This window comes from Macaca fascicularis, chromosome 2 (genome assembly GCF_037993035.2).
Source record: "Macaca fascicularis isolate 582-1 chromosome 2, T2T-MFA8v1.1".
NCBI classification, from domain to species: Eukaryota; Metazoa; Chordata; class Mammalia; order Primates; family Cercopithecidae; genus Macaca; species Macaca fascicularis.
The window spans coordinates 120,826,188-121,080,575 of record NC_088376.1 but is presented as its reverse complement, the minus strand read 5'-3'; the positions used below and the strand labels follow the sequence as shown (position 1 = coordinate 121,080,575).

Here is a 254,388-nt window from a genome sequence, read left to right as displayed (position 1 = left end):
TTAGTCCACCATGATCTCCCTATTTTAAAATCAACTGATGAACAACCCGAATCCTGTTTGCAACCTTAATTCCCCTTTGCCACTTAAGGGAATGTTCACAGGTCCTGGGAGTTAAGATGTGAACATCTTTGGGGGCTGTTATTCTGCCTACCACAGCATACATTGAGCACTTATTCTGTACTCATCCAGGTTCTGTGCTAGGTTCTGAGATATGGCAGAGTCTCAGGCCAGCCCTCTGTTGACAAAAGCCTGAGTAATTACAACAGCAAGCATCGAATGAACACCTGCTGTTCCTCTGTGCCAAGCACAGTGCAAAGCAATTTCTTTCAAGTTGGGTGCGGTGGCTCATGCCTGTAATCCCAGCACTTTGAGAGGCCGAGGTGGGCATATCACCTGAGGTTGGGAGTTCGAGACCAGCCTGACCAACGTGAAAAAACCCCATCTCTACTAAAAATACAAAAAATTAGCTGGGCCTGGTGACACATGCCTGTAATCCCAGCTATTTGGGAGGCTGAGGCAGGAGAATCACTTGAACACAGGAGGCAGAGGTTGCAGTGAGCAAAGATTGCGCCATTGCACTCCAGCCTGGGCAACAAGAGTGAAACTCCGTCTCAAAAAAAAAAAAAAGAAGAAGTAACCAAGTGGTTGAGCGGCTTGCCCAGGCCACACAGCACAGTTAGAACCATAATGCAAGTCTGGAAGAGAGGCACAGGGTGCCCTGGTACCAGAGAAGGGGCTGCTAACCTGGTTTGGGAGAGGAGTTCAGAGCAGGCAAGCTTCTGAGGAAGAGACTTAAGCAGGACTGCAGGCAAGGGCTTGCAACTTTGAGGGCTGCCCAAGAGAGGCCAGCCAATTTATGGGTAGAACCATTCTGTAACAGGTTATTTGCATACAATCAATGTCAAAGTGCTTTGTTCAGACAGATGAACTGACTCACTAGAAATGGTCACAACAGCCTGGGGGCGAGAATATATTACCTGGCCCTGGCTCACAATAGGGACTTAGTAAGTACACTCTTGTGTTGCTTAACAATGGCAATGCTAGAGGATTTTGTCATGATAGGAACACCAGAGAGTGTGCTCACACAGACCTAGATGCTACAGGCAACCACACATCCAGGTTAGAGGGGATCGCCTGTTGCCCCGGGCTACAAACCTGTACAGCAAGTTACTATATTGATACTGTAGGCAGTTGTTACAGTAAGTATTTGTGAATCTAAACATTTAAAAAGTATAATAAAAATACAATATAAAAGATAAAATTGGGCCACGCGTGGTGGCTCATACCTGTAATCCCAGCTCTTTGGGAGGCCAAGGCGGGTGGATCACTTGAGATCAGGAGTCTGAGACACCCTGACCAACATGGCAAAACCCTGTCTCTACTAAAAATCCAAAAATTAGCCAGGCATAGTGGCAGGCGCCTGTAATCCCAGCTACCTGGGAGGCTGAGGTAGGAGAATTGCTTGAACTTGGGAGGCAGAGGTTACAGTGAGCCGAGATCACACCACTGCACTCCAGCTTGGGAGACAGAGCAAGACTCCATCTCAAAAACTAACTTACTAACTAACTAACTAACTAACTAAATAAATAAATAAATAAATAGATAGATAGATAGATAGATAGATAAAAATGGTCTACCAGTATGGGCAGTTACCATAAATGGAGCTTGCAGCACTGGAATTTGCTCTGGGTGAGTCAGTGAGTAAGTGGTACGTGAATGTGAAGGTAGGACATTACTGTGCACTACTGTAGACTTTGTAAACACTGTGCACTGAGGTTATACTAAGTTTATTTTTTAACTTTTTTCTTCTGCAATAAGAAATTAACCTTAGCTTACTGTAATTTTTTTATTTCATATATTTTTTAATTCCTTGACTTTTTGGCTTTTGTAATAACAGCTTAAAACACAAACACATTATAAGCTATACAAAAATTCTTTCTTTACATCCTTATTCCATAAACTTTTTTTTTTTTTTTTTTTTTGAGACGGAGTCTCACTGTGTCGCCCGGGCTGGAGTGCAGTGGCCGGATCTCAGCTCACTGCAAGCTCCACCTCCGGGGTTTACACCATTCTCCTGCCTCATCCTCCCGAGTAGCTGGGACTACAGGCGCCCGCCATCTCGCCCGGCTAGTTTTTTGTATTTTTTAGTAGAGACGGGGTTTCACCGTGTTAGCCAGGATGGTCTCGATCTCCTGACCTCGTGATCCACCCGTCTCGGCCTCCCAAAGTGCTGGGATTACAGGCTTGAGCCACCGCACCCGGCCCCATAAACTTTTTTCTGTATTTAAAACTTTTTATTGGCCAGGCATGGTAGGTTACGCCTGTAATCCCAGCACTTTGGGAGGCTGAGGTGGGCGGATCACCTGAGGTCAGGAGTTCAAGACCAGCCTGGCCAACATGGTGAAACCCCATCTCTACAAAAATACAAAAAAAATTAGCGGGGTATGATGGTGGGTGCCTGTCATCTCAGCTACTCGGGAGGCTGAGGCGGGAGAATGGCTTGAACCCAGGAGCAGTGAGCTGATATGGTGCCATTGCACTCTAGCCTGGGTGACAGAGCAAGACTGTCTCAAAAAAAAAATATATATATATATATATAAACATACAATTATGCATACAATTATGTACAGTATATAATATTTGATAATAAACAAGTATGTTGGCTGGGCACGGTGACTCACGCTTGTAATTCCAGCACTTTGGGAGGTCGAGGTGGGCAGATCACCTGAGGCCAGGAGTTTGAGATCAGCCTGATCCAACATGGTGAAATCCCATCTCTACTAAAAATTTTTAAAATTTTATTATCGACCTCCTTGGGCTTAGGTTATGCTCCCACTTCAGCCTCCCAAGTAGCTGGGACTATAGGGGTGCACCACCATGCCTGGCTAATATTTGTATTTTTTGTAGAGACAGGGTTTCACCATGTTGCCCAGGTTGGTCTCAAATTCCTGGGCTCAAGCAATCCTCCTGCCTCAGCCTCCCAAAGTGCTGGGATTACAGGCGTGAGCTACCATGCCCAGGCAATAAAAAGTATTTTTTTGTTTGTTTTTCTGTTTGTTTGTTTTTTGTTTTTTTGTTTTTGAGACGGAGTTTCACTCTTGTCGCCCAGGCTGGAGTGCAGTGGTGCAATCTCGGCTCACTGCAATCTCTGCCTCCACAAGTGTAAGCCACTGCACCCGGCCCGTGCTATATTTTTACAGGACTGCAGCACAGAAGGTTCTGATGACACCAGCATCACCACAAACACAAAAGTAATGTGTTGTGCTGTCTGTTGTTGACAGAAATGTCATTATGGGCACATGACTATATTTGAATGCTTGTTCCCCTCATTAGTGATTAAGTGATAAGATTTGCTATTGGTCAGCTGGTAATGACTGGACAAAGCTGAACTTGAACCTGGGTCTAACTCCAAAGGCTGTATTTTGACCAAGGGCCCCCATGCTCTCCCCAAGCCTGGAACATGGTTTTGTCCATACCATTGGCCCCCTGAGCAGCAGATTCACTCCAGGCAGAGTTGGTAACCTCTTCCTCCCCCACGACCAAGGCCCTCAGTTCCTCATACTTTCCTCCATTCGCACTCATCCATCAAAACTCATCAGCTAGTGTGACTCCCAGGGCCCTCCTTCCTGCTAGGTGAAATGTGATCAACTCCACCCAACAGCCAGTAACGTGCTAAGGCCCCTGTAAGTGTCATTCAAAAAGTAAAAAGATGCCGGGCACGGTGGCTCACGCCTGTAATCCCAGCACTTTGGGAGGCCGAGGTGGGTGGATCACCTGAGGTCAGGAGTTCGAGACCAGCCTGGCCAACATGGTGAAATCCCATCTCTACTAAAAATACAAAAATTAGCCGGCCGTGGTGGTGCGTGCCTATAATCCCAGCTACTCAGGAGGCTGAGGCAGGAGAATCACTTGAACCCGGGAGGCAGAAGTTGCAGTGAGCTGAGATTACGCCATTGCACTCCGGCCTGGGTGGCAGAGCAAATCTCAAAAAAAGAAAAAAAAAAAAACTGTAAAAAGAAATAGGTAAAATTTATGACAATTATATACTTAACCCAAAGTAAGGTGACCCAATGTCCGGGTTTGCCCAGGAATAAGATATCTCCTGGGATGCAGACCTATCATGCTTACACCAGTAAAGTCCCTGACAAACCAGAACAAGTTGATTACCCTACCCAGAAGATCTAAAATGTTATCACTTCAACATGCAATCGATATTTTAAAGTATTTTTATATTTTTACTTTGTTTGGGTACTGTCTTTGAAATCCAATGTGTATTTCGTACTTAAAAAACATCTCAGCTTAGACTGGCACATTTCAAGTGCTCACCAGCCACCTTTGGCTACTGGTAGCTTTCCTGTTGGATGGTGAAGGAGTAGAGATAGGCTTGATGTTGAAATAAACCAGTGAATAAGTGGTCTCACCAAGATCTTAACCTTGGGACTGACCTTCCTTCCTTCCTTCCTTCCTTCCTTCCTTCCTTCCTTCCTTCCTTCCTTCCTTCCTTCCTCCCTCCCTCCCTCCCTCCCTTCCTTCCTTTCTTTCTATTTATTTTTTAATCCATTTTTTTTTGAAACAGAATTTTGCTTTTTTTGTCCAGGCTGGAGTGCAACGGCAGGATCTCATCTCACTGCAACCTCCACCTCCTGGGTTCAAGCAGTTCTCCTGCCTCAGCCCCCACAAGTAGCTGGAATTACAGGTATGCGCCACCACGCCCAATTACTTTTTGTTTTGTTTTGCTTTTTTGAGATGGAATCTCTCTCAGCCACCTAGGCTGTAGTGCAGTGGCATGATCTCGGCTCACTGCAACCACTGTCTCCTGGGTTCAAGCGATTCTCCCCTCTCAGCTTCCCGAGTAGCTAGAATTACAGGCACCTGCCATCATGCCCGGCTAATTTTTGTATTTTAGTAGAGACAGGGTTTCACCATGTTGGCTAGGCTGGTCTTGAACTCCTGACCTCACGTGATCCGCTCTCCTCAGCCTCCCAAAGTGCTAAGATTACAGGCGTGAGCCACCGCACCCAGCCTAATTTTGTATTTTTAGTAGAGACGGGGTTTCACCATGTTGGTCATGCTGGTCTCGAACCCCTAACCTCAGGTGATCCATCTGCCTCGGCCTCCCAAAGTGCTGGGATTACAGGCGTGAGCCACTGCACCTGGCCTATTAATTAATTTATTATTTATTTTTATTTTAAGTTCCAGGGTACATGTGCAGGATGTGCAGGTTTGTTACATAGGTAAACATGTGCCATGACGGTTTGCTGCACCTATCAACCCATCACCTAGGTATTAAGCCCAGCATGCATTATTTTTCCTAATGCTTGGACTTCCATTTCTATATGTGAAACCCACTTGCACAATTCAGGAATCCCAGCTCTGTGAGAGGGGTCCCAGGTGAACCTTCATTCTGTGGTTTCTCAGCGTCCTGGGGTCCACTGTTGTAGTTGCTATATTCATGTCAGGATATTCGTAATAGTGAAAGTAGTAGTAGTCATAGCAATAGAAGCTTCCATTTCTGGAGTACTGATGTTATCTCATTTAGTCTTCACAAGAACCCTAGGAGGTGTTGTTATTATCCCCATTACAGGTAAGGCAATTGAGGCTGAAAGGGGTAGTCATATGCCTGAGATCAGAGTGGCAGAGCGTGGATACTAGAGAAGGCTCCCGGCAACAGTTATGATTAACTGCAAGGACCTGGAGCTGCCCGGAGTTTGCTTCCTTACGGGTAACCGACATTGTTAACATATCTTCCAGGAGTTTCTGATAAATGAGAAACTGTGTGCATAGAACTCAGCAAATAAGTAACAACTGAAGGAGTTGATACTGCTATTATCATGATCATCACTGCACCTTCATGACTGAACATCCAAAGAATGCAGGCTGAAGCTTCCAGATTTAGAAGACTGCTTTCCAAAGGGAATAGAGATGGAGAGCCAGGACTTGCAAAATGAATTCACGTCCTCCCCAGGGTGGGGCCCCAGGAGTCCTCACCCCAGGGCGGGGGCCTTCTCAGTTGTAATTTTACACCAATGTCCACACCCTGTCATCAAGAAAGAGAAGCAAAATCTAAAGAAGCATATTTCCTCTGCCTCCACCCTGGTAGGAAGGAGGAGCTGGTTTCTCAAGAGCTCACTAGAGAGGTGGGTGGGCTCTCCCTCCAGCCCCAGTCTGGCTGTGAAGGTCCTGAGACCATCTGGGTAGGGTGCTGGGAGGAAGCCCACTCTTTTGGGAAGAAGAGGAGGAGTGCTGGGAGGAGGCCTTCCCCACCCGGTAGCAAAAGACAATGGCATTTTGCAGTTCCAAAATCAAAATGGCACCACCAGCCAGCCTTGACCTGAGATAAGGCAGGGGCTGCTGGCAGGCAGGCTGCTTGAAGAAGGCATGGGAGTCAGGCCGGCGGGCTCATGCCTGCAATCCCAGCCATTCGGGGGGCTGAGGTGGAAGGATTTCTTGAGCCCAGGAGTTGGAGACCAGCCCGGGCAACATAGTGAGACCCTGACTCAAAAAATAAAAAAGAAAGCACAGGCCTTCACCTCAACCCTCCTACTCTTAACCCAGTAGCCAAGGTGGAGTTCAGAAGGGGCAGGGCGGAGCAATGTTCATGAGAGCAATTCTTTTTTTTTTTTTTTTTTTTTGAGACGGAGTCTCGCTCTGTCACCCAGGCTGGAGTGCAGTGGCCGGGTCTCAGCTCACTGCAAGCTCCGCCTCCCGGGTTCACGCCATTCTCCTGCCTCAGCCTCCGGAGTAGCTGGGACTACAGGCGCCCGCCACCTCGCCCGGCTAGTTTTTTGTATTTTTTTAGTAGAGACGGGGTTTCACCATGTTAGCCAGGATGGTCTCGATCTCCTGACCTTGTGATCCGCCCGTCTCGGCCTCCCAAAGTGCTGGGATTAAAGGCTTGAGCCACCGCGCCCGGCCAAGAGAGCAATTCTTTACTGCCTGTTTATAAACACAGCGGGCTAAGTGATTGTATCTATAGTCTCTCCTTTGATCCTCACAGCTGTAAGCAATGCCACACTAAGCATCTTCACCTGGGTTCTTTTTTCTTTTTTCTTTCTTTTTCCTTTCTTTTTTTTCTTTTTTTTTCTTTTTTTTGGAGACAGGGTCTCACTCTCCGTCACCAAGGCAGATTGCAATGGGTCATGGTGGCTCACTGCAGCCTCGACCTCCCAGGCTTAAGCGATCCTCCTGCCTCAGCCTTGTGAGTAGCTGGGACCACAGGTGTACACCACTACCATGACCAGATATTTGTATTTTTTGTAGACGGGGTCTTTCCGTGTTGCTCAGGCTGGTCTCAAACTCCTGGACTCAAGTGATCTGCCTGCCTCTGCCTCCCAATGTGTTGGGATTACAGACGTGAGCCACCACACCCTTTTTTAAATCTCAAGAATACTGCGAGTGTGATACAGTAGTCCCCCGCTTACCTGTGACATACGTGTTCTAAGACCTCCAGTGAATGCGGGAGGCTGCCCACAGTGCTGAATCCTATATCTCCCATGCTTTTTCAATCTCATAACTAGGAGGACTATGAGCAGGTGGCGTAGATAGCATGTATGCACACTGGACAAAGGGATGATTCATGTCCCAGGCAGGACAGGGTGGGACAGGGTGAGATTTTATCATGCTACTCAGAATAGTATGCAATCTGAAACATGAATTCTTTCTGGATTTTTCCATGTTTTTTTTTTTTTTATTGTAGTTAGCTCTAGCAAACTGGAACCATGGATAGTGAAACTGGATAAAGGAGAACTGTACTAAGATTATCATCCGCATATCACAAGTTGGGAAACTGAGGCTCAAAGAGAAAGTCACCTATGCAAGCTCCTGTAGGTATTAATGTCAGAATCTGAATTTGAACCTTAGTCTAACCAACTCTAGAAGTCAGCTCTGTATCTTAGAAATCTCTTCAATCCCTCAGAACCCACAGCCCTAACTGCCCAAAGCACAGCTTACCTTTCTATGGTAAGAGAATGAAGGCGGCGGCCACCCTTCACTCCATATCTGCGTGTTATTTGTCAGCAGAGGTGGGGAGACAGGGCCTGCTAAGGGCCTTGACTTCCTCCCACTGGCCCTTTCCAGCCCAAGTTGGACCCCATGGCCAGAGCATGCCTTACACCCCATCCTAGTCTTGCTAGAATCACACACGTGCAATTTGTAAATGACTGGGCTCTCTTCCTCCACCCAGTCTGACTTTCACTTCTTTAGAAGATTTATGTGTGAATCTGTTTTATTTTGTTTTAACTGCAGACAAATGCCATAGAGCACTTTCCTCTAAAGAAAACTGTCTAGCCACTGCTCACCTGGCAAAGCCAGTCTGCCTTCCAACTGGAACAGAGCTTCCCCTTTGCGAATGGCTTTACGCTGACAAAGCCCTTTTCCATCCTTATCTCATCTACTCCTCCGCCAGTCAGGGGTAGCAGTATTCTCAGAGCGCCCAAGAACAGAGTGTTTATTCTTACCCCTATTATCTAAAAGAGTGGAGGCATTTGTGATCGCTCACTGAATTGCTATGGAGTGGGGGGAGCTCAGAAAGGTGAAGTGACTTGCTCAAGGTCACACAGTGTAAGCATCAGAACTCAACCTTTGCTCTTCTTTCTTTCTTTCTTTCTTTCTTTCTTTCTTTCTTTCTTTCTTTCTTTCTTTCTTTCTTTCTTTCCTTTCTTTCTTTCTTTTCCTTCTTCTTTTTCTTTCTTTCTTTCTTTCTTTTTTTTTTTTTTTTTTTGACAGGGTCTCTCTCTGTCCCCCAAGTTGGAGTGCAGTGGTACAATCCTGGCTTCTGCAACCTCTACCTCTCGGGTTCAAGCAATTCTCCTGCCTCAGTCTCCCAAGTAGCTGGGATTACAGGCACCCACCACCACACCTGGCTAATTTTTGTATTTTTAGTAGAGACAGGGTTTCATCATGTTGGCCAGGCTGGTCTGGAACTCCTGGCCTCAAGTGATCCACCCGCCTCAGCCTCCCAAAGTGCTGGGATTACAGGCATGAGCCACCATGCCCAACCACCCTTTGGCTTTCTGACTCCAAAACCTATTCTTTAGTGCTCCAAAATGTATCTTCAAGGAAGTTTATTGCACCACTGTTTACAGCAAGCTAAATGTCCTTCACTAGTGGACTGATAACATGCACTATAGCTTTGCCTCTCAAAATGTGGTCCCACTAGGGTGGGCGTGGAAGCTTACGCCTGTAATCCCAGCACTTTGGGAGGCCAAGGTAGGCAGATCACTTGAGGTCAGGAGCTCGGGACCAGACTGGCCAACATGGTGAAACCCCGCCTCTACTAAAAATACAAAAATTAGCTGGGCGTGGTGGCAGATGCCTGTAATCCCAGCTGCTCGGGAGGCAGACAGGAGAATCGCTTGAATCTGGGGCAGAGGTTGCAGTGAGCCGTGAGAGCGCCACTGTACTCCAGCCTGGGCGACAGGGTGAGACTCTGTCGCAAAAAAAAAAAAAAAAAATGTGGTCCCACTAGTAGCCTGGGAGTGTGCAGAATCTCAGGTGTCACCCAGACCCACTGAATCAGGAGCTGCAGTTTAATAAGACCCCTAAGGTGATGAATGTGCTCATTCAAGTTTGAGAGGAGCTGCATCACAGTACATCCAACAGATGGCACTTTAAATTTTTTTTTTTTTTTTTTTTTAGAAGTGGGTTCTTGCTGGGCGTGGTGGCTCATGCCTGTAATCCTAGCACTTTGGGAGGCCGAGGCGGGTAGATCACGAGGTTAGGAGATCGAGACCATCCTGGCTAACAGTGAAACCCTGTCTCTACTAAAAATACAAAAAATTAGCCGGGCGAGGTGGCGGGCGCCTGTAGTCCCAGCTACTCAGGAGGCTGAGGCAGGAGAATGGCGTGAACCTGGGCGGTGGAGCTTGCAGTGAGCCGAGATCGTGCCACTGCACTCCAGTCTGGGAGACACAGCGAGACTCTGTCTCAAAAAAAAAAAAAAAAAAAAGAAGTGGGTTCTTGTTTTGTCACTCAGCCTGGTCTCCAACTCCTGGGTTCAAGTGATCCTCCCACCTTGGCCTCCCAAAGTGCTGAGATTACAGGGATGAACCACTGCACTCAGCTGTACTTCTTAAAATAATGTGATGGATCTATATAGGCTTATCTGAACATTTATTGTAAAGCAGGAGGAGGGGGGAAGCAAGTTACAGACCAACATGAATTTGTATGATGTAATTTGTGTGCACATTTTAGAAACAAAAATAGCAGTTGGGTGCAGTGGCTCACACCTGTAATCCCAGCACTTTGGGAGGCCGAGGTGGGCAGATTGTTTGAGCTCAGGAGTTTGAGGCCAGCCTGGACAACACAGCAAAATCTCATTTCTACAAAAAGTACAAAAATTAGCTGGGCGTGGTGGTGTGCACTTGTAGCCCCTGCCACTCAGGAGGCTGAGGTGGGAAGATGGCTTGAGCATGGGACGTGAAGATTGCAGTGAGTTGAGATGGCACCACTGCATTCCAGACTGGGTGACAGAGCCAGATCCTGTCTCAGAAAAATTAAAAGTAAAGTTGAAACAATTTAAAAAGCACTAACAGCCAAGTGTGGTGGCTCACACCTATAATCCAGCACTTTGGGAGGCTGAGGCAGGAGGATTGTTTCGGCCCAGGAGTTTGAGACCAGCCTGGGCAACATAGCAAGACCCCCATCTCTACAACTACTTGGAAGGCTGAGAGGCTGAGGTAGGAGAATCACTGGAGCCCAGGAGTTTAAGACCAGCCTGGGCGAAATAGTGAGATTTTGTCTGTAAATGAAAAAAGAAAAAAGCACTAATATATGTTAATGTATGGATTAATGTATGTTAATGTATGTATGGGTTAAGTTGCTCATCAGTCGGGCAGCTCCCAGGGAGCCAGTCTAGGAGGGGAGCCGAAACAGGACTGGAAGAAATGGAAACACGGTGCCAGGTAACTCAGGTTTCCACATGAGGTGGACCTGTAACCCCCGGTGATCAGAGGTATACAGCACCACCTGGGGGGAACGCAAACACCCTCCTCCCCAGCACTAGAGTCTAGCTACAGATTCTCTCAGGACTTCGCTCATGTCAGCTTAGTCCTTGGTCCGGGCTACATGCTGCGCCCAAGACCTAGTGATTTGTTAGTGCAGATCCTCATCCTATGTCCTTTAAGACAGCTCCACCAGGCGCTGTGGCTCATGCCTGTAATCCTAGCAGTTTGAGAGGCCGAGGAAGGTGGATCACCTGAGGCCGGGAGTTCAAGACCAGCCTGACCAACATGGAGAAACCCTGTCTCTACTAATAATACAAAATTAGCTGGGCATGGTGGCACATGCCTGTAATCCCAGCTACTTGGGAGGCTGAGGCAGGAGAATCGCTTGAACCCGGGAGGCAGAGGTTGCAGTGAGTCGAGATCATGCCATTGCACTCTAGCCTGTGCAATAAGAGTGAAACTCTGTCTAAAAAAAAAAAAAAAAAAAAAAAAAAGACAGCTTCTAGAAGCTGACTGGCTTGGAGAACTACAATTCCAAGACAATTCCAAATGAGTCAAAAAGCCAGTTTACATTCTGTGCCTGTAATAAATCCTTTATTTTGAAAAGGAAGAGGAATGTTATTTTTTCATTAACAGAAAATTGGTTTCTCCACATTCTGCTTAAATACATTTTGAAAAACTATCTTACAAATATCAGGTTGAGAGGATGCCAACTTTTTAGCCTACCCAGGGCACCTATGGGACTCAGTCCAGTTCTGTACATGGATAAGGAAAAAAATAAACCCTGGAAGGATTTATAGCAGTGGGCCAAGGCAATCATGATGAGGTAAAATGATAACTTTTACTTTTTTTTTTTTCTTTTCCCAAGACAGTTTCACTCTGTCGCCCAGGCTGGAGTGCAGTGGCTCGATCTTGGCTCACTGCAACCTCCAGCTCCCGGGTTCAAGCAATTCTCGTGCCTCAGCCTCCCGAGTAACTGGAATTACAGGCACATGCCACAATGCCTGGCTAATATTTGTATTATTACTGAAGATGGGGTTTTACCATGTTGATCATGCTAACTTCAAACTCCTGACCTCAGATGATCTGCCCACCTTGGCCTCCCAAAGTGCTGGGATTACAGGGGTGAGCCAATGCACCCAGCCAACTTTTACTTTTTACCTTAAGGACTTTATTTCTACCTTAAATGTTTCTCTAATGTTTTGAAAACATACACTGTTGGTAGGAATGCATAATAGCACACACCCACTTTGGAAAACAGGTTGTTTGTTTGTTTGTTTGTTTTTGAGACAGAGGCTTGCTCTGTCACCCAGGCTGGAGTGCAGTGGCATGATCTCAGGTCACTCCAACCTCTGCCTGCTGGGTTCAAGCAATTCTTGTGCCTCAGCCTCCCGAGTACCTGTGGTTATAGGCATGAGCCACCTCTCCTGGCCTGGTTTTTTTTTTTAAGATGGAATTTTGTTTTTTAAGATGGAATTTCACTCTTGTCACCCAGGCTGGAGTGCAGTGGCATGATCTCAGCTTACTGCAACCTCCACCTCCCAGGTTCAAATGATTCTCCTGCCTCAGCCTCCCAAGTAGCTGGGATTACAGGAACTCGACACCATGATTGGCTAATTTTTGTATTTTTAGTAGAGATAGGGTTTCACCCTGTTGGCCAGGCTGGTCTCAAATTCCTGACCTCAGGCGACCCACCTGCCTTGGCCTACCAAAGTGCTGAGATTACAGGCATGAGCCACTGTGCCCGCCCGGCCTAATTTTTCTTTTCTTCTCTTTTTTTTTTTTTTTTTTGATATGGAGTCTCACTCTATCACCAGGCTGGAGTGCGGTGGCACAATCTAGGCTCACTGCAACCTCTGCCTCCCAGGTTCAAGCAATTCTCCTGCCTCAGCCTCCCAAGTAGCTGGGACTGCAGGCATGCGCCACCATGCCCAGCTAATTTTTGTATTTTTAGTAGAGACAGGGTTTCACCACGTTGGCCAGGATGGTCTCGATCTCTTGACCTCATGATCCGCCTGCCTCAGCCTCCTAAAGTGCTGGGATTATAGGCATGAGCCACTGCGCCCTGCCCTAAGTTTTTTCTTAATGATAGAGATGGGGTGTTGCCTTGTTGCCCAGGCTAGTCTCTGACTCCTGGACTCAAGGAGTCCTCCCACCTTGGCCTCCCAAAGTGCTGGGATTACAGGCATGAGCCTCTACGCCTGGCCAGGGAAACAGTTTCTTAAAAAGTTAAACATACCTACTCTATGATCCAACCATTCCACTTCTAGGTAATGACCCAAGGGAAATAAAAGCATGTGTACTTGGATGTTCATACCAGCTTTGTTTACAATTGCCAAGATGTAGAAACAACCCAAAGATCCATTAACAAGTGAATGGATGAACCAACTGTGGTGCATCCAGACAATGGAATCGACCTGAGCAGTGGAAAGGAACTACCTACCATGCATACAACAACATGGACACCGATGAATCTCAGAAGAATTATGCTAAGTGAAGGGGGCAAGGCCAGTTTTTTTAAAAAACTGCATACTAGCCGGGCGCGGTGGCTCAAGCCTGTAATCCCAGCACTTTGGGAGGCCGAGACGGGCGGATCACGAGGTCAGGAGATCGAGACCATCCTGGCTAACACGGTGAAACCCCGTCTCTACTAAAAAAATACAAAAAAAACTAGCCGGGCGAGGTGGCGGGCGCCTGTAGTCCCAGCTACTCGGGAGGCTGAGGCAGGAGAATGGCGTAAACCCGGGAGGCGGAGCTTGCAGTGAGCTGAGATCCGGCCACTGCACTCCAGCCTGGGAGACAGAGCGAAACTCCGCCTCAAAAAAAAAAAAAAAAAAAAAAAAAAAACTGCATACTGTATGATTCCATCTTATATAAAATTCTAGAAAATGCCACCTACTCTATAGTGACAGAAGGCAGATCAGTGTTTGCCTGGAGATGTAGGGGGTAAGCAGATAGAGATGGAAGGAGGAGATTACAAAAGAGTATGAGGAAACTTTCTTTTTTCTTTTTGAGACAGGGTCTCCCGCTGTCATCCAGGCTGGAGTGCAGTGGTGCCATCACAGCAGACTGCAGGCTCCGTCTCCTGGGTGCAAGTGATCTTCTGGCCTTAGCCTCCCGAGTAGCTGGGCCTACAGACATGCACCACTACACCCAGCTAATTTTTGTGTTATTTATAGAGATGGGGTTTCACCTTGTTGCCCAGGCTGGTCTCGAACTCCTGAGCTTAAGCAATTCTCCCTCCTTGGCCTCCCAAAATGTTGGGATTATAGGTGTGAGCTACTGTGCCTGGCCTGGAAACTTTCTGGGGTGATGAATATGTTCACTGTTTTGATTGTAGTAATGGTTTCATGGATACACACATACATGCATGCACACACACACATATATATACACACATATGATCCTATGTGTGTGTATATACATATCAAACTTATAACATTGTACGTTTCAAATATGTGTAGTTTACTGTATGTCAATTACATCAAAACAAAATTACATCAAAAGTAAGGAAGAAGGAAGGAAGGAAGGAAGGAAGGAAGGAAGGAAGGAAGGAAGGAAAAGTGTTTCAATTTTTTTTTTTTTGAGACGGAGTCTCCTTCTGCCACCCAGGCTGGAATGCAGTGGCATGATCTCGGCTCACTGCAACCTCTGCCTCCTGGGCTCTAATGATTCTCTGGCCTCAGCCTCCTGAGTAGCTGGGACTACAGGCGCCCCCCACCACGCCCGGCTAATTTTTGTATTTTCAGTAGAGACAGGGTTTCGCCATGTTGGCCAGGCTGGGCTCGAACTCCTGACCTCAAGTGATCCACCAGCCTCGGCCTCCTAAAGTACTAGGATTACAGGCATGAGCCACCGCGCCCAACCTACGAGTGTGTTTCACTTTTATGGGCAGAAAAAAGGCAATTAGCATAAATTCAAACGCACACCCACAAAAAAACAAAAAAGTGTGCTCTTTCACTGTATAACAGGTTTGTCTTCTAAATCTCGTCTCCTCTACCTATCACTGCAGAGGGTAAGTGCACCAAGGTGCTCTTTTGTTCAACTTATTTAAGATGATCTATTCCTTTTTCTCCCCCATGTCTTCCCTGAAGAGTATATGAAGTGGGATCCTGCTGAAATGGAGATAAAGTTTCTTCACCTCCCTTGCTCCACAATGGCCCAGCTTCTCCCTGTGGAGGTTACAGGCTGTGAGGAATGTAATGACATGTTTACTTTGGAGCAGACCTTGGCCAATAAATACACTCCCAGCTCAGACCAGAATCAGCCCCTGATAGGAGATAGGTCCTTCCAAAATAGCTGGAGGTCAGTCCTTCCTCCAAATGCTGGGCTGGTCTTTAATAGTGAGGGGAGGGGAGGGTGAGAGTCAACACAGTGCATTTTTCCTGGGTTTCTCTAGATCCTAAACTAGGAGAGCTGTTGGTACAGAAGCTCATTGATAAATATCAAGAGAACAATTACAACATGGTTGGCCAAGCTTAATGAAGTATTGGCGGGTCCCCCTATACTTTTAGAGTGATAGGTTCACCATTTTTATTTTAGTACCTTTGTTGGCTTGGATAGGTGAGTAGTCACAGGGTCCCAAATTGGTTAGAACTAGAGGGAATCTACTGGATCAAATGGCTTTCCAGAATGCAAGACTTATCTAGTAATTACAATAATAATCGTTAACAACAACTACCCCATGTACTTTATATCTGTTGCCACATTTAATCTTTTTTTTTTTTTTCAAGACAGAGTCTTGCTCCGTCGTCCAGGCTGGAGTGCAGTGGGGTGACCTTGGCTCACTGCAACCTCCGCCTCCCAGGTTCAAGTGATTCTCCTGCCTCAGCCTCCCAAGTAGCTGGGATTACAGGCACACGCCATCACGCCCAGCTAATTTTTGTATTTTTAGTAGAGACGGAGTTTCACCATGTTGGCCAGGATGGTCTCAAACCTCTTGACCTCAGGTGATCTGCCCACCTCGGCCTCCCAAAGTGCTGGGATTACAGACAAGAGCCACTGCGCCTGGCACCACATTTAATCTTTACATAACCCCAAGAGATAGGAACTGAGGCCCAGTGAGATTAAGCAAGCAGTTAATAGGTCTGACTCCAAAGGCCAAGCTCGGAACCACAGCACCACACTACCTCCCAGGAAACCATGGGAAGTCCAGGCATGGTGAGGTACTGGACTCAGATTCAAGTTCAAATCCTTATTCTGCATTGATGAGTTGTGTGGGAATAACAGCAATATTTAGATTACATGGCTGTGCTGAGGTGCTCATGCAGTAATGTCAGTAATGTGTTCTGGGCACAAAACAGGTGACCAAGAAGTGGCAGCTGTCATCATCATCATCATCTTTGTTAAGAAAGATCTTCAGCTGGGTGCAGTGGCTCATGCTTGTAATCCCAGGGCTTTGGGAGGCTGAGGCAGGCGGATCGCCTGAGGTCAGGAGTTTGAGACCAGCCTGGCCAACATGGTGAAACCCCATCTCTACTAAAAATACAAAAATTAGCTGGGCGTGGTGGTGCACACCTGTAATCCCAGCTATTCAGGAGGCTGAGGCAGGAGAATCGCTTGAACTCGGGAAGCAGATGTTGCAGTGAGGTGAGATCGCGCCATTGCACTCTAGCCTGGGCGACAAAAGCAAAACTCTGTCTCAAAAAAAAAAAAAGAAGAAAAAAAAAAGAAAGATCTTCAGCTGGGTGCAGTGGCTCACGCCTGTAATCCCAGCACTTTGGGAGGCTGAGGCAGGCAGATCGCTTGAGCCCAGAAGTTCGAGACCAGCCTCAGAAACATGGCAAAACCTTGTCTCTACAAAAAAACACAAAAATTAGTCACAGGCATAACGGTGTGAGTCTGTGGTCCCAGCTACTAGGGAGGCTGAGGTGGGAGGTTCACTTGAGCCTGGGAGGACGAGGCTGCAGTTGGTTGTGATTGTGCCACTGCACTCCAACATGGGCAAGACAGTGAGACCCTGTCTCAAAAAAAGAGAGAGAGAATGAGAGAAAGAAAAGAAAAGAAAAAATAACTCTTCATCTAAATCTACTTCTGGTTTGATCCTACTGAGTCACAGTTACAGACATTCATATGCTTCACCCCCTCCCTTCCTCAAATCCACACTCAAAAGTCCAGGCTGGACACGGTGGCTCTTGCCTGTAATCTCAGCACTTTGGGAGGCCAAGGCGGGAGGATCGGTTGAGCCCACGAGTTCAAGACCAGCCTAGGTAACATGGGGAGACTCCATCTCTACAAAATATTTTAAAATTAGCTGGGCATGCGGTGTGTTTCTGTAGCCCCAGCTACTGGGGAGGTGGAGGTGGGAGGACCACTTGAGCCTAGTTCAAGACCAGCCTGGGCAACATAGCAAGATCCCTATCTCTACAAAAAATTTAAAAATTAGCCAGGCATGGTAGCATGTGCCTGTAGTCCCAGTTACTCAGCAGGCTGAGGTGGGAGGACCACTTGAGCCCAGGAGGTCAAGGCTACAGTGAGCCATGATCGCACCACTGCATTCCAGCCTGGGTGACAGAGTGAGACCCCATCTCTAAAACAAAAAAGTCCTGGGCTGGGCACGGTGGTCCACACCTGTAATCCTAGCACTTTGGGAGGCTGAGGTGGGCGGATTGCCTGAGCTCAGGAGTTCAAGACCAGCCTGAGTAATACAGGTGAAACCCCATCTCTACTAAAATACAAAAAATTAGCTAGACATGGTGGTGGGTGCCTGTAATCCCAGCTACTCGGGAGGCTGAGTCAGGAGAATCACTTGAACCCAAGAGGCAGAGGTTTCAGTGAGCCAAGATCACGCCACTGCACTCTAGCCTGGGTGACAGCCAGACTCCATCTCAAAAAAAAAAAAAAAAGTCCTGTTCTCTGTGAGGCATACACTGACCATCCCACATAAATTGAAATGCTCTTGTTCCTCCCTTGGCAACCCCCATCCTCCTTCTCTGCCTTGTTTTTCTCCTTGGTACATATCATTTTCTGGTGTGTAGTCTATCACCTATATACATTATATACTTTATTTATCTTGTTTATATTCTGCCTTCTCAAATAGCTGTGAAGATACCACTGCCTACAACATCCATGGCATTTGGCAAGTGCTCAGGATATATTGATGTTGAATAAATGAACCCTTGCTTGAAGTTTTAGATTGGAGGTCAGGGTCTACTTCTCTTTAGTCCTGTGACATGAATGAAGTTATTCAACCTCAGGGAACCTCATTTTCCTCAGTGGCTGAAAAAGAGCAATAATATTTTTGTGTCTCATGTCTCTGTTAGAGCCTAAGGGGAAGGCAAGGCCATGCATGGGAAAGTATTACCTCCAAATACTCCAGAGACATCTATTGAATGTCTGCTCCATGCCAGGCAGGATGCCAGGCCCTGGAGGGTGCAGCCTGCAGAAAGCCCCTGCCCTCCAGGAACCTGCAGTCTACCTGGAGAGACAGACATGTCAACAGATACAACCTAACTTGAGTCACGATTCTTTTTTTTTTTGAGATGGAGTTTTGCTCTTGCTGCCCAGGCTGGAGTGCAATGGTATGACCTCGGCTCACCGCAACCTCTGCCTCCTAGGTTCAAGCAATTCTCCTGCCTCAGCCTCCCCAGTAGCTGTGATTACAGGCATGTGCCACCACGCCCGGGCAATTTTGTATTTTTACAAAGGAGAGACAGGGTTTCCCCATGTTGGTTAGGCTGGACTCGAACTCCCGACTTGAGGTGATCCACCCGCCTCAGCCTCCCAAAGTGCTGGGATTACAGGCGTGAGCCACCACACCCAACCTGAGTCACAGTTCTGATCTACAGCAACCGTTTAACAAGCTAAGCACTTTGCATTGTCTCATGTAACCCTATATATTAGGTATCACCACCAGCTCTATTGTACAGACAAGGAAACTGCAGCAAGACCTTAAGAAACAAAGACTTGAATCCAGGAGGTGGAGGTTGCAGTGAGCCAAGATCACACCACTGCACTCCAGCCTGGGTGACAGAGTGAGACTCTGTCTCAAAAAAAAAGAACAAAGACTTACTCCACACCTAGGTATATACCCAAGAAATGAAAATGTATGTGCACACAGAAATTTGTACATGAATGTTTATAGCAACATTATTCATACTAGCCCAAACACAGAAATGACTCAAATGTTCATCAATGGATGAATGGATAAACAAAATATTGGTATAGCTATACAATGAAATATTATTCAGTCACAAAAAGGAATGAAGTACTGATACATGCTACAACAGGGATGAACCTGAAAAACATTATGCTAAGTGAAAGAAGCCAAACACAAAAAGTCACATATGGCCGGGTGCGGTGGCTCACGCCTGTAATCCCAGCACTTTGGGAGGCCGAGGCGGGCTGATCACGAGGTCAGGAGATCGAGACCATCCTGGCGAACACGGTGAAACCCCGTCTCTACTGAAAATACAAAAAAATTAGCTGGGCATGGTGGCGGGCGCCTGTAGTCCCAGCTTCTGGGGAGGCTGAGGCAGGAGAATGGCATAAACCTGGGAGGCAAAGCTTGCAGTGAGTGGAGATCGCACCACTGCACTCCAGCCTGGGTGACAGAGCGAGACTCTGTCTCAAAAAACAAAAACAAAAACAAAAACAAAAAGTCACATATTATGTGATACCTTGAGGGGCCGATATTTTGCTTTCCATAGTGGCAAAGTATGTGGGCTCTGAGACTGGAGATGGCTCTTGAATCTGGGTAGCTCAGCCTCTAAATTGCTGTGTCACCAAGTGATTTAACCTCCCTGTGCCCCAGAGTGCAGAGATCAAGAGGTGAGGGAGCCCAGCATTTTGAGGAAATGAAAGTAATGCAGGCTGATGGAGGATGGGTGGAGTGGAAAAGGCCTTTGGCCTCAAGCCCACGCTCTGAGTCAGTTTCCACATCTGTAAAATGGAAATGATAACAGTTCCTTCTTCATGGTGCTGGCTGTCATAGGATTAAATGAGTTAAGACTTCTGAAATGCTGACCACGATGCTTAACACAGAGACAGTGCTCAATAAATATTGGCAATTTGATATTGTCTTAGTTTAAGTTTCCTCAAAAGCAGACCCAAGTCCAGGATTCAAATAGAAGTTATTTATTTGGGAAGTGATTCCAAGAAATGCTGGCAACGGAGGTGGGAGGTAAGGCTGGAAAGAGAGGAAGCCCATAAAAGGTGCATTCATGAGTGGGCTGCTCCTGCGGGCAGCTGGAGCTCCACCCTGCAGGGGAACCTAAGGGCCAGGTAGAGTGTACCCGCCAAGGCACCTGAAGGGCTGGGGCCTGCATTTACCATTAGTCATTGGTTGAGGGCTACTGAGGAGGGGCTGTTAACTCACCACCCTCCGGCCAACCATGTGTGCAAGCAAAGCCGGCTCCTGTGATCAGTGAAAGTCACGGCTGCATGGCCAGATGTGGTGGCTCAGGTCTGTAATGCCAGCATTTTGGGAGGCCAAGATGGGCGGATCTCTTGAGGCCAGGAGTTTGAGACCAGCCTGGGCAACATGGTGAAACCCCCTCTCTACAAAAAATACAAAAAATGATCTGGGTGTGGTGGCATGCTCCTGTAGTCCCAGCTACTTGGGGTGCTGAGGCAGGAGGATCGCTTGAGCCTGGGAGGTTGAGGATACAGTGAGCCATGTTCCTGCCACTGCATTGCAGCCTGGGTGACAAAGCAAGACCCTGTCTCAAGAAAGAAAGAAAAGGCCGGGCGCGGTGGCTCAAGCCTGTAATCCCAGCACTTTGGGAGGCCGAGACGGGCGGATCATGAGGTCAGGAGATCGAGACCATCCTGGCTAATACGGTGAAACCCCGTCTCTACTAAAAAATACAAAAAACTAGCCGGGCGAAGTGGCGGGTGCCTGTAGTCCCAGCTACTCGGGAGGCTGAGGCAGGAGAATGGCGTGAACCCGGGAGGAGGAGCTTGCAGTGAGCTGAGATCCGGCCACTGCACTCCAGCCTGGGTGACAGAGCAAGACTCCGTCTCAAAAAAAAAAAAAAAAAAAAAAAAAAAGAAAGAAAGAAAAGAGAGAGAGAGAGAAAGAAAGAGAGAGGAGAGAAGAAAGAAAGAAAGAAAGAAAGAAAGAAAGAAAGAAAGAAAGAAAGAAGAAAGAAAGAGAGAGAGAGAAAGAAAGAAAGAAAGAAGAAAGAAAGAGAAAGAGAAAGGAAGGAAGAAAGAAAGAAAGAAAGAAAGAGAAAGAAAGAAGAAAGAGAGAGAAAGAAAGAAGAAAGAAAGAAAGAGAAAGAGAGAAAGAAAGGAAGGAAGGAAGGAGGGAAGGAGGGAGGGAGGGAGAGAGGGAGGGAAATTATAAAAAGAAAAGAAAAAGTCAGGGCTGCTGGCAGCTAAGGTGAGTGGTGTGGGCTGAAGGGGCATGGGTGGGCATTGAGTGTGCTGCAGACATCACACAGGGCCATCCCCATCCAGAAGCCTTGATCACTGGGACCAGGATCTGCTGACTATAAACAAAGGGACATCCACAGAAGAGTCTGACTCCTTCTGTCTTGGAAATGGGGCCTGAGTCTTCTGGGCCCCTCTGAACAGTTGGGAGAGGCTTCAAACCAGTTTAATTTGCTTTCTCCAGATGTAGGTGTTGTCTAGGGCGGCCAAAGTGGAGGTGTTAACAGAGTTTGAACAGAGTGCCACTGGTCCAGGTGAGGTTTTCACAGCAGGTGGCTGGGAGGCCGGCTCTGTAGTCCAGCACCTCAGGGCCTGAGAGGAAAACGGTGTCTGTGGACAAATGCTTGGTCGGGGCTAAGCAGCTGGGAACACCAGTCACATCTCTGCTTTGTCCAGGGAAGCAGAAGGGCCGTTAAGGGCCATGGAGGGCAAGTGGTGGAGGGCAGGACGGAATATGACCTTTTAAAAGAACGCAGGCGGCTGGGCACGGTGGCTCACGCCTATAATCCCAACACTTTGGGAGGTCGAGGCAGGCGAATCATGAGGTTAAGAGATTGAGACCATCCTGGCCAACACGGTGAAATTCTGTCTCTACTAAAAATACAAAAAAAGGCCGGGCGCGGTGGCTCAAGCCTGTAATCCCAGCACTTTGGGAGGCCGAGACGAGCGGATCACGAGGTCAGGAGATCAAGACCATCCTGGCTAACACGGTGAAACCCCATCTCTACTAAAAAATACAAAAAACTAGCTGGGTGAGGTGGCGGGCGCCTGTAGTCCCAGCTACTCGGGAGGCTGAGGCAGGAGAATGGCTTGAACCTAGGAGGCAGAGCTTGCAGTGAGCTGAGATCCGGCCACTGCACTCCAGCCTGGGCGACAGAGCAAGACTCCGTCTCAAAAAAAAGAAAAAAAATACAAAAAAAAAAAAAAAAAATTAGCTGGGCATGGTGGCGCACACCTGAAGTCCCACCTACTCGGGAGGCTGAGGCAGGAGAATCACTTGAACCCGGGAGGCAGAGGTTGCCGTGAGCCAAGATCGCGCCATTGCACTCCAGCTTGGCCAGAGAGCAAGACTCCATCTCAAAAAATAATAATAATAGGCCGGGCACGGTGGCTCAAGCCTGTAATCCCAGCACTTTGGGAGGCCGAGACGGGCGGATCACGAAGTCAGGAGATCGAGACCATCCTGGCTAACACGGTGAAACCCCGTCTCTACTAAAAAAATACAAAAAACTAGCCAGGCGAGGTGGTGGGCACCTGTAGTCCCAGCTGCTCGGGAGGCTGAGGCAGGAGAATGGCGTAAACCCGGGAGGCGGAGCTTGCAGTGAGCTGAGATCTGGCCACTGCACTCCAACCTGGGCAACAGAGCGAGACTCCGTCTCAAAAAAAATAATAATAATAAAATAAAAATAAATAAATAAAAGAACACAGGCCAAGAGACTGTAGTCCTGGGTGGAGGGCAGGGCTGTTTTGGCTTTCTGAGATATTTTGGGCATGAATAATGCTCAGACTGTAGGGTGGACACAAAAAGGGAAGTGGGGAGAGGTCCCCAGAGACAGGGAAAGGTCAGCTACCCTGCACAGCCAAAACCTGAAGAGGCCTTACCCACGTCTCCCTGCAGCGGACAGGCAAAGGTCGCTGCTGGTTCAGGAAACCTGCAGGGGCCCCGGGCCCACAGGAATAGGTTTGGTTTGGACATGAGGACAGAACTCTGGGGTAGTGCACCCCCCAGCCACCCTGCACTCCCAGCACTTCCCAGTCCTCGCTCTGCTCTACACCCTGGGGGAACCCTGCTGACAGAATGCAGCCAGAGCTGAGAGCCTGAGATTCGGAACAGACCTTGACTTCATTTGAAGTTCCCAAAACAGGTCTTCCTGGAGGGGCTCCTTCCACCCTGGGACCTCCCTGCCCCTATGATAAGTACACATGACTTCATCTGTCTTCTGTGGGGCAGAGGAGGAGAATTCAGTGTCACCTGCCAGTCTCCCTGATCCAGGGGATCCTATAGTCAAGAGCCCATCGGCCTGCGTTCTGGTCCCAGATCTGCTAGCTGTGTGATTTTTTGTTTTGTTTTTGTTTTTTTTGAGACAGAATCTTACTATGTCACCCAGGTTGGAGTGCAGTGCAACAATCTTGGTTCACTGCAGCCTTCACTTCCCGGGTTCAAGTGATTATCAAGTGGATAATCTCCACTCGAGTAGTTGGGATTATAGGTGCATGACATCGCGCCCAGCTAATTTTTGTTTTTTGTTTTTTTTTTTTTGAGATGGAGTTTTGCTCTTGTCACCCTGGCTGGAGTGCAGTGGCGCGACCTTGGCTCACCGCAACCTCCACCTCCTGGGTTCAAGTGATTCTCCTGCCTCAACCTCCCAAGTAACTGGGATTACAGGCATGTGACACCACACCCGGCTAATTTTGTATTTTTAGTAGAGATGGGATTTCACCATGTTGGTCAGGCTGGTTTTGAACTCCTAACCTCAGGTGATCCGCCCACCTTGACCTCCCAAAGTCTGGGATTATAGATGAGCCGGCGTGCCCGGCCTAGCTGTGTGCCTTTGCAAGTTATCTAACCTCTCTGAGCCTCCACCACCTTCCTCTCAGTAAATGGGCTGATCATAATGGTACCTACCTGATGAAATGGTGAGGCCCAAATAAGTTAGTTCCTGCAAAGCACTCACACAGTGCCTGGCACACAGGAAACCACCAACTTCTCTATCTGGTATGTGTTATGCCATTCATCCTGAAAACAGCCCAACTGCACTCACCTTGTACCCTGTATGGTCCCCATCAGAGCAAATCATCCTGCTGCGACAGATTACAACATTCTGGTAACTTCTCAGACCCTTCCCTTGAAACTCCCTGCGCCAGGCACTCTTACTGCTCTGCTGTTGTTTTAGAGCACATGGGTGCTCTAAAAATATTCATGTTGAAAGAACTCTTGTTTGACAGACCACCAAGCTGTGGGTGGAGGGTTTCAGGGACATATGCATGGTTCCTAGCAATGGGCAGGGGACATTCAATATGCAGAGTCTAGCCCATGCTACTATGTCTTATCTGCAACGTTTGAGTGCCTTCTGTACATCAGGCCTTGGGCTGGGCACTGGGGAGAGACACAAAAAAGCAAGGAAACTCTCAGCTTTGTCATTGAGGTGCTCAATTTTGCAGGGAGGATAAATTCACAAATGTCTGGAATACACCATGCGTTCTACACAGGGGGCTCAGATCTTTGGGACAGCCTTGTGGCCCTATGTCCTGGCACATGGTGCTCAAGAAATATTCATTAAATCAGGTAGGGTGCAATGGCTCAAGCCCATAGCCAGCACTTTGGGAGGCTGAGCCGGGCAGATCATGAGGTCAGGAGTTCAAGACCAAATTGGCCAACATGGTGAAACCCTGTCTCTACTAAAAATACAAAAATTAGCCGGGTGTGGTGGCGGGCACCTGTAGTCCCAGCTATTCAGGAGGCTGAGGCAGGAGAATCACTCAAACCCAAGAGGCGGAGGTTGCAGTGAGCCGAGATTGTACCATTGCACTCTAGACTGGGCTACAAAGCGAAATTCAGTCTCAAAAAAAAAAAAAAAAAGATATGGCCCAGGCTGGTCATAACTCCTGGACTCAAGTGATCCTCCCACCTCAGCCTCCCAAAGTGTTGGGATTATAGGCATGAGCCACCATACCCAGCCTGCATCCTCATCTTTAAAAAGGGCATGATAGGCCAGGCACAGTGGCTTATGCCTGCAATCTCAGCACTTTGGGAGGCTGAGGGGGGCGGATCACAAGGTCAGGAGTTCGAGACCAGCCTGACCAACATGATGAAACCCTGTCTTTACTAAAAATACAAAAATTAGCCAGGCATGGTGGCGCATGCCTGTAATCCCAGCTACTTGGGAGGCTGAGGCATGAGAATCGCTTGAACTCGGGAGGTGGGGGTTGCAGTGAGCCAAGATTATGCCATTGCACTCCAGTCTGGGCAACAGAGTGAGACTCCATCTCAAAAAAATAAATATTTTTTTCAAAACAAAGGGCATGATAATTATTATCTTGCTCAAAGGGCTACTATGGAAATGAAATGAAATCATGACTGCCGGGCGCCAGGCACAGGGTGCAGCTGAGGAAAAGGCTTGGTGGATGGATGCTGGTACTGGTCTGTGAGGCTTTTCTTGCCCCTATTCACCTGGAGTGTCTCCTTTTTTCCCCTGAGCCCCCCAAGCCTAGCTCATTCCTGCTTAGCTTGGTCTTTGCCTCCTCCACAAAGCTGCCCTGCTACCCAGGGTGGGGAAGTACATGGAGATCTCAGGGCACTGCTGGAGCACAGATGTACGCCCCACACCTGGTTAGTTCTATACCAGACCTTTCACTCCGTGCAGAGGATCTGTATCCATCTCAACCACAGCCTTATCCCTACCCCCGCCACAGGGTCAGGCACACAATAAATGCTAAGTGAATAAAGAAATAAGCTAGTGGGTGGGTGGGTGGATGGATGGATGGATGGATGGACAGACAGGTACCAGGTTGAGAGACAGCGTTCATCCTGTAGGCTGTGAGTAGCACCAGGGTGTGGGGCATCCACAAGTGTGTGGCCTCGAGCCTTACAGTTCAGGCCTGAGGAATCTACATCCTGTCCCTGCCCTGGGTGGGGTGTTTGCTCTACTCTTACTTCCACAGAACAATTAACTGCAAACACCCTCAATCCAGCGAGACAATTCTAGAAAGTCAAACGGCCCTTCCCTCCCTGGCCAGGAAAGGGTGACAGGGTCTTTTCCACCCATATGTGGTTGGCTTCAGGATCCTGGAAATTGCATTCCCAAAAGCTCACAGTCCTGTCTTTTAGTTTTTCTTTTATACTCACAAGCCTTCCACTTTATCTCAGTGATTTACAGTTTCCTGCGGCCTCTCCTGAAAGATAACTTTCACCTCATTGAAATGATTATGTACTCTGCACTTGATTTTATTGTCATTTGACATCTTACTTTTTCATGATACCAGAAGCTACTTATCTGTGTCACCGTTCCTAGCTGTGGCCAGGCCCTTGCTATACAGAATGTCATTTACTGACCCATCCCCTCATAGTCAGATATCTGAAACTGGGGTGCTTACAGAGTCTCATAATCCAAGCAGCCCTGTGGTTGGGTGCAGAACAGCATGGCCAGGGTACCGCCCTTGTGTAAAAAAGGTGGAGCAAAGTACACATATTTGCCTGTCTGTGCATAAAATACCTTTGGAATGATTCACAAGAAAATGGTACATTGCTACTTTTGGGGACAAAGATGGGAGGACCTAACACCATATATGCCTTGGTATTTTTTGCATTTTACCACTAGGATAGGTTTTCTTTTTTTCTTTCTTTCTTTTTTTTTTTTTTTTTTTTTTTGAGACAGAGTCTCACTCTGTCACCAGGCATGATCTCGGCTGACTACAACCTCTGCCTCCTGGGTTCACGCGATTCTTCTGCCTCAGCCTCCCAAGTAGCTGGGATTACAGGCGCGAGCCACCACACCCAGCTAATTTTTGTATTTCTAGTAGAGGCAGGGTTTCACCATGTTGGCCAGAATGGTCTGGATCTCTTGACCTCGTGATCCGCCTGCCTCTGCCTCCCAAAGTGGTAGGATTATAGGCGTGAGCCACCGCGCCCCGCCAAGTTTTCTTTTTTAAAGGTAATTAACATTTTAAAAATCAAGATTTCCTCCTGGAGGTGAAGCCTGACTCCTGCCCTTCCTTACTTGAGGGTAGGCTAGACTTATTGACTCGCTTCCAAAGAATAGAGTATGGAAAGTGAAAAACAGTGGCTTTCCGGTAGAGAAGCCCAAGGGGCACCTCCTTAACCATGTGATAAGGTAAGCCTCACCAGTGGTACCCTGTGATGTGGCAGACCGCCTCTCAGGATGTGATGAAAGGGACACTTCATCTCTGTGCTGTTATTTCTGCCGGGTGTAATTCCAGCTACTTGGGAGGCTCTGGCAGTAGGACTGCTTGAACCCAGGACATCAAGGCTTCAGTGCAGCCTATGATCATGTCTGTCAATAGCCACTGCACTCCAGCATGGGCAACATAGCAAGACTCCATCTCTAAAAAACGAAAATATTCCATGCAGGGAACCACATGGCGTTTGATGACATGTCTCTCCTCCTCTCTTTGGCAATTTCTCATTGTTTTTCTTTTTTAAAACAAAATTTTGCCCGGGTGCGGTGGCTCACACCTGTAATCCCAGCACTTTGGGAAGCCAAGGTGGGCGGATCACAAGGTCAGGGGTTTGAGACCAGCCTGGCCAATATGGTGAAACCCTGTCTCTACTAAAAATACAAAAATTAGCCAGGCATGGTGGTGGGCACCTGTAGTCCCAGCTACTTGGGAGGCTGAGGCAGGAGTATTGCTTGAACCTGGGAGGCAGAGGTTGCAGTGAGCCTAGACTGAGCCATTGCACTCCGGCCTGGGCAACAGAGCAAGACTCTGGCTCAAAAAAATATATATATATATTTTTTGGCTGGGTGTGGTGGCTCATGCCTGTAATCCCAGCACTTTGGGAGGTCAAGGTGCGTGGATCACCTGAGGTCAGGAGTTCAAGACCAGCCTGGCCAACACGGTGAAATCCTGTCTCTACTAAAATACAAAAAAAAAAAAAAATTAGGTTGGGCACGGTGGCTCACACCTGTAATCCCAGCACTTTGGGAGGCTAAGGCGGGTGGATCATGAGGTCAACCAGCCTGACTAACATGGCAAAACCCTATCTCTACTAAAAATACAAAAATTAGCTGGGCGTGGTGGTACGCACCTATAGTCCCAGCTACTCAGGAGGGTGAGGCAGGAGAATCTCTTGAACCCGGGAGGCGGAGGTTGCAGTGAGCCAAGATCTCACCACTGCACTCCAGCCTGGGGGATAGAGTGCGACTCCGTCTAAAAAAAAAAAAAAAAATTAGCTGGACGTGGTGGTGCGCACCTGTAATCCCATCTACTCTGAGGCTGAGGCAGGAGAATCGCTTGAACCCAGGCAGTGGAGGCTGCAGTGAGCCAAGATCATGCCACTGCATTCCAGCCTGGGCGACAAGAGCGAAACTCCATCTCAAAAACAAAACGAAACAAAACAAAAAAACAAAAAAATTTTTTGAGACAGGGTCTCACTCTTTTGTCCAGGCTGGAGCGCAGTGGGACGATCATAGCTCACTGCAGCCTCAAACTCCTGGGCTTGCGATCCTCCCACTTCAGCCTTATAAGTAGCTAGGATTACAGGTGCCCATCACCAAGCCCAGCAATTTTTTTTTTTTTTTTAACAGGATCTTGCTTTGTTGCCCAGGTGGGACTTCAATTCCTGATTTCAAGTGATCCTCTTGCCTTGGCCTCCCAAAGTGTTGGGATTCCAGGCATGAGCCACTATACCAGGCCTCTCCTTGTTTCATGACTTTGATAGTATTGAGGAGAATTGGCCTGGTGTCCTATAGAATGTTCCCTACACTGGGTTCATCTGCTGGATCTAATTTTCTCATAAATAGGCCTGGCTAATAGCTTTTTTTCTTTTTCTTTTTTTTTTTTTTTTTGAGACAGGGTTTTGCTCTGTCACCCAGGCTGATGTGCAGTGGCATGAACACAGCTCACTGCAGCCTTGACCTCCCACCTCAGCCTCCCAAGTAGCTGGGACTACAGTCATGTTTTCATTTTGGTAGAGACAGTCTCGCCATTTTTCCCAGGCTGGTCTCAAACTGCTGGGCTTGAGCGATCCTTCCATCTCAATCTCCCAAAGTGCTGGGATTATAGGCATGAGCCACTGCACCTGACCCAGCCTTACCTTTATGACCCCTTTATGGTTTCTCTTATAAACTACCCACATGTCCTCTAGGAAGGTAGGACAGCAATATGTATAGCTACCAGCAGTGTACCTCCCTGCCTGATTTTTTGTGGTCTCAGACTAACTTCCTTCCAGGCATGGGCCTATTTGACGCTGGATTCGACTACAAAGCCCCATTCCTCTCCCTCACCCTAACCCCCAATTTGGTTTTCTGGCTCTACTCACTTCCTGCTAAATCAGCATGCCCATCTTTTATTGTATTTATTGTAATAGCCGTTTCTCATGTTGAAACGGCTCCACCCAACCCTAGACGAACACCAGATCCACAAGAGACCTCTATCAGCAGAACTGCTGGTGAAAATGTGAGGAATGTCTCTGTCCTCCCCTGACTCATCAGACCTCAGGATGACCTTCCTTCCTGTGAATTCTCTGCATTGACGTTTGCATCATCTGAGCGTTGGCTTTGGATGATGTCTGGGTGCTTTCTGTAGTGGAAATGGCTCTGGGCTGAGGTCTGGAGGCCAGAGCTGATACCACCTATGCTACTAGCCAGCAAGGTATCAGCTCAGGAGGGAATTTCTTTTTCTTTTTCTTTTTATTGAGCCGGAGTCTCGCTCTGTCACCCAGGCTGGAGTGCATGGCGCAATTTCAGCTCACTGCAACCTCTGCCTTCCTGGTTCAAGCATATTCTCCTGTCTCAGCCTCCCGAGTAGCTGGGATTACAGGTGCCCGCCACCATGTCCAGCTAATTTTTGTATTTTTAGTAGGGACGGGGTTTCACCATGTTAGCCAGGCTGGTCTCAAACTCCTGACTTCAGTCAATCCACCCACCTCAGCCTCCCAAACTGCTGGGATTACAGGTGTGAGCCACCACGCCTGGCCAGGAATTTCTTTTCTTTTCCTTTTTAAAATAGAGACAAGGTCTTGGTCTGTTGTCCAGGCTGGAGTGCAGTGGTGCAATCATAGCTCATTGCAGGCTTGAACTCCTGGGCTCTAGTGATTCTCCTGCCTCGGCTTCCCAAAGCGCTGGGATTACAGGCATGAGCCACTGCACCTGGCCCAGGTGGGGCGTTTCTGAATCTCATTTTGCCCAGCTGTAAAATGGGATGATAACGTCTCTCTCATAAAGAACAGCTGAAAGTACTTTGCGAAAGGTACAATCAGTTCAAATATGAGACCTCAAACCTTCCATTGAGGGCCTAAGGGCAAGATGAAAAGCGAAGGGGTGAGTGTGGGGTGAGGGCAGTCCAGAGCAGCCCTTCTCAAAATATGCTTTTTTGGGAGTGGAGTGGGTGGGGGGGTGGGATCTCAGACCTTAGCTTTAAAGTTCATGAAAACTTGACATTCTGTACACTAAGGGCAAGGTCAGCTTTAGGGCTTGTGACCCATGCTCAGCTGTTGCCAAAATTCTTTTTTAAAAATGTTGAGACGAGGTCTCGCTCTGTTGCCCTGGCTGGAGTGCAGTGGTGTGATCACAGCTCATTACAGCATCGACAGCCCAGGCTCAAGCAATCCTCCCACCCACTGCCTCCCAAGGAGCTGGGACCACCAGCAGCATCACCAGGCCCGGCTAATTTGTTTGTTTGTTTGTTTGTTTGAGACGGAGTCTTACTCTGTCACCTAGGCTGGAGTGCAGTAGCGTGATCTCGGTTCACTGCAACCTCCGCCTCCCAGATTCAAGTGATTCTCCTGCCTCACCCTCCCGAGTAGCTGGGATTACAGGCGCCCACCACCACGCCCAGCTAATTTTTGTATTTTTAGTAGAGACGGGGTTTTACCACATTAGCCAGGCTGGCCTTGAACTCCTGACCTCAGGCAATCCGCCTGCCTTGGCCTCACAAAGTACTGGGATTACAGGCGTGAGCCACCGAGCCCAGCCTAATATTTTTATTATTTGTAGAGATGAGGTCTCACTGTATTGCCCAGGCTGATCTCTAACTCCTGGGCTCAAGCAATCCTCCTGTTTCAGCCTCCTAAAATGCTGGGATTACAGGTGTGGGCCACCATACTCAGCTGAAATTCTTCGTAATTTCTGAACAAGGGCCTCACATTTTCATTCTGCACCAGGCAGGTCCTGCTAATGACACTTAGTTTAAGAATGTGAGGGCTGCGAGCCACAGACTGGGATTCATCTGGAGAGGCAGAGAGGAGGCTGTGATTTGGGAGGAGTCCTGAAGCTGGGGCCCCAGGGAAAAAATCCCTGGGATGGGAGATGGGCTTTTCAGGAAGTCTTGCAAAACTGGCAGGGAACCTTGCCTTTTAAATTCCTAAGAAACCTTCAGTGAAACTTCCGTTTCTGGGGTGGCGGTGGATGTGGTTTTAGAGGGACAGTGAGTCTGTGTCAGGACTGGGTCCCACTCCATACCTGCAAGGGGAGGAAGGACAGGAGCATGTACTGGGTGTGCCTGGATGCCTGCCACAGGCTGGGTGTATTTACTGTGAGAAGAAAATAAACCAATAAAATAGGCTAAAGGCCTCCTCCGACTCCCCTTGTTGCTGGCTCGAGGCTGAATCTGAACAGGGGAACTGTTATTTCCTTGGTGTGGAGGAGTCCTGATGAGGGAAAGGGAATCAGGCTGGTGGGACCCGGGAAAGCAGAAGCAGATGAGCTACAAGTCTGGCTTTCTTCGTGGTCCAGAACACAGCCCTCCTGCGCAAGTAACTCACCATCTTCCTGCGCCCAGCTATCACCAGACACCTGCAGACAGCTCACTGCGAGCTTGGTGTCGTGGTGCTGCGCACAGCCGTCTTCAGCACACAGCGTCAGCACCGTCCTATAAGCTCTCCAGCCAGCCTTTGTTTCTTTGCAGTCGGCTTCTCTCATGCAGGCTGCCCTCTGCCTCCTTTGCAACGTATTTTCCTACTTTCTCCAATAAATCTGCCTTTCTTTGCCTACAACTGTCTTGGTAAATTATTTTACCCCCACGCCACTGGCCCAGAGGACCGTCACTGCCCTTTGACATTTGGGCCTCCAAACGCTGGGATTTTGAGGGGGCAGGGACAATAGCTTCTAGTAGAGAGCTTATTCTGTGGGTCCCTGAGGAAGGGAAATGAGGCTAACAGGAAAAGGAGGTGCTCGACTCCTGGCCTGGGCTTCAGCCTTGCTTTATGCCTCAATTCCACTTGGAAGCTGGCCAGGTGCCCTCCCTGCCCCTGACTTTATCCCAGACACTGCCTCTAAGTGGAGCCCCACCCAGCCCTACCTCCACACCTTTGTCCCCACCTGAAACCACACCCCTCCCAATGCACCAATTCAAGTCCCACCTCCTCTTCAAGGTCCAAGGCTAGACCACGTCCTCCCTAGGTCGTTCTAGCTTTACTCTCTCCTCTGAACACCTACAGCACAACTGACATGACAGTCAGTGTCTTGTAGGCCACTGCCTCAGGGTCTCATTGTTTTATGAGGGTCTATGTATTGAGCTCAGAGCTGTTTCTTAAGTGCCATAAATAATAGTAAACGGCTACAAGTGTAGGCCCTTGAGTCAGAGAAACCTGAGTTCAAATCCTGGCTGCACCAGTGTGATCTCAAGCACCTTACCCAGCATTCCTTAGCCTCAGTTTCTCCATCTATAGGGTAAGGATGGTGTCATGGGCTTGTTGAGATAATTCATTTTTTATTTTTATTTATTTATTTATTTTTGAGACAGAGTCTTGCTCTGTCACCCAGGCTGGAGTGCAGTGGCATGATCTCAGCTCACTCCAGCCTCTGCCTCCCAGGTTCAGGCGATTCTCCTGCCTCAGCCTCCTGAATAGCAGGGATTACAGGTGTGCGCCACCACACTCGACTGATTTTTGTGTTTTTAGTAGAAACAAGATTTCACCATATTGGCCAAGTTGGTCTCAAACTCCTGTCCTCAAGTGATCCTCAGCCTCCCAAAGTGCTGGAATAACAGGCGTGAGCCACCGCACCTGTTTGGATAATTTATAAAGTGAGAGGATAACTAACAGTGGCTGCTGATATTATTATTGCTGTTGTTATTGTTATGAGTGGGAATGGAGGAAGAGGACCCTGAATAGACACAAATAATACAGATAGTTGGAGCTGTCGCACGTGTAGGACTTACCGTGTTCCAGGCACTGCTCTGAGTGGTTTTTTTTTTTTTTTTTTTTTTTTTGAGACGGAGTCTTGCTCTGTCGCCCAGGCTGGAGTGCAGTGGCCAGATCTCGGCTCACTGCAAGCTCCGCCTCCCGGGTTCACGCCATTCTCCTGCCTCAGCCTCCCGAGTAGCTGGGACTACAGGCGCCCGCCACCTCGCCCAGCTAGTTTTTTGTATTTTTTAGTAGAGACGGGGTTTCACCGTGTTAGCCAGGATGGTCTTGATCTCCTGACCTCGTGATCCGCCCGTCTCGGCCTCCCAAAGTGCTGGGATTACAGGCTTGAGCCACCGCGCCCGGCCTGCTCTGAGTGTTTTACATAAAAGTCATTTAATCTTCATGATACCCCTGTGAAGCTGGCATTGCTATTTCCTCCACTGTGCAGAGGAGGAAACTGAGACACATGGAAGGTTATTAAGTAACTTACCCAACATCATGCAACCTCTAACATACCTGGTATCTGAACCCATGCAGTCTGGCTTCAAAGCCTGTATTTTGCCCACTAGCTACGTGAGCCCTCAGACCCCACTACGCTGCCCCCTCCCTTGAGCGCCTCGACTGTGGCACTGCTAGTTTCGATGGAGCTGGTGATAGGTGCTCCTCTGTCTAAAGAAAAATGCCCTATTGATTGATTTATTTAGAGACTGAGTATCACTCTGTCACCCAGGCTGGAGTGCAGTGGTGCAATCTTGGCTCACTGCAACCTCTGCCTCCTGGGTTCAAGCGATTCTCGTGCCTCAGCTTCCGGAGTAGCTGGGATTACAGGCGCTCACCACCATGCCCGGCTCATTTTTTGTTTGTTTTTGAGACACAGTCTCGTTCTGTCACCCAGGCTGGAGTGCAGTGGTGTGACCTCGGCTCACTGCAACCTCTGCCTCCCAGGTTCAAGCTATTCTCCTGTCTCAGCCTCCTAAGCAGCTGGAATTACAAGCACCCACCACCATCCCTGGCTAACTTTTTCTTTGTATTTTTAGTAGAGATGGTGTTTCACCATGTTGGCCAGGCTGGTTTCAAACTTCTGACCTCAAGTGATCGCCTGCCTCACCCTCCCAAAGTGCTGGGATTACAGGCGTGAGCCACCGCACTGGCCCCCTTTGTCTTTAAATGCTCTTGCTTTCCAGGTAGCTAATATTTGCTGAACAAAAACCATGCCCCGAGAAATTATGCAAAGGATAAAAGTACCTCATTTAATCCTCGAAACAGCCCTATGAGTTAGGTCATTGTTATCTCCCTTTCACAGGAAAGGACTGTGCTCAGCTTAAATAACTTGCTCAGGTGACACACTAGGAAACGGCAGTGCAGGGACTTAAACCTACGTTTGCACCATTTTCCTTCCCAAATGGAGGCAGACAGGTCCCTTCCTACAGTGCGTTCCTGGGGCCAATTCCATTCTTAGCCTGCCTGGAAGCCAGCCCACAAATCGCAGCAGCAGGCTGGACCTGGGGGTGGCTCGCCATGCTCCTCCACTCCCTGGTCCAAGAATTTGATGAGGTCAGAGTGAACCAGCCCCTCACCCCATCCTCTAACCCACCCCCCTCATCCCACCCTGGGCAGGAAGAGGCAAGATCTAGCCTCTGGACTTCCGGAAAGCCTGGCTTTCCTGGAAGGCAGGATGAGGAGGGAGCTGCCTAACTTTCCAGTGAGTAGTAGCTGGGGGTGAGTCAGTCTCTGACCTGGATGGGGTGCAGTCCTGCCCCGAGTCAGGGGGCTGAACAAGATGACTCCACGGGCTCCTCCTCTCTGGGTCTGGCCACCTCAACAGCCTGAGACCTGAGAGACGTGGGGGTGGCTTTAGCCATGATGGTGGGGGCATCCTATCAATTTTAGGGGGCCAATCCCTCTCCAACTTTAGGGATGTTTTAGATTTTGCATGACTATTCTGCTCAGTCCCATCCCTGCCCCAAATCACCCGAGTAGATATCAGGCTCTATAGACAACTTTGTTAGATAGGCTGTGTTTTTTTTTTTTCGAGACATAGTCTTGCTCTGTCGCCCAGGTTGGAGTGCAGTGGTGCCAACTCAGCTCACTGCCACCTCCACCTCCCAGGTTCAAGCGATTCTCCTGCCTCAGCCTCCTGAGTAGCTGGGATTACAAGCGCCTGCCACTATGCCTGGCTAATTTTTGTATTTTTAGTAGAGATGGGGATTCACCACGTTGTCCAGGCTGGTCTCAAACTCCTGACCTCAGGTGATCCACCCACCTTGGCCTCTCAAAGTGCTGGGATTACAGGCATGAGTCACCGCACCAGCCTCCTCTTGGGCTTTTATGGAAGCTCAGCATTCCTTCCCACAGAGTATGGGGCAGTACCCTCTCTGGAATGAGAGTCTATGACCCAAGTGAGAAAGGTGGGGGAAGATTGGAATCTTTCCTTGGGGCAGGTGAAAAGGGAGCAGAAGAAGGTCAGAGAGATTGTGTCCTGAGGCCTATCCCTGAGGCCCAACACACCCAACATTCTAACAAAGGGAAGAATCAGGGAAGAAGAGACGCAAGACTCCAGAAGCATGCCAACATATAAAACCCACATCAGAGGACAAACTGTGCACTTGATCTCTCAGGACGCCCACTTGGCCCTCTTCCAGGTGTACTTTACTTCCTGTCATTCCCGCTCTGAAACTTTTTCACAAACTTTCACTCCTGCTCTAAAACTTGCCTCGGTCTCTCCTTACCTTATGCCCCTCAGTCAAATTCTTTCTTCCGAGGAGGCAAGAATTGAGGTTGCTGCAGACCTATACGGATTTGCCACTGCTAACACGAGGAGGTGATACTTGAGAGATGTAGTGGTTTAAATTATGGCTCCCAAAAGATCTGTCTACCAGGAACCTCAGAATGTGACCTTTTTTGGAATAAAGGTCTTTGTAGATGTGATTAAGGTAAAGGACTTCAAAATGAGATTATTCTAGATTAGTATGGGTCCTAAATCCAATGGTAAATATCCTTACAACAGACAGAAAAGGAGAAGACCATGTGAAAATAGAGGCAGAGATCAGAGTTATGAAGCCCCAAGTCAAGTAATGCCAAGGGTTACCAGCAGCCTCCAGAAGCCAGGAGACAGGCAAGGAACAAATTCTCCCTCAGGGTCTGCAGAAGGAACTAACCCCACCAACACCTTGATTTTGGACTTCCGGCCTTCAGAACTGTAAGAGTAAATTTCTGTTGCATTAAACGACCAAATACGTGGTAATTTGTTATGGCAGCCCTCGGATGTTAATGCAAGACCTGAACGATGAGAAGAAGCTGGCTCTAGGAGGATCTGGTCATAGAGTCTTCCAGATAGAGGGAACACATGCAAAGGCCCTGAGATTAATTACATCATTGGTTCTCAGCCCTGGCACAAGGTCTCATTCTGTCATTGAGGCTGGAGTGCAGTGGCACGATCACAGCTCACTGCAGCCTCGACCTCTCAGGCTCAAGCAATCCTCTTGCCTTGACTCCCCAGTAGCTGGGACTACAGGCATGTGCACCATGCCCAGCTAAGTTTTGTATTTTTTGTAGAGACAAGGTTTCACCATGTTGCCCAGGCTGGTCTCAAACTCCCAGGCCCAAGCTATTCACACACCTCAGTCTCCCAAAGTGCTGGGATTGTGGGCATGAGTCACTGCACCTGGCCCACTGGAAAAATTTTTTTCTTTCTTTTCTTTTTTTTTTTTTTTTTGAGACACGGTCTCACTCTGTTACTCAGGCTGGAGTGCAGTGGCAGGATCTTGGCTCACTGCAACCTCCGCCTTCCAGGTTCAATCGATTCTCATACCTCAACCTCCCAAGTAGCTGGGACTATAGGTGCCTGTCACCACACCTGACTAATTTTTGTATTTTTAGTAGAGATGATGGGGTTTCGCCATGTTGGCCAAGCTGGTCTTGAACTCCTGAACTCAAGTGATCCACCTGCCTCAGCCTCCCAAAGTGCTGGGATTACAGGCGTGAGCCACCGTGCCCAGCCCAGAAAATTTGTTTAAAAGCTCCTGATGCTCAGCTCTACCCCAGAACAATTGAATTGGAATCTCTGGAAGTGGAGCCCAGGCAATGGTATTTTTTTAAAGCTCCCCAGGTAATTCTAACATACAGATAGGAGTCTACTGCTGAGTTCTCTGATTCACAATCTCCCTAGGGCAAAATCAATTCATTAAAAAACACTATTACGCTAGGTGTGATGGCTCACGCCTGTAATCACAGCACTTTGGGAGGCAGAGGTGGGTGGATCACCTGAGGTCAGGAGTTTAAAACCAGCCTGGCCAACATGGTAAAACCCCATTTCTACTAAAAATAGAATATTTAGTTGGGCATGGTGGCACACACCTGTAATCCCAGCTACCTGGGAGGCTGAGGAAGAAGAATTGCTTGAACCCAGGAGGCAGAGGTGGCAGTGAGCTGAGACTGCACTACTGCACTGCAGCCTGGGCGACATAGCAAGACTCTGTCTCAAAAAATGAAAACAAAACACTATTAAATTATTTTAAAAAGAGAGAGAGATAGAGTCTTGCTCTGTCACCCAGGCTGGAATACTGTGGTGCACTCTCAGCTCACTGCCACCTTTGCCTCCAGGGCTCAAGTGATCCTCCTGCCTCATCCTCCCAAGTAGCTGGGACCACAGACCCAGCTAATTTTTGTAAAGATGCGGTTTTGCCATGTTGTCCAGGATGGTCTTGACCTCCTAAGCTCAAGCGATACACCCCACTTTGGCCTCCCAAAGTGCTGCGATTACAAGCCCAAACCCACTTTCCATTGACAGCACATGGTCACTCCATGTAGCAGGCGTCTGGGAAATATATTCTGGCTAATGCCCAAGAAGAGGAGACCATGGATGTTGACAAATACCTTGGGTTCTGCCAGACTGTTGCCATTAGAATTCTGTTTTACAGGTGAAGAAACTAAGGCTTGACTAATAAGTGGAGGAGCCAGGGATTGAACCCATGTCTTTCTGACCCAGAGCCACCCACTTACCTGTAGACCCAGAGCCTCATGAGTGGGTGGTGATTCTGGTACACCTGGCATTTGCCCTTTGCCACCTGTGGCTATGTCACATTATTCACACCCTGTCCTTTTCTGTGGCCCATATTTCCCCTCCAGAGGGTGAAAGGCACAGCCCTCACTCTAATCAAGTCTTTTTTTTTTTTTTTTTTTTTTTTTGAGACGGAGTCTCGCTCTGTCGCCCAGGCTGGGATGCAGTGGCGCGATCTCGGCTCACTGCAAGCTCCGCCTCCCGGGTTCACGCCATTCTCCTGCCTCAGCCTCCCGAGCAGCTGGGACTACAGGCGCCCACAACCGCGCCCGGCTAATTTTTTGTATTTTTAGTAGAGACGGGGTTTCACTGTGGTCTCGATCTCCTGACCTTGTGATCCACCCGCCTCGGCCTCCCAAAGTGCTGGGATTACAGGCGTGAGCCACCGCGCCCGGCCAAGTCTTTTTTTTTTTTTTGAGATGGGGTCTTGCTTTGTCACCCAGGCTGGAGTACAGCGGTAAAATCTCGGCTCACTGCAACCTCCACTTCCTGGGTTCAAGCAATTCTCCTGCCTCACCCTCCCTAGAAACTAGGACTACAGGCATGTGCTACCACGCCCGGCTAATTTTTGTATTTTTAGTAGAGACAGGGTTTCACCCTGTTGGCCAGGCTGGTCTTGAACTCCCAACCTTAGGTGAACCGTCGGCCTCCCAAAGTGCTGGGATTACAGGTGAGAGCCACCGCGCTTGGCCTCTAATCAAGTCTTTAATGAGGACCAGTATCGGATAGGAGTGAGCGACAACATCCATCTGTAATCCATCCCCGTCACCAGAATTTCATTCCTCTCTGTCCTGGGTTTTGTGGGGAGCCTGGAAACCCTCACACTCTCTCTCCTAACGGGAGACAGCAAAAAGTCCACCCCAGGACCTTATGCAGGGCCCTGGACAGACCCCAAAGATCACCTTGAATCAGCCAGAGAAGAGCAGATGACTGTCAGCAGAATGGAAGTAGTAAACCCTGGGGGTGCTGGAGAGTGGAAGTCAGATGGACCCAGCAGGAGACCCAGTCCTGGGGTCACCTAAAATAGAAATATAAAAAGGGCCGGCCGGGCGCGGTGGCTCAAGCCTGTAATCCCAGCACTTTGGGAGGCCGAGACGGGCGGATCACGAGGTCAGGAGATCGAGACCATCCTGGCTAACACAGTGAAACCCCGTCTCTACTAAAAATACAAAAACTTAGCCGGGCGAGGTGGCAGGCGCCTGTAGTCCCAGCTACTCGGGAGGCTGAGGCAGGAGAATGGCGTGAACCCGGGAGGCGGAGCTTGCAGTGAGCTGAGATCCGGCCAAAAAAAAAAAAAAAAAGGGCCAATGTGTAGTATTCATTGCCATGGGCTGGGCCCTTTATGTGGGTTGTCTGATTCAATACTCATGACAACCAAGTCAGTGTCATTATACTATCACCCCCATTTCACAGATGGGGAAATGAAAGCACATACGGAAATAGGCAGTGTTGGGACTTGAGCCCTGACCTGTCTGAGCCAAAACTCTTACATATTCCACGGATTCTACAGCCTCCCTGGGGCTGGGAGCTGGGCCCAGGCAGGCAAGGAGCCAGGAAGACATAAGCGTGCACTAGACGGTCCTGCCTCTGTCAATAACACAGACAACTGCAGGCTGAGGTCGTGGGACTTGCCCAGGTCCTACCTGGTTCTGTGGCCTGGAAAGTCACTCCCTACTGTTAACCCTCTGGCACATGGAGCAACTCGGTTTTTTTGTCCTAGCACTCAAGAGATCAATGATTGGGAGAGACGTTGGCGTGGGGTTCAGGAAACAGGGACCCACATTCTAGACTTCCATATCCCCACCTCACCCCCATCCCAGCCTTCCATCCTTATGGCTCCCAGTTCTCTTTGGGGGCAGTTCTTGGTACAGAGTATGTGCTCAATAAATGGATGTGTTAACAAACAAACAAAAGAGGCAGAGCACCGTGGCTCATGCCTGTAATCCCAGCTCTTTGGGAGGCTGAGGCAGGAGGATTGCTTGAGACCAGAAATTCAAGACCAGGCTGGGCAACATAGCGAGATCCTGTCTCTACAAAATTTTTAAAAATTAGCTAGGCATGGTGGTGTGCACTTGTAGTCTCAGCTACTCAGGAAGGAGGCTGAGGCAGGAGGATGGATTAAGCCCAGGAGTTTGAGACTGCAGTGAGCTCTAATTGCACCACTGTACTCCAGCCTAGGTGACAGAACGAGACCCTGTCTCAAAAAAAAAGAAAAAGAAAGAGAGAAAGAGAGAAAGAGAAAGAAAGAGAGAGAGAAAGAGAAAGAAAAGAGAAAGAAAGAAAGAGAGAGAGAGGAAGGAAGGAAGGAAGGAAGGAAGGAAGGAAGGAAGGAAGGAAGGAAGGAAGGAAGGAAGGAAGGAAGAAAGGAAGGAAGGAAGAAAGAAAGAGGAAAAGATATGGTCTTTTTTTTCAACATTTTATTTTTTATTGCTTTATTTATTTTTTAGATGGAGTCTCACTCTGTGGCCCAAGTTGGAGTGCAGTGGCACGATCTCGGCTCACTGCAACTTCCGCCACCTGGGTTCAAGTGATTCTCCCACCTCAGCCTCCTGAGTAGCTGTGATTACAGGTGCCCACCACCACACCCAGCTAATTTTTGTATTTTTAGTAGAGACGGGGGTTTCACCATGTTGGCAAGGCTGGTCTCGAACTCCTGACCTCAAGTGATCTGCTGCCTCAGCCTCACAAAGTGCTGGGATTACAGGCGTGAGCCACGGCGCCTGGCCCTAAAAAATATCTTGGCTCCCTTATTTCACCATAGTTTTCTTCTATGTACACGTAGATGGTGTGTTATATGATAAAAGAACTTTCTCAGTGAGAAGAAAAAAAAATCATCCTAAATGACAAGAGCTTTCTATCAGTCTTTTTCTTTCTTGGTGGCACATAAAATAGTGGTGTGTTCCTGTGATCAATAACATCTTAGAGTCAATGAAACATGGCATGTCATGAGCACCCAACTACCAAGAATGAGAAGAGCTAACAAGCACTGAGCTCTTCCAGACAAAGAGCTTTACGTTCACTATTCTAACCTAGAAAATTACACCTGGATGTTATTATTATTCCCATTTTACCAATGGGAAGATTAAGGCACAGAAAGGTCAAAGAACTTCCCCAACATCACCCAGCCAGTGAAAAGTAGAGCCGAGACCTGACCAGCAGCTGTTGTTTCTGTCATGGCAGGAGTGCCAACCACCAGCCCACCTGCCTTCCACTCAGTGAGTGAACAGAAGTACTGGAGCTATCATTTCCACTTTCTACACCTGGCGGGGGATGATTTTCTTAGTCTGTCAGTGTTTATTGAGCATGTACTGCGTCTGGTGAGGGCTGCTCTCTGATGCCTCGTTGCCATCCCCTCACCTGTGGAGGGCAGAAAGGCACAGGTCCTAGCTGGTTCCTTCCCACCCTTTTATATAGCACGAATCCCTCCAGGAGGACAGAGTCCTCAAAGCCTAATCACCTCCCAAAGGCCTGCCTCTCTACTGTCGAACTGGGGATTAAGTTGCAACATGAATTTTGGAGGGGACATGAACATTTACACCACAGCACCCCCTAAAGCATGTGTCAGGTATCATTGGGCCCGTTTTATACAGGAGAAATCCAAGCCCGGAGAGGTTAAGAAATCTGCCTGAGGTCACACAGCTTAGACATAGCAGGGTCAGGATTCTAACCCAGGTCCAGCTGGGGTGGTGGGAAAGACAATGGCAAACATGGAGACCTTGGAAGAAACCACTAGAAGGGGTATGAGGGCATGGCAGGCCCACAGGCCCTCCTCAGAGGCAAATCCTTGCATGGGTACATTTGCTGGAAAGGAAAAAACCAGGGAGGAGCAGGAAACCGCTGGGGGTTATTGAATGTGCTCCCATCTGCCCCTGCCCTCCCAGTGCCCACTGCCCACATTTCAGCAGAAGATCTTGTAGCAGGTAGCCAGGCAGACATGAGCACAGCAGGAGAGGCCCCCACCGGGAATGTCAGGCGACCACCCCACCATGGTCAGGCAGCTGTCGCTCTAAAATGATAATTAGTTGCAGCTGGCACCAGAGAAGGGCAGTCTCCCAACAGAAACACCTGAACCTGGTGAGCCGCGGCTTCCAGATAAGATCTCAGGAGTTGGGCGAGTGGGCTCAAGCATGCGCACTAAGAGGCAAAAGATCGGAGTTTGACTGGTGTATGACCTTCCTCTGGGAACCCTTGGCTGGTAAGGGAAAAACGCCTCAAGTGAGCATGAATACAACCCCAGTAAACACACTGCACATGGGGCCCCGGCCAAGCGCTGGCAGGCCACTGCGCATGCGGAATGCCAACCTAGAAGACCCCAAGTCAAAGGTCAAGTGTGCACTCGATCTCTCAAGTTGCCCACTTGGCCCTCTTCCAAGTGTGCTTTACTTCCTTTTGTTCCTGCTCTAAAGCTTTTTAATAAAACTTTCACTCCTGCTCAAAAACTTGCCTTGGTTGGGCTGGGCACGGTGGCTCACGCCTGTAATCCCAGCACTTTGGCAGGCCAAGGTGGGTGGATCACCCGAGGTCAGGAGTTCGAGACCAGCCTGATCCAACATGGTGAAACCCCATCTATACTACAATTAGCTGGGCATGGTGGCAGGCACCTGTAATCCCAGCTACTCAGGAGGCTGAGGCAGGGGAATCTCTTGAACCCAGGAGGCAGAGGTTGCAGTGAGCCGAGATTGTGCCAATGCACTCCAGCCTGGGCAAAAAGAGTAAGCATCTGTCTCAAAAAAGAAAAACGAAAACAAAAAACTTGACTTGGTCTCTCAATCTGCCTTATGCCCCTCGGTGGAATTCTTTCCTCTGAGGTGGCAAGAATTGAGGTTGCTGCAGACCCTTACGGATTCACCATCGCCAACATACTTCAGTGACTCGGATACATTCTGCTGCTAACAGCACCTGCTTTCTCTGAGTAGCCAGGGTCCTCTCTGCACCACACTGCAGGCCTCATGTGCCCTGGAATTAACGCCCCCTATCCCAGCAGCTTCCAGTGTGTTCTCTTGTCTGTCGGTCTGGGCAACGCTGAGTTGCATGTTCCAGCCTGTTCCCCAGGGCTCCCCTGTGGGATCAAGCCCCAGCTGCCCACAGTGATAGCCTGCTCATGAGCACACCTGCATCAGCTGCCTTCTCTGCCTGTCTCACTTCCCCACTCCTCCTGAGGTCTTCATCTCAAAATCTGCTTCTGGGATCACCTAAACCAATAGTTCTGTATTTATTTATTCTAGACTGAGTCTCGCTCTGTCAACCAGGCTGGAGTGCAATGGTGCAATCTTTGCTCACTGCAACCTTCACCTCCCGGATTAAAGAGATTCTCCTGCCTCAGCCTCCCAAGTAGCTGAGATTACAGGCACCCGCCACCAGGCCTGGCTAATTTTTGCTTTTTTTGTTTGTTTGTTTGTTTGTTTGTTTGTTTGTTTTTAGTAGATATAGGGTTTCACCATGTTGGCCAGGCTGGTCTCAAACTCCTGACCTCAGGTGATCTGCCCGCCTCAGCCTCCCAAAGTGCTGGAATTATAGGAATGAGCCACCGTGCCGGCCCTAAACCAATAGTTCTCAACCACGGGCGATTTTGTCTCCCAGGGACATGTGGCAAGGCTGGAGACATTTTTGATGATCACAGTGGAAGAGGGAGGAGTTGGCCGGGCGCGGTGGCTCAAGCCTGTAATCCCAGCACTTTGGGAGGCCGAGACGGGCGGATCACGAGGTCAGGAGATCGAGACCATCCTGGTTAACATGGTGAAACCCCATCTCTTCTAAAAAAAAAAATACAAAAAACTAGCCGGGCGAGGTGGCGGATGCCTGTAGTCCCAGCTACTCGGGAGGCTGAGGCAGGAGAATGGCGTGAACCCGGGAGGCGGAGCTTGCAGTGAGCTGAGATCCGGCCACTGCACTCCAGCCTGGGTGACAGCGTGAGACTCCGTCTCAAAAAAAAAAAAAAAAAAAATGAAGAGGGAGGAGTTGCTACTGGCTTTTAGTGGGTAGAGGCCAGGGATGCTGCTAAACACCCTACAATGCAGAGGACAGCCCCCCTCAGCAAATAATTATCAGCCCTAAATATCAATAGTGCTGAGGTTCAAAATCCCTGACCTAAACTAAGACACCAAGTGGCTCCTTCTTGGTGATGACCCTCTAGCATCCTTGGCCTGACAAGAACGGCCTAGCAAAGCCTGGGTGTGGAAAGACTGGCTGGGTGAGGAGCCAGCCCCTGGATGGCTGGGGTCTCATGGCTTTTGCCTGCCTCCACCTCTTCCTCTTCCAACTCCACCTAATCCATGTGGGGCTGCTGGCTCGCCCCACAGCAAGATCCACTGAGAGGGTAGGCAGGCTGTGCTGGTTTGGCCAATAGTAAACCCCCTCTCCAGACCATGGTGACTGGTTCAGGGATGGCAGGTGACTCAAAATAAACCAATCAGGATTTTCTCTGAGACTTCTCAGCCAGAGACTCTTTCTGTAAGGGCCAAAGCTGGTGAGATGTGAGCTTGGGGAATCTAGTAGACGCCTTGGTAGCCATGGAAGGAGCAACATCCAAGCTGACTGATCAATGCTGAAGGGGCAGAGCCCTGCTGATACATGGCTCAGCAACATGAGTCAGAAACTTCCCTTTTTTGGAATTGCTTTGCTGTCTTGACTAATAGGGTCTCTCCCACTGGGCTGGGAATTTCCTGTTCTTTTCTCTTATCCCCGAGCACCACACCCTGCTCCCCATTTAAGAGCCTGGAAGAAGAGCCCGCCCAACTGCTCATTTATGAACTCAGGTTACTCACTTAATATCCGGCCGTGGAGAACACCTGATCCAGCCTCTCCCATCACGCAGGTGACGGAATTGTGGCTGGGGAGGAATCATTTCCATCTTGGTAGAATCTCTTGGGCAGTGGTTGGCTCAGGCTCCTTTGAGCACCCGATGTAAGCTCTGCACAGCTCCCAGGGGACTCACAACCCTCCTGAAACCACCCCGTACGGCCCTGTCCGTTCTTTTGGCTTTTCAAGGAGTGAATTATGAATTTTGGACTGGGCTTGAATCCTGATCTGTTGCTTCCTAGCTGAGTGAACCTGAGCAATTTACTTCCTCTCTCTGAGTCTCAGTTTCCTCTTCTGCAAAATGTGGACAGTGATAACAGCCACGATGAGCCCTGAGGGCCGTTGTTACCGGGGTGAAGATGAAAGGAGATGGTGTAGGCAAAGCACCCATTCTAGTGTCTTGCACATTTGGGGAATAATATATTCTGGAAGCGTTTCTGCTTGCAAAGTAAAGAAAGAGGAGACGCCCTGGGGTGAGGAATCTTTCCTCTGTGGCCGGCTGTCAGGAGGTGGGTGTGGAGGCTGGACACACTCCCACGGCGGCCTCCCAGAGGCTGGCCTGTTGGTGATGGGTGGTGCAGGGCCTGGTGTCTGTGGGCTCCCCCAGGCACACCCAGCCCACCACCCTGGTGAATCAACCACACTCCTTAAGCCGCAGCAAAACCAAGTCACTTCCTGGCGGCCCCAAACAAAGGCCTAGAACCCACAGTCCAGGAACTGGCCCCTTATCGCTCCTCAAGCCTGATAAGAAGGGCAGGAGGGTCTGAGTCGGCCAGGAGTAGCTCTTGCAGGACTCTCCCCTGGCCTTCTACCTGCACCTTGCCCACCCTGGGGGCTCAGGCCCTCCCCTTCTCATGGCACTCCCACAGGCATGCTGTCCCGTGTGCCCACCATGCAGCCCCTGCACCATCTCCAGAAGAAACCAGTTACAGACTGCCAGGAGCAGCAGGCCATGAAGTGGGCACTCCCCAGAGCTTATCAGATAGGCAGTGGGCCCCAGGAAGTGGGGCAGGGGACAGAAAAAGAATGAGGAAAGAGGGGCAGAGAAAATGTGAAAGGAGGGTTGGTGCCACACCCTCCCCTGGAGGCCCCACAGGAAGGAGCTCCAGCTGCAGCCTCCTGGTTGGTCCCCTGTCCTCCCACTCAACACCACTGGGATCTGACTATCCTCCACCCTGCAGCTAGAGCCACTCTTTTTTTTTTTTCTTTTTTTTTTGAGACAGAATCTCACTCTGTCGCCCAGGTTGGAGTGCAGTGGCGACCATGCCCAGCTGAGCTACCCTCTTTTAATTCACATCTGCTTGTCCCACTCTTGTTCAGAACTCTACTGCGAGGCTGGGTGCGGTGACTCACACCTGTAATCCTAGCATTTTTGGGAGGCCGAAGCGGGTAGATCATTTGAGTTCAGGAGTTCGAGACCACCTGGTCAATATGATGAAACCCTGTCTCTACTAAAAATACAAAAAAAATCAGCCAAGCATGGTGGCGAGTGCCTGTAATCCCAGCTACTAGGGAGGCTGAGGCAGCAGAATCGTTTGAACCTGGAAGATGGGGGTTGTAGTGAGCCAAGATTGTGCCACTGCACTCCAGCCTGGGCAACAGAGTGATACTTCATCCCCACCACCTGACCAGGTGTCTTAGTCTCCTGGGGCTGCTATGTAACAACAGAACAAACTGGGAGGCTTACAAACATAGACATTTATTTCTTACAGTTCTGGAGGCTAGAAATCTAAGACTAAGGTCCCAGCAGATTTTGTGTCTGGTGAGGGCCCTTTCTCATAGGCAGTACCTGCTTGTTACGTCCTCACAGGTGGAAGAGGCTGCTAGCTCTCTGAACATGATAAGGGCACTAATCCCATCCATGAGGGCTCCACCCTTATGACCTAATCACTTCCCAAAGGACTCACCTTCTAATACCATCTCCTTGGGGCTTAGGGTAGGAATTTTGTGGGGATGCAAATGTTCAGATTATAGCACCAGATTTTCTTCTTTTCTAATTTTTTTTTTTTTTTTGAGATGGGGTCTTGCTCTCTTGCTCAGACTGAAGTACAGTGGCACAATCACAGCTCACTGCAGCCTCAACTTCCCAGGCTGAAGAGATCCTCCCACCTCAGCTTCCTGAGTAGCTGGAACCACAGGTGCACACCACTACACCTGGCGCATATATATATATATATATATATATATATATATATATATATATGGCTCACTACAGCCTCCACCTCCTGGGTTCAGGTGATTTTCCTGCCTCAGCCTCCCAAGTAGCAGGGATTACAGGCACATGCCACTGCACCTGGCTAATTTTTGTATATTTAGTAGAGACAGGGTTTCACCATGTTGGCCAGGCTGGTCTTAAGCCCCTGATCCACCCACCTCGGCTGCCCAAAGTGTCAGCTAATTTTTTAAAATTTTTTTTTAGAGATGGGGGGTCTCACTATGTTGCCCAGACTAATCTCAAACTCCTGGGCTCAAGTGATCCTACTACCTCAGCCTCCAAAATACTGGGACTAGAGGCATGAGCCACCACACTAGGCCAGCAAGTGTTCTTCTGACTCCCAGGGCCTCATTCCTTCCATGCTCCCAAATGGAGCTACTCACGGTCCCTGGGTCACAAACCTCTGGGTCTCTGCTGCTGGGACCCAGAGGAAGGTGAGTCTCAGCACTTGCTGGGTGGGTGGGTGAAGGTTTGCAGGAAGTCTTCCTGGAGGAGCAGCATTTCTGCTGTCCTGACCCGACTGCGAGAGGCAGAAGGAGAGAAACTCAGGTGATTCCCAAATAAGCCAATTTGCCCAGCTTCCACCTGAGCAAGGTGCCTGGCCTCTTTCCTGGCAGTGGGGTCTAGTGGAAAAAGCAGGAAGCTCAGTGCTTACCAGCTACGTTACCTTGAACAAATGTCTCTCTGTGTGTGAGCCTCTGTTTCCTCCTCTGTAGAATGGGCTGAGGCCGCCCATCAGGGCTGTGTACATTTATGCAAAGCGTGAAAATGCCCAGCAGGTGCTCTATCCGTTCCATCCAAGATGGGAGTTTTCTCCAGGGCAGTGTCTTGGCTGCTTCTTTGGTCTGGGTCAAAGAAAGAGCCAGGATTGGAGAAAACGAAGCTAGGCCAATCTGGATTTTCCAGCTGCTCCTGGCTGCGTGTTTGCTCCATGTGGCTGGAGGAAGGAAATTATCTGTACAAAGACAGGAAGGCAGAGGTGCTCCCATGGCGAAGACAAAGTGCACAGTGGTGCCTGGTATGACCTGAAGGTCCAATGCACCTTTGGAGCTGGGCACAGAAACCACAGCAGAGGCTCCACCACCCTGGCATCCCTCATCTCCTCCAAAAGCATCGGGGTATCACAGATGGGGAAACCAAGGCCCAAAGAGGATATGAATCTGTCCTAGGTCACATAAAGGCCATGGCTTCCAATTCAGCTCCCCTTCCTCTTCTTTTTCGAGTTCAGAATCACTGAGGATGTCCTATAAAGTACCTAAAAGATACTAATCTCTCACTGATTGTGGTTTTAAGATAATTCATTTTATATACCCAGTCATGCATTGCTTAACAACAAGGATAAATTCTGAGAAATGTGTCATTAGGTGATTTCACCATTGTGTGAACATCATAGAGTACACTTACACAAACCTAGATGGTCTAGCCTACTACACGCCTAGGCTAAATGGTGTAGTCTATTGCTCCCAGGCTACCAATCTATATAGCATGTTACTGTACTGGATACTGTAGGCAACTATAATACAATGGTAAGTAATTGTGTATATAAACATCTAAACATAGAAAAGGTAAAATAAAAATACAGTATTATAATTTTGTGGGATCACCGTGGCAGGTGAGGTGTGTCATCAACTGAAACTTTGTTTTTTTAGTAGAGCTGGAGTTTCATCATGTTGGCCAGGCTAGTCTTGAACTCCTGACCTCAAGTGATCCTCTAGCCTTGGCTTCCCAGAGTGCTGGGATTACAGGCATTAGCCACTGTGCTGGCTCCTTTTTTTTTTTTTTCTTTTTTGTGGAGACGGGCTTCACTTTTGTTGCCCAGGCTGGAGTGCAGTGGTGCAATCTTGGTTCACTGAAACCTCTGCCTCCCGGATTCAAGTGATTCTCCTGCCTCAGCCTCCCGAGTAGCTGGGATTACAGGTGCCCACCACCATACCTGGATAATTTTTTGTATTTTTAGTAGAGACGAGGTTTCACCATGTTGCCCAGGTTGGTCTCAAACTCCTGACCTAAAGTGATCTGCTCGCCTCAGCCTCCCAAAGTGTTGGGATTATAGGCATGAGCCACTGTGCCTGGCCTGTTTGTTTTGTTTTGTTTTTTTGTTTGTTTTTTGTTTTTTGAGATGGAGTCTCACTGTCTCCCAGGCTGGAGTACAGTGGTACGATGTCAGCTCACTGCAACCTCAGAATCCTGGGTTCAAGCAATTCTTCTGCCTCAGCCTCCCAAGTAGCTGAGATTACAGGCACCTGCCACCTTGCCCGGCTAATTTTTGTATTTTTAGTAGAGACGGGGTTTCATCATGTTAGCCAGGCTGGTCTCAAGTGATCCACCTCCCTCAGCCTCCCAAAGTGCTGGGATTACAGGTGTGAACCACCGCGCCCAGTCTGAAACATTGTTATATGGCACATAACTGCATATATACATTTTATTTTTTTAATCTTCATTTTTTGAGACAGTCTCACTCTGTCCCCCAGGCTGGACTGCAGCAGCACGATCTTGGATCACTTGCAATCTCCATCTCCCAGGTTCAAGTGATTCTCCTGCCTCAGCCTCCCAAGTAACTACGAATTACAGGTGCACACCACCACATCCGGCTAATTTTTGTATTTTCAGTAGAGATGAGGTTTCACCATGTTGGCCAGGCTGGTCTGGAATTTCTGAGTTCAAATGATCTGCCCACCTTGGCCTCCCAAAGTGCTGGGATTACAGGTGTGAGCCACCGTGCAATCACAGCTAACTATAGCCTCAAACTCCTGGGCTCAAGCCATTCTCCTGCCTCAGGCCCACAAGCAGCTGGGACTACAGGCATTCACCAGTACGCCCGGCTATACCTTTTTAAAAATTTTTTGTAGAATTTTGCCATATTGCCCAGGCTGGTCTGGAACTCCTGGGCTCAAGTGATCCACCCGCCTCAGTCTCCCAAAGTTCCGGGATTACAGTTTCAATCCACCGTGCCCCAACTATATATGTTTTAAGTAGCTTTATTGAAGAATCATTTGCATGCCATACAATTCACCCATAATAAGTGTATTGTTTAATGAGTTTTAGTAAATTTACACACTAGTGCAACCACCACTACAAACTGGTTTTCAAACATGTCCATTTTGTCATTTGCCCATCTGCAGTCAAACCCAACTCCAGGCAAATAATGGTAAATCTCCACTCCCTTAAAGAAAAGCAAAAGCAAAACAAACAAACAAACAAACAAACCAGAAAGATGGCCAGGTATGGTGGCTCACACCTATAATCCCAGCACTTTGGGAGGCCAGTGTGGGTGGATCACCTGAGGTTAGGAGTTTGAGACCAGCCTGGACAACATGGTGAAACCCTGTCTCTACAAAAATACAACAATTAGCCAAGTGTGATGGTGGGCACCTGTAGTTCCAGCTACTCAGAAGGCTGAGGCAGAATAATTGCTTGAGCCCTAGAGGTGGAGGTTGCAGTGAGCAGAGATCGTGCTGCTGTAGTCCATCCTGGGTGACAGAGCAAGACTATCTAAAAAAAATACAGATAAAAAAATAAGTAAAACATATATATATATATATATATAGTTATGTGCCATATAACAATGTTTCAGGCCGGGCATGGTGGCTTATGCCTGTAATCCCAGCACTTTGGGAGGCCGAGGCAGGTGGATCACTTGAGTTCAGGAGTTCAAGACCAGCCTGGCCAACATGGTGAAATCCCATGTAGACTTCATTTCAAAAAACAAAACAAAACCAAAAAAAAGAACCCTTGTTCTCTTCTAGGTTTGAAAAGGGGAAGACTCGAAGGGCAGGGAGGGTGTGTCTGAAAAGGGACCTAGAGAGTCTGGGCCTGACCCCTCCTGGTTCAACGCAGAGCACTCTCAGATGCACTTAGGGCCAGGCTTGGGCAGGGAGTGGCTGCTGCGGTCCCACCAGCCTCTACCTTTATTCTATAGACAATAATGTCAAAAGCAGCTGCAGCGGCAGCAACAGTCGCCACTCAGGGCCTGGCCTGACCATGTGTGGTCCTCCCGAGAAGGGAGAAGTCCGGACACAGATGACAGGAGCCCCTCACTTCCCAAAGATCAACGTGCCAGGCACTTCCTAAGTGCTGAGAGTCTTGCTCCACCCAGCTGGGATGTGGAAGGCCAGACCTGGTGTCTGCTTAGGCCTCTAACCTCAGGGAGGCCTTCTGTTTCTCACCAGGCCAGCTCTAGTTCTAGCTGGGAAGGCTGTTGTTCCCAACTTTTGTTTCTGGGCTTCAAACTGCCATGTCAAACTTACCCTGGGTTATGAGCGTTCATAAAGGAAACTGCCACCTGCATCAACTCAAAAGTGCCTGAGAAATTACTTTCCAAACTAGACCCAGGATGCACAGCTAGAAAAGAGTCATTCACAAAGGCAGGGCAAGTTGGGAAGTGGGGACAGGAGGCGGGGCTGGCCTCTGCCTACAAGTCACCTGGGCATGTGACCATCAGAGAGGCTTCCTTTATCCTAATCAGGAACTGCCCTTGCCATGTTTTTTGGGGACTGGAAATTTTCCAGTGTGTCCAGCAGGAACAGCCTTTCTCACCACAGAAGCAGCAAAGCTGTGTCTGCTGGTGAGAGTGATTCGGATAATCATCTTCATCATCAGCAGCAAACATTTATTCAGAGCTTCCCATATGCTGCGCTAAGCACTCTCTGATAGGCTGTGTACCATTATCACCCCCATTTCACAGATGAGGTAACTGAGGCCCAGAGAGGTGAAGAAATATCAGGAGTCACACACAGTGGGGGACAGAGTTGGGAGTTGAATCCTGGAAGTTGATTCCAAGGTCTCTATATCCTACATGGTACTGACTTCGGAGGTGGAGATGCCCTGTCTTTCACTGAGCCTTAACCGGCTGACACTACTACATCCCATAATGCCGGGGACAGATCAAAGCTAACAACAACGCTGCCTGTGGCTCTGTTCTTTCCAGCATGCCAAATGCCCCTATCAAGCCAGGGGTCTGTGATGCTGAGTAATGAGAAATGAGTTTGGTAATGTAGGTGTTAAAAGTTCAGTTGCGTCCCCCACAAAAAGATATGTTTAAGTCCTAATTCCCCAGTACCTGGGAATGTGACTTTATTTGGAAATAGAGGCTTTGCAGATGTAATCAAGTTAAAATGAGGTCATACTGGATTCAGATGGCTCCAAATCCAATCACTGTTGTCCTTATAAGGAGAGAGAGTTGGAGCCTACAGATACACAGGGAAGATGGCCATGTGACCACAGAGGCGGAGACTGGAGTGATGCTGCTGCAGGCCGCACCCATCAGGAGCTGGGGGAGAGGCATGGACAGATTCCCGCCAGTGCCTCTCAGAGGAGCCAACCTTTCCCACACCTTGATTTTGGACTTCTGTCCTCATGAACTGCGGAAGAATGGATTTCTGCTGTTCTAAGCCACTTAGTTGGTGGTAATTTCTTATGGCAGCCCTAGAGAACTAAAAGAGCCACTCTTTAAAATCATCTCTTAAACCAGCTTTGTCCTTTTGCTGGTTTCCTCGTTAATGAATTAAATCAATCTTTAACATGTGGTCACTCTATACTTGTATGAGACCCCTTCTGAAAATTCTACTTTGCTGTAGTGCAGACCCAGAACTGATATTTCAGCTTACTCTGCCAATTTTCTGGCAAGCAACGTCCTCTACCAGCCATGCCTCTGTCCTAGGCACTGGGAAAATCCAGGCTGAGCCCCCAGCTCCCCCGGATGGTGGTCCAACCACAGCTTGGCAGGAGCAAACAGCTTTCACAGCTTGGGATGTTTTTAGCAGCTGGATGGGCAGAGGCAGCCTGGCAACAGAAAGCTGAGAGGTGGAGGGCAAGGGGAAGGGTGACCTTTTCAAACCTAGCCACATTCGAGGAGTGGAGCAGAGAAAATACTCATAAATCCATATCTGATGTGCTGAGTGCTGGGGCTCAGTGACACGAAGCAGGCGGTCAAACAGCCCACTGAGGACAGTGAGGTCATCTTGAGGCTGAGTCACTCAGATTGGCAGAGCAGTGTGTGCACAGAGGAAGTCAGTTTCCTTTGCACCAGACAGAGCGGGATTTGCAGGGTGGGCTTCAGGTTCGCCCTTTGATTCCCCAGGCTTCTGGTAGGAGGCTCAGGTTCCAACCTGGTTCCTTTCTCAGGATAGCTTTAGAGCTGAGGCATGTGGTGAGAAGAGGGGAGCAGGGGCACAGCAGCTGGGTTTGAACCTCCTCTCCCTCACTTACTGAACTGCATGATCAGGACCACCAATTTGACCTTCAGTTTCCTTCCTTGCAAAATTACTCCTTTTCCATAAGTAGTAATTTTATATGGGCTTATCGTTCTCATAAGGCCTCCATGGGGTCAGGGATGAGAAAGCACAGGGCCTCGTATGAAACTGGCACATAAACATTAAAAAAAAAATTACCTCATCTTCAAATGTGACTCCCTTGGCTTTTTTGAGGAAATCACTCTGAGCAGGAGCGTGGAATGCAAAAGCAACTTAAGTAATTTTTTTCCAAAAATGGAAAATATCTTTTTTTTTTTCCCTCCATCTCACACTGTTGCCCAGGCTGGAGTGCGGTGGCGCGATCTCGGTTCACCACAATACAATCTCCGCCTTCCAGGTTCAAGCGATTCTCCTGCCTCAGCCTCCTGAGTAGCTGGGATTACAGGTGCCCGCCACCATGTCTGGCTAATTTTTGTATTTTTAGTAGAGACGAGGTTTCACCATGTTGGTCAGGCTGGTCTCGAATTCCTGACCTCAGGTGATCCGCCTGCCTCAGCCTCCCAAAGTGCTGGGATTACAGGCGTGAGCCACTGAGCCCAGCTGAAAATATCTTTTAATTTAAAAAGTTACTTCATTCTGTCAATTCTAAGATGCACATTTTTTTCACATTTCAACATCTCAAAAACGGAGACGTGTCTTTCTAACAGATGACACATTATAGCAGTTTGCTTTCAGGGAAGTACAGAAAATAATTGTCTTTCATTCAATGGCATCTTAGACTGAGGAAATGTGGTCAAAAATGGATATATGTTCATTGTGTAAAGTTTTTCTATTTTTTTTTTTTTTTGGAGGCAAGGTCTCCCTCTATGGCCCAGGCTGTAGTGTAGTGGCCCGATCACAACTCACTGAAATCTCAACTTCCCCAGCTCCAGCGATCCTCTCGCCTCAGCCTCCTGAGTAGCTGGGGCCACAGGTGCACATCGCCATGCTCAGCTAATTAAAAAAAATTTTTTTTTGTAGAGACGAGGCCTGTGTTGTCCAGGCAGATCTTAAACTCCTGAGCTCAATTGATCCTCCCGCCTCAGCCTCCCAAAGTGTGGATTACAGGCGTAAGCCACGGCACCCAGCCCTGTATAAAGTTTAGACGCACAGAAGTATACATAATAAAGACTCCCTGAGTTCAGTTCTCCAGAGAATACCACCACCCTAGAGAAAGTCCACTTTGTGTGCAAGAGCATGCTTCTGTTTTTGTTCTAATTGCCCAGAAACTCAGACCAGTCACCCACACCTTCTCCTATTTCTGAGAGCCAAATTAATGCTCAGCTAAGGATAGCAACACATTATAAATTAGGATTTCATGATTAGGCACTTTCCCTACCCCCAGTCCACATGGCTGGCACCTTTCCTCACTGCCCAGGCCTGTCTGGAGCGGCAGTGCAGTGCCCTGTGCTGACCAGAAGGTGTGGGGCTGAGGAATTCAATGGTTCAAGCCTTTACAAAAGCGTACGTGCAGTGCAGTTTGTAGTTTTATTATTTGCAGGTGACAAAAATCAGGGTGGTGTGGGGCCTGAAGGGTTTGGAAAGCTGGAAAGTACTGGGAAATTAGAAAGCTGTGTCTTGCTCAAGAACTGGTTTTGTTTCTTGTTTTTGAGATGGGCTCACTCTGTCACCTAGGCTGGAGTGCAGTGGTTCGATCACCACTCACTGCAGCCTGAGACTCCTGGGTTTTTTTTTTTTTTTTTTTTGAGACAGAGTCTCGCTTAGTCGCCCAGGCTGGAGTGCAGTGGCGCGATCTCGGCTCACTGCAAGCTCCGCCTCCCGGGTTCACGCCATTCTCCTGCCTCAGCCTCCCGAGTAGCTGGGACTACAGGCGCCCGCCGCCTCGCCTGGCTAATTTTTTGCATTTTTAGTAGAGACGGGGTTTCACAGTGTTAGCCAGGATGGTCTCGATCTCCTGACCTTGTGATCCGCCCGCCTCGGCCTCCCAAAGTGCTGGGATTACAGGCGTGAGCCACCGCGCCCGGCCGAGACTCCTGGGTTTAAGTGATCCTCTTGCCTCTCAGCCTCCAGAGAAGCTGGGACTATAGGCGTGCACCACCATGCCTGGCTAAGTTTTTTAGTTTTTGTAGAGATTTCATTATCTTGCCCAGGCTGGTATCGAACTCCTGGCCTCCCACCTTGGCCTCACAAAGTGCTGGGATTACAGGAGCGAGCCACCACACCCAGGCTCAAGGGCAGTTTTTTTTTTTTTTTTTAAACCATCATACAATTTAGTAGAACCACCAGCAGCACCATGCTCAGCTCTATGCCAACTTAACCAAACCAGGAAGAAGGCGTACACTTGGCCCACAGGAGGTCAAGGGCTGTGTGAGCTTGTGCCGACTCTGCTGAATAGATACTAGCTGTCAGGAGCAAAGTGTTGTGAAGGATTCTGAGATCCACGTCTTTTCAAGAAGACGAGGTCAATGACTTGTCTAAGGTCATTTGAACTAATCTGGAATGCAGTCGTCTATTGTCAAGCAAATCCAGGGCTCTTTCCCCCATGTCATGTGGTGGCCTTCTGAGGGCCACCCCCATCAGCAACATTTAAAACTCTTCTTTGCCCTGAGTCTACCTCTGTGGCTTCATGTGGATCGCAACTTCAGCAGGAGACTGAGATGAGGGGAAGGGGAAGGAGGCGTGGAAACCCCAGCCTGAGGGACCTCTGGCTATGAATGAGGCTTCTGTCTGCCTGCGCTGTGCGTCTGGAATTTTGTATGAAAACAATGAACTGGAAGGAGGTGAAAGCATGTTCGCAAAAGCAAGGCCACCACAGGCCCCCTCCCTTGCTTATAAAAGACTTGCTTTGTTTCAGGCAAAGCAAAGGAGAAGCTAGGGATATGCTGAGGTTTGGGGGCGCTCAGGTGTTTGAGGTTAACATGCCAATGACTAGGAGGAGGTGGCCATCAGAAAAATCAGTGGCCCAACCCGAACCTAAGGTTTCAGACTCCTAATCATCTTCACAGCCATGCTCATATTTGTGTAATGCTTCATAGTGTGCAGAATGCTTTCTTGGACATTTTCTCAACAGAGGGAGAGCTTAGGGCGGGACGAAGAGCACCGATTCATGCAGCCTTCTGTCTTGCTGTCTGGGTGACTGTGGTGTGCCTGGCACTGCGGATGCTGGGCTTTGTTCATCACTGTCCTCATCCTTAGGAGTCTGATGGATGGGTACAAGTCCTGGCCTCCCTGCCTGCCAGCTTCAGGACCTTGCACAAGTTAATCGTTGTACCAGCTGCAAAAGGGAGAATGCCAGTGGCTGCCTGGCAGGGTGGCTGTGAGGATTAAAGGGGCTTTGGGGGTGAGAGGCCTGGCTTATGACAAGGCCTTAATCGATGGTGGCTATTAGCTGTCATGGCCAGTGAGATGCAAACAGTAAGGCTGGGCACAGTATGGTCTAGCCTGGAAGCATCTGGGTGTGCCTGGATGTCATTCCCACCTAGAAAAACGGTGTGGTGGTGGGCAGCGGGGGGGTCGGGGGAGTTACTGCATCGTGTCAGGCAGGCTGTGGACTCCTGGTGGGAGGGGCCCACAGGGCTGGGGAATGCTGGTTAATAGAGTCCAAGGAGCTGTGCGGCTTTCCACTTTAACCACAATATACAAGTACTGACATGGAATGAGGGTCAGATTGTATCATTCATCTCCTCCATCCCTCCCCTAGGCCCCCATCTCACTCAGAGGAATAGCTACAATCCTCAGAATGACCTGCAAGGTCCTACACAATTGGGTCCCCACTATCTCCCTGACCTCTGCTCCTCCGGTTCTCTTTCTTCCTCTCTCTGCTGGCCACAAGGGCCTCCTTGATCATCCTCAAATATGCAAAGCATGCTGTGGTCTCGGGGCCCCTGCACATGCTGTTCCCACTGCCAGATATGTTCTTCCCCAGATATTTATTATATAGTTCCCTCATTCCCTTCAGACTTCGCTCAAATGCCACTTTTTCAAAGAGGCCTTCTTTGACTACTTTATATAAAATACCAACCCGCTGATGGTGGTCCCTATCCACCACACATGCTGAATCTCCCCCAGAGCACTTATCAACCTATGACATATTTAATTTAATTAATTAACTTTGAGATGGAGGCTTGCTCTGTCACCCAGGCTGGAGTACAGTGGTGCAATCTCGGCTCACTGCAACCTCCACCTCCCGGGTTCAGTGATTCTCCTGACTCAGCTTCCCGAGTAGCTGGGACTACAGGCACGCAACATGCCCGGCTAATTTTTGTATTTTTAGCAGAGAAGGGGTTTCGCCATGTTGTCCAGGCTGGTCTCGAACTCTTGACCTCAAGTGATCCACCCACCTCAGCCTCCCAAAGTGCTGGGATTACACGTGTGAGCCACTGTGCCTGGCCCTGTGACATATTTTATAACATATACAAGCTTGTTATCTGTCTCTTTCTCCACTAGAAATGTAAGTTCCATGAGGGCAAGGATTTTGTTTGTTTAAGTGTTAGGACTTAGCACTGTGTTTGGCATATGCAACAGGTTCTCAAAAAATATTACTGAATGAATCAATTCCTGTTGAGAGAAAACAGCAGGCTGCTATACAGTGGTGTGGTGTGAGTCCTTTTTCATCACCTAGAACTAATATTTGTTAGCAACTGCTTCATGTAAGTATTGACTAAACCCTTTACATGCATTAGCTTATTTAAGCAGGTACTATTATTATTATTATTATTTTTAGATGGAGTCTCATTCTGTTGCTCAGGTTGGAATGCGATGGCATAATCTCAGCTCACTGCAACCTTCACCTCCCGGGTTCAAGCGATTTTCCTGTCTCAGCCTCCTGAGTAGCTGGATTACAGGTGCCTGCCACCACACCTGGCTAATTTTTGTATTTTTAGTAGAGATGGGGTTTCACCATGTTGGTCAGGCTGGTCTTGAACTCCTGACCTCGTGATCTACCCACCTCAGCCTCCCAAAGTGCTGGGATTACAGGCGTGACCCAACGCGCCCGGCCCAGGTACTATTATTATCTTGTGTGTGTTTGTTTGTTTGTTTATTTTAGAGGGAGTCTTACTCTGTTGCCCAGGCTGGAGTGCAATGGCGCAATCTCGGATCACTGCAACCCCACCTCCTGGGTTCAAGCGATTCTTCTGCCTCAGCCTCTGGAGTAGCTGGGACTACAGGCACACACCACCATGCCTGGCTAATTTTTATATTTTTAGTAGAGATGGGGTTTCACCATGTAAGCCAAGATGGTCTCGATCTCCCGACCTCATAATCCACCCGTCTTGGCTTCCCAAAGTGCTGGGATTACAGGCCTGAGCCACCACACCCAGCCTATTTTTTATTTTTTGAGACAGAGTCTCACTCTGTTGCCCAGGCTGGACTGCAGTGATGCAATCTTGGCTCACTGTAACCTCTGCTTCCTGGGTTCAAGTGATTCTTCTGCTTCAGCCTTCTGAGTAGCTGGGATGACAGGTGCCTGCCACCATGCCTGGCTAATTTTTTTTTCTTTTTACTTTTTAAATTTTTTTGAGCCAGAGTCTTGCTCTGTTGCCCAGACTGGAGTGCAGTGGCGCGATCTCGATACACTGCAACCTCCACCTCCTGGGTTCAAGTGATTCTCCTGCCTCAGCCTCTCGAGTAGCTGGGATTACAGGCATGCACCATGTCCGGCTAATTTTTGTATTTTTAGTAGAGACGAGGTTTCACCATGTTGGCCAGGCTGGTCTTGAACTCCTGACGTCAGGTGATCCACCTGCCTTGGCCTCCCAAAAGTGCTGGGATTATAGGCATGAGCCACCACACTCGGCTGCCTGGCAAATTTTTGTATTTTTTGGTAGAGACAGAATTTCACCATGTTGGCCAGGCTGGTCTCAAACTCCTGACCCCAAGTGATCGGCCTCCGAGAGTGCTGGGATTACAGGTGTAAGCCACTGTGCCCAGCCTTATCTTGTTTTATTGAAGAGGAAACTGGATCTCAAAGAAGTTAGTTATCTTACTTCAGTTAGTAATGACACAGCCAGCACTGTGTCTAGTCCTGATGACCTGAGTGTGGGCTCTTAGCCATCACACAATGTTCATTCCTGATGGAATCTGAAAGGGTGGATACCAAAACTATAGTAAGTTGACAGGTGATCTGTATCCCTTCTTCACATTTTTCTATACTTACGTTTTTTTCCCCAAGAAGCATGTATTAACTTTATATTAGGAAAAAAAGTTGTTCCACCTGTCCATCTATCCACTAGGCATAACCAAAAAAGTGGGGACTTAATTGAGGAAGGTTGCCCACGGCTGTTTTGGGAGCCCCTGAATCCCAGAATCTCTCGGAACTTGGTTAAGAGCAGGAAGGTTTGGGGGACCCCTGGCACAGATGATGATGGCAGGAAGATGATGTCCAGGTAGGATGTTAGGATTGCGACTGTTAGTACAGGCAGCAAGGACTGAGATGGAAGACAAAGCTTCTCTGTAAGTGCAATGGTACAACTTCTTTTCCTTCTGGATTCTTGTATTGCACAGACCATAAAAATGCCTCAAGGTCTGAGGCTGGCTGGGTTAATTGATGCCACCATTCCCAAAATGTGTTTGGCTTTGGACCTGTGACAACAATCACATTTTCATCCAGAAACAACAAGCAGACTTTTCTAAGATGGCCCAGCCTTACACTTCTCAGAGTGGGTTTCTGTCCCTGCAGGGTCTAGTTAGGAGGAGATGCTGTGACAACTTCTTGACTAATTCCTTCAGATCCGTAAGATCCCTGTCCCCCCAACCCTCCAGTTGCCAGTAAACACTATATTAGGGCAAGAAACCAGCACTCCGGGTACAAAGTAAAAACCCAAGAGAATATCCTTCTTCCACGGAAATACACACTAAAGTGTGTAGGCGCAAAGGGACAAAATGAATGAGTTGACATTCTCAAACAGTTCAGAAAAAAAATGCACCTGTGTGTACACACACACATACACACACAGAAAACAAACGAGGTGAGGTGTAAACTGGGAAATCTGGGTGAAGGGCAAATGTGAGTTCCTTGTGCTATTCTTGCAACTCTTCTGCAAATTTAAAATCATATCAAAATAAAAAGTTTCAAAAAAAAAAAAAAAAGTATATGTATGCCGAATTAAGTAAAGTGCTCTGAGGAGAAGCTGAGCAAAGGATCCAATTCCTTTTCTTGTGCTAAATCAATGCGGGAACTTGAGAAAATTACGATCACCCCATTCTTCCCATGGTTCACTGTGGTCTCTCTTAAGCTTCCCGGTATGGAAAATATCCTGCTCGGAAGAGAGCTTTGATCAGAAAAATGCAATAAATGCCTGGAGCCAGAGATCTGAATCTTTGCAAGGGACTGTAGGAGATAACGCAGAAAGGGAAACTTGAGTACCTCCCCATGGGAAGGCCAAGGCAGGGTCAACATGGAGAAAATCTGAAAGCCTGCAGGACATGCTTTCCAAAGCAGTGGGGGGCTGGAGGGTGGCACAGGCAAGTAAGGCACAGCCCTGCTGTTAGGGGCTTATAGTTTAAAAGGAGAGAGAAATGACACCAGGCAACTGGGTCATCTGGGGTAGAAAATGCCCCAAATGGGGTAGAAAATGCTTAGGGTAAGAGGAGGGCCACAGAAGAAATCCTCCAGGGCCTGAGAGCAGGGAGAGGAATTTCTGACGTAGGCTGGGATGAAGACGGAGAGGCAGATACAGAAATGCCCTGGACTGTAGCCTCACGATAAATTCTCTTTCTGCTTAAGCCAGCCAGCTGGCTCATCACAATCAAAAGTGTGAATCCTCCCCTGCAGTGGGGGCAGTTTTTGCACAGTACGGGTGCACACACAGCGGGCTCCCTCTTGCCTCAACCATTTCTTTCACCTGAAATGTCCTCTTTCTAATGTCCTTTCCAAATGCTGCTCTTCAACCAGGCCTAGCTCCAGCCAGCATGAAACCACTCATTCACACCAGACTTGTTCCCACCTTCCCCTTGCAGTGCCTTTCTGTTATATCCCCAATAAGCCCAAATCTTTCCGGTCCTTTGAGGCCTGCCTCCAATGTCTCATCCCCTTCCAGTTTCTCAGGCTGCTTTCTGAAGTCATTTAATTCCGAGTCAGTGCAAACCATTGATATAACTTGGTTGTTCAAACTTTTTTTTTTTTTTTTGAGACAGGGTCTCCTGTTGCCCAGGCTGGAGTGCAGTAGTGTGACCATGGCTCACTGCAGCCTTGACCTCCCAGTCTCAAGTGATTCTCCTGCTTCAGCTGTCCAAGTAGCTGGGACTATAGGCATATGACACCACACCCAGCTCATTTAAAATTTTTTTGTACAGACAGGGTCTCATTATGTTGCCCAGGCTGATCTAGAACTTCTGGGCTCAAGCCATCCTCCTGCCTCAGCCTCCCAAAGTGCAAGATTACAGGTGTGAGTCACTGCACCCGGCCACATGGGAGACATTCTTGAAAGCCCTGAAGTCACTCGGTATGGAGGGCAAGCTTGCCACATAACAGGGACAGCTGAGGGAGCCAAGCTCATTGGGCCTTATGCCAGCTTGGAGAGGTCCATTGCAGAGGAGTCTCATAAAAGCAGGAGTTGAGTTCAGGGTAGCACGGCAATTAGAACTAGGACCAAGCAGCTATGAAACACTAGAAAACAGATTTAGGGAACACCTGACATTATGAAATGCTGCCATGTGTGGTGGCATGCTACTAGTTGCAATAGGGAGTCAGATGAAAGTGGGGAAGTTGTATAAAGATTTGCTTTGGCTTAGATCAGACGCTCCTAAATATCCAACCATTAGTGCAATCTCCAGTGGGCTAGGGTGACCTGAGGAAAATAAGGCCATAGCCTTAAATGTGGTCCATTTAAAGGACTTTTCCTTTCTTGATAATCGTCCATATGCAAAGGGCTCTGAAAACCAAGTTTTGTTTTGTTTTGTTTTGTTTTGTTTTTTTTGGTTTGGTATAAAAACTCATTTTGCAGAAAACTCTGACCTGAACTGACATAGTTATTTATAGCCTTTACTTATTCCACTTAGTTGAATATTCACATGGTTCACTGGAAATTTTACATTTTACTATGAAGTGTTCTATTTGCCATATTAACCTTTCAAAAATGTAAATACCTTGCAATTCCAACAAACATCTGGCCTCCAGGGTTTCATAAGACACTGTGGATTAGGTGTATCCTAAAAACTAAAAAGCTGTTAGTTTTTATTTCATAATCATAAGCTTAACTCTGCAATCCAGTTAGGCATGGAAGGGAACAAGGAAAACATGGAACCCAAAGGGAACTGCAGTGAGAGCACAAAGATTCTAGGATACCGCGAGCAAATGGGGTGAAGGGTGCTCTCTTGAGCTACAGAAAGAATGGTCTGGTGGTTAAGATAAAACACAAGTCAAACTTATTAGAGCTGTCCACAGTCAGCAACGGTGATCTTCTTGCCGGTCTTGCCATTCCCGGACCCAAAGCGCTCCATGGCTTCCACAATATTCATGCCTTCACCATGCCAAAGGCCACATGCTTGCCATCCAACCACTCAGTCTTGGCAGGGCACATGAAAAACTGGGAACCATTTGTGTTGGGTCCAGCATTTGCCATGGGCAAGATGCCAGGACCTGTATGCTTCAGGATGAAGTTCTCCTCAACAAATTTCTCCCCGTAGACGGACTTGTCACCAGTGCCATATGGCATGTGAAGTCACCACCCTGACATACAAAACCTGGAATAATTCTGTGAAATCAGGAACCCTTATACCCAAATCCTTTCTCTCCAGTGCTCAGAGCATGAAAGTTTTCTGCTGCCTTTGGAATCTTGTCTGCAAACAGCTCAAAGATGACGTGGCCCAAGGGCTCGCCGTTGACAGCAATGTTGAAGACCATAGTGGGGTTGACCATGGCTGGTAATACGGGGCTCCCAATGGCAGCAGCATCTGCAAAGCTGGTGCATCCTATTTTGTAGGTATTGTAATGGCCTTTCTTTAATGAAATGATGAGTTAAGAGCAGCGTTTGGCATGCTTTTTACATTAAAAAGTGTTATAGCTTGGTGATATGGTTTGAATATTGCTTGTTTGTCCCACCAAGACTCATGGTGAAACCTGATCCCCAATGTGACAATGTTGGGAGGAGAAGCCTAGTGGGAGGTGTTTGGGTCATGGGGGTGGATCCTTCACGAATGGCTTGGTGCCTTTCTTGCCATAGTGATTGAGTTCTTGCTCTGAGGAGACTGGATTAGTTCTCACAGGAATAAATTAGTTCTGGGGAGAGTGGGTTGTTATGAAGCCAGGGCTGCCGTGGGTTTTGCCTCTCTTTGCAGGTGTCTGCTTTCCCTTTGACCTTCTCTGCCATGTTGTGACCTAGCATGTGGCCCTCACCAGAAGCGAGAATATACTGGCACCATGCTCCTTGGACTTTCCAGCCTGCAGAACTGTGAGCTAAATAAACCTCTTTTCTTTACAAATTACTCAGTCCCAGGTATTCTGTTAAAGCAATAAAAATGGACTAAGACACAGTAAAATAAAATATTTGGCAAGTCTAGCTCCAAAATTTCTGGAACAGTTTATTGGTCTGTGAAGTCCTCTAGTGCTTTATAATTCTAGGCTTAATTAGACCAGAGGTTGCCAGTTGGTAGCCCCGCTGACTAAACTGGGCCTGCAGGTATGTTTTGCTTGCCTCAGACAGGGCCTTCTTCCTCCTCTTTAATCTGGAAAGTGAAAATAAAGTCCAGTTTCCAGTTTCTTTTTCTTTTTTTTTTTTTTGAGACAGACTCTCATTCTGTCAGCCAGGCTGGAGTGCAGTGATGTGATCTTGGCTCACTGCAACCTCTGGCTCCCGGGTTCAAGTGATTCTCCTGCCTTGGCCTGCCGAGCAGCTGGGATCACAGACACACACCACCATGCCTGGCTAATTTTTTATTTTTATTTTTATTTTTGTATTTTTAATGGAGATGGGGTTTCACCATGTTGGCCATGCTGGTCTCGAACTCCTGACCTCAGGTGATTCGCCCACCTTGCCCTCTCGAAGTGCTGAGATGACAGGCGTGAGCCACTGTGCCCAGCCTGGTTTCCAGTTTCTCTTGAAAATTCAGAAGATGTTGGCAACAGACCTGCATGGCATACAATCAACTGGAGCCAAGAGGCAGGCGGCCCCTTCTGCTTTCCAGCTGACCCCTTTCTGCTGGCTGGAACACCCAGTGTGCGTCACTGCCACTGAACACAGGGCTAGAAAAGACTGCTTTTCTTCGGTGAGGACTGCTGACCATCAGCTCTATATAGGAATGGTGCCCTAGCAGGTAACTCCACACAAAATTAGGAGGCTGCTGCCGCTCTAGGGAAGGCCTGCCCAGAAACCAGCCTGCAGCAGACCCAGGGTACAAGGAGACTAGGAGGTCAAGAACAACTTGTTTGACTCAGTGGGCTCCTTAGCTGATGACAAAGGATTTGCTTGATTAGGAATTCCTGCTGGGTGCGGTAGCTCATGCCTGTGATCCCAGCACTTAAGGAGGCCAAGTGGGGAAGATTTCTTCAGCCCAGGAGTTTGAGAGTGTCAGTTTCCTTTGCATGTCATGTTGGAGCTTAAAAAGTTTTGGGCCAGGCACGGTGGCTCATGTTTGTAATGCCAGTACTTTAGAAGGCAAAAGCAGGAGGATCACTTGAGCCCAGGAGTTCAAGACCAGCCTGGACAACACGGCAAAACCCCATGTCTACCCAAAAAAAAAAAAAAAAAAAAAAAAAAGCCAGTTCCGGTGGTGTGTGCCCATCTATCTGGGAGGCTGAGGTGGGAGAATCACCTGAGCCTGGGAGGCCAAGGCTGCAGTAAGCCGTGATCACGCCACTGTACTCCAGCCTGGGCGACAGAGTGAGCATTAGCTAGTTCAATGCTGAGGAGTTGGAATGAGAATGGGTATCTATGTCCAGTCCTTGACTTCAATAAAAATGCTACCAAATTCATCCCATTAAGTGTGATGATTGCTGTACATTTTAAAAAACACTTAAACTATTGTAGGAAATTTCAAACATAAGTCAAAGCATAACAAATAATATAATAAACTCCCATTTGCCCTTCCCAGCTTTGACAAATGGTGTTATTTTTTTCCATCTACTTGGGATACCTGTGGTGTTTTTCTTTCTTTGTTTTTAGAGATAGGGTCTTGCTCTGTTGCCCAGGCTGGAGTGCAGCGGCACCATCACAGCTCACTTGCAGTCTTGATATCCTGGGCTCAAGGGATCTCCTCATCTCAGCCTCCGGAGTAGCTCGGACTACAGGTGTGTACCACCACACTTGACTAATTTTTTAAATTTTAGTTTTGTAGACAGGGTCTTTCTATGTTGCCTAGGCTGGTCTTGAACTCCTGGCCTCAAGGGATCCTCCCACCTTGGCCCCTACTTAGGATACTTTTGAAAAGAAGATATTAAAGACTCCCTATATGATGCTTTAAGCATGCTTATATAGCATGCTTTCTTTCTTTCTTTTTTTTTTTTTTAAGAGAGCATTTTAGAGCAGTTTTAGGTTCAGAGCAACACTATGTAGAGCCAGCATGCATTTAAAAAGAACCCTGGCTGGGCACGGTGGCTCAGGCCTGAAATCCCAGCAATTTGAGAGGCTGAAGCAGGAGGATTGCTTGAGTTCAGGAGTTTGGGACCAGCCTGGGCAACATAGGGAGACCCAGTCTCTACAGAAAATAAAATTTTAAAAAATGACCTGGGAATGGTGGCACACACCTGCAGTCTCAGCTTCTCAGGAGGCTGAGACAAAGATTGCTTGAGCCTAGGAGTTTGAGGCTGCAGCGAGCTATGGTCGTGTCATTGCACTTCAGCCTAGGTGACAGAGACCACCTCCAAATAAATAGCCCCGACAGAAATCCCTAGTCTTTGTATTTTTCAATAATTTATTATTAATCTTATGGACAATGACTTTGGTAACTCTCTCGGATTTTCATTTGATTATTGGAAAGCTCAGAGCCAATATGTGCAAAGTGGCATGGGGTAATTTTTCCTCCTCAGTCTTGGCCCAATTTTATTTTACTTATTTGGCTCAATTTTATATCCTCTTATTTTACTTTCTTCTCTCCCCCCATCCCCCGATTTAAGCCATGATATTCTGTATGTCATCTAACAGGGTCTCCTTATGTTGCCCAGGCTGGAGTGCAGTGGCATGATCTTGGCTCACTGCAGCCTCAACCTCCTGAGCTCAAGTGATCCTCTTACCTCAGTCTCCCAAGTAGCTGGGACCATGGGTGTGTACCACCACGCCTGGCTAATTTTAAAATTTTTTGTGGAGATGGACTCTTGCTATGTTGCCCAGGCTGGTTTTGAACTCAGAGGTTCAGTTATCCTCCTGCCTCAGCCTCCCAAAGTGCTGGGATTACAAGCATGAGCCACTGTGCCCAGCCTATTCCACATTTTATATATCTGTGTAGGCCACCTTAAAGCCTTACTGAAACAAAGCAGGCATAAATAAATGCTTATTCAGTATCTTTCTATCTACTAATTGGTGAAAACTAGGTTTAGCTTTTCTGATTAAGTGTATGCTTTAAGTAAGTCTAAAATTTGGTAAGAAATAAGGTCCTTTTCTACAATCAAATTTACATGTGTAGTAACAGTGTTTATTGCCACTAAGTGATTTTATTCCAGACCAGAGAGCACACCATCATACTATCTATGAATGGCCACTGTTAGCAACCAGAAAGTATTGATTCAAGTCCACCTTCAGACTGGGGTTCTACTCCCTTTCTGCAATAAATACTTATTAAATATCTAAAATGTGCTAGGCCAGGTATGGTGGCTCACAATTGTAATCCCAGTACTTTGTGAGGCCGAGGCAGGTGGATCACCTGAAGTCAGGAGTTCAAGACCAGCTTGGCCAACATGGTGAAACTCCATCTCTACTAAAAATACAAAAAATTAGCCAGGCGTGGTGGCACATGCCTGTAATCCCAGCTACTCAGAAGGCTGAGGCGCAAGAATCGCTTGAAGTCGGGAGGTGGAGGTTGCAGTGAACCAAGACATCACCATTGCACTCTAGCCGGAGCAACAAGAGCGAGACTCCGTCTCATTAATAATAAATAAATAAGTAAATAAGTAAATAAATAAATGTTCTAGGAACTGTACTAGGTTTCAGTTATACCAAAGTGAGTAAAGACCCAGTATTTAGTTGCCCTCTGGGAACTCTGGGAACTTACTGTCTCATAGAGAAGACAGAGAAGCAACCAACAATTACAGCCTAGGGAAGGAGGGGTAAGCTATGAGGAGAGGTGCACCTAGCCCAGTGCCCAGTAAAAACTCCGGCCAGGAACAGTGGCTCACGCCTGTAATCCCAGCACTTCGGAAGGCTGAGGTAGAAGGATTGCTTGAACCCAGGAGTTTGAGACCAGCCTGAGCAACACAGGGAGACCCTATCTCTACAAAAAAATACAAAAATTAGCTGGGCATGGTGGCACGTGCCTGTAGTTCCAGCAACTCGGGAGGCTGAGATGGGAGGACTGCTTGAGCCTGGGAGGTCAAGGCTGCAGTGAGCCATGATTATACCACCACACTCCAGCCTGGGTGACAGAGTGAGACCCAGTCTCAAAAATCAAAACAAAACAAAACAAAAACAAAAAAAGGAAAGAAGACCAAAAAAACCAAAACCAAAACAAAAAAAAACCCTGTCCTTATAGCTTTTCTTTTTTTTTTTTTTTTTGAGACGGAGTTTCACTCTGTCACCCAGGCTGGAGTGCAATGGTGCAATCTTGGCTCACTGAAACCTCTGCCTCTCAGGTTCAAGCCACTGTCCTGCCTCAGCCTCCTGAGTAGCTGGGATTACAGGCCTATAGCTTTTCAAATAGTGGTTGACACAGTTTTAAGAAAATTATTTACTTTGATCAATTTTGAAAACAATTTCTAAATTTAAATTGTGAGTATGACAGTAATCCTAAGAGGTCTCTTGTTTTGGACTTTTTAGAACTTTAGATTCAATATTAATGATTTACTGATATTGGGGAATCAATAGATTGGGGAAAGATCTAATTCTTTTGTTTTGTTTTTTTTTTGTTTTTTGAGATGGAGTCTCACTCTGTTGCCCAGGCTGGAGAGCAGTGGCACAATCTTGGCTCACTGCAACCTCTGCCTCTTGGGTTCAAGTGACTCTCCTGTCTCAGCCTCCTGAGTAGCTGGGATTACAGGCACATGCCACCATGCCCGGCTGATTTTTTGTATTTTTAGTAGAGACGGGGTTTCACCGCGTTAGCCAAGATGGTCTCAATCTCCTGACCTCGTGATCCACCCGCCTCAGCCTCCCAAAGTGTTGAGATTACAGGCGTGAGCCACTGCACCTGGCCAGGATGTAATTTATAGAAGTCATTTAGTCTGTTTTGATACACTTAATTAAAAGAAGCTTATGAAAAATTCAAAAATTTCCTAGTGGGAAATTAGGTGAAGAACCAGTCTGTAACCTGGCTCTCTTCTGCTGCCTGTTAGTATCCATGCTCTTGGTTATTACCTTCCTCACTATATCAGAGTTAGTTTGTGTGACCAATAGAATTTTGCAGTGATGGTGTATCACTTCAGAGATTAGGTTATGAAAAATATGGTGGCATCCATCCCTCTGCCTTTCTCTTGAATCACTTGCTCTGAGGGAAGCCAGGTGCTTTATCTGAGCAGCCTTATGGTGAGGTCCACGTGGTGAGGAACTAAAGATTCCAGTTAACAGCACCTGAATGAGCAAAGAAAATCTTCCAGGCCCAGTCTATAGCTTGACAGCAACTGCAGGAGAGACCTCGACCTAGAACCACTCAGCTAAGCTGCTCCTAGATTCCTGGCCCTTAGAAACTGTGTAAGATACTAAATATTTGTGTGTTTTTTATTTATTTATTTTTAGATGGAGTCTCGCTCTTGTTGCCCAGGCTGGAGTGCAATGGTGTCATCTCAGCAACCTCCATCTCCCGGGTTCAAGTGATTCTCCTGCCTCAGCCTCCCAAGTAGCTGGAATTACAGGCACCCACCACCACGCCCAGCTAATTTTTGTATTTTCAGACAGGGTTTCACCATGTTGACCAGGCTGGTCTTGATCTCCTGACCTCAGGTGATCTACCTGGAATTACAGGTAGCTGGAATTACAGGCACCCACCACCACGCCCAGCTAATTTCTGTATTTTTAGACAGGGTTTCACCTTGTTGACCAGGTTGGTCTTGAACTCCTGACCTCAGGTGATCTACCCACCTCGGCCTCCCAAAGTGCTGGAATTACAGGCATGAGCCACCACCCCCAGCCTATTTGCTGTTTTAAACTGCTAAAGTTTTGGGGGTAATCTGTTACATAGCAATGGGTAACTTTTTTTTAATTTAAAAAATTACTATTTTAGAGACCCTGTGCAAGCATAGCTCACTGCAGTCTTGAACTCCTGGACTCAAGTGATCCTCCTGCCTTAACCTTCTGAGAAGCTGAGACTACAGGCATGTGCCGCTACACCTGGCTACTTTACTTTTAATTTTTTTAGAGATGGAGGTCTATGTTGCCCAGGCTGGTCTCAAACTCCTGGGCTAAAGCGACCCTCCCACTTCGGCCTCCAGAGTTGCTGGGATTTTGAGGACTTTGCTATAACATGAGGCCAGAAAAATAAATGTGTTTTATTTTATTATTATTTTTTGAGACGGAATCTTGCTCTGTCGCCCAGCCTGGAGTGCAGTGGCGAGATCTCAGTTCACTGCAACCTCCGCCTCCTGGGTTCAAGCAATTCTCCTGCCTTAGTCTCCCGAGTAGCTGGAATTACACCATGTGCCACTACGTCTGGCTAATTTTTTTTTTTTTTTTTTTTAGTAGAGATGAGGTTTCGCCATGTTGGCCAGTCTGGTCTCGAATTCCTGACCTCAGGTGATTCACCTGCCTCCGCCTCTTAAAGTGCTGGAATTACAGGTGTGAGCCGCTGTGCCTGGCCAATAAGTGTATTTTAGGTATTCAAAGACAGATGACCTAGGCACAAGGTTCTATTTATTATAGGTGATATCACAGTACTTACTCATCTTCATTGATAAAAAGGGCTATATGTGCACATAGCACATATGTATTTACCACCTAATTTTGGCAAAAGCATTTAAAATATAGAATTTTATTTGCCAACATTGCGTGACTGAATAAACTCTTGCGGATTTTAAGAAAATGTGATTAGGGACATAAACTGCTAAATTAGAATGCTCAACTTTAAAACTATCCCAAATTTACTGCGTAGAAGAAAATGTAATGAGCTCTATAAACACTATTTAAAGAAAATAAGGCCTTGCATGGTAGTTCATGCCTATAATCTCAGTACTTTGGCAGGGGGAAGCAGGAGGATCGCTTGAGGCCAGGAGTTCAGGACCAGCCTGATCAACAGAACTAGACCCAGTCTCTAAAAATAAAAAATAAAACAAAAATTTGGTTTAAGATATTCAAAACACATTAACTCTTTGAAGATTAGTTATGAAGTGCAGGAGGAGGGGTAATGGGGGAGGCTAAATAAGCATGGGCTAATTATCTCAGAGCAAGTTTTCAATCCAAAACAAAATGACGTAACTATGCAGATTACACAGTGAAGTAATTTATGGCAGAAGCCTGAGATTCAAAAAGTTGAAATGGTTGGGATTTTTAGTGCCTTTGCAGCTCCTCCCTTGTTTGCTTGTAGAACCTGCCATGAGGAAGGATCCTCAGTCTAGCAGGAAGGGATCCCGCCATTTAAGAGGCAAAAGAATGCTATTCCGAGCAGGCACACCTGCTTCCAATTCTATGTGGAACACGATGCTGATGGGATAAATGAGTACACAGAATTTAGGATAAAGAAAAATCATAGGATGAAATTTCACGAAGTAGAAGTCTGAATCTCTGCTAAATGAAATCTGGCTACCTAAATATTCTCCGGCCAGTTCAAAAGGTGAAAATGACAAGGTGAACAGCCACTGTGAGCAGCAGGAGCACAACGAACAACAATTTCTCTACTTGTTCTTATCTCCCTCCCCTGGTCCCTTTGCCTTTCTTATTCGTAATGCTCATGATGTCTTTTTCTTTCTTTTTTTGAGATAGAGTTTCGCTCTTGTTGCCCAGGCCGGAGTGCAATGGTGTGATCTCAGCTCACTGCAACCTCTGCCTCCTGGGTTCAAGCGATTCTCTTGCCTCAGCCTCCTGAGTAGCTGGATTACAGGCATGTGCCACCATGCCTGGCTAATTTTGTATTTTTAGTAGAGACAAGGTTTCTCTATGTTGGTCAGGCTGGTCTCGAAATCCCGACCTCAGGTGATCTGCCCGCCTCGGCCTCCCAAAGTGCTGAGATTACAAGCATGAGCCACCGCACCCGGTGTCTTTTTCATAGGCTGTATAGGTTTTAACTCAGTGTCCTTGCATGACAGGGTAACAAATCACATATTTTAAGATTTGGGCTGAAAGGCGCTTAATCTTTAGGAGAAAAAAAGGTCCTGCTCAATCTACTGAATGAGCAGGACAATAAACACAAACAAGACATGGTGGACACCTGCCTCCATGTGCAAAGGATTTATTATTGGATCCATCATTTATTATGGATCCATGCCCCAGCTTGTCAATAGGAGACGCCTTTCAAAGAGCCTGCCTGGCTAAAACACTTTTTCTTGGCTTTAAAAAAAAAAAAAAAAAAAAAAATCCTTAGGCCAGACACAGTGGCTCACGCCTCTAATCCCAGCACTTTGGGAGGCCGAGGCGGGCGGATCACGAGGTCAGGAGATGGAGACCATCCTGGCCAAGATGGTGGAACCTGTCTCTACTAAAATACAAAAAATTAGCCGGTCGTGGTGGTGGACCTGTAGTCCCAGCTACTCAGGAGGCTGAGGCAGGAGAATCCCTTGAACCCAGGAGGCAGAGGTTGCAGTGAGCCAAGATGGTACGACTGCACTTCAGCCTGGAGACAGAGTGAGACTCCGTCTCAAAAAAAAAAAAAAAAAAAAAAAAATTCTTCACTAGTTACCTGTTACTCGCAAGTTACAGTTCAAACCATTTAACAGGGGAAAATTCCAGGAGAGTATACACAAAGCCTTAAAAATGCTTCCCAGTCATAATACCTTTTTAAAGAAAATCAAGATCAGATCTTAATGGTTTTCAATGACATGTGCTTCAAGAGAAACCAGACCTGTTCCTCACACGATCTAAAAGGGAAACTTACCTTTGGCTCTGTAGCCAAATATCCCCAGGTTGGAAGGTTGAGTGGTTGAAGGTCAGAGGAAATGCACCCAATGCTTCTATGGTTCCATAGGCTTCAGTGTCTTCTTCTATTACACTGTATTTTAATTGCCAGCTTCCTTGCCTATATTTCACCTCCACACCAAAAGCTCTATGAAGATAGGGACTGAGTGTTGTCAGGATCTGACACAGCACCTCATATCAGACACTCAGTAAGTATTTGTTAAATGAATGCATATGAAACCACTGAAACCTGGAGACACAACATAGAGTAGCAGAAAAAGAAACAGGCCAGGCGTGGTGGCTCATCCCTGTAATCCCAGCACTTTGGGAGGCTGAGGCAGGCGGGTCACCTGAGGTCGGGAGTTCAAGACCAGTCAGACCAACATGGAGAAACCCCGTCTCTATAAAAATACAAAATTAGCAGAGTGTGATGGTACATGCCCGTATTCCCAGCTACTCGGGAGGCTGAGGCAGGAGAATCGCTTGAACCCGGGAGGCAGAGGTTGTGGTGAGCTGAGATTGTGCCATTGTACTCCAGCCTGGGCAACAAGAATGGAACTCCGTCTCAAAAAAAAAAAAAAAAAAAAAAAAAGAGAAACATCTTGGTTCTCAACTTTATTATTGATTCCGAGTAGAAAATTTTCTGGATTTTTTTCCCTGATAAACAAAAAGATGGGATAGGATTGTTAAGGGTTTCTCCAGCATTATAATTCTATGACTAATATGTACAAAGCATTTTTAAAATTGTAAGACTGACTGTTGAGTGAACACACGAGAATTCCTCAGTGTAAATGAACATTAGCCCCTTTAAAGGTGGGGGTGGGTACTCTGACAAGTTAATTACTCATTCAACTATGAAAGCCAATTTGGAACATTTTTGTAGCTTAAAAAATTTATACAAGCAACACGTATTTATTAATTACTAAAAATAAATTAGAAATCACAAAAGGGAGGCTGATGGGAACAATAGCTTGAGTCCAGAAGGTTCGAGACCAGCCTGGGCAACATGGGGAAACTGAATCTCTACAAAAAAACACAAAAATTAGCTGGGTGCAGTGGTACATGCCTATAGTCCCAGCTACTTGGGAGACTGAGATAGGAAGATTGCTTGAGCCCAGGAGGCGGAGGTTGCAGTGAGCCGAGATTCATGCCACTGTATTCCAGCCTGGGCAACAGTGTGAGACTCTGTCTCAGAAAAAGAAAAAAAAAAGAAAAGAAAAGAAAAGAAAATCATAAAGGTGGAAGGGAATTTAAATTTACCCACAATCATACGAAGACAACCACCACCAGTCTGGGTATAAATCCTCCTAAGTTCTCCTGTTATAAACATATGTTGTATGTTTACATTTCTTTTCCTCTGTAAAACCAGGGTTATTTTACACTGGTAACCTCTTTCTTTTACTTAATATAGTATGAGTATCTTTCCACATACTTTGTAACCACAGTAATCTATAGAGTGGTAATATTAATTTATTTAAACAATGACCCACTTAGGTTGTTTATCTGTCACTATGATAAAAATGCTGCACTACATGTCCTAGTACATTTTTATGCACATAATTATGTTCTCAAAATAATTATCCAGAAGTGAACTTTCGGGAGCAAGGCTGTCATTTTTAAGTCACGAGCAAGGCTGCATTATTTTTTTGCGATGGAGTTTCACTCTTGTCGCCCAGGCTGGAATGCAGTGGTGTGATCTCGGCTCACTGCAACCTCTGCCTCCCAGGTTCAAGCAGTTCTCCCGCCTCAGCCTCCTGAGTAGCTGGAATTACATGCACCCACCACCACACCTGGTTAATTTTTGTATCTGCAGCCAAGGCTGCAGTTTTAACTCAGTTGATTTGTATGCGGTTTTTTCTCTTTCGTAGCAGACTCCCATCTTTTTGATAGTAGATAAATAGTCACAGGAAGCAGCCAAGAGTCACCAGACTTTGGTCAAGTGTAGTGATTAAAGTGAGAGATCACGGAGGCAATACTAGTTTTGGTCGAAAGCCTCTGACTATAGGGCAATGTGAATGGTTTTCACATGTGACTCAAAGTAGCTCTAAAGGCAATAACGACAGGAATTCCAAAGCCATTGTGGGCAATTGGTTCGTCACCAAACCAAACATATTACTTCCAAAAGAGTGAACTATGAAGGCAACACACTGAGCTAGGTGATAATGCTTTCTCATGATTCATAATGTTACACATATATCTCATTCACACACAGAAATTCTGAATGGTTGAGTCAATCAATTCATTTAATAAAGTAGATGTACTAGCTTACCTAAAACTTTAATATTTGCAATATTTTTTCAGTATGACATTCTCATAAAAACTTATTCACCACTTGAATGGTACTTCACATACATTATCTTTTTAATGTTCACACTACTACCACAAATATAAGTATTATTCTCCCCATGTTATAAATGAGAAAATGGAGACTCAGAGAAAATGTGATTTGTGCAAGGCAACAACAGCTGATAAAACCAAGATGCCAATACAGATCTGTTTTGCTTCAAACACCACGTTCTTTTTATTTTCTGACCCTGCCACGTAGCACCTTTGAATAATTCTTAAATGTATCATTATAGGGGTTGTTCAATTTTTAGCTGCAATGCTTAATATTTCTTAATGACTCTATTATTACTAGTGAATAATCCTACTCTTTATTTAACCTGGAAGTGAGCTGAACAAAACTGAAGGTATTGCTTATGAACAGACTTACTTATATTCTTGAGGAAAACTGGAAGTAACTACAAAAAGCCATTTATTCCACTTGAATGAAGTAAATATTGATACTAGACCTTACATTTAAAGAGACCAGTCTAGCAAGTGACTCTCATTTTAACAATAACCATATTAAAAGAGAAAAAAATAGGGCAGTAAGTTAAATAAAAGGCTAATAAAACTTGGAGGAAACAGCTAAGTGTTTTCTTTTAAACCCCAAAGAATACCAAATGTATGTTATGTTGCATAAAGAGTCATTTCAAGAGAAGACTATTAACAACCCAATAGTAGAGTCAGCATTAAGAACTTCAATGATATTCAACTCAAACATGTGTAGGGAGAGTAAAGTTATTTTATTAAATCATGCACATCACGTATGTTAGTGCAAATAGTTTAATCTGTACTCCAGAAATTCTATTGTAGTTTATATCTTTACAAAATAGATTTAAAACAATTATTTACTTTAAAAAATGTAATTCTGAAGTTAAGCATTTCAGAACAATATTTGCAATAACCTATATACAAGAGGTACTGTGTACCACTGGCATATTAGCATTCTGTGGTGGAGTGGCTTCCTGCAACAGAAAATGATGAAATGAACTATATGACAGTATTTTCTACAAGTCATTTGTGACTAATTCCTCCATAAATCTAGTGATCCTCCCAACAGCAATCCCAAACAGCTTAAAATATAACCTTTAAAGTATAAACAGTGACTGCCAAACATCACAAGGCAAATTATACCCTAAACTCCTATTTCAATATTTGACTAGACCTGTGGATTGCCACAGAACATTCAAGCCAATTCACTGACATTCCCTCCCGGTCTTCACTGACTGAAAAATTTAACTATGTGATATTTTAGGATATTCTAAGACCTAAATAAACTTTATTGACATAACTATGATGCCGCACAAAACCATGGCTAAACTTTCACTTGTGTTTTAAATTTATAACATCAAGCAGTGTTTTTAGGTGCTTCATTGTGCATAGAACACTATATCTTGGGAATAGTGCATTTCATTAACAAAAAGTCCCAATTAACAACAATAAAAAGAAAATAACCATTTGCATACCCAACCAGGAAATCTGTTGGTAGGTACAACAGCTCACCCTGAACATGAATTAGCTCTGACACATCATAAACCAAATTAGGTCAATACAAGCTTATCTAAAGAGATATTAATACTTTCTTCAATTAAACATGCTTGGAGGAATAGATGACAGAAAAAAAAAAATCATGCTTCCTAAAATGCTGTATATGAGAAAGTAACTTGGCTTTTAAAGAAAAATATCTCTTTAAATACATGAGGTTTAATAAATTACATTCCAATTGACTCAACAGTTTGGTTGACTGCACTGAAATTGTATAATTACTATGTTTTTGCTCCCAGATATTCTTCAGTTTGCTCAAGAAAATACACACTCTCATGGAAAGTTTTTTAAAGTTGATGTCCTCCACATCTTCAAGTCACATTAAGGCTGAACAAGCGTGCACATATTCCCCAAATTATCACCGTAACAGTTTATTTTCCAAATGTATTTTTCCTTAAAAAAAAATCCACGCAAATAGTTGTCTCTAAGTCTTGTTCCCAATAGCTCAGTGGTTTTATAATGAGTAAAAATGGCGTAAATATGTAAAAAATATATATATATGTGTATATATTTCGAACTGATAGGCACTGAGCACACAGGGCCTCTCTTCCCATGTATGTATTGGTTGTTTGGTTTGGGTAGTTATCGAATCAGAAAAATGAATTATCTGGCCATCAGAATTCAGAGTAAAATACTCATAAATTTAATGTTATAAATAATCTGGTGTACCAAGAAGCCTACTTTAGGCCACCATAATATTCAGAATCTCAACATACTAATTTAAAAATTACATGAAAAATTGCAAGCAAATTATTGCTTACAGTAGAATAAAGTCACAATTTTATATCTTCTTTATAGACAGATACATTTTATATAATTTAAAGCAATGACCCTACAGCTGTATTCTTGTACTTCTGCTGTTTTAAGAGGTAAAGAGGAAGAAAATGGTTCTGTTTGTCCCCAGCATGAGTGTGATGCCAGCTTCTAGAGGGAGGACGGTGTACGGACTCAAGGAACGCTCTCATGGAGAAGCTCTGGCCAGACCTGGCACGTACAGCACGATGGCTGTTACTGCAACCAGGGCAGCCAACATGGGCATCCAGGGCCAGGGTTTCTGTGTGGAAAGAAACCAAGAGTCAATATCACATTCTCCCCTCTGTTTTCATACCTATTAACCCCTTGGTTCCAGAGAGTCCTGAATACTTAACAGAATATTGGAAAAATCTTATTTTTGCATCATAAAAATAAAGTTTGAAAAGAAAAAAAAAAGTGAGGGAGTGCAGGTATGAGGAGAGCCATAATAGCCGGACCACCAATTTGGAAGTCTAATACATCCCAAGAAAGTCCTGGGAAGTTTTCAACTTTGTTACAGTTGAAACCTAATAGTGACTTCTAAGAAAATTTGTGGGCTCTGCCTGCTTTATTTACTCTGGTATCCATATATTCCAATATAACTGATGTATACAGACACCTGTAGTACGTTTCTGCCCAAAATGTTTATTTATTGATAAGAACCAGTATGCGAGGGGATAGTGGCTAAGGTGATAATGGTCTAGGCTTTGGTTCTCTAACTTGAAACCACAGAAGATAAAATCAAACAGGGTTCAAGATGGAGAAGTAACATTAGGGATCCTGCCTGTCTGACAATTCTGGTAAAGACTCTGTTCAGTGTAATAAAGCCACATGATCACCTCATATGCTCTACTAACATGCATGCCAGTTAGAGACAAGCACGGATGGGCTGTTGCCTGCTAGCTTTTAGAGGGCTTTATAAGATCAACTTGCTTTGATTGAGACTTGTATTCTTACTTGTATTCCAGGAGCATTATTGAGAAAAACTGGTTTTTAAAGAAATATTCTGATGTTGCGGTCAGGGCTCAGAAAGAAACGGGATACGTTTATATCCTTGTGAGTACACAATGGGGTTGAGATTGTGAGCCAATGGTTCATTATGTTAATCTCATTCTTTTTCATCTTCATAGGCATAGTATAAACAGGCAAAGGGTTGAAACAAAGAAAATCTACGCTATGAAAAGGAAGAGGATAAGGAGGAAGAGGAAGAAAGCTGGCTGAAAACTTCAAGGAGGCAAACTCTTCATTCAAATCTGATTAAACACATAATTGGAAAGAGGGTACTAATATTGCAGAAATTCATAGTGTACTCCAGTTTGCTAGAGATAAAGACTCAGTTAATGGAAGCATATTAACAACTGGTTAGGTTGGAATTAACTCATGGTTAGCATTACTACAAAGTAAACAAGACAAAAAGTTACGGGATTAGTTGACTGTTCAGTTCATTGGTATGACACAAATACATGGCATACTAAATGAAGGGTTTGCTTCAGGTAACAAAATACCTGTGTGTTCTTGCCATGCACTATATTACAAATACGGCACAAAAAGGTGACGGGGACGAACAGACAAGGACTCAACAATAGTGCTTGTACCTTTCTCTACCACAATGGACCGAAACACCAAAACAGGAAAGCCAGGAATAGGCCGATGAATACGGCTGGGACGGGTTGTAATATGGAAGGCTAAAGAAGGGAAGGCATATTAAAATCATTTTATGCTATGAAAATAATCAGATAAGAGGATTCAGACCCCAGTAGGGTGGGAGGTAGGAAAGAAAGAATGAAATAATAGAAATATACCACTCAGGTTTTGCACAGATTCAAACATTTTAAAGACATCTAACACAATCTGATAGACTGTGGTGTGCAAGTTGGGAAACTATCAGTTTAAAAGGAACAGCTAGGCTCAATGCCTGTAATCCCAGCACTTTGGGAGGCTGAGGCAGGTGGATCACCTGAGGTCAGGAGTTTGAGACCAGCCTGGCCAACATGGTGAAACGCTGTCTCTACTAAAAATACAAGTTAGCCAAGCATGGTGGTGCATGCCTGTAATCCCAGCTACTTCAGAGGCTAAGGCAGGAGAATCGCTTGAACCAGGAGGCAGAGGTTGCAGTGAGCTGAGATAGCACCACTGCACTCCAAACCGGGTGACAGAGTAACACTCCATTAAAAAAAAAAAAAACACAGCTGAAGGCAATGGGCAATGTGGGTATACCTAACATTCTAACGAAATATAGCACATGAAGACAGAGCAAGTCGGGTGTAGTGGCTCATGCCCGTAATCCCAGCACTTTGGCAAGCTGAGGTGGGCAGATTGCTTAAGGCCAGGAGTTCGAGACCAGCCTGGGCCACATGGCAAAACCCTGTCCCTACAAAAAATACAAAAATTAGTTGAGCATGGTGGCACATGTCTGTAATTCCAGCTACTTGGGAAGCTGAGGTGGGAGGATTGCTTGAGCCGGGAAGGTCAAGGCTGCAGTGAGGTGAGATCACGCCACTGCACTCCAGCCTGGGTGACAGAGCAAGACCCTGTCTCCAAAAAAATAAAAAACAAAAAAACAAAAAACAAACCACTGACAACACTTCACCATCAGCTGATGCTCTCTGCTTGACAGTACACTATTTTTGCTCGATACCTGAAATCCATTATTTGACAATGTACTCCCTTAGCAATGGTTAAAGTTTATTTTATGCCTCTAACAAAATCTTTTTTTTTTCAACTAAAGCTCTTTTGCTTATTAGATGATACAGCTTTCAAGCTTAAAAATAAAAGCCCTGTGACAATGCGTGCTTCCTAAATCAGGCAAGACATTTGACATGTAATAAAGGTTTGGTTATATATAAAGACAGGCAGGGCTGGATGCGGTGGCTCACGCCTATAATCCCAGCACTTTGGGAGGCCGAGGTGGGCAGATCACCTGAGGTCGGGAGTTCGAGCCCAGCCTGACCAACATGGAGAAACCCCATCTCTACTAAAAATACAAAATTAGCCAGGTGTGGTGGCGCATGCTGTAATCCCAGCTATTCGGGAGGCTGAGGCAGGAGAATCGCTTGAACCCGGGAGGTGGATGTTGCGGTGAGCTGAGATCATGCCATTGCACTCCAGCCTGGGCAGCAAGAGTGAAACTCCATCTCAAACCAAAAAAAAAAAGAAAAAAAAAAAAAGAAAAAAAAGGCAGCTGACTCTCAGGGCTTTCAATTATGTTACCAGAATATAATTATAATAATTTTTAAAATGGGAAGAAAATTGCTACAATGAGTGTTATTACAGAGTGATATTTTAGTACCATAAGTGCAATATCACAAAAAAAGGAAATTCACCCCTAAGGTGAATTGTAGCTATAAATAATAATAGCAAAGTTACTTTTGAAAAGGTTCTAAATAGTACGGGGGGGATCCATTCTGATTATGCTAGATGTCTTCATGGGTTATTGAGCAGTAGACTGAAATTCCAAAATCCCAAGGATATGAATTAACACAAAAGAAAGACGTAATCAAACCACTGTGATCTGATTTTAGAAGAGTTATGTAATCTACATTTTGAAAAGTAAATGCAAACCATTTTCCTTAGCATAAAGCCTCCACACCCAGTTCATCAACTTCTAAAAGACTTCTACCTAAGCAGCAAGCCTTTATTATCTACAAACTAAGACTTTCTTTAGCAAAGGACAGTTGGACGCAACTCATGAGCATTCTGTGTGCAAATGAGTAACAGGATGGCCATGCAACATCACTCTTTTGTACTTGTGCTGCAAGGTAAGCAGAGTGGCTTCCTCCATAGGAAGTATGTGGCTCACGCACACTGCAGTGTCCAAGCCATGACAGTGGTTTTAAATAAGTCAGAGCACAACCAACCACACTAAACATCTATCAGGGCCCACAAAGGTAACGATCACCAAACGTACAACACAACATTTATTTAGTATAGTATCTTTTTAAAGACCATCTGTCTTTCTAGCAAATGAAAAACAAAAAAATATTAAACTCAATTTACACCAAAATGTTCATCTCTCTCCCTCTCTCATGGGACTACAGAAACTCACCAAATATTTTCTAATATTTATATAATGACAAAGAGACATTAAGCTTTTTAGAAACTGTGCCTCAGTGAGAACATTATTGGTATAAGAACAACATATACTACTCTGTCTTAAATGGATCCCTGGTGGTACAGTGCTTCATTTCCCAGCAGGGGAGAAATAAGAGCCAGATGATAGCTTAGTGACAGAGCTTCAGACTCATCTGGGAAAACCTGACAGTTCTTAGGCAAGCTGCTTTATTGCAAACAAGACTCTTCCTCCAGGCAGTCCCGAGGCTCTTCTAGGGGTATAGGTTAAAGGCACAAATTCTTACTTAAAAATCTGACAGCACAGTGATTCTATCATGGAATTTCATAATGAAAAGCCTACTTCATTTGTACCATTTGCTTCACAAATCAGTGATAAAGTCCTTTGAAAATCAATTTCAATCTCTCATGTGCCTCTCAATCAAAGCTAAGCCAAGTTTGCAAAGACTTACATTATTTCCTTTCTCTCGGAGCAGCTTCAGGTTGTTTTTACACTGTTTGAGCTCATCTGTGATTGACTGCTTTTCCTGCTCAGTCATTTCAAACTTCAACTTCAGTTCTGAGAGTACAGTCTGTGTCTTTTCATACTAAAGGCAAAGAAAAAAAAAGTGTGCAGATTCAACTTAAAATGGGTATGAAGTTATGGTTCTAGTCAGGCTTATATGCCAGACCCTATTTAGTCACCTGGAACACCAAAGTCAAGTCTTTTTGTTTAAGGAGGAATAACTTGCACTCATAAGAAGTCTTTTGGCTGAGCGCGGTGGCTCACGCCTGTAATCCCAGCACTCTGGCAGGCCAAAGTGGGCGGACCACGAGGTTAGGAGTTTGAGATCAGCCTGACCAACATGGAGAAATCCCATCTCTACCAAGAATACAAAAATTAGCTGGGTGTGGTGGCGCATGCCTGTAATCCCAGCTACTCCTCAGGAGGCTGAGAAAGGAGAATTGCTTGAACCTGGGAGGCAGAGGTTGCAGTGAGCCAAGATAGTGCCACTGTGCACTGCAGCCTGGGTAACAGAGGCAGACTCCATCTCAAAAAAAAAAAAAAAGAAAAAAAAAAGAAGTCTTTAATGTTGACTTTATTCTATGTAAGAATTTTCTGGCCCTGGAGTTAAAAAAAATTAAGAGTAATCACCATTTTGTCATCTGTTTTTAATATAAAGGATCACTTTTCCCACCAAGTGAATTATAGGAAAAAAGGAAAATTTCAAACTGAGCAAAAGAGCAGGTGAAGAAAAATTCCATAGCCAACGTTAGGAAGCCTGAGTTTATATCCTGGTAAGGAGTGTCAGCCAAACTATTTCAGTCTTGAAGTAAAAAGTATTAATTCCCTATAGGTTTCCCTTTACCCAGCATTACTGGGTATTAAAGTGTTCTGGATAAGTGAATTTTCTAGGCAGATGAAGCAAAGAAATGTATCTGAAGTACCCACCACTATGATTGGGAAATTTCTATTTCTCCACTTAAAACAGGCATCGGCTGTGCACGGTTGCTCACATCTGTAATTCCAGCACTTTGGGAGGCCAAGGTGGGCGGATCACTTGAGGTCAGGAGTTCGAGACTAGCCTGGCCAACGTGGCAAAACCCCATCTCTACTAAAAATACAAAATTAGCCAGGCATGGTGGCACATGCCTGTAATCCCAGCTACTTGGGAGGCTGAGGCTGGAGAATCGCTTGAACCCGGGAGGTGGAGGTTGCAGTGAGCTGATATTGCACCACTGCACTCTAGCCTGGGCAATAAGAGTAAAACTCCATCATCTCAAAAAACAAAACAAAACAAAAAAAACTTAGGTTATCAACTAAAAGTCATTTAAAAAAATCCGTTTCTGGTAGACATTTTATTTTTATTTTATGTATTTATTTTTTGAGACGGAGTCTAGCTCTGTCACGCAGGCTGGAGTGGAGCGGTGCGATCTCAGCTCATTGAAACCACTGCCTCCCAGGTTGAAGTGATTCTCCTATCTCAGCCTCCTGAGTAGCTGGGATTACGGGCACCTGCCGCCACGTCTGGCTATGTTTTGTACTTTTAGTAGAAACGGAGTTTCACCATGTTGGCCAGGCTGGTCTTGAACTCCTGGCCTAGGGTGATCTGCCTGCTTTGGTCTCCCAAAGTGCTGGGATGACAGGCATGAGTCACCATGCCCCACCTGTTTCTGGTAGAAGTTTTTAAATAGCAAAACTTGCCATTTTCTGCTCTGGAAAACAATTTACTGTATATACTTTGACTTTCACATAGAGTCACATCCTTTTAAAGACCATCTGCCTTTTAAAGGTGAGACCAATATGAAACATAATATGGCTTACCCCTACTTTAAATGGTGCCTGGAGGCTGAAATTCTAGACTGGTTCCACTTCTAGATACTACATCTTACACACAAGCTGGGCTCACAGTCAAAGAGCAGAGATTGTTCTGCTACTGGCTGTGCCTTTGTCTCCACTTCCACTACCTCACTCTGCCATCTGTCTCTTTTTTTAGACGGAGTCTCACTCTGTCACCCAGGCTGGAGTGCAGTGGTATGATCCTGGCTCACTGCAACCTCCGCCTCCTGGGTTCAAGGGATACTTGTGCCTCAGTCCCCGGTACAGCTGGGCTTACAAGCATGCACCACTATGCCTGGCTAATTTTTTTGTATTTTTATTACAGATGGGGTTTCACCTTGTTGGCCAGGCTGGTCTCGAATGCCTGACCACCTCAGTCTCCCAAAATGCTGGGATTACAGGCGTGAATCACCGCACCTGGCCCTATTCTGCCATCTCTGAAGGTTTTAGAAGGAAGATGGACAAGGATTGAATATAAAATAGATATACCATGGGCAAAGTATACCAGAAAGGTTCCTCCTTGTCCCTAAAGGTAGTTTATGAGGGTAGAAAGTTTCCAGTTCCTCTCTACCTATATCCCAGAAATTCTTCAGTAAAGGAAACCTTTATATGCTTCTGAAAAATGTAAATACCTTGGAATTACTAATTAGGAGCCCATCATCATGCTCAACAAAGATAAATATTAAGAAGGAATGTAAATGTATAAAAACATTAGACAGGAGAGATGGGGCTTAGGGTCAACATAGAGGTCACCAGAAAAAGAGAAGAAAGATATGGGTACAGAGAGGGAAGTAAAATATGAAAGACACTCCCTGTTACCTAACAACATTCCCACAACAAGCCTGGATAGTATGCCAGAGAATGAACTAAAGGAGTACAATTCACGGGCTTTATGACAGCTTTCTTCAGTTGATGTGAAGATCTGTGGACTTCCTTCCAGAAGGCAGAAGATTACTGGCATATTGCCAAGACAAAGTCACTGTACCTACACTAGTTTCTGCAAATTGGAACATGATAAATTCTCAATAACCCATGATCTGATTCTTAACAGGGACCAATAAAGAATAAGGAAAGAGTGCTTTGTTGACAAGTTTTCTCTTACTTTCCTTTTCCACCATTCTTACTTCCAGTCTGCCCTGTGTACCAAAGCACTTATTTCTCCATTCCAGGAGTTGTGAAGCAGAGCCACAGGAAGGCAGCTCAACCAGGGGGATCCTGTTGTTCACCTCCAGCATGTGAAGGGGTGGCAAGGACTCTGGCCCCACGGCAAGAAGGTAAAGCCAAATAACTCTCTTGAGTCAGTCTTTATAGGGTGGACTATGTGCTCAATGTTTTATGAATTTTTTTTTTTTTGAGACAGAGTTTCGTTCTTGTTGCCTAGGCTGGAGTGCAATGGCGCGATCTCGGCTCACCACAACCTCCACCTCCTGGATTCAAAGCGATTCTCCTGTCTCAGCCTCCTGAGTAGCTGGGATTACAGGCGCATACCATCAAGCCCGGCTAATTTTTGTATTTTTAGTATAGACGGGGTTTCATCATATTGGTCAGGCTGGTCTTGAACTCCCAACCTCAGGTGATCTGCCCACCTTGGCCTCCCAAAGTGCTGGGATTACAGGAGTGAGCCACTGTGACTGGCCTATAAATTCTTAAATTATAGATATTCCTACTAAATTAAAATATAGTGACGCTTTCTAAAGTCAAATGTAAAGATGATACATCATTATTTTCTTTTAATACTGAGGATTAAGATTTACTTTTTTTTTTTTTTTTCCTGAGATGGAGTTTTGCTCTTGTTGCCCAGGCTGGAGTCCAATGGCTGGAGTGCAATCTCAGCTCACTGCAACCTCCGCCCCCGGGGTTCAAGCAATTCTCCTGTCTCAGCCTCCTGAGTAGCTGGGATTACAGGCGCATGCCATCATGCCCGGCTAATTTTTGTATTTTTAGTATAGACGGGGTTTCATCATATTGGTCAGGCTGGTCTTGACCTCAGGTGAGCTGCCCGCCTCGGCCTCCCAAAGTGCTGGGATTATAGGCATGAGCCATGGCGCCCAGACAAGATTTACTTTTTGCATGTACTTTTTCTTTGTTTAATATTCATATAAAAGTCGCCACATATATAAATTTCAATTTGTACAACAAAGGTCACCTACTGCAGCCTTGCTTGGCTATCATTTTTGCTCCATCTTGCTTTCTAACTCTGAGGTGACAAATGAGCTTGGTCCTGATTAAGAGGGAAATATCACACAATATTACCAACACCTTTGGTTCTTCTTCATAAAAAGAATCGTATCTGGGCTTGCTTAGCTTGTAATATTTTAGTCTGTTACAGTGCTGAAAATACATAATTGGATACTGTGCATATTAAGCATGATTCTATGAGAGAAAGGAGAACAAAGGGGAAATGTTGAAGGGAAATATATGTGCATTAATAAAAGGCAATAATTCATTTGCAGTGGATTACACAGAGATAAGAACCACATTAAAGAACATTTTAGTTATAGTATACAGCTATAACTAAACTGTAGTATATAGTATCCAACATGTTAACATCTGGACAAACAGAAAGAGAGCAATTTCACATTACAAAGGAGTGTGATGACTACACATCATTTCACAATGGAAAACAGTGAACAAGAAAATAGAAAAGAAACATACTGACAAGATCAGACATATTTTTAAATGTGCTGCATTTAATGCAATCCAAGACTATCAACAATTTAGATGCTGTGACAACATGCCACTGCCATTTGTGGAAACAGTTAAAGCATTTTGCACCGATTACTCAGTGACCAAAAACAGGCAAACAAATAATGCAACAAAATGGCTAATGCATTCATAGTAACATACAACAGAATAATCTTCCAACCACAGCATTCTTCCCAGAGTTTGAAAGAACTATGGCATATGGACTGGAAGGACACAAAGTGCTTACAGTATTAAATACTAAGATATTTACTTTGGACAAAATTTGTGTTCCAACCAAATAAAATGAGATTTCTTCTAAAACACGTATCTTTAGTAAGGTAAAAACGAACACATTACAAAATCAATATGTCCACAAGAAAATAAAAAATGTTACAGTATTTCTTTTCATTAGGAACAAACATGAAGACAGAAGAACAATCATTGCCAAATTCAGGACACTACAAGGAAAGAAAAGTGCAAAGAAAAACTGCATTGATTAAGCAGATCTTCTAGAAACAACTTTGGGAAAGTTCATTATTAAAGACAAAGAGTTGTCTTCAACTTCCTTCTAATTCATAAAGAATCCTTTTAAGAAAGTCTACAACTGGGGTGGTCCCTGATCTGTAGATCAAGTTGTATCAGGCTTCTCCATTCCCCGAGCTGGCCAGGAGTTAATGCAGGGAGTGGTATGAGGCCAGCAGGACTGAAGGCAGCTCTTACTGCCCTGCTGTCAACTTCAAGGCTTTGGGAAGTGAAAAACACCTCTCTTGCTCAGGAAGAAATTGGGTAGGGTTTCTGTTCCAAAGTTAATTGTTATGATTTCAACACAAGTTTTTAAAAAGCCACTCAATTTAAGGTTTTAAGCAGAATGACACGAAAAGTGAGCATGCACATTTATGAGTAAGGTGAAAAGGGGGTGGCAGAAGAAAGTAAAAGGCCACAGAACATGTGTTTGGCTGGCTGCCTGGCTATGAGGTGAATTTTAAGTAACTTTTCAGGCCATATTTACCTGAGGGGTTCAGATAGCATTAGAGTATGGCCTCAGTTTGCTTTCCAAAAGTATGCTAAGTTACATACGATACTCTCTTTGAAAGTTAAATAGATCAAGAGACCTGGGACAAAGCGTTTCTCATATAATTAACTGGTAGAGAAAAATTAAAATGTAGTTTTGTATATTGTATTTTTGACACCAACCCTACTGAAGAATTCTCTATAAATGGACCATGATACACAGCTAGAAATCACCAAGCAGAGAGGTTCCAAGTATCAATTTTGTGATAGGTAATGTGACTTCTGCTTCCCTTTAATTCTAACTAGCATGGATATCTGATTTGCTTTTGGCTTTAAGTCCAACCATAATTGGGCTCATAATGTCTTTTCGCTTTACCTCTTTCTGTACATCCTTTGCTTGGTTTTCAGCCTTACTGAGAAGAGTTTTTAAGTCAGCTGAATCCCGAAGATGCTGTTCTTTTAAGGATCCGACTTGATTCTCAAGTTCTTTCCTGGACATTTGAAGGATGCTGAGATCACTGGTAAGCTCTAAACTCTGCTTCTGAGAACTGCAATATAAATATTGACAGATAGTTATTCACAGGTAGAAACTGGACACAGAAGGAAGTCCAGTTTCTTATACATTTCACTAGAAGGGATAGAGTGGATTTCAGAGAAAAAAAAGAAAAGTATAAAAAAGAATGAAATATTTTCATTCAATAAGCAAAAACCATCAAAACACTAAAAAATTACAAGCTTAAAGGTGTGTCCCATCAAGTATACACAAAGGTTGAAATTTTAAAAACAGAAATAGGAGGTAATTAACTGTATATTTTGTTGTATCAAATTGTATTAATTTCATCATAAAAAGATTCAGTATAGGTCTTCTACAGGAAAAGAACACACATATTTCAACAATTTCTTGTAAGTTTAAATACTTGACAAATAGAATGGGGGTCAGAAACTTAAAGCTTAGGAGTCACTGCTAATTCAAGTAAAGATAAACCTGTTCAAATGAGAAGACATACCAAATTGAGAAAAGAGCATAAGACAAAGAAGTAGGAGGCTGAGTTCTACACCCCGAGCTCTGCCACTATTTAGCTGGGGGATGTTAAGCAAGTCACTTAACTGGTACATTTCATTTTCAGAATAAACACTTTCTGAGCTCTTAGACCTATACAAGATACCATGTAATATATACATAACTAACACAACGAGAGTCTCAGTGCCCTTCACTGCCAAGTAACAGGATTGAATCATTAACTTCTGAGGCTATTCCCAAGGTTAATAAATTCTATGATTACCTTTGTGTTTTTTGAGACAGCGTTTCACTCTTGTTGCCCAGGCTGGAGTGCAATGGCGTGATCTCAGCTCATTGCAACCTCCACCTCCCGGGTTCAAGCGATTTTCCTGCCTCAGCCTCCCGAGTAGCTGGGATTACAGGCACGCGCCACCATGGCCGGCTAATTTTATATTTTTAGTAGTGACAGAGTTTCTCCATGTTGGTCAGGCTGGTCTCAAACTCCTGACCTCAGGTGATCTGCCCGCCTTGGCTCCCAGAGTGCTGAGATTACAGGCGTTGAGCCACCACAGTCTCTATGATCACTTTTATAACTTGATGTTAAAAAAATCTGACTTACAACATACGCGGAAAACAGCTTGATATGTGTGAACAGAAATTCTGTCTTCAATTCCTTCTTTCACAGCCCAGACAACAGAGAATAAAAGGTCTGCACAGTATAGCTGTGTTAGGGAATTTGGCTCCCATAAATAGCTAAAGGAGTATAAGGTTTTCAAGGTGACAGTTTTACATCTTTCAGAATGGATCATTCAAGAATCAGACTCACTACTGTAACTGAACTACTACAGAGTCTGAATCCCATTTTGATTGTACACTTCACAGATTCTTTGGGGTGGGTCTGATGTTGTCAAGTCAATACAGCTAGCAATTAAATGGCACATAAGACGCTGTAAAGGAAGACTAGCTTCTAAATACTACTTAAATGCTGGGGAGGCTTATCAAGCAAATTTAGGGCATCAGAAAAGTTTAAGAAAAAGAATTAGGCTGGGTGCAATGGCTCACACCTGTAATCCCAGCACTTTGGGAGGCCGAGACGGGCGGATCACGAGATCAAGAGATCGAGACCATCCTGGCTAACATGGTGAAACCCCATCTCTACTAAAAATACAAAAAAATTAGCCGGGTGTGGTGGTGGGCACCTGTAGTCCCAGCTACTCCGGAGGCTGAGGCAGGAGAATGGCGTGAACCCAGGAGGTGGAGCTGGCAGTGATCGCGCCACTGCCCTCTAACCTGGCCCTGGACGACAGAGCGAGACTCCGTCTCAAAAAAAAAAAAAAAAAAAAACAGAATTAATCTGCCTTAAATACTTTATGTGAGTTTAGGTAGATGATCTGACCAATGACTTATCGGCCCCTTTCTGGGGCCTAATGTTTTTAAACCATATGCTTCTACTCACTAGTAGTTTGTAGGCTTGCTTCTCAACACTTAAAATTTGAAAAAATTGAAAACAGTATTTAAGAGTCTGCTAGATTCCAATTAATCACATCTTAAAAATAAGGGATCTAGCCTAAATCTTTAAAATATCAATAATTTTGGCCGAGGGCAGTAGCTCACGCCTGTAATCCCAGCACTTTGGGAGGCCAAGGTCAGGAGTTTGAGACCAGCCTGACCAACATGGTGAAACCCCCTCTCTACCAGAAATACAAAAATTAGCCAGGCATGGTGGCACACATCTATAATCCCAGCTACTCAGGAGGCTGAGGCAGGAGAATTGCTTGAACCCAGGAGGCGGAGGCTGCAGTGAGCCAAGATTGTGTCACTGCACTCCAGCCTGGGCAAGAGATTAAGACTCTGTCTCAAAAATAAATAAATAAATAAATAAATAAATTCAAAACAACAAGATAAGCAACAGTGGCAATCAAACAATGGTATTTCTTGCTTGATAGATTATTAAACTAAATGGATTTATTAGGATCTTAATGTATTCTAAATGTAAAGAACTTGGGTATCTGTATCATAATCTTATACACACTTCATACCAAACAATTTGTTCAAATGTGCTGTTATACAGATAATCAATTCATTCCTCAATTTCTTTCTTTTTTTTTTTTTTTTTAAGATAGAGTCTTGCTCTGTTGCCCAGGTTGGGGTGCTGTGGTGTGATCACAGCTCACTACCTTTGACCTCCTGGGCTTAAGTGATCATGTTGCTTCAGCCGCCTGGGTAGCTGGGATCACAGGAGCGTGTCATTCCACCCAGCCTCCTTAATTTTATATATAGTCCAGGTGTGGTGGCTTACACCTGTAATCCCAGCAGTTTGGGAGGCCAACGCGGGTAGATCACTTGAGGTCAGGAGCTCGAGACCAGGCTGGTCAACAGAGTGAAACTTCATCTCTACTAAAAATACAAAAAAAAGTCAGCCAGGCGTGGTGGTGCATGCCTGTAACCCCAGCTACTTGGGAGGCTGAGGCAGGACAATTGCTTGAACCAGGGAGGCGGAGGTTGCAGTGAGCTGAGATCATGCCACTGCACTCCAGCCTGGGCAACTGAATGTGACTCTGCCTCAAAAAAAAAAAAAAAAAAAAAATTTATGAGCCGAGCGCGGTGGCTCATGCCTGTAATCCCAGCACTTTGGGAGGCCAAGGTGGGCAGATCACCTGAGGTCAGGAGTTCGAGACCAGTCTGACAACATGGAGAAACCCCGTCTCTACTAAAAATACAAAATTAGGTGGACATGGTGGCATGTGCCTGTAATCCAAGTTACTCAGGAGGCTGAGGCAGGAGAATCGCTTGACCCCAGCAGGTAGAGGTTGCGGTGAGCTGAGATCGTGCCACTAATCTCTAGCCTGGGCCAAAAGAGCAAAACTCCATCTCAAAATAAATAAATAAATTTATGTATATAGATATATATGAGATATGTATAGATCTCATATATATTTCATATATGATATATATCATATACATATATTTATAGTTTTGACCTTTATTTTGTCCCATTCATATTTTGGATTTGCTTTTACAAAGTTTTTTATGTCTTATAAACAATGTAAAACATTTGTTTTTATTTTTATTTATGTTTTCTTGAGACAGGGACTGGCTCTGTTGCCCAGGCTAGACTACAGAGGTGTGATCATGGCTTATTGCAGTCCCCACCTCCTGGGCTCAAGTAATCCTCCCACCTCAGCCTCCTGAGTAGCTGGGACTATAGGCACTTGCCACCAGGCCAGGTTAATTTGTTGTAGTTTTTGAAGAGATGGAGTTTCATAATGTTGTCCACACCAGTTGGAATAAACCCATTTTAAACTTAAATATGGCATATTGTGGTGGTAAAATAGGACTTCACTAAATTTGCTGGAATAAATCTAATGCATTCACTGATTTGCTTGTCAAGTATTAGATACTAGAAAGATTTAACTGGTTTCAGAGGATTAATGGTCTTATTTTTATTACTCTTCATATAACACTATTTGAAATTCAGAAGATTATATCTTTCAGTAGCACAAATTCCTTTTTTATTTTTTTGGTTTGTTTGATATAGGGTTTGGCTCTGTCACCCAGGTTGGAGTGCAGTGGCATGATCGTGGCTCATTGCAGCCTTGACCTCCTGGGCCCAAGCAATCCTCCCACCTTAGCCTTCCAAGTAGCTGGGACTATAAGCACGCACCACTATGCCCAGTACATCTTTGTATTTTTTTGTAGGGACAGGGTTTTGCCACATTGTCCAGGCTGATCTTGAATTCTCAGGCTCAAGCGATCCTCCTACCTCAGCCTCCCAAAATGTTGGCATTATAGGTGTGAACCATTGCACCCAGCCTTATAAATTCTTCATTGCAGTCACTTCCTGATCACCCTTACTAAAAGAAGAGATCATTGGTGTGAAAGAAAAGCAACTGATATTTGAAATTTATTAGTTTACAGGGCAAGTTCAACTATGAATTACAGACTTTTGTTGTTTGTTCAGGGTTTCTTTGGGACATTTAATGAATCTATATTCCGTGAGTACAAGGAAAGGACATGCAGGATAATGGTGGTGGCAGGAAAAAAAAAAAAAAAAGCTGAAGTATTTATTCAGTATGGTTAACCTGCCAAATAACCAAATAGAGATGGGCCGAACATTTGCTCCTGTAAAGTATTTAAGTAATAAAATTAAATTTAATTTAGATGAAAATTTAAGATAAAGAAATATTTCATATCTGAAAAAACAGAGAGTTCTTGCATACTTGTGCAATTCTTTTTCTTGCCGTTGCAGTTCTGATGATAGCAAAACATTTTCCCTTTTTAGAGAATGGCATTCAGTTTCCAATGCATTCCATTCTTTTCTCAACTTCTCTAGTTCACCTAAAATAGTCCCAAAACATATTTGTTAATATAGAAATACAACTTCTATAATATTTCAAAGGATAAAGGAAAAGATTTCAGAGAAGAACATACTTTTTTGCCCCCTTAAAAGCACGTAGATTTTACATGGTTAATTATTTGATTTCTGTTGCTTTGCATGTATACCTCAAGGACAGCTATCAGCTCGTACTTGAACAACAGTATTTTTTTCCACTTAACTTTTATAAGACAAGCAATTTTTAACAATTTTAAAATAAAATATAAAACCATAAAAAAAATAAGTTTAAGTAAACTTGCAGACCTGAAAATACATTTTTAGCTCTGATTTAAAAACACTGGTTTATACAACTGATAGCTAACAAAGAAAAAAAAAACCTGCATTTTTTTTAAAAAACAAGTTACAAAGTTATCATTGTCAAAAGTTAAGAGCTTTACTTAAAATACATTTACTCACCTTGCAACCTTGTTGCTTCCTCTCTCTGCTGGTCCTCACACTGTTGACATCTAAGCTGAAAACTGTTTTGCAGACTTGTGATTTCTTTCTCATATTCAGACGCTGCTTTCCGCCACCGCTCAAGCTCAGCTCTCACCTTCTTAAGCTCTTGTTGTAAAGAAGCAATGTCAGTGTCCCGCTCAGAGGCAGCCTTTTCTGCTGCTTGATGAAGGAGCAAAATTTCATCTCGGGCACTAAGCAATTCATCTCTAGTACTTGTGATTTCACTGTCCTTCTCCTCCCGGAGATTCTCAATATCGATGTGTAACCTCTGCAACTGGGCTGCAAAAGTATATCCATCATTTTCTTGGCCCATTAGGATTAGGAATAAAAGAATAATCCATACAGGATTGTACCTAATGCATAGCCTGGGTTATCAGAGCTGCTGCTTTTGATTCAAGTGTATAAACAATCCACGTTTGATGCAGAAAGTGTCAAAATACAGATAGCAAAGAGGAAAAAAAACCAAAGTGATCTTTATCTCCCCAACACACAGAAAATTACTTCTGACATTCCTTCTAGATTTTTTCCTATGCATTTATACACATATATAAACAAACATTAAACAGGGAGTGATCAAAATATATTCAGTGTTGCCTATTCTTCTGTTGATGAAACTCTTTCAACACAAAATAGTTATAGTATATGTAACTTACTTGCCCAACCCTTTATTTTTGACATTTTAGGCTGTTCAGTGTTTAAACACTATATACTTATTTTTATTTTTTTTAGGGTGAAACCTATGTGTAGAATAGATTGGTCAAATGGTAAGCAATAAACAGTTGATACTCTTGATTCATTTTTCTGTTCAAATGTCAATTCTTTAAAGAGGCCTTTTCTGATGACTCATCTGAAAAACAGCTCACTGTCATTCTCTGGCTCTTTACTCTGATTTATTTTCCTTTGAAGTCCTTATTGGACATCATAGTCTCTATTAATTTGCTTATTGTTTAACTTTTCTACTGAACTGTATACCTCATGTAGGGCATTTGTTTTGCTCACAGCTGTAAACAATCAAGAATTATTGGTTGAATTAATGAGTTAATAAAATTAATACTGCCTCACTGAAGGGTTATATATATATTTAAAATACCTGGTTTTGTGCTCATGACCCAAACTGGAAACCATTTGTATAAAATCAAACTTGGCACAGAACAAGAAAACTAATCTTGGTTACCATATTATAAGGAAATTATAGATTTAAAAAGTTCCAAAGGAAAACAATTAATTATAAGAGGATTTAGGGGTGGGAGAAAGGGAGGTTGCTACGTAAGTAAACATTAAGATATTAGACTTTCTAAATTTGTAGGAAGAATTGAGAGGTAACAAGTTTGGAATCTGAAAGGGCACAGTGGCCAGAGAAGATGATCATGATTTGTTGATACAGTAGTGAAATACACATGCTGGCACCAGGGGGCACTCAATGATGCAAGACAGGTTTAAAACAAAAGGCAGCACTATGTCACAGAACCTTTAGGAAAAATTGCCTCTACACAGTCTAGGATGAAAATAGAGAATCAAATCAGATTTATGTAAATTAATGGATAATAACATTAAACTACAATAGGAGTTTTAAGAGCTTTCAATTTAAAAACATATATGACATACCCTAGAAATTCTAATTTGACCAAAATAAAATTCTAATTTTAAATAACTCAAAAGTTCCACTCAAAAAATAAGACCCCAAAGACTAATTTTTCTCTGAAATATTTTTGGGCAAGTATCTTGGGACTCATACAACGACTCTCCTTTCTCTTCTTAATAGTGATTACTTGTCTATTTAATTTCTTCCCCACCTATCTCTCAAGCTAAAATTTTAAAACAACATCGGCTCCTTCTTTGACAAGAAAGCAAATTAATTTTACTTTAGGAATTTTATAATGGCATGGGAAAGGAAGACCTCTCCTGGGGTATCATACAATCTCCTCATAATATACCAGGAGCTCCAGCTTGAAGTAAACACTCGACAGGCAGGGGTTTTTCTGGAAATTTCTGTAATGAACCTGCAATAGCTCAGACGAAGAAACAGCAAAATGGTGATAAGAAGAACAGCCATTATCAAAGAAAATCAGTGCAGAGACTATTATCCTATTCCATGTGATATATAATTGTTCTTGAGGCCGGGCGTGGTGGCCCATGCCTGTAATCTCAGCACTTTGGGAGGCCGAGGTGGGTGGATCACAAGGTTAGGAGTTTGAGACCAGCCTGGCCAATATGGTGAAACCCCATCTCTACTAAAAATACAAAAATTAGCTGGGTGTAGTGGCGTGCACCTGTAGTCCCAGCTGCTCTGGAGGCAGGAGAATCACTTGAACCCAGGAGGTGGAAGTTGCAGTGAGCCGAGATCGCACCATTGCACTCCAGCCTGGGCAACAGAGCAAGACTACGTCTCAAAAAACAAACAAACAAAAATTTTCTTGAAATACAAGTGTGTTCTGAGCATCAGATGTCAGTATACCTACACCAGCCATCAATATATACACATACCAGCTAGCTCAAAGTGCTGATGCACAGAGTAGCTCAAACAGATTTCCTATCCAAAGGCCCCCTGTAGGAACTCACAACATAACCCAGAAAATGACAGTCTTACCAACTGCGAATCTTCCCCTCTGCTTTTTCCATTCTAAGTGTCTAATATGGGAGTACTGGACAATCTTCCCTTGAATTTTCTTAATAAATAAATAGGCCAGGCGCAGTGGCTCACACCTATAATCCCAGCACTTTGGGAGGCCGAGATGGGCGGATCACCTGAGGTTGGGAGTTTGAGACCAGTCTGACCAACATGGAGAAACCCCCTCTCTACTAAAAATACAAAATCAGCCAGGCGTGGTGGTGCATGTCTGTAACCCCAGGAGGCTGAGGCAGGAGAACTGCTTGAACCTGGGAGGCGGAGGTTGCGGTGAGCTGAGTTCGCGCCATTGCACTCCAGCCTGGGCAACAGGAGCGAAACTGTCTCATAAATAAATAAATAAAGCAAGCTCCACCAAGAGCCGTGTTGAAATGTGAGGTTCTAGAGAATCAAAGCCATGAAAAATGGGGACTCTCGGCCGGGCGCGGTGGCTCAAGCCTGTAATCCCAGCACTTTGGGAGGCCGAGACGGGTGGATCACGAGGTCAGGAGATCGAGACCAGCCTGGCTAACACGGTGAAACCCCGTCTCTACTAAAAAATACAAAAAACTAGCCGGGCGAGGTGGCGGGCGCCTGTAGTCCCAGCTACTCGGGAGGCTGAGGCAGGAGAATGGCGTAAACCTGGGAGGCGGAGCTTGCAGTGAGCTGAGATCCAGCCACTGCCCTCCAGCCTGGGCGACAGAGCGAGACTCCGTCTCAAGAAAAAAAAAGAAAAAAAGAAAAATGGGGACTCTCTGCCTTCTTACTTCCTATTCCATTTTTTTTTTTTTTCCTGAGATAGAGTCTTGCTCTGTCACCCAGGCTAGAGTGCAGTGGTGTAATCTCAGCTCACTGAAACCTCCACCCCAGGTTCAAGCGATTCTCCTGTCTCAGTCTCCCAAGTAGCTGAGATTACAGGCATGCACCACCATGCCCAGCTAATTTTTGTATTTTTAGTAGAGACAGGGGGGGTCAGCATGTTGGCCACGCTGCTCTCGAATTCCTGACCTCAGGTGATCTACCCTTCTCGGCCTCCCAAATGCTGGGATTACAGGCATGAGCCACTGTGCCTGGCCTCCGTTCCTTTTGAATCACTAAAAACACACACACAATAACAATCTCAAAGAGCTTTGGGGTCTTCCGTACCTTGAAGAACCTGTATTTGTTTAGTGGATTCCTCAACTTGATTTCGATAGGCTTTTCTTTCTTCTTCCAAAAGAGCTAAAAGTAAAAACACAGTATCTATTAATAGTTTTGTGAATTAATGAAAGTACCCAGAGTTGAGCAGCTGAAAATTTCTTTTAAAACTCTCTCCTAAAAGATTATTGAAAGAAACAAAAGTTAGGCAGTATTAGCAGTATTAGCAGTTAGTTTAAAGATTTTAGGAGTACAGGACTGTAGTAAGTAATAAATCTATTCAACTGAGTAGTGGAGTTTTCTGGACCTGGTATCACCAAGATAATATGTGCTTTTCTTAACACGAGAAACAGTCTTGATAATTGTTAATCGGCATTTTGAATTTAATTTTTTTAAAAGACTTAAAATTCTCATATTTACTGTCAAGCACATAGTAAACACTAAACTAAATAATTGCTGTTAACTAAATATTTTTTCATTGTAATTTAATATATTAGCCTGGATCCTCCAAAAGGTTCAAGTTAAGTGAATACCAATTCTAATTTCTTTGAGAAGCAGGAAAGGAAAGAAGTAGTAACAAGAAGTTCCTAGTTCCCTCCTGGGATGTAAATCTTCCTACTGGGCAGGAAAGCCATCTTGGAGAGCATAAGGACTCCATAGGTCATTCCCTTTCTCATTTTAAGACTCTTTGAGATACTAATTGTCTGCAACCAGGTAGTTACTGTGAATGGTACAGAAATGTAAGCTCTGGGGAACTGCACAGACTCCACTGGCTTATGACCTACAGATAAGTGAGCTACTAGAAAAGAACGTGGCTAGGACATTAGCTAACATTAGGCGTAACGAAAATTTAGAAATTTGAGTTTTCCTTCTGTTGTACTTAATATGCAATTAACTATTAAGATCTTTCAGTTAGTAAAGATCTTACTTGATTTTCACATCAACAGTGTGAAGGTAGAGCAACTGTAACTCCCCTCATTTTACTGACCTGAAACACAAGTTTAGAGAGGTCAAGTAAATATACCAAGATCACATATCTCATAAAGTTGTGAATCTGGAACATGCCTCTGGACTCCAAGTTTGGGGCCATCCAATTATATCGTGCTGCCTCCACACATCCCTAAAGAACCAAAGTAATCTTGATCTCACCTTGAAGTTCAAAGCATTTTTGTTTACTTGTTCTAGCTAGCTCCTGGGCTTCAATCAATTCCTTTCGAAGATGCTGTATTTCTTGCTTTGCCTCAATTTCTGACTGCGCACCCTGCAAGTCATCTGACAAAAACATGTTTATTTTAAAAGCAAGAGTTAGTATCACACTATAATCTCTACAATAAAAGACTGGTAATCTCTTTCATGTTTGCACATGCATAAACAACACAGAAAAACTGAGTTAAATAAAACTTGGAAGCAAATTACAGTAAGCATTTTAGTAATTGGGAAAAAATACAAATACAGTTACATATATTAGTAATCATGGTGATGGCAATATAAAACATACATTAACATAAATTATATATTCACAATTTTAGCATAAAAATAATGACAGTGATAGATTATAACTCATTGCTTATTAAGACTTGAAATTCAGTGAGATGAGCAAAATGCTATTCTTCATCAATTTTGAAATTTATTGATACTAGTCAGAAAAAATTCACTTGGAACTTAACTGGATATGGAAAACAACAAGAAACTTTTCTTCAAGAAACAGCTAAATTTTAGCACAATTACCCTAGCTGTGGAACACAAAATAAAAACTAGGCTGAAAGCTCTACTGAGCTTACTTTGTCATCACCATTTCCCCAATACACACATATAACAATGTCTGGGCTGGGCGTGGTGTGGCTCACGCCTGTAATCCCAGCACTTTGGGAGGCCGAGGCGGGCAGATCACGAGGTCAGGAGATTGAGACCATCCTGGCTAATACGTTGAAACCCCGTTTCTACTAAAAATACAAAAAATTAGCCTGGTGTGGTGGCAGGCGCCAGTAGTCCCAGCTACTTGCGAGGCTGAGGCAGGAGAATTGCTTGAACCCAGGAGGCGGAGGTTGCAGTGAGCCGAGATCGTGCCACTGCACTCCAGCCTGGGCAACAGAGCAAGACTTCATCTCAAAAAAACAAAAACAAAAACACCCCAACAATAACAACAAAAATCTGCTGAATATATTAAATGATGTAACCTAAGTGGTTTTACTGAAATAAATTAAATCTAGCATTCTATTTCAAATATGCCCCTTCCCCTAACCTCTTTCCTCTCCAATCACTCTGCTCCTTTTTAATTGTATTAAAATCTTCTGCTACTGAACTCTGCCTGAAATAAATATATCATCAGGTAAGCCATATTCTTCTAGTGATATGTAAATATCACCTTGGTTTGTAAGTACCTCAGCATAAGAACTTCAATCCATCAAAAAAGAGCTAAGAATAACTTTCACAATACAATTACAATAGGTTTTGGAAATTCATATTTATAGACTATATCCTATTTTTCTCTCTAGAAAAATTGTATTCTGGCCTAGCAGCGGTTCATGCCTGTAATCCTAGCACTCTGGGAGGCTGAGGCAGGCAGATCACTTGAGGTCAGGAGTTTGAGACCAGCCTGGGCAACATGGCAAAACCCTGTCTCTAGGAAAAATACTAAAAATCAGTTGGGCGTGGTGGTGTGCGCCTGTAATCCCAGCTACTAGGGAGGCTGAGGCATGAGAATCACTTGAACCTGGGAGGCAGAGATAGCAGTGAGCCAAGATCGCGCCACTACACTCCAGCCTGGGCGACAGAGAGCGACTGTGTCTCCAAAAAAAAAAAAGAAAGAAAAAAATTTGATTCTGGGTTCATCTACTCTAGTCAACCTATCAATTCTTCCTTCAAAAGGTCTTTTGGCCAGGGAAGGTGTATGTACAGAGAGAGATTTTTCCAGTGGCATAGACACTGTTGCATTAGCTACAAAACTTTTCTCACAGCTCTTTCGACACTATCTACTGGAGTCTGCAAAGGTCCTGGCCCCTGTTTCTGGATTTGTCATTATATAGGATAATGCTCTTTTTTTTTTTTTTTTTTTAAGGGAGTATTTAGGAGAGAAGCGTCATGATGCCTGCACCTTACATTCAAGTAGTTTGACAAAAACATCGATATTAATTCCTTGAGTGGATATTTTCCTTGCTCTGTGATCAAGTTTTTCAACCTCAGTGCTACTGACATTTTGGGCTGAATAAACTCTTTGCTGTGGGACTACCCTATGAATTGTAGGATGTTTAGTAGTTTTCCTGGTCAGATATTGTCAAATGTCTCCTGGGAGGTAAAATGTCCTGTGTTGAGGACTATTGCTATATGTTAATAATTTGATAATCAAAAAAAAAATTCATACACAGGTTTCTTTTCTACAAAAGCACTGGCTATTAATTCTGAAACAACTTTCTGTGTATTGTAAAAAGGTTCAAATAAATACATTGTAGATAAATGCAGCCACTTTTCTCACTGTTGAAGAAGAGAATTACAGATATGAAAATAGGTAAGATAGAATTAATCCTCTGGGCCAGGCACAGTTGCTCACACCTGTAATCCCAGTACTTTGGGAGGCCAAGGCAGGCAGATCTCTTGAGGTTAAGAGTTCGAAACCAGCCTAGGCAACATGGTAAAACCCTATCTCTACTAAAAATATGAAAATTAACTGGGTTTGGTGATGCACACCTGTAGTCCCAGCTACTCGGGAGGCTGAGACAGGAGAATCGCTTGAACCCAGGAGGCTGAGGCTGCAGTGAGCTGAGATCACACCACTGCACTCCAGCCTGGACGACAGAGTGAGACTCTGTATCAAAAAAAAAAAAAAAAAAAAAAAGGATTAATCCTCTGGTGTAGGGTATGAACTCGAATAGATTTGGAGAAATATATAGAAATAAATATAGATATGTGTACAACTGCATACACACACAAAAACACACACACACACTTCTTAAGTCTGTCCACTGAGTGAGCCCAGAAGCAATTATACACCAGTAGCTGTGGGGACACCAAACATTTAGATCCTGGTTTCTCTTTTTTTGAGACAGGGTGTTGCTCTGTTGCCCAGGCTAGAGTGCAGTGGTGCCATCACAGTTCACTGCAGTCACAACTTGACCTCCTGGGCTCAAGCTATCCCCCTTCCTCAGCCTCCCTGAGTAGCTGGGACCACAGGCATGTGCCACCACGCCCAGCAAAATTTTTAATTTTTTGTAGAGATGGGGTCTTGCTGTGTTGCACCACAGCTGAATAAATTCTCTGCTGTGGGACTACCCTATGAATTGTAGGATGTTTAGTAGTTTTCCTGGTCTCTATTCACTAGAGTCAGTACCCCCCTCTACCCCGCCCCACATCCCAGGTCACAACAACTAAAATGTCTCCAGATATTGCCAATGTCTCCTGGAAGATAAACTCAAACTTCTGGGCTTAAGAGATCCTCGGCCTCCCAAAGTGCTAGGATTATAGGTATGAGCTACCATGCTGGGCCATGTCATAAAGAACATTACTGAGACAACTGTCAAAATGTGAACAGGTATTTGGATTCGAGAATAGTAATGTACCCATGTTAATTTCTTAATTTTGAGAATTGTATGGTGATTACATAAGATAAATAAGAAATGTATACTGAGGTATTTAAGCATAAAGGCTATCATGTCTGCAACTGATTCTTCATTTTGTTTTCTTTTGTTTCAAGATGGGGTCTGCTGTTGGCCAGGCTGGAGCGCAGTGTCACAATGTCTGCTCACTGCAGGCTCTACCTCCTGGGCTCAAGCAATTCTCACACCTCAGCCTCAAGAATGGCTCGGACTACAGGCATGCACCACTGTGCCTGGCTAAGATCTGTAGTTTTTGGTAGAGTCAGGGTCTCACTGTGTTGCCCAGGCTGGTCTTGAACACAGTGTTTGATCATAGAAGTGGAGACACTGACCAAAAATCTTTACAAATTAAGCTTAATAAACACAGACATAATAATCTGACTATATTCAAACTAATCGAATAGTTAGTGTGCAGATCCTCTTTCTAGAAAACCGAGTACCATTTTTTAAAAAAATCAAAGATTTAATGAGCAATTCTTTTTGTGCAAAGGCTGATCAAGGGCTCATTGTATTTTATATGGTTGTGTGGGAAAATGCATTATTAGTTTATTGTGGCTTGGGTCCATTCTCATGGTGCCTCGTTTTTGTCCTAGAAATGGAGTTTCTATATCAATCTGTTTCACAACCTTGGGGAGTCTTGTGATGAATACTGGTGGAAAAGTGTTTAGATGAATATAAATGAAAGCCTTATTAAGCCAAATTCATTTTATTTAGACATGCAAGTCACATGGAAATAAATGTTATTTAGGAGTAATGTAAGTTGTAAAGATTAACAGAATCTGTTTTTCCTTAACATAAATTGTATATCTTTAGAACTGCCTGGTGAATAGTCTAGGCCAGGGCCCAGTTTTTTCTCAGACTAAGGCTAAATCCTGTAAATTCACACAATAAATGAACTGACAGACTACCTACCTACATCATATCCTAAATTAAATTTGGTGTCACCAAATATCTTCAAAAGAGTGACTGAAGATTCAATTTAAACTCTGACCTTTGCTCAGCTAAACTTTGACACTGATCCACCTGGTAAAAGGCCAAATCAAAGATTTTTTTCCCAAGTTCTATTTTGCATGTGCATGCTTGTGGAAAGCTGATCTAGCCATAACATATGGCATGTCATCAACTGATAGAAGTGACCTGGCAAGTGGATGTGTCCTCTTTCCATCACCATCACTCTTACCTTCAGAATGTCTAGTCATTGAAGGCTTGGTTGATGAGAACAACCTTCACAATGCAGGAAGATCATCTTTCCATTGTGGATATGTGTGGCCATGTCAAATAGTCTAAGGTAGCAGCCTCTTATGTCAATTCTTACTCCTTTGCCACTCTTTCTGAACTGCCAGGTTCCTTCTCAACAGCCGGATCTTTTACTTTCCCCATTGTTCTTTTCTTTCACTAGAAAGTCCCTCTGCTACCACTGTTCACCCCTGTGCAGAGAATTTCCAAAACTGGTTCCTACCTCTGTCTATAGCCTATAGATATCTCTCAGGTCAATAAAACATCTGAGAAATAAATGAAAATGACTTGTCGGTTCTAGTTTCTGTTCTGCACATCCAGCTGCATCTCCAGTTCCTAGGGTGACCATATAAAACTGGGACAGCTTTGAATATGAGAGACAGCACTTTTGATAATTATGCTGGGACAACAGGCATAAATGGTCCCAGGCAAACCCATGGTCACTCTTCCTGTTTAGCATGTGCCAAATTAAAACCATCACAGCCACCACCAGGACACCTTTTCTTCCAGAAATAAATATTTCTTAATTTTCACTCAGTCAGGGTCAAATGCTGGGGTTATAGCTGACTTCCATCTCTCTCCCATATTTAGTGTCTCAGGCCAATGGATTCTAGATAAGATTACCAAGGGAGAGATAAAAGATAAGAATAACAGGGCCCCAAGTGAGTTTTCTTACCTGAAACTGCCACAGTAATTATCCTAGTTCAGACTCTCAAATGATTAAGCCTCTTGACTGCCTTACTTGTAGCCTCTATCTACTTCAGTTCATTCAATAAACCTCCCCAAAATACAGATCTGATCATATCATTGCTGTGCTCAGAAGCCACTGAATTGTTATAATGATCACTCTATCTTATAAAACACTCAAAGGATTATGTGAACAAACTTTAATTATACCTATCAATCCTCAAACCAAACCCATATGATCTAGCTTGTGATTTTTAATATTTCCTTTTTCTAAGGTATTTTTATCTACTCTTCTTGTAATCCTACCCATTTAAAAATATTTTATAGATGTAAATATAAAAAAATCTAAAAAATCTTTAAGACAAGACCAAAAAGAAAGAATATCTATAATACTATGATCACACTGGAAAAAAATGAGCAATTTCTTAATTGTTTGATATCCAGTCAGTATTAAAATTTTCCATTGTCCCAAATTTATTTTACAGTTGAATTGTTCGAATGAAGATTCATACAAGGTTCATACATTGTATTTAGTTGACATCTCTTTTTCTTTTTTTTTTTTTTTTTTTGAGATGGAGTCTCACTGTGTCACCCAGGCTGGAGTGTGGTGGCATGATGTCAGCTCACTGCAACCTCTGCCTCTCGGGTTCAAGCGATTTTCCTGCCTCAGCCTCCCAAGTAGCTGGGATTACAGGTGTGCGACACCGTGCCCAGCTAACTTTTTAATATTGTTTGTAGAGACAGGGTTTCATCATGATGGCCAAGCTGGTTTCAAACTCCTGACCTCAAGTGATCCGCCCACCTTGGCCTCTCAAAATGCTAGGATTACAGGGGTGAGCCACCACCACGCCCGGCCGACATATCTCTTAAATCTCTTTTAATTTATAGGATTTCCCCCATCCCCTTTCCTTTTTTTCCCCTTCTAATTTAATTACTAAAGAAACTGGGTTGTGTGTCCTATAGAATCTTCCACATTCTGGATTTTGCTGGTTGTATCCCCATCACATCATTCAGGATACGTCCCTAGTTCTTTGTATGTCCTGCAAATTGGCAATTGAAGTGAGAGTCTTGATCAGATTTAGGTTTAGCTTTTTTTTTTTTTTTAATCACTGAATATACAAGGTAAGACACACTATTTATACAGTCATCTCAAATGACTCTTGTCCCATGAAACTCAAAATGCCTTTCTTCCCCATCCTCCAAAACAAACAAACAAACAAACAAACAAACAAAAAAACCCTGGACATTCTCTTTTCTTTGACTCCTGATGGCAACAACCACCAATAATTAGCTTATCATCTATACCTCTCTGTGTGGTAAATGCGGGAGGGAGTAAGTTTCCCTGTGGGGTCCTCGAGGATCACTCCAGTATAGCTGTGGGAATTATACTTGGAGAGGCAAATGAAATTAAAGGATTTATTATACTCAAAGGTCCTAGAGAGGAAGGCAAGGTACACTATGCAGGGAACCATAAGGGAGGAGGGCAAAGAATGGGCTCAGCCAAACAGGTATAATTGATAGAGCGAGGACCTGTAGGCAAATGCTTGTATTGGGGGTCAGGATACACAAACAAAAAGGATGAGGTGATTTTGTTAAATTTCACCAGGCCACTGTCAGGGAAGGATATGAAGGGAACTTGTGGCAGGGACCAGCCTTATCATACTGGTGCATCTGGTTGCCAGGGCAGAGTGTTCACAGCCTGTTTGTGGGGAAGTTGAGGCATAAGGAAAATACAAAGTTTTAAAAAATGTACTATCACTAATTTGACTTAAAATTCCTTAAATCCCAAGGACAGATTTTTGCTTTTGTTTTTGAGAGTCTTGCTCTGTCACTGAAGCTAGAGTGTAGTGGCACGATCTGGGCTGACTGCAATCTCTGCCTTCTGGGCTCAAGTGATCCTCCCACCTCAGCCTTCTGAGTGGCTGAGACTATAGGCATGCACCACCATGCCTGGCTAATTTTTGTAGAGATGGGGTTTTGCCATGTTGCCCAGGCTGGCCTCAAACTCCTGGGCTCAAGTGATCAGGCTGCCTCAGCCTCCCAAAGTGTTGGGAATACAGGCATGAGCCACCATGTCCGGCCCGACAGTCTTATTAGACTTTAAAACCACTGCAGTCCCTGGCAACGTTCCCCAAATAGAGCAAATTTGCAACAGACATGATTTGAAGTGAATTCCAATTTTTAAAAAATGTTTCATGAGAGACGGTTTCAAGCATACAGAAAACATGGCTTGATCAACTTATTTCTCATTTAAAAGTAACATAGATAGAAATGATTACTATATCAGGGAAAAGGTACTACTGCTATCATCATTTTATCTCACAATGAATGTTTATTATTATTTTCCTTGTCCTAGCTAATGTGACAAGTCATACACAATAATTCTAAATAAAAAGATTGGCTATTTTGTAAAAAGGGGGAAAAAAACTTGAAAATAATGGTTCAGGATGTCAGGCACAGAGTTTGAATGAGGAAAATAAAGAGGCTACTTATATGTAGCTTCTTTATATAGCTCTAAAGGTCAACACTGTGCTCTAGTAATTTATACTTTTAAGAGAAAATTATGTCAGTCTATTGAACCTAATTATACAGATACAAACCATAACCACACATAATCAAGCATAACATAAATGTTTCTAAAAAGTACCACTGATACATCATTTTTAAGAATCTGTAAAACTCTTACAAGAGAAACTTATACAAAAGAAAAATAATGACCATAAAGAGCTATGATAATTATCTCATGGAGACGCTTCTAAAATATGCCTCCTTCTACCTAGGTGATTTTTCTTTACATCCAATCACTGACTTAACAGTCTGTTCTTAAAATCAAGCTGAGAGAGAAAGAAACAAAGTGAAAGAGTAAACAAGTCGGGTAGGGTGGTGCATGCCTGTAGTCCCAGCTACTTGGGAGGCTGAGATGGGAGGCTGAGGTGAGAGGAACGCTTGAGCTCAGAAGTACAAGACCAACCTGAGCAACTTAGCAAGATCCCGTTTCTAAAAACAAAACAAAATAAAATAAGTAAAAAAATTCATAAAAATAAAATCAAGCCACAAAATCTTTCAGCAGGTATTTATAAAGATCCTACTTCATTAACAAAAAAGTTGGCAATCATACAGAAATGTAAAGAAAAGTTTTAGAAGTTCTTTTACCTTAACGTAAAGCAAGATTAGGGAAACTCTGACCCATCTTCATCAATGGCACCTGAAGCAATTACTAACAGCATCTGCACACAGGCCCCCCACTCCACATGCATCTTGTATTTTCCAGTCTTCTTCCTACATCTTCCCCCCTTCCTTGAGTCTGACTTCCCAGGCTATATGGTGAGTACTTTTATAGATACTGTTTGGTGGTACTCATGGATTAAAAATATTTTTTTCCTGATTATCTGGCAAGTGACAAACAAATAAATGCATTACTAAGTAGAAAAAATCCATCACAAACAAATCCTTCTTCCTAAATACCGTGGGAAATAATTTTAAAACTCCACAATCTTATTCAATTAATATGGAGTTACTCAGAGTCCTTCAACAGATAGGACTGCTTTTATCAATCACCATCATCATCATGATCAGTGTCTTCATTATGGTGGTTAACATTTTATGTTCCCAACACCATGGTAAGTGTGGTCCATGCATACTCTTTCATTCAATTTTCACAATAATCCTATAAAGTTGATTTTTGCCAGCCTAATACATGAAAAAGCCCTGAACCACAGAGGGGTTAAGCAATTTGTCAAGGACACATTACAAATAAATGGCAAACCTATGATTGAACCCAGAGTTCTTTGGCTCTTAGCTTTGCGGCTAGTGTTACTTTCCTAATGCTCTTGTGGCTTTATAATTTTAATGTAAGAAGTCCATTATCAATTAATTCATCAATATCTGAGTTTTACTGAATACCTGCATTGTGGTAGGCAATGGGATAAAAATCAAATCTAAAACAGACTGACAAAAATCACAAAGGCACTAATAATAGTTGAATATAATTAACACAATCATAAACACTATAGTCAGTCTTAACTTGGCTATTGAAAAGATTTCTGGGAACACTGAATGGCTGTACCAAAATATCTCATGTACCCCATAAATATATACACCTACTATGTACCTATAAAAATAAAAAAAAGAAAAAAAAAGAAAAAAAGATTTCTGGGAGAGTTCTGTAGTGCAAAAGACCATAAAGAGGGCTACTTTTGTTTGGGTGTGTTCATTACTCATTTACCTCCCTTCTTTTTCCTCCACGTTCCCATAAAGGCCCATAGGGTAGGGCATTCTTTCAGTATCAGTAACTACATTTTACACAATAATGGTATTGCATTTTTGAGATGAGAGTTCTGGACCATACCAACATTAACTTGTATTTTTTATTATGACATTAGAAAAAAGGCATGCCTTATCAACACCAAAGATCACCTAAGAAGAGTACAAATCAGTAAGAGTGCTCCTTCCTTATATAATCCCAAAGTTCGGGGACTGGACAAGAAGATTCCCTATTAGTCCAGCCAGAAAAATAGGCACTTCCACAAAGAGAAATTTCCACAGGCTGCTACTGTCACTTTGATCCCAGAGAGCTGCCTCGTATTAGTACACCACTACCAACATTTTTAATTAACCCATTGGGCTGAACTTACAAGATATGTCAATTTTTCTTGTGTACAATAAGGTAACATAAAAGAGACTAAATGTTGACAATTTTCCAGTAAACCATCCCCAAGGAACTTTATTTTAAAAACATTTTTATAAATGCTGATTTATTTTCTACCCACTTTATTCTAAACAAGTAAATATCAAGAAATAAATGTACTTCCTATTTAGAGGTGAGACAAAGAGTTCATGCATTGCTTATCTTATCAACATCTAAAATATCTTTCTTTCTTTCTTTTTTTTTTTTTTTGAGACAGAGTTTTGCTCTTATTGCCCAGGCTGGAGTGCAATGGCATGACCTCGGCTCATCGCAACTTCTGCCTCCTGCGTTCAAACGATTCTCCTGCCTCAGTCTCCCTAGGAGCTGAGATTACAGGCATGCACCACCATGGCTGGCTAATCTGGTATTTTTAGTAGAGACAGGGTTTCTCCATGTTGCTCAGGCTCGTCTCGAACTCCTGACCTCAGGTGATCCGCCTGCCTCGGCCTCCCAAAGTGCTGGGATTACAGGTGTGAGCCACCACGCCTGGCCATCTATCTAAAATTTCTTAGCCCAAAATTTCTAGAAGAGTGTCATAAGAACCTGGGGATATTTACTAGAAGATGAAGAACACCAGAAAATAAGGAAATTTACAACTGCTACCATATGATAACAGAGCAAACTGGTGAGTCTTTCAAGAGAATTAAGATTTTCACCTTATTCTAATTATGTTAAAAGTGCTAATAAATTCGTATTAGAGATACAAGGGTAAACAAAAAACACAGCTGCATTTCATATTCTATCACTTAACACTTTGTCCCTTATAATCTGGACTGATCCAAATTATTCGACATTGTTTGAAATATTGGGTATAAACACCAAAACTTCAAATTTTTAGTTCCTGCTACTTTACAGAACCCATCTTAATCTCTCAACTAAAAATGAAAACTTCACATAATATCTAGAACAGATTTTATGGCAAAGGGTGATTTGATACCCTGGTTTACGATGTAATAAAAACATATTAAAGTACCTTTTAAAAGGGACACTTTGGCAAGAGGCTCATTTAGGTCTTGTTCATCCATTTGGGCGTCTACAGAGAGGAAAAAAATAAGTATATAATTACAGACAGTATTCAGATCTATCAGCAAGCTATTGTTATCAAAATAAACAACCGGAATTGACACAGCTATTATATTTGGGTAGTTGAAAGTAGTTTTAACAAAATATCCAACATTCAAAGGGGATGACTTGATAAATGGAAGTGTTTTTTTTTTTTTTTTCCGCCAAACGCAAACTTTGAAATCTCCACTCACATTAACCTATACACCTAAACTGCCATTAACAGCTGCAGGTCTGTAAACATGAGGTTAAAACTCACCTGTAGTGTCGTCACTGCTTTTTTCCTTGCTTGGACTCAGAGTATCTGATAAATCAGATTCTTTCGCTCTTGTCTGATTTTCTACCAAGAAAAAAATAAACGTAAAATCTTATTACAGTTAAATATCTTATATCAATAAAACTGCTTCAGGCTATGAATGCTCAAAATCTACAGGTATGCAAAGTACTTTTAAAAGAGGTCAGGTCACTGAATCTCTTACTTCTTCACCACCCTTGTCCAAAACGGAATACTGGTTATTACACGTAGCTCATATTAAATTATAATGTGGATGATGTCTGCTTTGCTGAGGGCTGGGGCTTTTGTTCAAGGTTGTCCACTTGCCAACTGGAAACAAAAACGAAGCAAGCTTTGCTAAAGTATTCAAAGAACTGCAACAAATATAGTACAATTCCCAAGACAATGTGGACACTGTATAAAGATGATTAAAGGAGAAGGCTCTGTTACATAAAAACACGAGTAAGAAGGCTGCCTTAGTAAGATTTTACTCAAATAAAACCCTTAAAAAAAAAAAGATTAGTTCTTATAAAAAAAGTGCCATTTAAAATAAGAAAATTAACAGTCTTTTATTTCTAAAGATAACTGTCCCTGAATCACAGTAAGAAAAAATTTTTTCTTTTTGGAGACAGGGTCTTGCTCTGTTGTCCAGGCTGGAGGGCAGTGGGACAAACAGCTCACTATAACCTTGACCTCCTGGGCTCAAAGGATCCTCCTGCCTCAATCTCCCGAGCAGCTGGGACTTCAGGACCATGCCACTATACCCAGCTATCTTTTTAATATTTTTAGTAGAGATGAGGTCTTGCTATGTTGCCTATGCTGGTCTCAAACTCCTGGGCTAAACTAATCCTCCCATCTCAGCCTCCCAAAGCACTAGTATTATAGGCATCAGCCATTGCACCTGGCCAAGAAAAAACTTTTTAAAAAGTTTTGGGCCGGGCGCGGTGGCTCATGCCTGTAATCCCAGCACTTTGGGAGGCCAAGGCGGATGGATCACGAGGTCAGGAGTTCAAGACCAGCATGGCCAAGATAGTGAAACCCCATCTCTACCAAAAACACAAAAAATTAGCTGGGCGTGGTCCTGGGCACCTGTAATCCCAGCTGCTCAGGAAGCTGAGGTAGAGAATTGCTTGAACCTGGGAGGTGGAGGTTGCAGTGACCCGAGATTGCGCCACTGCACTCCAGCCTGGGTGACAGAGCGAGACTTTGTCTCAAAATAAATAAATAAATAAATAAAATTTAAAAAAGAAAGAAAGAAAGAAAAAAAGTTTTGAAATTATTTATAAGAGGTCTTCTGCCTGGTCCAATGAAGACATCTTAGGCCTAATTTTCAAAGAATTGTCCTCAGAAATCCTTACTATAGGCCCAACAGTATATCAAAGATGACTGGCAATTAATTAGGCCCCAGATTCTCATCTGTAATGGCACATCTGTATATCTATGGAATTTCTTTTTTTTTTTTTTTTCTTTTTTAGAGGGGGTGTCACTACGTTGCCCACGCTAGTCTTGAACTCCTGGGCTCAAGTAATCCTTCCACCTCAGTCTCCCAAGTGCTAGAATTACAGGTGTGAACCACCACACCTGGCCTATGGCATTCTTTAGGGTAGCATTTGCAGAGAATGTCTTTTTTTTTTTTTTTTTTTTTTTGAGATGGAGTCTCGCTCTGTCACCCAGGCTGGAGTGCAGTGGCCAGATCTCAGCTCACTGCAAGCTCCGCCTCCCGGGTTTAAGCCATTCTCCTGCCTCAGCCTCCCAAGTAGCTGGGACTACAGGCGCCCGCCAACTTGCCCGGCTAGTTTTTTGTATTTTTTAGTAGAGACGGGGTTTCACCGTGTTAGCCAGGATGGTCTCGATCTCCTGGACCTCGTGATCCGCCCGTCTCGGCCTCCCAAAGTGCTGGGACTACAGGCTTGAGCCACCGCGCCCGGCGAGAATGTCATTTCTCTGAATAAAATCCTATAGGGGAATCCTATCTCCCCATTCTCCACAAGGCTTCAGTCAAGCTTTACACAGCAGAATTTAGCCGTAATCTGGTCCCTACATTATTTCCAACAGGAGCTCTGCTCTGGTCATGCTAGCTTCTTTATAGGGCTGGTACATGCCTGCATTATGTCCTGCAATTATTTGTTTGATTCAATATTTCCCTAATCTCAAAACAGCCATTTTCTCTATTTGGCCTATTCATTCTGTAATATACAGTTTAAGTCCCATCAACTCTAAGGAAGTCTTCATTTCTCCACCATGGTGCTCCTTTTAATTGTATCTTCTCTGCGTCTTTTGTTTCCTCAATTAATCATACTCTATTTTGTATTATTCTGTGTATGTGTACATATCTTCTTTCCTTAGTGAGATTATAAATTTAAAAAGCATGTATTTTTATAATGTTACACACCTGATTTCACTGTTTGTATGTGCATGCCCACTTCTAATACTTTTCCTAAAGGAAATAACACAGCACATATGGGCTACATAAAGCTCACTGAAGTATTGTTTGTTATAGGAAAATGAAATATACATATATTATGGAATGAAAACTATTCAAGATATATTTACTACTAAGTAAAAAGCCTAATAAAGAGCAGTATGTATAATGTGACCCCATGTAGATTAAAAATAGTTATACATTTATCTATGAATTTTTAACTGCATATATTTATTCAAGGTCTGGAAGGATCTACAATAGAGATATCATTAGTTATTTCTGGAGATAGGGACATGGTGGACACATTTACTTTTTACCTTCACATAGTCATACGTTGTTTGAAAAATTTGTAGAAATATATATATTGTTTTATAATCAAGGAAATTAAAATATATTTTCTATTTTGAAAGAAATTAGAAACACATCTAAAACCATTACTGTCAAAATATTTAATACATCATTAAAATATAACTTGTTATGGCTATTCCATATAACAATATCCCTAGAATTTGTGGCTTAACTTGTGAAATGGGTGATGAATTTCAAGAAGTCTTTGCTTCTTTTCTCCCTGCCATTTGTAGTCAAAGGTCAACTGCTTAGCGACAGGGAACTTAGATTAGAAGTGAAGTCACTGGCCATGGAGGCCCATGGGAATCTAATCTGTGACCGCTGCTGCATTCATAGTATGCTAAAATCAGAAATTTCTGAATGTTCTAGTTTTGATCACAAACTTACATTCTCAAATCAAAGAGGCTAATACATCTAATGTCCATATATGGTTACAAAAGGAACCACTCTGGAGAAATAAAAAGGAAAACAGCTCTCCCCGATTTTAATATTTTTGGCAATTTTAGGATCAAAATATTAGGTAAATAAGAAGTATATTTTCAAAAGTATTCTTCTAGTCTAGAAGAACTCTTATTCTATATTTAGAGTATTAGCTGGGAAGGTAAAGTTGCCTTAAAGGTAGGGCCAAATTTTCCATCAAGATATCATTGGAATGTAACTACCTGATAGCAGAGATTGCCTGTTTTTTTTTTCCTTTTCTTTCTTTTTTTGTTTTTTGAGACAGGGTCTTGCTCTGTTGCCCAGGCTGGAGTGCAGTGGCACAACTGCAGCTCACTGCAGCCTTAGCTTCCTGGGCTCAAGCCATCCTACCACCTGAGCCTGCTGAGTAGCTGAGACCACAGGTGTGCACCACCACATCTGGCTAATTTTTTATTTTATTTTTTTTGAAGAGATAGGGTCTCCCTATGTTGCCCAGGCTGGAATGTCTGTTTCATTAACTGCTATATTCCCAGTGCATAGAATAGTGCCTAGTATATAGTGTGTGTATATATATGTATACATATATATATATATATATTTTTTAAAGGATGATTGAAAGCATATATCTACTCTGATTAAGAAAGCAAGTTTGGTAATCCTGGCACGTTGGGAGGCCGAGGCAGGTGGATCACAAGGTCAGGAGATCAAGACCATCCTGGATAACACAGTGAAACCCCGTCTCTACTAAAACTACAAAAAATTAGCCAGGCATGGTGGCGGGTACCTGTAGTCCCAGCTACTAGGGAGGCTGAGGCAGGAGAATGGCGTGAACCCTGGAGGCAGAACTTGCAGTGAGCCGAGATTGCGCCACTGCACTCCAGCAGCCTGGGCGACAGAGCAAGACTCCATCTCCACAAAAAAAAAGAAAGAAAGCAAGTAAATGTGTGTGTGTGTGTGTGTGTGTGTGTGTGTGTGTGTGTGTGTGTGTGTGTGTTTTAAGAGACAGTGTCTTGCTACGTTGCCCAGGCTAGTCTCGAACTCCTGGGCTCAAGTGATCCTCTTATCTTGGCCTCCCAAAGTGCTGGGATTACAGGTGTGAGTCACCGAGGTTGGCCAGAAAGCAAGTTTTTAGCAAGTCAAGTCATGGATCCTCAATGTTGTGTCCTGATACTATAATTACATAGAGGCAAATCAAATCTATTCAAGAATGAAACACAAGGCCATGAGTGGTGGCTCACATTTTGTCAATCTCACTTTACAAGTGAGGAAACTGAGGTTTAAAGAACTGAAGTTGCCTGAGGGCGTACAGCTAGTTAGTGGTAGAATTATCTACACTATTCTTTCTACTTCTACCTCCAAAGCTATATATAGACATGTAATGACTGCAAGTTGAGTTAGAGATTAAACAGAAAGTACATTTTGCATTAGGTGATACATCTTCTAGAAGTAAGAGAAGAGGTAAGACTGCTAACAGTTGGTAATTGTTCATTTATGGCAATTGATATTTTCATTGGTAATTGTTCATTTATGGCAATTGATATTTTCAATCCAAACAAGAAAATTCCACCAAAAACATCACCAATTAAAGACAATTTAGCCAAATCCAAAATAAAACACTTTATAGTGCGATTTAAAATGTAACTTATTTCAGCCATCTAGTTTGTTACAAGGATTAGCATATCTTTGCATATTAACTGTGAAAGGTGCTAGTAAAATGTTCGCTACTGATAGAAAAATCCCTGAGTATATAAAACTTTTATTTGTATTATCATCCTTAAAGAATATATTCTATTCATTTACATGAACTTATTTGCCATAGTTTATTTAATAAATACCCTTATTAATGGACCCTAATGCTTTCCTCTTGTTGCTTTTAAACAACACTGAAACAAGCATTCTTGCTCATTAGTCCAATTTGTTCCTTAAGATTAAAAACCCAGGCCGGACATGGTGGCTCACGCCTGTATTCCCAGAACTTTGGGAGACCAAGACGGGTGGATCACCTGAGGTCAGGAGTTTGAGACCAGCCTGGCCAACATGGTGAAACCTCATTCTCTACTACAAATACAAAATTAGCCAGGCATGGTGGCATGCGCCTATAATTCCAGCTACTCAGGAGGCTGAGGCAGGAGAATCACTTGAACCCAGAAGGTGGAGGTTATAGTGAGCTGAGATTGTGCCACTGCACTCCAGCCTGGGCAACAAGAGCGAAACTCCATCTCAACAACAACAACAACAAAAGATTAAAAACCCAAAAGTGGAACTGCTGGATCAAAAGGCATGTTCTTTAAAACTTCCAATAAACAGTTTACAGCCAGGTTTACAAGGAAATCATACAAAGATAAATATTTAAAGTGATGATATTCTAATTACTCTGATTTGATCTTGATACATTAAACGAATGTATCAGACTATAAAACATATCCTGAAAATATGCACATCTATTATGTATCAATAAGATAAAAACAATAAATTAAAAAGGGAAATCAGTAATGCACAAAACTTTTCCAATAATGACACAACATAATTTCAAGAACATATTTTCTAATTTAGAATGCATTAAATATAAGTGCTAAGACAGCAAGACATTTTAATTAAAGAAGCATTCATTTTTTTTTTTCCTAAGGCTCTACTTCAAAGTGCTGGCTATTCAACCAACTAATCTGAATAGGTATTTGGATGGTGAGGTAAAAGCTATTTTAAGGTCTGTTCTCATCTCACTTTAATAAGGTGAAAAAAATTGCCATATGTACTAAAAATAGTTCACTGTTCTGAAACTCAATGCCTGTTTGCCAGAACAATATTAATGATGCATATTCTATGCATTTTTTCCCCAAATATGGCATTTGCTGTGCACAAAATTCAGAATGGAAACCACGAGATATCTGAAATAACACCATTCTCTTAAGTAGTTAAAAAAGCCAAATGAATCCAGTTACTTTAATAAAATAGAATGTACTAAAATTAAGTATCTCAAACTTTTATAACCCAATGTTTTAATTGGCCAAGACTGTGAATCTAGTTTTAAATTTTATACTAGAATAGTCTAATGAAAGTTCTACTATGATAAACACATGCCACCAAATTTATTTGCCTAATTTCCCTGTGTATAAAAGTGACTTGACAATATGGTACTTTAAAATTCACTTTTCTTCTCTGACAAGTGTAACAGAATTAACACAATAAACTACTTTGGGCCATTACTGGACTACTCATTATAAAATATAAGAAGATTCTACATTCACAAAAGTCATTACTTTTGTTTAAATCAAACTGAGATGCCAAAAATTAAGGAATTAAACATCATAAGAGATTTTAAAGGTACAGCAACTCCCAAAAAAGAACTGCAAGCATGTTTCACTTAAGTTGTATCACAAAAGATTTACGTTGTGTTTTTTTTTTTTTTAATTTGAGATCAAAGCTGAAATTAATGCTGGGAGTGAGAGAGATTGCAACAAATCTTTAATACCTTAAAAAACCTATACCAAGTACTAACATTCAAAAAAACATAAATATACATCCACTTAAAAAGACACATTCCAGTTAAAATACCTTTCTTAAAACAGAAGTCTAATTATTTTATATATTATCTGATACTCTTACTGGCTTGCTATTTTGTGAGCTATAAGAAGTAAACGGATGGTTAAAATACTATAACCCTGAAAATATATACTAACCTTCATTATCCAAAAGAACTGTCAAAAAACACAGAAGAAACAGAAAACAAACCTTTTGAAAGCTTTGTTTCTTCTACCGCTTTGGTTAGATGCCCTTCGACGATCAGCTTCTCTGCCAAGGAAAATAAACGTTACCATCCAAGCCCAAACTGAGCAGCATTTCCCTGAGCTGGGCAGTGTAACACATTCCATGACCAAATTTAAAGATGATAACATTACTCCTATGACCAAGCTTGAATAAAAACTTGAATCTGGAAGGGGAACTAAGAGAACTGGAACTATGACGGAGCAATCACGTTAATGCAGAAAACTAGGGGCAGGCAGGCAATCTGCCTTTTATTTTCACCTTATTTTAAAAGCCTAGATCTTTTTATAAAAAGGGCTCAGAAGAAATAATCAAAGCAATCCTCTTTAGATCAAGGCTATTAAGTTAAAATAAAAGATTTATGAAAAGGTATTTATTCAAATGAAGTAATAAAAATTAAGTTATACCGATAGTTTACTGTTCTCTGCTGACATAATTCAGCAGAGATGCCTATATAATGTATTTCAGTAAATGAATCATTTTAGAAAAGCTAACTATTCAAAGAAATATCAAAGAAATAAAAAAAATTTTGTTTTGTTTTATGGGGAATTCTCTGTAAATGTATAATGTTACTTCTTTATAATTTAAAGTCATATTTTCATATTCTACATTTCATTGAAGAAGATATATCTAGTCTGTGTCCCCTTATTTACTCCTGTACGTCAGTCTCCTTCAATTTACTCATTTGCAATATATGTGAAGAAAATTTTCTATTCTTTTACTTTACAACTAACTGCAACTTGGTCTACACCCACCACTCAACCACTGAAACTGCTCCAATATCATTATAGCCTCTTGTCTCTCAGTGCCCATGGCTCCTTTTCTTAATTTTCATTTCTCATAGGCTCTTTGCAGTATGTGGCACTTTGTCTCTGCCTTTTTAAAAACAGAAAGAGGGGCCGGGCGCGGTGGCTCACGCCTGTAATCCCAGCACTTCGGGAGGCCGAGATGGGCGGATCACAAGGTCAGGAGATCGAGACCATCCTGGCTAACACGATGAAACCCTGTCTCTACTAGAAATACAAAAAATTAGCCGGGCATGGTGGTGGGCGCCTGTAGTCCCAGCTACTCGGGAGGCTGAGGCAGGAGAATGGCGTGATCTCGGGAGGCGGAGCTTGCAGTGAGCAGAGATGGCACCGCTGTACTTCAGCCTGGGCGACAAAGCGAGACTCCATCTCAAAAAAAAAAAAAAAAACCAAAAACAAAAACAGAAAGTAACAGATTTTGATTAACATGTATAATGTAAGCTGTCCTACCTGTCCTCTGTCGTACTTCACTCCATTCCTAAAATTCACTTCCCACAACTTTTAGCCATTTCTTCTGATACTTACATTTATATTTCTAAATAATATATTGATTTTTTATCTTTCCATTTTAGATATTTATTGACAATCTATTTTACATGGTTAAGCTTTGCCATTTTCTACTACCATCCTCAAGAGTTGTATTTTGTCAATCTATAACCAGTCCTTTTCTTATGTTTTGAGACAGAGTCTCACTCTATCGCCAGGCTGGAGTGCAGCCTGGAGTGCAGTGACACAATCTCAGCTCACTGCAACCTCTGCCTCCTGGGTTCAAATAATTCTCCTGCCTCAGCCTCCCGAGTAGCTGGGACTACAGGTGCACACCACCATGCCCAGCTAATTTTTGTATTTTTAGTAGAGACGGGGTTTCACCATGTTGGCCAGGATGGTCTTGATCTCTTGACCTCCACCCGCTTCAGCCTCCCAAAATGTTGGGATTACAGGCATGAGCCATTGCGCCTGGCCCATACTCAGTATTTATATTGAAAAATTATTTTATATAATGAGTCATATAGTATGCTACAATTATATTTCCTTCCTTGTATGGCCTTCAGTATACTCAGAATTTATAATGCTTCATTTTTTTATTAATTTTTATATATCTCAAACATAGCCCAAGTTCTCACAGAACCATACAACTTTCAATACTGTCAAACACACCAAGTAATTTATCACATTATATATCCCCATCTTCCTCTGTTTTATTCTTTTGTTTTTTTTGTTTGTTTGTTTGTTTGTTTTTTGAGACGGAGTCTCGCTCTGTCGCCCAGGCTGGAGTGCAGTGGCCAGATCTCAGCTCACTGCAAGCTCCGCCTCCCGGGTTCCCGCCATTCTCCTGCTTCAGCCTCCCGAGTAGCTGGGACCACAGGCGCCGCCACCTCGCCCGGCTAATTTTTTGTGTTTTTAGTAGAGACGGGGTTTCGCCGTGTTAGCCAGGATGGTCTCGATCACCTGACCTTGTGATCCGCCCGTCTCGGCCTCCCAAAGTGCTGGGATTACAGGCTTGAGCCACCGCGCCCGGCCATTATTCTTTTGTTTTATTGTAACATATCCTCTTATAATTTCCTGAAAAGGGGTGAACAGAAGGTAAATACTTTGTGATTTTGCTTCTCTGAAAATGTTAGCATTCTACCTTCACATGTGATTGATGGTTTGACTAGATACACAAGTCTATAGGAAATACTTTTGCGTCAGAATTTTGAAAGCATTGTTCCATGTCTTCTAGCTTCCAACCAGAAGGTGAGTCTAATACAGCCTGAATCCTGTTCCTCAGTACACATAGTAGGGATTTCTTACATTCATCAATACCTGGTTTGCCTGTTCTGTTTGGGCATCAGGGAGGACTGCACATCCCAACTCCCTAGCACTGAGGAAGATTCATAGGACTGATGCTAGCCAGGGTCAAAGCATTTAAGAGAAAGTACACGCTTTTTACACCTTATCCCACCACAGGAACTCTAGAAGCTGTGTGCTGAGACAGCAACATCGTAAGATAGTAAAGACTCTATCTGTCTAGATCTCTGAGTGACAATATGGAGCAGAGTGGTCTTCCTCACCATGGACATGTAGTGTGAATGAGAAATAAATGTTTGTTTAGTTGAGTCATTAAGATTTCATGGCTTGGCCGGGCACGGTGGCTCATGCCTGTAATCCCAGCACTTTGGGAGGCCAAGGTGGGCGGATCACCTGAGGTCGGGAGTTCGAGACCAGCTTGACCAACATGGAGAAACCCCAAAATTAGCCAGATGTGGTGGTGCATGCCTGTAATCCCAGCTACTCAGGAGGCTGAGGCAGGAGAATTGTTTGAACCCGGGAGGCGGAGAGTGTGGTGAGCAGAGATCACGCCATTGCACTTCAGCTTGGGCAACAAGAGCGACACTCAAAAAAAAAAAAAAGATCTCATGGCTTATTTATTACTATATTATACATTTAGCTTATTAAGACTATCTGATATCCTTTGTTTCTCTCTAGAAGGTTTCAGAATCTTCTGTTAATTCCTGGTGTTCTTAAATTTCATATTCCTCAGTGTGTAGTCTCTTTTTTCCTTAAATGAGGTGAAATTCACATAACATAAAACAACCATTTTAAAGTGAACAATGCCGTAGAATTTAGTATATTCACTATGTTGTGCCTAGTTCCAAAACACTTTCATTACCCAAACAAAAACCCTATATACCCATTAAGCATTTACTCCCCCCCCCATCTCCATCTCACCAGTCCCTGGCGGTCACACATCTGCTTGCTATCTCTATGGATTTACCTGTTCTGGATATTTCATATAAATAAAACAATATAACATATGACATTCTGTGTCTGGCTTAACGAGTGGTCATTTAAAATATATTGTGCTAAGTACTCAGTGCATTTTTTTTTTCAGTTTATAAGCTTATACCCTTCACTTCTGGGGAATTATCTTGTATTCTACTTAATTGATAAATTATTCCATTCTCTCTCTCCGCTATTCTCCCCCTCTGGAATTCATTATTAAGATATTAGATCTCTAGGATTAAACCCCAAATTTTCTTTAATTTTCTCTCTTGAAAAAAAAAAACAAAACAAAACTCTTGATTTTTTCTTATATTTTCTGGGACACTTCCTCTACTTTCTCCTCAATCTTCTCACAGTTTTTAAAAATCTGGTATTATATTTTTAGTTTTCAAAAATTCTATTTGCACCCTGCTCCTTTTAAAAATACCATCTTTATCTTGCTTCATCCATAAAACTCCAAAAATTATACTTTTAAGCTGGGTATAGTGGCTCATGCCTGTAATCCCAGCACATTGTGAGGCCAAGGCGGGTAGTTCACCTGAGGTCAGGAGTTCAAGACCAGCCTGGCCAACATGGTGAAAACCCGGCTCTACTAAAAATACAAAAATTAGCCAGGCGTGGTGGTGGGCGCCAGTAATCCCAGCTACTCAGGAGGCTGAGGCAGAAGGATCGCTTGAACCCGGGTGGCAGAGGTTGCAGTGAGCCGAGATCATGCCACTGTGCTTCAGCCTGGGCAACAGAGCGAGAATCTGTCTCAAAAAATATATATATATATACCCGTAGATATATTTTTTAAAGTTTCTGCTTCTTGGGCGCAGTGGCTCACGCCTATAATCCCAGCATTTTCGGAGGCCGAGGTGGGCAGATCACGAGGTCAGGAGTTCGAGACCAGCCTTACCAACATGGTGAAACCCCATCTCTACCAAAAACACAAAAATTAGCTGGGTGTGGTGATGCGTGCCTGTAATCCCAGCTACTCAGGAGGCTGAGGCAGGAGAATCGCTTGAATCTGGGAGGCAAAGTTTACAGTGAGCCAAGATTGCACCACTGCACTCCAGCCTGGGTGACAGGGCAAGACTCTGTCTCAGAAAAACAAAACAAAACAACAACAACAACAAGCTGGCCAGGCGTGGTGGCTCACACCCGTAATCCCAGCACTTTGGGAGGCTGAGGCGGGCCGATCACCTGAGGTCGGGAGTTCGAGACCAGACTGACCAACATGGAGAAACCCCATCTCTACTAAAAATACAAATTTAGCTGGGCGTGGTGATGGATGCCTCTAATCCCAGGTACTCGGGAGGCTGAGGGAGGAGAATCGCTTGAACCCGGGCAGTGGAGGTTGTGGTGAGCCGAGATTGCACCATTGCAATCCAGCCTGGGCAAGAAGAGTGAAACTCCGTCTCAAAAAAAAAAAAAAAAAAAAAAAAAAAAAAAAAAAAGTTCTACTTTTTACCTTTTTCCTATTTCTTCCCTACTCACATTTTTCTGTGTTTTTTCTTTTTTTGGTTTGATCTCTGTCTTTGTCAAGAAAGAATTTCCTCAAAAGTCTGATCTTGGCTTTCTCTTCATATTCAAGGGTAAGGCAATAAGAAGCTGAGAAAGTCTTATTATATGCATCTGCAGGGCTTATTACACCCAAAACACACAGTGGCAGTTTGTTGGGAGACCTTTTTTTTAATGTTTATTTTTTTTTGAGACAAGGTCCGGCTCTATCACGCAGGCTGGAGTGCAGTGGTGTGATCTCTGCCCACTGCAATCTCCACCTCCCGGGCTCAAGCCATCCTCCCACCTCAGCCTCCCAAGTAGCTGGAATTACAGGTACACACCACCATGTCTGGCTGATTTATTGCATTTTTTGTAGAGACAGGGTTTCGCCATGTTGCCCAAGCTGGTCTCGAACTTCTGAGCTCAAGCAATCTGCCCACTTTGGCCTCCCAAAGTGCTTAAATAGCACAGTTTAAATATCAATATCAGTATGTGTTTCTCTTTGTTTGATTGGTTTCTCCGGAGTAGAGCCCTGTAACTGCCTTTCTGGGGAGTATAAGCCTGTTGGTCAGCATCCTGGTTCAGTTTAACTCTCCCACTTTTCCCCACAGTGAGATGCTCAGACCTACCCCCTCAGACATATCTGAAATACCACAGTCTACAGACTCTCCATTTCAGCCTCCAGAGAGCAAACCTTTAGTCTTTCTGAATAAGGAAAGAGATACTTGTCTGTCTGCATGGAGAAGAATACGAAAAATGAGCCTGGTGTGGTGGCTCACGCCTGTAATCCCAGCACATTGGGAGGCCGAGGCAGGCAGATCGCTTGAGCCCAGGAGCTCGAAACCAGCCTGGGGAACATGACGAAACTCTGTCTCTACTAAAAATAGAAAAATTAACTGGGTGTGATGTGTGCCCTTAGTCCCAACTACTTGGGAGGCTGAGGTGGGAGGATCGATACCTGTGAGGTTGTGGCTGCAGTGAGCCAAGATCATGCCACTGTACTATAGCCTAGGCAACAAAGATCCTGTCTCAAAAAAAAAAAAAAAAAAAAAAAAAGAAGAAGAAAAATAAGAAAATAGTTCAGATTATTCTTTTTTTTTTTTTTTTTTTGAGATGGAGTTTCGCTCTGTCGCCCAGGCTGGAGTGCAGTGGCCGGATCTCAGCTCACTGCAAGCTCCGCCTCCTGGGTTCACGCCATTCTCCTGCCTCAGCCTCCCGAGTAGCTGGGACTACAGGCGCCCGCCACCTCGCCCGGCTAACTTTTTTTTTTGTATTTTTTAGTAGAGACGGGGTTTCACCGTGTTAGCCAGCATGGTCTCGATCTCCTGACTTCGTGATCCGCCCATCTCGGCCTCCCAAAGTGCTGGGATTACAGGCTTGAGCCACCGTGCCCAGCCAGATTATTCTTATATAAACTTTTAATCCTGTTTTTAGCAACCATGCATTCCTGCCCTACCTGGCAGGTATTAAGTGCCCCTTAGCCACAGTTTTGACTTGGTTTTCTGAGGTTTCCTTTACCTGACTGCAGGCTTTCAGAAAAGAAAAGGTGGAAACCCAAATCTCCTACCACTCAACTGTATGTTTCACATCTTCCAAAATTTTGTTGGCATCTATTATCCGCTGTAGTCTTCTCTCCCATTCTCTTGTCCTTGTGACTTATGCTTTTTATAATATTTTACTACGAATGGGTCCATTCACCATATTTAATCAAGTTTACTGCCTCCCTTTGGAAACACTACTGCTTTAACTTCTAGGATGCCACTCACTCCTACTTTTATGTGCTTGTTCATTCCTTCCTTCTTAGGCTTTTATTGCCTTTCCCTTTCTCTGATTATAATCTAAATATGTGCATTAGTTTTTAAGATGTCTGTCAAGAACAACAACATTTTTAAATGGCTTTAACTACCTTGAGTAATTTCTAAATGTTGATGTCAAGTCTAGCATTCTTCGGCCCCAGGACACTACTGGTCCATTGTCCAACTACTTTCCAAACATCTTCACCCAGAAATACCACAGGGACTTAAATCTCACCATGTCTAAAACTGAAATTCTCTTCTCTTCCTTTCTCCTAAATATGTTTGGAATCTCTCCTAAGCCTCATTCCTTCATTCCCATCTCTCTTAAGGTATATTGCAACTATTCATTATGTCTACCTTGCCCAAATTACTATGAATTCCTTGAGGGAATATACTCATTCTTTCAAATATTTACTATGCACCAGGCACTCACTGTGGATTACCAAGATAAATGAGAGAAATACAGGAATTTAGGATCAGGTGAAAGTAGAGAAGTATTTTATTAATAATTTAATTCCTAACACACTTCTGACACATAATAGTTGTTTGCAAATGCCTGTTACATCAACATAGCAGATAATAAAATAGTATAAACACAGACTTTGAAAGCTATTCTAGTCTTTCTCTAGTATGTTGAAGATCTACATACTGACCTGTTCAAAAATTATAAACATATATCAGAAGATTGTAATTTATTGCTCAAAACTCTCTCATCCTTAAAACAAAATCTGAAGTTCCTACCATAACCTAAAGGTCCCTTGTGATCTACCCCAGGGGACAGTCAACTATACCCCCATTGGGCCAAATCCAACCTGCTGCCTGTTTAGCAAATAAAGTTTTATGGGAACACAGCCAGGTCCATTCATTTGCATACTGTCCATGGCTAAGTTTCCCTACAATGGCAGAATTGAGTATCTGCCAAGAAACCTTACAGCCTGCAAAGCCTAAAATATTTACTATCTGGCCTTTTATTTTAAAAAGGTGTTTGAATTCTTCTAAAACTCCAATCTCAGTCTTAGCATTTCATACGGTTTTTATTTCACACACTTTCTCCAGACACACATACAACTCAGCTTAGTCCCCTCTCTGTTAAGTCACATACTACCTTTATTGTTCCCTATCCCCTTACAGTCTTTATTTTGTTTTCTTCAGTGGACTCATCACTTCCTAACATATTAATTTTTTGGTTTATTACTTTTTGTCTCCTCAAGAGCATGTAAACTCCATGAAGGCAAAGCCTTCTTGTCTTATTCACTTCTAATAACCCCAACAGTTATAATAATGCCTGGTACATACATGTTTAATTAATCTTTGTGGAATGAATCAATTGAGCATCTGTGTTTAAAGGGGTCAAAATAAAAAATTATTTGAGTGTTTCTTCATCTTAAAAAATGATTAAATAAATTATTATATATAAAAAGTTTGAACAGTATTAGTTTATAAGTACCAAATAATGATTAGCTGCATTTATTTATTTATTTATTTATTTATTTATTTATTTAAGAGATGGCATCTTGCTACATTGACCAGGCTGGAGTAATGGGGCTTTTCACAGCATGATCACTGTTAACTGCAGCCTCTAACTCCCGGGCTCAAGTGATCCTCTGGCCTCAGCCTCCCAATTGGTTGGGACTACAGGCATGTATCACTGCTCCTGGCTAATTAGCTGCTATTATCACTATTGAAATTATTTAAAGTTATATTTCAAATCTTGTGAATCACTAGAGGCCTGTAAATAAAGAAAAAATATATTTTGGCCGGGTGCAGCAGCTCATGCCTGTAATTCCAGCACTTTGGGAGGCCAAGGCGGGCAGCTCACGAGGTCAAGATCGAGACCATCCTGGCCAACACTGTAAAACCCCATCCCTACTAAAAACACAAAAATTAGCTGGGCATAGGGGCACGTGCCTGTAATCCCAGCTACTCAGGAGGCTAAGGCAAGAGAATCGCTTGAACCCAGGAGGTGGAGGTTGCAGTGATCTGAGATCACACCACTGCACTCCAGCCTGGCGACAGACAGAGATTCCATCTCAAAAAGAAATAAATAATCCAGTTTAAAACAATCTGTAACCATTGAGTCTCCAACTTGGTGTAGAGACCTCAATGCTTTGGGAGTCACAAGTGTAATATATACAATAGAGGTGAGATCAGAGATCTCTGCCTCTGACTTTACCCCTTCAGAGACTCAAGAAAGAACTTTCCTGTCATGATAACTGCAGGTCTTGAAAGACCTATCTAACTTGGTACAACTGAAACAGAGACAGAGTAGAAGGCCTTTCTTCTTTTTTAAAACTCTTTTTTTCTTTGAGATAGAGTCTTGCTCTGTCACCCAGGCTGGAATACAGTGGCATGATCTCAGCTCACTGCAACATCTGTCTCCTGGGTTCAAGAGGTTCTCCTGTCTCAGCCTCCTGAGTAGTTGGGATTACAGGCACACGCCACCACACCCGGCTAATTTTCGTATTTTTAGTAGACATGGGGTTTCATGATGTTGGTCAGGCTGGTCTTGAACTCTTGACCTCGTTATCTGCCTGCCTCGGCCTCCCAAAGTGCTGGGGTTACAGGCTTGAGCCACTGAGCCCAGCCCTAAAACCATTTTTTTATAAAACTTCTGAGATAAGGTCTCACTCTGTTGCCCAGACTGGAGTGCAGTGGTGCAATTATGGCTCACTGCAGCCTCACGCTCCAGGGCTCAAGCGATCCTCCCACCTCAGCCTCCCGGGCAGGTATGACTACAAGCATGTGCCACCATGCCCAGCTAATTTATTTTTACTTTTATTTTTGTAGAGACATAGTCTCACTGTGTTGGCCAGGCTGGTCTTGAACTCCTGAAATCAAGCGATTCTCCCACCTTGGCTTCTCAAAGCACTAGGACTACAGGTATAAGACACTGCACATGGCCTTAAAACTCTCTTTTTTGAGGGATACTCCAGAGAGGTGATTATTCATTTTCCACTATTTTTAAACCATATTTATTATAAAAAATGACATACAAGGCTGAGCGTGGTGGCTCACGCCTGTAATCCCAGCACTTTGGGAAGCTGAGGCGGGCGGATCACCTGAGGTCAGGAGTTCGAGATCAACCTGGCCAACATGGTGAAACCCTGTCTCTACTAAAAATACAAGTTAGCTGGGTGTGGTGGTATGCACTTGTAATCCCAGCTACTCAGGAGGCCGAGACAGGAGAATCGCTTGAACCTGGGAGGCGGAGGTTGCAGTGAGCTGAGATCGTGCCATTGCACTCCAGCCTGGGCAACAGAGCGAGACTCAGTCTCAAGAACAAAACAAAACAAAACAACAAACAAAAAAGATACACAAAAAGGAACATAAAACACAAAGGTATAGGTTAATACATTTTCATAAAGCAAATATCTATGTGACTGTAGCCCAAGTCAGGAATAGAACCATCCTACCAACCCTTAAAGCCCTCCACAGGGAGGAAGCCCTCCCCTCCAATAAAATCCCTTTCCTCTCCCATAAAGGTAACTACTATTATGTGTTTTGTTTTTTTGGGTTTTTTTCTTTTTTTTGAGACAGTCTCGCACTGTCTCCCTGGCTGGAGTACAGTGGTGTGATCTCAGCTCACTGCAACCTCCACCTCCCGGATTCAAGCAAGTCTCCTGCCTCAGCCTTCCATGTAGCTGGGATTACAGGCGCCTGCCACCCGCCACCATGCCCAGCTAATCTTTTGTATTTTTAGTAGGGATGGGGTTTCACTATGTTGGCCAAGCTGGTCTCAAACTCCTGACCTCGTGATCCACCCACCTCGGCCTCCCAAAGTGCTGGGATTACAGGTGTGAACCACTGCGCCCAGCCTATCCTGACTTTCATGGTACTTAATTTCTTATATTTCTTTATAGTCACACTACTCAAATATACATGACCAAATAATATGATTTTAGTGATTTTGAACTTCATATAAATGGAATATTAAATAGTAGGTATTCTTTTGTGTCAGGCTTTTTTTCCACCCAATATGCCCCAGTGTATTTATCCATTTAACTACTGAGGGTCTTTTTGGCTGTTTCCAGTTTGGATCTAATGTGAATAATGCTGCTATGAACATTCTTGAAATTGTACCTGATACACAAACATCTCTGCAGGGAACCTACCAAGGAGTAGAACTGAGAGTATAATATGTTTGACATTTAAGTACCACCATCTAAGCATTTAGTTTAGTCAGAAGACTCTCAAATCTTGTCAAAGACTGAACAGAGAGAACCAAATTTACTTCTTGGTTGACAGAAATAAATTATATACTAACCATATTACTATGCGGCATAAAATAAAAAACGAGAAACAATGCAAACAATACATTCAAAAGAAGTTCAAAGGAGGCTGAACATGGTGGCTTATGCCTGTAGTCCCAATGCTTGGAAAGGTCAAATTGGGAGGATCACTTGATCCCAGAAGTTTGAAACAGCTGTGCCAAGAATGGATTGAGTCCTTAAAGCTAAAGAGCCATTTTCCTTACTTGACAGCTACAACTAATTGAAACACTAAAGCAGAAGATAAACCCAAATAGCACAGACTATCTGATACTGATGTCAGTTTCCTAGGGATCTGAAACAAACTGACTGGAAGAGAGGAGGGAGTGAATATAAAAGAACCAGACAATCTGCTGCTATAACTGCCAACCTGGAAAATATTTCTAAGTCTCAAAATTGGGTTTCATTAAGAAAATGTTCTGACTAGGACATCAAAAAAATGTGCTTGACACCAAATTTTTTAAATGGCATGCATACTGGTAATTATGCACAGCTTCTACACCTCTCCAACATGTTTTCTGCCTGTTAACTAATGTACATTTCAGTGTGTCATGCATTACTTAGAGCACTTAGTAAATATGATCTCAATTACTTTTCATAATTCTATGAGACAGATACTACCATCCCACTTTATCAATGAAGAAATCAAGGTTTAAAGAGGTCAATTTGCCCAGTATTGCCCACAATCATACTGCCAGTGAGAAAGTGCATCAGAATTCACATAAAGATCCCTCTCATTGAATTCTAAACATCATAAATAGAAATGAGCTAACGTTACCTACAAGATTACCAAGGGCAAATATGACGAAGAAATTGAGATTAGAATATCAAGACACAAATTGTTATAATCGGCATTCAAACCAGAAAATTATTTCCCTTCTGAAATAATTAACAAAACAGAAATAGAGACATAGAGCCTCACAGGAAAGGCTCTGTGAGGTTCCCAATTTTAATAATACAGACTTTCATAAAGTTACTCATTTCTGCAGCAAAATTTAATCAGTTAAAGTAACTCTTGCTATAGAAGATGTTGTGCTTTTTCATAAAAACAGTTCCAGAAGCTACTTGTCCTAAAATTTAAGAAGAAGGCTGGGTACGGTGGCTCACGCCTATAATCCCAGCCCTTTGGGAGGCCAAGGCGGGTGGATCACCTGAGGTAAGGAGTTTGAGACCACCCTGGCCAACGTGGTAAAACCCCATCTTTACTAAAAATAAAAAAAATAATAAAAAAAAAAATTAGCCGGGTTTGGTAGCAGGTGCCTGTAATCCCAACTATTTGGGAGGCTGAAGCAGGAGAACTGCCTGAACCCAGGAGGTGGAGGTTGCAGTGAGCCGAGATCATGCCATTACACTCCAGCCTGGGCAATGCAGCAAGACTCTGTTTCAAAAAGAAAAAGAAAAGAAAAAAAAAAGGAAGGAAAAGGAGAGAGGAAAAAGGATTTAGAATTCAAGGATGGACTGAAAATAAAGTGAAAGGGGCCAATTTCAAGAATATGGAAATAGATCTTTTTTAAAAAGCAACAGTACACATACCAAAACACCATTGGTATGTACTTAAGATTGTCACCTGGGCACTTGTAATGGGAGAAAATCTGGTAGACATGTTAGAAAGTGGGCTGACAAGGGAAATGATCAGTACAAACAACTCTCCAATACATCTGAGACTGAACAAACTACTCTCACAATAAAAAAATAAAATTAGCAGCACCTAGCTGACACTCAGAGTTTTCCTGTTACAGGGATGTAACCTATTATGAGCAGGGAAACACAATACATGTTTTCTATTATTTGCCATAAACTGCTTTGGCTTAGAGAAATAAAAGTTTACAAAATGAAAATCTAAAAATCTGTTTCAAGTAGAATACGTAATCAGAATACTGAGACTATTCAGAGAGGTTGACCTCATAGTGATGAAAAATAAACATTCAGTCACACAAGCAACATCAATTCAATGTATTACTCCAAATAAGGCAATTTATGTGTGAGAGCAAAGCCCTAAGAAAAAGGAGTGAATGAGAAAAGCATATACAGATAGTGACTACAATTTTTCCTAGTTATGGGGGTGGGAGGCAGAGAGAGATTTACTGAAAATCAGGAAAAAACCAGTAAGACATGAAATATTAATTAAACTAATAATATCAAAAAGTTAAGTCTCACAATAATAATAAACACAGATTAAGAATACATTCTCAGATCTCAGGTGTTAAAAAAAAGAATACAAAGGCATGAGGTTTACTTTAGGGCACTGATTATCATCAAGAGAGAGATGCCATTGGGACAGTTTGTCTCTACAAAGTAGACCTCAGGAAAATTTATCTGGCATCCGGCAGTGATGCCTGTCTCCTTATTAGAACAGACAGTAGCAAAAAAAATCAAAGGGGCAGGCAGCAGTCCAGAGAAGGCTGTCTCTCACTCTATGCCCACCAAGTGACGGCAGTTCTCCATGTCCTTTCACCCTTCATCTTTCCACTAAGCATACAAGTTAATCAAGTGACAGAGTTCATGGATATGTATGAAACAGATTCAGAGATACAATATTTCTTAATTTGGAAAGCATCTTTAGCAGAACACAAAAAGTTTCAATGTATCCATTAAGTTTATATGGTAAACTTTAAGGAACTAAAATTTGCAGAGAACACTAAATGTGGAGTTTTGCCTAAACCAAGCTCATATCTGAACCCCTGAAGAGGAAAATATTGCTGAGGCTTTTTTTAGCAAGTTTTACTGGAGTGACTTCCTAATTCTACCTTATATGTGGTAAAGATATTTTAATAGAGAATATTTACTTTACAGTTCTGGAGACTTACGCAAAACATTATTTAAATCTCTGTTCAAAGTCCAATTTCTTTGTCTGGAATTTAAAGTTTTTCTCAGAAAAGAGAAGTTTTTCTTTAAAAAGTCTGTTTTACCATAAAAGGAAAACAAATTTAAATGTGTTCCAACACATTTATTTTCTACAACTTGTAAATGGAAAGAGCCAACAACCAAATTGTTCTCTTATAGATTCATACACATAAACTGAAAAATCTGTCATCATATTAAAGACAGACATGAAAAACCTTATGGAAATAAACGATTTGCTTTCCAATTTTTAAAACACAAGGTGAATTATACTATAGAAGCACTAATAAATAAAGAAGGCTAGGTATTTAACATTTGCTTTTTAAAAGACTGGAAACAAGAAATACGAAGCAGCACTGCACACAAATATTTACTTCATATTCAAAATTATAAAGCATTTCAAGATACCTATCAATGAAAATAATGGCAAAAAGCCTTGTGTGCGCTTGTTAATATGTAATCCAAAATTGTTTTAAAAGTGCTTGAGTATAAATTTACTTAAGATATTTGCTGAATTTGTCTTGCTTATGATATTAAGAATACTTATTAAACACAACAATTTTTACAATGGCAGCATGTGATAAAATGATAAAATGTCCCTTCTGACGACAAGTCAAACCAGAGTCAACCCTCACTTTCCCAACTCTGGTTACCCAAATTTAAGGGAACGAACAGATTTGGAAAGTTCTGAAATACCTCTAGAATCACCAATAACCAAATTCTTACTACTTGCTACCTGAAACTCAGAAACCAAACAGATTTCAATAGTAGGCCTCTCCTTGGCTACCTGAACTTATAGCCCAAACTTTCTCTGTTTGCACTCAGGGACCCAAAGGATTCAGATGTCTGGGAATACTTATTTTCTTTAGTTTTGTTGTTGTTTTTGTTTTTCGAGATAGGTCTTGCTCTGTAGCCCAGGCTGGAGTGCAATGGTGTGATCACAGTTCATTGTAGCCTCAACCTCATGGGTTTAAGCGATCCTCCTGCTTCAGACTCCTGAGTAGGTGTGACACAGGCATGTTATCACCATGGCCAGCTAATTTTTTGTAGAGATGGGGTCTATGTTGCCCAGGCTGGCTGCAAATTCCTGGGCTCAAGCAATCCTCCCACCTTGGCCTCCCGAAGTACTGAGATTACAGGCATGAGCCACTGTGCCTGGCTTTTTCGCTGTTCTTTGGTTCACCCTTTGTACACAAAAATGGGATTTTATATTTTGATTTTTTTCTTGTATGTAGGTATTACCTGTTTAGTATTTTCTCATGCTATTACACAGTCCTCATAAACATCATTTTAATAACTTTTTAACATTCCCATTGAAGGCATTTGGTGTAATTTATATAAATTCTGTGCTATCTCTGCATGTTTATCTGGTCCATTTTCCCCCAAAACTATGATGCAACAAAAATCTCCAAACGCCTTTTGTATATTTAAAGCAAATTTTATTCTGTGTTACAAATACAGCTAAGTATTTTATACTATTTTAAGTGAAATGTTCAATAATAAAATAGACATTAAAAAGTAAAAAGTTTTTCTCTTTTCCTCTCCATTTTTTTTTTTTTTTTTTTTGAGACAGTTTTGTTCTTGTTGCCCAGGCTGGAGTGCAATGGCACAATCTCGGCTCACTGCAACCTCTACCTCCCAGGTTCAAGTGGTTCTCCTGCCTCAGCCTCCTACGTAGCCAAGACTACAGGCGCCCACCACCACGCCTGGCTAATTTTGTATTTTTAGTAGAGATGGGGTTTCATCATATTGGTCAGGTTGGTCTTGAACTCCTGACCTCAAGTGATCCACCCGCCTCGGCCTCCCAAAGTGTTGGGATTACAGGCATGAGCCACTTCACCCAGCTTTCCCCCCCCCCCCCACCCGCAAAGAGACAGAGTCTCAGTATGTTGCCTTAGGCTCGAGTGATCTTCCCACCTCAGCCTCCTGAGTAGCTTGGGACTACTGGCAAAAAGTTGTTCTGTTTAAAGTAAGCCAGTAACAATAACAAAATAAAACAAAGATTTTTAACAAATTGTAACTTAGTAAACATTCTTTTGATAATCACCTGCTCATTTCTTAGGGTTCAAAATATAAATCTTAAAAGTTCAAAATAAAAATCCTTCTTCTAAAGATTTGTATTTTATTTTATTTTTTAGAGACAGGGATTTGCTCTGTTGCCTAGGTTAGAGTGCAGTGGCACAACCATAGCTCACTGGAGTCTTGAGCTCCTGGGCTCAAGGGGTCCTCCCACCTTAGCTTCTTGAGTAGCTAGGGCTACACGCATGTGCCATCATTCCTGGGTAATTTTTTTTGTTGCTGCTGTTGTTGAGACAGAGTCTCGCTCTGTTGCCCAGGCTGGAGTGCAGTGGTGTGATCCTGGCTCACTGCAACCTCCATCTCCCAGGTTCAAGTGATTCTCCTGCTTCAGCCTCCTGAGTAGCTGGGATTACAGGCATGCATCACCACGCCCGGCTAATTTTGCATATTTTTAGTAGAGATGGGGTTTCATCATGTTGGCCAGGTTGGTCTCAAACTCCTGACCTCAAGTGATCAGCCCACCTCAGCCTCCCAAAGTGCTGGGATTACAGGCATGAGCCACAGCTCCTAGCCTCTGCTGGATAATTTTTTAAAGTTTTCTGTAAGGACAGGATCGCACTATGTTGCCCAAGCTGGTCTTGATCTCCTGGCCTCAAGGGATCCTACTGCCTAGGCCCATGAAAGAGCTGAATTACAGACGTGAGCCACAGCACCTGGCCTAAAGATTTGCATTTTAGATTATATATTCTTTTAGTTGATATCAGTGGACATCAATTATTTTGCCCCAGCTCCCGTTGCCAATTTCCCATAAAAATGAGATTTAGTAATTAGAAGGTAACAAAAAGATGTACTAATCTTTGCTTTATAAATATTGTTTTATTTATTTATTTATTTACTTTTTAATTTTTTTTGGAGATGGAATCTCACTCTGTCGCCCAGGCTGGAGTGCAATGGTGCAATCTCGGCTCACTGCAACCTCTGCCTCTCAGATTCAAGCAATTCTCCTGCCTCAGCCTCCCGAGTAGCTGGGATTACAGGCATGTGCCACCACCCCTGGCTAATTTTTGTATTATTAGTAGAGATAGGGTTTCACCATGTTAGCTAGGCTCATCTCAAACTCCTGACCTAAGGTGATCCGCCTACCTTGGCCTCCCAAATTGCTGGGATTACAGGCGTGAGCCACCATGCCAGGCCAAATATTGTTTTAAAAGGACAAAGAAATATGTCACATTTATTAAATAAATTGCCTCAAAGTAATATTCAACTTATACTTAATATTATAGTATCAAAACTGCAAAAACAGAAGCTCTGCGAAAACTATTAAATGAACTTCTCAGTTTCCTTGAAGGATCTCCAAGGAGGGTAACATTTGATGTGCTGAATTTGTGACTGTTTTAATTACCAAGTATGACCCTTAGAACCCCCAAGTGCTCCTGAGGTATTGGGGCAGGGTAGCGGGGGGCACATATGAATGAATATTCACACAATGAAATTATGAGCATAAAAACTTGGGAAACCACATTTCCAAGAAAGGAGAGCAGAATGAGAAGAATGCCTGAGAAAGTATTTGCTTGATGGAAAAAACCACAGACATTATCAACAAATCTTTACCACACACGATGACCTTTACTTAACAAAAACCAAGAAAATATCACAACCTTGTAATTGTTATAGATTTAAGCAGCTTTTGTGACTTTCAAGTAAAAAGGAATTCATGGTATCTTTGTTCAGAATTCAGCAGAGGTCTAAATCACTTCAAAAGCCAATTTATCATTTTGTTTGTCTGTCTTCGGCTCACTGCAACCTCCACCTCTTGGGTTCAAGCAATTCTCCTGTCTCAGCCTCCCAAGAAGCTAGGATTACAGGCACCTGCCACCACACCCAGCTAATTTTTGTATTTTTAGTAGAGACGGTGTTTCACCATGTTGGTCAGGCTGGTCTCAAACTCCTAACCTCAGGTGATCCACCCACCTCGGCCTCCCCAAAGTGCTAGGACTACAGGTGTGAGCCACCGTGCCCAGTCAAGTCAATCTATCTTTAAAATATATATATTTTTTGAGACAGAGTCTTGCTCTGTTGCCCAGTCTGGAGCACAACGGTGTAATCTCGGCTCACTGCAACCTCGGCCTACCAGGTTCGAGCGATTCCACCACCTCAGCCTTCCACGCAACTGCGATTATAGGCGCACGCCACCATGCCTGGCCTCTTTAAAATATTCTTAAAGATAGCCTTTTACAACTTCCCACGGGTAGGTAGTTGAGGTCAGATTGTAGGACAATCTACCGCTACTACCTCTCTAAAAAGCTCCTGCTACTCTGAGGGCCATCTTCAGAACGGAGTGCCCAAACTAAATAATTATTTTTCTGGCTTCATTTACTCTAAGAAATTTATTTAAGAACCTCAAAATTAATAAGCTTGAAAGTTTCCCTCTTTTTTATGGTGGCCAATATGAAATGCTCAGCTCCATCTGTGAAGGCAAATGCAACAGAAATATTTTTCTCAAAAGAGAAATAGTATGAAAAGGTTTGCTGATGGCCATTTAAACACTTCTGCTATAACAAACACATTGAGATCCTCATTTTACCTCTCACTTTTCAGTTTTAGCCCCTGACTTCATTAAAATCAAGGTGAAAAATACTCTGTACTCACTCTGGCATTCTATGAATTGATGAATAAAAGTGCAGTCCCCGCCACTCTTTGAAAGCAAGTGCTCTAATAAAGAAAGAAACACCTTTAAGGATATAGTTTGTTGCTGTCTTTGAAAACCAACAGCAAAGGTAGGAAAACAGAAATGTATTAACATGGTACTAAGTAAGACTAATAAAGGTTCAATATATTTTGATACTAAAGCAGACATATTTTGGAGTTAAATGACTGAAAATTATTATTAATTTGTACACTGAATGGTTAGCTTTTAAAGGTGTAGTTTTTATCCAAAGAGGTCAAGAAAATCACATAAATATATTGTTTTAAAATGATTCTTCCACTTTAAAGGTTCTTCTATCTTTTGTCCACTAGAGCTCAACAAATACCCTTAAATAATTTATTTGTCATTATTGAATTAATTTTCAAGTGATTGTTCTATAATACTCCCTCTTCAAAGTTATTCATCTTAGTTAAGAGGCAAAAGGTAAATACTTTAAGAATATCATAAAGTAATACCATAAAATTTTTAAGAAACTGATGTAATGTTTTAAGTTTTACATATTCATTTCATAATCTTCCCCTTTGAGTCACTTAATCTGTACCTCATACAGTATTAAAACATTAAATTGTTTATCTCTGCCCAAATGATCAAAATCAGTGCCTATTCATTTCAAAGTAAGAGCTTGGTAAATGGTTTTGCTCAAGTCAAACAGAATGTATTTTTCATTTAAAAAAATGGATGGAGACAATAAAAACCTAACATTAGTGGTTAAATAAAAGTTCCACTCCTTTTCTTACAATAATCTTTATTGTGATTTAAAGAGTTACTTCTGAATCTGGATAATGTCCTTTAACACGTATTTATATCTTTCAAAACTACCAAATCGATTTTGGAAGTTAAAGTGTTAAAAACATATTCTGACGTAATGACTACTTGGAAAGTGTGAAAGCATTAGAATCTGTCAAAGGGGACACATGAGTTGGCACCACTCTCCCTATAAAAGCCTCCTTCCCCTTTCCTCCACCTCAAGCCACGTTACTCTTCGATCGTCTCAACTTTGCATGACAGGCAGACACCACCTACTCCGAACATGCCTTCTCTCTCTTTATATCCTTCCTGTTAGCTATCTTCTCTAATTCTATACTAAAATCTATCATTATGCTTTAGTAAGTTACAAGGTGTGCAGAGCCTCCCATCTATCATCACAATCAGTATAAGACAAAAACATGTAGGGAAAAGGTTGATAAAACTTGTGCTTTGGAGAGACCAATGCATTACATACCTAGAATACTATATAGAGATACAATATAGCCTCAAAAATAAAAAAATACTAACTGCAACATAAATTTTAAATTAAAAAAAAATCTAATAAATAAGAATTTGACAACTGGAGCCAGAAAAAGCAAAACAGGAGCCCTCAGTATAATAGTAATTGCCAAGATAGAAAGTTGTTTTTCATAAATCCTATTTTAGATACGGTAACACTTTCAAAACTCAAACTATATCACCATGTTATATACATAAACTCATTTGGAACGAAATTTTAACTTAGCTAAAGGACTTTACAAAACATATTTGAAACATATTTCAGACTAATATCAAAGGACTTAAGATGACATTTATTAAAGAGGGACATCCCACTATTACTTACAAAGCTAACAATCACACTTTGAACTCTACATTAAAATATTTACTAAACTGGTTTAGATAAAATCCAAGATTAATATAAAAAGATACAAAACAACTCTAATTAAAATACATTTTATTTATATATATGAGTTTTCTATGGATTTTTATTTATATACCTATGCTATCCAATACAATAGCCATTAGCTACTGTAGTTACTGAACCCTTCATAAGTGGCTAGCTCTAATTGAGATGTCCTAAGCATAAAACAAATGTACAATGATTTCAATGAATTAGTAAGAAAATTGTAATATGAAATAGTTCATTAATAATTTATTAATCATTTTAATATTTATTAACATTGAAATAATATTTTAGATGCTATAGGCAAAATATTTGAATTTGTTTTGTTTATATATATATATTATAGAGATGGGATCTTGCTATGTTGTCTGGGATCAAGTGCAGTAGTTATTCACAGGTGTGACTGCAGAGCACTATAACCTCAAACTCATGGCCTTAAGGGGTCCTCCCACCTTAGCCTCCCAAGTAACTGGGACAACAGGCATGTACCACTGCACCCAGCTTTTTATATTTTTAATGTGTGTGATGGTTAATACTGAGTGTCAACTTGAATGGATTGAAGGATACAAAGTATTAATCCTGGGTGTGTCTGTGAGGGTGTTGCCAAAGGAGATTAACATTTGAGTCAGTGGGCTAGGAAAGGCAGACCTACCCTTAATCTGGGTGAGCACAATCTAATCAGCTGCCAGTGGGGCTAGAATATAAGCAGGCAGAAAAATGTGAAAAGAGAGACTGGCCTAGCCTCCCAGCCTACATCTTTCTTCTGTGCTGGATGCTTCCTGTCCTTGAACATCAGACTCCAAGTTCTTCAGTTTTGGAACTCGGACTGGCTCTCCTTGCTCCTCAGCTTGAAGATGGCCAATGTGGGACTTTGTGATCATGTCAGTTAATACTTAATAAACTCCCCTTTATATATATAATGTATATATTCCATTAGTTCTGTCCCTCTAGAGAACTCTGACTAATACAATGTGGCCGCCAGAATTTTTTTAAATTAAAAGACAGGGTCTTACTCTATTGTCCAGGCTGGAGTACAGTGGTACAATCATAGTTCATTGCAACCTTGAATTCCTGGGCTCAAGGGATCCTCCCTCCTCAGCTTCCCAACTATCTAGGACTATAGATGTGTACGATCACACTTGGCTAATTTTTAAATTTTGTGTAGAGACAGAGGTCTCACTATGTTGCCCATGCTGGTCTCAAACTAATGGCCTCAAGTAGTCTTCCCTGCTTAGCCTCCCAAAGTGCTGGGATTATAGGCACATGATACCACACCTCACTAATTTAAAAAAAAAAAAAAGCAAGTAATATTTTTATAGATGGCGTCTCACTATATTGCCCAGGCAGCTTTCGAGCTTTTGGGCTCAAACAATCCTCCCTCGCTGGGATTACAGGAGCAAGCTACTTTGCCCAGCAGAACATTTAAAATTATGTATATGGCTCTCATTATGTTAATTTTTTATTTTTTTGACAGGTCTCACTCTGTCACCCAGGCTGAGTACAGTGATGTGATCACGACTCACTGCAGCCTTGACCTCCCAGGATTAACTGATTCTCCCATCTAGCCTCCTGAGGAGCTGGGTCTCAGGTGCACACCACTATGCCCAGTTAATTTTTAATTTTTTTATAGAGACGAGGTCTCACTATGTTGCTCAAGCTGGCCTTGAACTCCTGGACACAAGCAATCCTTCCACTTTGGCCTCCCAAAGTGCTGGGATTATAGGTGTGATCCACCACACCCAGCCTTATGTTTATTTCGGACAACACTGTCCTTTACTCTCTAAGATATATTCAGATTATGCTTATTAGATAAGACACACAAAAAATTTACAGTACAAAACCTGTGCTTTTAGTAGCTACATTATATTTAATTTTTAAAATGGGATTCACTGAAAGTATTATTAATTTTAACATTTTCAGATATTTAAAAATATTCTCTTACAACTATACTTGGCTCTCTATTATTTAAAGAGTAATTTAGTTAAAATTATATAATATGGTTATGGACACTGGTAATACTGGGATACTTGATAATTGGTTCATTATTATATTACAAGTGATTCAGAATGGAATTAAGTGCCATCTTATTCCAAAGTCCACTCTTACCTAAGTTTTGGTGCATATCCAGAAATTTATCACTTGGTTTCTTTTAAAATATTCTATTAGTCACTATCATACCACTCAGTATATCACCACCAAAAAAGCAAGCACACAAATAAGGAAAAAATAATTATAGTAAGGAGTTACCTTTAAGTATCTAAAATATTTATTCTTAAAATCAAGGCGTCTTTAACAATTATATTAATACAATATGAAAGCAGTCTACTATTATTTTCATCTGAATCAATTGGAACTGTAAAAAAATGAAGCAGTAATTTGACAACTCTCTAAATAGTATAAAGATGGCTCCATGTACATAAATGATTCTCTTAATTGAAGGAATGAATAGCAGTTTCCCAGCTTGGGTTAATACTAACATTATTAATATATATAAGAGGGTGATGACTGATTGACTGCTTTTTTTTTTTTCTTTTTTTTCTTTTTGAGACAGGAGTCTCACTCTGTTGCCCAGGTTGGAGTGTAGTAGCACAATCTGGGCTCATTGCAACCTCTGCCTCCCAGGTTCAAGCGAATCTCCTGTCTCAGCCTGCTGAGTAGCTGGGATTACAGTAGCATGCCACCACGCCCAGCTAATTTTTCTATTTTTTTGTAGAGACAGGGTTTCACCAAGTTTTCCAGACCCTGGTGGTCTTGAACTCCTGACCTCAAGCGATCCACCCGCCTTGGCCTCCTAAAGTGCTGGGATTATAGGTGTAAGTCACTGTGCCAGACATGATTTTGCTTTTTTGAGACAGGGTCTCACTCCCATTGCCTGCAGTGGCGTGATCTCAGCTCACTGCAGCCTTGACCTCCTGGGCGCAAGTGATCCTCCCACCTCAGCCTCCTGAGTAGCTGGGATTACAGGCGTGTGGCCACCATGCATAGCTAATTTTTGTATTTTTTGTAGAGACAAAATTTCACCATGATGCCCAGGCTGGTCTGAAACTCCTGAGCTCAAGCAATCTGCTTAATCCCAATGAATATAAACTACACCTTTAAAAATTCTCAAATTTAAATTCAATCAAATTGGAATTTTAAAAAGTCCATGCATTTTACAAAACATACATAGAATAGTCAAACTGCAATGATTAATGAACATTTTTCTTGAGAGTTTCAAAATTCATTACATATGCAATATAAAGTTTTGACCTTGCAGCTAACATATACACAGTTACCTGAGCCTATACTGCCAGTTCTTGATTAAAAACTGACCAAACAAAACCAAACCAAAGCAGAACCAAAAAACCCACCTCCTAACTCTACCAGTTTGATTGCTGCCCAAGAACTATTATGATATCCCCTGATACATGGAGGAAAAAATATTTTTTCTTTTCTTTTCTTTCTTTTTTAAAAAAAAGACAGGGTCTCACTCTGCCACCCAGGCTGGAGTGCAGTGGCACAATTATGGCTCATGGCAGCCTCAACCTCCTGGGCTCAGCTGACCCTCCCACCTCAGCCTCCCGGGTAGTTGGGACTACAGGTGCACACCACAATGCCTGGCTAAGGAAAAAATATTTAATAAGTTCTGTGTATCAACTCTGATATCTTCCACTAACTTCTGTAGAAAACTGAGATGAAAGGCACATAGATTGGTAAACACAGAAAAGAGTTTTATTTCTACTGTACTCCAAGCACCTAGCGCAGGGTCTGGCACACAGTTGGTGCTCAATTAATGTCAGATGGAAGGGGAGAGAAGGAGGATGACTAGGGATCTTCAAGACTGAAGGATAATAGAGGCCACTGGGTAAAAAGTACCCCATGTAGTGACAGGAAAACCAATAGTGGTTTTATGTTTTTGGCAAGAGAGAACCCACGCTGTTCAGAAAGAAGGGTCACAGAACCAATAATTAATAAAAAATTTTTCTGATGGCAGAAAAAACTGACCTTGTTCTCTCTGATCAATGAAACAGATGGGATAAACAAAGTATTTTCTATGGCATGTCCAAGGGCTCAAAAAGCTGTTAAATAAACTCGAACGTTTTAAATGGGGGTCAAGTATCCCTGAAAGCAGAACTTGATGAAATAAAGTGGTAGTACAGCTCTTTGAAAAACAGAGTGGGGAAAAAGAGTTATATTATATATCGCTAAAGTTGAACTTTATCATTTTCTTATTGGAGTAATTGAAATTTCCATATAACAAGGGATATCTAAGAATTGATCACAGCATCAACGCTTACAAAATAAAGGAAAGCTTGATTTTTAAATGATGGGGTTCAATGATCCATGAGAGCATGCTTTTCATTCCAAATACTTAAAACCCTGAACTCTTTATCCTGCTTAAAGACTAAAATGATATCATAATATATATATATATATTTAAGTTTTTTACACTACCTTTTTCTGTGCTCCCATTTATTTTAGGTAAGAAGTCATCAACTTGTATCCCTAGGATTAAGACAGTATATCATTGCCTGATCAAAGAAAGTATTACTTTAAATATGGTCTCAAGTGTAACCATGGCATTCTGTATTCCTAAGATTAAGATTGTATAGAACATGTTAAATTTATTTTTACTAGAAGGGTTCAATTTGCCACTTTCTATTAATTCTGAGAAAAGACTACAACTGCTTAGTGGCCTTCCAATGAACCTTAAAAGAAAAGGGATCCTGCTGTTCATGTACTTTTCTTATTTAAATATCCCTGGGTAGAAGATCTCAGATGAAGAAATTTCACTCATCTCAAGGAAAACAATGGTGCCCACTGGTGGCAATCAAGCATATTTTTAAAGAAAATTTCCTAAAAGAGTATAGATACTTTGTAACTAATACATAAAACATCCCTTAAAATACTCAATGTGAGACAGTAAACAAGGTCAAAAGTTTAAGGATAAAATTCAGGTTTAAGTAAGAAATTTGGATGACACCTACCTAAGCTGCTGCATTCTTTAAGAGCTTTCTCCTGAAGATGTTCTAACCGTACTGTAAATATAAGTCCAAAAAAAAAAAAAGATATTTCACAGATAAAAAGAAAAAAAATAAAATAAAATCGATTTCTGGATTAGCTAACTTACCTTGTAAAGCTGTTAGCCTTTCATTGGTGAAATCATTATCAGCTTGCAAAGCTTCTATTTTTGCCTGGAGCTCCTGTTCTTTTTCTTCCATTTCATCTATTTTATGTTGTAATTCTTTTTTCTCAGCCTGTCCTTTCTGTTGGATTTCCTCTTGTTTTCCCTCTGCTACCTAGAGAAATAAGAAAATTCAGTTATTTAACAAACCTAACTTTGTTTTAAGAGCCCTAAGCCAGGAATGCCTTTATTCACTTAAACTTCTAAGAGAAGTGTTCAATATTACAGAACATTATATGTAAACCTGACATTTCTTTCTTTTTTTTGAGACGGAGTTTCACTCTTGTTGCCCAGGCAACTTCCGCCTCCCAGGTTCAAGTGATTCTCCTTCTTCAGCCTCCCAAGTAGCTGGGATTACAGGCATGCGCCACCACACCCAGCTAATTTTGTATTTGTAGTAGAAACGGGGTTTCTCCATGTTGATCAGGCTGGTCTCGAACTCCTGACCTCAGGTGATCAGCCCACCTTGGCCTCCCAAAGTGCGGGGATTATATGCATGAGCCACTGTGCCCGGCTAACCTGACATTTCTAAACCAGTAAAGATGATAAAGACAAAGGCTTGATGTCAAAAATTATTTGCATTGGGTTACTCCTCCATATTAACCCAGGAGAGAGAAACTTGGAGGAAGCAAGTAGGCTCAGTACACACAGAGGTAAAGGGTCAATGTGGAAAAAAAAAAATCATATTTTTAAAGACGAAAGTAAGATTTTTCCCCAAAATTACTATTATTTCAGTTTTTAAGTTCTATAATGTTAACATTCTGAAATTTTAAACAAAATTGTTCAGTAAAGAGATGACAGTACAATCACTATTCAAAAAGACCTCTGCCTATAGTTTGGATGTTTGTCCTCCAAGCCTCAACATTAAAATTTGATCCTCAATGTTGGAGATGGGGTCTAATGAGAGGTGTTTGGGTTATGGGAGCAGATCCCTCATGAATGGCTTGGTGCTGTCCTCATGGTAATGAGTGAATTCTCACTCTATTGGTCCCATGAGAGCTGGTTGTTAAAAAAGAGCCTGGCACCTCTCCCAGACTCTCTCTCTTGCTTCCTCTCTCACCATGGCACACGTGCCAGCTCCACTTTGCCTTCTGCCATGAGTGGAAGCAGCCTGAAGCTTCAACCTGCAGAACTGTGACCCAAATAAACCTCTTATCTTTATAAATTACCCAGTCTCAGCTATTCCTTTATGGCAACACAAATGGACGACGACAATCTCCTTTTAACAAGACCAACTTTGAAAACTATCATAGGTTAACCAAAGGAGGTATGCTCTGGTCTTCTCTAACAAACACGTATCTTCTAGGCACTCAATCCATGGTTTGAATTAAATCAAGATAGATCTTCACAAACAGTTATAAGATTTTTTTTTCTCAGTTATAAGATTCTAAAGGACCAACTAGACATTACTCTATCATTACCCTATGATCTGATCTGTCCTTATTCTAAATGTCTCACAGGCATCTAAAGCAGAGTTAACAGCATCCCTGAAAGCTAAAAGGGAACAGATCATTCCCAGATTCTCTCTGGGCTTGTTCCAGCACAGCACTAAATAGCTGGGCCGTGCCTTTTAGATGGCCTAATGATACGCAGTTTTAGGTTTTAAAACATCTGAATATCATGGGGTTTGCCGATTCTCATCTACTTCCTGTTACATATTTTTAAAATGTCTATTGTGAAGCACTGACTACATATTCATCCAGAGGAACTATGTCAGCATTTACAGGCTTTCAATTATCTATAGTAATGGAGGTTGGGCTAAATGGAATACAGACACCTTCTTTTCACTATAAATTTCAACTGTTATCAAATTTTTACATCAATAACTATTCAGCAATACCTAAAATCTTTTATAGAACTCTTATTTAATATGTAGTACCACCTACATCCTGCTTTCATACTTTCAGCATAATTTAACACATTCAAGGAGACTATGCAAATCAATTCAAAATAGCTATCTATACCAACGGTTTTCAAACTTTTTTTTTCTTTTTTGTGAGACGAAGTCTTGCTCTGTTGCCAGGCTGGAATGCAGTGGCGCAATCTCAGCTCACTGAAACCTCTGCTTCCCGGGTTCAAGTGATTCTCCTGTCTTAGACTCCCAAGGAGCTGGGAATACGGGCGCATGCCCAGCTAATTTTTGCATTTTTAGTAGAGACAGGGTTTCACTATGTTGGCCAGGATGGTCTCAATCTCTTGACCTCATGATCTGCCTGCTTCCGCCTCCCAAAGTGCTGGGATTACAGGCATGAGCCACTGCACCCAGCCCAAACTGTTTTTTGTTTGTTTATTTTTCCTTTGAGATGGAGTATCGCTCTGTCGCCCAGGCTGGAGTGCAGTGACATGATCTTGGCTCGCTGCAACCTCTGTCTCCTGTGTTCAAGCAATTCTCCCACCTCAGCCTCCGGAAAAGCTGGGATTACAGGCGACCACCACCATACCTAGCTAAAGCAATACCTAAAACCTTAAGCTATCCAGTATGTTAGGGATTATTAGCATAACATACTTTCAGGCAGAGTAAATACATACCTTTAATTTATCAGATAAATCTTTAATCTCATTAACTGCTCCATTATATTTATTGGCTAATTCTCTTAATTCTTCCTGAGTCCTTTCATTCATTTCTTTCAGATGGGTACATTCATCTTCAGTATTACTCAGACTTCGCTGCGATTCAAGTTTACAGGCAATTTAATTAGAATAAGTGTATATTTGTTATTTAGAATTCCTTCTAAATTAAATTTATAAAAAGTATAATTCTATGGACTATTCTAAATCAACATCTGCCCTGGACTTTATAAAGCTGAGTTAAAGAATTTCAATTTACTTCAGGTATACACTAAAACAGAAAACGTACCTAAGAATTAACAACAACAACAAAAAAGAAAAGTGGAGGGAGAGTAGGGGCAGGAAAAGGATGCTGCCATTATATAATTACATTTTTGAAAGGCCAATGGGTATGACTTTTAGCTGTGAAAATATTTTAGCCTATCAATCCTTGAAAGCAAGTTTAATAATATCCAGCAATTAATTTAATAAAAAATTAAAAGACAATTAGTAACTTTCTTTCTTTATATGTCAAATTAATCACACAACAGTGAATCAGGCACTATGGGATGAGGAAGCAATACAAACTATACCTGTAGTAGTAAGGAAAGGTTATGTTTACCATTTAGTTTCTGATGAGCATTTTAACTAATTCTAGTAATACATTATGTATGTGGTAATTTTGCATTGGTTCAAAGAAATGATCTATATTAGGAATTAAGAGTTTTTGCCCCCAAAGCAATAAAAATTGCATTTTCATTGTTCCTTAAAGACCTAGAAAGGACCTTGGAGATGAACTTACCTTTACTTCCTAAATAAACGACACAGCTAGTTTTCCTCTCTGGAGAGTGAATTAAAAAAGAACAAGAAGTGTAGTCTCTTGGCCTTACACTGACCACCCTCAAATAAAAGCAAAGCAAAACCAAGTGACAGGAAATCAGTTCTCCAGCACATATCATGGTCTGCTGTATGGAGGGTGAATCCTAAGCAGAATGCAAACAGTAAGATTCCCTGGTTACGTTTTTATTTCCTCAGCCATTGACTAGGGAGCATAAGTACCAAAACTCACACGGTTATGTGGAGAATTCCTGTCAATGAAAGCAGCATAACTGTTCCTTCCCACCTGACAGACAGAAAATATTTCCTAACTATGTAATAATACCCATGTTTAAAGTATCCTGGAATGCTTGAGATTTTTTTAAACACTCATAATATTATTTAGTAATTTTTTTTAATTGAAATACCTCAACTTCTGAAAGTTTTCTAACCACTTCAATTTTCTCCTGAAGAACCCGCCTCAGGGACTCTTTGGCTGTTGTCTCATAGTTATGTTTATCCTCTTGTAATGCTATAAGTTCCTTTCGTAAACTATCTTCTGTTTGATTCTAGAATAAAATATATTTATAATTATAGACAAGTTATTTTTTTAAAGCATTTGTTTGAGAAAAATTAACACATTATGACATACTTTAAATTGTATATTAAGGTACCTCCAAACACAAATGATGCTGGCCCTGTATTAACTAAAGATGTATTTAAAAGTTGCATAAGTAAATTATGCCTTCATAAACATATTAATTTCCACTTCCTATAGAAAAAAAAGTTATAGGCAATTAAGAATTTCTCTAAAATATACAAAATTAATTACTCTTATATTTGTCATATTTTCTGCAAATTCCCATATTTACATTTGTAGGCAAAAATAATCAATTACCTTCAAAGGCACCAAGCATTTTAAAACAATGGTTAAAACAAAAAGAATAAGCGTACCATAGGGGAAAAGCAGACTTCATGTCTGGGGCAGGAAATGTACAAAATGAGCCTGAAACATCTTGTCTGAAATGACAGCATGAAGCTATCAATCTGAAAGACATTTACACAGACCAAAGATGGGATAATTCGAGCATCAATAAGAAAAATAGGCTGGCCGCAGTGGTTCAAGCCTGTAATCCCAGCACTTTGGGAGGCCGAGATGGGAGGACTGCATGAGCTCAGGAGTTCAAGACTAGCCTGGGCAACACAGTAAGACCCTGTCTCTAAAACAAGAAAAACAACTGCACCAGATTTAAATACATCAAATGTGTTTAAATCTAAGTGAAGGGAGAAAACACTTCATGGCCAGTCTTTGGTAGATGAAAAAGAACCAATTCATTATTCTGAAATCTAATAAATAAGGGGAGAAAATCACTTATCTTGCTTTCCCCATAGAAAACATACCTCAGGGTTATTTAAATTTTTTTATTCCAATAGCTTTAGGGATACAAGCGGTTTTTGGTTACATGGATAAATTATGTAGTGTTGTTGTCTGGGGTTTTAATGCACTCATCACCTGAGTAGTGTATATTGTATTCAATAGGGAGTTATTCATCCCTCACTCCCCTCTCACTTTCCCAACTTCTGAGTCTCCAATGTCCATCATACCACTCTATGCCTTTGCATAACTATAGCTTACCTTCTACTTATAAATGAGAACATTTGGTATTTGGTTTTTGACGCCAGAGTCACAAAAAACAATGGCCATTGTTTTTTCCTTTTTTTGTTTTTTTAGAGACAGGGTCTCTCTTTGTCACCAAGGCTGGAGTGCAGTTCTGCAAACATAACTCACTGTAATCACAAACTCCTGGGCTCAAGTGATCCTTCCACCTAAGCCTCCCAAGTAGCTAGGACTATAGGTATGTACCACCATGCTAAGCAAATATTTAATTTTTGGTAGAGACTGGGTTTTGCCATGTTGCCCATACTGGTCTCAAACTGCCCCCGCTTTTTTTTTTTTTTTTTTTTTTTGAGACGTCTCGCTCTGTCGCCCAGGCTGGAGTTCAGAGGCGATCTTGGCTCACTGCAACCTCTACCCCCGAAGGTTTAAGCAATTCTCCTGTCTCAGCCTCTCGAGTAGCTGGGATTACAGGTACATACCACCATGTCCAGCTAATTTTTGTATTTTTAGTAGAGATGGGGTTTCGCCATGTTGGCCATGCTGGTTTTGAATGCCTGACCTCAAGTGATACGCCTGCGTCGGCCTCCCAAAGTGCTGGGATTACAGGCATGAGCCACTGTGTCTGGAAGGAAACTTCTCTTTACAGAAGTAACCCAGCTAAATGAGTGAAGGAATAACAGAATTACATCACTATTTTTGTAACTTTTTTTTGTGGTGGTTGTTGTTGTTGAGACAGTTTCACTCTTGTTGCTCAGGCTACAGTGCAATGGCACAGTCTCGGCTCATTGCAACCTCTGCCTGCCAGGTTCAAGGGATTCTCCTGCCTCAGCCTCCCGAGTACCTGAGATTACAGGCATGTGCCACCATGTTTGGCTAATTTTGTTTTAGTAGTGATGGGATTTCTCCATGTTGGTCAGGCTGGTCTTGAACACTCGAGCTCAGGTGATCCGCCTGCCTCAGCTTCCCAAAGGGCTGGGATTACAGGAGTGAGCCACTGAGCCCAGCCTTATTTTTGTAACCTTAATGAAACAATGGACTAGGCTGGGATCATTAGTGATTGATAACATCTCAAAAAGAAAGACAACTAGACTTTATGTTGTCCCTTGGTGGAAGAACACAATACCATCCATAAAGGGTTGTTGACAAAAAGAAAAACTAAACCTAAATCAGATCAAATCTCTAGATGAAACTACTAATTTATGCAGTGGGAAGGGGTGCTAAAAAATGTTTAAATAACAATGCAGACTGAGGGAAATTCTAGAGGACAAATGACCCAGTTTTTTCAAGAAATATTAATTGTAATAGAAAAAAGACAGATGTGTATGTGGGTATTCATTACATAATTATTTTTATTTACATGGATGTCTGAAATTTCTCATGACAAAAGATTTAAAAGAATTGTGGAAATGTATAAAGTTTTTAGCATATACTCAAAATGACAGTCAAAGAAATGATGTTACATAAAAAACTATGCATTTCATTTTATACATTTGAGATTAATACCTACTTTGGAGCATGCCTGTAATTGGTTTCCCATAACTTCTAACCGTGATAAGAGTCTATCTTCATCTATTAAAGCCTATTGAAGAAAAATTAAACATAAGTAAAACCCGAGTAATTATAAAGTCACATGTATATAAAAAAAGGTTGCTACTGACAACAAAAGATATAAAAGCATAAAACTGACCAGCATCCACTGTAAAATGCTAAATTTTCAACAACTTGTTCATTAGTTAGGAAATAACTTTGTCTTTGTTTGCTACATTTTAGTTTATTTAACATGTATGGAATATTAAACTATGTTTAAATGTTTCTTAAATATAAAACAACTGGAATACCTGCCAACTGGTATCTGAAGCCTCTTGGGTGATGGCTAGTAGCCGCTGAAGCGTGGCTAACTTCTGTTCCAACATTTGTTCCCGATGTAAGGCCTCCTAGTATTACAAATCACAAAAGAGATTCCAATAAGCTCATCATGATTCTTTTGAGGAGTGATCAATTTTCAGCACATTCTAAAATATTTTCATATGACATCCCCCTTGATGTATTTTAAAGTATGTGACACTTGATAGTACTTAGTAAAATATACAGCAGTCCCTGCTTATCTCTGGTTTCCCTTTCCAGTTTCAGTTATAGTGCAGTACAAGATACACTGAGAGAGACAGACAGAATGTTGACATTCACATAACTTTTATTCACGTAACAGTATACTGTTGTAATTGTTCTATTATTATTGTTAATTTCTTACTATGCTTAATTTATAAGTTAAACTTTATCATAGGTATGTGTATATATAGGAAAAAACATAGTAGATACAGAGTGGCACTATCTGTGATTTCAGGCATCTACTGGGGGTCATGGAACATATTCCCTGCAAATAGGAAATGACTACTTTATGTATATGGGCCACATCATTTTAGTCTCATTTGTTGAGCTGAAAGTACCGCCATTAGAGGTTCTCTAACTGCAACTTCTCCCCTAATAGAAAACAAGTCACCTGTTTTTGTTTTCTTTTTATGCATAATTTGGAAAAGCAAGTTTTTAAAAACATACAATAGAAAAAGCTAATACACAGTGTGTATGTAGACATATACCTATACATACACACACACATATACAAGTCATGCACCACAAAACAACATTTCAGTCAACTACAGACTGCATATACACAGTAGTCCCAAAAAATTATAATGAAGCTGAAAAATTTCTGTCGCTTAGTGACATCATAGCCATCCTAACACTGTAACACAAAGGGGCATTACTCATGTGTTTGAGATGTTGGTGTAAACAAACCTACTGTGCTGCCAGTTATATAAAAGTATAGCACATATAATTATATATAGTACATAATACATAATAGTATTCTATGACTGTTATTAGTTTATGCATGTACTATACTTTTTGTTGTTAATTATATATTCCTTCTGCTTACTAAAAAGAAAAAAAGGTTAACTGTAAAATACCTTCAGAGAGGTCCTTTAGAAGGTATCCTGAAGAAGGCACTGTTATCACAGGAGATGACAGCTCCATGCATGTTACTGCCCCTGGAGACCTTTCAGTGGGATAGGATGTGGAGGTGGAAGAGAGTGATACTGATGATCTTGATATTGTGTAGGCCTAGGCTAACGTGTGTGTTTATGTCTTCATTTATAACAAAAAAGTTTAAAAAGTAAAAACAAGTTTAAAACATTTTTAATAAAAAGCTTATAATTTAAGAATAGAAACAAAATTTTTTTTTTTTTTTTTTGAGACGGAGTCTGACTGTCGCCCAGGCTGGAGTGCAGTGGCACAGTCTCCGCTCACTGCAAGCTCCGCCTCCCGGGTTCACGCCATTCTCCTGCCTCAGCCTCTCAAGTAGCTGGGACTACAGGCACCCGCCACTATGCCCGGCTAATTTTTTATATTTTTAGTAGAGACCGGGTTTCACCTGTGTAGCCAGGATGGTCTGGATCTCCTGACCTCATGATCCACTCGCCTCGGCCTCCCAAAGTGCTGGGATTACAGGCGTGAGCCACCGTGCCCGGCCAAAAACAATACTTTTGAACAGCTGTACTATGTGTTTGTGTTTTAAGCTAAGTGTGAATACAAGAGTCAAAGAAGTTTTAAAACTTGTAAGTGTATAAAGTAAAAAAGTTATAGTAAGCTAAGTTTAGCTTATTATAGAAGAAAAACTTTTTTTTCTTGAGACCAGAGTCTAGCTCTGTCACCCAGGCTGGAGTGCAGTTGCATGATGATGTCACTAAGTGATGGCTCACTGTAATCTCAAATTCCTGAGCTTGTGATCCTCCTGCCTCAGCACCCCCTATAGCTAGGATGCAGACACGCACCACCATGCCCAGTTAATTTTTTTTTTTTTTTCTGAGACGAGTCTCGCTCTGTTGCGCAGGCTGGAGTACAATGGCGTGATCTTGGCTCAATGCAACCTCTGCCTCTTGGGTTCAAGCGATTCTCTCACCTCTGCCGCCTGAGTAGCTGGGATGACAGGCAATGCCATCACGCCTGGCTCATTTTTGTATTTTTAGTAGAGATGGCATTTCATCATGTTGGACAGCCTGGTCTCGAACTCCTGACCTCAAGTGATCTGCCCACCTTGGCCTCCCAAAGTGCTGGGATCACAGGCGTGAGTCCCCGCACCCAACCACCAGCTAATATTTTTTAATTTTTTTTTTTTTTTAAACAGATGGGGCCTTCTTATGTTGCTGAGGATGGTCTTGAACTCCTGGTCTCAAGTGATCCTCCCACCTCAGCCATCCAAAGTGCTGGGATTTCAAGCATGAGCCACCATGCTTGCCCCAAAAACTTTTAAAATATATATTTAAAGTAGCCTAAGTGTACAATGTTTATAAAGTCTATGGTAGTGTACAATAATGTCATAGGCCTTCACATTCACTTACTACTCACTCACTGACTCACCCAGAGCAGCTTCCAGTCCTGCAAGCTCTATTGATGGTAAGTGCCTTATACAGGTATATCATTTTCTATCTTTTTCTTTTCTTTTCTGTTTTGAGACAGAGCCTTGCTCTGTCATCCAGGCTGGAGTGCAGGGGTGTGATCTCAGCTTACTGCAACTCTGCCTCCCGGGTTCAAGCAATTCTGGTGTCTCAGCCTCCTGACTAGCTGGGACTACAGGCATGTGCCACCACGCCCAGCTAATTTTTGTATTTTTAGTAGAGACAGGGTTTTGCCATGTTGACCAGGCTGGTCTTGAACTCCTAGCCTCAAGTGTTCCTCCTGCCTTGGTCACCCAAAGTGCTCGGATGACACTGCCTCCAGCCTTTTTCTATCTTTTATACTGTATTTTTACTGTACCTTTTCTACGTTTAGATATGCTTCTAAACACGAATACTATTGTGTTACAACTGCCTTCAGTAAGCAGTACAATAACATGCTGTATGGGTTTGCAGCCTAGGATCAATAGGCTCTACTATATAGCCTAGGTGTGTAATAGGCTATGCCATCTAGGTTATATAAGTACAATGTATAATGTTCGCACAATGACAAAATCACCTAATGAAATCATATGCCTGTTGTAAAGCGATCCATGATAGCATATATATGTATACATATGTATATATACAACCACATACACATATATGTGAATATATGTGAAATATATACACCTCAGAGCAAACTCATTCCAACTGAAGCCAAGATAATCTGGTCATCAGCAAAAATACTTTATAATGGCTTAATTGCACAAGTATGATATCTAAAATAGAGCTTTTAATTTTTCCTTTTAAAAATGTTATTTATATAAACATACACATTTTTGTTTTATTTTATTTCTGAGACAGAGTTTCATTCTGCAGCCCAGGTTGGAGTGCAGTGGCATGATATCGGCTCACCACAACCTCCACCTCCTGGGTTCAAGCAATTCTCATGCCTCAGCCTCCTGAGCAGCTGGGACTACAGGTGCACACCACCATGCCCAGCTAATTTTTGTATTTTTTGTGGAGATGAGCTTTCTCCATGTTGGCCAGGCTGGTCCTGAACTCCTGGTCTCAAGTGATCTGCCTGCCTCGGCCTTCCAAAGTGTTGGGATTACAGGCAAGAGCCACCGTGCCCAGCCAATATATACTATTAAAAAGAGAGATTGCTTTATTCGCACAGCCTACTGCATTTTCAGGTGTTCTGATTCTCTCTGACTATATAACACTTAGCAGCAATTAATATACCAAAATAGGTAAGAGTCCACTGAATATTGGTTCAATGTAATAAAGGGATTTATAATGAGAGAGTTAAATAACTATTTGGCAGTTCCAAAGATACATATATAAAATATATATAATATCTAAATATATAATATATATTATATAATATCTAAGTAATATATTATAAATATATATTATATAAATATATAATATCTACTACATATAAAATATCTATTATATAAATATATAATAGATATTATATAAATATATATTATACAATAGCTATGACTTATATATCTATTATATATTATATAATATCTATTATATATTATATATAGATATATTATATCTATATATAATAGATATTATATATGTAATAGATATTATATAATTATATTTATATAATAGATATAATTATATAATAGATGTTATATAAATATATATCATATAAATATATAAATATAACAATAGATATTATATTTATAGATTATATATAAGATATATTTATAGATTATATATTTATATAATAGATATATATGTAATAAATATGATATACTTATATCTATATATCTATATATAGATATCTATGTATCTATAAATATATATTATATATCTATTACATATATAATATATATTTATATCTATTACATATATAATAGATATTATATAATTATATAGTATATATATTTTTTGAGATGGAATTTCAATCTTACTGCCCAGGTTGGAGTGCAATGGCACGATCTTGGCTCACCGCAACCTCCGCCTCCCGTGTCCAAGTGATTCTCCTGCCTCAGCCTCCCGAGTAGCTGGGATTACAGGCATGCGCCACCACGCCCGGCTGATTTTGTATTTTTAGTAGAGATGGCGTTTCTCCATTTTGGTCAGGCTGGTCTTGAACTCCTGACCTCAGGTGATCTACCAGCCTTAGCCCCCCAAAGTGCTGGGATTACAGGCGTAGCCACTGTGCCCGGCCCAAAGATATATTTTACAGAGAAAGACATTGGTGTACAAAGTCTAAACTCTAGGTGGCTTGTTAGCAGTTGATAGCTGTTAAGCAGGTCTCCTTCATCCGGAATCAAGGTGAAATGCTCATAGCATTTAGTTGTGTTTTGGCATACCTTCTTCACCTTGTTTTATTCCTGTCATTATCCAGAGCAACACTTATGACCCTAATGCCTCTGAGACACCTCAACAGAGAAGTATGCGCATAGTACTCAAGGTTTAAAGTACAAACATAGTACTCGAGGTTTAAAGCATGAATTTATTGCTCTCCACATCCTTGATAAATAATGAATATGGAAAATTTTGTCTAGAGGTACTACATTTTAATATAACTCTAAAACTATAGGTTAAATAATCTAATAAAAAGCCATACACCTCAGAATCTATATTAAAACACAGCTTCACTTAAAAGAGACTATTTGCCAAGTTTAAGTTCCTAAAACATTCCTAATATCCAGGAAATTACTCAGATGCTGCAAAAAGTTTTACTGAAAAACAAAACCATCAACCAACCATATCTTTAGAATCTACTTCCACTAGATGGTGTAATTTCATCTTTTTAATTCAATTCCATTTAGAGTTTAACTCCATGAACTATATCCTAACAGAAATCTAGTAAGTCCAGCAATGGTCTTTTAGTTAGTTCTAAGGTATAAAATGCACCTATTCCAGTTTTTATTCAAAATGTTCACAATTTACATTAGAACTTTAGCAGTTCAATAAGAATGTATACAGAAAAGACTGTGGTATAATTTTATCTCAAAGAGCTAGAAAAGGAACAGTAGAGGATTAGGACACTAGGAATATTCACAGAACACGAAGGTTGGAAAGAGTGAGAGAGTGAGGGAGTGAGATTTGTTATCCACGATGACTAGTAACAGTAGTATACAAGCCTGGGAAAATAATTTAACCTATATGAGCTCCACACTTCTCATATGAAAAATGAGGTTTAAATTACATTAATCTCAAAGTTTTCTTCCACCTCTAAAAATAAGCAGCTTAATTAATGTGCCTTCCTATTGAATGGCAAACAACTACTAACATTTATGGCATACATTCTATGTGCCAGGAACTGTTCTAAGTGCTTTACATATATTAATTTTTTTTTATTCTTCACAATTCTGTGAAGTTAAGTGCTGTTACTATATCCATTTCATAGATGAGGAAAATGAGGCATAAAAGAGTTAAACAACTTTCCCAGTAGGTCAGAAATTAAAGCCAACGATTAAATCAAGGGAATTTTGGCTTAGAATACTCTTAAATACTCTATTAAAATCCAAATGTATAATGTTTTTCTATGCATACACTATGCCTGGTGGAAGATAAGATCTGATTAATACATTGATTAATTTTCTGTTCATTTTCATAAATGTGTACATTCTTAACTAAGATGGAACTATTCTCACCGATTGATTCCTATAAAAGAATGTAGGGGGCTGGGTGTGGTGGCTCAGGCCTGTAATCCCAGCACTTTGGGAGGCCAAGGCAGGTGGATCATGAGGTCAGGAGATCGAGACCGTCCTGGCCAACATGGTGAAACTCTGTCTCTATGAAAAATACAAAAAATCAGCCAGGTGTGGTGGCACGCACCTGTAGTCCCAGCTACTCGGGAGGCTGAGGCAGGAGAATCACTTGAACCTGGGAGGCGGAGGTTGCAGTGAGCCAAGATCGCGCCACTGCACTCCAGCCTGGACGACAGAGCAAGACTCCATCTCAGAAAAAAAAAAAAAAAAGAATGTAGGGACCCAGGATCACGTGTTTGGTTCTATTATTTGAAACAAAAGACAACTGAAGGCCTACCCACATAAAATGACTCACTCAAGGTCACAAAAGTGGGTTGAGTAGCAGAACTAAGATAAAAACCTCACTCTTGCTGGGTGCAGTGGCTCACACCTGTAATCCCAGCACCTAGGGAGACCAAGGTGGGTGGATCACTTGAGGTCAGGAGTTTAAGACCAGCCTGGCCAACATGGTGAAACCTAAAAATCTACTCTACCCTACTAAAAATACAAAAAATTAGCCAGGTGTGGTGGCACATGCCTTTAATTCCAGCTACTCAGGAGGCTGGGGCAGAAGAATTGCTTAAACCCGGGAGGGGGAGGTTGCAATGAGACGAGATTGAGCCAGTGCACTCCAGTGTGGGTGACAGAGCAAGAGTCCGTTTCAAAAAAAAAAAAACAAAACAAAAAAATACCTCAATCTCTAATCTCCTGATCCAGGGTTTTCTTTTACCATGCTCCCTCACCAGAATAAGAAATATAATCTAGCCCAAACCCACAAAAAACAGAAAAAACAAACAAACAAAAAAACTCAAAACACTTGTTTGCTTTTTAGAGATTTGTATGGTTCTTTAAATATGGCATTAATTTGAAGAAGTATCTGCTCTACACCAAGAAATTATTCTGTGAATCAAGCAGCACAGCACAGTGGTTACACAAAGCAGAAAATCTGAGGTCTGGCCGTCCAGGTTCAAATCCCAGCTCTACCATATACTTGATGTGTGATATTGTATAAATTATTAAATCTTCCTGCCTCTCAGTTACTCTATCTGTAAAAACAGGGATAAAATATGCACCTTGTAAGATTGTTGTGATAATTAAATAATATAGGTAAAGTGCTAGAATGAAGCTTGGCATATAATAAGTGCTATATAATTACTTGCTATTAATATTATTAAGCAATCAAAATATCTCCCAGTTTAATTTTATTTAAAAGTCATCTATGGGCCAGGCGCCATGGCTCATGCCTATAATCCCAACACTTTGGGAGGCTGAGGTGGGCAGATTGCCTGAGCTCAGGAGTTTGAGACCACCCTGGGCAACACGGTAAAACCCCATCTCTACTAAAATACAAAAAATTAGCCAGGCATAGTGGTGGATACCTGTAGTCTCAGCCACTCAGGAAGGAGGCAGGAGAATCGCTTGGGCCCAGGAGGCAGAGGTTGTAGTGAGCTGAGATCGTACCATTGCACTCCAGCTTGGGCTACAGAATGTGACTCCATCTCAAAAATGAAATAGAATAAAATAAAACAAAACAAAACAAAACAAAACAAAAGCCATCTATGGATAAAGAATTGTTCTGGGGCTTGGCGTGGCGGCTCACACCTATAATCCCAGTGCTTTGGGAGGTTGAAGCAGGACAAAGACTCGAGCCCAGGAGTTTGAGGCTGTAGTGAGTTCTGACCATGCCACTGAACTTCAGCCTGAGAGACAGAGTCAGACCCTGTCTCTCAAAAAATTTAAAAACAGATTTAAAAAAACTGTTTTGGAACCTCCTCATACTTGAAGAAAAAAATTCTCGTACAAAGGCTTTTCTCTAGATTTAATCTTGACTCTTTTATCTTTCTTCATAAGATCTACTTTTAATCTTTTGTTCTTTTTTGAAAAGATAGTATTTCTTTTGTATTTGTATCCAGCCAATATTTTTTTATCCTATATTTGTGAACTGGCAAAATAAAATATAAGTTGTTTAATTCTGAGCTTTTCTTGAGACAGGGTCTTGCTCTGCTGCCTAGGATGGAGTACAGTGGTGCCATCAAAGTTCACTGCAGCCTCAACCCCCTGGGCTCAAGCAATCCTCTCACCTGAGACTTCCAAGTAGCTGGGACGACAGATGCACACCATCACACCTGGTTAATTACAAAACTTTTTTTTGTAGAGACGGGGTCTCACTTTATTGCCCAGGTTGGTCTCAAACTCTTGACCTCAAACAATCCTTCTGCCTAGGCCTCCCAAAGTCCTGGGATTACAGGCATTAACCACCATGTCTGGCCCTAATTCTGCTTTTAAGAACTTTTAAAAGTTTAAAAGAAATTCTGCTTATAAGAATTCTCAAGATTTACTTTTACCTGTAGATACTGAGAAAGCTGGAATAGTTCCTGAGAGTACATACTTGGAGTGTTAGCAGCAACCTAGAAACAAATGACACAATATCAACAGAAAACACTTCATAAAAAACATTAAACCAATTCCTTGAAATGTCTACTTACTTAAATATGCAAAATAACTGTTATTAAAATCGCAAATTTATAGCACAAAGGCAATATAGCCTTTTAAGTTTTTTCTTTTCTGATGGAAATAAAGCCTTTTCTTAATCCAGAAATAAAACCTCCTAAATCAATAGATCCACATATTTTCCCTTTAAAATTCATCATTAAATAGTTCTTTACTATTTTAACAAGCCTCATTCATTTAGAAGTAGCCATCTTCAAAATGGTATTTTTATGTGGTATAGGGACGGCAGGGACATGAAATACAACACTTTGTCCAGTGGCCTGAGGCAATGTTTCTTTAAATCCATAGGTAAGTTTTAAGAAAAAAGATGGGAAGTAATGGTGTTTAAACACTGTAAGTCATAGTCAAACTATTTAGAACTCAAGAGTATTATAAGGAATATCTTCTATAAGGGTTTTTTCAAGGTTGTGGAATATAGAACCATGGCATTATTTAAAAAGAAAAAAAAGAGGAAGGGTCGGGCGCAGTGGCTCATGCCTATAATCCCAGCACTTTGGAAGGCCGAGGGAGGTGGATCACCTGAGGCCACGAGTTCGAGAGACCAGCCTGGTCAACATGGTGAAACCACGTCTCTACTAAAAATACAAAAAATAGCCGTGTCACACTACTACACTTCAGCTTGGATGACAGAGCAAGACTCCATCTCAAAAAAATAAATAAATAAATAAATAAGAAGAAGGGCTAGGCACGGTGGCTCACGCCTGTAATCCCAGCACTTTGGGAAGCCGAGGCGGCCAGATCACCTGAGGTTGGGAGTCCAAGACCAGCCTGACCGACATGGAGAAACCCCGTCTCTACTAAAAACGTAAAATTAGCAGGGCGTGGTGGCGCATGCCTGTAATACCAGCTACTCGGGAGGCTGGGGCAGAAGAATCGCTCGAACCTGGAAGGTGGAGGTTGCAGTAAGCTGAGATTGCAACACTGCACTCTAGCCTGGGCAACATGAGTTAAACTGTCTCAAAAAAAAAAGGAGTAGGAGGAGGAGGAAAGAAGGAAGAAGAAGGAAGAGGAAAAAGAAGGAAGGAAGGAGGAGGAGGAAGAAAAGGAAGAGGAAGAAGAAAAAGAAGAAGAGGAGGAGGAAGGAGAAGAGGGAGCAGAAGGAGGAGGAAGAAAAAGGAGGAGGAGGTGGGAGGAAAAAGAGGAAGAAGGAAGGAAGAAGAAGAAGGAAGAAGAAGAGAGAAGGAATAAGTAGGAGGAGGGAGGAAGAAGAAAAAAAAACGAAGAAAGAAGGAAGAAGAAGGATAAAAAAGAAAAGAAGGAACAAGAAAGAAGGAAGAAGGAAGAAAGAAGAATAAGGAAAAAGAAATAAGGAAGAAAGAAGGAGGAAGAAAAGAAAGAAAAAGGAAGAAATATGAGGAGGAGGAGAAGAGGGAGAAAACAACAAGAAGGAAGAAAAGGAGGAGGAAAGAAGAAAGAAAAGAAGAAGAGGAGGAGGAGCCAGAGGAGGAGAAGGAGGAGGAAGAAAGACTACTGGGTTGCTGTAATATTTACCCCTATGTGTTAGCTTATTAATGATGTTATAGCACCAGTCCTTATTAAGCTTGGGAAGTATACTTTAATTAATATGCTGACTAGAAAGCAGAGAGTTGGCATTATTTCTTAAATTTACTTCCAAATTAGCAGTACCATTATTTACTTCTGAATAATTCTCGGTATTGCAGAAGTTGATGATTAACCACTTTTACTTCTAAAAAAGGAATCTAACAGAGAACTTCAGTTTCAAGCAGGCTTTCACTCTTCATTCAAATGGAGGAAAAATGTAAAATATTTTTTCCACTAGTTTAGTTATTGCACTAAGAAAACTAGACTCCCACATTAATGTCAAAAGATGTATTTTGGGGGGCTAATTAGCAATGATACCTATAATTGAATAAACCATTATTTCTGAACAAAAGAAAAATGCTTTCTAGCAAGCAATTACTGCAAAGTTTCTGATCAGATCAGGTAAAAAGTAACCCTTAAAGACAACAAAAGAACAATTTTTGTAAGCCTGTATTTCTGTATTACCTCCCTGTATTGGTAAATGTTGAGTGAACTATTTAGGTAGAAACTTTAACATATTTCTAGACAGAATTGTATCTCAGAATAAAAAGTAACAGCGAATACTCCTCATCCCTGGCTAGACACAAAACAGGTACTCCTCGTTTACACAGTGAATAATTTAACTGAGATAACAAAGTCTTTTTCTGAAGAAACATCCATCTTAGATTCTCCAGCTATTGAAGATCAGAAGATTATAATAACTATATAGCTATATGCATTCTACATATTTTGTTACAAAAGAGAAATACATTTCTAGGTAAAGCATATTAAAAACAAACATTTTCAAAGCAACACAGCTGAGTCAGTTTGGAAAAAATAATCATTAGCAACTTACTTTGTCAACAGGACTTGGTAATGGTGCATGGATGACACTGAAAAGTAAAATTTAGAAGTTTTATCTAATATCCGGACAATAGAGGAAATAGAGTATGAGAGCACCAGAATATCTTATACCACAAAGTTTATACATTTGCCTTCATGTAATTAAAAAAAAGTGAACTATTTTTCAATTCTTTATAAATGTATAAAATTCTTAGAAAACAAAAACATGTAAACCTACCTTGTACATATCAATATATTTCTAAAAACAAATTCCAAATCCAAAATGTATTAAATGCTCTTTGAGGGATATGAATTACTTGATTATAAGAATTTCTATACAGAAAAGGAGTACTCTATCCTTTTTCGGCTAGGTGTGGTGGCTCGTGCCTGTAATCCCAGCACTTTGGGAGGCTGAGGCAGGAGGATCACCTGAGGTCAGGAGTTCAAGACCAGCCTGGCCAACATGATGAAACCCTGTCTCTACTAAAAATATAAAAAAATTAGCTGGGTGTGGTGGCACACACCTTTAGTCCCAGCTCCTCGGGAGACTGAAGCATAAGAATCGCTTGAACCCAGGAGGTGGAGGTTGCAGTGAGCCAAGATTGTGCCACTGCGCTCCAGCCTGGGTGACCAAGTGAGACTCCGTTTCAAAAAACAAAAAAACAATATTCTCCCATTTTCAATTTTGAAATATGTAAATTATGTTCTTTTAAAATTAAACATTCCTATACAGAAAGTCTTAAAAAGCAAAGTTCTGGAAAGCAAGGTTATAATTTGGAAACTTGTTCCAGTGAAGAACAACTTTAATCAAAACACTACTATTCCTCTTCTCTACCCAGCCACCTCAGAAACTGACTGAAAACTTAGATGTATGTATGAAACTGAACTCAGTGTAACACTTTAAAACAAAACATTAAATAGATGGCACTAATTGATATTAGTTGCCTTGTTGGCCTGATAACTACTGCTGACAAAAAGGTAGTATAGCAGCTCAGAAACTATACTGGGTCCAAAATCTAGCTCTACCCACCAGCTGAAAGGCAAATTGCCTAATCAATATAGGTCTCAGCTTCCTCATGCATAAAATGAGATAATGAAGTCAGGTGCAGTGGCTCACACCTGTAATCCCAGCACTTTGGGAGGCCAAGGTGGGCGGATCACGACGTTAGGAGTTCGAGACCAGCCTGGCCAACACAGTGAAACGTCATCTCTACTAAAAATACAAAAATCAGCCAGGTGTGGTGGCACGTGCCTGTAGTCCCAGCTACTTGGGAGGCTGAGGGGGGAGAATCGCTTGAACCCTGGAGGCGGAGGTTGCAGTGAGCTGAGACTGCGCCACTGCACTCCAGCCTGGACACAGAGCAAGACTCCATCTCAAAAAAAAAAAAAAAAAAAAAAAAAAAAAAAGGGAGCTAATCATATAACCAATTCCATGGAGTTATTGGGGGTATTAAATATATTAATATGAATAAAGAGCTTAAAACAGTACTTTGGAAATAGGACTTTATCGCTACTATTACTCTCATGAGAATATAGCAGCTAAGGAAGCTAGAGTCCCTATTTTATTTACAAGGCCCTGTAAGATACTGCTAGGTGTGCTGGCGGTGAGTACAGGGGACTCAAAGCAAGGCTACCATGCATGACCTCTACCAGCTGCTAATCACTCCACATCCTAGAGGCCATTCTTGTAATGGCTAGCTTGGAGGTTGACTGGGTAAAGTTCTTAGACTGAACTGACAAATCATATGTAAGCTGCTGAAAAACTGATCAGATGTCAGTTAAAAATAGGAATAATTTTGATCCCACCTTAATAACTGCAAACACTGTAAGAACCGGTCTAATTCAACTAGTCACAAAAACACTAAAATGCTGAATAAAATGGAATATTAAGGACCAGCACCCACCTCCCTGCTGAGCACCCATGATACAGACTTCATTAAGCCTACATAAACTTTACTGTCCTTCTTTGATTATACATCTGTGTTCTCAGGATCTATGACCTATTCACCTGTATATCCCCAAAGCCCATCACCAGGCCCTAACAAAGTCGGTGCCTAGTAAAGATTTTTTAAAAATTATGTACAACTTTACTCCAGAAAATTGAAATAGGCATTTTAAACAATATTTTTCTTGAATATAAAAAATATTGATTATGGAAAATTTATGAAGTAAATCATGAGGAAATAAATAAAAATTACTGAATGCCAACACTCAGAGAGAACCACTGTGGGTATATATCTTTTTCTCTGCATATATGCATATATAGTGAAATGAACTTAAGAATGTCTAAATGCCAGATCATTTGAGGTTAGGAGTTTGAGACCAGCCTGGCCAACATGGTGAAACCTATTTCTACTAAAAATACAAAAACTAGCCAGGCGTGGTGGTGGGCGCCTGTAATCCCAGCTACTTGGGAGGCTGAGGCAGGAGAATCACTTGAACCTGGGAGGCGGAGGTTGCAGTGAGCCGAGATCACACCACTGCACTCCAGTCTGGGCAACTGAGCAAGACTCCATCTCCCCCCCCAAAAAAAAGTCTAAATAGAAACAAATGGTACAGTAGGGATTTTTTTTTAATTCCCCTTTCTTAGTGACCCAAGTATAAAATCTTCTGTTCTTATAACAATCTCATTAATAAACAAAGGGCTAAAACTCCGGCAACACATTCCATAAGTGATATACATTTGTATTTTACAAAAACTATCCTGTATATAAGTATATTCTGAAGTATGAATAAAGTTCATGTGCATATACAAACCTTAACAACGAAATGTGGAAAATGAAAATAGTTACTTAGTGTTAGAGTGGTGGGATTATACGCAATTTCTGTTTCTTTTGTTAAAAATTTAAAAAATTTTTTTATTTTGGAGACAAGAGTCTCACTCTGTCACCCAGCCTGGAGTGAAGTGGTCTGATTTCGGCTCACTGCACTCCGCCTCCTGGGTTCAAGCTGTTCTCGTATCTCAGCCTCCTGAGTAGCTGGGACTACAGGCGCTCACCACCGTGCCTGGCTAATTTTTTGTATTTTTAGTAGAGACGTGGTTTCACCCTGTTGCCCAGGCTGGTCTCAAACTCCTGAGCTCAGGCAATCTGTCCGCCTCAGAGTTCCAAATTCCTGGGATTACAGGCACGAGCCACCTGCCCCAGGCCTCTCTGTTTCTAATCATTAGAAAATGATTGGCCCAGGCACAGTGGCTCATGCTTGTAATCCTACTAGCACTTTGGGAGGCTGAGGGGAGTAGATCACCTGAGGCCGGGAGTTTGAGGCCAGCCTGGCCAACATAGAGAAACCCCGTCTCTACTGAAAATACAAAAATTAGCCGGACATGGTGGTGTGCACCTGTAATCCCAGCTACTCGGGAGGCTGAGGTAGGAGAATCACTTAAACCTGGGAGGTGGAGGATGCAATGAGCCGAAATCATCCCACTGCACTCCAGCCTGGTTGACAAAAGCAAGATTCTGTCGGGAGGGGAGGGGAGGGGAGAGGAGATTATTGGCCAGGCCTCTCTGTTTCTTATCATTAGAAAATTATTGACCAGGTTTCTCTGTTTCTTATCATTTAAAAATTGTTGGCCAGGTGTGGTGGCTCAGGCCTGTAATCCTAGCACTCTGGGAGCAGAGGTGGTGGACTGCCTGTGCTTGGAGTTCAAGAGCAACCTGGGCAACATGGTAAAACCCTGTCTCTACTAAAAGGAGAATTGCTTGTTCAAAATTCATCTTCTCCAGAAAGTTAGATTATGTACAACTAAATTGGCAGCAAAAATTTAAGTGATACTAATATTTAACCATATAAGAAAAGCCAAACAATGAGAAGGAAATGGGCAAAGATGAAAATAATTACAGAAACACAAAGGACAGAGACACAATACATTGCAAGTGACTTTGAAAAAATTCACAAGTTTTACTAGATGGAATCTGAAAACACACATGATTCCTTATGTAACAGTTCAAAGTTTTCAAACTGCATGAAAGAAAAATCTCATTATCAAATACAAACATCAAGGTCTTTAAGAAGCAATATATCATTAGTTGATTAATAGTTACTCATTTCTAAAACCTTAATTCTTGACTCTTAAAAGCTAAATTATATTAAACTTCCTAAAGTTTATTTTAATTTTAATAATTAAGCTGTAATTGCAAATAGAAAACAGATTGTTTTAAATTTAGAGTATTACTTCATATGCCAAGGACTAAAAAAAGGAAAAAGAAAAATGAATTAAAATGTTTTAAAACCTATGCCATTTTGCTTCAGATATCTTGAAAAGTAAACAAACAAAAGTAAGTAGCTTCTAACAAGTGTAAAATAAATGATTCTACTGAAAGCACAGACCAATACAGTAATGGGTGGGCCTCGCTCTGCTTAATCTTTCCTTCTCACTTTCCTATTCAATGCTTTACTTCTCCTTCAATTTATTGCTTTCTCTTAACCTCCTACCCTCAGATCACTGTCTCTGTTTTTGAAAGACAGGAAAATATTATGTTGGGTATAAAAACAAGCTTCTAGCACATTCAAGGCTTTCCCCACAAATAAAAAATGTTAAGTTTAAAGATTGCTTAACTCCCTTCAACACTTCATCATAATAATCTCTGAAAAGCTCAAGATCAAAATGTACTTACGTATGCTGCTTTTAAAAGCTAGATTTTATGGGTAATTTTCCCCTTTCAAATGTCTGCCTCTAAACGACCTTTACACTCCTTCATACAGAAAGTAAACAGGACATTGGAAAAATATTCAAAAACCTCCCACCAAAATAAGCTACCAACTATATTGATATCCTCAAGGTCTTATAAGATTGTGACACTGGCATTAATACCAGAAGTGATCACAGTTTAAGAAGTCCTATATTAAGTGAAAATAAAAAGGAATGAAGCTATCACTTACCAATAACTTATATATTTGAAACATTGTGAAAAACAACTAATTATCCATCAAAATATAAATTAAATTTGGAAACAAAATAATCTTTGCTTCTAATACATTATTATTTACTAGAATTGCAACTAAAGCAAAAAAGCAATTTAAACTTGTGTATTATATTCCAAAAAGTACTAATCAATTTTCTAACATTATGTAAATAGTCCTAAAGCAGGTATTAGCAGTATACTGTCATCTAGAATATTAGTACTAAATTCTTTACAGTACTAAACTTCACAAAAACTTCACAGTACTAAATTATACTCACTCTGAGCGGAGCCGGGCTTCCATACCATCTGGTAGAAAAAGTTTTATTGTGGAAACAATACACCCATGGGTAACTGGTTGAAACAAACAAATAATATGGATGAAATAATTGTTTAAAAATATAAAACTTCACACCTCTCATATCTAAACACAGTTTATTCTTAAAAGTAACAATTTCTCAAAAAGAAAATAAAGCTAGTGGTTTAACGACAGTATTATTACCCTGGAGAAACTCATCTTGTCCATAATGAATCACAATTGCAAGGCAGAAATAAGGACAGAATTATTTTGAAAAGTGTCTTCATCTCCAATTCTATAATAACAGTCAATAAAAGGTCAGTTGAATATATGGAAATAAAATTGTGAGGAGGAAATACACTTTTCCCCATCTGTCAGTATCAAACATAAGTCTGACTATTCCCAAATTTAAAATATAGCTCTTATTCCAAATCTTCCTTTCCCCAACCTATTACATACATAACCACACCTCACAAAACTCTAAAGTTCTGCATAATACAGTTGAGAATATGCCAGTCAATCTCCCATTTTATGGGTGAGAAAACCAAGACCTCAGACAAGTGAAACTGCCTCCACAATTCTCTGCTATTAAGTATCAGAATTGTTTGCTAGTGTCTCGTGTTTCTATTTCAATATTTAAAATTTTTGTTTTGTTTTCTTGATAGTTGTTTCTTCCTTTACCCCCAAAATGACATCAATATAGTCCCTTTGTAGACAGCTTCTTACTGCTGCATCTTACTTCCTCTTTTTCCTACTGAAGATTTTAAGAGACAAAACTACCGCAAGTAGCACTTGCACAGTTTCCCTATATGTGGGTTTAATTTTAAAAAATTGTTTTCTGGTTTGAAAGTTGATGGTTTTTTATTTCTCTTTTCTCTATTCTTCAAATACTGTATTGCATTTTCCAGAGTTCAAATAATTATTTCACTAAGCTCTGATTAAAAACTAATGCAGGCTGATGAAAATACACTACATCATGATTAGGGGAGTGGTGGTTATGAGACCATATACATTTGTCAAAACTCACTGAACTGTACATGTAAAATTGTGTTATATGTAAATTATATCTCAACAAAACTGAATTTTAAGAATAGAGCTAATGTTGGCCGGGCATGGTAGCTCACACCTGTAATCCCGGTACTCTGGGAGGCCAATGTGGGTGGATCACCTGAGGTTAGGACTTTGAGACCAGCCTGGCCAACATGGTGAAACCTCTCTACTAAAAATACAAAAATTAGGCCGGGCTCGGTGGCTCATGCCTGTAATCCCAGCACTTTGGGAGGCCGAGGCAGGCGGATCACCTGAGGTCAGGAGTTTGAGACCAGATTGGCCAACATGGCAAAACCCCTCTACTAAAAATATAAAACTTAGGCCGGGCGCAGTGGCTTACACCTGTAATCCCAGCATTTTGGTAGGCTGAGGTGGGCAGATCACCTGAGGTCAGGAGTTCAAGACCAGCCTGGTCAACATGGCAAAACCTCTCTACTAAAAATACAAAAATTAGGCCAGGCATGGTGGCTTATGCCTGTAATCCTAGCACCTGGGGAGGCTGAGATGGGCAGCTCACCTGAGGTCAGGAGTTCAAGACCAGCCTGCTCAACATGATGAAACCCCGTCTCTTCAAAAATACAAAAATTAGCCAGGCATGATGGTGGGTGCCTGTAATCCCAGCTACTCAGGAGGCTAAGGAAGGAGAATTGCTTGAGCCTGGGAGGCAGAGGTTGCAGTGAGCCAAGATCGCGCCACTGCACTCCAGCCTGGGCAACAGAGCGAAACTCCATCCCAGAAAAAAAAAAAAAAATAGCCAGTGTGGTGGCAGGTGCCTGCAATCCCAGTGACTCGGGAGGCTGAGGCCAGCAGAACTGCTTGAGCCTGGGAGGCAGAAGTTGCAGGGAGCCGAGATCACGCCACCGCACTCTAGCCTGGGTGACAGACTGAGACTCTGTCTCAAAAAAAAAAAAAAGAAAAAATAGAGCTAATGCATTTGGGGGTATTAAATGATCAGGCACACTAATCATCAAGATGATATTATAAACATGAAGTAATATGACTGTCATCTGGAAATGCACATTAAAATTAAGAAATTTAACACCATGTATTCAATATTGATTTTCATTACTGATTATATAAAAGTGCTAACACAGATCAAGAACCATCTATTGGCAGGTCACAGTGGCTCACACCCATAATCCCAGCGCTGTGGGAGGCTGAGGTGGGAGGATCACTTGAGTTCAGCTTGGGAAACATAGCGAGACCCAGTCTCTACAAAAAATTTAAAAATTAGCAGGGTGGGGGTGGTGCACACCTGTACCCAGCTACTTAGGAGGCTACGGTCGGGGGATTGCTTGAGCCCAGGAGTTAGAGGCTGCAGTGACCCATGATCACACCACTGCACTCCAGCTGGGTAAGACCCTGTCTCAAAAACAAAAACAAACAAACAACAATAAAAAACAGAACCATCTACTGGCAGTCTTCTAAACTCTGCCCAGCACAATAACCATGGCCATGAACCACTGGGCTCCTTCATTCCTGTCTGACCTCATCCTCTATCCTGCTACCACGGATATCCTATACAAAGCCAAGCTACCTGCAATCTCCAAGCACTTTACCTTTCACAGCCCCATGCCTTTTACACAGGCTGTCCCTTCTGTAAGCAATGTTTTTATCCTCTCGCCTGCATGACCATGTGCTACTTAGTCTCCAGGCTCAGATTTTCTAATTCCTTCACCAAAAGCTCAGTATCTGAGTAAGATGTCCCCAGAGCCTCCTACATCTATTTCTTAAAACATTAAGCACATTACATTGTGAATATTTATCATTTACAGAAACTGCTGTCTCACCAATTAGATTCAACTCTTTGAGGGCATCAAGGATTATCTGCTTCTCAATTTAAAAACCTATGTACTTAGCAGAGTCATCTGGTACAGAAATCATTTTACTGAAGATGCTGAGGAACATGCCTGCTTAGTATTTCATAGCTCCCACTACTCCTGTGCAAAGATGTTTCTTACTTTTAAGACATTAGGGTTCATTTCTATTTGTAGGAACCACCTAGCTTTCTCCTTTCCCAGGCAAAAGACAGAAGAGACAGATTTTTTTTTTTTTTTTTTTTGAGACAGAGTCTCTCTCTGTCGCCCGGGCTGGAGCACAATGGCACAATCTCGGCTCACTGCGAGCTCCGCCTCCTGGGCTCAAGCCATTCTCCTGCCTCAGCCTCCCGAGTAGCTGGAACTACAGGCGCCCACCACCACGCCTGCCTAATTTTTTTTTTTTTTTTGTATTTTTAGTAGAGACGGGGTTTCATCATGGTCTCGATCTCCTGACCTCGTGATCTGCCCGCCTCGGCCTCCCAAACTGCTGGGATTACAAGCGTGAGCCACCGTGCCCGGCCAAAGAGACAGATTTCTCTCATGATAAATGAATTTCTAGAGGATGGCTCCTCGAGAGATTCACTATAAATAGCCTACAATAAATACAGGAGCATGATACAACATGAAGATCCAGCAATACCTACACTTTAATTTGGTAATAAAGTTGTTTTTTAAAAAAGAAAAATAGGTGGAACAAGTTATAGAATAAAACTATAAATAAAACAGGTTGCCAGAGGTGACAACCTGTGATATACATTAGTAATTCTGTTGTTCAGACACATTACCCTGAAGTTCAGCAAATGAGCTGATGCACAAATCTATGAGATGAACCAAGGGCTAATACTGACTGGGCAGTACAGAGTTGCTGTACAGTTGTAGGCAGTTTAAAACACAAAAACAAAAACAACCCATGTCTGACTAAGTTGACGATCTAGTCCAGTCAACCATGCCTTTGGTGTGATTTTTATGACAACTAGATATACACAGGCATAGACATGTTATCCTTTTGATTTGCAACAGGCAAGTAATTAAAGCAACCTGATGAAAATGTTTTGTTCTGATACTTGTATTAATCAACTATACATAGCAGCATTTCCCAAAATGCTAGCAAGCGTTACAAAAAAGGATCTGAGGGTCTGATGACTTTGGGAAATGCTTGGTTTAAAAGAGATTTAGGGGCTGGGTACGGTGGCTCACGCCTGTAATCCTAGCACTTTGGGAGGCCGAGGTGGCCAGATCACAAGGTCAGGAGATAGAGATCATCCTGGCTAACACGGTGAAACCCTGTCTCTACTAAAAATACAAAAAAATTAGCTGGGCATGGTGGTGGGCACCTGTAGTCCCGGTTACTTCGGAGGCTGAGGCAGGAGAATGGCATGAACCCAGGAGGCAGAGCTTGCGGTAAGCTGCACTCCAGCCTGGCAACAGAGCGAGACTCCATCTCAAAAAAAAAAAAAAAAAAAAAAAAAAGATGGATGAAGATTCACAGGACATTTTAAAATTTATTCAACCAATATGTTCCAGGTTGTGTGTGGAGATTCTACAGTGAAGACAGACACACTTTCTACTCTTGCACAGCTTACAATTTAGTGAGGGTGGTAAACATATAAAAGGGATGAGTACAGGGGCATGGAGTGGGCACCTTGTCCAGCCCTGAGGATCAAGAAAGGTTTCTAGGCATAGGAAAAAGCATGTGCAAGGGCTTGAAGGCCAGGTCTATTAGGAGGAGTAAAAGTAATTCAGTGCAGTTGAAGCACAATGCCAAAGGAAGATACACCATTGACTTTGCTCTTAATAGGCCCTTTGTTCACAGGGGCTTAACTAAGAAAAAGATATTGGTGATGAAGACCTGAAGTAAAAAGCTGACTGAAGTTACATGTGTTCATAGAACTAAATGGCCCCAAGCTTTGCAACAGAGGGTTACTGTAATAATGTGTGACCCAGAAAACTCATTCTTTGAGCAGCTTGTGGGTCCAGGAAAAGAGGAGTGGCCAGTGGTTAGGTTGCTAAACCTCGGCTTTCTCACTTTCTTCCTTTCTTTTAAAAAATCTATTAGAATGTCAGCTCTTTGTTTACAATAATATTTTATCAGTATAGAGCAGCTTATGTGTACATGCCTGACCACCGAGTTTTCTCCTTGAAGCCATACACAAGGAATGCCAAACATCAAAATCAGATTGTTGGTGGGGTCCAGTGGCTCGAGCCTTTAATCCCACCACTTTGGGAGATTAAGGCAGGAGGATCACTTGAAGCCAGGAGTTCAAGGCCAGCCTGGGTAACACAGCAAGGCCCCACCTCTATAAATTAAAAAAATTTAAAAAAGATTGTTTTGGATTGCTAAGAATAGAAGTGACACTAATAGGAACCGATATGTTCAGTGGCATTAGGTTCATGTTACCTTTATAACAAAATCCTGATATACACAATCTTACATATTATATATACTCTTTCTGAAATTTTTTAACATATATACAAATTAGTTTATATAAATACATAAATGTCCTACATACTGGGTGATTTTTTAATTGTAGTTCTAGTAACCTCTCCCTTTTAATTTGGCTCCCTCTTCTCCTCTATTCCTTCCTCCCTCCCACCCACACTCCTGGACGACTCACATTAAAGATCTAGAGATATATATGTCTAACATATATGTATTTATAGAGATTGGTGAGACTATTTTAAATAATGAAATTATAAAAACAATTGATTCTTTCTTTACTCAACATTATACTTATAGAAATCCCTGCAATTCACATAATTTTAATTCATTATTTTTAATACCTGTACAATGGGGAGGTTTAAAATTATGCTTCCATTGTTTTTAGTATGATACCCACTGATGCCAAAAACATCCTTTCATAAGTCCTAACAAACCATCACTCACATATATACAAATGTACTTTATTATAAGTGTATTCAAAAGCACTATATAGTATTGTTTTGCAGGCATTCATGCTTTCTGTAAATGGTTACACTATACAAATCCTTCAACAGTTTGCTTGAGATAAAGTTTGAGATTTATCTTTGTTTATATATGCAAATTTAGTCCATATATTTTCACAGCTATATAGTATTTTGCTATTTTTTATTCTATTTTACTTAACATTTTTATTTTACTTAGTTTTCTCTTCATCCTATTTATTTAGAGTTTTTATTAGGAGTAACTCCTAAATTTGATCAAATGCCTTTTCAATATCTCCGGTTATTCAGTGACACAACTACTGGTTATACAGTTACATGGTCTTTCTACTTTAGTTTGTGGATTATGTTGATAGATTGCCTGATACTGACTCATCTTGGCATTTCTGGAATAAACCCTACTTTGTTGTTTATCCTAGTTTTATTTCTGGATTTAATTTACTAATATCTTTTGTTTGTTTTTAGAGACAAGGCTGGAGTGCAATGGCATGATCAGGGCTCACTGTAGCCTCAACTTCCTGGGCTCAAGTGAAGTGATCCTCCCACCTCAGCCTCTGGAGTAGCTGAGACAAGTGCATGCTACCATGCCTACAGCTAATTAAAAAAAAATTGGGGGGCGGGGAAGTGGGTAGAAACAGTGTCTCCCTCTATTGCCCAGGCTGGTTTGAACTCCTGGGCTCAAGGGCTCCTCCTACCTCAGCCTCCCAAAGTGTTGGGATTACAGGTGGGAGCCACTGTATCTGGCCTAACAGCATTTCAGCTTTTTTTTTTTTTTTTTTTTGAGACAGGGGCTGGCTCTGTTGCTCAGGCTGGAGTGCGGTGGTACGGTCATGGCTCACTGCAACCTCTGCCTCCCAGGCTCAAGCCATCCTCCCACTTCAGTCTCCCAAGTAGCTGGGACTACAGGCGTGCGCCACCATGCCCAGTTGATTCATGCCCAGATGATTCTTTGCATTACCTCATCCTTTTTATCAATCAACACCTAATAACTCTCTTTAGGAAATGCAAGCCAAGAAGACAGACATTCCTTGGCGATAAAGACAATGTAGTCAAATTCTCTTCTTCTCTATGGGTTACTCACAGCTGGGGTTCCATTTAATTCTTTGCTTTTTGGTAGAGACGGGATTTCACCATGTTGCCCAGGCTGGTATCAACCTACTTGGCTCAAGCAATCCACCTGCCTCAGACTCCCAAAGTGCTAGGATTACAGGCATGAGCCACTATGCCAAGCCCTGGCCTAGTATCTTAATTGAAATTTTTCATCTATTGTTATAAATAAAATTAATTATAGTTTTCTTTTTTGTATCTATATCTTTATCAGATTTTCACATTAATGACACGCTAGGTTCTTTAAAGGATTCTGAAAGCTTTCCATCTTAATGTTTGGAATTACTTAAATAACACAGGGTTTATCTATTTTTAAAAATAAGATCAAATTCAGCTGTAAATCCCTCTGTTTCTCGTGTCTTTTCAATGGTGAATCTTTAATAACTTTTAAGTCTCTTTCAAAAACAATCAGTTATTCAAATTTTTCCACTTCTTGAGATAATTATGCTAGGAAAACATCAATTTACTCTAATTTTTTCTTTTCTCTTTGCCATAGGTAGCTATACAAGATTCTCTTATTATTCTTGTAGTATATCCTGTATTTGTGTTTTATTTCTCCTTTCTCATCTTGTATATTTTTGCTAGTATTTTTAACTTAATGCATTATGGTTTATTAATTACCTTGTTCACTGTTTTCTTTTTATTAATAAAAGAACCAGCATTTGGGTTTGTTTATCCCTTGCAGAATTTTTTGTCACTGTTTCATTAATTTCTGCTTTTATTTCTCTTTTTCAATTTCTTTTACTTACTCGTTTTCTGAATTTTTTCTGATTAGTGTCAGATTTCTTAATTGTCTTTCTTCTTTAACATGAAAGGAATTTAAGATTGTTAATATTATCTGACTAAAAGACTTACTGTATTTTGGCATAAAAGTCTCCTCTCTTTACAATATAGTGTGAATTTTCCCTTTTGATTTCTTCTTTGATCCAGGGGTTATCTAGTAGTGTTGCATAATTTCAGGAGAATTCTCCAAGTGATACAAAAGATTATCATAGCACTGTTTAGCAAAGTACAAAAATCAGTACTTTTTTTCTGGTATACCCTTAAACAGGTAGTACTCAACTGGTAACACAGCTGTATCCTAAGAGCCCGTGCTTAACATAAGTCAACTTTTTGAAGTCAGTAAGTACCAAAAGAAACAACATTTTAAATGATGCAAGTTTTTTTTTAAACTAATCTCCTTAAAGTTGGCATAAAAGACAGGTAAAATTTCACAGAGGTCTGTAAAAATCTAATGTTACTGGCCAGGTGTGATGGCTCATGCCTCTAATCCCAGCACTTTGGGAGGCCGAGGCGGGCAGATCATGAGGTCAAGAGATTGAGACCATCCTGGCCAACATGGTGAAACCCCGTCTCTACTAGAAATACGACAATTAGCTGGGTGTGGTGGTGCGTGCCTGTAGTCCCAGCTACTCGGGAGGCTGAGGCAGGAGAATGGCATGAACCCAGGAGACAGAGCTTACAGTGAGCCGAAATCGTGCCACTGCACTCCAGCCTGGGCAACAAAGCGAGACTCCATCTCAAAAAAAAAAATCTAATGTTACTAAAATAAGATTATACTAAGAGGAAATTTGAATCTCAGGGTCATCTTCTTAGCTTTCTTTTCTTTCTTTTTTTTTTTTTTTTTGAGATGGAGTCTGGCTCTGTCGCCCAGGCTGGAGTGCAGTGGCCGGATCTCAGCTCACTGCAAGCTCCGCCTCCCAGGTTCACGCCATTCTCCTGCCTCAGCCTCCCGAGTAGCTGGGAGTAGCTGGGACTACAGGCGCCCGCCACCTCACCCGGCTAGTTTTTTGTATTTTTTTAGTAGAGACGGGGTTTCACCGTGTTAGCCAGGATGGTCTCGATCTCCTGACCTCGTGATCCACCCATCTCGGCCTCCCAAAGTGCTGGGATTACAGGCTTGAGCCACCGTGCCTGGCCGCCGCCTTAGCTTTCTATAGCATTTTCTAAAGAGTATCCCTCACAGATAGATGGGAAAAAACAGTGGAAAGGAGGTTGGAAAGAGTTGCATTCTATAATGGCCACCTCCTTGGAAATCTGCATATATGTTAGCATATTAAAAGCTCCAAGAAGTCCCGCTTATCTTAACTAAGTATTCTCTAAATGTATTTCATTACCTCATCCTTTTTATCAATCAACACCTAATAATTCTCTTTAGGAAATGCAAGCCAAGCAGACAGACGTTCCTTGGAGAGAAAGACAATGTAATCAAATTATCTTCTTCTCTATGGGTTACTCACAGCCGGGGTTCCCTTTAATGAGCTCAGTTTACTGTTTGCTGAATGACTTGGAGGTGTGATATGGCAACAGCAGATACAGGAGTGTCTAATGCAGCTGTTCCCAGTATGGTCATATATAAGTTGAATTCTCTTAGTAAGGAGTGTCAATATTTTGCACCAAAATACAAACCTTTCTTTTTTGGTTTACAATTGTAAATGGAAATTCCTAAGATGTTGGCCCTACCCAAATTCAAATATCAAAACCCAACTTTCTGAGGAGGCCAAAAAAACCCATTAAAAGTAATACTGCTGTTGCAATACCAGTGAAAGTATATGCATAAATATGCACATGAACACACACACACCAGCATCATCACCATTATCATTATCACCATCATCACCATCTCTACTATGCAAAATGTCAGAGCCTGATGACTCTGACCAGTATCACCAGATCAGAGTATGTTCAGACAAATGAAACGAGAAACTTGCCAAATGGTTGCACTATCCATATTAAACTAATAAAGTAGAACTAAACACTTATGGTTTTTATCCATTTAGTTTTATGATTTAGCTATATAATTTAATGGTCATAAAGTAGACAGTGAACTAGGTAGAGGCAGGAAGCTTCTGAATTGTAAAAACAAAGATCAATCTACATTTATTTAGCTAAAGAAATTTCAGTTTCAAAAATTGTAAGACGTTAAATTTTATTTTATACTTGTGATAGCTACTATTAGCTGCCTACCTCTACTGCCTTTCCATCTTCTTTCTTGCTAAGAGAACTCTAATTTTGTTTGGGGTAACAATGCATATACAACCTGAAGGAATAAATCAAAATTGATCTATGTCAATCATAGATCTTCTTGCTCCCCTTCACGAGATTAAGTAACTTCACCAGACTTCTTTGTAGCTGTAGGTAACTATGTATGTGCTCTACCCATGTGGCCAGTGAAACCTAAGGAGAAATCTGCTGGGAGGATTCTGCAAAAGATTGTTCTTTCAACATAAAAAGAGAGGCACACAAGAAGGCATTTTATCCCCATCTCATCCTTTTTGCCTAGGATACTGGTGTGAGGAAAATGATGCCTGGGGCTTGCAGCCATCATCTTATTACCATGAAGCAACAACCAAAAGCATGAGAAACTAAAATGTTTAAGACAGTAGAACAGGAAGACAGTAAGACCCTGGATCCCTGATGATATCATTGAGTCAACTGAACAAATGAACCTATCTGCCTCCAGATTTCTCATTAAGTCTCATTATCAACAATAAATATCCTGTGGTTTAAGCTTGTCTTGGTTGGGTATGCTGTCATTGCAACCAATTGGTTCCTAACTGTGATGAAGAACATAAATTACTAATTAACACTCTAGAATTAAAATTTTAGACGAGCAATAGGGAAAGTATGAGACTTTTAATTTTTCACTACATATAATGCTGTATTTAAATCACTTTCACAAGCATGTAATGTTTTGTAATGTCAAGTAAGAGAATGAAAAATTAACCCTTAAAAGACAAGTAATAAAAAAAGTGATCCATACCCGTACCTTTCCGTGTATTCTCTGTCACGTCTACCCCAAACTGGATAATGTCACCGGAAAGAATTTCACATGGTGGACTTTCTTCAGAGCCTCGACTCAATCTCTGGCTATTTATAAAAGTACCATTACTACTTTTAGTGTCTTGAAGATAAAACTGCAAAAAAAAAAAAAAAAGTCACATATTAATAGTAATAATTCCAAATGTACTTTTAAAAAAAGTGCTTCCAGCTTTGCCAACTATTGCAGGTGAATTTTTCCCCTACTAATTCAAACCACTCATTTCAGCTAAGGTTCTCCTTTAACATATATGAAATTAGAATCTGAAAACTAGGTGATTTAAAATTCAGCTACACAAAATGGTACAACCTCTTTGGAAGAGTTTGTCAGGTCCTCAAAATGTTAAACATAAAGTTAGTATACAACCCAGCAATTCCACTCCTAGGTATATATCCAAGAGAACTAAAAACATGTTCTCATAAAAACTTCTACACGAATGTTGGCATTATTCATAATAGCCAAAAAGGGAAAATAATCCAACTATCCATCAACTGATAAATGAATCAACAAATGTGGTAGACATTCATATAACTAAATATTATTTGGCAATAAAGGGGTGAAGTATTGATAACATGATACAACATGAATGAACGTTTAAAACATTATGTGAAGTAAAAGAAGTCAGTCACAAAAGACTGATGTATTATAATGATTCAATTTATATGAAACATCCAGAATAGGCAAAGCTATACAGACAAAAAGCACATGAGCGCTTACAAAAGGTTGAGGTGGCAGGTAGGTATGGGGAATGAGTACTGATGGGTACAAGATTTCTTTTTGAGGTGATGAAAATATTCTAAGATTAGTGGTGATGGCTATACAACTCTTAATATACTATACTCAAAACCACTGAATTGTATGCTTTAGAAGGTGAATTTTATAGTATATTACTTATATGTGAATATAGCTATTTTTTTTAAAGGAAGGGAAGACCAGCTAGACAAAATTCTATCTTTCCATCTCACTTTTTTGTTTGTTTGCTTTTGAGACAGAGTCTCTCTCTGTCACCTAGGCTGGAGTGCAGAGACAAGATCTCAGCTCACTGAAACCTCTGCCTCTCAGGTTCAAGCGATTCTCCTGCCTTAGCCTTCCGAGTAGCTGGGACTACAGGCGCGAGCCACCACAGCCGGCTAATTTTTTTGTGTGTATTTTTAGTAGAGACGGGATTTTGTCATGTTGGCCAGGCTGGTCTCAAACTCCTGACCTCAGGTGACCCACCCGCCTTGGCCTCCCAAAGTGCTGGGATTACAGGCGTGAGCCAGGGTGCCCAGTCTTTCCATCTCACTTTGTTTACCAGGATGTCTGGGTTAAATTAAAGAAAGTGTTTTTTGTTGCACAGGCAAGGGCAACTGGTTTTAGGTAATGCTTATAGTTAACAGCTATCAATCAGCTAACACAACTTGATATCAGGACTGATATATCTCACTAAATTCTTGGTGACAAAGATTTGAGACACTAGAAAAATACTGGAATCAACTATAAAGGTACCAACTTTCTGACCTACCAAATTTGCTTCTCATCACTTGGGTAACCCTCCCTCTTTAAAAATGGAAAGGATAGCAGGAGGCACAGGAAGCCTAACTATTTATTATTTACAAATCCTTAAAAAATTTCAGCACAACTGGGATCACACACAATAGACTTAATAGGCAGAGAATCACCAGGAAAAAAAGGTGTACCTTTCTTTTTGGATTCTTCTACACTCTTCAGCCCTACTTATTTTAGTAACACATTTTCACTGAATATCTTCCTAAGGAAGAAAGGTAAGAAGATACCAAATACACTATATATCAAAATATACTTTTGCCATCAGGCCCTCACTTAACATTAAAGCTATGATAAATAGATTAGTACTTTAGGCCAGGTGTGGTGGCTCACGCCTATAATCTCAGAAATTTGGGAGGCTGAGGTGGGCAGATCACTTGAGGTCAGAGGTTCGAGACCAGCCTAGCCAACATGGTGGTGCATGGTGGCGTGGTGGCACGCACCTGTAATCCCAGCTACTTGGGAGGCTGAGGCAGGAGAATCGCCTGAACCCTGGAGGCAGAGGTTGCAGTGAGCCAAGATCGTGCCCCTGCACTCCAGCCTAGAAAACTGAGGGAGACTCTGTCTCAAAAACAAACAAAAAAAAGATATTACTACTTTCATTTATAAAGGAGAAAAGTGAGATGCACGCATATTAAGTATCTTTCAAAAGTCACAGAACTGGGGAACACAGAAGCAAGGGTTCAAATAAGAAAATTAAAAGGGCCATTTTTCCTCATTACTTCACAACAACCTTTACATTTCATTTATCCTTCACCCCTCCCACAGCTCTCTTCCAAAATTAAATATAACTAAAGACTAAGAAGCAATCTGCAGAAAATGTTCAAATGACATTTCATTTCATTAATTCGTAGCTGACAACTTAAAGGCCACGAGGCTGTCTATAAATGACTCATTCTCTGTTTATAATTCAAAATAGACCAACTGTTACTTTGATTAGCAGTTTGTATATCTAATTACAGACCATTAATTAAGAAAATTGTGTTGATATTTTAAATACATTTGAAACTTACAGGACTTAACATTTCACCCTGGGAGATAAGGGCAGACAATACTTTCAAGTAGGAATATTTACCCTCAAAATCTTTTCTACACTAGAACTTAAAGTTACATTGTATAAGAGAGTTTTGTGCTTTTTTTTAAATAAATGTATTCTTGGGAAATGTGGTAATATCTGGATTCTGGTCAGGTTATGTTCAGTAATATGTGCCTGGGCAAGTTAAATAAGGGAATTATATGATATTTACAGTGGTTTTCAAACTTCAAGTTCTGATACATTAGTGGGTTACTAAGTCAATTTAGTGAGTTGCAACTAGCATTTTTAAAAAAACATAAAATGGAACAGAATAAAAATAAAGAATACATTAAGTAAGGTTCATTACTGTTTAACACTTTGTTGAAAAACAAAAAGAAATATATGTACATATATATACAACATATATATGTATGTATATCAACACCTGTTTGTAGCTCCTATATAACTCTAAAACCACAACATATTTTCGAACTTAAAAGATTTTACATCAGGGCCCAGACACAGTGAGTCATGTCTGTAATCTCAGCACTTCGGGAGGCCAAGGCAGGAGAAACACTTGAGCCCAGGAGTTCAAGACCAGCCTGGACAACAAAGTGAGACCCCATTCCTACAAAAAATACAAAAAATCAGCTGGGCATGGTGGTGCAGGCCTGTAGTCCCAACTACTCGGGAGGTTGAGCTGGGAGGATAGCTTGAGCCCTGGGAGGCTGAGGCTGCAATGAGCCATAATCACGCCACTATACTCCAGTCTGAGCAACAGCATGAACCCCTGTCTCAAAAAAAATTTTTTTCTTACATCAATTTTAACCCAGGTTCTTTTCATTCTTACATGTCTATATTACTGTCCAAAGCACACCATGGTACCTTTGGCCTCTGTTTAGCTTGAACATATAATTTACATTAGTTGTTCCTCCTTCTTCTGCTTTCAACCTGCTAATGGCTTTCAAATATCTTAGAATAAAATCCAAAGTCCTTACCATTGTAGCCCTACAGGATCTGGTCCTGGTTCCCTCACAACTCAATCACTCCCACTCTTTTCCTTCTGCATCCTTTTCAGTCACACTAACTTCTATTCATCCCCCTGACCCTCTGTACTTGTATACAGCTAGAGCACATTAGTATAGTTCTCTACAGAAATATTTTCATTTATATAATTTAACCTTTTGCCCTTGGCTGTTTTGAAAGATTGATACATAAAAAAAAGATTCTGTACCTCTTGTAAAACAATTTACCATTAATCCGTCTACATTATGTATAGAAGTTATTCTATTTACTATCAGGTTAGGTTTCTAAGCTATAAAAATGTTAAACTAGGCTGGGCGTGATGGCTCATGCCTGTAATCTGAGCACTTTGGGAGGCCAAAGCAGGCGGATCACCTGAGGTCAGGAGTTCGAGACCACCCTGGTCAACATGGTGAAACCCCATCTCTACTAAAAACACAAAAAATTAGCTGGGCATGGTGGCGCTCGCCTGTTATCCCAGCTACTCGGTGGCAGTTGGGGGTTGAGACAGGAGAATTGCTTGAATCTGGGAGGCAGAGGTTGCTGTGAGCCAAGATCGTGCCATTGCACACTTCAGCCTGGGCAATAGAGTGAGACTCTGTCTCATAAATAAATAAATGTTAAACTGTTTGCAAGAGCCTAGAAAGGGAGTATGCTTATAGTCCCTGGGTACATTTCCAGCAAGTAGATCTATTACTTGATCCTTTGTCAAATTAAAACCAGAAATATCCTTCTCCTCTATGCTGATAAACCTTCCTCTATCAGGGTTTTATCCCAAAACTTAAAAGAAGTTTTCACTACATTAAAAAATAAATAAATAAAGAATCTGTCAAAGTCTTAACTATCTGTCTTTCCCAGTAGCCTAAGGAATGTCCTAGCAGCTCTAGTATTTGCATTAGCCACCAGACATTCACTTTGATGTTGAACAGGTGAGTAACGAGCTCTGAATTTAAAAACCCTGTGTGGCTTATGGCGAAAGTTCAACAGCAGCACTTTCACTGTTTTAAGGTTTTAATTCTTTCATCAACTCCTTGCTTTCCCTGAATAAACTTTAAGTTCCCAACAATCAGGCACTGATGGTGATCCTTGAACTGAAAGGTTTACCCCTGTCTCATCAGTCACTTTTCCATGTCTCTTGCTGATTAACTTCAATGACACAGGAACAGCACTTCACAGGTTGCACAATTTGCTCTTTGGCCTTCAGAAAGTTCCTGCTGTAGATGAATTCATTCCATAAATATATACATTTTGCATCACTTTCAACTTTGCTACAATCTGTAAATGTTTTCATTTCCATTCTAATGACACACTGATTCTTTTTAACTCTTTCTACATTGATAGGTTTTGCAATATCCAAACACCAACAGATTAATAACATTTGAACTAAAGCTTCAGAATAAAGCACAAATATAGTAGACACACCACAGGCCAAGGGCCATAAACTCTAAGTCCATACAGGGTAGTTCTTAAGACATGAATACAGAATGGATTAGAAGTAGATAGCAGATACTGCAACAAAAATTTTTAGTCTCCCTGAATCACCACCTAAAATCAGAGTGACTAAGACAGCAAAACCAAAATCCCATGGGAAACATTTGTAACAAAAGTAGGTGACACAGTAGCCACACAAACCCCAAAATAAGAGCGGGGAAGACCACCAAGAGCCACAAGACCTGCATGGAATCGGCATCTTTGCAGAAGGATACATAAGGAAACAAAGTGGGCATTTGGGGGACTTGAGGACAACACCAAAATAGCTATTAGGTGTTCACTGGATGGTATGGAGGCCAATTGAAAAAAAGCTGGAAATGGGAATGGTGTGGCTCAATCCAATAACCAGTGCAGGGTAAGTTCCTAAAAAGGCTGGAACAGTCTAAGCCATATAAATTCTTAAAACCAACCTACCAACCAAAGCTACCTTCCAGGATAGGGCTCCAAACTGAGGGAAAACTGCTGGGAGTGGAACCAAAATTGAGCAGAACAGGGACAATAGAGACAAGGAAAGAAAGGGTTCAGATAAAAGTAGAGAAAGGGAAAGGAAGCCACCATATTTTTAAACGTTTTACAAAAACAACAGAAGAGGGAGCTCTGTGAATTAGAAAAGTTATCCTGAACCATGACTCCTTTTTAAAGTTCAGGAAAACCAATTTCATATAAAACTTAGCAACAGAAAAGTATCAAGGTCACATCCATACAGTTATTTTAAGAAAAAAAGAGAATAAGGAGCAGAATAGTATCTTTACAGATAATGAAAAACAGACCTTGGAAAGACATCAAAACTATAAACTTCAATTTCAAAACAAGCTAAAAGATATTAGAAGAATAATTCAAGACATGAAAGAGCAAAATAAATCACAATTATACAACTCAAGAAGAGGTGAAATAACTCAAAAGAATAGAAATAAAAGGAAAAATTCATTTTAGGAATGAATACAAATTAGAAGGATCACAAGAGTGATTAAATATAACTAATAATGCCTTAAAGTAAATAAAAGGTAAAAAGGGTAAAATTTTTTAAAACCATAAAGAATGAAGAAAGTGACATCAGCAAAATGCCAGAGTAGGCAGCTCCAAGCTTCTGTCTCACCATAGAAACACTGAAAAACAAGCAGAAACTATCAGAACCAACTTTGTTAAAACTCTGGAAAACAGTCAAAGGTTTACAGCAACCAAGTAAACACTGAATCAAGAAAAAGGCAATTAAAATATAGGAAAGCTTTGTGGCATTACTTACCCTAGTCCCATCCCCCTCTCCAGCACAAAATAAGTCTTGGAGACATCAGCCTGCATTTCCAGTGTGGGACACCCTGGTACCTAGTTCCAGAGGGAGCAGAGCAGACCTTAATCACAAATTATTTTGTCTAATTTTCACCTGTCTGGGGCTACATGAAGAACTGGTGCAAGGCTTTCATCTTTGTTTTGCCTCAGAACTCATCCAAGCTGGAAAAGTGGCTGGCATTGCTTCGTAAGTGGGATTTACCCTAGGTGGTTCAACTTTAAAAAGGTGTTTTATACTATAAAAATGTTTAAATGCCCCACATTTGTAGAAAATGAAAAAAAAAAAAGAAAAAGAAAAAGAAAACACACAATCATCTCAATGCAGAAAAGGCATTTGATGAAATACAACATCTTTTCACAATAAAAGACTCAGAAAGCTAACATTAGAAGGGAACTTCCTCAACATGATAAAGGGCATTTATAAAAAACCCACAGCTAACATAACACTCAATAGTAAAAGACTGAAAGCATTCCCCTTGAGATCAAGAACAAGACAAGGATGCCGGCTTTCAACATTGCTATTCAACACTGTACTAGAAGTTTCTTGTCCAGAGACAAGAAAAAAAAAAAAGGCATTGAAACTGGAAAGGAAGAAGTAAACTACGTTTATTCACAGATGACATGATCCTATATATAGAAAACCCCACAGAATCCACACGAAAACTATGAGTTAAACAAATCCAACAAATTTGCAGCTTACAAGGTTAACACACAAAAAACAGTGTTTCTACATACCAGCAATGAATAATTCAAAAAGGAAATTAAGAATGCAATTCCATTTCCAGCTAGAAGAATAAAATACCTATGAATAAATTTAACCGAGGAGGTAAAAGACTTTTACATTTAAAAACTGTAAAATATTGCTGAAAGACATTAAAGATGGTCTAAATAAATATAAAGATGTCCCCATGTTCATGGATTGGAAGACTTAATACTGTGAAGGTATCAATATTATCCAAAACAATCCACAGACCCAGTGCAATCCCTATCAAAATTCCAATGACCACCTTTTCTGCAGAAATGGAAAAGTCAATCCTCAAATTCAGATGGAAATTGCAAGGGACCTTGAATAGGCAAAATAATCTTGAGAAAGAAGAATCAAGTTGGAAGATGTGTATTTCCTGAATTCAAAACTTACTACAGAGGTACAGTAATCGAAACACTGTGTTACTGGCATATGGACAGATATAAAAGATCAATGGAATAGAATCTGGAGTCCAGAAATAAATCCAAACATCTACAGCCTAGTGAATTTCAAAGTCCATTCAGTGAGGAAAGAATAGTCTCTTCAATAAATGATGCTGGAAAAACTGGAGAGACACATGCAAAAGAGTAAAGTTGGACCCCTGCCTCATACCATACACTTGTTTTCCATTCATACACTGTTCTCCTGATTTCCTTTAGTTCTTTGACCATGATTTCCTTCAGCTCTTTGGGTATATTTAAGATAAAGTTTTTGTCTGATAAGTCCAATGTCCGCATTTCCCCAAGGATGGTTTCTGTCCATTTTTCCCCCAGCAATGGGCCATACTTTCCTCTTTCTTGTATGCTTTTTAATTTTTTCTGGATATTTTGAATATTGTAATGTGGTAACTCTGGAAATCAGGCTCCCTTCTCTCCCCAGGATTGCTGTTGTTACTTGATGAGGGTGGCAGTCAGCCATTTGTTTAGCGAATTTTCCAACCTATTCTTTGTAAGGATTATACTCCCTGCCATATGTGTTCACTGAAGTCTCTGTTATCTCTGCAGTCATCCAGTGACCTAACACAGATTTCCGTAAATGTCTGGATCCAGTAAGAAAAGGAGTTCGAGGGAATGTTCTGTCTCTTTAAATCTTAAATGGCTAATGCCAAGTAAGTCACTTCAACTTGTGGGGGTTGAAACAGCTGGCACCTCAGCAATTAAAAATAGCAACATAATACACAATCCCCATTTTTAAAGGTCCCAAATGCCCACCCGGGGACCAGCAAGTCACACCAGGAACACAGGCAACCATCACCTGGCTCCTACAGGATTGAGGGATGGGAGATGGTAGCTACTATGCCAAACACCAAAACAATGAAATTCTTTGAAACTCACCAGCCTCTTTCCTCATCAAGTACTCCCTTGGATGCTGCAAATGTTCTACTAGATTCCAGAGTTCCAAAATAGCTGCTTCAGGCAGTTCATGCCAGCTCAATAGTTATTTCGGTGGCGGAATCAATTCAGAGATTCCTACTCTACCTTTTTCCGTGGCATCATATTAAGAAACTGAGCCTCAGGCATATTAAGCAGAGTGTCATGGCCTCACAGATATTGCAGATTTAACACTGTTATTCCTACAAAATTTCCACACTGCCTTTCTTCCCTACTTAAACACTCTCTGGTCTTTGATTCCAAACTTATGAAATCCCATTTCATTTATGAAGACTTCCTGAAGCAATCAGAATACAAAGAGCCAATTTCAACTCTACCTCCATCATTAAGGCAAATCACTTAGTCTGTAACATTTACTTGGCACCCATCTTGGAGAGAATGCACATCCATAAAATCATATGCAGAGCAACCCTAAACTGAGAATAAATTAAGACAGTATGAATTAAGTACCAAAATTCTGAGAGCCTGGTGGGAAATATAGTTAGGCATAATCAGTTGCTAAGGAAGCATTTATGAGTGAGGGTGGTAATCAGAATGAAAAGGCAAGCAGAAAGAGGAGGAGAAGGAGGAGGAGGAGGAGGAGGAACAGGTATTGCAGCAAATTTATATATAGCTAAGGCCCCCAGAGGGTAACAAAAACCAAACAAAGGAACAAGTGGAAAAATGCAAGATACAGCTGTAAAAAGAGGGCCTTCAGCACTGGACTAAGAAGTTGCAGTTTCTTAAGACAGAAGGCACTACTGACAGAGTTGATGAAAATACTGTTTTAGGGAGATTAATCCAACAGCTTTGATGATCTAGCAGCTGTGTGTAGGATGAACTGCAGTGGGAGTCACTAGAAATAAGGAGACCCATGATTTGTTCACTTTTGCCACCAACAATTTAGTTGCTTTTTAGAGTATACAAACTTAGTCATTATATGCATGTTCAACATTAATTAATTTATTTATATAACCTTTCTGGTTTCCTGGCTAACAAGGCATCACACATTTCAGAGACTGGAATTTTTAATTGTGCCACTGAAGGAGGAAATAAAAAGCTTTATTCATATTCTATAGGAAAATATATACAAAAGTGGTGAAATGTTTTCACCAAAATGAAATCTCACATGTAAACTAGAATGAAACTTGCCCATATACTACCCGAAGATCTTACAAATGATGTTAATTTGCCAAGATTTTTTCCACCTAGTGACATTCAAGACGTGTTCACTGTACAATAAATCTTTCTTTTGGGGCCAGCTCACAAGGAAAAGCGGAGAAAGAAAAAGTATTTCTGCATGGGAACTGAGATAAGTCTCTACATGGGAGCTAAGATTATGAAAGACAGAAATAGGGAAGGTGGGAAAGATAAATTTTTAAAAATAATCAAAACAGTATAAAGCATACAAAACACAGAATTATTATATCTTTCTTAAATATGCTTTCGAATTAAGACAATCCTTCACTGAGAACTCAGGACAAAGTAAATTAGATTTCTCAGACACCTATGTTGAATTCTGAAAGCCTCTATATACCTGTCAGGGTCATCTAAAAACTTGCAAGATCCCCCTTAATTTGCCTTAAGTCCTATAGATAAAGGAGGGCCTGGACCTTAATGGGGCCATATTCACCAGGCAGTAGGGGCAGGAGTGAGACTGGGACCTGCCTAAAATGAGAATTTCTAAGATGAGGCAAGCTTGAGAGAAAACCTGGAGATGGAGGACAAAGTCGACCAGGAGGAGCAGGACCAGAGAGAGTTGCGTCGCCCGCTGGAGGTATCTCTAAGGTTTGCTTACCTATCTCCCTGGAATTGCCCTTTGCAGCCTCTCTGAGATGGTCGCTAGGAGGGCAGAATCAATTCTGCAATGTTGGCAGAGGTCCAGATTACCCTGCAAGGCAAAGAGAGCCTGCACGTATGGAACCTTGGACCATTTGCCCTCGCGTTTACAGATACAGTTCTGAGAGATGGGGTGTGTGTGTGGGGGGGGGGAGCTGAAAGCCTACAGCAAATTCTAATTTGGCAGTGATTAGCCTATTTCCCACACCCCAAAACTGATGGGTTGATAAGAAAATTCTGATTATTTTTTCCTCTCGGGGTGTGTTAATCACAGCAAAAAGCAGCTGTTTGTCTTTGAGGCTCCTACTTAACTGATACTAAAGAACAGATAGTGATCTCAAACTCAATCTTTTAGACACCAAAAAGTCTCTAATTACCTCAAAGGATATCAAAATTATTAATACCAATGTTTTAAATATTACATATTTTACCCAAATGTCATGTATTTTAGCATATTAGGAATAGAATGAGGGGATACTGTGATATTGTAAATATGCAATACTTTCACGACACTTCATGATTTTCCTCACAAAATGTTAAACCATCCTGAGGTCAGCTGAACAAAAACAAAATAATTGCACCACCACTCTTAATCTCTGTTAAAAAACCCTCACACAGACCAGGCACAGTGGCTCACACCTGTAATCTCAGTGCTTTGGGAGGTGGAGGGGAAGGATTGCTTGAGCCCAGGAGTTCAAGACCAGCCTGGGCAACATGGTGAGACCTTGTCTTTACAAAAAATCCAAAAACTACCTGGGTGTGGTCCCACCTACTTGGAGTCTGAGGCGGGAGGATCACTTGAGCACAAGAGTTTGAGGCTGCAGTGAGCTATGATGCACCACTGTATTCCAGGTTTATGACAGAGTGAGACCCTGTCTCAAAACAAACAACAAAAACAACACCTTACCCATAGAATAACAGCCTTGTTTGCCACAAAAGGAAATACTTGTGATCACATTTGTGGGAAAAAAGAACAAGGTCACTAGGTTTAAAGCCTTATAAACTGTTTAATAACGTATACAATGGGCTCCATCTAAGGATCATTGATATTGATCTATATAGTCATTAAGAGGTAGTAGAGAGAGAAACTAAAAGAAAAAAATTTCCATTAAAGATTGGTAAAATTGGAAAATCATAGGAATATGGATCTTATTTTGGGGGGGGGAACCTGCCCACACACAAAGAATTTATTTGGCAAACAAATTCAGGGGAAATGTTAAAAGACACAAATAGTACACCTGCCCAAAAAAGAACATACATAGCTTTTAAAAATGCCTTAAATTTCTAAGGTAATAAAAATAATAATGATGGCCTTTTCATTCTTTAGGCACAATCATTCAAGTTGGCATATAACTTTGTTTAAAACATCTTGGTCTTTACTCGTATTTCTTCGTTTTTAGTGACAGTTAATTCTTTGAGAGATTTATCTCCTCGAGGCTTTGAAAATTTAGACATCCACAGGTGAGTTATTTAAAAATTATAATAATTCTACTTTGAAAGACAAAGCAAACAAAGTTTCTGGGGACCATAAGTGAATAAATGGAAATAATAACAATGCAATTTATGAAACAGTCATTTTGTCTTGAGATGGGAAATGACTATTTGGAAGAAGGAAAATAAACCCCTTACGTGAGTTTAATACAGAGGCTCTCATTTTGCGGCTGCCACATGATTCAGCTGTTCAAACACCTCTCATGATCTCCAGCACTTCTCAGAATTAGCAATGCTCCCAGTTTAAGAATCACTAATTCTTTAAAAATTTTGAACTGAAATTTAGTAACAGAAAGTATCACATTCAAATTCTCTCTCTATGACTTAAACATAAATCCCTAGACATTTTTCCCCAGGAAGTTTTTGGGGCCAAAGCTTATTATGAAGGTATGAAATTTTCTTTTAAAAGCATTGCTGATTTCTTTCACTACCATCAAAAGTAACATCACTTATATCCAGAATTCAGGTATACAGAAGTTTTAACAAAGAAAGGAAGACCAAAGAATGAATTATTCTACGGTGACAAAAGGGTACCACATAATTTACAATAATCATTGTCAGTTTTTGAGTGCTTACCATGTGCTTGGATAAACTACTCTGCATGCATTTTTTCACTTAATCTATAAAACAATCTTATGAGGCAGATGTTATATTATCCCTATACTTCAGATAAAGAAATCAGGACTACGGCCAGGCGCAGTGGCTCACGCCTGTAATCCCAGCACTCTGGGAGGCCGAGGCAGGCGGATCACCTGAGGTCAGGAGTTCAAGACCAGCCTGACCAACATGAAGAAACCCTGCCTCTAATAAAAATACAAAATTAGCTGGGTGTGGTAGCGCATGCCTGTAATCCCAGCTGCCGGGGAGGCTGAGACAGGAGAATCGCTTGAACCTGGGAGGTGGAGGTTGCAGTGAGCCAAGATCGTGCCATTGCACTCCAGCCTGGGCAACAAGAGCGAAACTCCATCTTAAAAAATAAATAAATAAACAAACAAACAAACAAATAAATAAATAAATAAATCGGGACTAAAAGAGGTTAAGTAACTTGCCAAAGGGTCTCCTAAGCTCGTAAACATTTCATCTTAACCATTCTGCTATACTACTTAATGTTCATCTGGCAATTTTATATCCACTATCTCTACTATTTCTCCAGACCTCCTATAAAACAGCAATGATTTTGTTCATTTTATAAATCAGTAAATTTAGGCTGACAAACCAAGTGACCCATCTATAGTCACAATGGTAAAAATAGTAAAACAGCAATCAGACCTTCTGATGCCAAATCATCAGGAAAGGTAAGCTTTTAAAAACTTCTTTCAGAAATTCATTCACTACCTGCTAACACCGATTTGACACACAATTCTAATAAATTTGGGTTTTCTGGTTTCTGTGTCCATGACAGAGTAGAAGGGAACTAGCTTTTGCTCATGCTAGGAACTATGCTAGGTACTTTACATACACTACCTCATCTAAACTTCAGAACACTATGAAATAAGCAGCATCCCACATGAGCAGACAGAGTGAGGAGTTAAAACTTAAGTCCAAAGATTATACAGAAAGAACAGCAAACAAGGCCTGTTAGACTCCTCATGAATATGGCAAATTCTTTGAAGATTGGGATATCCCCAATCCTAAACAAAATGCCTTCTGAGCAGGAACCAAATAAATATTTTAAATAAATATTACATGATTGTAACATCTACAACCTAGACTCATCTCATCATTTACCCATAGTTTCCTGAGCATCTCTTAACAGAAATTCAGTCAGTAGCCACTAATAATAGAATGGACTTGTGACCATCAGAAATCACTTACAGTAAGTGCATAATAATGGCAATAATACTATCAGTAATAATAAATAATATCAATAAAACTTTAGGGCATCTAGTGTGTCACCAATTCCTATGATTTCTGATTCAGTAAAATCTCTCAATTCCATACTGCCTTTCCCTTCCGATTACAGTTCCTCTTACCCTAACCATTGCCAAGATAATTCCACACTCTACACCCTCCACACTGATGCTAGACTTACTCCCTAAAACACAAACCTGATCACATTGTTTCACTTTATAAAAGGACTGTTGACCCTCTGCTGACTTCAAAATCAAGTCCAAGAGCTGTGACTTTTGAAGTCTTTCAAAATGACCCTAATCACCCTATCTAACCTAATCTTCCTCTTTTCCTCAAAGTACTATCCATTCCACCCTTGCTTAACTACTAGCAGTGCCCTGCATAAGCCCCAGGCCTCTCTGTCTTTCCTTATACTGCTCTCGGACTTCAAAAGCCCTTTGCTTCCACCTACCCATACTCTCTACCTGTTAAAAGTCACCTTTTCTTTCTGAAGTTCAGTTTAAATATCTTAACAAATAAGATTTCTTTCAGATAACATTTCTCACAAAATAAACACTTTCCCCCAACTAAATCCAAGACTCAGGCTTTATTCTAAGTTAAGCAGCTAACTCTCAAATCTCTATTTCCAAACCACACTTTGAGTAGCACTATAATCCAATCTTTTCCACATAACATTCATTCCCTGTCAGTAAATTTCAAAAGGCACAAGTCACAAATGACTTCTTTAAATGTAGAAGCAATAAATGATGTAATTCATACTATAAAATGGAAGCTATTAAGTTGTGATGTAACATAAAGTAGGCCATACTGTATTACATCCAAATAATGGATGCTATATGGAGCAGAGCATACATTAAATGTTTAAATTTGGCTGGGTGCTGTGACTCACACCTGTAATCCCAGCACTTTGGGAGGCCAAGGTAGGTGGATCACTTGAGGCAAGGAGTTCGAGACCAGCCTGGCCAACGTGGAGAAACCCCATCTCTGCTAAAAATACAAAAATTAGCCAGGCGTGGTGGCACACACCTATAATCCCAGCTGCTGGGAGGCTGAGGCAGGAGAATAGCTTGAACCTGGGATGCAGAAGTTGCAGTGAACCGAGATCACGTCACTGTACTCTAGCCTGAGCAACAAAGCAAGACTCCGTCTCAAAAAAAAAAAAAAAAAAAAGGTTTAAATTCAAGCTCTATCACCTTCTAACTTATTGTGTGACCATGAGCAACCTACTTAACCTCTTTGAGCCTCCCTTTACCTATATTTAAATCAAGGATAGCATCAGTACCTACTTCACAATGTTTGTTGTAAAGGTTAAAGGATATAAAGCATTAGCACAGTATTAGTACATAGTAACTGCTAAACAAATGGTAGCTATTATTATTAAGCTCACAGAATATGTGTAAATACTTAATCACTTTGATTTTTTTCAGTCAGGGAACTGATTCGGGACTTTCCTTTATTGGTTAAGGTTCTTAAAAATAAGGTTCTTTGACAATTACTTAAACAGCTGATAGAAAAAAAAAAAAGGCAAGGCTGGCGCAGTGGCTCACACCTATAATCCCAGCACTTTGGGAGGCTAAGGTGGGAGGACTGTCTGAGTCCAGGAGTTCAAGACCAGCCTGGGCAAGATGGTGAGACACTGCTCTTAAAAAAAAAAAAAGATGGCCGGGCGCGGTGGCTCAAGCCTGTAATCCCAGCACTTTGGGAGGCCGAGACGGGCGGATCACGAGGTCAGGAGATCGAGACCATCCTGGCTGACACAGTGAAACCCCGTCTCTACCAAAAAATACAAAAAAACTAGCCGGGCGAGGTGGCGGGCGCCTGTAGTCCCAGCTACTCGGGAGGCTGAGGCAGGAGAATGGCGTGAACCCGGGAGGCGGAGCTTGCAGTGAGCCAAGATCACGCCACTGCACTCCAGCCTGGGCAGCAGAGCGAGACTCTGTCTCAAAAAAAAAAAAAAAAAAAAAGATATAAATAGATCGGTAACAGCTGAACTCTTACACATGTGTTAAATATATAATATATATAATATTTTATGGTTATTATCAGAATGATATGGTTATAAATAACCATGATATTTATAATATTCACGGTAATATTCATGTGTGATGAGGGCAGCGGTGTACTATTGCATAGAAAGAAGGAAGTTGCTAAGCCTTTGTCTCATAGCATGGACTGAACACCAATTATAACAAATACAAAACACTGTGATATGGGTTAGGGCAGGGGACCCTAATCCACAGTTAGTCTTGATATTGGTCTGTGACCTGTTAGGAAATGGGCCACACAACAGGAGGTGAGCGGAGGGCAAGTGAGCATTACCACGTGAGCACCACCTCCTGTCAGATCAATGGTGGCATTAGGTTCTCATAGAAGCGCAAACCCTATTGTGAACGATGCATGTGAGGGATCTAGGCTGCACATCTAATTAATGCCTGATGATCTGAGGTGGAACAGTTTCATCCTGAAACCATCACCTGCCTACCATCCATGGAAAAACTGTCTTCCATAAAACTAGTCCCTGGTGCCAAAAAGGTTGGAGACCGCTGGATTAGGGAATCCCAAAGTTTTGGAGGGTTTTGGAGACAGAGTCTTGCTCTGTAACCCACGCTAGAGTACAGTGGGTAATCACAGCTCACTGCAGCCTCAACCTCCCAGGCTCACATCACCATACCCAGCTAATTTTTTTGCTTGGTTTTGTTTTGTTTTGTTTTTGTAGAGACAGGCCTCACTTTGTTGCCTGGGTTGGTCTCAAACTCCTGGCCTCAAGTGTTTCTCCTGCCTCAGCCTCCCAAAGTCCTGGGATTACAGGCATAAGCCACTGCGCCCAGCCCTAAGTGAAGTTTTATCAAGAGGAAATTACTAGTCGCTCTAATGTATATGTAAGTATGCTTAGAATATATTACACAGACTAGTGTATCTATAACTATTCAATTAACAGTGTGAACCAATTTATGAATAAATGAAGCTAAATAGTATTTAGCAGATATCATAATTCCTTTTCTAAACCAGGGTCCTACTGTACTCCTGGCCCTAAGTAACAGGGCTAGAAACCCAGTCAAACCACAGAATAATGCTCAGAAGGCTGGGCGCGGTGGCTCACAACTGTAATCTCTGCGATTTGAGAGGTTGAGGTGGCATACTCCTTGAGTCCAGGAGTTTAAGACCAGCCTGGGCAACAAAGTGAGGCCTTGTCTCTACAAAAAAATCAAAATATGAGGCAGGAAGACCGCTTGAGCCCAGGTGATTGAAGCTGCAATGATCCATGATCGTGCCACTGCACTCCCACCTGGGTGACAGAGATGGATGATGAACAGCAGGCAACTGAAGGACACCCTGTGATGGGTTCGCCCTGAGAGAGGGGCTCGTGACTTGGAAAGTATTGCAGGGAGAAAAAATAAAATAGAAAAAAAAAAAGAAGAATGCTCACAGAAGGTCATAACTCACTCTATTCAAAACTCAAAATGCTACTTGGGACACCCTATAAGGATAAGGGCCTTCCCATTACACCTTCCTATATTATTTGAAATTTCCATTAAAAAAAAAAACAAACAAAAAAAGACACGTATGGGAAGGTACAAACAGGCACCTGACGCCAAAACTCTCAAGACACCTAAAAAGCTCAGGAAAACAGACAACTAACAAGATGTTTAATATAAGTTTGGCAAAGACTAAGATTAGCGATAATAGGCTCTAGCAAGAATGTGGAGGAAACAACATTTTCATATACATCATCTCTCAGTATCCGTGGAGAGGACTGACACCAAATCCACCACAGATATTCAAGACCCTTTTATAAAATGATGTAGTAGTTGCATAACACCTACACACATCCTTCTATATATTTTAATTCATCTCTAGACTACTTAGAATACCTAATACAAATACTCCGTAAATAGTTGTTATAACATATTGTTTAGAAAATGACAAAAAGAAAATTCTGTACATGTTCAGTACAGATGCAACCATCCTTTTTTTCCCCCAAATATTTTCTATACAAAATTGGCTGAATCCATGGATGTGTAACCCATGGATACAGAAGGCCCACTGTCCTGGACATGAGAGTATAAACTGATACAACTTTGTTGGAAAATGATTCATCAATGTTTATTAAAATTTTAAAAGTTTATACCTGGTTGGGTATAGTGGCTTGTAATCCCAGCACTATGGGAAGTCAAGCCAGGAGGATCTCTTGAGTCTAGGAGTTCGAGACCAGCCTGGCCAACATGGTGAAACCCCATCTCTACCAAAAATACAAAAATTAGCTGGGCATGGTGGTGCATGCCTCTAATCCCAGCTGCTCGGGAGGCTGAGGCAGGAGAATCACTTAAACTCGGGAGGTGGAGGTTATAGTGAGCCGAGATCACACCACTGCACTCCAGCCTGGGCAACAGAGCAAGACTCTGTCACCAAAAAAAAAAAAAAAAAAGAAAAAAAGCATCCAAATGGAAAGGATGAAATAAAATTATCTGTTTGTAGATTATATAGTCCTGTATGTAGAAAACCCTAAATGGTCCAGAAAAAAACTGTTAAGAATAAATGAATTCAGCAAAGTAGTAAGATACAAAGACAATACAGGAAAATCAGATGCATTTCTATACACTAAACAATGAACAATCCAAAAAGGAAATTATAAAAACAATCCCATTTTCAGTAGCATCAAAAAGAACTAACTTAGGGGGTTGGGAAAGGGGTTAAGAAAAAAAAAAAGTAAAAATTTTAAAAAATTGTTAATGAATTAACTTAGGAATTAACTTAACCAAAGAGGTAAGATATTTGTACAATGAAAACTATAAAACATTACTGAAAGAAATTAAAGAAGACATAAATAACAACATATCCCATAATCACAAAAGTCTTAATACTGTTAAGATGTCAATACTACCCACAGCAATCAATAGATTCAATGTAATCCCTATCAAAATCCTAGTGAGGTTTTTTTGCAAAATTAGAAAGGCTCATCCTAAAACTTACACAGAATTTCAATGGCCAAAACAATCTTAAAAAAGAAAACAAAACTTGAGGATTCATACTTCCTTCTTCCTATTACAAAGCTACACTGATCAAACATTAATCAAAGCTACACTAATCAAATACCATACTTGGTACTGGCATACAGAGAGACATGTATCTCATATTCAAAAGAATATGAATAGAATAGACAGTCCAGAAATAAAAGTTCACATATACAGTCAAAAGATTCTGTTCAAAGGTGCCAAGATCATTTAATGGGAAAGAACAGTCTTTTCAACAAACGTTGCTAGGAAAACTGGATATCCACAAACAAAATGATAAAGTTGGAGCCTAACGTAACACTATATACAAAAATGAACTCCAAGTGGATCAATGACCTAAATGTAAGACCTGAAAGTACAAAATTCTTAAAAGAAAACATAGGGCAAAAGCTTCACAACATTAGATTTGGCAGTGATTTCTTGGATATGACACCAAACGCAAAAGCAACAACAGAAAAGACAAAGGGGACTTCATGAAAATTAAAAACCTCTGTATGTCAAAGGGCACTACCAATACAGTAAAAAGGCAACCTACAGAATGGGAGGAAATATTTGCAAATCATACATTTGATAAGGGATTGATATCCAGAATATATAGAGAACACCTAAAACACAACCACTAAAAAACAAAGAACCCGATTCAAAAACGGGCAAAGGACTTGAATAGACATTTGTCCAAAGAAGATATATGATGGCCAATAAGCACACGAAAAGATGCTAAACATCACTAATCATTAGATAAATGCAAACAATGAGATACCACTTCACACCCATTAGGATAGCTACTCTCAAAAAAAAAACAGAAAATAAGTGTTGGCAAGGATGTGGAGAAACTGGAACCCTTATGCACTGTTGGTGGAATGTAAAATGGTACAGCTACTGTGGGAAACAATATGGCAGTTCCTCAAAAATTTTGAAAAAGAATTACCATATGATCCAGCAACTCCCTTTCTGGGTATATAGCCAAAAGTAGGGTCTCAAAGAGATACTGGTACATCCATGATCATAGCAGCATTATTCACAATAGCTAAAATGTAAAAGCAACCCAAGTGTCCACCAACAGATGAATGGATAAGCAAAATATGACATAAAAATATACGTACAATAAAATATTATTCAGCCTTAGAAAGGAAGGAAATTCTGACATATGCTACAACATGGATTAACCTTGAGGACATTATACTGAATCAAGTAAGCCAGTCACAAAAAGACAAAATACTATATAATTCCACTTATTTGAGGTAGTTACAGGGGTCCAAGAGGTAGTTACAGGGGTCCAAAATCATGGAGATGGAAAGTAGAATGGTCTCTTGCAGGGATTGGAGGGAGAAGAGTTACTGTCTAATATGTAAAAACTTTCAGCTTTACAAGATGAAAAGAGTTATGGAGATGAATGGTGATAATGGTTACAGAACATTATGAATGTATATAATACCCTGAACTGTATACTTAAAAATGGCTACAATGATATATTTTGTTACACTTATTTTATCACAATAAAAATTTTTTTTAAAGGCAGCTTGGATATATGAGCCTAGAGTTCAGGGGAAGAAGTCTCAGCTTGAGATATAAATTTAGCTGTCATCAGCATATAAACAGAATTTAAAGCCAAGAGACAGGATGAGATCACCAAGGGAATGAGTACAGATAGACAACAGGTCCAAGGACATGGAGCAGTTCAAAGTTTCAAGGTCATGGAAAAGAGGACCAACCAAAGGAAACTGTAAAGAATGGCCAGTAAGGTATGAAAAGAACCAAGAGAAAGTGATATGTCCTAGAAGCTGTGTGAATAATGTTTTCCAAGAATGTGGGAGAGATCAACAGTCAAATGATGCTGATAGATCAAGTAAGGTAAGGGACAAACGCAGACCAATGGAAATAATCTGAAAGCCACTGACGACCTTGGTAAGAACAGTGTGGACGTAGTGGAGGATGAATGCCTTACCAGAATGATTGCAAAGAAAATGGACATAGAGGAATGAGAGGCCACATATATAGATAAATCTTTTTTTTTTTTAACTTTTTTTTTAGACGGAGTCTCGCTCATCGCCCATGCAGGAGTGCAGTGGCGCGATCTTGGCTCGCTGCAAACTCCGCCTCCCAGGTTCACACCATTCTCCTGCCTCAGTTTCCTGAGTAGCTGGGACTATAGGTGCCTACCACCACGACCAGCTAATTTTTTGTATTTTTAGCAGAGACAGAGTTTCACCGTGTTAGCCAGGATGGTCTTGATCTCCTGACCTCGTGATCTGCCCGCCTCGGCCTCCCAAAGTGCTGGGATTACAGGCGTGAGCCACCGCACCCGGCCTAGATAAATCTTTTAAGAAGTTTTGCTCTAAATGGAAGCAAATAAATGAGCAATGCTAACAGAGAAAGTAAAGTCAACAGAATTTTTTTAATAAGAGAAAAATTGTTGCAGGATCTTTGGGGTGTTGCTTTTTTGGCCAGAAACCTCTGTGGCTGGTGGTGCCCTTGCCTGAGTTTTGCTTGGGCCCATTGGGCTCATTCTGCTTACTTGGGCTGGCAGGCTGCGCTCAGTTCATGCTACCAGCCTGGATCCCATGCCTGCCAAGGGCAAGCCAAGCATGGAGTGGCAAGGGGTGTGTGAGCAAGCAAACATGGGGTCCAACCACTGCGAACAGGCACGCTGCCTGCTGCAGTGGGGCGGGCAGCTCCAGGTGCCAGCATGTGTGCTGGCTCTCTGTGAGGCTGTGGTAGATCAGGATCACTGCAAGCAGCTTCCACAGCTGTCACCAGGGAACGCGGTGGCACCTGGAAGCTTGGAGTCTCCAGGAACTACAGGGAATCAAAGAGGGAGTCACAGCCCTGGCTTGGGGAGCTCCAGGTCTGAGCTCCCTGAAGGGCTGCAGCTCTTCTCTCCTCTTTACCTGCAGTATGGCAAGCAAGGGGCATGTTTCAGCCCTGTTTGTGTTACAGCTCTTTCAGCCTTGCCTTTCCGCAGGTCCCAAGTTCTTGTCCTGTGTCCAGGAAGAAAGGGGTAGGCAGACAAGTGGAGGGTAAGCAAGGCAAAGAGGAGCTTTATTGAGTGACAGAATAGCTCAGAGGAGGCCCTGAAGTGGGTAGCTCCTCTCTACAGGCAGGTCATCTCAACATCTGCTCAGCTCTGGCTGAGCCCGAGGCTTTTACGGGCCTCAGAGGGGAGGAATTGTGAGCCAGCTGGTCTGTGAGCGGCCGTGAGCGGGACCGGAAAAGGCACCACAAGTGCCTGCTTCTGTCTGTAGAGCTGGCCCCCAGCCTTTAGGCTCTCACTGGTCTGAAGGTGGGGTCTCACCAGGGACCTAACCCCTTCCACCCAGGAACCTGTCTGCCTCCTGCTGCTGTTCATGGTACCCAGGCTGTAGGTGCCAAGGGGTACCTGCAGGCTAGTGCTGAGCTTCCCTCAGCCCCTCATTGGTTTCCTTCCTATGTTTGTTGGCACCCAAAGTCCAGAGGGGGCTGAGGTGACAGAAGGCTGGTGTGCCAGCACTGCCCTGAGCATGTGCATACCTGGCTGGTCTGTGACAGCACCTGGGCTCCACTCTGACTTTGCTCTGAGATCAAACGGGTGCCAACAGCAGGGAGAGGCCAGGAAGTGGGAACAGGCACTTCGAAGCCTGCGAGGGCAGGGGGGCCTTCCTTCCTGGGCCCCCAAGAGTGCAGGGATGCCTGGGTCCACAGCCACAGTTTGGGTGGCTGCAGCTGCACCTGGGGGTATGAGGGATAGGCTCCTGCCTACTCCATGGAACGGGAGGCCGGGGTGTGCAGCTGAGACTTGGGTGGCTGCAGCTGTGCCCAGAAGGGCAGGGCTCATGCCTGCTCCCTGCCTCCACCAAGATCACAGGGAGGCCAGGGTCCATAGTCATGACAAAGAAGGGTAGAGGGATCAATTCAACAAGAAGAGCTGACTATCCTAAACATATATATGCACCCAATACAGGAGCACACAGATTTATAAAACAAGTTCTTAGAGACTTACAAAGAGACTTAGACTGCCACACAATAATAGTGGGAGACTTTAACACTCCACTGTCAATATTAGATCAACGAGACAGAAAATTAACAAGGATATTCAGGGCTTGAACTCAGTTATGGATCAAGTGGACCTAATAGACATCTATAGAACTCTCCACCCCAAATCAACAGAATATACATTCTTCTCAGTACCACATGGCACTTATTCTAAAACTGACCACATAATTGCAGGTAAAACACTCTTCAGCAAATGCAGAAGAACAAAAATCATAATCAAAAGTCTCTCAGATCACAGTGCAATCAAATTAGAACTCAAGATTAAGAAACTCACTCAAAACCACACAACTACACGGAAATTGAATAGCCTGCTCCTGAATGACTCCTGGGTAAATAAAGTAAGGCAGAAATCAAGAAGTTCTCTTAACCAATGAGAACAAAGAGACAACACACCAGAAGCTCTGGGACACAGCTAAAGCAGTGTTAAGAGGGAAATTTAAAGCACTAAATACCCACATCAGAAAGCTAGAAGGATCTCAAATCAACACCCTAATATCACAATTAAAAGAGCTAGAGAAGCAAGAGCGAACAAATCCAAAAGCTAGCAAAAGACAAGAAATAACTAAGATGAGAGCAGAACTAAAGGAGACAGAGACACGAAAAACCCTACAAAAAAAAAAAAAAAAAAAAAAAAACAACTAACTATGAATCTAGGAGCTAAGTTTTTGAAAAAATTAACAAAATAGACAGACTGTTTGCTAGACCAATAAAGAAAAGACAGAAGAATTAAATAGACACAATAAAAAATGATAAAGGGGATATCACCACTGACCCCATAGAAATACAAACTACCAACAGAAAATAAACAACTCTATACAAATAAACCAGAAAATCTAGAAGAAATAGATAAAGTCCTGGACACATACACCCTCCCAAGACTAAACCAGGAAGAAGCTGAATCCCTGAATAGACCAATAACAAGTTCTGAGATTGAGGCAGTAATTAACAGCCTATCAAACAAAAAAAGCCTAAGACCAGACGGATTCACAGCCAAGTTCTACCAGAGGTACAAAGAGGAGCTGGTACCATTCCTTCTGAAACTATTCCAAACAATTGAAAAGGAGGGATTTCTCCCTAACTCATTTTATAAGGCCAGCATCATCCTGATACCAAAACTCTGGACACAACAAAAAAAGAAAACTTCATGCCATCAATGCAAAAACCCTCAGTAAAATACTGGCAAACCAAATCCAGCAGCACATCAAAAACCTTATCCACCACGATCAAGTTGGCTTCATCCCTGGGATGCAAGGCTGGTTCAACATACGCAAATCAATAAACGTAATCCAGCATATAAACAGAACCAATAACAAAAGCCACGTGATAATCTCAACAGATGCAGAAAGGTCTTTGATAAAATTCAACATCCCTTCATGTTAAAAACTCCCAATAAACTAGGTGTTGATGGAACATATCTCAAAATAAGAGCTATTTATGACAAACCCACAGCCAATATCCTACTGAATGGGCAAAAGCTGGAAGCATTCCCTTTGAAACCCAGCACAAGACAAGGATGCCCTCTCTCACCACTCCTATTCAAATAGGAAGAATAAATAGGCAACCTACAGAATGGGAGACAATGTTTGCAATCTACCCATCTGACAAAGGTCTAATATCCAGAATCTATAAGGAACGTAAACAGATTTACAAGAAAAAAACAAACAACCCCATCAAAAAGTGGGCAAAGGATATGAACAGACACTTCTCAAAAGAAGACATTTATGTGGCCAACAAATATATGAAAAAAAGCTCAACATCACTGATCATCAGAGAAATGCAAATCCAAACAACAATGAGATATCATCTCACACCTGTCAGAATGGCGATTATTAAAAAGCCAAGAAACAACAGATGCTGGTGAGGCTGTACAGAAATAGGAACACCCTTACACTGTTGGTGGGAATATAAATTAGTTCAACGATTGTGGAAGACAGTGTGGTGATTCCTCAAGGATCTAGAACCAGAAATACCATTTAACCCAGCAATCCCATTACTGGGTATACAACCAAAGGAATATAAATCATTCTACTATAAAGACACATGCACACATATGTGTACTGCAGCACTATTTACAATAGCAAATACATGGAACCAACCCAAATGCCCATCAATGATAGACTGGATAAAGAAAATATGGTATGGGCGTGGTAGCTCATGCTTGTGGTCCCAACACTTTGGGAGGCTGAGGTGGGTGGATTACTTGAGGTCAGGAGTGCAAGAACAGCCTGGCCAACATGGTGAAACCCTGTCTCTACTAAAAATACAAAAAAATTGGCCAGGCATGGTGGCACATGTCTATAATCCCAGTTATTTGGGAGGCTGAGGCACGAGAATCGCTTGAACCTGGGAGGTGGAGGTTGCAGTGGGCCAAGATTGTGCCACTGCACTCGAGCCTGGGCGACAAAGCAAGACTCCATCTCAAAAAAAAAAAAAAAAAGAAAGAAAGAAAGAAAAGAAAATGTGGCACATAAACACCATGGAATACCATACAGCCATAAAAAGAAATGAGATCATGTCCTTTGCAGGGACATGGGTGAAGTTGGAAGCCATCATCCTCAGCAAGCTAACACAGGAACAGAAAACCAAACACCACATGTTGTCACTCATAAGTGGCAGCTGAACAATGAGAACACATGGACACAGGGAGGGGAACAACACACACCAGGGCCAGTAGGGGGGCAGGGGACGAAGGGAGGGAGAGCATTAGGACAAATGGCCAAAGCATGCAGGGCTTAAAACCTAGATGACAGGTCGATAGGTACAGCAAACCACCATGGCACATGTATACCTATGTAACAAACCTAGACATTTTGCACTTGTATCCCAGAACTTAAAGTAAAATTTACAAAAAAGAAAAAAAACATTACCCTGTTTTACACACTAACAAGAACAGAGAAAAGGAGCACTTGGCCCAACCCTGAGAATTAAGAGGATTCCTGAAGGAGCTGTCCCATGCTGAATCATAAGGCTGAGTAAGAGTGAGTCAGGGGAAGCAGGGAGGGGATTGAAACATCATGAAAAACAAAGGTAAGATACAGCATAGTGTGGGGTTGGTCAGGGGAGTCGAGAGGACTAGTGTGTGATGTATGAGACTGAGAATGACAGGAAATGAGGCTAGAGAGGTAAGCAGTCACCAAGTCTTTTAGGACATATCATGCAGTACAACCTTTATCAGATAGAGAACTTAGGACTATAGGGTTTAGGCAGGGACGTACTGAGATCAAACTGATATTTCATTCAATGAAGAAGTACCTTGAAGAGTACCAGACTAAAACAGTTGGAGACCAGTTAAGAGGCTACTGAAATAAACCATAAGGCCCTGAATTAGGACAGTGTTAGAAGTAGTAAGAGGGGCTCAGTGACAGAAACTATGTGTTCAGTGATAAGGCAGCAGTTGGTAGCTTGGGCTACTGGACAGATATCACCAGTATCTGTATTTGGAAATACTGGAGCAAGGGTGGATAGTGAATGAATCACTTCAGTTTTAGATATGTTGCTTTTAGATTCACTATAAGGATATCTAGTAAGTAAAGTAAGTAAAAGCAGAAAATTCAGGCTTCAGGGCTCAATATATCTAAAAAGCATCCACATTTGAATGGTCACCAAAATTATTCTAATATATAATATGATCCAAAAATAACACTAACAGAGAAAACAATGACATTTAGGAACACACACTTGAGGAAAAACCAGTGGAAAAAAATGCTTGAAGGGATTTCATATAGTCAAAAAGGTACAAGGAAAATCAGGAAAAGTACCATCCAAGAGGCCAGGGACACAGCCAACAGCTAATACCTCCAACCAGTATACAAAGAGAAACCATAATGACTTGAAAAAGCCAACAGAGATCACAAGAGATCAAAAAAAGTCACACGAAATAACAATCTAGACTCTCTAATTCTGTTGTATTAACTCCTTGAAAATTAGCAGAACCTACTGGGACATTTCCTTCTGAGGCCTTAAAGTAGTGAAGCCAATCTGAGTACAAAAGACTAAAAGGACCAAACACAGATGTATCCCTACCTATAGGAGAAGATCATTTACAGTGGTAGATTATTTACAGTGAAGAAAATTATTAATATTATTATAGTAAATTGGTACTATATATTTTTTATTTTTATTTTTTTGACTCAGAGTTTCACTCTGTTGCCCAAGCTGGAAAGTAGTGGTATGATTATGGCTCACTGCAGCCTCGACCTCCCAGACACAGGTGATGTTCCTACCTCAGCCCCCCAGGTAGTTGGGACTACAAGTGTACACCACTAAACTCAGCTAATCTTTTGTATTTTTTGTAGAGATAAGGTTTTACCATTTTTGTAGAGAGGTTTCACCTAGGCTCAAGTGACCTCCTGCCTCAATCTCCCAAAGTGCTGGGATTATAGGCATGAGCCACCACACCTGGCCAATGTATTTTTAATAAGTCAAAACTTATTGTCAAGCACAATAAAACAAATAGAAAATTTTTTATTTTATCATTTCTGACTTCTTAATCGTCACACATTACCTCCTCACCTATGACTTCAAGTAAGCTCAACTACTGACAGTATAAATGTCTTACAGCCCTATATAACAAAGAAAAGCATTTAAGCATGGATGATGTAGAAACCTATGCTAGTAATTAGACAAAAATAATACAAATACAATAAAAATGTATCAGAAATGGAAATAATCTTTGATGTTAGATGAAAAAAGATGAAAAAAGGTGAAAATAGATAGAGCAAGAGTCAATTTCTGTTTCTTGCTTTTGGCTCTACTTTATCACTTTCTGGCGGACAACCTGTCAAACTAAAAAATCACTTACTGTTAAGATGACTGTACTATGCTATACTAACTGGGAGTGACTCACAAATGTTTGGTCCCACCCATACAGAAGAACTCTACAAGGAACTTTTAAAAAGTCAACAGGAAGCATATTTTCAGATGAGCACTTAAAGCAAAATCAGTAAAGAGTAGAAAGGACATGACAGAATTATTTACTTGAAATGGAAAAGTTAATTGCATTTTCTTGGAGTGGGGTGCGGGAAACTCCCAAGGTGTGAGTCACTGGATTAAAGAACAACTGGATTCAGGATTTAGGCGAGCTAGACAAGCAGGATTCAGAACACAGCAGAGCAAGCATGCAGCTCTCCGGCCCAAAAAGAAAAAAACCCATGTTGGATATGTGCCTCCAGAGTTTGAGTCAGACAGAGAGAAAGACAGTGGAGAGGAAGGCATGACTAGATTTGACTTGAGCACATGGGAGAATCTAAAACTGTTTTATCTTTTTGTTTATTTCTTCCTTTATTTATATAGTACTAAAATATTTAAATTACATTTAAGCAAACAAGAATGAAAGCTATTTCAAAATCTCACATCTACAAGGATCTAGATGGCTTTGCCACAATGCTTGGCACACAGACTAGACCAACGAAGTTAATGTCATCACAACCTCTCTAGCATTAGCACTAACTTGATTTTGTTAATTTAGTATAACCAACAAATTTATAAAATATCTATTGCTATAGTTACTAGCAAGGATGAATGCCTGTTTATTCACTAGAGTACATGCATTCATCTTGAATAAACTGACTACTTAACTCCTTGGCTTATTTATCTATCATAATCTTGATGGCCTTTTTTAATACTGGAAAGAGAATTTATATATCTTATATACTCATGTTTCTGTCCTAATGAATGCAAACATGCCCAATTTCCATTTTTGTCATTTTTCATGGAATCAAAGTTTCCAATATTTATTTAGATGCTCACTGTTTTTATTTGCTTTCACTTGGTTTTAGACTGTAGTAGTTGCTCATCTACCAATAAATTCTGAAATAGTTTTCATTATTACAGTCATACCGCATGTTTTAGAACTTTTCATTTACCTGCTCCAATCACTGCACTTTAACTCTCTTACACCATTTAATTATGTATTTCTTCTCAAGTATAGTGCTATCATCCATTTTTTAAAAGAAACTTTTCTTGTGGCTAAGCAATTACATAAAATTAAATGGGCTCCAGGCAATCCTACTCCTAGAGAAATTACCCAAGGGAAATGAAAGACACAAATAATTGTACACAAATGTTCCTGGCACTATTGTTCATAATAATCAAAAACTGGAAGCAATCTGAATGTCCATCAAACACTACATAAACAAAATATAGTATAGCTGATATAAAAATGAATTAACTATTGATAGATGCTACAACATGCATGAACCTCAAAAACATAATGCTAAGTGAAAGAAACCAACCAGATACAAAGATGACATATTATATGACATTATTTGTTTGAAATTTCTAGAATATGCAAATCTATTATGGACAAAGAGCAGGCCAGGCACGGCGGCTCAAGCCTGGGAGGCTGAGGCGGGTGGATCACTTGAAGTCAGGAGTTCGAGACCAGCCTGGCCAACATGGTGAAACCCCGTCTCTACTAAAAATATTTTAAACAATTAGCCAGGCTTGGTGGCATAAGCCTGTAATCCCAGCTATTCAGGAGGTTGAGGCAGGAGAATCATTTGAACCCAGGAGACGGAGGTTGCAGTGAGCTGAGATCATGCCACTGCACTCCAGCCTGGGCAGAAAGAGCAAAACTCCATCTTAAAACAAACAAACAAACAAAAAACATACACACACACAAAGAGCAGATTAGTAGTTGGCTTTGGGATATAGAATTAACAGCAAATGACACAGGGAATTTTTTTTGGAGTGATGCAACTGTTTTATAGCTGAATTACAGTGATGGTTGCATAACTGTATAGAATTACAAAAAAATCATTGACTTCAAGTATTTGACTTACATTTATAATAGGTAAATTTTATGGAATGTAAATTATATCTCAATAAAGCTGTTTTTAAGAAGGCAATGAACAGAGGAAGGATAAAAACAACAAAATATAAATATACACACATATTTTAAATAACCTTGAAACATAAAAATTTAAGGGAGTCAATTTGTTACTGTTAAATGTAGCAAAAAGTATTTAAATAATAAATATTCAGTGCTTCCAAGAGTACCATAAAAGAAACTTTTCACAAGCTGATCATCATGAGAATGCAAATGGGCACAACCTGTTGTGCCAACTGGCACAAACTACTGGAAAGTAGTTTGGCAAGGCATACCAAGAGAGCATTAAAAATGTGCTCTTTGATCTACTTCTGAGAATCTACCCTAAAGAAATAATTTAAAAAATGAATAAAGATCAGGGTATTAAGATACTGAGCAAAGCATGATTTATAATGGTTAAAAAAAATAGTAAAAACAGTAAATATTCAACAATGGAAGAATGGATAAGAAAATTACAGCCTATCCATGAATATTATGTTCCCTTCAAAAATGTCTGTGGGCCTGCAGCCTGGTGCAGAGTATAATAACATCCTGGCCACTGCTGCTTGCACTGGAGAGGAAGATGCCCACCTCCATCTCACCCTGTGTGGTGGGCTCACCCAGAAGCCAGCTAGAAGAGTGCTGGTAGCATTCTGTAATTTTGCAAATGAGGCAAACTTGAAATTAAGAAATGTAACCTCAATAGGTGGAAGAGGGCTCTCCTATCACAATAGTGCTCACCACGGAAGACGGACTCAGATATTACAGGATGATGCAGACTGTTCATCAAATGGAATTTAAAAATGGACCCTTTTGTTTATACAGCTTATTTGCTGTATATTGTCATCAAAAATGACAGAAATTATTCATATTTCAAATACAGCCACTTTATGGAAATTACCTCGCATTTTCATCTGTGAGAACAAAACTGCTATGGAATAAGGGCATCTGTTGAAACAGCAGCACCTCGCACTGATTACTGTTAAGAGAGGCAATTTTGTACCTGGACTAAGATAGATAGAATGAATATTCTATGTGTCCATGAGGCAACAAAGTTTGCCTGTTGTATATCTGGAAAGGGGACCATACTGATGAAGCTGCAGACTTACCATTATCAAGGCACAGTGTAAGTGATCCTGGAGTCAGTTGTACACAAGAAGAAATTCAAGAGGCAAGAGGACTGACTCTACTATGCTTCTCGAATATAAAATGGTAAATAGCAATCTTGCCAGTGTTAAAGAATAAACGGACAGCTGGGCAGGGTGGCTCACGACTGTAATCCCAGCATTTTGGGAGGCTAAGGCAGGTGGATCACCTGAGGTCAGGAGTTTGAGGCCAGCATGGTGAAACCCCGTCTCTACTAGAAATACAAAAATTAGCCGGGTATGGTGGCGGATGCCTGTAATCCCAGCTACTTGGGAATCTGAGGCAGGAAAATCACTTGAGCCCAGGAGGCGGAGGTTGCAGTGAGCTGAGATGGCGCCACTACACTCCAGCCTGGGCTACAGAGCGAGACTCCGTCTCAAAAAAAAGAATGAAAGGAAACCGATGTTGATACAACTGATCCCAAACTACCTTTGGAAGAATTAGGCCAGAACATTTATTGCATTTTGAAGTTTATGATGTAAATCAGTGGATCCAGTTTAAGTAGATTTTTATTTTTTTAAGACTGGGTCTTACTCTGTTGCCCAGGCTGGATTGCAGTGGTGCGATTTCATAGCTTACTGTAACCTTAAATCTCTGGGCTCATGCAATCCCCCTGCTTTAGCCTCCAGAGTAGAATCAGATCATTCTAAGGGAGACTGTAAATTTACTATTATGCCTCAATGGAACATCCATGGTCAACTGTAAGAAACTTCGTATTCTTAACTTTGTTAAAACAAGCAAATCAAAAAGCTTGCGAATATGTTTGTACTATGGCATAAAATAAAGTTTTAAAAGTTGGGAAAAAAATTTAATGAGTTCCAAAGGTCCAGTGGTGCAATAAAAAATACATTGTCCTGATGTTCCAGAGCTTCCCAATTTTCCTCCACAGAAGCAAACATGTTATCAGCCTCTTATATATTAAAAAACGGAAATTTTAACTGGAAAAAAAAAAAAACAGCAAACACAAAAAGCTCAAAATGTTTAAAAGAAAAGCTCATAAATTCTTACTTTCAGAAAGAAAAACGTGGAGAGAAATATAAATACTAAGTAATTAACAGGACCCAAGTTAGAAGAAGATACAAAAAGTAAACACGGGGAATTTGGAGGCACTGAGTTAAATCTCTGCAACACATAGGGTAGCAATTCTTTGACCTTAGGCAAACAACATCCTAAAATAAAATCCAGTCCCTAAGGCAAGAGCCTTTTCCTCCACCAGTAGGTCACAAAGCTGTCTTGGGCTGGCTTTACCTAACTGTCAAGCCAGAAGACACAATACCTCTCTCCTGTAATGGGTTAGCTAGGTATATTTAACGAACAAAAGTTACTACGATTAGCAAAGAATATCCTTTAACATCTGTGATAAGTATCCCTTAATATCTGTTATTGTATCCCTTAACTGTGGCACACTCCTACCTTTTGCTTCCTGGCAATGTTACTCTAACTTACACTCTAACACAGAAATGATGACTGGACTCCTGCATTGGGCTGCTTCTGCAGCTACACCATGCAGAGATGGGGAGAGCTTCTGAAGATCTAAGAATAAATATATTAAAATATAATTTCCATTCTTACCCCATAAGGAAATAATATAATCATTTTTATTATGACTGCAACTATAAACTGAGGTACTCCAGAGTGACTTGCTCACCAACATTTCCAAAGCAATACGATAACTGAGTCACTATTCACTGAACACTTATCTCATATAGACAGTGAAATAAAATAATATTATAAAAGTAACATTTCTGCAGTCTTTGTTCAGAGTTCCAAAAGTGAATTTCAATATGGTTGCTGACTCTGAAAGTGATTTTTAGATTTACTTCTTAATAGCATTTGGCTACATTTCTTTTTCTGGGATTAAGTTAAATAACACCTATGCATCAATTGAGTTAAACTAGAGGTCATGCTTTACCAACTTTTAGCTGAGTTTATGTTATAATGTTAGCTTTTCCTAGAATAGGCTAGTCAACTGAGCTATAATATGTATTCTCTTGAGTTTTATGCCATTTCCTAAATTTAAAATTAAAACATCAGTTGAAGGAAAATAGCTACAACCTAACAGCTCATGCAACTTAGATTAAGCTACATACAACATTAGTTTCAAAACAAAGAGCCAGAAAACACTCTAGAAAATCAAGTATGAGATTTTTAGTGCTAAAAAGGACTACAAAATACCCTCATCAACGAGGTAACTTAGGGCCCCAAAGCAGCTGCCTGTGTAAGAACAAGACAAGTAAACAAAGCAAGTCCAAAGTCCACAATATTCAATTTCACAAATAGATAGCCTCAGCAATCCTGAAAATATCTAAATAAAAAATTAGTTAAACTTTCAAATGACAGACAAATTTAAGAAACCACCCACCTGACTAAAAATATTCTTGGTAATAAATGACTGCTTAGAAAGGAGCTTACGTACCAATAAAATTAGGTAACATTTATTTAGTCTTTACTGTGTGCCCTGCCATGTATGCCTTTACATATATTAACTCATTTAATTCTCACAACCCCATGAGGTATTATTATTATGTGCACTTTATAAATGAAAAACCCCTAAGGCACAATGAAGCTAAATTTCTTGCCAAAAGTCACCAGGTAATAAGAGGTGAAACCAGGATATGAACCCATGCAGCGACCTCCACAGCTGTCATCCCTAATTCCTCACTCCTGACTTCCAGATCTTTACCACTCTACCATACAGTCTTTATTTTAGTCCAACTCATCACTTTGCATTTAAGCAAACTGTGCTCCTCAAGGAAGAGATAAAATTCATTCAAGGTTTATAACTATTTAATAACATAACTGGTACTAAACTCAGGTTTCCTATTCACATTATGAGGTTTTTCACCACACTTAATCTTTTTGAAAAATAATTTTACTTTGTTTTTCCAAGTATAAAATACTCATTGTTGAAATCAGAAGAATATAATAAAGTACAGAAGAAAATTGAAATAACATCTCCCAGCTTCCAAGAATAACCACTGTCAACAGTTTAACATATTGCTTTATATGCATTACACGACTAACATTCCACTCTCCTGTCTCGTTTTTTGTTTTGTTTTGTTTTTGAGATGGAGTTTCATTCTTGTTGCCCAAGCTGGAGTGCAATGGCGCAATCTTGGCTCACTGCAACCTCCGCCTCACGGGTTCAAGTGATTCTCCTGCCTCAGGCTCCCGAGTAGCTGGGATTACAGGCACCTGCCACCACGCCCGGCTAATTTTCTTTTTTCAGTAGAGACAAGGTTTCTCCATGTTGGTCAGGCTGGTCTCAAACTCCCGACCTCAGGTGATCCGCCCGCCTCAGCCTCCCAAAGTGCTGGGATTACAGGCGTGAGCCACCGCACCTGGCATTTTTTTTTTTTTTTTTAAGATACAGGATCTCACTCTGTCACTTAGGCTGGAGGGCAGTGGTACAATCATAGCTCACTGTAACCTCTAATCCCTGGGCTCAAGTGATCCTTCTGCCTCTCAGACTCCCAAGTAGCTAGGACTATAGGCACAAGCCACCATGCTTGGCTAATTAAAAAAAAAAAAATTGTAGAGACGGGGGTCCTACTACATTGCCCAAGCTGGTCTCAAACTCCTGGCCTCAAGGGATCTCTCACCTCAGTCTCCCAAAGTGCTGAGATTATAGACACGAGCCACCATATCCAGCCCCTTGCCTTGAATTTTTAAAAAATTTTAGAGACATATTCTACATATAGTTGTGTTTTTGACATTTTCACTGATATCATCCCATGGCATTAAGTATTTTTGACAATGTGACTTAATGGCTATATGACATTTCATAAATTTCATTAATTTATTTAACCATATGTCTACTGACTATATGTGGTTATTTTTACAATCAGTGTCTGTGATGAAACTGTTATACACACATCTTTATGTAACATCTCTGATAATGTTCTTAGATTAGGTCTCTAGAAATGACATTACTGTGACTTAAAGGGTATAACAGCTAATACTTATATGGTGATCATTGCCAAACCGTTCTAAGTGCTTTGCAGATATTCTAAGTTATATATATCCACAGATATTCTAAGTGCTTTACAGCTATATCCTAGCTAATCCTTGCAACAGTCCTATGAGGGAGGAAATGAAGGTCCAGAGAGAACAAGTGACTTGTCCAAAATCAGCCAGGAAGTGACACAGCCACGATTCACACCCAGGTAATTAGGCTCCACGATCCATGCTCTTAATTACTAGGCTAGACTATTCTAATTCCACACTCTTTCAACCACAACATGCAAAGTCTCCTGGAAGTTTATTACAAATACACAAAACAGCTGAGGAACTTTTATTTTACTAAACATCCCAGAAGACTCTACCGTTTGAAAACTACTATCCTGATCTTAACAACAACAAAAAAGAGCAGAACACTTAATAAAACTCCTCCCATAAAACCTTTGATAGTTATATTGGTGGATGTTTTAAATATAGAAGGGAGAATCAAGTAAGAGAGTACTCAAAATGGTCAAAATACATGTTCATGGCCTTAGATTAGGCAATGGCTTCTTAAAAATGACACCAAAGGCACAAGTGACAACATAAATTTAAAATGTTTTAATTACTAAAAATTACTTATAAAAATAAAAATAGATAAACTGGACTTCATCAAAATTAAAAATGTTTACACTTTAAAAGATACCATCAGGACGAATACTATATGATTCCACTTATTTGAGGCACCTAGAATAGGCAAAGTCCTAGAGACAGAAAGTAGAATAGAGGTTACTAGAGGCTGGGGGAGGGGAAAAAGGAGAGTTTTTATTTAACGGGTACAGTGTTTCTATTTGGGATGATGAAAAAGTTCTGGAAATGGGGGTTATAGTTGCACAACACTGTGAATGTACTTAATGCCACTGAAATGTACACTTAAAATTGTACAAATGGTACATTTTATGTTATGCATATTTTACCTCAATCAACAAAAAAAGATATCACCAAGACAACCCACAGAATGAGAGAAAACACTTATAAATCATTTATCTGATACAGGAATTATATCCTGAATATACAATTCAACAATAAAAAGATAATCCAATTTTTCTTTTCTTTTTCTTTCTCTTTTTTTTTTTTTTTTTGGAGACGAAGTCTTTCTCTGTTGCCCAGGCTGGAGTGCAGTGGCGTGATCTCAGCTCACACTGCAACCTCTGCTTACCAGGCTCAAGCCATTCTCCTGCCTCAGCCTCCCGAATAGCTGGGACTACAGGTGCACGCCATGCCCGGTTAATTTTTTGTATTTTTAGTGGAGATGGGGTTTCACCATGCTGGCCAGGCTGGTCTCAAACTCCTGACATCGTGATCCACCTGCCTCGGCCTCCCAAAGTGCTGGGATTACAGGTGTGAGCCACCATGCCCGGCCCCAATTTTTCAAATAGATATAAATCAATATTTCTCCAAAAAAGATACATACAAATGTCCGATAAGGACATGAAATGATGCTTAATTATTAGTCATTAGATTATCAGATTATTAGTCATTAGAGAAATACAAATCAAAATCATTAGATACCATTTCATACCCATCTGATGGCTACAAAGAAGACCAACATTAAGAAGTATTGACCAGGAAGTGGAGAAATTCCTGGTGGGAATGGTTTAGGCATTTTGGAAAACATTTCGGCAGTTCCTCAAAATGTTAAACATGGAGTTAACATATTACCTAACAATTCCATTCCAAGGTATGTAGCCAATAGAGCTGAGCACAAATTCACACAAAAGCTTATACACAAACTTTTTTAGTGACATTATTCATAACATCCGAAAGTAGAAAATAGAAACTCAAATGTCCATCAGCTGATTAATGGATAAATAAAATGTAGTAGCTATCTCTACAATGGAATTTTATCCAGCAATGCAATACCTATATAAACTAGAACTTAGAGGAACCTTGAAAATGCTAAATGAAAGAAGCCAGACACAAAAGACCACATGTTATATCATTCCATCGATACAAAATGTCCAGATAGGCAAATCTAGAGACAGAAAGCAGATTAGTGGTTGCCAGGGTCTGAAGGGAGGAGAAAATGGGAGCGGGTGGGGGGGGGGGGGTGCGGCGGTGACTGCTAATGAATACAAAGTTTCTTTTGGGGGTGATGAAAATGTTCTAGAACTAGGTAGTGGTAATAGATGCACAATTTTTGTGAATATACTAAAGACCACTATAGTGTACACTTAAAAAGTAAAAATGAACTAAAGGCCAGGTGCAGTGGCTCATGCCTGTAATCCCAGCACTTTGGGAGGCCAAGGCAGGTGGATCACAAGGTCAGGAGATCGAGACCATCCTGGTTAACGCAGTGAAACCCCGTGTCTACTAAAAACACAAAAAATTAGTCGGGCATGGTGGTGGGCACCTGTAGTCCCAGCTACTCGGGAGGCTGAGGCAGGAGAATGGCATGAGCCCTGGAGGCGGAGCTTGCAGTGAGCCGAGATCGTGCCACTGTACTCCAGCCTGGGTGACAGTGAGACTCCATCTCAAAAAAAAAAAAAAAAGAACTAAAATGGTTGAGAAATTCATTAAAAAAATACATTTTGAAATAAAGTGCTTATAAGTGGTAATATAAGACTGTAAGTATGTGAATTTTGAGAGAGAATCAAGACAGTAAAAGCCAAAGGATAAAGACAAAGTCTTTGTGGTAACTATAGAGAATGGAGACAAAGATGGAAATGTCAAAACTGTCAGAAAATTGAGAACCAGGAGAGTATAGTGTACGAACAGAATTTTGAAAAGTTCTATTAAAATGCATACTAAGGAAATTAGAAAAGTGAGTTTCAGAATAGGGAGAAAATAAAAAGAATAGCCACCAAAACTAAATCACTGAATAACTCATCTAAAAAGTTTCCTGATGACTTTAAAAAACTATTTTTTTGTTTTTAAGAAAGGGTCTCTCTCTGTTACCCAGGTTGGAATAGATACAAATCAAACACATCTCACAGCGGCCCCAACCTCTTGGGCTAAAGTGATCCTCCCATCTCAGAGTCCTGAGTACCTGGGGCTACAGGAACACACCATCACATCCAGTTTTGTTTTGTTTTGTTTTGTTTTTAAGAGAGACAGGATCTCACTTTGTTGCCCAGGCTGGCTGATCTTGAACTTCTGGGCTCAAGTGATCCTCCCACCTCAGCCTCCCAAAGTGTTGGGATTACAGGAATGAGCCACCACACCAGCTTTAAAAAATAAGCCAAGGTTTACCCATCAGAAAAAAACAAGGTAAAGAAGGTAGTATATTATCTAAATTCATAAAACTGAAGGAGATAAGGGCAGATTTCACCAAATGCTAGTAATTGAGGACAAAACTAAAATTTAACTAGAATACTCTGGAAATGTATGAAAGTACTGCTATTACACAGTAAATTAATAGGACAAATTAATTATGCTGGATTTGCTGTCAATATTTCAGAAGCACTCCCATTTGTTCTAAACAGGCTGAGGTAATGATGAAAGATGAATGATGGCATATTGAACACTAGGATGTCAGCTCCATGGGGACAGAAACCTTTATTGATTATAGAATTGAGTTCAGCACACAGGAAATATTCAATGTTAGCTAAATTAATCAATAGCACTTTGAAATCTATAAAATATACATGTTTTAAAAATTCATATCTAGAAATGAAATGTTAATGAATTTAAAAAGTCACTGATATCTGAGATCTAAAACTAGAGTTTCAGGGAAGAAAAGAATTAACCTCAAAATATTACACTGACTGGAAGGACATAAGAAGCCTATAGAGTGTAGTGGTGTATGCCTGTAGTCCTAACTACTTGGAGGCTGACATGGGAGGATCACTTGAGCTCAAGAGGATTTTTTTTTGTTTTTTTTTTATTGAGACAGGTTCTCACTCTGTCACCTGGGCCAGAGTGCAGTAGCACCATTTTGGCTCACTGCAACCTTGGCCTCCTGGACTCAAGTGATCCTCCCACTTCTGCCTCCCAAGTTGCTGGGACCACAGGTGCACACCACAACACTCAGCTAATTTTTGCAATTTTTTGGTAGAGATGGGGTTTTGCCATGTTGCCCAGGCTGGTCTCCAACTCCTGAGCTCAAGCAATCCACCCCACTTAGCCTCTCAAAGTGCTGGGATTGCAGGCGTTGAGTCACTGCACCTGGCCCAACCCAGGAGTTTGAGTTCAGCCTGGGCAACATAAAGTAGCCCAGACTTTTTAAATCTTTTTTAAAAAATTAAAAAGCCCACATAACTTGCTAGTATTGTCAAATGTTTAAACATATTAATAAATTTCCCATATTTTTTACACTATCAATATTATAAAAAATATAAATAAGTCTATACATTTCTAAAGAGTTAACTACTTAAATAGTACAAATACCTGCACAGTCAGAATTCATCATGGTCAATTTAAAGAAACACACAATATAAAATATAAAATCCCCTATAGATGAAGATATAATTTAAGTGAAACAGAATAGACAAAACCAATACTGAGGAGATCTAAAGAGAAAATATAAAACCTAACTGTTAAAACCTATTCAATATTAATTAAACTAAGAACAACAAACAGAAGAAAATAAGACAGTCCCTCGACTTAAAAGAATTCAGTCACTATTGTAGTTTTTTAACTATGTTTTTCTTTAAAATTTAGGCAAGGATGATTTCTAACAATGACTGTTTCAGCTAGTTTACTTTTAAGTTTACAGGGAGAAGAAGATACACATTGCTCTTACTTAAAGCATTAATATATATAAAAAGTATAAATAGTACCATACCATCAAAATAAAGGTGTTTTATATAAAAATATTACTAAGAAGGTCGCATCTAAATATTTACTCAACACAATTATTACAAAATTTTGTTCTTCAAATCAAAGTGCTCTGTTGTTAAAGATAAATGTCACTAGTTAGTTTAATTCACTTAACTTCTTTTTACGTAAGATACTTGCAGATAATTGACGTGAAATTAAAGCTTTAACTCAAGTTCAAACAATTCCCTTTGAACACAATAAAAAGACAGGCCACTAAAATATCCTGATATACTTCTTGCATTTTAATACTGTTTTCTTTTTTTTTTTTTTTTTTTTTTGAGACGGAGTCTCGCTCTGTCGCCCAGGCTGGAGTGCAGTGGCGCGATCTCGGCTCACTGCAAGCTCCGCCTCCTGGGTTTACGCCATTCTCCTGCCTCAGCCTCCTGAGTAGCTGGGACTACAGGCGCCCGCCACCGCGCCCGGCTAATTTTTTGTATTTTTAGTAGAGACGCGGTTTCACCGTGGTCTCGATCTCCTGACCTTGTGATCCGCCCGCCTCGGCCTCCCAAAGTGCTGGGATTACAGGCGTGAGCCACCGCGCCTGGCCTACTGTTTTCAATTTATCTGTTAAGTACTGTTTTTTAATCTAAAATATCAAGCAAAATTTGAGATCATTAATAGATCATTAATAAACAGAGATCTATTAAAATTAATAAATCAGTTTCAACTCTCAAGTTTAGTAAAAGATATAAATTGGTTCAAATATGAGAGATCTCTACTATTCATTAAAATTATAAGTTTTAAATACTTAATCTGGGCCCGGCGTGTGGTGGCTCACGCCTGTAATCCCAGCACTTTGGGAGGCCGAGGCAGGTGGATCACAAGGTCAGGAGATCAAGACCATCCTAGCTAACACGGTGAAACCCCATTTCTGTTAAAAATACAAAAAATCAGCTGGGCATGGTGGCGGGCGCCTATAGTCCCAGCTACTCGGGAGGCTGAGGCAGGAGAATAGCGTGAACCCAGGAGGCGGAGCTTGCAGTGACCCGAGATTGTGCCATTGCACTCCAGCCTGGGTGACAGAGTGAGACTGTCTCAAAAAAAAAAAAATAAAATAAAATAAAATAAACTTAATCTGAGCCAATTTAGATACTATGCAAAAAAAAAAAAAAAGCAATTTTTGGATTTTCTGTTGAAATAGAAATTCATTTGATAGTTTATTGAAATGAACTTTAAAAGAACAGTCATAACTCAGAAAATTACTCATACCTTTTTTCCCCCTTGTCAAACTGTTTTTCAAGACCCTCAGAAATTTACGCCCTGTTTCAGGGATGTTATCTTAGTAGCAGAGCCGTATTTACAATAAGGAAGTGACAGTGCAGATTCTGGGTTTTGACATACATGCTTTACAATAGAAAACATTGTGCAAGTAAAGAGTACTAAGGCTCAGAGCTACCACATATACTAAATAAAATACTTTTTTTTTTCTTTTTTTCTTTTTCGTGCAGTCTCGGCTCACTGCAACCTCTACCTCCTGGATTCAAGCGATTCTCCTGCCTCAGCCTCCCAAGCAGCTGGAATTACAGGCATGCTCCACAATGCCTGGCTAATTTTTTTTGTATTTTTAGTACAGATGGGGTTTCGCCATGTTGGCCAGGCTGGTCTCAAACTCCTGACCTCAAGTGATCTGCCCGCCTCAGCCTCCCAAAGTACTGGCATTACAAGCATGAGCCAATGCATCTGTCTAATTTTTTAAAATAAGACTGCTGCTATATTTATACTGGGCTGAAACTCATAAGCCATTCCTCTTCCCCCATCCCCTGTCCAAATAAGTTTTTCCATCCTAGAACTCAGAAAATGTATCTTATATATATATATTTCAGTATATCCTTATGATCTTTATATTCATGGATATTATTTTCTAAAATTGAAATTATTTTATGTGACCCCTTTGCTCCAAAGCAACTTAATTATGTTTTTAAAATTTACAGTGAATATTTAATACTTCTCTACTACTTAAAATTAACAACTTAATTTCTAGCTACCTAGTTTATAGAATACTTCCACATACATGACCTCATTTTATATGGTATAAATTCAGGAGAACTGTTAGTCTTATGTGTTTAATAATTGTTTGATGGTTTCATTTTTACTTAATGTTGAAAGTACGTTTTAAAAACTCACATATTTAGCACCTATTACAAAAACAAGAATGCAAAACTAGAAAACTACAAAATTATACAAATAGAAAATAAGTGATTAAATTAACATAAAATTAGGTAGAATTTGATAATTCACAAAATATATATCTACTGCAAAAAGATTAATACTTTACCACAGTGTTCCAGTTTTTTTTTTTCTTAACCTTGGTTTATAAGCTCTTATAACCCTTCTTTAAAAATCAGGTGTTCATCAGGATCAATACTAAAACATTTAATCCTTTTGTTATAAGATCTATGATCTTGGCCAAATGTAAAGTAACAATCATTCATCCCCATAGTATGCAGTCCTTAGCCTCTCATTCACATGCTTTGGACACAGTAAGAACTGAGTGTATACTTAGCTATCCACATACATATTTACACATATATACACACAAACTTTTCATAGAATTAATTTTTGCTATCATCAGAAATGCAAAGATAAGTTTCTGGCTTTAAGAACTCAGAACATGGTTGGTTGGGTGCAGTGGCTCACGCCTGTAATCCCAGCACTTTGGGAGGCAACGCAGGTGGATCACCTAAGGTCAGGAGTTCAAGACCAGCATGGCCAGCATGGTGAAACCCCGTCTCTAGTAAAAATAAAAAAATTAGCCGGGAGTGGTGTTGGGCACCTATAATCCCAGCTACTTGGGAGGCTGAGGCAGGAGAATTGCTTGAACCCAGGAGGCGGAGGTTGTAGTGAGCCAAGATCGTGCCATTGCACTCCAGCCTGGGTGAAAGAGTAAGACTCTGATTCAAAAACAAAACAAAATAAAACAAACAAACAAAAATAACTCAGAACATGACATTTTGGACTTGATAAAGAAAAAAAGAACTCAGAACATCAAAAAATCTATGGGAATATCATTTATAGCTGCTGAATTTCTAATTTGTGCTAAATTATAGAGTTTTAACATTTCCATATATTTTTAACAATGTGACTCATGTTGACAAAGATTCTTTGCTTGGCCAAACTTTACTTGGGCTTATGAACTTTCTTCTAGGCTCATCCATGTACTTCCTTGTAAAATCCAGTTTTAGCCAAAGAACCTTGCTAAGTCAGTTTGGCCAGAACCCCCTCAACCTCGATATCTGATCATCCTTGATGTATGATCAGGTTCCTCATCATCTACCATCCCTCAGGGGATGTCTGAACACGCTGGCCTGACTCCACCAAGAATCCTGTTAAATTGGTTTAGCCAGAATCCCCCTTACCCCTGATGTTTCCTCTTAGTAATTTTCCATTCACTGACCCTCACACTGGTCCTTGGCTATAGATTCCCACTTGCCCATGCTGTATTCAGAATGAGCCCAGTTTCTCTCTACCCTCGCCCCACAATCCCCACACCCCACTGCAGTGGTTTCTATACCTATCTTAATGGTCCTGAATAAATCTTCCTTACTATACTTTAACAAGTGTCACTGAATAATTTTTTCTTACCAACATCCCATTTGCACAAATTTATTCAACTCAGTAAGATTTCAATTTACACATAAGTCTATTGAGAAATTAATTTGGACACAGAGTGCCTGACCTGTACTGCTTTTTTTATGCCCCATTTCCCCCGACATGCAAGGGCAGAACCACCACAGGCTCCTTGGCAATAGCAAGGATTGAAACTGGGGAAAAACAAATGATCACCACTGAAGTATATAAACACTACCTTTCTTATGGAAATAACTTAATTACTCTCTGGATCCACTTATAGTAATGCATGTACAGAACTGTCACACTCCCTAACTTACTGCCTTCTTAACCAACTGCCAGCGAGCTTCCACATTCATCACTCTACTGAACAACCAGCCCTCAAGCCACTGATGAGACAGACCCATACCTGACAAGTCCAAGGACTACTTTAAACCCTTATAATGTGGCATTTGAGGGTTATTCGCAACTCTCTTCTCAAAAACTCTCCCCTGCCTCATACTTCACAAATCTAATCTCTCCTCGTCCTCCTACTTCTCTGGATGGACTTTTAAGTCTGCCTTCTTTTTTCCCTGCTAGCTGTTCAAATGTTGGTCATTCCCAGGGTTCTTCCCCAGTCTCTACTTTTCTAGCGATATACAAACTTCCCTGGGAGTGTATTTCCTGTAGCCTTCACTACATGGGCTGATAACTCCCAAGTCTAGCTCCCTCTATCCAGATGATCTGGCTACACACCAAGAATTTACCTCTAACTGTCTTTTTTACTTTATCACTCTACCAAGTCCCCTTGCCTCTAGGCACAAAGCCAATGTCTTCCACATTATCACCATGACTGTTATCTAACAACAAAGATTTAACCATGTGATTCTATTACTTAAAATTTTATCGAACTCCTCACCACCTGCATGACACTAAAGTCCTTCAAGATTTGGTACAAATCTACCTTTTCTGCCTCATCCCCTGTCCTCTCTCCTGTATGATTCACAAAAATCACTCAGTTTCTATAAAACACCACTGTTTTTACTCCTTCATGCTATCACTCATGATGTATATTAGTGCTGCCTAGAATGTACTTCCCCTCATTTGCATGACAAAGTCTTGCTCTTTCAAGGCTTGTTTCAGCTGTCACCTGTAGAGAAACCATTCTAATCCTTCTTTCCTTACCGTCTTATCATTGGTCATTCCATCCTAAACATTTAAACTGCAGTTCATTTGACTAGTACCTCTCTTGGCAATTATTTCCCAGTATTGGAATTATCCAGAGACATGTTCACTTACGTAGAATTCCAAAAAGCAAGGATCCTATCTTTCACTCCTATATCCCAGTCAGCTGGCAAATATGCCACATAGGAGATGCTCAATAAAAAGCTGCCTGGCCAGGCACGGTGGCTCACACCTGTAATCTCAGCACTCTTGGGAGGCTGAGGTGGGCATATCACTTGAGGTCGGGAGTTCAAGACCAGCCTGGCCAACATGGTGAAACCCCGTCTCTACTAAAACTACAAAAATTACCTGGGTATCATGGCGCATGCCTGTAATCCCAGCTACTTGGGAGGCTGAGGCAGGAGAATTGCTTGAACCCGAGAGACAGAGGTTGCAGTGAGCGGAGATTGCGCCACTACACTCCAGCCTGGGCGACAGAGTAAGACTCTGTCTCAAAAAAGAAAGAGATGCCCAATAAGCAAATGCTACATAATTCATGTCACTTCCTATTTTAAATGTGCTAATATTTGACCCCATGAACTAATCTACCCCAGATTGTACCTTGAAAATATATTGTGTAACAAAAAAAGAGAATTTTAAAACAATATCCCTGATGAACATCAATGCAAAAATCCTCAATAAAATACTGGCAAACCGAATCCAGCAGCATACCAAAAAGCTTATCCACCATGATCAAGTGGGCTTCATCCCTGGGACGCAAGGCTGGTTCAACATATGCAAATCAATAAACGTAATCCAGCATATAAACAGAACCAAAGACAAAAACCACATGATTATCTCAATAGATGCAGAAAACGCCTTTGACAAAATTCAACAGGCCTTCATGCTAAAAACTCTCGATAAATTTGGTATTGATGGAACGTATCTCAAAATAATAAGAGCTATTTATGACAAACCCACAGCCAATATCATACTGAATGGGCAAAAACTGGAAGCATTCCCTTTGAAAACTGGTTCAAGACAGGGATGCCCTCTCTCACCACTCCTATTCAACATAGTGTTGGAAGTTCTGGCCAGGGCAATCAGGCAGGAGAAAGAAATAATGGGTATTCGATTACGAAAAGAGGAAGTTAAATTGTCCCTGTTTGCGGATGACATGATGGTATATTTAGAAAACCCCATTGTCTCAGCCCAAAATCTCCTTAAGCTGACAAGCAACTTCAGAAAAGTCTCAGGATACAAAATCAATATGCAAAAATTACAAGCATTCTTATACACCAATAACAAACAAACAGAGAATCAAATCATGAGTGAACTCCCATTCACAATTGCTTCAAATAGAACAAAATACCTAGGAATCCAACTTGCAAGGGATGTGAAGGACCTTTTCAAGGAGAACTACGAACCACTGCTCAGTGAAATAAAAGAGGACACAAACAAATGGAAGAACATTCCATGCTCATGGATAGGAAGAATCAATATTGTGAAAATGGCCATACTGCCCAAGGTGATTTATAGATTCAGTGTCATCCCCATGAAGCTACCAATGACTTTCTTCACAGAATTGGAAAAAACTACTTTGAAGTTCATATGGAACCAAAAAAGAGCCTGCATTGCCAAGACAATCCTAAGCCAAAAGAACAAAGCAGAGGCATCACGCTACCTGACTTCAAACTGTATTACAAGGCTACAGTAACCAAAACAGCATGGTACTGGTACCAAAAAAGAGATATAGATCAATGGAACAGAACAAGAGCCCTCAGAAATAACACCACACATCTACAACCATCTGATCTTTGACAAACCTGACAAAAACAAGAAATGGGGAAAGGATTCCCCATTTAATAAATGGTGCTGCGGAAACGGACTAGCCATATGTAGAAAGCTGAAACTGGATCCCTTCCTTACACCTTACACAAAAATTAACTCAAGATGGATTAGAGACTTAAACGTTAGATTTAAAACCATAAAAACCCTAGAAGAAAACCTAGGCAATACCATTCAGGACATAGGCATGGGCAAGGACTTCATGTCTAAAACACCAAAAGCAATGGCAACAAAAGCTAGAATTGACAAATGGGATCTAATTAAACTAAAGAGCTTCTGCACAGCAAAAGAAACTACCATCAGAGAGAACAGGCAACCTACAGAATGGGAGAAAATTTTTGCAATCTACTCATCTGACAAACGGCTAATATCCAGAACCTACAAAGAACTCAAACAAATTTACAAGAAAAAACAAACAACCTCATCAAAAAGTGGGCGAAGGATATGATCAGAAACTTCTCAAAAGAAGACATTTATGCAGCCAACAGACACATAAAAAAATGCTAATCACTTGCCACCAGAGAAATGCAAATCAAAACCACAATGAGATACCATCTCACACCAGTTAGAATGGCAATCATTAAAAAGACAGGAAACAACAAGTGCTGGAGAGGATGTGGAGAAATAGGAACACTTTTACACTGTTGGTGGGACTGTAAACTAGTTCAACCATTGTGGAAGACAGTGTGGGTATTCCTCAAGGATCTAGAACTAGAAATACCATTTGACCCAGCCATCCCATTACTGGGTATATACCCAAAGGATTATATATCATGCTGCTATAAAGACACATGTACATGTATGTTTATTGTGGCACTATTCACAATAGCAAAGACTTGGAACCAACCCAAAATGTCCATCAATGACAGACTGGATTAAGAAAATGTGGCACATATACATCATGGAATACTATGCAGCCATAAAAAAGGATGAGTTCATGTCCTTTGTAGGGACGTGGATGCAGCTGGAAACCATCATTCTCAGCAAAACATCGCAAGAACAGAAAACCAAACGCCGCATGCTCTCGCTCATAGGTAGGAATTGAACAGTGAGAACACTTGGACACAGGAAGGGGAACATCACACACCAGGGCCTGTTGTGGGGTGGGAGGAAGGGGGAGGGACAGCATTAGGAGATATACCTAACGTAAATGACCAGTTAATGGGTGCAGCACACCAACTGGCACATGTACCCTAGAACTTAAAGTTAGAACTTACATATGTTTGTTACATATGTAACAAACCTGCACATTGTGCACATGTACCCTAGAACTTAAAGTATAATAAAAAATAAATAAATGAATAAAAAGAAAATATGTTGTGTAGATTCAGTCCATGACAAAGCAATTAATTAATGGGTAACATAAAGTAGATTGAAGAGATGTGAAAAGAAAAAAGAAACTTATGATTGAACCTCATAACTCGATGTCAGAGTTATTCAAAAAAGATACCAAGTAGTGTGTCAATGATATAGTCATCCATCTCCCACAAAAAGAACAACATTACTTCAAATTATAATTTCTTTACAGCTTAATTTTCTCATCTTCAAGGGAGATACAAGCAATTTACCTTATGAATATTAGAATGTTCATAAGGGACTGGAAAACAACTTTATTTTTGCTATAATGCATTTTTATTTGATGGCTCTCAAAACTACGTAATTTTCAGCAGGGCACAGTGGCTCACGCCTGTAATCTCAGCACTTTGAGAGGCCAAGGCGGGCGGATCACAAGGTCAGGAGATCAAGACCATCCTGGCTAACACGGTGAAACCCCGTCTCTACTAAAAAAATACAAAAAATTAGCCAGGTGTGGTAGCAGGCACCTGTAGTCCCAGCTACTCAGGAGGTTGAGGCAGGAGAATGGTGTGAACTCGGGAGGCGGAGTTTGCAGTGAGCCGAGATCGCACCACTGCACTCCAGCCTGGGCAACAAAATGAGATTCCGTCTCAAAAAAAAAAAAAAAATACAAAGACTAGCTGGGCAAGGTGGTGGGCACCTGTAATACCAGCTACTCAGGAGGCTGAGGCAGAAGAATTGTTTGAACCCGGGAGGCGGAGGTTGTAGTGAACCAAGATCGTGCCACTGCACTCCAGCCTGGGCAACAGAGCAAGACTGTCTTAAAAAAAAAAAAATAAAACTATATAATTTCCAGTTGGGAAGTTGGGAATGAAGCTGAGTGTAGTAGAATGTATTATTGTACTCAATTATTCTACTGCTTCTCCTATATGAATATTAATTATACTTCCCTAACCAATTGCATTATGCAAAGGCCACATGACTTGCTTTGGCCAATAAAATGTGTGTTGAGTAACATGTTCCCCTTTTTTAACTATAATTCCATGGTTCTGTTCTGGATAGCTCTTTTCCTTCAACCACCAGAACATACATGTCCCAGATAGGAGCTGCTCCGTCAGCCTGAACCCCTGAAAGGAGAACAACTATGGATAGAGCTGCCATCAACCTAAACATGTAACATGAGCAAGAAATAAATCTTTGCTGTTATAAGGCACTGTGGTTTTGGAGTTATTAGCACAGTATAGCTAGCATTATCAAATTGATATACTGAATTAGATGATCCTCCTCTATAATATCATTTAACAGCAGGTATACACTGCCATTAAAATATTATACTATACTTACTAGTTTTTTATTCTGTCTTATTCAAATAGACTTTAGGTTTCAAAAATTCAGACACCTGTTTTTTCATCTCTGTCACCTGGAAAAGTAGTAGTAGAAGGGTTCTTTTACTTAGTAGTAGAAGACTGATAAATGTTTGCTGAAATAACTATAAAGGTACTTATAATTTCCAATAAATGTAGCTACATAGTTAACGCGAAAATGTTATACAAAAATAACATAAAGAACAGGTGAAGAGATTTCATGGTCATTTGTGACCTGGTCTTTATATAAAATCTCTTAACATTTTTCTAAAAAGTTTCAGGAATACATTTACCAAAGACTTCAATAATACCACTTCATGTGGTATTCACTTGTTAACCAAGAAGGAAAAAAGGGAAGTGTGGTAGCAGAAGCAGATGGGCCAGTTCGTGTCGTGTAAAATTCACATGCTTTCTCACAGATCTGTATTTACATATATGTTGCTATTTAGTTTCTATAGGAATAGCAGACACAGAAAATAAAACCCAGAAGAATCAAAACATTACAAAACTCATATATCAGGAAACTTTATATCATGGTAATTTAGTCATTTAGACCTAAGGCACAAACTTTATAACCTCTAATCCCCTTAAAAGGATAATTATACTAGTAAATGCAACTAGGTCACTAAGAAAAGGTTATGCCCTTTGTTCTATTTAAGATGACAGGAAATGTTTAACTTTCTGTCCAAAACTGATTTGGGCATAAAAGGTACAAATTTTCAACTGCTCAGAAAATCCTATTTGTTAAAATGGCTCATTCTCTCAGGGTGTAAGGGAACTATGGCATCATTATGACTGGTGTAATCCCTAACCTATTACAACATATTTGAGTTTTAATTTTTATGTAGATTAAGAAATGTACCTCAAATTCTCTAAAACCAAGTAAATGTTTATGTTTGCTAAATCTTGCAAACATTTTATTCTATAGCTGAAATACCTGTTTGTTTTGTATTGCTATAAACAGATTACCACGGATTGAATACTTCACTAAAAATATATATATATATTTCTCACAGTTCTGAAAGCTGAGAAGTTCAACATCAAGTTGCCAGCATCCGGTGAGAGTCTTCTTGCTGCATTATACCACATACCATGGCAGAAGGCAGAAGGGTAAGAGAGCACAAGAGAAGGGGATAGCAAGACAGAACAGAACTCACTTCTATAACAAACCCACTCCCAAGATAATAACATTAATCCATGACCTAATAGTCACCTCTTATTAGGCCCCACAGTTGTTGCATTAGGGATTAAGTTTCCAACACATGAACTATGGCAGACACATGCAAACCTTAACATTCCATCCTAGCACCCCAAAATTCATGTCCTTCTCACAATGCAAAATGTGAAGATTCCATCCCAAGAATCTTAAAGTCTTAACTCATTCCAATATCAACTCAAAAGTCTAAAGTCTCATTTAAATGAGACACAGGTGAGACTCAAGGCATGATTCATCCTGAAGTAAATTCCTTCCAAGTGTGAGCCTGTTAAAACAAGTTATCAACTTTCCAAAACACAAGACTCAGGCATAGGACAGACACTCTCATTCCAATAGGGAGAAATAGGTAAGAAAAGAGGGGTAACTGGTCCCAAGAAAAACAACAGTAAGTCTTAAAGCTGGAGAAGAATATCCTTTGATGCCATGAACAAAATCCTGGACACACTAGGACAGAGGCTGGGCCCACTGACGAAAGGGCTGGGCTCACAAAGGCCTCAGGCAGCCCTACTTCTATAGCTTTCCTGGACTCAGTCCACCCATCAGCTCTCACAGGTTGGAGTCTTGTGCCTGCAGCTTTTCCCAGGATGCAGTTATATGCTGGTGGCCCTATAGTTCTGTGGTCTTGGGGGCTGCTTCATTCCCACAGCTTCACTAGGCACTGTTCTTGTGGGAACTTGCAGTAGCGGCTCTGCCTCTCCTACACATCTCTGTCTGGGCCCCCAGCCCATTCATGACATTCTTTGAAATATAGGTGGAGGCTGCCATGGCCCCACAGTTCTTGAATTTGGTGACAGAATTATTACCAAGTGTACACCACCAAAGTTTATGGCTTGTACCTTTCAGAGCAGCAGATTCAGCAACACCTGGGCCCACCTGAGCCACAGCTGGGGCAGTGTTGCAACAGAATGCAGGGAACAGAGACGGGGAAGCCCTAGGCATCAAGCCCATGAAAGGTGCCAAAGGGTGCCCTGGCCCTGACTCGAAATTGTTCTGTCTTCCTAGAGGTCTGGGCCTGTGATGACAGGGATAGCCCTGAAGATCTCTGAAATGGCTTCAGAGTCATTCTCCCATTTTCTTGATCATAATTACTTGGCTCCCTCCTATCCATACTAATCTCCTATAGCAAACAGTTACTTGGCCACACCCTTGGCTTGCTCTCATGTCTTTTCCCTCTTTACATAGCCAGACTGCAAATTTTCCAAATCTTTCCTTTCTGTTTATCTTTTAATTATAAATCTACCCTTAAGTCATTTTTCTCCTCTTGCATCTTACTGTATGCAGTTACAAACAGCCATGTAGCTCCTTCAATATTTTGTTTAAAAATTTCTTCCACCAGATATCCTAGCTCATCACTCTTAAATTCTGCCTTCCATAAAGACTTAGGGCAAGGACACAATTCACTCATGTTCTCTCCCACTTCATAACAAAGATGACCTTTACTCCTGTTTCCACTAAGATATTTCTCTCTTCCATCTGAGAGCTCATCAGAATGGCCTTTACTATCCCTATTTCTACCAATATTTTGATCACGAACACTTAAGTAATCTCTAAGGTTTTCAGATTTTTTGATACATGTCTCTCCTTCTTCGGAGCTGTCACCAGAATCACCCTTATTTTGGCTTTTTCTAGCCTGTTCCTCCAAATTCTTCTCTACCCATTACCCAGTTCCAAAGCTGCTTCAACATTTTCACGTATTTGTTACAGCAACACCCCTGCTTCTTGGTAGCAGTTTTCTGTCTCAGTCCATTTTGTGCTGCTATACCAGAATATCACAGATTTGGGTAATTCATAAAGAAAAGAAATTTATTTCTCACAGGTTCTGGGAGCTAAGAAGTTCTGTATCAAGGTGCCATCATCTAGTGAGGGCCTTCTTGTTGCAGCACCCCCGGCAGAACGTGGAAAGATAGGAGAGCATGAGACAGGGAGAGGGCAAGAGGGGGCCAAGCTCACTTTTATAACAAGCCCACTCATACAATACTAACCCACTCCTAAGATAATGACAAAAATCCATTCAGGACTGGGCATTGTGGCTCATGCCTATAATCCCAGCACTTTGGAAGGCCAAGGTGGACAGACTGCTTGAGCCCAGGAATTTGAGACCAGCCTGGACAATACGGTGAAACCCATCTTTACAAAAAACCACAAAAAATTAGCCAGGCATGGTGGTGCACACCTGTAGTCCCAGATACTTGGGAGGATGAGTTGTGAGGATCACTTGAGCCCAGGAGGCAGAAGTTGTAGTGAGCCCAGATCATGCCACTGCACTCCAGCCTAGGTGACAGAGTAAGACCCTGTCTCAATCAAGAAGAAGAAAAGGAAAGTTTGGCCACCTAAACATTGGCTTTTCCTACCTTTTAACTAAATGAAATCAGAAAGCTCTGTCACAGTAACAAAACACCTTTTTAATTCTAAAACTGTTTAAATATAAGGTCATTATTAACATCTCATTAAAAGGAAACTTCTGCCTAAAAATGCACAACATCCAAAAGAGCAAAAAGTAATTTTAAAAATAATTAAAATGGTCCTGGAAAAGGGGAGATGCTGGAAAGATTTGGGGAATTTAACTGAAAAAATCCTCTTTGAACATAAGCCCTTATAATGATACAGTATCCCCCAAATTTCTCTATTTCAAGAGATTATATGACCACATCTCATAAAAATGGAAATATTCTATATCCAACAAATAATCAAATGTAAGTCCCAAAATAAAACAGCATAAATCTGAATTTACCTAACAGATATGCTAAACATGCATTCTTTTAAAAATCAAAGCTCACACCTGTAATCCCAACACTTTGGAAGGCTGATGTGGGCAGTCACTTGAGGTCACGAATTCGAGACCAGCCTGGCCAATATGGTGAAACCCTACCTCTAGTAAAAACACAAAAATTAGCCGGCTGTTGTGGTGCATGCCTATAATCCCAGCTACTTGGGAGGCTGAGGAAGGAGAATTGCTTGAACCTGGGAGGCGGAGGTTGCAGTGAGCTGAAATTGCGCCACTGCACTCCAGCCTGGACGACGGAGTGAAACTCCATCTCAAAAAAATAAAAAAATAAAAAAATAAATCAGTCAATATTTATTTACTTAGAATAGGTTGTACAGTTACATGGTTTAAAAAGAACTACAATGGTAAATACAGTGAAAAGACTTCCTGCCATCCCTATTTCTTATCAACACGGTCTCCACCCCCACTACACTCCCAGATAACCGCAGCTACTAATTTCTTATGCCTCCTTCAGAGTTTCTTTAGGCATAAACAAATAACAAACATAGATTCTTATTTTTCTCTCCTTTACAAGAAAGGTAGATTATTATACACATGGTGATGTCTCCTGTTTGTTCTTTTATTAACCTAATAATTTATATCTTAGAAAATCTCCCATATCAGTATATAAACAGCTTCCTTATTCTTTTTATAGCCTTTTCAATGAAGTAACATCTCAAAAAGCCAGCCATTCATTTTATAACCTATTTTATACCCCTTTAATCATCCCAACAAATACATACATAATATAACTGCAATAAGAAACCTTTGGAATTTAAGAAAATCTTATCTAATATTTTTTAGTCCTTTTTTTTTTTTTTTGATATGGGGTCTCACTCTGTTGCCCAGGCTGGAATGCAGTGGTGCAATCATAGCTCGCTACAGTCTCAAACTCCTAGGCTCAAGCAGCTGGGGCTACAGGCACGTACCACCATGCCTGGCTAATTTATTTTTTCTAATTTTTTTGTATACCTTATTCTTTTTTATATATGTGTATATACATGTGTGTGTATATATGCATGTACATAGGTATATATATGTGTATGTATATATCTTATTCTATCTTTAAAGAATTTTACTGGGCAAGGTGGCTCACACCTGTAATCCCAGTACTTTGGGAGTCCAAGGTAGGTAGATCACTTGAGCTCAGGAGTTCAAGACCAGCCTGGGCAACATAGCGAGACCCTGTCTCTAAAAAAAAATAATAATAATAGAAATTAGCCAAGAATAGTGGTGCGCACCTACAGTCCCAGCCATGAGGAAGACCTAGGTAGGAAGATCGCTGCAGCCCAAGAAATCAAGGCTGCAGTGAGCAGAGATAGTGCCGCTGAGTTCTAGCCTGTGCAATAAAGCAAGACCCTGTCTCAAAAAAAAAAAACAAAAAAAATTATTTAAGTTGAAATACCTAAAAAGAATTGAATAAATCAAAAGTGTACAGCTTGATGAATCACCAATAGATGAACACACCATTGTAACTACCACCCAGGTCAAGATATATAAGATTAATAACACCTCACCTATCCAAGTTTTAATATTTCATGCTTTATTAGTATTATCTAGGAAATATGTTATAGAAAATTAATAGTGTTGAGGCTGGGCACGGTGGTTCATGCCTGCAAACCTGGCACTTTGGGAGGCCAAGGCAGGCAGATCGCTTGGGTCCCGGAGTTGGAGACCAGCCTAGGCAACCTAGCAAGACCTTGTTTCTACAAAACACAAAAATTAGCTGGGTATGGTGGTGCCCCTGTCTCAAAAGAAAAAAAAAGAAAAAAAAAAAAAAGAAGGGAGGGGCAGGGCAGTGTGATTAAAAAAAAAAAGGAAACATTAATAGTGTTCATTTAGAATGTAAATATAGTTAGGGAGGTTATGTTCTTACATTCCTTCTCAGGTGGCTTAACTTTTTTTATTTCTCTTTTAAAATTTTAATTAAGTTAAATATAAACATAAATATAAGCATATAAATACAAATGAAACAATAAAAAAAAAAAGTCTATGTACCCAACTGCCGGCTTGAGAAACTTCCTGCCCCTTCCATCATGGCAAGCACTATGGCTTCGTCATTCAGAGTCAGACTCGAGCCACAGTTGCTTGGATTTGATTATAAGGTCTACCACTTATTAGTGGTATAACTTTAGGAAGTTAAGATTTCTATGCTTCTTTATTTACAAATGAGAATAAAAATTGTGCCTGCATCACAGAAGTACTTGATTATGAGAATCAAATAAGTATTCATTTATAAAGTAGTTGAAACATCTTGCAGCATGTAATATAGAAATTTAGCTATTTTTTTACTAACTCTGCCTCCCCCACAAGGATATGTTTATCATTCTATTACTATATATATATAGCAAAACAGATATATCAGTAAGTATAGTGATTTTTCTTTTTTATTTTTATTATTATTATTTGAAACAGGGTCTCACTCTGTTGCCCAGGCTGGAGTGCAGTGCAGCGATCTCAATTCACTGCAGCCTCAACTTCCTGGGCTCAAGCAATCCTCCCACCTCAGCCTCCTGAGTAGCTGGGAAAACAGGCCCACATCAGCATGGTTGGCTAATTTTTTGTATATTTTGTAGAGATGGAGCTTTGCCATGGTACCCAGGCTGGTCTTGAACTCCTGGGCTCAAGCAATCCACCTGCCTCAGCCTCCCAAAATGCTGAGAATACAAGTGTGAGCCACTGCGTCCAACTGATTTTTCAAATTTTATCTTAAATGACATCACAGTGTAAGTATTCTTTTGCACCTTGCTCTTTTTATTCAACATTTCTGAGATTGATCTGCATTGATATATGCAGCTATTGTTCATTCATGTTCAATACTGTATTCCACAGCGTAATTTAACAGAAGTATTTATATGTTCCTGTCAATGAACATTTGGATGTTTGCCATTATGAAAAATCCTACTATAAACATGCTTGAACATGTCTCCTGGCAAAGATATAAAAAAATTTTCCTAGAGTATATACCTAGGAGAAGAACTGCTGGGTCAATAGATATACAGAAATTTAGCATTATAACTATGTCGCACTGTTTGTCAAAATGGTTATAACATTACACGATTTATTAGAAGAGAAGAAGGACTTAACTCAATTACCTAAGATTCTAATTTGAGAAACTAGACAGCCTGGGCAACATACAGAGACCCTATCTCTACCACAGATTTTAAAATTAGCCAGGCATGGTGGCATGCACCTGTAGTACTAGCTACTCAGGAGGCTGAGGAAGGGAAGACTGCGTGAGCCCAAGAGTTTGAGGCTATGGTGAGCGATGATTGCGCCACTACACTCCAGCCTGAATGACAACACAGCAAGGCCTGATCCCCCCCCCCCCCCAAAAAAAAGAAAGAAAGAAAGAAAAGAGAAACTAGAAAAAGAGGAGGAAATTAAACACAAAGCAAGAAGAAATAAGGAAATAATAAAGAACAAAAATTCATGAAATAGAAAACAGAAAAATAATAGAAAAAATCTACCCAAAAAACCCCTGATTCTTTAAGAAGAACAATAATGTTAACAAACCTCTAGCCAAAGTGTAATGGAAAAAAAAAGCCACAAATTACCAATATTGAGAATAAGAGAGGTGACAACACAGCACCACAGATTCTATAGATACTAAAATAACAAGGTAATATGAATAATTTTATAATAATAAAGTCAAGAACTTAGATGAAACAGACAAATTTCTTGAAAGATACAAAATATCAAAGTTAACTCAAGAAAAAATAGATGACTGGAAAAGCTCTGCTTCTATTAAAGAAATTGAACTTATAGTTTACAAATTTCCACAAAACATAAATAGGCCCAGATGGCTTCATCTGGTAAATTCTCACAAGCATTTAAGATGAATACTTCATGAACAGAGATGCAAAAATCCTTAACAAAATATAAGCAAATCAAATCCAGCAATATATAAAAGGGACAATACATCACAACCAAGTATAGTTTATCTCAGGAATGCAAACTTGGCTTAACATTCAAAAATCAATCAATGAAATTCATCATATCAACAACGGAGTAAGAGAGTTGCTACTGCCCACAGTATCATTCACAGTTGATATTATTCCAAGTTTTTAATTGAGTAGAAACGGCATCTCATGGTTTAAGTTTACAGTTCCTCACTTATGTTGAAAGTTGAGCATTTGTTTATTGCCGCATCTTATTTTTTCGGTGAAATTCTTATGCGTGTCTTTTGACTGTTTCTTTTCTGTTGGGTTGTCTTTTATTTAAACAACTTATTTCTATTTTCTGAATACTAACCTTTCGCAAGTGATATGTATTACAAATATGTTTGCCAATTTTTTTCTTCTGAGTTTTTTTCTTTTCTTTTTTTTTTTTTTTAAGCTGCCTAGGCTGGAGTACAGTGGTGATTCACAGGCATCATCAAAGTACATTACAGCTTCAAACTCCTGGGCTCAAGCAGTCCTCCTGTCTTAGCCCCCAAGTAGCTGGGACTACAAAGCAAGTGCCACTGTGCCTGGCTATTCTATCTTCCAATGAATAAAATTAATTTTTTTTTTTTTTTTTTTTTTTTTTTGAGACGGAGTCTTGCTCTGTCACCCAGGCTGGAGTGCAGTGGCCGGATCTCAGCTCACTGCAAGCTCCGCCTCCCAGGTTTACGCCATTCTCCTGCCTCAGCCTCCCGAGTAGCTGGGACTATTTGAATGTATTACTCTTTTCCCTCAATGTATGCTTCTTGTAAATTACTTATTATAGCCTCCCTGAATTCAAGGTCATAAGGATGTTACCCTATATATTCTTCTAAGAGGTTTTTTTTTTAAAAGTCAAATTTCTTATGCTAGTACTTCCATAATTTCTTTGGAGAAAGGTATTGTGTTGGCAATAATTTTTTTTAACCATCTACTATACGATAGGCATTATACCTATACTGTAGGGCTACAAGGTAGCATAGTCTATCACAGTTGCTTTTAAGGAGATTTTAAGCTAATTAGGGCCATAATAATCAAAGAACTTACTCAGAACAATACATAATTAAGGGTTAAGTGAAGGGTTAAACATGATCAAAGTTCAAAATATTAAGAGAATAAACAAATCAGGCGGGGCACAGTGGCTCACACCTGTAATCCCAGCTCTTCGGGAGGCCGAGGCAGGTGGATCACCTGAGGTCAGGAGTTCAAGACAGCCTGACCAATATGGTGAAACCCTGTCTCTACTAAATACAAAAAATTAGCCGGGAGTGGTGGCACCCACCTGTAATCCCAGCTACTTGGGAGGCTGAGGCTGGAGAATCACTTGAACCCAGGAGGTAGAGGTAGCAGTGAGCCAAGATTGCGCCACTGCACTCCAACCTGGGCAACAAGAGTGAAATTCCATCTCAAAAAAAAAAAAGAGAGAGAGAGAAGGGACAAATCAGGGAGAATTGTGGCAATCGGTAAAATTTCATAAAGAAAGCATTAAACTATCACTTACTTGATCTATTATTCAATTCTGATTTAGAATAAAACAAAAATCCATAGAACTTGCCTAAAACATATCCACACTTAAAAGAGCCAACAGATAAGAACCACAAAGTCTGAATTAGTACAAAACTCTAAGGTGAAAGCAACAGAAATGGGAAATATAATGAAGGTAACAATGTTAAATGTATAAACATTATATAAAATTTCATTTTCTGTGCCTGCATCACTTAATAACTTAAGATTTACCCAGCCCAACCAACTCCAAAGACAACCAGAAAATTCAAAGTTCAAAAGTAAAGAAAGGTTAAGTGAGTTGAATAACAACTAACTGCTACTATTACCAAAGTAGCACAGTCATAAAACTGAAACTATGGCATTGATCCCAGAAAGGAGAATGAGTATCCTTTTCCACAAGTCTATTTAATGTTTTTAAATTATTAAATTAAAAAAATTGGCCGGGCATGGTGGCTCACGCCTATAATCCCAACACTTTGGGAGGCCGTGGTGGTTGGATCACCTGAGGTCAGGAGTTTGAGACTAGCCTGGCCAACACTGTAAAGCCCCATCTCTACTAAAAATACAAAAAGTAGCCGGGTGTGGTGGTGGGCACCTGCAATCCCAGCTACTTGAGAGGCTCAGGCAAGAGATCGCTTGAACCCAGGAGGCAGAGGTTGCAGCGAGTCAAGACTGCGCCACTGCACTCTAGCCTGGGCAACAAGAGTGACACTCCGTCTCAACAATAATAACAATATTTTTTTTTGAGATAGGGTCTTGTTCTGTCTCCCAGGCTGGAGTGCAGTGGCGCGATCACAGCTCACTGCAGCCCCCAACTCCCAGGCTCAAGCTATCTTCTGCGCTAAGCCTCCCTCAAGCAGCTGGGACTACAGGCGTATACCACCACGCTCAGCTCTTTTTTTTTTTTTTTTTTTTTTTTTTGTACCAACTGGGTTTCACTTTGTTGCTCAGGCTGGTATTGAACTCCTGGGCTCAAGTAATCCTCCTGCCTCAGCCTTCCAAAGTGTTGGAATTACAGGCATGAGCCACTACCTGGCCCAGCCACAAGTATTTTTAAAGTGGCTGAACTTGAAAAATAAAAATTTTCTTATCCAACCCCAACATTCGGATACCAACACTCCAAATATTTGGTTTGAGGAATAATATTTTGGCAGCAGGACTTAAATATCAGAAGTAAACACTTTTATATACAAAATGTTTAATTCTGCATTTAAGTATATATATGAATACATATTAATGCTTATATATAAAAAACACAATCAGCAGACCTACAACAAGGCAGCCATGTTAAAAATATTGTCTACTGGCCGGGCGCGGTGGCTCACACCTGTAATCCCAGACTTTGGGAGGCCGAGGCGGGTGGATCATGAGGTCAGGAGTTCGAGACCAGCCTGGCCAACATGGCGAAACCCCCATCTCTACTAAAAATACAAAAATTAGCCGGGTGTGGTGGTGTATGCCTGTAATCCCCGCTACTCGGGAGGCTGAGGCCAGAGAATTGCTTGAACCCAGGAAGCAGAGGTTGCAGTGAGCCAAGATCATGCCACTGGACTCCAGCCTGGGTGACAGAGTAAGACTCCATCTCAAACATAATAATAATAATAATAATAATAATAATTGTCTATTAAAGTCTGTAATTTCCTTTGTGCACCTAAGACTACATACCACTATGACAAAGTAGTAATAATAAAGATTAGTGAAAGGAGAAAGCAGTAACAACTAAGTTTCATAATAATAGTAACACCTAACATTTGAAAGTACGTTTTAATCATTTTTTCACACATTATTCAAAAAGTTTACCTATTTTTATATCAGCTTCCAAAATAGCTGCAGATAAAATAAAGGATAAAATTTTAATACAGTTCTTAAATCAGGGAAGTGGGTAAAAAAACTATTAAAACCAATAAATTTAACTGCTGCTCATCTTAAAACTCTGCCTCCACACAACTGGCAATTATAAATAAACCTCAGTTTAGAGTATCAGTTTAAAATGGTAACACTAGTACTACTAGCTGGGCGCGGTGGCTCACACCTGTAATCCCAGCACTCTGGGAGGCTGAGGCAGGCGGATCACCTGAGGTCAGGAGTTCAAGACCAGCCTGGCCATGGTGAAACCCCGTCTCTACTAAAAATACAAAAAATTAGCTGGGCATGGTGGTGCGTGCCTGTAATCCCAGTTACTCGGGAGACTGAGGCAGGAGAATCGCTTGAACCTGAGAGGCGAAGGTTGCAGTAAGCTGAGATCGCACCATTGCACTCCAGCCTAGGCAACAAGAGTGTCTCAAAAAAAAAAAAAAAAAAAAAAAAAGACTAGTACTACTACATAGGTGTTATGTTTTAAAATATACTTCATACTGAAGTTCTGAAGTAGTTTCTATCATTTAATACCTACCTTTCGCTTGGACAATTACATACAATATTTTCATCATAATCCTTTTAACTTCTTGTTTTATTCAAAGTATTAAATCTATACTTCTGGCAATATCAGAAATAGTATTTAAATGAGCTTACTGCAGAATGTTAAATGATGAACAAAACAATATACCTTAAAAAATGCACACAAGTACAATCTTTTAATATGCCAAGAGAAAAATAATCTTGAAAATAAGAAACATCCTATTTTCAAATATGTAGGTAGTTTTTAAAAATAAAAGAAAATAAGAAATTATATTAATACTTTGGAATCTTCAAATCTTGTCTGCTCACTATACCTACAAAACCAATCTTTATCATTTTACAATCACTCTAATACGAAGTCAGAATGCTAAAGCAGACAGGTGTTTCATAACATACTAGTTTAGTTATTGGTTTATCGAGATGAATTAAGTGGAGGCACTGCTTTCCCCACAGTTGCAACTCCAAGATTCTTAGCTCCCAAAGTTTATGCCTTGATTTCCTAAAGGTTTTTGCCCTATGGTCCCATCAACCTTGTACAGAAAGTCCTCACTTAACATAGTCATGGATAGGTTTTTGGAAACTGTGATTTTAAGTAAAATGACAAAACGTATAAAGAAACCGATTTTACCAATTTTACAATAGGCTAATTAATATAAACAAGAATTAAGTTCCTACAGCATATAGTACATGATGTGGCTTAGTGTCACAGTTTCCAAGAACCTATTGATGACACTGATGTTGAGGACTTATCTCCACCGCCTACCTGAAATGCAGTCTAACTCAGGTTCAACTCTGTCATTTAGTCTAAACCATCTCGTGGTAATCCAGTAATAGGGCTCCTTAACATACAAACTCAACTTGGAGGAAACACTGGTCATTTTCTTGGATGCTGGCATCTGAACCCCCTGGTTATTACTGGATAAATATCCAACTTGGTGGGAGGCAAAGCCTACCCCCTACTAAAAGCTGAAATGACACATGCTGTCATTTATAGCTTCCTTTGAAGCTAAGTCATGGTCATGTACCTAGGCTCAACCAAATATACAAGCTTAGCACTTTACATCAGGAGTTAGTGCCACAAAGAAACATGATGGTAGGCTGGGCGTGGTGGCTCACACCTGTAATCCCAGCACTTTGGGAGGCCAAGGCAGGTGGATCACCTAAGGTCGGGAGTTTGAGACCAGCCTGACTAACATGGAGAAACCCTGTCTCTACCAAAAATACAAAATGAACCAGGCGTGGTGGCGCATGCCTGTAATCTCAGCTACTCGGGAGGCTGAAGCAGGAGAATCAACTGAACCCAGGAGGCAAAGGTTGCAGTGGGCCAAGATCGTGCCATTGCACTCCAGCCTGGACAACAAGAGTGAAATTCTGTCTCAAAAAAGAAATAAAAAATAAAAAAAAGAAACATGATGGTAGATTTCTCTGGTGGCAGAGCAGAAGCATCAGCATCCACTTTCCAGAAGCAGCAATAACAACAGTGCTAAAGGCATCATCCAGTATCAAATGTCAACATTTTAAGCTGAGGTATAAGTGCTCAAGGAATGCAGCGGCCATGTCTGCACAATGCCACTTCTGTGGCATGATTTTGGTTGTGACTCCAGCATCAGTTTCCAAACTGGATCCCAGCCTTTCAAGGATTCTGAAAACAACCCAATCCCCTTTCAATATACTGCTACTCTTCTTAAATCAGCTATCGACAATGTCTGTGGCATATAACTAAAACCTCAACTGATAAACTGTTCTTCCAGACTCAACTGCCTCCTGACTGTTCCTTGGGGAATGCCTTTCAATACAGACCTTTATACACCAAGGACATATACACCAAGGACACCTGTTATTCTCTACCCTAAATCTTCAGGGTCCAATTCAAGTCCCCCTTACATGACAAACAAGCCTTCTCAATCTTGATCACATAGTGCCTTAATTCTTCCTTAATTCTTTATGGGAGTTAGCTTTAGCTTTCCAATTAAACTAGAAGCTTCTTGAAGACTGAAGTAACATTGTAATTTCACCACGCTCTATGGTGCCTGATAGAGCATTATAGGTTCATTTATATTTTTCCTAACTGACTGACTAGATTCTTGTAACTTACTCAACTCCTTTAATTTTGAATCTTCAGGTAAGGCGGACCAAGTATACCACTGATTTATTGCTTTTAACAGGGAAACTATACAAACTTAGTAGAAGTGGATAACATGCATTAACAGATGATTTCTTTTTTTTTTTTTTTTTTTTTTTTGAGACGGAGTCTTGCTTTGTCGCCCAGGCTGGAGTGCAGTGGCCGGATCTCAGCTCACTGCAAGCTCCGCCTCCCGGGTTTACGCCATTCTCCTGCCTCAGCCTCCCGAGTAGCTGGGACTACAGGCGCCCACCACCTCGCCCGGCTAGTTTTTTTTTTTGTATTTTTAGTAGAGACGGGGTTTCACCATATTAGCCAGGATGGTCTCGATCTCCTGACCTCGTGATCCGCCCGTCTCGGCCTCCCAAAGTGCTGGGATTACAGGCTTGAGCCACCGCGCCCGGCCTAACAGATGATTTCTTTAACATATTCAAAAAAATTTCACACATTCCAAAAAAAATTAATTGGTTTAGGGAACTCAAAAGATATATTCAAAAAAGAAAACTTTTTCAACAATGAAAAAGCATATTTACAGAAAATAAGGCCAGGTACAGTGGGTCACGCCTATAATCCTGGCAGTCTGGGAGGCCAAGGGTCGGGGGATCATTTGAGTTCTCAAGAGTTCAAGGTTGCAATTAGCTGTGACCACACTACTGTACTCCAGCCTGGGCAACAGAACAAGACCCTGCCTAAAAAAAAAAGAAGAAAAAGGCCAGGTACAGTGGCTCATGCCTGTAATCCCAACACTTTGGGAAGGCAAGGCAGGGGGATTGCTTGAGCCCAGGAGTTTGAGACCAGCCTGGGCACCATGGCAAGATTCCATCTCTATAAAAAAGTTTAAAGTTAGCCAGGCATGGTGGCACACACCTGTGGTCCCAGATACTTGGGAGGCTGAGGAGGGGAGATTGCTTGAGCCCGGGCAGGGTGGGGTTGAGGCTGTAATGAGCTGTGATCCACCACTGCACTCCAGCTTGGGTGACAGAGTAAGACTCTCTCTGTCTCTCTCTCTCTCTCTCACAAAGGAGGAGGAGAAAGAGAAGAGAGGAGAGGAGAGGGGAGGAGAAGGGACGGGAGGGGAGGGAAGGGGAAGGGGAGGAGCAGCAGCAGCATAGAGGAGTTTGCATAAGTAATACAGGTTCAGCAACCCAAATCTGAAAATTTGAAATTTGAAATCTGAAATGTTCTGATGAGCATTTCCTTTGAGTACCATGTCAGTACTCAAAAAGTTCTGAATTTTGAAGCGAACTGATTACAGATTTTTGAATTAGGGATGGTCAACTGGTAAGTATAATGCAAATATTCCAAAATCCTAAAAAATCTGGAATCCAAAAACTGCTGATCTCAAGCATTTTTGATAAGGAATATTCAACTGGTATTACTATACAAACACACCAACCAAAAAAGAAAGAAAAATTCTAATAGCCACAAGCTATTGACTGCCTATCCTGTGCCAGGTGTTCTGCTAAGTGCTTTACAATTCTCATTAAATGTTTATAAAAGTCCCATGAAGTAAATACCATTATTAGCCTCCTTTTACATATAAGGAAAACTGAAAACACACAGACTCCCCAAGGTCACATATCTGGCAAGCAATGGAGCCAGGATTCCAACACCAGTAGTCCAACTCCAAAATCTTTAACTACATTGCCTCCCTTAAGGCATCTGCCTGCAGTGCTCGACTACCCCCAAAGAACTGATAGCAGCTCTATTTTCTTCCCCCCAATTTTGTCAACTTCTGGATTTGCATTCCCAGAATACATCATTCTCTTTCAGGCTTTTCTGCCTTAAACATATGCTTCCAGCTAGAACGCACTGCTCTTTTTTATCCAGCTAGCAAAGCCCTACTCACTCTTCAAACAGTGGCCTAAAAACAACTTTCTCTGTGAAGCCCTCTTCTTTCCTCCCACATTTTCTGCCCCCAATCCTGGGGGAAGGAATACATCACTCTCTTAGCTCCCTGGAAACAATGATTCACAGATGCTACTATTGTTTGACTTATCTGTATCGTAATTGTATTTTTCCAGGACTATGTACTGGACACCACACTGCACTGCAAGAATGAGACACTCAGATACTAAAGACTAAGAAAGCATAATGGCCCCAGTTTAAGTTCAGCTACAATTCAAATGAATACTTTCTTCTAATCAAACTAGTACTGTTCATTCTAACACTTTACTGCTTCTATGTATGTGCCTACATACATCAAAGATTCCTTGGTAAGTAAAATTAATCTTATGCTGAACTGATTGAGGTGCAGATTGAGACTTTTAAACTCTATCTTAACCATTTCTCTCAATTCTCACATTAATACTCTGGCACTACAACTTCTCAAAAATATCAAAATTGTGCCTAGAAACAAATATTTCAAAATTGGAAACATACTATCTATATACTACATTTGTTAAAACAAAGGTCCGACCAAGAGTAAGACATTCACAATAAGGAAGTAGGGAGAAAAATCAAACTATATGGTACTTCAAAAGCTGCTCTGTTAATCCTACCTACCTTGAATACTCACTCTCTTCTACTTTCTATACCCTAGGCTGCTTTCATTAAGCTATTACTTCATTTAACATTCCTTTTGGGCCTAGGTGTGGTAGCTCACCCTGTAATTCTAACACTTTGGGAGCCTGAGGTGGGAGGGTTGCTTGAGCCTAGGACTTTGAGACCAGCCAGGCAACATAGTGAGACCCTGTGTCTTAAAAAAAAAAATACGGCTGGGCGCGGTGGCTCACGCCTGTAATCCCAGCACTTTGGGAGGCCGAGGTGGGTGGATCATGAGGTCAGGAGATCGAGACCATCCTGGCTAATATGGTGAAACCCCATCTCTACTAAAAATACAAAAAATTAGCTGTGCGCTGGCAGGCGCCTATAGTCCCAGCTACTTGGGAGGCTGAGGCAGGAGAATGGCGTGAACCCGGGAGGCGGAGCTTGCAGTGAGCTGAGATCGCGCCACTGCACTCCAGCCTGGGCGACAGAGCGAGACTCCATCTTAAAAAAAATAAATAAATAAATCCTTTTTTGAGATATAATTCAAACACCTTACAATTGCCAATTTAAGTATACAATTCAGAGTTGTGCAACCATCACCACAATTTTACATTTTCATCATCCCAAAAAGGATTTGACCCATTTGGCAGTCATCTCCTATATTAGTCAAGGCTCTAGAAAAACAGGACCGATCAAATGTATATTTATATAGAGAGATTTATTTAGTGGAATTGGCTCACGCAACTGGGGTTGGGGGTGCTGGCAAGTATGAAATCGGTAGGGCAGATCATTAGACTAGGGATTCAAGGAAGAGTTGTTGTGTAGTCTTGAGTCCAACAGCTTTGTGAGGGCAAAATTCCTAACTTCAGGGGGACCTCAGTCTTTTTTCTTAAGGCCTTCAACTGATTAGAGAGGCCCAGCCACATTATGGAGGGTAATATACTTTACTCAAAGTCTAATGGTATAAATGTTAGTCACATCTAAGAAATACTTTCACAGCAATATCAGGTTGGTGTTTGACCAAAAATTGGTCAAGCGAAAAACTGATACCACAGCCTAGTCACACTGACATAAAATTAACCATCACATTCCTAATTACCCTTAGCCCCTAGAAACCACCAATCTTTGTTTCTATGAATTTACCTATTCTACACATTTCATATAAACAGTTGCCCAGGCTGAACTTGAACTCCTGGCCTCAAGCAATTCTCCTGCCTCAGCCTCCCAAAGTGCTAGGATTACAGGTGTGAGCCACCACACCCAGCCTGCTTGACTTCTTATGAGAATATATTCCTGTTATTTGTATAAGTAAAAAATAAGAAAAGCTTGAAAGTCTATATTGGAAAGTCATTTCTGCTTGGCTCATCTAGAATAAATCAGTAGTTATATATATAAATAAAACTGTAAGTCTGAAAGTATTGAGAAAATCTTAACACACAGCTTCTACATGCTTAAATTTAAAATCCAACCCAAAAATTGTATATTTGACAAAAGATACAGTACTAATTACCAAACACGTCCGTATTTTCAAGTGCCTATATAAGCTTTCCTTTTTTTCTTTACATTTGTCAGCTACTCTCTTATAAAGTATGAAAAATATACATGGCCAAACAAGCTTTTCCAAGGCTATTTCATTCATTTGCATATATACCCAAAGCCAAATCAGTTTGCCAGAATGCAAGCCCAAGAAACAATATTTTATTGCTAGGAATAGTAGAGGTAAGTTTTAAAAAATATTAGCTGACTCAGAGAAATAATTAACTTGAGTTATTTCGGTCTCTGAAAGTCTGTAATATGACAAGTTTTGGTTATACATCAAAAAGCAATAGCTTAGATTACCTTTCAAGAGAGCAAGCAAGCGCAAAAGACAGATTTTCATAATAATTGCGTCAGTTCCTAAGAAGATAGTTCAGAATAAATGTCTAATAGTTGGCTTTTATTTCAGGAGGGAAAAAACTCCCATAGTTACTACTAGACGATCTTGTACAAATAACCTCTAAACATCAAACTCTTTTTGGACAAAAGGGAGCTAGACTGCAGCTGTTTTACTTAACTTCTAAGAATATTATATAGACCAAATGAAACAAGAAAGCACTCTGATTATTTTAAAACCTTTTAAAATTATTTTGTGTGAAAATGTAATAGTTCATATACATAATTTAATATCATCAATCACAAGATTATCTACAATCCAAAAACACTTAGCAAAATGTTTTGCAAACTGCAAGTTCTCAATAAATAATGACTTATACAAAGACTACATATTGATAATTGAGTCCATGATCTCCAATTAAGAACTAACTTGAATGACTTTTTGCCCTCGAACACTGCACAGGTTTGCAGAAATACAGACCGCTACATTGTTCACATTTCCCTCATTCAAACATGTATGTAGTGCCTATTCTCTTGTTCTCAAGAGTTCACATCTGATGGGACAATAGTATATTTGCATCACAGTTATTTTGTTGTTTATGTCCCATAATGAAATTACATACAGGCCGGTGCAGTGGCTCACACCTGTAATCTTAGCACTTTGGGAGGCTGAGGCAGGTGGATTGCTTGAGGCCAGGAGTTCGAGATCAGCCTGGGTAACATGGTGAAACTCTGTCTCTACTAAAAATACAAAAATTAGCCAGGTATGGTGGTGGGTGCCTGTAATCCCAGCTACTTGGGAGGCTGAGGCAGGAGAACTGCTTGAACCCATGAGGTGGAGGCTGCAGTAAGCCAAGATCGCACCACTGCACTGGGTGACCCTGTCTCAAAAATAAAAAATTTAAAAATTTAAAAAAAAAAAAATAAAGAAATTATACACAAAGTTAAATGGAAGTACAGAGGAAGAAGCAATTAATTCTTCAGTTAAAGGGAGTCAGGGACGGTTTCACATTGGAATTGAGCCTTAAGGAATGACGAGAAGAGGTCATTCTAGAAGACAAAACAGTAAAAAAAAGGCACTTGTTCTAGGAACAGTGAACACTGTCATACAGCTAGTACACAAAGTTTGGGGTGAAGAAAAAAACAGTAATAAAAGAGAGAGCTCGAAAAAAAGAAAATACGATATAGATTTTAATGGTAAAAATTAATGAGACGTCAAAGATTTTTAAGCAAAGGTGTAAACTATTTATCTATCTATAGAGTAGCAGTAAGAGAAGCATGTACCCGACAAGAGGAAAGAGTCTGGACTGTAAACTTAGAACGTTTCAGCTGCTAATAAATGCTATCATTTTTCTTGATTCAAGTAACTATCAAGTAACTGACATACATTAAGAGTTAACATCACAATCTTTTCACTTAAAACTCTAAATGACATTCTCTTCCCTACTTACCAAAAAGAATAAATACTAAGCTCTAGCAGAAATATCACTTAAGAAAACCCGACAGCTAGGCTTGGCGCAGTGGCTCATGCCTGTAATCCCAGAACTTTGGGAGGCCGAGGCGGGCAGATCACGAGGTCAGGAGTTCGAGACCAGCCTGGCCAACATAGTGAAATCCCATCTCTACTAAAAATACAAAAAAAAAAAAAAAAAATTAGCAAGGCGTGGTGGCGGGTGCCTGTAGTCCCAGCTACTTGGGAGGCTCAGGCAGGAGAATGGCGTGAACCCGGGAGACGGAGCTTACAGCAAGCCAAGACCCCGCCACTGCACTCCAGCCTGGGCAATACAGTGAGACTCCGTCTCAAAAAAAAAACAAAAAAAAACAAAAAAAAAAACAGAAAACCAGACAGGAGCCTAAAAGGGCAAAGAGTGAATTTAACCTAAGGAGTAATGTCAAAGAACTAACTGGGGAAAAAAAAATGCTTTAAGTATATACACCATCAATATTTTTAACAACTTGAAATCACAGATAAAATATTTTATCAATTTCCCACTAGTATGAAAAGTAATATAGAAGGAAATGAACACGTGCTTTAAATATACAATCTGGCTTTCTATACATGTTCACATTACGTGTCTTAAATACAACTTGTCAAGTAAAAGGCTTTCTCACAAACACCAGCACCCCTTAATGACCTTTATACTTCTGTCAACAAAAAACTTCTGTTAAAATGAACATACAAACAAACAAAAAATAAAAGAATGTATGACCTGCCATTCTCCCAAAAGCTGAGGCTAGGATCTTTGTGGTCATGTTTAGATGTGTGGAGGAAAAAAGAAGAAACAATCTTGGTGGTCAAATTCAGCAGGCTCTTCACAATGACTTTCTTGCAATGTCCTTGGAACATGCCATATATCATCCCTGCTTCTTCCTCCCACCCAAAACTCCTTTCCCAGACTGACTCTAACTACAATCTATCCCCTAATCCCACTTCCTTTTTTTTAAGATGGGTCTCACTATGTCACCCAGGCTAGAGCAATCATAGTGCACTATAGCCTTGAACTCCTGGCCTAAGTGATCCTCCTGTCTCATCCTCCCAAGTAGGTGGGGCTACAGACCTGATGCACCCCTGGCAAATACAAATTTTTGAACTTTTTTTTTTTTTTTAGAGACAAATTATTGCTATGATGCCCAGGCTGGAGTGCAGTGAATTTTCACAGGTGCAATTTGGGCATACTACAGCCTTAAACTCCTAGCCTCAAGCACTCTTCCAGACTCAGCCTCCCAAGTCGCTGAGATTACAGGCATTTGCCACTGTTTCTGGCCATTCTTCCTCTTTTTTTTTTTTTTTTTGAGACAGAGTCTCGCTCTGTCGCCCAGGCTGGAGTGCAGTGGCCGCATCTCAGCTCACTGCAAGCTCCGCCTCCCGGGTCTACGCCATTCTCCTGCCTCAGCCTCCAGAGTAGCTGGGACTACAGGCGCCCGCCACCTCACCCGGCTAGTTTTTTGTATTTTTTTAGTAGAGACGGGGTTTCACCGTATTAGCCAGGCTGGTCTCGATCTCCTGACCTTGTGATCCGCCCGTCTCGGCCTCCCAAAGTGCTGGGATTACAGGCTTGAGCCACCGCGCCCGGCCCATTCTTCCTCTTTTTAAAAGTCCTAAGGTCTAGTTTAAATTGCATTCTTCCATGAAACTGTTTCATCCATTAAACTTTCCCTAAAATCTTCAGTTCACATAGGACCTTGCTCTTTGCCAAAGTCCTAATGTGCAAGTTAATTTAATACTCTTATCTTTTTTTCTTTTCTGGCATTTAATCATTTTCATTCCTACTGTTAACCTGGTCTATGCTTTCACATCATATCTAAAGTATTACAAAGCCTTAGAATAGCACAGTGGTTATGAGCTTGAATTTAAATCTCAATTCTACCATTTAATAGCTTTGTGAACTTGACCAAGATCTCTCTGTGCCTCAATTTCCCCACAAGTTAATGTGGAAAAAACAAGCACCTCAAAGAGTTACTTGAGGATTAAATAAGTTAACATGTAAAGCACTTAGAACAGGGCCCAGTATACAGTTAGTACAAGAGTGTTAGTTAAGCTGTTACTCATTTTTCCTTGTTCCAGGCAACTCTACATACGCTATTGTATCACTATTGTATCACTCTTTTTTTTTTTTTTTTTTTTTTGAGACGGAGTCTCGCTCTGTTGCCCAGGCTGGAATGCAAAGATGCAATCTCTGCTCACTGCAACCTCTCCTTCCTGGGTTCAAGTGATTATCCTGCCTCAGCCTCCCAAGTAGCTGGGATTACAGGTTCATGCCACCACACTTGGCTAGTTTTTGTATTTTTAGTAAAGATGGGGTTTCACCATGTTGGCCAGGCTGGTCTCAAACTCCTGACCTCAGGTGATCCATCCACCTCGGCCTCCCAAAGTGCTGGGATTACAGGCGTGGGCCACTGCACCAGGCCCACTCTTTATTAAATAGGGGTTTGGTATGTCAGTGCTCTGCTCAGAACTCTCCTAGGCCTTCCATAACCCAAGGGTCTACATCCTTAGCTTGGTAAACAAGGCACTTCACAACCTGGCACCACACTATCCAGTCAGCTTCATTTATTCAACAACTACTTTATACAAGATAGTAGGAAAACGTTCCTGTCTTCCAGAGTGTGAAAATTAATTACAAAGACGAGGCACAAATAAGAACATCACACAGAACAGATGTTCACCCTTGGCTACTCTTCAAAGAACTCTCTAATCCAACAAAGTGAGTTTCCTCAGCATTTGGAAAATGCAAAGCTCATTCAAAATTATCTGCTTTTGTTTTATTCCATCCTCATCCCCACAAAAAAATAAAAACAACAACAAAAACACCTTTTCTTATCTACCCACCCCTAATTTTAAAGTCAAATGTCATCACTCTTTTGCCATTGAAACTTATATAATATCACCTATCTCAACTATTTTCAAAGTGCAGTCACCTTCTCTATCCAGTGTAAAAGTTCCTAAAAAGAAGAAATAAATTCTTACCAGTTTGTGTCATTTTCTCCCCCTCTACCACTATGTCCTTCACTCAAACAAATCATGATAGAACAGGTGCTCAAAAAGATACACTAGGCCAGGCGCGGTGGCTCACACCTGTAATCCTAACACTTTGGGAGGCCAAGGCGAGTGGATTGCCTAAGCTCAGGAGTTCGAGACCAGCTTATGCAACATGGTGAAACTCCATCTCTACTAAAATACAAAAAAGTAGCTGGGCATGGTGGTGTGTGCCTATAATCCCAGCTACTCAGGAGGCTGAGACAGGAGAACTGCTTGAACCCAGGAGGCAGAGGTTGCAGTGAGCCGAGATCACACCATTGCACTCCAGCCTGAGTGACAGAGCGAGACTCCGTCTCAAAAAAAAAAAAAAAATGCACTAAGTTTAAATTAAAAGTGAGACTAGAAGTAGACAACTACTACCACTAGTAAGTAAACTTCAATGAGACTGGAACTAGACTGCTATGTCAACCACTAGCATGTCACCAGTACCCCAAAGCCTCAAATCAAATAGGGCCATCCAAATCACAAGAGAAGAGTCCACTCACTATCCCTTCTACGTAACCACTATATGGGTAGATTTGCTTGCTCAATGGTGCCTTGAATCAACAGAGGGATTGATAACCATTCTAGGCTGGGCACTGTGGCTCAGGCTTGTAATCCTAGCACTTTGGGAGGCCGAGGCGGGTGGATCACCTGAGGTCAGGAGTTCAAGACCAGCGTGGCCAAATGGTGAAACCCTGTCTCTACTAAAAATACAAAAAATTAGCCGGGCATGGTGGCTTATGCCTGTAATCCCAGCTACACGGGAAGTTGAGGCAGGAGAATCACTTGAACACAGGAGGGAGAGGTCGTGGTGAGCCGAGATTGCGCCACTGCACTCCAGCCTGGGAGATAGGGCAAGACTCTGACTCAAAAAAAAAAAAAAAAACATTCTACTATCTGCCATCTAATTTGAAGAGCGTGACTTCCAAAAAGGATGGAGGATAATATATAGGGCCAGCATCCAAGCAAGGCAATATCCAACTGCTACATTACTGAGAAGATGATTTGGGAAAGATTATGAAACTGCCTTGTGCCAAACCTGTCACCCTTCAACATGCAGATTTAAGTATTATACAATAAGATATTCCATGAGCTTAGCATTAAAAGTGTCACTTAGATTTCCACCTGCCTACATTTTGCAGATATTCTAAAATGAACATGTATCATTTGAATAATCATAAAGTTTCAAGTGTTTATTATTTCTTCCAACTTTTTTTTTTTTTTTTTTTTTGAGATGGAGTCTCGCTCTGTCACCCAGACTGGAGTGCAGTGGCGCGATCTTGGCTCACTGCAACCTCCACCTCCCAGGTTCAAGCAATTCTCCTGCCTCAGCCTTACCAAGTAGCTGGGATTACAGGCACATGCTACCACGCCCAGCTAATTTTTTGTATTTTTCATAGAGACGGAATTTCACCGTGTTAGCCAGGATGATCTCAATCTCCCAACCTCGTGATCCGTCCACCTCAGCCTCCCCAAGTGCTGGATTACAGGCATGAGCCACCATGCCCAACCTATTTCTTCCAACTTTTAAAGAGCCTCCCATAATGGACAATGCAGAATGCATCAGTCACCACAAAGTGAAAGTCATCCAAAGCACATATTACCCCAATTTTCGACCTCCCAGTTAAATTGCCAATTTGCACAAAGTTATCAACTACATCAATTTAAAAAATTTCATCTGGCCAAGCGCAGTGGCTCATGCCTGTAATCCTAGCACTTTGGGAGGCCGAGGCAAGTGGATCACCTGGGGTCAGGAGTTTGAGACCAGCCTGGCCAACATGGTGAAACCCTGTCTCCACCAAAAACACAAAAATTAGCTGGGCCTGGTGATGAATGCCTGTAATCCCAGCTGCTTGAGAAGCTGAGGCAGAAGAATCCCTTGAATCCAGAAGGCATAGGTTGCAATAAGTCGAGACTGCACCACTGCACTCCAGCCTGGGCAACAGAGCCACGTATCCAAAAAAAAAAAAATTTCTTCTATATATGCTATCACATTAAAGAAAATAATTTCTCATTACCTTCCTAAGACTCCATAGCACTATAGCAAATTGCAAAGTGTTGTCTAAATAGTTCCCTCTTCCCCACTAAACACCCTCTCTGGTAAGTACTGGGTGCTTAGTAAGAGCCAGGGACAGGGTGCTAAGTGATTTATATAATTACCTCAATTCTCAAACCAATAATAGGTACCATTATCATCCCCAGATGTTTTGGGGGAAAAAAAAAAAAAACCTGGCTGGGCGCGGTGGCTCATACCTATAATCCCAGCACTTTGGGAGGCCGAGGTGGGTGGATCACCTGAGGTTGGGAGTTCAAGACCAGCCTGACCAACATGGAGAAACCCTGTCTCTACTAAAAATACAAAATTAGCCAGGCGTGGTGGCACATGCCTGTAATCCCAGCTACTGGGGAAGCTGAGGCAGGAGAATCACTTGAACCCAGGAGGGAGAGGTTGTAGTGAGTCAAGATCGCATCATTGCACTCCAGCCTGGGCAACAAGAGCAAAACTCCTTGCCTGAAGGGATTCTTTCTTTCTTTTTTTTTTTTTTTTAAGAGACAGGGTCTTGCTTTAATGCCCAGGCTGGAGTGCAGTGGCATAATCCCAGTACTGAAACTTCGAACTCCTGGGCTCAAGCAACCCTCGTGCCTCGGCATCCCGAGTAGCTGGGACTACAGACAATGCACATTTCATACAAGAACTATTTGGTCATGCTGTGGGTTTTCTTTGGAACTGTGTCCCTCACAGTGTCTGGCACATAATAGATGCTCAAATAAAACCTACTATCTGTCCAAACCAAAACTTTAAATAGTTAATTCCTAAAGCAATTCAATGACATGGTAAGATCTGACAGAGTATCTGCTGTAACTAGATTAAGTGGTATAATAATCAATAATTACATCTATATCTAAAGTAGTGGTCTCATAGCCTGCGTGTTATTTTAGCTAATAAAGCAGAAGAGGGAAAAAAGTGAAAATGGTAGAAATAAGCCATATCTACCCTTCAAAGATAAGTTTTTCTGAAGAACAAATTTCATGGCCAGGCACGTTGGCCGCACTTTGGGAGGCCGAGGAGGGTGGATCACTTGAGGTCAGGCATTCAAGACCACCCTGGCCAACGTGGTGAAACCCAGTATCTACTAAGAATATAAAAATTAGCCGGGCATGATGGTACGTGCCTGTAATTCCAGCTACCCAGGAGGCTAAGACACGAGAATTGCTTGAACCCAGGAGGCAGAGGTTGCAGTGAACTGAGGTTGCGCCACTGCACTCTAGCCTGAGTAACAGAGTAGGACTTCATCTCAAAAAAAAAAAAAAAGAACAAATATTAACATGTCATCTCAATTCATGAAACAGTCACTATTGATCTATTCTTAGTTATCTCAAAATAACCTATTGTGAGAGTTTTATTACGGCCATGGAAAGCACTGTGCATGAAATCAGTATTTTTCAAATAAGTAAAACAAAAAATTAGAGTTCCCTTTGAGTGTTTAATCAAAGTGCGTTTGCAGAGTATGTACCGTGAGCAAACCTGTTGTCTAATTAGTTTAGACCTGTTGCCCAAGAACATAAAATGGCAAAAATGTAAAAGCTGGTTGAGTTAAGGCACTACTTAGTAGTAAACTGATATTTAAATTCAACTGCTGGAAAAATGAGCTCTATGAATATTCATTTTAAAGAATTATGAGGGCCAGGTGCGGTGGCTCACGCCTGTAATCCCAGCACTTTGGGAGGCTGAGGCAGGCGAATCAACTGAGGTCAGGAGTTCGAGACCGCCTGGCCAACACGGTGAAACCCTGTCTCTATTAAAAATACAAAAGTAGCCGGGCGTGGTGGCATGTACCTGTAATCCCAGTTACTTGGGAGGCTGAGGCAGGAGAATCACTTGAACCTGGGAGGCAGAGGTTGCAGTGAGCTGAGATAGCACCACTGCACTCCAGCCTGGGTGACAAGAGCAAAAATCTGTCTCAAAAAAAATTAGGCACCCTACGTTCAGCTTGGGGGTAGGGAGGAAGGGTCTGCTCCACAGGTAAATGACGATCTGGTGTTATACAGAAAAGTTAACATATTCTTCAGTTCTCATCCTACACTCCTACACGTAGAATAAAGTATAGATATTATGCAGCACACAGCACTTGGACAATCTTTTCCTCCTTTCTTCAAAAAATAATTTACAAAATAATTCCTTAAATCAGTAGCTGCCGAAGTATCATTTTTTTCTCTTCCTTTTAAGGCTCAGGTTTCTTTCATTTCAAAACATATTCTTGAAGACTTAAGTTCTTCCTTTAAGAAAGATTTAATTATTTAACTCAGAAAGAAGGGGCAAAAAGTCAGGAGGTGAAACCTGAGACAGTCCTATTAGTCTTACATAACTTAAAGTTGGAACTGATTCAGTAGCTCAGCTAAAAACCTGAGGTTTAGGCACAAAGATGAGCTCTTTAGTATACTATCCATAAACATAAATAAACAGTTTTTAAAAATGGAAAGGATCTTAATTTCTTTCATTTCTTAAAAGCACATACGTGTATAGTAACTTACGATACTAACATAAAAATACTAAATTGATTACGCTTAAAATGAAAAGCACTGAATTCATCCCATCACATTTAAGTAATGCTATAATTGACAGAATAGGGTATAATTTCAGAAAATAAGTTTATTTCCTAACACTAACTTTTGAATAGCACCTCTGTAAGAATGCACTAAGTACTTAATAAGTGCTGCAGGGAACATCAAAAAGTGATTTTCAAACGCAGTATGTGTATGTTCTCCAACTTGTAAAAAACACTCTGAAAATATATAAAGTTACAATTGTTCATGCTTAATTAAATTAGCTTTGATTATTGCAAATTATTCCTTCAAGAGCAAGTATGTATCAAACCTTTCAAAAATCTTAGGTTTATACCAGCAATTGTCCTTACTAGAAAGGTCCTGATCTGAACTCACCTAAAGCTATGTGTTAACTACATTTCACTACTAAGACACTTGAGCCCTGGGATAATAATGGCCACAGATTCCCCGAATTGCTCTGACAACTCCTGCTTGCTTAATAAAGCGCTGAACTGTGAATTCACCTTTCCAAGCAGACTGAAAGCAAGACGCCAAGTTTCACTATCTAGTTTGGTATTTCACTGGGAATGACCCCGTTATCAAGATGCCATAGACTTCCTGAGGCTTTTAATTACAATACCTTCTCTGTTTTCCATTCAACCACCTCAATCAAATTTCCACTAGAACCAGGCACACAAACAGTTGTTTCGTGGCTTTGCGCAAAGCCTCTTCTGGATGCAAACCCTGGGATCCTGCATACATTAGGCCTCTCAGAAAGGGCAAAGCGGGGGAAACAAGTTTGTTAAACAATGCCGCTGGACAACGTGGTGACATTACCTTGCCCGTCTTGTGATCAAACCAGACGAGAGCGTGGTTCCTTGACAGCACTTTGCAATCAAAAGTGGCATTATTCTGCGCTGGTCGACAGCGGGCCACTGAGCGGCCGATTTTGATGGGCTCGTCCAGGTAGACATGACGCTCCTGAAACGGGTGCGAGTTCGGGCGGCAAGTGAAGATGGCCAAGGCTGACGGCATCGAGGATAGACTGGGGGTGTCTCTCCTACCAGGAACAAAGAGGAGTTCCTCTGGATCCGGACTGCCCTTCACAAGCCTATCCCCCTATCCCACCCAAAATTTTAAATTAACACAAACTGCACATTGTCTAAGCATAACCAGTGAACATCAACTCTTCACTTGGGTGGGAAGACAAGCCAGCGCAAGCCCCATCACCTCCTCTAAAACCCAGCAGCGCCCTGATCACAAAAAGTCCCCAACTGGCAGCTTTCAGTCCATCTTCTTCTCTGGGAAGAAAAGGCTCAAACATCGGGCAGCTTCCGCCAAGAAAACTCCTGGAACACAGTTTGGGGACTGGAGGTATCCAAGCAGATGAGTCACACGCCAATTCTTGTGTTTGGTTTGAGATCGCGGCCGCTTTTCCCCCTCGGTGGCGGAAACGTTGCAGCACTGCAGCATGAAGGAAGGGTCGGTTCGGCGCGGCCAGGAAAGTCCTTTTGGGCCGAAGGAAGGTGTGGCCGGGCACCTCTGGGCAGTCACCGCCCGTCCTTGCCCGCAGTGTAGAGGCTCTAGACGGCCGGCGGGACAGTCTGCATCGCCCCTGCTGCGCGGAGGCCGCCCCGGGAAGGGGGACGCGGTCCCCGGCCTGGCACGATCCGAGGCGGCGGTGGCTGAGGTCCTCCGCGCGAGGCGTGGAGGCCGGCAGGGCGCGGGCAGTAGCCGAGTCGGGACTCCCGGGCACCTGGTGAGCGTCCCCGCGACCAGGGCGGGGACCCGGCTCCGCAGGCCGGTGCTGACGGAGCGAGGCGCGACACCGGGAGGCGCGGGTTCCCAGGCGGCAGGAAGTTGGTCCCCGGACGCCTGGGCTCCTGTCCGCCGCTCAGCACATGGGCCGCCTCCCCTCAGGGTCGCCCCCGCGAGGGTCGCATCTCAGGGACGGCAGCCGCAGCTCCCGGCGGACGAGAAGGTGGGGGAGGGAGACTGGCCCGGAGGTTGGGGAGAGGCCTGGAGGCCCCGGGCTGGGTCCGCCGCAGCCTCCACCGATCGCGGCCGATGGGGCAAGCTCAAGCTGCGCCCGACGAGGCAGGAAACTTTCCGACCTGGTGGGGAAAATATCAAAACAAACGGCCGTCAGGCGCCTCAGCCCGCCAGCCTCAGCCCTCGGCTCCTCCAGCCAGACCCCCGCCAGCCCCCACCGCTAGACACTACCTCCGCCGACCTCTCCGCAAGGAGGCTGCGAAGATTTGGAGCCAGGACGCCACGACGGGTGCTACCTCCTTAGCCGCCACCGCCGCCTCAGCTTACCTTGCCAGCGCCGGCCGCCATAGTGACTCTGACTGAAACCTACCCGGTGCACCGCCACGGGAACGCGCACCCTTCAAGGGCCCTCCTACCCCCTCTCCCGCGCCGTAGTCCAGGAATGTCACGTGAACGAAGCCACGGAAGCCGTGTTGGTAGAGGGCAGAAAAAAGGGCAAGCTAATTTTTAACAGGCCTCCAGGCGCCATCTTAGTTAAGGGCTGGAAGCTTCAAACCTCGGGACAACCTTAACGACCATTTTGGTTAAGGGAAAGAACAATTTGCGCGGTAGAAGGTTTTCTAAACAAACAGTACCACTTTCTTATTTTATCTACTTAGCAAGG

At 41.6% G+C, this 254,388-nt stretch overlaps 1 protein-coding gene across 50 annotated transcripts; it reads right to left on the bottom strand.

The window, feature by feature from the left end:
- Positions 1–75,556: 75,556 nt before the first annotated feature.
- SLMAP (sarcolemma associated protein) lies at positions 75,557–254,085 on the bottom strand. Of its 50 annotated transcripts, XR_012431292.1 has the most exons (26): positions 254,052–254,085; positions 252,570–253,846; positions 175,689–175,842; positions 165,013–165,085; positions 159,844–159,880; positions 157,301–157,363; positions 148,639–148,734; positions 148,308–148,379; positions 145,611–145,751; positions 144,349–144,486; positions 141,766–141,934; positions 141,623–141,673; positions 141,090–141,140; positions 134,947–135,009; positions 116,284–116,343; positions 109,570–109,694; positions 109,350–109,430; positions 109,002–109,061; positions 97,979–98,101; positions 96,839–96,913; positions 93,046–93,366; positions 92,474–92,591; positions 87,630–87,801; positions 81,690–81,824; positions 78,765–78,854; positions 75,557–77,431 (listed from the first exon to the last, which is right to left on the bottom strand). XR_012431292.1 is itself a non-coding variant. In XM_074032564.1 (25 exons), exons 2-24 carry the CDS (start codon positions 252,765–252,767, stop codon positions 78,771–78,773), a joined length of 2,535 nt encoding a protein of 844 aa, XP_073888665.1. In that variant the 5' UTR covers positions 252,768–253,846; positions 254,052–254,085; the 3' UTR covers positions 75,557–77,431; positions 78,765–78,770. The 50 variants fall into 50 exon arrangements, 47 of the variants coding, with proteins under 47 accessions (XP_073888665.1, XP_065396900.1, XP_065396898.1 ...); XR_012431293.1 differs by lacking the exon at positions 97,979–98,101 and having other exon boundaries at positions 175,695–175,842; XR_012431294.1 differs by lacking the exon at positions 134,947–135,009 and having other exon boundaries at positions 175,695–175,842.
- Positions 254,086–254,388: the final 303 nt, after the last annotated feature.

Bases quoted from the DNA above. Each gene is read 5' to 3' on its own strand.
- SLMAP (XM_045385991.2), bottom strand. From the start codon at position 252,767: ATGCCGTCAGCCTTGGCCATCTTCACTTGCCGCCCGAACTCGCACCCG. The intron at 148,735-157,300 runs GTAAAAGTAAAT...TTGTAATACTAG, and splicing joins AGCTTTCTCAGTATCTACAG to GAGGCCTTACATCGGGAACA. The intron at 135,010-141,089 runs GTAGTGTAAAAA...TTTCTTTATTAG, and splicing joins AAATGGGAGCACAGAAAAAG to AGCACTTGCTTTCAAAGAGT.